At 32.6% G+C, this 237,212-nt stretch overlaps 4 protein-coding genes and 1 non-coding gene across 13 annotated transcripts; 4 read left to right on the plus strand and 1 right to left on the minus strand.

The window, feature by feature from the left end:
- The first annotated feature begins 10,092 nt into the window (after positions 1-10,092).
- LOC143249646 (NPC intracellular cholesterol transporter 1-like) lies at positions 10,093-73,049 on the plus strand. 3 transcript variants are annotated; one of them, XM_076499892.1, is made up of 28 exons: positions 10,093-10,113; positions 17,303-17,365; positions 27,952-28,108; positions 29,066-29,309; positions 30,330-30,575; positions 33,575-33,801; positions 34,222-34,353; positions 42,663-43,029; positions 43,561-43,690; positions 46,825-47,033; positions 47,920-48,099; positions 48,954-49,014; positions 49,376-49,504; positions 52,526-52,708; positions 52,895-53,009; positions 53,197-53,324; positions 53,679-53,819; positions 53,952-54,041; positions 54,546-54,736; positions 61,087-61,208; positions 63,275-63,389; positions 64,263-64,330; positions 64,920-65,067; positions 65,325-65,556; positions 65,836-65,949; positions 66,367-66,526; positions 68,424-68,509; positions 71,013-73,049. In XM_076499892.1, exons 2-28 carry the CDS (start codon positions 17,309-17,311, stop codon positions 71,022-71,024), a joined length of 4,044 nt encoding a protein of 1,347 aa, XP_076356007.1. In that variant the 5' UTR covers positions 10,093-10,113; positions 17,303-17,308; the 3' UTR covers positions 71,025-73,049. The 3 variants fall into 3 exon arrangements, with proteins under 3 accessions (XP_076356007.1, XP_076356005.1, XP_076356004.1); XM_076499890.1 differs by lacking the exon at positions 10,093-10,113 and adding an exon at positions 16,456-16,563; XM_076499889.1 differs by lacking the exon at positions 10,093-10,113 and adding an exon at positions 16,676-16,815.
- TRNAK-CUU (transfer RNA lysine (anticodon CUU)) lies at positions 14,251-14,323 on the plus strand. Its single transcript has one exon. It is a non-coding gene; the product is annotated as a tRNA-Lys (tRNA).
- Positions 73,050-84,961: 11,912 nt separating the features above from the next.
- LOC143249647 (PAS domain-containing serine/threonine-protein kinase-like) lies at positions 84,962-177,966 on the plus strand. Of its 3 annotated transcripts, none has more exons than XM_076499894.1 (18): positions 84,962-85,003; positions 104,850-104,940; positions 108,862-109,070; positions 117,932-118,096; positions 121,834-121,974; positions 134,094-134,237; positions 134,694-134,811; positions 142,159-142,313; positions 145,533-145,702; positions 146,231-147,003; positions 147,652-147,836; positions 151,724-151,906; positions 153,914-154,042; positions 159,509-159,643; positions 166,713-166,912; positions 167,451-167,584; positions 168,088-168,225; positions 173,271-177,966. In XM_076499894.1, exons 2-18 carry the CDS (start codon positions 104,901-104,903, stop codon positions 173,465-173,467), a joined length of 3,216 nt encoding a protein of 1,071 aa, XP_076356009.1. In that variant the 5' UTR covers positions 84,962-85,003; positions 104,850-104,900; the 3' UTR covers positions 173,468-177,966. The 3 variants fall into 3 exon arrangements, with proteins under 3 accessions (XP_076356009.1, XP_076356010.1, XP_076356008.1); XM_076499895.1 differs by lacking the exon at positions 84,962-85,003 and adding an exon at positions 85,011-85,240; XM_076499893.1 differs by lacking the exon at positions 84,962-85,003 and adding an exon at positions 85,011-85,236.
- A 5,203-nt stretch (positions 177,967-183,169) lies between these two features.
- On the minus strand, positions 183,170-190,152 carry LOC143249648 (uncharacterized). Its single transcript, XM_076499896.1, has 2 exons — positions 189,302-190,152; positions 183,170-188,964 (listed from the first exon to the last, which is right to left on the minus strand). The coding sequence occupies exon 2, from the start codon at positions 188,571-188,573 to the stop codon at positions 187,776-187,778; it is 798 nt and encodes a 265-aa protein (XP_076356011.1). The 5' UTR covers positions 188,574-188,964; positions 189,302-190,152; the 3' UTR covers positions 183,170-187,775.
- Positions 190,153-196,380: 6,228 nt separating this feature from the next.
- Positions 196,381-218,448, plus strand: LOC143249649 (putative peptidyl-tRNA hydrolase 2). Of its 5 annotated transcripts, none has more exons than XM_076499901.1 (7): positions 196,381-196,533; positions 207,403-207,560; positions 208,156-208,245; positions 210,396-210,598; positions 211,053-211,167; positions 211,871-211,930; positions 214,918-218,448. In XM_076499901.1, the coding sequence occupies exons 1-7, from the start codon at positions 196,482-196,484 to the stop codon at positions 214,951-214,953; spliced, it is 714 nt and encodes a 237-aa protein (XP_076356016.1). In that variant the 5' UTR covers positions 196,381-196,481; the 3' UTR covers positions 214,954-218,448. The 5 variants fall into 5 exon arrangements, with proteins under 5 accessions (XP_076356016.1, XP_076356017.1, XP_076356012.1 ...); XM_076499897.1 differs by having other exon boundaries at positions 196,436-196,593; XM_076499899.1 differs by having other exon boundaries at positions 196,438-196,593; positions 217,412-218,448.
- The last annotated feature ends 18,764 nt before the right edge of the window (positions 218,449-237,212 follow it).

Consider the following 237,212-nt stretch of genomic DNA (forward strand, 5'->3'; position numbering starts at 1 on the left):
AGTGACAAAAATATTGCAAACAATAATATAAAGATAACACAGCTATGCATAGTTCACCTCTACATAAAGTTAATTATTAATATTTAATGTTACGTTGTAAAATACACGTGTACAAAATCGTCATTACAAGGCCGATCAATTTGACCGAATTTGTAGCAAGAATCCGCCATAGTCTATAATGGTCAAGACATGTTTCGACTGAACTTTGTTTTCCTTGTGCGTCAATATTAAGTTCTTAGTTACACTACATTGACGCTTACCTTGACGTGACCTGAATATGATGACAAGCAAACTACACACCAACAGTCAGGAATATGTAATTTCCAGCTACAGTAATATTAAAATCAAGAATGCATTTTACAGTGTAACATTAAACTTTAATATTGGAAATCATGTACGGACCATCTGGGTATAGCCGTATTATCCATATGATTTTGTTTGCATTTTTTGACACTTCGATCCCCTCATGATTTTACATTTACATGTTTTTATTTTAATTAAGCGCAAAGCTACACAATAGGCTTTCTGTGCTCTGCCCATCACGGGCGACCAAACCCGGTTTCTCGCGGGGTAGGTCCGCGGACATACCACTGTGCCACTGAAGGAGCTGTTTTTATTACTTGTTTTCTGACGTTGTTTACCCTGACTGAAAGTTGATGTATTTTATGAACGTGTGAAATAAAATTCAATATTATGTGTATTTGTTTTTGTATTTTTACTCCTTCATTTCATACATAATACAGGCATTGGTTACCAAAAAGCACCGATTGTACAGTGTACAATGCATTGAGTATCCACATGTTACAATCATCTGATGTTCATCTATTATTGGCTGGTCATTCGTGTTTCGACATGTACGTGAACTTTTCAAAGGAATACTAGAGTACTGTACGAAAGCTAACTTAAAGGCGTAACGATAACGTCGTTTAAACTATAATTATGATTTGTTTACATTACTAGTAATTATTACATCTAAATATTGATCTCATGCACTGGCAAGAAACACATTAAGTGTATTTATTTAAATTGACGTTATTAATAAAGTATTTGTAGAGTTATCTCGACTGAAACAACAAGAAGAAAGATGAACAATTTGGTGGGTTGTTCACTTTCTGGTTTCTTATTTTAGCGACTGTTTCTTGACTTGTTTTGGAGCTTATTGGGTAGAGAACCAAATGAAATTTAGTAACAATCAGTTTTTAAATTAATGTAAACTCTCTGTTACTGTTGATTTTTTTTAGCCTGCATATTTGTATTATGTTTATTGAGTACCTTGACCATCCTTGTTGTTTGTTTTTCAATTTCGCTCAAAGCTACACGAGGGCTATCTCCTCTAGTCGTTCCAAATTTAGCAGTGTAAGACTAGAGAGAAGGTACATTGTCATCACCACCTACTGCCAACTCTTGGACTAATCTTTAATCAACGAATAGTGGGATTGATCATAACTCTATAATGCCCCCACGGCTGAAAGGGCGAGAATGCTTGGTGCTACTGGAATTCGAACCCACGACCCTCAGATGACGAGTCGAACGCCTTATCAGGCCTTGACCATCCTTAGAGTCTACCGAGTCTATGATAACATATCATATGTAACATATGATTACATACTTAAAAACTCAAAATGTAATATATTTTTGTTCTTCCTCAGTCTGGCTTCTAGCTGCTGTTGTTATTTGATTACTGTTGTTTAGTGAATGGTAAAATAAAGATTTGGTGGTTTCAGATATTTATTCTAGATGTTTGTATATTTTTGACTATTTCCTATATCCTGATTTAACAAATAACTGTCACAATAAAAACAAGTGTCAGTAATAATGAATTCGTGTTGTTTAAAACGGTCGCTGTAGATAATGCACCACTTTTAAAACTAATTTCTCAAGCTTCGATAAAATTCTATATAGAGAAATGAATATTGATAATTTATGATAATCAAATAAAAAATCAAGGAATTATTTTTTTTTAAATTATTCTAACAACAACGAAAAATATACCTAAAAAGTTGAAGGTTAATATAACGGGAAAGAATTGTTACAGCAAAACATAGAAAAAAAATGTGAAATCCTCCTTCTCGGGTTAGCCAGTTTATGATGTGATAGTTCCCTGCGCTTGAGTTTATTTGCTAGACAAATAAACATGAAAATCACGCATAGATTACTATTACAGGTAGAAAAAACAACAAATAAACATTAAAACCACTCATTGATTACTATTAATGGTAGAAAACACAACAAATAAACATTAAAACCACTCATAAATTACTATTAAAGGTAGAAAAAAACAAATAAACATTAAAACCACTCATAAATTACTATTACAGGTAGAAAAAACCAACAAATAAAATTAAAACCACGCATAGATTACTATTACAGGTAGAAAAAACAAATTAACATTAAAACTACTCATAAATTACTATTACAGGTAGAAAAAACAAATAAACATTAAAACTACTCATAAATTACTATTACAGGTAGAAAAAAACAACAAATAAAATTAAAACCACGCATAGATTACTATTACAGGTAGAAAAAACAAATTAACATTAAAACCACGCATAGATTACTATTAAAGGTAGAAAAAACAAATAAACATTAAAACCACTCATAAATTACTATTACAGGTAGAAAAAACAAATAAACATTAAAACCACTCATAAATTACTATTACAGGTAGAAAAAAACAACAAATAAAATTAAAACCACGCATAGATTACTATTACAGGTAGAAAAAACAAATTAACATTAAAACCACTCATAGATTACTATTAAAGGTAGAAAAAAACAACAAATAAACATTAAAACCATGCATAGATTACTATTAAAGGTAGAAAAAACAAATAAATATTAGAATCACTCATAGATTACTATTACAGGTAAAAAAAACAAATAAACATTAAAACCACTCATAGATTACTATTACAGGTAGAAAAAAAACAACAAATAAAATTAAAACCACGCATAGATTACTATTAAAGGTAGAAAAAACAAATAAATTTTAGAATCACGCATATATTACTATTAAAGTTAAAAAAACAACAACAAATAAACATTAAAACCACGCATAGATTACTATTAAAGGTAGAAAAACAACAACTAAACATTAAAACTGCGCATATATTACTATTAAAAGTAGAAAAAAACAACAAATAGATTACTATTCAAGGTAGAAAAAATGTTATTTTTGCGTAGAAACTACTGACACTTCCTTGAAAAAGAATAAAGCGAAAACCTAATATTTTCTGTTTTATGTATATAAATTTCTAAATCATGTTACATATGGCGTTCATTATTTTTACGCTAAAGATTAATGTATCTTTTAACAAAATAAATACATGTGGCTGTTTTAATTTTCATTAATATTGAAAGCTCTGACGAAGACAAGTTTTATCATTTAAAGTCCCAGAATTTTACCCATATTATCAATATTATTCTCGGATACACTGACTTCCCTCAGAGTAAATGGGTAAGACTAGTAGATATTGTTTATTCAATGGATTGTCTACTACTGAGTATGAGTTTCGTGATGACGAGAAACCTACTTGAAGTAAAACTATATCTCAAGATGGCTGATATGAGCATTAACACTTTTAGTAACTGAAGATGACCTGAGAAGGTCGAAACGTTGTTCTCTGCTTTATTAGTAAAAGTGTTAATACCCATATCAGCCGTCCTGAGATATATTTTTAAGTATGAGTTTGTTTATCTCTGAGTCTACCTTAGTCTGTCACAAAGAGTTAGTTGAAAAAAATTCAGAGTTAATTTAAAAATTAAACACAAACAAATATTTCTAGTGTGTTGTGAAAAACTCTAGAAGGGATGAAGCCATACCTTTTTTAAGCCTTTCTCTATAGTCAAGTTTCACAATTAATGTGCGAAACAGAATGTGTGAATAAATATGAAAATAAAATAAAAACGTAAGCACAACATAAATACTCAAAGTTAACAAACATAAATAAATCTTCATTAAATTAAACACTGTAAAAACTGTTCGACCAGATTCGACCTTTCAGCTGTGAAGGCATTATTATGTTACAGTCAATCCCACTATTCGTTGGTAAAAGAGTAGTCAAAGAGTTGGCGGTGGGTGGTGATGACTAGTTGCCTTCCCTTTAGTCTTACACTGCTAAATTAAGGGCGACTAGCGCATATAGCCCTCGTGTAGCTCTGCGCAAAATTAAACAAACAAAATACTGTTATTTGAAACAAAGTACTTTCACGAGCTCAAGTATGCGGTTAAACAATGAAACAAGAAGTGAATATGAATGAAAATAAAAACAAGTTGAATAAAATACTAAAGGCCCAGTGATAATCTTTGAACGTTAAGTCTAAACTCAAAACGAACAAATATCGATCAACTGGAGATCTGTCTAAAAACAAACTATACATAACAAAACACATATTAATCAATGTTATACTTCATACAATTAAACACAGGTGAGTGTTTCTTGTGTGCTTTGAAGAACGGAAGAGAGAGATGGTGGAGTACAGATATTTGCTGTCTCTCTAAATAGGTCAAGATCAATTGTGATTTGTTTCGAATTTCGCGCAAAGCTACACAAGGGCTATCTGCACTAGCCGTCCCTAATTTAGCAGTGTAAGACTAGAGGGAAGGCAACTATCATCACCACCCACTGCCAACTATTGGGCTACTCTTTTCCCAAAGAATAATGAAATTGATCGTCACATTATAACACCTCCACGGCTGAAAGAGCAAGCAAATCAACTGTAAACGAAGAAGTGTAAACGAAAAGAAAATGGTTAAAAATATGTTCACACTCAAAATTAAACTTTAAACAAGAACAAAACAATACGAAATTAAGAATGGATTTCGAACCAGTGATCTTTTATCTACATCTCTCCTTAACTCTCAAATACAAATGAGTCTGTGTGTTTATCTTATTGCAAAGCCACGGTAAGCTATCTGCTAAGTCCACCGAGTGGAATCGAATCCCTGATTTTAGCATTCTAAATCCGTAGACTTTTCACTGTACCAGCGGGGGACAAATGAACCAGCTGATTAAAGCATTGGATTACTACAAAACAAAGAATTGTTTTATTACTCTTTATAACAAAGAACTCTCAGCAGATAAGGCTGGTAGTTAAGAGACAAAAAGTGAGTATAAATTAAAAGAAAATAAACAAACTAAATAAGTGTGGCGGATTTACTATTATATATTTATTTTAATATTGATGTTTGTTTGAGTTATATATGTATATTTTTAGAAAACCGTGTCACTTATACTGTTAAATCTGCATCGTGAATTGTCTACCTATTCACTGAATTTGTAGAAGATTTTCCAGTGTAAGAATCGACATAGTATATATATCTGTATGAATACCAGTAATGTTGCCTCAGCTGAAATTTCTAGAAACTCTCCTCTCAAGTTAACCAACACAACGCGCCAAGAGACAATATATATTGTTGGTTTGCTACAGTTGATATACTATCAACCTCGGAAGCTATAACCATAATTAACGTTTATTAATCAAGAACTTCAGATATTGACCGGGACCATTTATAGATTTCGAACACTACAAACCATTTTACTTCAACGAATTAAAATCGTATGTTTACGAAGACATTATATAACATCAGCTGTGAAAAATCACATGTGATCAGCGAAAAGCTAGCTAGCTCCCCATTACGCCCCCAGTGGCTCAGCGGTATGTGTGCGAACTTACAACGCCAAAATCCGGGTTTATATACCCGTAATGGGCAGAGCACAGATAGCCATTGTGTAGCTTTGTACTTAATTCAAAAACAACAACAACAGCTCCCCATTAAGTGAATTGTACCTATATCAGCTCAGAATTATTTTGCTCCTTGTGAAATCTCAATAAGATATCAAGGAAGTTCTGGATCGGATAAAAGACTAACTATTGTTTATAAATTTCTAAATCTTTTGTATTTAAACAATTATTTATAATAACTGTTATTATATATTATATTACTGTTTTTATATTAAAATGTATTTTCTCAAGAAAGAAAACTGTGTGTATCAATCTTGTTAGCAAATATCATAATTTTAATACATCTCGACATTTAATTAACTTCTGAATTAAAATAACAATTTAACTCAGTTTCAAGCTATTTTAAATCGTAAATAGTAGCATAATAAATTGGAGACTTGTCCGAGATAAATTATAATACGTAACATAATAAATTGGAGTCTCGTCCGGGATAAATCACAATGCGTAACATAAAATATTATAGTTCAAAGTAAATCTTTGAATAATAAACGTCTACACTAAAGAATAACAAAACTAATCTGCAGAAGATCTATCTAAAATTTAACTACACCTCAACTTGTCTTAAATTGACAAAGGTATACCAAAGCTCTCACAGCATCACCCTGTTTACCAAGAGAAACACTGTCACTGTTTGTAATATATCTATGATTTAAATGGAAATTTCAAAAAACCTATATCTTGCATCTAAGAATCCAAGAAATAAATGGTACCATCATTTAATATAAATCATCTTGCTGCCCAGTTTTTAAAATGATAGTAACTAAAAAAGAAGCAACAATTTCTTTTCGTTTTCTTTTTTTTTTTGTTCTAATTTTTGAAATATTATTTTAATTAATATAATATAAATTATATTCATGCTTATTGCTTCAGCTACTATGCAGAGTTTAGTTCACACACAATTTGTGATTTTTGTTTTGCCTACAATGTCTAAATATTATTATATGTTATGTTTATAATTCTGTAATTTACTTAATTTTAGATAACAGCTAGAGGAAATATATTATTGAAATCAAAACGTCCTAGAAGTGTCTAGAATAAGTATAGATTACAAATATGTGCTCTGCTCCATGAGGTTTGAGATAATTTCCAGAGTAAAAGAGTGGACTAGTGAGCAACAAACCATACATCTTGCTTCCCGTCTAAAAGGACCAGCTTTGATAACATTAAATAACCTTCCAGCTGAGAACTGCAAAACAATCAACTATTGCGCAGATAAGAACTATTGTAAGATAAGTTACCTTACCCAATAAGGTTGGAGCATTACACACACACACAAGTGTGTAACAAACAAGTATCCAGAACAAAGTTCTTGAACAGGGTAAAGAGGAAATAAGATACCTTAGCTGAAATTGCAGAAGATTTGGAAATACTTGCCCAATAACCTTTCCTGGAAGCTCCACAAGAAATAATGGATTTATTGGCATCTGACCAATTTATAAATGTAACAACAGAAAAAGATATAAAGGTGTTTATGCTCGTACTAACTTCTTAATGGAAAATGGGAAATTGCTTCCAAAGATGAAGAAGAGGTATTAATGCAAACAGGTGGGCATTAAGTTCCAGCAAAAGAAAAATTGGGAGTTACCTTTACTATAGGAAGATTTTCTGTACATCATGATGTGCGTGTAATCAACACGTAGGAAGATTACATTTTTGGAAGTGACTTCAAGTGGAGGCATGGTTAGTTTCTGATGCTATGACTAGAAAACTCTTATGTACTAAATGATAATTACCACAGTGGAGGTTGATCGTCCAATGGAAATAATGACAGATGTCATTGCACCAAGAAGAAGTGTAAAAATCATGCAAACGGTTATTAGCAGCAGTTCTTCATCTAGTGGTTGGGCATAATGAAACTAAATATTCCAGTGAGGAGTTAATGGTTGGAAGAGCTCTCCTATATGTAAAGAATAAAGATATATACATCAATTTATCCACGATAACAAATTAGTTTTGAGAAAGTAAAAGATAGCTATGCTGTAAGTGTTAATAAAACCACATTTTATTAAGATAGTATGTTATAAATAAACAGCTTTCATCATAAAAGAGAAGAACTACAAAAAATAGGTATTTGGACGGAAGGTGATCTTCTTTGAAAACATGTCAGTAAGAACATAGACAACTGGATAATCCCAAAGAAGAGACTGTCAATGGAAACTCGTTCTGTTGAGGAGACTAGAGTTTCTGTTGAGGCTATTTCCAGGAGATCATCAAAGTTGAAGCTATCAATGGATTCACTTGACCACCTAACTAGGAAGAACTTTCCCAGTGATAAGATAGTCGATAACAACAAGAGATAACACATCATTCCCGCTGTATACTATGACCCTTGCAAAAGAAAAACACAAACAATTGATAAATGGAAAATTTGGTGTAGTGTCATATCAAAGGACTTCCCAATCCAGGGCGTACGTTATATATTTAAAATGTTGTAATTTGTTTAATTTGCATATCAGCTACAGGGCACATGAAGTTAAGATCAAGCAACTGCCCAAATTAGTTAGAATAAATGTAGATTACAAATAAGAAATTCCTTGAAGAATTGTTAATTTAATTAGATAACTAGTTATTTCAAAAATATATCAGTTCGTTTTTATGTTAGTGTGAACCAATCAGTTTGTTAGCTATCGTAGTTACTTTGAACAAGTTGACTTGTTTTATGTCTACTAATGTTAGTTAAAACGTAGGTTTACAGCAACTTACGGCAAGGTACAAGAGTCCAAGTTTGTAGGAATGTTAAAGGAAGAAATAAAGCGATTAATCATCATTATGTGGATTGTATATTGAATTATTTTAACCAGCTAGTTTAAAAGAATTTATAAAAAAACTGCGCTGTGACTGTAAATATATATACATACATAAACATATATATATACAAATTACTTGAACTTTGCTCTGCTCTTTGCATTTGTTTAGTATAATTTAATTTGCAAGTATCTGTTATAGAGAAACCTAAAACACCGTTAAACTAATTTAAATTAAAATTAGTGATTTACAAAGATTTAGACAATCTTCTTTAAATACTAAAACAAGTATATTTATTTATAATTTTCTGCATATTCTGTTTTTAAATATGATAAGTACTTCATTCGAGACAAATACTTACAAGTCATACCATAGAACAGTGGTTCTTAACCTTTTTCAGTGTTTGCACCCCTTTCAAATCAGTAATCATTTCTCGCACCCCCTGGAGAAATATAAAGCATACTCTTATGTAAAAATATAGATTTGCTTTAATTTTTCATGGGCATCCTCGCACCCCTTGGGAATCATCTTCGCACCCCTAGGGGTGCAGGCACCAGGTTAAGAACCCCTGCCATAGAACAAAGTTTGAAGACATGCAGTCATCATTGTAAAGGTAGTTAGGAACAACGCCAGACACAGCATGTAAACAACCTAAATCATTAAGTAGAAGATGTTGTGAGGTTGAAGTATGATTATTATCTCAATATTTTCTTCCTACTTCAGTAACTTTGCTTATGAACTGTGTACATATATACTTATATATATAAATATGATAACAACGTTTCACTCAGGGTAGGCCTAAAAAGGACGGTTTTTATGTCTACATTTTTCGGTCAGAGTGTATAATATATATATATATACTGAATTACGTTTTCCAAGATATGATTTAGTTAGAATATTGATGCTTATAAAAATGTAAGTTTTAAAGGTAAATAAATAAGTTATGCAAGTTCCGACAACAAACAATTTTTTCAAATGTACTAACTCTTTAATTAATAAGTTAGTCGAAGGTCATGCTCTATATTTCGCTCTTGGGACCTCATTTGCAGTCTGAAGTAATAAACATAAAGGACGAAATTTACGTAATAGTATTTTTTTACGTTTATCACTTCAATAATTTTATAATATCTTGAAAAAGCCTTGAAGATCTATGTTAAGGTCACAAAGAGGATAACTGAAACAATTAAACACAACAACACAATTTAAACTGTGGCATTCACAAAACGTGTTTTTCACAGTTAGCCCTGAATAAAAGGAAGAATATCAAGTTTTCTAAAACGTGTTAAGGGTTGAAAGGCTTAATGAAAAATTTTCTACATGTTTTTTTATCTTACCTGTTTTCCAAATTATATTAACTTATTTTATATACTTCATTTGATAAGTCTATTAGGTCATTTCAAACGTGCCTTTATGCAAAACATACATTTACAAAAAGGCCAATGATTAAGACTTAGCAATTTGTTTACGTTACGCTTATAGATGTGCTGTCTATTGGCTCAGTCCAGTAACGTATTCAGGCTGTTTCACATCAAGCAACATGTACTGATCTAATCATTTCTACACTCTACCGGGACTGAAAAGTTTGTTATTACTATCTTACGGTTTCAATTGGATTTTCAGGTAAATTTATGGCAAGTAAATGTACAGAAATAGTTACAAATCTTACTTAAAATATCTTACTCTATTTATTGAAACGTCAGGAATGGTTATTCTAGATCGATATTAGAGATAATTGTTTTTTTCAACACAATGACGCCAAAAAGCTTGAATGGTGCTTTTTTTAGTTCTTTATTTCACGCTTCATTAAATGACGTTTCATCATTAACTGGAGAGCTTTCTTTTGAAGATGTACAGTTATTTTGTTTTACCTAATTCGATTACGCTACGTAACAAAATTTTTACTTTTTCGTGTTCCTGGGCAGAAGGTGTTATTTCCCAATTGCTTATGCCTAAAGTAAATGGAAATTACCTGTTTTCTCTTCAAACTTTGCTTTTAAATTTACCCATTTTCCAGAACATTTCGGATAGATTTAGTGCCGAGTAGCTGATAGAGAATTTTCTCAATCTTACAATAATTTTCAAGACCTTTCTAGAATGTTGTAGAATTTACAAGAATTTTCTAGAATGTTGTAGAACTTACGAGAATTTTCCAGAACCTTTTAGAATTTTTTAGAATTTTCCATAGTAATATACATACAGGTATGAAATATGATGAGTATGGCTGGTAGATTATAAGAGACTTCATAATGGTGACATTCCTGATGGGTCTCCAAGGAGGCTTTACCAAGTTTCCCTGTTATCTTTGTCTTTGGGACAGCAGGGACACCGTAGCGCACTACAACAGGAAGCACTGGCCACAACGGGCCGAGTTCTCTGTGGGGAGGCACAACGTCAAGTCTAAGTCATTAGTAGACCTTTAGAAGGTATTGTTCCCACCATTGCACATAAAACTGAGTCTTATGAAACAATTTGTCACAGCTCTTGATAAGTAGTCTGCAGCCTTCAAGTACCTTTGAGACTTCTTCCCTAAGCTGTATGAGGCAAAGTTCAAAGTTGATCTCTTCGTTGGACCACGAATAAAGGAGATCCTGGAGTGCTCCTAATTCCCCAAGAAGATCAGTGGGAAGGAATGAAAAACTTAGGGCAGCTTTGTTGCAGTAGTTCAGGGCTTCTTGGGCAATCATAAGGCCGAAAATTATGTGGAACTGGTTGTGTCTCTGGTGAAGAACTACGGCAAAATGGGCTGCAGGATGTCCCTGAAAGTCCATATCCTTGACGCTCATCTTGATAAATTTAAGGAGAACATGGGAGCATACTTAGAGGAGCACGATATACTGGACTTTGAACGCCGCTACCAAGGAGCGTATAACGAAAACATGATGGTACGCTATATTTGGGAGCTGATACGTGAAAGTGATTTACATTACAGTCGCAAATCTCTGAAAACTAATCACTTCTAAACATTTTTGTGTAACTTTAGAATAAATACATGTAAATCTTGATTCATGTGTTGTGATATTCAGAGCTTATGAGGCCCGGCATGGCCAAGCGTGTTAAGGCGTGCGACTCGTAATCTGAGGGTCGTGGGTTCGCATCCACGTCGCGCCAAACATGCTCGCCCTTCCAGCCGTGGGGGCGTTATAATGTAACGGTTAATCCCACTATTCGTTGGTAAAAGAGTAGCCCAAGAGTTGGCGGTGGGTGGTGATGACTAGCTGCCTTCCCTCTAGTCTTACACTACTAAATTAGGGACGGCTAGCACAGACAGCCCTCGAATAGCTTTGTGCGAAATTCAAAAAACAAACAAACAAAAACAAACAGAGTTTATGTAAATGAAAATGTGCAAATTTGTCCGTTTTTACATAGAAAATAGGTTAATTTCTAAGTTTCATCATCCAAATCACAAAAGCAAAGTTTGAAGGGAAAAATGACCATTTTCTGTTATTTTAGAACATAAGCAATTGAGAAACAACACATATTCTCCAAGAACAAAATTTGTGTTACATAGTGTTATACTCATCCACTATAATATATATAAATTAATAACATGCCAGTTAACCTATTCTTTTATTTGGAGTGGCTAAGTAAAACAACTTGGTAAACCCTTCTACACCTTCAACAAGTGTGACTAAAGTATCATCCTTCCTCATTACTATGATCCAAAATTTTGTTTTAAAAACTCCCTTCTCATATGATGTTCGAAATTTGTTTAATAAGATAGTGACTTGTATCTGGTAGTTTTTATAGATCTCTGGTGCAAGATGACTAAAGCAATTAATTAATGTTATTAAATCTGCTATTTTTTAACTATTCAGCAAGATTAATGGGTTGTTGTTTACTGCTCTACACACTTTGGAAGTAATTTCAAACTCTGTCTGATATAGGCCTGGCATGGCCAAGCGCGTAAGGCGTGCGACTCGTAATCCGAGGGTCGCGGGTTCGTGCCCGCGTCGCGCTAAACATGCTCGCCCTCCCAGCCGTGGGGGTGTATAATTTGACGGTCAATCCCACTATTCGTTGGTAAAAGAGTAGCCCAAGAGTTGGCGGTGGGTGGTGACCCTCTCAATAGCTGCCACCAATTTACAAACATTTTTTAGTCAAGTAGTGTAATACAGCCCAAAACACAGAAATAAAAGAAACTTCCCTAAAAACCAATGGAGTATTGTCCTCCAAACATATAAAAACGCCTAGACATAAATCAGAATTACACTTATAAATAACTCTTCTACATAATGCCCCATCAGCAATATTTATTGAAATAAAATATGATTCGAAATTAATATGGAGAAGTCATGTTAGTCATATTAAAAATAAAGTATGACAATGAGCAAACTCTGCCAAGAGGTTGTCGGGTAAAGACAAAGGTACATCACCAGAAAATATCATTAAAATCTATGAACAGTATATACGCTCAGTAATTGAATTATTACAGCGTGGACCAATGTAGCACCGTTTAATGTCAATAAATTACAAATAATACAAAACTCAGTAATTACTACATTTTATAAAACATCCAGCACAGCAAATTATTAATTCATGCACAAATACAGAGTGGCCCGTAAGTCCTTACCCATCCATATGCCACTAAGTACATAAGTACTGTTATATTCAATTTCGCATGTATTATAAATTTGTTTCTTTTTTTTCAGAGAAATATGGCCGATGTAAGCCCATTTTGAAGAAAATGTCTCACAGAACATGGCGTCGCATAGTATTATGCAGCGAGAATGAGGGACAGCACACAGATACACTGGATACATAAGATATATGGATGGGTAGGGACTTACGAGCCACCCTGTATGCAGACATACAACCAATCCAGACAGACTCCTAGATTGTTCTTTAAGTATTTTGATAAAGAATGATTTACTGACTTTCATAGATCGATATATCACACATAGTGATGATAGTACCAAGATCCCTCACCACTTATTATGCATTATAAAATAAAAAAGTCTTCCTACGCTAAACAATAAGAATGTAAATAGATTAAATAATCAAAAGCTTGTGTTTAAAAAGGGTATTTGGTGTCGAATATGCGTTCCAAAACGTGATCCGGTTAAAAGGCAGCGATGTATTAATGAACTGTTTGCAAGTGTATAACGCCCAAATTAAGAAAAGTGATAAATTAGCACGAAACGTTATAGCATAATAATCAGTGATGTCGAGAAGGATGACCGAAGAAGGCCGAAACGTTGTTCGCTCTTCTACGTAAAATATTTTCTCAACCCAAACGAGCCGATTTTACATATATGTTATAGCATAATGTTCATAGACATGGCCCTGAAAAGAGGGAAGAAGAATGGGTAGATAGAGTTATATTAATATTCATATTAATATTAATATAGCAATAGAGCATTTGACGTAAACATCCAAAGTCGTAAAGAAGAGAAGTCTAAATCGTACGTAATCCTCTAAGGTTCACGCACCCCTTCACTGGCACAGCGGTATGTCAGCGGAGTTACCACGCAATAAACCGTGTTTCGATACTAGTAGTGGGCAGAGCACAGATATTATTGTGTAGCTTTGAGCTTAACTTCAAACAAACAAAATTCTCGAAGGTGGCGCACAACACAATCGAATACCAACCACGACAAGTTAGCGAAGTAAAAAGAAATTAAGAGTAAGTTAAAGCACTAAACGTATAATAGATCTCTTGATTACATTTATTGTTAACAATGTTATATGCAAAATAACATTAACAATTAAGTTTTATTTTATGCTATATATTAATATTTTATACACCAAAATATCCAAGCCCGGCTAGCTCAGTCGGTAGAGCATGAGACTCTTAATCTCAGGGTCGTGGGTTCGAGCCCCACGTTGGGCGTTCTTTTCTATTTTTCCTTATTCATTAAAACTTGTTTAATCTAATTGTCAATCATTATCTGTTTTGTCTAAATTCTGAAAATATTTTTATGACGCCAAAGTCGTCTATTTCAAAACAAAATGTTGAGCTGTTTAGTTTTATTTATTGAAATTTATGATCGTTTAACCAAATCAAATAATACTAAAAAGTTTAGTTTGCGTTTTGACAAAATTTCTTTTTTCGCAGTTCTAAATGAACTGCACAAACTTTTACATATATATATATTTGTTCAAAAAGGATGCATTTATCACTACGCTTTTTCGAAAGGTTTTAACACCACGCTGATTACTGTTTTATCGTTGTTGTTTTGAATTAAGCACAAAGCTACACAATGGGCTATCTGTGCTCTGCCCACCATGGGTATCGAAACCCGGATTTTAGCGTTGTAATTCCGCAGACATACCGCTGAGCCACTGAGGGGGGATTAATGTTAATATGAACAGTTATGTTGTTAATTGTATTCTAGGCCGAATTAAGGATTTTATTGGCCCTAGGCTTTTCAACTTCTTGCTTGTTTGTTTGTTTGTTTTGAATTTCGCGCAAAGCTACATGGGGGCTATCTGCGCTAGCTGTCCCTAATTTAACAGAGTAAGACTAGAGGGAAGGCCGCTAGTCATCACCACCCACCGCCAACTTTTGGGCTATTCTTTTTATCAACTAGTTGTGAGATTAACAATCATATTTTCACACTTTCACTGCTAAAAGGTGGTAAAGATACTTGACTCGTAATCCGAGGGTCGCGAGTTCGAATTCCCTTCACGCCAACCATACTCACTCTTTCAGCCGTGGGGAGCGTTATAATGTTCGGTCAATCCCACTATTCGTTGGTAAAAGAGTAGCTCAAGAGTTGACAGTGGGTGATGATGATTAGTTGCCTTTCATCTAGTTTTACACTGTGGGGACGGTTAGTGCAGATAGCCCTCGTGTAACTTTGCGTGAAATTCAAAAAACAAACAAATTTTTCGCGAAATTCCAAACAAATACATAAATAAAATTTATTCTTATGTAACAATGTAATGGAAGGAGGAAGAGGTCTGGTGTACCTGACCCTCCTGGGTATAAAAATATACCCAAACACCACAGATAGATAGATAGATATTCTTATGTAATATTGTTACATTAACTATCTGTTTTGCATTAATTTTTCAGTAATATTTATTTAATTATTAGTGTTGTCATATCACTTTTTTAAAAGTGAAACGTGGACATTTAACTTCCGAAACAGTAGATACCACTTTCGTAAAATACCATTCTTACAGCTTGTTAACATTCCAATGTCAATATCACTTTTTTTTTTTGACATTCTGTAACCCTTGGCTCTTTATATTGTGATCCATAAGTAAGTTAAATGTAAAACTTTGAATTAACTTTAATACCTAATAAGGCATGAAGATGTGTTTAGTATTAACTGTTATCATATGCAGTGGCGGCGCTAAGAGGCTTGGGTGGCTTGAGCCCCCCCCCCCTTCTAAAATGAGCCAAGCCCACCTCAGCCTCCCAATATTGTTACATACATGTATTCATAAAATATGGAAAACACTTCCTCTTTTACATATACGCATATTTTCATAAACAGATTTTTCTAATTTGTAATAATGAATTATTAATCAGAGTATGAGTTTCCAATGAAAACTGCATTGAAAATAGAGTTCAAAATAGCACATCTTTCTGAAATGTACCTTGGTATTTACATTATTATAATTTACCATCTGTACTTCATATTGATGGCATTTTGGGAAGCCCCTCCACAGTTTACCTCAGCCCCTCCCCCTCTCCCCAACGAAAATATCCTTGCGCCGCCACTGATCATATGTCCTTTTCGAGCCTTCCATTAACACAACAGCATGTCTACAAACTTAAAACGCTAATAACTGTTTCGATACCCGTGGTGGGCAGAGAATATACAGCCCTTGGTGTAGCTTTATACTTAATAACGACGAACAACAATGTTCGTTTCGACAAAATAAGTGAAATATTTAACTTGTCGGGTTTTTATAACATTTTAGACAAGTTTTTTTTTGTGTTTTTGAATTTCGCGCAAAGCTACTCGAGGGCTAACTGCGCTATTCGTCCTAATTTAACAGTGTAAGACTAGAGAGAAGGCAGCTTGTCATCACCACCACCGCCAACTCTTGGGTTACTCTTTTACCAACGAATAGTGGGATTTACTGTTACATTATTACGCCCACACGGCTGAAAGGGTGAGCATGTTTGGTGCGACCGGGATTTGACAACATTTTAGACAACTTATATAAAACAAACAAAAAAAGACAAAAAGTGCATGATAAGATCGTCTCCTGATCAGGTTTGTGCGCAATGGTTGTGTGCGCAGCCATCGTGAATAATATTGCAGTTGTTCACAATTTGTGGTCGTAGTTGATTAGAAGAGTTGATTCGTGTGAGTCGTAAGAATGTCGTATTTGGGATAAACTGTTAGGTTTTCTTTTATTTCGGTAAGCAAACGATGTTTTCATTATACATAAATACACCGGTATAATGAGAATTTTCCAAAATTTTGAACGATAATAACAGTATTTTGAAACTATTTTATTCCAATAGTTATTAAATAGTAAATACTACTAAGTTGCACACCGTTAGTAATACTAGAACCAGCAGGCTATTTTGAACCTTGACTTTTAAAACTGAAGCCAAGTCTGCAAAGAAAAAAGTAGACACCTTACATCCTTTATTTTATCATTGCACAGTCCAGACTTTAAATTTATTCCATCACTGCGAACCAATTTTTCTTGTTTATAAGGAAGCTAATATTGTTAATACTAGTAATAATAACCTAGTTATGCCAGCTGACGATAGCAGGTTTTCAAGTTTATGTTTGGAAAATTGTTATTAATGTTAAGTACTACTGTTCATTCTGTAACCGTTATTTTACAATTAATTTAATTTTACGGTTTCAAGATTGTTTTTTTTTTGTATTTTAAGTTCACGATGCGTGTCCCTGAGGTTTTGTTTACTTTCGTCATCACCTATTTCTCAGTCACTTTGGTAAGTACTATTTTTATGTTTAGATTTAATTCTGAATAAATGCTAATACTATTAGTAGTAGTAGAAGTGGTACTAGTATTATGGGATTGTTTATAAAACTTATGTTAAACCTAAACGTTAAACCACGTTGATCTCTATGTTGTATTTGTAATTTAGCTTTATGACATAGCCTAACCAATTTGACTATTTTTAGGTGAACATGACGTTTTAAAGAACTTTTCAATTTCACTTAAATTGAACCCATGGCTAACTACATTACCCTGGCTGTTGTAAATATACAGACAGTAGTTCATCTATAAAAGTAACATAATTAGTGAGTAAAAAACTTATTAAACTTGTACATATATATGGGTAAGCATGAGACAGTGAGAAGAGAATAGGTGATATGATTTTGAACAATAAGAACTGTAATTTAGAACTACTGAGTTCTGGATGTGAATATTAAAAATGTACAGAACAAAAGCTGTTGAAGTGTTTTGCTCAATACTACTTATACTAGACAATTTGATCATAAACTTGTGATGAAAGTGTAAGGTACTGAGGTAACACTTTAAAAAAAGAAAAGTCAACATGGCCTGTTTAGCACAGATTTCTATTTGTGTACTTGGAAATAATGGTCATCATTACAGAATTATAAGACCACTAATATAGGCCTATATCCCAAAAAGACTGTTTTATATATATGTATGTATGTATGTATGTATGTATGTATCTTGTATGATACTAATTTGAATTCCCACAAAACATTGCCCAGTATTCCTGATTTTTCACGTTTACTTTGGCCTTGTATGTAAATGTAGAAGTGTATTTCTGTATTCTGCATGATTTTATTAACATTATTTCTTATAATGAAGTCATTTGTTATTTACTTGTCAGTTAGTCTCTGTATGGATTGTAACATATATAAAAGTTTCTGAAACATTTTTGTTGTAACTTGTCATGTTAGTTATGAGCAAAACTTCATGCTTTTGTGTTCAAAGAGTATATTTATAGAGGTGGGTTGTTAGTTTTTATGTAAAATTATAATTAATGTAAATTCACGCTATGCAAGACTCGAACCACTTGAGCTGCAGAATTTGTGTTGTAACAAAGGCAGTGTCCACCTGACTCTCATAAGTTACACGTGATTTAACATGAATATTTAGTTTTCATATATACATATATATATATATATATATATATAGCAAAAATGAGAGGATTCTCTTCATAATGAACTCATTCCTAGTTTTCTATCATTATTTCCATGTCTTTTAAACTGACTAAATTTTAACAGGTTGAAATTTGTTACATTTCTGAATTTGAGGCTGAAATTAGTTATTTTTCCTGATTCAAAACTGAGGTTTCTTATTTGGGCATTGTAATGTGCATGTATACATTACCTCACATTGTGAAAGAAGTCACATTACTGATATCCTGGCTGTGTCACCTTGCGTAGGGTCCAATTTTAAAGCCAGATTTAAGTTTGGCACAAGTTGGTGGTTATAGGCTATGCTATGAAGTCCAACCCTCTTTATTAATACAAACAAAATATAAGCTTATATTTTAAAGGTTAAGCTACACAGATTTTCTGATTTTTTTTTCATCTGAAGTGTGATATGAACAATGTTTTACAGTCTGAGATTTTCTCTTTAATATAGATTTTAGTATGAAACAAGTCAGTGTTCAAAGAGTATCACATGAAAATCATCACTATTGTTATTCATTACTTATTTTAATTTGAATGTATATTAACTTGTGTTTCAGGGGCTACATAATATCTCTAATGTGCTTTAACCTTTGAAATGTGAACTGATGTGCAGTAAAACTGAATGCATTAATAAGGAAGGGTGGCTGGTTTTTATTGCATAGGCTTTTAATGCCTACTTGTGCCACTCTGCAATTTGCTTTAATTTGAAAAGCTTTTAAATGATGCTGTGCATGAGGTAGCATAGCCAGACTATCAGTGCAATTTATCCAATGAAATGTGAAGTAATGTGTATGGGCATATTATAATGGATGAATAAAGAACTTCACTTTTGAACTGGGAAAAATGACTTCAGTTTCAAATTTTAGTTTTCTGAGTTTTAGAGTGTACCTAAATAAGAGAGCATTTCACTATTTTGGTTTAAAATTAATGTTAGAACTGAAAAGCATTTATATTTTTAATGAAACTTTCTTTTAAATTATGGTTTGATATTTACTTTGTTATACTAAGAAATAAATATTAATGAATATTAACTTGCTGTAACTTTTTTTAATGAAAGAAAGCCTATTCTAAGTTATTTAAGTAACCAGAGTTGTTTTTAAGGAGGAGGGACTTGCTTTCAGTCCACTGAAAGAAAGACCTATATTAATGTTTCATAAGAAAACAAGTATAACAAAAAAAAATGTTAATTTTAAAAAAAACAGTTAATGTCTAACATGTATGTAACCTAGCTAGCTATAGTAATAAAGTTTTAATGCTTTAAAGAAAAATCTTCAAACAAGAAAGTCAAACCTGAATTGCTTAAGATTTAAAATACTTTTTCCCTACTTTGGCTCAACTAATTAGTGATCTGCTAAAGTAAAAATAAAAAAAAAAATCAAATAACTCAGTTTTTATTGTTTTTATTTCCTTGTTTCAAGACTTTTTTGTAGTGTTAAAACTTTCCTTATTACTATAGATAGCTAGGTTACTGAAATACTGAGCCCTGTTTGTCTTTATCAGTTTTAATTTTTAAATTGTTTTGTTTTTATTCGCTGTGCTTTTGTTTGCTGGTAATATCAAGTTTGGAGTGTTGTATATACCTAATTCAATGTTATTACTCTTTAGGATATCTTTACCAATGTTCACTCATGTCTGATCATGTGCTCATAAGTAGTGCATCATCCATTATTACATGTTAGTATTATTAGTGTCCTTTTTTGTTACAAGAAATTAATCATTGGGACCCCAGATGAGATAATTCTGTGATAGTTATAGTAGCAGGAATCATTTTTTTTTTCGTGCATGCTTGTCTGAAAATCACTTACTTAGATAGAAAGTTGAAATAGTAAAATTTTTATTCACTCCATAAATGCATATATACAATGATTTCGGTGGTTTTATACGTACAACAAACTTGGGTCTTCCTCAGTCAGTATTTTTAAATAAATATTGTTAACAAGCAGGCATTTGAAATGTGGTTTAAAATGGATTATTTTTGTCTGCCATTTTGTTTCACCATGATCCCTTGCTATAAAGTACTAGTGTACTTAATGATATGCAAGTTATAAATTACAATTCTTAGTTTTAGAAATTATATAATGTAGGATCACTTTTTCTCCTTGTTTTTTAAAAACTGATTTACCACAGTTTATTAATTATAATGTTTATCTTGTAGTTTACATGAATAGATATGCAAGAAATGCTTATATATGTGAAGAATAATATATGTGAGCCCTAGAACAAGTTTTAATAAATAATGAGGATATATGTTTTATAATAACTATTGTAAGAGAGTCTTTGTATTTTCAACAAGTAAAATGGCAGGATTTTCCTACTTTTTAAATAATCAGACCATTATTATAAAAAAAAATAAAAAAAAATGCATAGCATTTACTGGAAAGAAATCCAAAATAATTAAACCTGGAGTATAGCTATCTGTAAAATGGAAGTCGGTACTTATGTATTTAAATGGTAAGCTGGTTTTGTATGCCCAATAGAGTACTCATACATGAAAGATTGTGAATATCTTTCATGTATGTTATAACAATTACTAAGTAAATAATATTAAAGAAAATTTATTTTTGTAGTTTTAAAGTGACTCAGATAAAAGGTATTTGGCTAACAAAATGTAATTTTTTTTAGTGTGTGTGTGTGTGTGTGTGTGAATATGTATATATATTCACAGTAATGTGAAAGGTTTATGGCTAAAGGAAGGGTTTGAGCACACCCAAGCCCTCCTTGTTGTGCACATAGTTTATGTATTACTGGTAACATATGTAGTAGGTAATAAGTAAGCAATATATTAAGTTAAAGCTACACTACTGAAATTCAAACATTAATTCAATTTGAATGTATCTGATGTTGAACAAGCTTGGGTTATGGTTAAGACTATTTGCTATTGTCCCTAATTTTGAGCTTGATTAGGCGAGTTAATTGTCCACTTGTACCTGAGGTAGTGATCAGACTATCCTATCTAAAAAGTAGATGCATTTTTAATTGTGCTGTAAACTTCTTTTTGTACATTAATAGATTTTAAACAAAACATTTAAATAAACTTCCTGGTTAAATATTAATCTGGTGTCAATGTGTTGATTACAGCTGAGCAATTATCAAAATATCATAATTGATTAATTGTTGGGCTCATTAAATAATTATTTGATGTGAGTTTCATAGCTGGAATAATGAATAAATAGCAACAAATGATGTTTTGGTTATTTGATTATTTTTGGGAGTTATAAAACTAATTGATTAAGCTGAACAACCTAAAACCAATTGAAAATAATTTGAAATTATAAAATAAAATAGTGGCATTGTTGTCACTTGGAACAACTCTTTTGTAAGAATTTTAATATGAAACTCACTTTTTCTTTATTTTCACTTGCTGCTATTACATAGTATACAGCTTACAAGTTTCACTAAAATCAAATCTTTTATAAGATTTTCTTTCAGTGTTTTTATTTTTATGACTAGTTGTCTCTGCAGACTGTTAAAACATATTCTCAGACCAGTGCTAAGGAATCTCTGCTCTAGATTGTGCTGTAGAAAAATATGCTGTTGTAGACAAGTATGACAGTTTAAAACAACTCATCATTACATTTTCTCTTACACATTAAATGGTTTAGTGATTGTTACTATTACTATATGTAAATGTAGAATGTTTATATGTATCATTTATCTAAGTTCACATTTTGTTATACGACACTAAGGTATAAGGATTTGCCAAAAATGGTATAAGAAATGGATGATGATGTCACAGCACAGGAAACCCAGGTTTTGATGTTAGAAAACCAACTGTTTTTGTTTAATTTATCAGTTTATTGTTTTATGATTATGGTATAATTTTGATTTTAGATTTATGTTTCTTACTAAATTTTATTTTAGGCAGTTATAGGAGTCAAAAACTGATTTTTGTTTGGGATCAACATGTTCTTAACTTGTTCTGTAGGGGAAAAAAAAAATTCTTTTTATTTACAGCAAAGCTGTTTTTGGTTTAGATTTCCGTTACTGATAACCAACTTTGAGCATGTCCAATTTCAGCTTACAGTAGTATCAAAATATTAGTTGGCTCATGTAGTCATACTCCATCATCAAAATTACCTCTTATCTGAAATCAGCATTTATTTTTCTCAGCTTGGAATTCTGGCATTTCATTGTCAACAAGATACGAAGACTCATTGCATTTTGGCTGGTGATTCTGGTTAGTCATGGAACACTTTGGTATACTTTTTACAGAAAAGTATACCCAAACTTAAAGTAGTGATTGAAAAAAAATTTACATGACAAGAGAGAGAATAGGCTCTCTCTAGTAGAGTAATAACTTGTTTGTCTTGTATACAATTTTTATCATTTAATCATTTATTAATAAAATAAAAAAAATTAACTTCCTAAATATATGTAGGATAACGTGCTTGGTTTAAAATATGACACAAAATAATTTTTTTTCCTTGAATATTTGTTAGTTAAGTTTCAACATTAGTGACTGAAGGTAATGTTTTAAACTGTAGTATTTAAACTTGTGTTTATACAAAACTGTACAGTGCAGTAGTGTTTCAGTTGATGGGAAAGGGGTTTGGGTATATTTTAAGCATATTTACATGAATACAGGATGTGATGATTTCTGTACCAGATGTATGATTTTTAAAATCTGCTTATGAAGAAGGAATAATATTTAGTGATACAGTAGTCTACTGATTGTTATTATTGCTATGTGTAAACATGGAATGGGTTTTATTTATTAGATTAAATACTGCAGAAGTAGAAATGATACATCATTGTAATAATTCCTTTATTATGATTCAGTCATAGTACTATATTTAGTGAAGACTCGCTAATCTTGGTCATGTACTTCTCAGAAAAGATATGATTTGTAGTAATACACGGTTGTGTGATATTATTTGTTGAAAATCTGGTTTCTTTACAGTGTGCATAGTGAAAATAGGGTGATTTATTGAAGTAAATGGGAGAATTTACAGAATTAAGAATAATGAAATTACAGAGATACCATCAAAGTTTAGGAAGATACATAGGTAGAGGTTATTGTGAAGAAATAGGAGTATGAGGAATGAGAAAGAAAAGGAAAAAAAAAGAAGTAAAGAATAGTTCAGATATTTAGGAATAAATATTAAGAGGCAAAATTACAAAAATTAAGGAGAGAATGGTAAAAAGTAGTTGTGAAGAAACGAACACGTGTAGAAATAGTTGCAGCTAGATTCTGTCAAAATATTTCTCAAGTAGACAGTAAATGAAACATAAGATTTGTTCTGCCTGGACATGTTTTTGATAAACCAAGGAAATATGATTTATAGAGAAAAGGGATTATCCAAAAGAATGGGGAGAGTAGCTTTTCTAAAAAGAAAGAGTGACAGAAATCAAAACAAACAAGAGCACAGGAAAATATGATATAAATATTTAGCAGTATAGGCTTTCATCTGTTGGATACATATAGAAGTATGGATAGTGAAATTAAGGTGTAAAAAAGAAATCAAGTTAAAGAATCTTGAGCAAACTTAATTTTAGAGTTTGCTTTAGGATAACAGTGAAATAGATCATAAAGTTGATATATTGTTGGAATTATTTACTTTCTCCATAATATACAGGGTGTTCGGAAAGTCACTGTGCAGTTTTGTAATCATATGTCTATTCAGTATATTTCAAGCCAGCAACTGATAGCAGTGTTTAGAAACAAAATAAGAAGGATCCAAGCCTGTATTGATGCCAACGGGGGTCACTTTTAACATTGTTTATAATTGTCATTTATATTTACCTCCTCTATTCTATATTGAAACATGTCTGTTAATAAATATATAAGTGCACAGTGACTTTCCGAACACCCTGTAGAAGATAAGTGACTTCACAGGTAGAGTGTCTTATCATTATACATCGCATTCTCTCTTTATCTGTATATTTTTGAAATCTTGTATGAGTTTGTGCAAGTAGTAATAATAGTGTATTGTTTCATTTTCAACTGTACATTATGAAACCCTGAACATCGATCCAGCAATGTATATGGTTATGTGTATGAAAGTTTCAAGTGTTAAATATAGCATAACATGTAAGTATGCAGACGTAGTTTAGTAAAACATTACAGTTGTAGTAGAATCAAAGGAGATGAAATTATAATGTGTCCGAGTATAAAATAAAGTCCTTTGTGTCGTTTACCACAAGAATCTTGTTGTAATGAGTTTTTGTATTTTATCATTATCAGAATACCTTAAAATGAATAAGTTACATTGAAATGAAGTTGGAGTGAATTGTATACTATAGTAATTGATTGATATGAAAGATGATGTACAGATGGGATAATAAGAATTAAAAGTGTAGATTTTGGACTTTCAAAATCACACCACTTGTTCAGATTAAGTTGATATTTACTGGGACAGTGACCATCATAATTATTATGCAAATTTTTGTTATTGGATGAATTTTCACTGAGTTGTATAGATGGTCAAAATCCATGTCTAACGAACTGTATAGTTTATTTAAATGATTTACCTTCTTGCATATATATAATATACTATGATGGTGTGTGGCTTTTCTTTTAATGGTTTTATTGAATTGGGAAATTACTGTGCATTATATATGTATACATGGTTCTAAGTAACTTGAACTTGCAGATTCTGTATGCATGAGAAGTTTTTGGAATGGGTGAGATTAGGCCCCCTGGCTATTGTATATGCTCCACAAAATGCCTCATGCTCAAAGCAAGCACAAGTACTTTGCTTTAAATTTTGTATTATAATCAACTAATCAGCATACAGTTTGTACACAGCTGTTCACCATCAACTTTTAACATGGTTCATCAATGGCAATAAATTATACAAAAATAAAGCCACATGAAAGTATCACATGATTAACCAATTCACCTCAGCTGGGTCAAAGTGCTTTGGATAAAACCCTTCACAAAGGTATATTCAAAATTTAAATTTAAACTAGTATTTTATTAACATATGTGAATAAACTTAGCATCAAAACTTAAATAATACCACACTTTTTTATTATTTAATTTTTTTATTTTATAGGAAAATATTTTGAAAAATTCTCAAGTTCCCATAATATAAGAACTGTGACATATCTTTTCTGTGTCTTTCTTGCCTAATGTTTTACCACCCCCTTTAAGAAGTACAAAATTTGATGTACATTGCATATTATAATGTTGTCATTGCTCAGGCAAGGCATAATTCACATAGCCTTCAATCTTATTTAATTGCAAAACAATGAAATGAAAATTAGACTCCTCTTGCCATGTTCCCTGTCACATCCTGTCTTTCAGAACTTGCAAGAAGTTTTCTCTAACATTTAAAGCCATATTATTTATAGACAATAGAAAGCAAAAGTTGTTTCTATAAAATGACATTATTTTTGTTTTCTGTAGAGAAACTTATTTTACTTCCGGTTCAAACTACATTATCACAGACAACACTTTGATAAACTTTTAACAGCTTCTATTGCAATCTTGGAAAGCCAGGAAATTTGCTCTATATATGGGCAACTTGGAAATGAGATTAGCCTTTTTTTCCATCTCTCTTCTGTTTGTTTTTTGCCCACAACAGTTGCCCTGATCTTGTCATCTTTTGTACCAATGTAAGGTGATCTAGAGTTGCTCCACACTGATGGCTTTCTCTCAGGATCACTGCAATCCATTATTCTTGCTGTGTAACTCCTCCTCATCTGGGGACCTTTAGTCCACTGTAAAACAAATTATTTAGGCATGTTTTTTATTGTTGTTTGCTTTTTGTTTCACAATTCTTTGATTTGACTTAATAGGCTTTTTCAGAGACCCAAATCACCTGTAAGTTGTGATACAGTGCACTGGTTGTTGGCAAGCAAAAGCATGGTACAAGCATAAATAATGAAGTTGATGGAGCTAATTACTCTCTCTCCTGTGAAACATCTGATAATTATACAAAGTATTCAGTGTAGGTGCTTTCAACATACATTTCAAGTTTCCTGTCATCCAGGAAGCTGGAAAGGAAGTGGACCTAGTACCTGAGGAATAGATTCCTGATAGTTTAAATCTGAGTCTTGTTATGTCAAATATTATAATATGTTTCTTATATATCCAGAAGGTAAGCAACTGTACAGTGTTTTGTTATATCTTCCTCCAGGTGAAGATGTCCATTGGTACATAATTATTACATGTATTATTATTGTCAAACACATACTACATCATACAATGCAACTTGTGTAATTTCCTACTTGCATTTTGTACAGTAATCTTGTTTAAGCTGAAATTACAGTCCATGATCTTTATGTATGAGGTGTTTATTGTTGATTTGGTTTGTGACATAATTGTTAATTTTTTATCAAAATGTGACATTGTCTGCTGAGCTGTGATATATAAATACTTTACTGCCAAAGTAGTTTTAAAAAAAGGTTAATTAGTTTCCCTTTTATTATTACCATTTCTACACGTTAGTATGTTGGTACTTGATTGGATTTGTTACTCTGGGTGTGAAAGTCATTTTTCTAGTGTTCATGAATTGTTTTGTGTAACTCGTGTTTGTGTCAATAAGCATTTCACAGGATTAGTCTGTGATGTTATTGAGCTAGTTGAGGCTATTTTAGTTGAATTAGTTACCTGTACAGAGCAGTATTATCACAAGATACATTTTCAGTTAAATCTGTTGTCTTGATTTTCTGGAGATCTTTTGTATTTCTGGTAGCTTATTTGTGATTTCTATAAAGGCAAGAAGATGGCATTGTATTTTTTTGGAAGTATTTATGTGTAACTAATGAGACAAATTAATCTGTAGATATCAGCTTATACATTGAGTTTCTCTTTTCATGAAATATCAGTGCATTAGGCTGCTTATAAGAGCATGGTATATAGTCTTGTGATTAATTATAAGTTAACAAGCTGAGGTACTCATCTTTTTTTCCAAGTTATGAATATACAAAAAATGTGGAGATGGATGCTATACTAAGTAACACAAAAATCCAAACTTTCACAAAATTTATTTATAACATAACTTATTAAAAACAAGTTTTAAAAACTTGCTATGTACGTACTTAAAACCTGATATACATTGAGCAATGGTCAGGGTGACTTTCTAATAAGAGGTAGTGCTGGTAGAGGTATTTTTTGTTGCCTAATTTCAAAACCTAGCTCTTAATGCCTTTCTACAGTGTTTCAGGTTATTACTTAATTAACAGTCACTGGCTGCAAAATTATAAGGTCATGAATCAAAGCAGGAAGTATGTGTAACTGGAAAAATGCTTTTCATATCAGTGTTATGGTGGCTGTTGTGTAGTATAAGCTTCCTCCGAGTTTATGTACAACATAAACATAAGTGCTGGTGCACTTTGAAACATATAAAATGTGTGAGTGTGAAAATTTGCCATTGATTTTGCCAAAATTTTCTATATTGATATTATTTTGATTAGAAAAAACACATTTGTACCTTTTTTTTTATTTTGCTAGGTGTGTGCAGAAGAGGGACACTGCATTTGGTATGGAACATGTGGACAAAATGAATTTGGACAAGATCTTCCATGTGTTTATGATGGGCCGTCTAAGCCACTGACTGACAATGAGACAGTTGCTGCTTTAAAGAAAATTTGTCCTGAATTAGTTCCAGGTGACGAATTTTGAAACTATCTTCATAATATTAAAAAAAAAAAAAAGCTTTTTTTTTAAATTCCCATCATAAATTAGTACATTATCAAAACTGTTTTGTATTAAAAGCTGGACAAAAAGAAAAATTTAAAGTTTCTTTGGAGTCAAGTCGAATTTGAAAGCATCAGGTAGGGCTGTTTGCTTCTCTATTGAGAAATCGCCATTTTGTATGATCTGATAATATAAATTTTTGAGCATTTTTGTGGTTGACTTTTTATACCATTTCTTGTTATTTAAAAAATGTTTTGCAAAGTTAATATTTAAAATTTATTTGGAATATAAATGCATGCCAGAAATGATCCAGAGTATTGAAGAAACATTTTAATTAACACATGGAACTTGTATAACATGTATATCTTTGATTTATTTATATATAACTGATTTTGCCTTTATTGCAGAGGTTAACCTTTTTCTGCTTAGCTGCCAAATGACTATAAACTAATTTAATTGACTTCCTCACCAATTGAAACTGTCTTTAACTAGTTAGTTTTCCCTTGAAGAACAGTGTTCTTTGCTGTGTTAAAGTGTAGACATATGTTAACAAAGAGATGACCAAAACAGATTGGACTTCTGCTAGGCTAAAATTTATCTTTTTTTTTTTTTTTTAACATCTGTATTGTATAGATACAGTCAAACTTTTGTAAACAAGGATGATAAATTTGAAAAAAAGAAAAAGTGCATGTGTTTAGTGTAAAAATTTAAAAGAAGTTAATGTGGAAGTTTTTCACCAGTATCTGATTATTTTCAGTGCAATGTTGATGTGGTTACAATACATTGTTAACAAAGCAGGCCAAATTTGTAAAAATCCAAAACTGCATTCAGTAGACCTAATAAAGCTGGAATTTTGTACATAAAATTATTTATTTCATCTAGGTTTGGCACAGAAAGGGTTAATACTCTTAATACATTTTCTTGACAGATGGAGAAGATGAACCATTTGTTTGTTGTAACAAGAATCAGATCGAAAACCTCATTTTGAACATGAGAACCCCGGAGACCCTTGGATTTGGTAGATGCCTATCATGCATGCAGAATTTTCAAAAGACCTTTTGTCAGTCAACCTGCTCACCACAACAGAATATTTTTCTGAAAGTGATAAGTTCTTTGAAAAATGATGCAAATGAAGAACAAGTAACTGGTCTTCAATACTTCATGTCCAAGAGGTATTATGAAATGTGATAAAGTATATATTTAAAAAAAAGTGTAATAATTCATTGGTAATCTATGTATAAACCTCTATAAGAGATTCAAGTATCTAGTATGTGGAACATGTGTAGTAACTCGTAGGTGGAATAAGAAACAAGACATAGTGCAAAGTTCAAATAAATAGTATTGTTATTGAAGAAACTTTAATATGAAAACCTGAAAGGATTATTGCAAAATGTTAAGTTCAAAATGTCAAATAAATGAAGAACTCAGACTATATTTAAATGAGAGCAAATAAAGAAGAGTTAACCATACTTAATGAGTGTAAGATAAATGTAAACTGTACTAAATGTGGAATTGAACACCTGATTCAATCTGCTGCAGAAAATAATACTAAGGACTAAATTTAGCACATGACTTATGATGTTCCAAATTGGAAGTTGGAAAGATTCACAAAATTTAAAGATATATTCTATAGGAAAGTAAAAAAAAAAAAGAAAGAAAAAATGGTATATGTATGCCTCAAATATAACCTCATGTTTTAAATTTACCTTTACATAAGGTCACCTTTGTTTTTTTTGTACAATGTGCGGTTACTCTTTATAGTCTTGAGAATGGTGGAATATTGCTAAAACTTATTAAAAAAAAGTATAAAAATATATTTTAAAAGTTTAAGTGATTTTTAGTCATACAAGTTATATTTTTAATTATTTATGAATTCTGACAATATTTCTTTTATTTGTTGAGAAATATGCAAGGGCGCATAAACGTAAAGCACTTTTAAAAGTTCTTACCAAAGGTGTTAATTTGAACATTTGTTCAAGACTTGGTATTGTATTTTGAGTGATGCACATGTAGCCCTGGAGCAGCAGTAGTGTGAGATGATTTAACCTCTGAAACTGTTATATTCAAGCATAGTTTAACATTATTATTTTGTTAATAGCTGTTTCAAGGGAAAAGTAACCTCAGAAGATTAAATGAAAGCACAGTTTATACATAAATCAGTTATGAGTAATAAAATATCTTATGACTAATAGGTTTGCTGAAGGGCTTTTTACATCATGTAAAAATGTTCAAGGCCTCACCCCAGGATCCCCATTGTTAGAGTTGATGTGTGGCATTTGGGGATCAGAGTGCACTGCTCAGCGATGGTTAGACTTCATGGGGACAACTCCTTCAGCTGGAGGATTCTCTCCATTTCAGATTCTGTTTAACATAACAGAGGAGTCTACTATTAACCTGGATGGCCAAACATTCAAACCTATGAGTGAGCCTACATTAAAGTAAGAGCTACTGTGTTGTAGTTGGCTTATTTTAAGTTCAGCTCAAAAATAAGTAAAAAATGTTGTACTGTAGTCACATCTTAGTCTAAGAAGTTAATGAAAAATGATGAATATTAAACACATTTAATTTTGAAATTACTGACTTGTTTTATACCATTTCACTACAGATGAGGTTTACATATTGCATCATATTTCACTTTTTTTTTAAATTATTCAATGTAAAGAACTGACCAAAAACACTTGGGAAACACCCTAATTTTGTGTGTAAAGTAGGAGATCCCAGCAGCAATTAGTGAGATTAATTAATGTGTTGATAGTATCTGTGCACATGTGTGTGTACATGACTTGCAACGTAATAGGAACCAAGTAATCAGTAAAGTGCTAGATTAGCGAGCAGTGTGGTGTTTCAAAAAGTTAGGAAAATGTTTTTATAAATAGGATGGATGGCTGAATTTTGCCAACAAAATGGAAAGGTAGGCAGTGATCTGACCATATCTTTCTCTTTTTGCTTTATTTACATATAAAGTTCAAATTACATATAACATTTTATTCCCCCCACCCCCAAAAAATACACCTTAAGGCACCTCATTACCCCTTATGCACTATGCTCTTTATAAAGCCATTTATCCAGCCCAGTTCGGCCAGGTGGTTAAGGCACTTGGCTCGTAATCTGAGGGTCATGGGTTTGAATCTCCACACCAAACATGCTCGCCCTTTCAGCTGTGGGAGTGTTATAATGGGATGAGCAATCCCACAATTCATTGGTAAAAGAGTAGCCCAAGAGTTGGTAGTGAGTGGTGATGACTAGCTGCCTTTTCTCTAGTCTTACACTGCGAAATAGGCATGGCTAGTGCAGATATCCCTCGAGGTGCTTCATGTGAAATTCAAAACAAACAAAGCCACTTGGATCATGTAGAATTATTTGTAATTCTAGGGTTAACATGAGAGGAATTCAGTTTCACTTTATTCCAAGGGCTTATAACACTCAAAATTAGATTTTGATAACTGTGATTGTGCTTGACAACAAATAAACACTTCATTACATAATTTTTATGGTTGTTTCATACTTTACATTTCTACCATATATTTATGTGAATAGTTATTCCTTTTCTTTGCTATCTATTTACATTTTGTTTGTTTGTTTTTAACCGCTTTCTTCTATTTAAACCACATGAGTATTAATGTTCTTAATATCTGTACACAAGCTGAAATGCCCGTCATCTAACAAGGAATGTTTAAACTTAATTAAAGCAATGCAAGTTTAACAGCAATTATATATTTCAGTGTAATAACCTGAACATAAACTTTATTTTAACATTTTAAAATTATACTATAGCTTTTTCATAAACAGTGTCTTTACTTTTTGTTTTTATTTTTTAGTTTGCTTTTCATCTTCCAACTAATAAAGATTTTGAGGTGATCTCTCCATTGAACACCTTGCATCTCATTCACCATGAGAAAAGCATGGTTGTTTGAGAACCAATCCCATAACTTTCATACTTTGTCCTTGAATTCCCTTAGAATATTCTACATTGTCTAAAGTGTCAGTCTAATATTATTTGAGATTACCTTAATAGGCTGGGAGTAATTAACCAACAGGTTTTGCAAAATAGAAAAAGGTTAAATTCGTTTTTGACCTACTTAGGATATATAACTGATACAAAAGCCAATGTGTGTCGTATCATGCTTGATTTTTCAAAATTGGAGGAGTCATAAAAGCCAGGATGCATTTATCCAGATAGAATAGCTTGATTAATGTCTGACCATTATGATTTTTGTGACAGGGGTACAAGAGAAGGGGGGGGGGCTATGGGGCCATGAAACCTCATAAGTGTTGATTTATAAACCTAAAGTAGAGACATTGGTGTGGGATCACTTAGCTAGCCTAGAGTGAAGTACATAAATTTTATAATGAGAGTAAAAATATTGATTCAATTTTTAAAGTTAATGTGTGTGTTTCTTGTAGCAAAGCCACATCAAGCTATCTGCTGAGCCCACCGCTGTAAGTCCGTAGACTTTCCGCTGTACTAGTGGCTTTTAAAGTTAAATCATTTCTAACTTATTTTCTTTTTGTAGCACCAATGTTTTTAATTAAAAAAAACAAATCTCTTGAATCAATGAAGGCTAAATTAAGAAATCAACAAATATTTTTCCAGTTTTGTTGTCTATACATTTCATTTTACTTTTAGTATATTGACTAACAACAATATTAGGTTCTACATTTGTTGGTAAGCAAAATGACATAAAACCATTGTTGGAATGTAGTGTTACCAAAATACTTTGGCTTTTCTATAAACCAAGTTTCTCACCTAGCTGATTTTTACAAATAAGGTTTCTATGAATATGTCGCAAATTAATTTCATGAATGATTTTTGACTACCTCAACTGCACTTTTCTGCCTCTTAGTCAAGATGTATTTATTTCAGTTAGCTGTGAAAGCTGAAGTTGAATTATGGTATACTATGGGGTGGGGGTGGTAATACTTGTCCGGTCATTTTTGACAAGCTAAATAGTAGTTCCTCATAATTAAGTGTTTGGTTTAGGTTGTCTTTATACATCTGCTGTTTATAATGCTGTTCTTCCTTTTGATATTTTTATTTTATTTTACTTAACTGTCCCCCCCCCCACACACACAGTGTCCATTAGTATGTTAGTTTGCATTTAAGTGCATTTCTATAAATATATGTAAATATTCTCTTCCTTTGTTGTTTTTGTACAGTAATCATTAATGTTCTGTCTTTTAATGTGTTTGTGTATAATAGATTATACATTTTCGTGTAATTAAACAAAACAGATCAGTATGAAGACATATTTAATATGCAAGTACAAAAAGTATTTCCTGTTTTGGTAAAGCTTTATAATGATAGAAATGAACTAGCCTTTGAAACAAATATGATACACAAAATGTAGATGCTTTTATTTTCAAAGTAATCCAACTATTTTAACTTTTGAAGTTTTCTGGTCTTTGTGTCTGTACTTATATTCTGGGAATATTTCAGATGTTCTGAAGCTGCATATTTGGGTGGTTATGCTTGTTCATGCCGAGACTGTAAAGATTCTTGCTCAGTAGAAACGCTAACATTTACAGTCCCTGAAGAGAAGGAACCTTGGCAGATTGGTGGACAAGATGGAATGGTTGTTCTAATGAGCATAGTTTTTGCCATTCTAGTCCTGGTCATCACTGTTGGTTATGTTTACACATGTACTAAGGAGCAAGACCTTGTATGTTAGTATATAAAGTATACTTGTTAAGTATAGGAAAGGGTCAGGTTGTTGCTTGAATTGGTTTGCTAATTTTAAGTTTCAGTTAGTACAACAAAATACTTGTGTACAATATCTTTAATACTTAGCCTTTAATAAAATAAAAGGTCAACTTCAAAGTATGGTCTTTTTCAAATTTAGCTAATTTTGGTTTAGGAGACACATTACCTTTTACTTGTTAAATAATGGTTTGATTTTTGTTTTTCTGAATATTCTAGTGTGAAATGGATATTACAATAATAAATTTAATCATGGGTATTAATTGCCTGTGCTCATAAAAATGCTGCCTTCTTTACATTTTTTAAAAATAAACTTGGAGTAATTTCTCTTCAGTACCTCAGTAGTGACTATTAGGTTTCTTAGAAGAATATTTTTTTCTTTCTAGGTGGAATTCAGGAAATGACTACTGTACACACTCCCAGAAGACTTGCTAATTTAAATCCTCATGGTATTACAGCAACAGGTGTAGATCTTGGCTCTCTTGAAGAAGTAGAACCCCTTAGATCAAAACAAACAAGTATGGACCACTTTTTGTTTTTATAATACACTATCTTTTGTTTTTACAACAAATTGGTATTTGCTGTAAACTGCTTTTTTTTGTTAGGAGGTGCAGCTGATGTCATTCTAAACAGATATTCCAATCTCATATTTTGTTGCAGTTATATCTTAAAATACCAAATATATATTAGTTCTCTTCACATGAGGTTGGCCAGTTGGACCAACCACATGATTTCTTTGTAGTTCTTTAATTTTAAAGTCTTTATAGATTTAATCTTCACAAAATCTGGTAGTTTTTTAGTTAATGTTACAAGTCTTTCACATACAAATAATCATGATTTTAAGTGAAGTATTTTTAATAAACTAAAATAAAGATTTTTCCATTAATAAATTGAGTAATTATTTTGAATAGTCCATGTGCAAATTTTATCTTAGGAATGAAAATACTTTCCTTCATCTCAAAATTCCAACATTTCATTTGTATAATCTGTAAAATCTTCTAAATACATTTCAAATGTGTTTTTTTTTCAGTGAAACTTTGTTTTAACTGTCATTTCTTTTCTATCCTAACTTAAAACAAGGTTGGTCAATTTGAATGGCCTTGTGATTCACCCCCTCCCAAACAAACCTAAATTACCCTCCTTTTCTTTGCAGAATAACCTCAGATGTAGCATGAAACTACTTTAGTTTATCTTAAGCAGCTTTAAACACACAACAGTGCCATCTATTTGTATTGTATTGCCCTTTCCATTATGTCTAAAACTACTATTCATGCCTTTTGACTTGTAAATCACTTGGGGAATGTGCAGCTCGCCTTATGCTAGTAAAGTATATTACCTACAAGCTGCTCAGAGCTTGTCATGTGCATGCCTCTTGAAACATTTTTATTTTTTAGTCATTGTTCATTTTACCTAATATAATCTTAACTAACCAAAAGAGATGTTTATTTTCACATTTTAGTTTATTCTTTATTATTATAAAATAAACAAGAAATAAAGCACTTACCTGAGTAATTCTTTCTTTTGGTTTTTAATTAATGATGACTTATCCCTATTTTTTTTAAACTAATGGTAGTCATGAAATAAGTAATTTTTACTTAAGTAAATAATCCACCAAAGAATATAGACTAATAACATGCAAAAAGCAGTTAATTTCCTCTTACAATCACAATTTTTCTGGCTTTCTAATTATGTGACAAAAGCCATTAATGACAGATGCATCTAAGCTTGTCATTGTGATTCCTGTGGGAACCAAAGTTAAATTGGAAATGAAATTGTCTATTCTGTGTTTAGAAAACAATGTCATGCAATACATCATTTGATAGATGAAAACCTTGGTTATACGAAATATATTATTAAATGTAAGAGAACTATTAACAAATCTGGAAGAGAGGATGTGGTTAGAGGGTTCTGATCTTCTATTTGATAGCTCTCTAAGCAAACAAAATTGAAGGCTATAAAAATTATAGTTTAAGTAATGATGATTTTATGATGAGTTAATTTTGCAGTTTCTTGGGGGGGGGGTGGATAAAATAGAGATAAGATACCTCGAGAAAATGTTTTGTGTGAATCACACTTCAGGAAATTCAAGATTTTAAAAAATTGTGCCTTGTAAACTTAACTTGTATACTATTAAAATATGGGTTATTAGCTAAGATTTTATGCTGTACTAATTAGTATAATATAAAAAGTAGTTTAATAAAATTTTGAATTAAAGACACTAAAGCCTTGTATCTCGTGCAGTAAAGGTTACCTGGGGAAAAGTTGACTTGTCTGCTGCCAAAGAGAAGTAGACAAAGTTGGCTGCTTTATTTGTAAGCTGTCTTGTCACGTCTGCTGAGAGGTGTGAAATTCTTCATTGAACTGTTGTACGATTCAAAGCCACCTTCTCTAGCTTGCGAACTGCTTCCAGACACAACTTTTATGATGCAGTAATCATACATTGCTGGACAAAATCACCATCAGTGAACAGTCGGCCAAATTTCTCTATCATCAACGAAATATCATAACTGACCTCGCATGCTGCACCTAAATCTGCTGACTGCTTTGAGAAAACGTTCTGCTGGTGATTCAGCGACCATTGCAGAGATTCAGTTCAAGCTGTTCGTTCATCACCGACAACGTTGTGGAAATCTTTATGCTTCGACTCATAATGATGCTTTACATTGGATACCTTTGCCACTGCTACTGTTGAATGACACAGCAGACAAATCTCGTTCTTCTGTTGTTGAACAAAACAGTATTGCACAGTCCAATTATCGTGAAACTGCTGGTGTTTGTCGTTAAATTTTCTTGTACGATTAGCTGCCATTTTGTTACTTAAATAATATCAAAATAGGGCTCATAAGTAAATCTCGAAGAACAATTGGAACGCTTGAGATTTCGTAGTTACGGAAATATTACATCATTGCGCCAATGGTTAAATGCCTATGCATTAACAAGATTTGCTTATTAAATTTTCTTAATTGCTCGACACATATGGAACCATCCATTATCTAATCTAATGCATATTCTTCTATAGCGCTTAATCTTCGTGCAGGTGCAAACTCTAAGCGCATCTAACTCCGCTTGATTTTCCCTTTGATATCACGCCCCAATCCGTCCGTGGGCGGACTTTGTGCACCACTGGTGTAGATGTTGAATAGTAATTGGGAGAGTGGTAATCATTCATACACACCAGTGTTGATGCTGACCCATGATGACTGCCATCATCTATGCTTTGTGATTCATCTTTGGGTAGTATATGCTGCTATGATTCATCTTTTTACATGTTACATTGATACCAATTTTGAGCATTTTTAGCAAGATTGGGCAGTTGGTATTCACTGTAGGTATCTCCCAGACCTAAAGTTACTGTCAAGGTGTGCCAACAAACTTCAAAGCTTTCCCACATTTTTCATATTTATTCTTTATGTATAATTATAAAAGCAACCACTTGCCCTGGAAGTTAATATTTTGAGATTTAGCTTTGTCATGGTATTAGTTGTGCATCTGGTTGATATGGATTTCCACACTGTATCTGTGGAGTTTCAGATTTTTCATTACTGCGTAAACTTATTTTACAACTATCTGGTTTTTCATGATATGCAATAGTTGCACAAGGGTCATTCCGTGTCAAATCATTCAGATTTTGAAAAATTCACATATACTCATCTACCCATATAATGGAAAATTACCAAAGATTAGATCAATATCTAGTAGTTTCTGATTTACAGCCCTGTAAAATTTAATCTTTTTTATTTTATTTTTGGCGAATTCATTTTCGGGCAACTTTGGCTGCTTAAAGCTGCAAGAGTAATGGTGGTAGAAGGCTGAAATTTGCTACCTTGACTGAATTAATCTCAAAGAATTCAAGAATGGTCTCAAACCAAGTTTATCTTAGGATTGTCATCATGAGGCTGTAAAATCACCCGAAAACCCAAAATTGTAAAAAACATTGGTTTATTTAATAAGCCATAGGTCTAAGACTTAATATGATACAAAGCTGAATGTTTCTTCAAATTTCCTATAACATATCAGTTGATAAATCAGCAATTGTTGTAATTAAATGTCTGTTAGATCTCCTGTAAAAAAATTTAGTTGCATGCAACTTTTTATGATTTAACTACAAATAACCTTACTTCAAGCCACAGTTTGACCATGTCACCAGTTATTCAGCCTTTTCAGATTTTTGCCATATATTCTTACATCTCTGAATATGATCTACAAAAAAAATCAAGATGTTGTTCAACCTAATTTTTGAGTTATAATTTTTAAAGTATCCTCTAACCATACGTTTTTTATTTTAAAAAAATTCAGTTCAGGTGTGTTACTGTGTACAAATATATCCATACAATTTGAAAAATACCTGTCAGAATTTTATGCATCCCACTGAAATATTCTAATCAGCCTTTCACAATGGTAAACAATGAAGTTGTAAGAAACAAGAAAGAAGTAATTCATTTCTGAACAAGTTGATTGGCATAACTAGTTAGATCACATGGCAATGCAAATACATTGTGTATGCATTAGTTATGCAGATATGACTGAGTTTAAGATTCATAATATAATAAATACAAAGGTAAATCAGACACAAAAAGCACAGTGCTACAACAGGGGATAACCGAGAAAGATTAGTCACATCAAACTGCAATAATCATGACAATGAAATGTTTCAAAAACTGCTTTGGCAATAAATTAGCCTTAACAACATCAAATAAACATTGCTTTGTTCAGACAGCTTGAATAAATGTTCGAAATTTGAGTTTGGTTATGTTGAAATCACTTGACTTAGAACATAGTGGCGAGCACTACTGCCTTGCACAGTAGGGTGCACTTATCAGACAAAGAATATGTTGGAAAGGAATCCAGCTTTCATCTTTGTGTGACCTTGCAGGCCATGAGAACAGTGAGTTTCTTGATTTCTTCATAAATGACACCAACACATCAGAATGTTCATCTGATCTATCTTTTATGTTTCCCACATACCATTCATGATTGTATATGCATGCTACATATTTCCCTGGCTGATAATTGTCATTGCTATCATTAGACCCTATTTGAGCTGCTGTAGCATCACTTTCACTGTTACTACCAACAGTTACAACTGTGTACACATCATCATCTGATAGCCTTCTCATATACAATTTGTTGGTAGAGTGGGGAATAAAGCTGTGATGTGACCTGCCACACCTGCCACAGTTTTGTATTTTTCATAGTGCTCAAGTAGATCAAACTTTACACAATTTTGCAGGACTGATTCCTGATTGACAGGAAAGAACTGAATGCCCTGAATGTGGTCCTTTGCACAATGGTACATATCAGACACTTAAAATTTGATTATTTATAGGCAATTGAAGGTTTGCACAAGCCACCAGCCTCTTCACCATACCCCCAACTCCAGCGCATGGACTTTTCCCATGACTGGTGGCAAAAAAATGCCATTCAGCGGATGACTGATAATCTTCAAAACGGTAGCATAGATTTGCAAGAGTTTTAAAATTCTTGACTTGCAAAGCTGCTCCATTGCTGAAATAAGTGATCTTTTCTGTGACTCACAGTGACTACAGAGCCAATTGACCACCTGAGCATAGCTGGGACAATAATGTGTGGTAGTTACAACACAAGTAATTGCAAGTTTCTCAAAATATTTAAACAATCACAGATATATTATATTCCTGTTGAAGCTTATCAAAAGGCAAACACGTAGTGATATGGCTATAAGCATGTCTATTAAATAAAAACATCTAAACAAAAACTAGCAATACAATTTGATATAGAGGCTTCAGGCCATTGAAATTGCTCCTTTTGTGTTCTAATTACAAGAAAATATGATATTTTTACTATCTATGATAAGAGAATATATTGTTTCTTTACCATAAAGCACCAGCACTTTATTAGAAGGTGGTGATAATCTGAAATTTCATGGATTAATGAGGGCCACAGACGCAGGTCTAATGAGCCATGTTGTAAAATCGAGGCTCAGACTAAAGGGAGCGGAGGGGGTAATATAGGGTACATCTGGATTTGAGCAGCCCAAACCTGTCGTTAACAGTACACTAAACGTACACTTTGGTCAGCAGCTTCTGCAGCTAAGGAGAGTAAGGCGTTCAACAATAAAACCGGCTAGACATGCATAAGAACAAATGTCGTAGGAAAACTGCACAATATAACATAAGATTAATGCAGCTACAAGCTACAAATGGCCTGCCAGATCTAGATCACAGGAGTTTACACTTGGGAGTAATATTCTCCAATTTCGTGGTCTGTTCAATCTGTTGTGATGAAAATTTTACTTAAATCTTACACAATGTACAAAACATCGGTAGATTCTGTGATGGTGCTTGCAAGCCTTGCATGTATACTTAAGCCTACTGACTGATACTTATGAACTATCGCTTAGATCAAAAAGCTTAGAAGCACGCCTATATTAAAGATGTACATTTCGGCTACTGAAAAAGCCTACATCTAGGCCTAATTATGTAATTCGATTGGTAAGAACACGAGAATGACAAGAACAAACACACAATTTGTAGGCCTGTGATGCAATAAAACAATTCAACAGAGCAACTGTAGGGGGGATGATTGTATGCACCATACCCCCCACCTAAAATGAAGGGGGGGATGTATACCACACATCCCCCCAGGATCAACACCCCTGCTTACTACATTTTATGACGTGAATAATCAGCTTAGAGTGGTTTTCAACCATTTTGATCTGCAAAAATGCTACCACATTTTTTTTGAACCAATATTTTATGAAGGTAGGCTGTGTCTTTACTCTGCTGGAAGTTTCATGTTTTTTAAAATTTAAATACATCTTTGTTACTAAGCTTAACAAATTATAGTGGAATTCTATGAAATTAGTATAGTTATTTATTATTTGTTCGTTATTCAACTTTGTATATAAAACCTAAAGAAAATTGATTTGGTGTCTTCCATGTGCAAAATTTTAAAAGGCTTAGCAACTTATGTCCAACAGCAGCAGAGTTAAAAGGTTGTAGCAAGAAGAAATAATTGTTTGTTTTACTTCTTGATTTATTGTTCTATATTTTAAGAAAGGTTTCATAATTTATTTCTAAATAGTAATCTATATACATATATAATGTATAGTAATTGAAATGTGACTATATATTACAAAATACTAGTCCATTAAAACACAGGGCAGGCTAAAGGTCACTTTTATATTAGATAAGTAACATGAGTGCACATGCATTGGGTCATTGCAAGTTGTGTAATGTTAGCTAGGCATGACTGGAAGGTCAATATAATAAAAAAAATATATAGTGTTACGAGATTTAAGCAACTTAGACTAAATGTGTATTTTCATGTTATAACATTTAGTCATTCTAGCAAGAGAAAATTAATTCATATTTCCTGATTTTTTTTATGATGGTTGTGAAGTTGGTGAAATGACATCCCATATAATTAGAGTATGGAAGATAACAAAATATAAAGTCTTATTTAAAACAAACATTTGAAGTGTATTAAGGGAGATTACACAAATATGAAATTTTTGGAATGAATAGTTCTTTTCAATTATAACATGAAATCACTTTGCACCCACACTAGTAATGAAACAAACTTGATATTTCTTTAAAAATCTGATTTGTTTTTTATAAAATACTTGTATTTTTTACTGAGAGTCTACCAGATTTTGTGAAAATACATGTCGTATCAAAAGTTATAGTGCAAATACTTAATGTGTGCAAATGTGTAGAATGAATTTGTATGTATTATACCAAGCCCTTAGTGAAAGGATTAACTAAATAAATTGCTTTGTCTTCAGTTTACCAAGTTTCCATTTTTGCTGTAACATATTGCTCTTAAGTATTTGTACAGATATTCAGAAATGTCTCAATTAGGCTTGGGAAGTAGTCATTAACTGTGAGAGATGTTGTAGATTATCTTTATAGGTTGGAGTAGCATTCAAAATGTCTTTATCAGATTAAGTTATTGTTTAAGATGATTGATATAACTACCCATTATCTAAATTTATTATATCAAATTTAAAACAGGACTTATTTTTCATTATTACATTTATTCTGTTGTGTAATTTTTATTGACATAAATATCTCTAGTCATTATTTAAGATGGAAAAGATAAAATTGCCTTTACTGGCAAAACCACAGTCATTAATAAATGAAATATTTGTGAAAGGTACAATTGTTTGTTTTTCCTCTATTCTGTACCTATCTTGTTTAAAAGCCTAATTTTTAATCATTGACAAATGAAATTAAATCTTTTTAAAAATTAGATTTGAATGTTTTGTTTAAAGTGTGGCTATTCAAACTGAACATATTTTATTTAATTGGTATTTTGAATTTTTCTATTCTTGAAATTATAATAAATATTCTGAATAATAAATACTCTAGCAAATGTCTAACACCATGCTTAAGATTGTTTAAATGTGCATTGTAGTATACATTCTTCAATTATGTATATTGTACAAGTGTATTAACATGCAAGATGGTTTGTGTATTTTGTACAATAATAAAATGGTTTAAGTTTCTTTAATAAATACAGAAAAATAATTTTAAATTAAAATTCAGTTTTCATGGAGATCCTTTATGAAATATTGGGTATCAACATTTAATGTGTTTTTACACGCACACACAGATTGTAATACACCTTTTAAATTTTAAATTAAATTCTAAATTTGTAAGTTGTTTAAGAAAGTTTAGTGTAATCTCCATATTCTTGCAGTCTACTTTGTGTGAAAATCTAATTTTATTGTAGTACTGGAGGTACAAATTGCAATTTTATTTTTAAAGATGTAGTTGTCATTATTAAGACTGTTTTGACTTGGTCTTTGCAGTTGATCATGAATCTTAATGTTTTATATAAACAGATTCATCACAACCTCAATCAGTTGATAAGGGTATTTCAGCATCATCCACAATGAATAGTATCAGTGAGGGTGAGATACAGGATGATAAAAATGGCAGTGCACTCAAAACCCAGATCCTTGATAACATATCTTGTTTTGAGAAACTTGGGGCAAGCACGGAACGTATTTTGGAATCTTTGTTTTGTACATGGGGAACATTTGCTGCCAGTCATCCTATACCAGTTACAATTTTGGCTCTGTTGATGAGTTTACTACTTGGTTTGGGGTTAGTTTTCAAGTTTGAAGTAACTACTGATCCTGTTGACTTGTGGGTATCCCATACTAGTCAGGCACGACAAGACATGGAATACTTCAACCAGCACTTTGGGTGCGTAATTTTAGTGTTTGTTTCTTGGTGCTGTTTTTAGAAAATCAAAATAAAATAGTAAACAAAGTAAAACTGAATGTAAAGTACCTTCACCTCTTAACAAAACCTAAATTTATTTAGATTGGTTTGGCATTTAACCCTACATGGTATAGTTATCTATTCTAAACTGGTAAACAAAATCAAACATTTGATTGTTGTTGGTGTTTTTTTTATTGTAATTCAGTTTTAATACCTGTTGGACCAGTTGATTTGTTCTGTTTATACTTACAATTTTTAATGACTTTGGTGTAAAACTTCCTTCAATTTTTATTTTAAAACAATATACTTTTGTGTGTGTGTACATATATATTTATTTGTTAATAGTTGAAAATTTGAAAAACAGAATTTGACTGTGAACTTTATTATTTACAATACTTATTAATTTCATTCAATTGATATAAACTCATGTTTCTGTATCACTAATTATTTTTTTTTTTTTGAAATACACATGAATAAAAAAAAAATTGATTAAATTAAGTACCTATTTTACAGCCCTTTCTATCGAGTAGAACAGATCATCATAACCCCAAAAAACAACAAATCTTTTGTAGCAGAAGTGGACAAGGATGGTTTTGCTAACTATACCTGGGGTCCTGTGTTTAGGAAGGAGTTCCTTCTTGAGGTATGGTTGTTGAAGTCAAACTTTATTATAATAAAATTATTCTTCTTGGAGAAAAATGCTGCATTTAAAGATTTTTTTTTATTTGCTACTGATTAACAATTTGAATAGGAAATTGTTTTTAAGTCCAGTTGTGTATTGCAAATAGTTAGATATTTCAAGGATCTGTTTTGGCCAAGATTTAGAAGAATTAATCTAATAACTCATAAACTGTGACTGATTTAGCACTCTTAATTATTTCTAAAAATTTAGAGGAGGAGTCTGAACCAACTATTGGAACTTCTGTAAGCAAACCTATGATGAAACTGCAGATAAAAAGATTAAATATATACAATCAAAAAAAAAGAACAACAAATAAATGCAGGTTTAGTGTTTAAACATACTTTTGACATGTACTGAAAATTAGTACTTGTGCATTATAAACCTCTGAAATATGTAAAGTACAAATAGGAAAGTCTTCATAGCATTATCACTATATGTTGGAATGATGTGATGTACTCATTCTGTAAAATATGTATGGTAACTTCCATATATGACATAATATAGCACAAAAACATGTTTAAAACTTGAATCAGCTTGCTTTCTGTCTTGCATGTTATGTTAAAGTAAATGAAAGACAACTATGATTAACTCTTTAGCTACAGAAATTTTGCATTGAAAACAATAGAGCACTAATTAATTTGGTGTATTCCACAGGCTGTTTGCTTAAAAGAAATTAAGGTGCACCCTATTGTGTGTTCTGCAATTGCTTGTCAGTTTATAGTCACACCATATGATGCATTCTGTAGCTAAGGGGTTAATTGACTCCAAACTTTTTGGAATAGTTATATTGATAATATTTAGCTGTTCTTATTTTACTAAAACTTAGCTGTCTGCAGATACACTTGCAGTTTTCTTATGAGGAGAGAAAGAAGCACTGGACTTGCTTATAAAATGTATCTCCACCAAAACAAACTTACATGAATTATCAGGTTTTTGTATATGATTGAATTCTTCACAGTAGGTTCTGTGATTTGTTGGCAATAAATGCCAACAGTAAATGGTCAGCATATAATCCACTTGTTTTAAAATAATTCTGTATCCACACACACACACACACACACACACACACACACACACACACACACACACACACACACACACACACACACACACACACACACACACAGTTGTTACAACAATTGAATCTAGAGCTTTAAATAATTCACTTTTTCATCAAAGGTCTACATAAGCTTGTTTGGTTACATTAGAACCCAATTAAGAGGATGAATTATTTATTATCTTCTTTTATTATAGCACAGTCAGTAATAAATTCACTTTTTTGTTGTATCAAGAGCTTTAAATAATTCTCTTTTATGTCAAGTCTACAGAGGCTAGTTCAATTACTTTAGAATCCATTTGACAAAATAAATTATTTTTCCCTATCTTTGTTATATTTCAAGCTGTGAAACTTGCTAGATATCACCTGTACAGCTAAACTGACAAATCGTACCGTCTACGTTTTCTTTTATTATTTTTATTTCTTTCCACAACTTTATAACATGCAATAGAGAAATCCAGAAATATTTAGAAGCTCAAGTAAAATGATGTCAACAATATTACAAAAGCCTGTTACAGCAATTAAAGTACACGTACAATGCACGACTTTTACAGAATAATGTAATTAAACTCGTCACAACTATTGTTTTGATAGTAATTAACTCTTAACATTGTTTTGAAAATTAAATGATAATTAAATATTCAATTGCTAAATAAACCAAGCAGTAACAAAACAGTATTGTATATTCAAAATACATATAGGATACACTAAAACTTTATTCACGGTGGTGATTCATGTCAAGAGCTTTAACTGTAGGCATTAAAAATATTAAAATCATTATATCATTATCAAAAATAAAAGTGAATTTAATAGGTGTGGTATTTGCTATAATAAAAAGTTTGTCTCTCACAGAAACACAATAATCTGGTTAATCAAAATTAACTGTCCACATGTATATACATAAATATGTATATATACATACACCCTTGTACAAATTAATTGAAACAAATGGTCATTTTACAATATTTTCAGCATGGCGGCCAGTGTAGGCTCACTGGACCCTCTGATTTCCTTTAATAGTCATTTTTCACACAGACGGCGTCATTAGCTGTGTTTTGCAGTACGGTCGATCAATTTTGGGATATATGATGAAATTTTGAGGAATATTACATCATTCAAAATTGTTAGAAGGGCAAGGAGACCAGTCAAAAAACAACTTTTTACCAAGTCAATGAAGCAAAAACGGTATCAATGGGGTCTGAAATACAAGAACTGGATGCAAGAACAATGGAGGAAGGTGTTATTCAGTGACGACTCATTTCTTTGTACAGGGTCAAAGAAGTCTGCATGTTCGCAGATCTCCAGGTGAGAAACTTCGAGAATCTCACATCAATCAGTTCGTAAAACATCCCTTGAAGATGTTTTGGGGCTTTTTTAGCTACTATGGCATTGGAGGTTTACATATCGTAGAAGGCATGATGCGAGGACCACAGTACATCGAAGTTTTGCAGAGAAGAGTCATTCCAGAATTGAAAGAGAGATTTCCAGATGGATCTGACATTTTTCAGCAAAATCTGGCTCCGTGCCATACATTGAAACTTATAAAGAATTTTAAGACTACAATGCGAATAAAGGTGCTAGATTGGCCTGGAAACTCTCTGGACTTAAATCATATTGAAAATCTTTGGGCAATTTTTAAAGAAAGAATTTAAGGAAAAGACTGAACTATGAAAGATAAGCTAATTGAGGCCATAATTGAGGTGTGGTACCGTGATCCAAAAATTAGTACAGATTGCAGTCAACTCATGGACTCAATGCCAAAGTGGATTAATGATCTTCTGAAAAATAAAGTCAGTCATATCATGTATTAATTTGTGAGTAATTTTTGGATTCTCGAAATAAAACGCAACAAATTGGCAAAATCGTAATCTTCAGTCTTGTTTCAATTAATTTGCACGAGGGTGTATGTACATATTTATGTGTTTCAAATCTCGGCAAGAGCAAAGCCAGTTGCTATCATTTAAGAAAAAGGATATTGCAGTTTTTAAGAGAGTTTTATATCATGTTTAACTTTCTTTTTTTCCTCCTCCTTCTACAGGCTCTAGACCTACAAAGGAAAATAGAAAGTCTGGTGGTCAGAAAAGAGAACAACAGTATCTCCTTGTCAGATATCTGTCTTGCTCCTTTATCTCCAGAAAATAAAGCTTGTGTTGTACAAAGTGTCTTTGCCTACTTTCATTCTTTCTTCAGTGATGGAGAAACTTCCTTACCAGAAGAATATCTCTCACATATACTAGATTGTACAAGGTAATTCCAGTTTTTCCTTTAAAAAAGGAAAATTTTAAAATTTATTGTTATTTTTTTTGTATAAATAGAGCCTTTCTGTTGTTACGATAATGATAAAACCATGTTTGTTTTTGTTGCCTTTTGAAGGTAGTCTGTGTGGTATCATTAATGTATTACGTAAAGAGCTGCTTCATGTCAGAAATATAATGGCATGAAAAATGACATTTACTGTTTCATACCTAGTGTGTGTGTGATATATCTTTAGTCAGATATGTCTAGGTCATTTATTTTTCAGAAACTTCTAGTAATTAATATGATAGGGTTATATCCTTTTGAATATGTTTATTTTAAATGATTATTGATGTAGGCAATCTAAGAATTGTGAAATACTACACTGTAATTCTGGACTGACTTAAGTTTTAACTACAAGGTTCTGAACAAATGTTTTAATCCTGTTACCCATCTTGAAAGTTGTTAAAATGGACAACCTTCTTGGTTAACTGATAATTAGGTGAATGAAAGTGTTCATTTTCAAAACAGTTTTAATCAACCATTACTCGCTACCTCCATAGTTTAAATAACTTTCTTGTATGTTGTCTAATGGGCTAAAATGTTTGTTTAATTAAGTTTATCATGTGGTTTATTTTTCTGGACATTAAGACAAATCTTTATGATGAAACTTTGTAGAATGCATGGTAACTGCCTGTTATGGAGACACAAGTATAGAGGATGATATTTCAAAAGTCATCATGACTTTTGCCTTTGCCTTCTGAATAGCAGAAGACTTTCAACATCATCCTCTACACTTGTTTCCAAAACAGGCACTTGCCATCCATTCTACAAAGTTTTATCATGAATACTCTGCCAAAATAATCTGTCAAAGAATACAAATCTTTATACTTTACAGCAATGGGTATCAATTTCATTGTCTTGCACCATATGGTGGGCCTTTGATACCCCCTGCAGTTGCTTTTGGTGGATTTGAGAATAATACTTTCCACACAGCTTCAGCTCTGGTTATCACTTTTCCTGTGAACAATTATAATGATCCAGATATGAACAAGAATGCCTTAGAATGGGAAGAACTGTAAGTGGTTTCTATATTGTCCTGTTCTGAAGTATATTAGTTTTATCTTCATTTTATATTCATCTAATAGTAATAAGATGGAGATTATTTTGACTTTCTGTTTAATTATGTTGAACTAATTGTTCTGGTTGTATTAAATATATTTAACGTGAATCAAAATACTGTCATCATATGCTATTGTTATTTACAGATAAATATTTAGTATTATATTTGCATTCTTTCAGGTTCATACTGTCAGCTTTTTAGGTTCCAAGTGGTCATGTTGTAATGTTCCAGTCAACCAAAGTTAATTGTTAGGAATTTCTTAACATTCTTGAATCATTAATATGCTCATCTTTCACTGTATATTATTATTATTATTATTATTATTAGCTTTTCAGAAGTTATCTGAAATTGTGCTATTTTCATTAGAATATCAAAAATTTAATGACAAATTGTTATTTTCAAAAAAACAAAAACTTTCTTTTTCTTACAACTGTTTGGCCATATTAGATAATCTCTGAAGTTGAAGATAAGTATTTATTGGAATTAATTTGAAAACAAATAGGGAAAAAAAAACCTCATATCTAAAAGTTGCATATTGTAAGGAGACAAATAACCATTTCTTTTTAAAAGAAATGCTTACCCTCAGAGAAGAATTGGTTTCCACTTTAATACTAAAGTAGGAAATATACATTGTGTTTGAATGTTAATGAAAGTGTAAAACTTTTATCATGTTGGATCTATTCATGTTAAAAGTATATACTACCATAGCTTTATAAATTAATGTAATGAATCAGGATTAACTCTGATATTATAATTTTACCCATGAGTATACTTTTTTTAAGATGATAAATGTTATTTTGTTCCTTTAGGTTTATTGACTTTATGAAAAACTTCAGCAGTTCAAACATGTCTGTAGCATTTAAAGCAGAGGTTGGTTTTGTGCATTTTATTTTCAGTTATTAGAAATAGCTGTTTTAGTTTACTCAACTGTACTTGCCTTGCTAGTGTATTTTCTCCAACCTTCTCAAAGTGTTTACTGTTTTCTTCAGTACTCTATAATGTATCAAATGAAAACTAAACTAATATTTTTTATGTTTGATTTTGTAGTTTAAGAAGAATTTTGTTCAGTAAACAAAGTCAACACCCATTGTCTAAAATTAATGTTTTAAGCAATTTAATAATTCATCTTATGAAAATCTTAATATTTGAATGCAATCATAAATTATTAAAGTGCTGTCTGGTATCAAGTTTCAAGCCCCTATTGACAGTTCTTCTCTCTTGTTTTGTACAGCGATCCATTGAAGATGAACTAGAAAGGGGAAGCCATTCAGACATCATAACTATAGCTATTAGTTATGTTATAATGTTTGCATACATTGCCATTGCATTAGGAGAAGTAAATAGCTGCAAGACTGTGCTGGTCAGTCTTCATTCTTTGTTTACAAATTTTGATCTTGATAGATACTGCAGGAATAAGTTTATAGTGCCAAGCCAAATATTGTTACATTTGTATTCTGTGTTTTTGTAGAATTGATATAAAATTTTTTTTAATCTCTCTACACTGGCTTGATCAAATTGACCAACCATTTGGCATACTTTCAGTAAACATTGCAAGTCTTTCGCTTACAAAAAATCAGGAGTTTAAAGTATTTTAAATAACTAAATTTTTTCTGTGAATATACTGAGCCCTTTTTTTAACTAGTTCCAATTGTGAAGTGATTTTAATGTTATGCTGAAAAATACTTCGTCTTAAAAATTTCAAATTTAACTTGCTTAATCTGAAAGCTCATAAATACCTTAACATTTGTTTCAAGTAAACTACATTTTACCTGTTATTTTCTATATCCTAACTCCATACAAAGTTGGTCAATTTGTGCCAACTTTGTAAACCACCAAAATAAAATTGTAATAAATCTAAATTACTCTTTTCTGTCTATAATTACTTTAAATTGTAACATGAAATTACTTTTGTTTATCGTAAGTAGCTTTAAACCCGTAACATTATACATATATTTATACTTAAATTTTATTGTTTCATTGTCCTTTGAACTGTCTAACCAGTATTTGCACCTTTTTTATAAGTTGTAAAACCTTTAGGAACATGAGACTAACTTTACACTATTGAATAACATTACTCACAAACTACTCTGAGCTGCTTGCGTGTGTGTCTTGTGAAAAATTATTGTATTATTTATTTTACCTACTCTAACCTTATCTAAAGAGATTACTATTTGTACATTTTAGTTATTTTTATATTAATAAATAAAGAATACAAATGAAATGGAAAACAAAAACACTTACCTGGATTTTTTTCTTTTTTGTTGTCAACTGCCATTGACCCATAAACCTACTTTTATATACTAATGGTAGTAATGCACTACATAATTTTTTATTTATTTAATTAAATAAGGCACCATAGAATATTGAATAACATAACTACCATACTTTTTTCTGGATTTTAAACTATGCAGTAATAGCTATTATAATTTAATCCAAGCTAATTGGTATGTCTCCTGTGGAAATGAAGCTTGACACTTTTCAGTTTATAAAAGGTAACATGTTATTTGATACATGAAAATCTTGGCTTTCTATTAGTTATAAATCATATGGTATTAAAAGTAAGAGAAAACTAATAAATCAAAAAGAAAGGTTGTGACAGATGGATGTTGCAAGGGGGGGTATAATTTTCTATTTGATGGCTCTAAAATCAAATAACATTGAAGGCTATAAAATTATGCTTTGTTAGAGCAATGGTGATTTTATAGTGAGTAATTTAGGTACATTTAGCATGTATTAGAAGGATGATGAATAAACTAGTAAAATGTCATTTCTCACACTATGGGAAATTCAGAATTTTTGTAAATATTACTTTACAAAATTAAAAACTTAAAACTTGTATAATAATAATAAGATATGAATAATTAGCTATAGTTTTATACTATATTGATTGGTATAATATAAACAAAACGTAGTTAACTTAAATGCTAACTCTAAGCCACACTTGACATGAGCAGAAAAGGAGAGCAATGCAGAGGGGTTAAGCTGTTAATACTTTTGCTATGGACATTCTTTCTGCACATGTTATGAAGCTTTAGTGAATTAAATTCAAGATTTAATTAAACTATGCTGTTATCATGGTATATGAATAAATATGGCATTAAAAATGTAGTTAATCTAAATCTTAATAGTATACAAGTTCTGATAAAGTCTTATGTCCCTCTCTCACAAATCTGTGTTCATCTGCCCTTCAAAAAAAAAAAAAAATTGTGATCAGCACTCTAATCTATATATTCCATCAGTATAAATTTCTTTCAATAAAACCACAAATCAGATAAGTGTTAAAAGTTTTATACTTTGTGTGTGTGAGTGAAACTACTGTCATTTTCATTATAAAAGTGTTAATATAGTCAACTTGCACCTAAATCAAATGTTATTGTATTTGGTATTTATTTTTAGTTGTGTTAGTTTTATTTAGACACCTTTAAGTAGTGGGTTTTGAGTTTTTGCTTTTAATACTGGAGTGAGTATATTAATATATTGTACACATTTTGTATACTGATTTCTTTTATGGAAGTAATAAGTACAAAACAGTTCTATTTTCATTTAAAGGATTGTAAGAGCTTCTAATATTTTATATATTTATAAAAACATACCAATGGATTTAGCATTTTCCTTTTCCTTCAAAGTAATATTTCAAGGCAATATAGTCATAATTGTAGCTACAGTTTATATGTCTAACAAACTAACCATTTCTGATATTTATTGGAAAAACACTGCTTTTTTCCAACTTTTTCCTTTTTTGTATTGGAGGTGTTATATCTGTGTTTATTGGTTGAAGCCTCAGATATTACGTACCTTGTTTTAATGAAAAGGTTTGATATCATCAAAGAGTCGTCTCTGTGTGTCTCCTCATTTATGATCCTACCAAATGCTATATATACTTTTATGTAGCCTAATTAGGTTTAGAGAGTATGGAAATTGACAGCAAAATATTCTGACGACTCAAATGTGCCTCAAAATTAATTACATATTATTGTTAGATTTATAATAATCAAACAATGCATATAAATAAAATAATAAATAATTTATTATAAATAAAGTATTTATTGATTCTAAATTGATTTTGATGTAGAATATTGTTAGTATTTTTGTAGTCTGACCTGACATAGTTCACCAATAGTTTTGTTTATTTCTGTATTATTAATATGTATCTGTAATTGGTGACTACTCCGAAGACATTAAAGTATCAGAAGAAATACAATAATATCATTCAAGTTAATTGGATGTATATAAAATAAAATTTGATTAAAATTTAAAATACTAAAATTCTAAAATTAGTTTGTTTTTTTTAAAACATTGTTACAACAAAAGTTTGGAAATTTGACAACATAAACATTCTAAAAAAAGTTGTATTAACACTTTGGATTGTTTTGTTTGTTAGGTTGATTCCAAGATCTCCCTGGGTCTGGCTGGAGTTGTAATTGTGTTATTGTCAGTGTTGTCATCTCTTGGAATTTTCTGCTTTTTAGGAGTGCCAGCAACATTGATTATTATAGAGGTGATACCTTTCCTTGTGTTGGCTGTGGGTGTGGACAATATTTTTATTCTAGTGCAAGCTTATCAGGTAAATATGATAAACAATGATATTATTGGAAGAGTTTTTTTTTTTAATTCTGTGTGGTATTTATTCCATCACTTGAATTAGTTTCAGTTTTACCAGTGGAAGTATTTAAGACTATGAATACCTTTTCAAGTGAAACGTTTATAAGCAGTATATATTATTGTTGCTGTTACAAACTTTTGTTTTCAGAGAGATGAACGACTACCACATGAAACAATGCAAGAAGAAATTGGTCGTATTGTTGGTGAAGTAGCACCCAGTATGATGCTGTCTAGTCTGTCTATGTCCAGCTGCTTCTTTATTGGTAGGTTAATTTTCATTTTATTTCATTCACAAGATAGTATTCAGTAAGTGAAACATTTTTTAACTACAATAATTTGTGCATGAGCTTAGAATATCATAAAATAAAACTTAAGTAGGATGATAAGTGTTAGTGATTTTTTAACTAATTTTCTTATATTTCTTCATGTCATGGCACCTGTGTTTTATAGGAGCCCTGACTGAGATGCCAGCTGTTAAACTGTTTGCACTGTATGCTGGAGTGGCCCTTATCATCAATTTCCTTCTTCAGATGACTTGCTTCCTTGGGCTTTTTACTCTTGATGCCAAAAGACAAGAGGTATAGTTGAAGATTTACTTTTATGTGGGCATGAGAGAAACAAATTATGCAATTTAATATTGTTAAATGGTGCATTAAAGCAGTGTTTCATAATAGTTATACATATTTAAGAAATCATAGGAATTGTTACTCATGTTTTGAAAATAGTTGCAGTTAAAAAATAACAAACTACAAAATCTGTAAAATTTATAATTAGTCTAGTAAAGATTCTCAGTCTTAAGTCCTTTCTTTGTGTCAATTTAAGAGATTTGGATAGTTTTGAATAAGTTATTAAATGTTTTGAATGTTTCATATACATAAAAACATTTTAAGTAGATATATAAACATTTAAAGATTTTAAATGTTTTGAATCAGAACAATCGTTTGGATCTGTGTTGCTGCATCCAGGCTTCAAAGAAAATGAAGAAAACCAAAGCTTCACACAGTCTTTTGTTCAATTTTTTTAAAAATATCTATGCACCTTTCCTTATGAAGAACTTTGTACGATTTGTGGTGGTAAGTAATAATTTTGTTTGTTAGTAATATTTTGTAGCTTAAATAAATATAATTTAAGAAGGTGGATAATTTACATACACAGGGTGAACAAAACTTGCTTGTACTAAATATAAACTAATTTATTTTTACCAGCTTTCAGTTTTCTCAGCTTGGTTCTGTTCTTCAGTGGCTGTAATAGACAAGATTGATATTGGGTTTGACCAAGACCTTTCTATGCCAGAGGTATGGAATTTGGCATTTTTTTGTTTTTGTGGATCTTGGTCATTTAACATAAAATATTACCTCGTATTAGATGTAATTTGTAATATGTTAAATTTCTAATACTGAGTAATAAAGCATTAGTATTGTATTTATGGAAGGGAAAAGTAACTTTACATATTTTAATGTATTTAGTTTTTTTTTTGTCACAACTGTTTTACAGCTTCTGCCATGTATCATTGATGTCTGAAAGTTAATGTTTTCATAATATGCCACAGTTATATTATTACTTTTGGCTTAGATTATTATATGATAAGATCTCATGGATCCTGCATTCATACAGAGTGATATGATTTTAAAAAAATATTTTTTTTGTGGTTAGATTTATTAAACCACTACTGATATGTGAAAATTAAGTATTTGATTGATGACTTGTAGAAACAATACCGTCTAAAAGTTTACTTTTTTACTGAAATGATATTAAGTTTGGGTCAATATACTTGATATATAGCCTTGTTTTTCATACAGGATTCCTACATGTTAAACTACTTCAAGCACATTTATCAGTACTTATCAGTGGGCCCTCCTGTCTACTTTGTTATCACAGATGGTTACAATTACTCTGATATAATCCACCAAAACCGACTTTGCTCATTGCCTTCCTGTGGTAATGATAGCTTGTTCATGCAACTCAAGGGAGCAGCAGACATCAGTGAAAAGTAAGTTCTTATAGTAACTCTACATATTAGTTCATATTTTAATCCTCTCTCTACAGGTATATTAACATGTACATGTTACAAAACTTTGCAGTTGTGTTCAAAATTTATTTAAACTACTTTGTGATCAATGTATATAAATGAACTTAGCATCCAAATGTAGTTAATAAATCAAATTTTAATATTATTTAAGTTTTCAGTCCTTAATTTATAAGGAAATAATTTTGAAAATTTTGAGTCTTCCCTACTATGAGAATTATTTGTTTTCTCGGTCTTCCCTCTTCTCTAAGTTATTTATCTTCCCTGCCTAAACTATTTAGTTTAACATAATTTACGCATTATAATGTAGGTTTATATAAAGGCAAATTTTTAATTTTTATAAACTTGATTTTTATGTATAGGACTCACAAAAGAGAGTCGAACCTGTGCCCACCAATCACATTTTTCACAAGTTGCCAGTAATTCTATTTGATGTTTTATATCATTTATAACCAATAGAAAGACAAAGTTTAACCTACCAAGTGAATTATATTGTTGTTTTTAATACAAAGTACTATTTATTTTGTCCCTAATTTAAATTTTTATGATGATATTCAGATTGAAAAACTTGTGGAATTATTTTAAGGTTCTTCTATATGATTATAAAAACCAATTAAATTATAAAAGTTATAGGACATTGTTTGCTTTGTGAGTTGTTAACCTGTATTTTCTGGTGCATTAAAGTGAATAAAAATTTAATTATATAATATACTAGTACCATCAATATTAAAAAAACGAGGTGAAAGATAAGTATTATATTTTTTGTTTTTCATATATATATTTTTACCTATTGTTGTAAAAGTAACTAAAATGCAAAAACTAGAAATCTATTAGGTTAGATTATGTAGAGCAAAGAATAATAATTCTTCACAAAGTATATTTGTTAGTAGTTTGTGTAATATGTCATTCAGTAGGGTAACTTGAACTATACATTTAGTGAGTGATTTACTTGTATGTCAGACACAGTTCAAAGGACAATAAAATTAAGTACAAATGCATGTAAACTGTTATGACCCTTATGCTATTTAGGATAAACAAATGTAGTTTCCTGTTACAATATGCAGTTAATATAGAAAGACGAAAAAGTAACTTAGTTATTTAAAATTTGTTTTATAGTGATAACAAGTTCGGTCTACCCCTCGGTGTGGATTCCTGTACGTGGTGAGGGGACCTCCCAGGGGAAGGTTTTGTACTTTCAGGTTACCTCCTCTGGGATTTAAACATCTACCCACGTGTTTGCTGTGCATGGTGACTCGTGAAGGGGAGGAGAGGATTCTGGTGATTGAGGGGTCCAACCCCAACACACCACTTTGGCCTTAAATTCCTGTAGATGGGGGTAGCCTTTGGCTGGTCCACTTGGGCTAGAGTCAACTAAGTACCAGTGTTGGAAGTTCTCAACAGGTGTTGTGGACATTGTATCTGATGCTGGTGTTTGGGTATAGTGCTCACAAAACCCTGGTGTTGCTGCAGTCTCCTTGCTTGACATTGTAGTGCATCCCCTTGTAGGGCTCCACGGTGGGTGGGGTCAGTGGGCACCGAAATTTTCTTTTTTTTCCTATGGATCCTCCAAATAAAAATTCAAATAAAATAGTGAAAAAACAGTCAATAGGTAAACGTCCACATCTTGAAGACTGATCACAAATCTTCAACGTCTGTACCACCAGTTGTACCTCATTTTCTCATCCTACATTCTCTTCCAGAAAAACCTTAAGGGCAAATATCCCCATTTTGTTTTATTCAGAAGGGACTGGAGGGACTTGCTGGCTCTCCAAAGTCAGTAAAGCTTCAATCTGGAGACATGTTGGTTGAAACATCCACATCCCAACACAGTGAACTCCTCTTGAATTCAAAGGCAATTGGGGATGTACCTATTGAGGTTACCCTTCATGCTTCCTTGAATCCGTCACGAGGAGTTATTGTTGAGAGGGATTTTAAGAACGTCCCCATGTTTCCTTGGGTCATACCATCACTGTTTGTTCTCTCTACCTGTTGCCTGGAGAGACATATGATCAATCAGACCTTGATGCTCTCATTGAACTGTTGCCATCTCCCTTTCTAATCCTGGGGGACTTTAATGGACATCACCCCTCTGGGGAAGTGCTGTTATTGATAGGAGGGTTTGCTCTGTAGAGCGTATGCTCTCTGATCACAACCTTTATCTTTTCAATACTGGTTTTTCCACTTATTTTCATGCACCTAGTCAGTCCTTTACTGCTATTGATTTCTCGGTTTGCTCCCCTTCATTATTCTCCCATTTTCATGGAGGGTTGACAATAATCCACTAGGCAGTGATCATTTTCCTATACTTTTGAGAGAGACTGCCCATGGTCGATGCCATCCCTACCTGCATGCCCCAGTGGAAACTGGAACAAGCAGACTGGTCCACTTTCACTACTCTAGCAGAACTTGATCCTGCCATCGTCGATCAGCCATCAGTAGACGACTGTGTGGCAGCAGTAACTGACTGTATTATACAAGCAGCTGCTCAGTGTATTCCTAAAACCTCGACACATTTTCAACTATATTCTCATCCGTGATGGAATCCTGCCTGCCACATGGCACGGAAGGCTCAAAAACAGGCCTGGGATACTTTCTGTAGATATCCCACACTTTCAAACCACATCGCTTTCCAGCGGGTCCATGCACATGCTAGGTGGGTAAGACGTCAAAGCCAGAAGGAATCTTGGATTAAGTTCACAACTAGCATATCTTCTACCACCAGTTCCAAGGTCATATGGGACAGGTCATTGGGCACTACAATTCTGTCCCCCCTCTTGATCTCACTCTCTGATGGCCAAGAGGTAGCTGATGTCTGGAGCATTGCCAATACTGTAGGTGAAAGCTTTTGCCAGGTAGATACTTCTGCTTGTTCCTCCACCTTCTTGGCCATCAAGACTCGGACAGAGAGTACACCTCTTTCCATTTTAACTGACTACCTCTTTGACTGTAATTGTCCCTTAACACTGGTGGAACTGAAAATGGCCCTTCATCAGTCTGGCAGTACATCTTTTGGATCAGATGATGTACACTGACATGCTGTGCCATCTATCTCCTGCTTCTCTTGATATTCTTCAAATTGTTTTTAGCGAATCTGGCAGGAGAATGTTTGTTTTTCCTACTGCCTGGCACCAGGCTATTATCTTACCTTTCTCTAAGCCTGAGATAGATCCCAAGATTCCTTCAAACTACCATCCAGTTACTTTGAGCTGTCTCTGTAAGACTTTGGAGAGAATGGTTAATGCTCGTCTTGTTTGGTTCCTCAAATGAAACAACCTCCTCTCGCCCACCAAGTGTGGGTTTTGACAACAGCACTCCACCATGGACCACCTAATTCCACTTGAAACGTCAATCAGACAAGCCTTTCTCAAACAATAACACCTTGTATCAATATTCTTTGACATTGAGAAGGCTTATGACACAACATGGAGGTATGGCATTTTGTGAGACCTCCATTTCTATGGGTTACGTGGCCATTTACTCATGTTTATTAAAAAATTTTTAACGGACAGGAGATTCTAAGTTCATGTGGGTTCGACACTTTCTCTTTCTTTTCTACAGGAACTTGGGGCCCCTCAGGGCTGTGTTTTGAGTGCCACAATTTTCAGTATGAATATTAATGCCATCACTGAACAAGACCCTCTCAATGTTGCAAATGGGCTCTGTGTATATTGAGTGCCAACAACAAATTGCCCTCCATCGTGTACTGAAGTGGACCACGGCAAATGGCTTTAATTTCTCTCTCTAAAACCGGTTGCATGCACTTTTGCTGCTAATGGAGTACTCATCCTGATCTTGAACTCCGTATTGGTGAAGTTTCACTGCCTGTGGTCCCTGAGACCAAATTCTTGGGGCTTATCTTTGACCGTAAGCTGACCTTTATACCACACATCAAGCAGCTACGGGTCAAATGCACAAGAGCACAAAACATCCTCTGTGTTCTCTCTTCCACCACTTGGGGAGCTGATCAATGTTCTGTGCTAAAGATATCATGTTCTTATTTGATCGAAACTCTACTATGGATCACTGGTCTATGGCTCTGCCAGACCCTCGGCCTTAAAGATGCTGGATCCCATTCATCATCAAGGACTTCGGCTCTGCACTGGGGCTTTCTACACCTCCCCAGTTCAAAGCTTATATATAGTCTCATGAATCTTCTTTGCATCTCTGCTGTTTGCAACTATTTTTACTCTATGCTTCAAAACTTCATTCCTTACCAAAACATCCCACCTGGGGTTGTGTTTTCCTTCCTCGGTGGGCCATACTTTTTCAGAACAGATGATCTGCCATTGCTCCTTTTGGCCTTCGCATCCAGGCACAATTGGATGAATTCGGTCTGTCCTTGGATAACATTGCAGAATCCACTGGTCAGCTCATCCTGCCATGGCTTATTACAGTCCCCAAATGTGACCTTTCTTTAAGTCATCTGTGAAAAGCAGATACTCCCGATTGGAAGTACCGGCTTTTGTTTACTGAACATCTTTCGAACAATCTTTCTATTACAATTTATACAGATGGTTCCAAATCAGGTGACTCTGTGGGCTCTGCCATAGTTTGTTGTGGTTCGATGGTTGTGTGCAGAATCCCCTCTACAGCTTCTGTGTTCATTGCTAAACTGTATGCCATTTCTCTCGCCCTGGATCATATTGAAGCTAAGCAGTACTCCAACTGCACTATTTATACTGACTCGCTTAGTTCTCTACTGGCCCTGGAATCACTTCACGTTGGTTCACACCCTGTTCTTGCTGATATTCAAAACCGACTGGCCAATTTCTCATTTAACATCTACTTCTATCCACTTTTTTTTTCTGGATACCAGGCCACGTTGGTATTTGCAGGAATGAGCTTACAGACATGGCAGCTAAATCTATCTGCGCTTGTACTATCACCACTGTGCCTATTCCATACATGGACTATGGTCCTGTATTCAAGGCTTGGCTCAGTGCCAGCTGGCAGTCGACTTGGAGTGAGCAACGCGAAAACAAGGTTTTCCAAATAAAACCCTATATTGGACTTTGTCCATCTTGCTTCTGTAAGGATCAGAAGCAGGAAGTTACGACTCTCAACGACGGCACTATTTTAAACATGTTCTGTCTCAAGGTTTGTCCATAACATTAGAGAGTTATTGGTGACTGTAACACTGTCCACCTTGATAAAGTTTTTAGTTTTTTAATGGCCATTAATTTTTTGTAATGTCATTTAAGTGTTTTATATTTCTTCATTAAACCTTTTTTTATTGTGGTTCCCTTTTAAGAGTCACAATCTCTCTAGTTCGATTTGAAATTAGAAAATGGCCATGACATTAAATAACCCGAACCAGGACTGGAAAGGCCAACTTCAGGTGACTAACACTGCTGTTTGAACTACTCGTTAGTAGTCCTGGCAGGTTATGATAATTACCATTATGTTATGGAAAGTCTTTTACAACTCCTTTTATTCTGGTTTCTCTCTTAACATTGTAGACTAGATGTCAACATTGGTTTTATGCTATTTGTTTTTAAATGCTGTTTCATTTTACCTTCATTTCCTTTTATGAATTTTACACCATTTACTTTTACCTTTTTACCAAACATTTGGTGCAGACAGCCTAGCTGCTTTGTGCCATAAAACAGTAAATCAATGAACCAAGTTTGGTCTAGTCGACAAGTCTATACAGAATTAGAAAAGAAACAAATAACTAAACATAAGTTTAATTTTAAAAATCATGTGAAATTTATTTAGGAGGTTTTTAGATGCTATAAACATTTGAAATTAAATTTCTTAAACTAGTGTAAACTTTGATTCATATATTGATGGAAAAATAGTTAATTAAAAAATCAGATTTTTTTTTTGCATGTATGTGACTTGTAACAGTTAGTGAAAGCATGCCAAATTTTTGTAAAGTACCACATTAAAAGTTACAGTATGAAAATTGATTATTTTGAGGTTACAAGGTTATTGTGTTACTGCAGTCCATTGACCCCATATGGAAAGAGTGAAAGCTGTATTGTCATAATAACTGAAATGAACAAAGGTTCAATGTGTGTTGTTGTTTTTATGGTAACTGTGGCATATTAAGTGATCACAATTTATATTTATTTCATAAGTATGGAATAAAAGGGAAAGTTTGTTTATAGCTAATTTTATGGACTCAAAAGGTATATTTTGTAACAAGAAATTAGTAAAAAATGCTATATTACCAATGCATGAAACTGCTGCTAAGCAGTTTTGAAACTCCTAAAGCTAGTACGACTTATTATGGTATAGTATTTCTGGTTCAATTGTGAATTAAAATTTTCAGTATTTGTCAATATATTGACTTAGTCTCTTGTCTTCAGAACTTACATAGCAGCAGAACCATCAAGTTGGTTAGATGACTACTTAGACTATATGAAGAGTCTTCAGTGTTGCTTTGAACAACGTAATAAAAGTTTCTGTCCTTCTTATGCTGCTAACAATGGTAATTTCTCAAAGTTTTTTGTAAGATTAACTGTTTGATAGGTGCTTCTTGAAATTAATATTGGATATAAGTTTTTAATTTGGTTTTTTTTAAGATATTGGCAAGTTGAAGTAGATAATTAACTTGATTAATTGATGTAATTAATCACCTATGAGCATTGATTAGTGCTGTGTAAAATAATCAGTTAATTTAAAATGAAATTAAATTCATTAATGGTAGGAAAATGCTTAAACAAAATTAATTTTCAGTTGTAACCACTTTCCATTCTTATTTTTGTTTGATTTGAGATTGTTTAGCTTAAGTGTCAATGTAAAATTCAATTAATACTATTTTCTATTGTTTCAACTGTCTTATGTGAGGTTGATTTTTTAGTTGAATGTAATCAATTAATGAATCTTATGAATAATTGATTAGCACTTTGTGCTAATTGCCCAGCTCTATTAATAAGGTAATTTTTTTTCAGTTGCAATTTATAACACCTGCATTTGTTTGTTTCAACTGTTTAAAATGTAGATATTACTGAAAATGTTTATAAAGTTTTTGATTAAAGCTTCTTAAACGTTTTGACATTTTGTTGATTTATGTGCATATTTATGTGTACAGCACATACATACATTAATGAAATTTAATATTTGTTTTTAGAACTTAAAGATGTTTGTGAACTGCTAGCTGATATTTTTTTATAGGTCATTGAGTAGTGAAAGAGTATTAGAAGATGAGAAGTTAGTTCAATATTTAAAGGAGGTGATAAACATTGTCCAGGCAATAATAAATCAGTTAGTCTAATATCAGTAATTGGAAAGGGTTTGGAGAGTGTGATTAAAAATGCATTACAGAGTCACTTAAGGTGGTTTGATAGATTGTAAGAGTTAGTAAGGTTTCATAGAGAAAATGTTTAACAAATCTTTTGACATTCTTCTAGGATGCTGCAGCAAGAGTTGATGAATGAAATATGGTGGTTTACATCAGTCTTCAGAAAGCATTTTATAATGAACCTCACAGAAGACTTGCTAAAAAATTAAATCTGTGAACGTGTGGGAAATGTTATTAAGTTCAATAATAGAGTACAGGCTGGAAAGTAGAAAGTAATAATAAATAATGTATGGAGGGACTAATTGCATACAAAATGCTGCAGAGTTTCATGGAGGTTTAGATCATTTAATGCATTGGGCCAATACATGGCAGATGGTGTTTATGTATCCAGAATGTAAGCTGAAACATATTGGTTTTCACAATTCAAATAATTGTTACAATTTAAATATGAATACATTAAATAGTGTAATTGAAGAAAAATATATTGGTGTTGTGGTAAAAACAAATCACTTAACTAATCTAAACAGTGTATTGTAGCAAGCAACAGGGCTAATAGGATTTTGGGTAGCATCTATAGAAATGTTGAATCCAAGAAAAGGGATATTACTGTTTCACTGTATAGATCACTTGTAAGGCCCTATTTAGAGGAGTTTGTGCAATTTTGGACTCCCTTTCTCAAGAAGAACATTGAATTGTTGTAGAAGGCTCAGAAAAGAGCCACTACTACTGATTGTCTTATGAGGAGAAATTAAAACTTTGAGATTTGTTTTCTCTGGAGAAGAGGTGGAAGGGTTGAAGTTGTTATTAATAGTATTGATAATATAAATCCATAAACCTTTTTGATTTAAAAGTGAAAATGGTAGGATAACAGGACATAAATTCACATTTTGGCAGCATTCAGTATTAATTTGTTGGCTTTTGTAATGAACTGCCTTCAAGGGTGGTGAAATCAGAAAATGTAACTTCACATATAATTCTATATAGACCAGGATTTATTGATCTAACTCAACACCTGCAAGAAAGTTTAGCTTGTATAGCATTTGTGAAAATGATGAAATAAAAAAATTCCAGCAAAGGGCATGAAAACCACTGCAAATGTTTTGTTCTGAGTTGTGGCTAGTATACTCAAATAGGCTTAACTCTATCTTAGAGTACAGCCTAGTTGGGAATTCAGCAGGACATTTATGGTATTAGTTTTTATAATTACTGAAGTTACTAGAGTTTAAAATTTTCAATCTTACATCTTTTTACAGATGAATTAGAGTGTGAGAGCTGTGCCAAACCTCAAATACGCCCTAGTGGTCCAAAGTTTAACTATTATCTGAAGTATTTCTTGCAGGATTTGCCTAATGAATTTTGTCCAAAAGCGTAAGTGATAGTTTCCAATTGATTTGTATGAGCAGAAACACCCCTAGAGGCATTTGTTTATGCTAATAATTACTGATCATAGTATTCATGCCTCATTGGAATAAAATTTAGAAAAAAAACATTTTCTAAAACAAAATTTTTTTTCAGGATGTTCTGCACAGAAAGTGTTTGGATTGTGCTGTGTAGTCAAAGTCAGCTCATTGTTGAAAAGTTATTCATTGTTTTTATATATTAAATGTGGTATCATTTATTGAGAAAATAATATGGATTTTTGTTTGTTGCCATTCAGCAGATGGTACAGGAGTTTTGGTTGCATACGTAGATACTGATGTACATGCTACCTCTATCATAACAAGATATTGTTAATATAATGTCACTGATATTTATTAATAAAAGTTAAAAAGAATATGCTTAGCTAATAATCTTTCTTTGCAAGATAAGACTTAAAGATGAAATAACTTACTCAAAGCCCTCCAGTGATGCAGCATTGTCTATGGACTTACAATGCTAGGAACCAGGTTTTGATACCCATGGTGGGCAGAGCACAGATAGTTCATTGTGTAGCTTTGTTCTTATTTACAAACAAACAATATACTCAAATTATTTAATGACTACTTGAAATCGTTTCACCTAGTGGCTGCTAACGTATTGATGTATAATTAGAAAGTTTAGTTTGTAATATTTAAATAGTTATTCAGAACATGTGAAATGGTTACTAAGTGAATGTTAGTTTATTGCTAAATGTTTTGTCTGATAGATTGAAATATTTTAGTATTGTTAGTAATATTTAACTATGAAGAAAACATTTCCTATACGTATAAGATGATTGAAGAAGTGGTTATTTTTAAATGTTTGTTTTCAATTCTTCTTCAGAGGTAAAGCACAATATGGATCAGCTGTTCAGTTTGTTCCCATCAACAATAGCTCTGAGAAGGTTGGAGGTAAGATTTCAGCTGTACAAGCTATCCTGTAATCTACAAGTTTCCATGAATGAAAAAAGAGCCACAACATTTATTTAAATTCTAAATAACTTTTAATATTGCATAGCAGCCTAGTTCTTTTCCAAGTACAAAATTTTAGCTCCTAGTTCAATCTCTTGACCAACTTGAGATCTAATTTCAGGTTTCCTCTTGTTAATTTCTAAAGTTTCAGCCAAGCATGCATGAAAAATTTGTAGGTTATGGTTAAGAATTATGAAATATTTTTATTACATTACATGATGTATAAGTAAATGCTATTTCAGTATAAAAAAATTAATAACTTAAAATTTGATTTTCTTCTATTTTTCTTGCATGATTTGAGCTACATATTTTAGATTGGGAGAAGAATTAAATAGAGGAAAACATATGAAAAGCATTGTTAATGGACTGCATCTATCTAAAGTTTTTTTAAATGTGTTTTGAGCAGCTAGCAAAGATATTCATCAGGTGAAACTCTGTGTTACCAGCTCAATACTTTATAGACAAATGCAGTCCATTAAAGATGCCTTTTGAAGTTTTATTGATATTTAGCCCCCTTTTGTTTCTCAAGCCACCCATTATATGACCTACCACACCATCCTTAGGACTTCCAAGGACTTCTATAAAGCTCTGGAGTTATCTCGTTATATCTCGGAGAAACTGACAGAACAGATCAGAATTGACCCAATGAATTCAACTGTTCGTGTGTTTCCCTACAGGTAATTTGTTTAGTTTGACTTTTTTCTAATTAGAATCATAGACCAAAACACAAAGATAAATTTAGCTGCACAAGTTTAAAAATGAATCGGTAATGATGAAAAGAAAAAGTCTGTTAAAATCACTTTGTTTATTTATGAACAAAATCTGACAGTTATTTTTAAAACACAGAATGTAAAGGCTTGTAGTAATAGCTACTTGAAATGGTCCAAGTTATCAAGTATTATGTTAATTTATCTTGATGTTTTTTGTTCTCTAGTATTGTCCATGTGTTTTACGAACAATACCTTACCATGTGGCCTGATACATTGAAGAGCTTAGGCTTCTCACTGGCTGCCATATTTGTTGTTACTTTTCTGTTGCTTGGCTTGGACTTCTTCTCATCAGCCATCATTGTGATTACCATTCTGATGATCATTATTAACCTGATGGGGATGATGTACTGGTGGAATATTTCTCTTAATGCTGTCTCTTTAGTCAACTTAGTTGTTGTAAGTGAAATTCACTTCATCAAGGCTACTAATGTATTAAGTAAACCAAAATCTATTCTTTTTACAAATTTGAAACTGTAAAGACACATTTTCCTTATTATATTTTCAGTTATTTTTTTAATACATTATGTATATACAAGTAAAATACTAAATATCTTTTTTTTTTCATTTTGAAGTTTTTGTCAAGATATTAAAATCAAACTAGTCAAAATTTTGTAAGTTAAGAATGAGAATGTATTTAAGTATATAAAAGTAAATGTTTTGTCTTCACTTACACAGGCAGTTGGTATTTCTGTGGAATTCTGTTGTCATCTTACTCGGCTATTTGCTATTAGCCCTGCTGATACACGCACCAAACGAGCACAGGATGCCCTAGAACGCATTGGAAGCTCTGTAAATAGAAACTTTCTGTTTATTGTGAAAAAAGTTGTTGAACAGTCATGTAATGTTATCAGCAAATGCTGATAAGACTGAAAATTATAAAGATGTTTTGTGTTGTTAGAAGTACTCTAATAGTTTCTTGATGTGGATAAACACTTAAATCTTGATGTATTACAATTTTAAATATTATCACCTTTAGTAGCTTTATATAAATTTATTTAGTATTCTGAACACATTAACCTGACACTAAATTTAATATTGCTATTTATGACTAAAGTATGTTTTTGCAGTAATTAAATTTTTGGGTTATGTAGATAAGCTGAATTTTTCTAATGCTTCAGCTATTTTAAATATTATTTTATATTGGATAATCTAAGAACTTGTGTAATACATCAGTAAATTTACAAGTAATTTTTTTCGTGATTTCAGATCTTATCAGGCATTACTCTTACTGACTGTGGAATCCTGGTTCTAGCCTTTGCAAAGTCAAGAATCTTTCAAGTGTTCTATTTTAGAATGTATGCAGGCATTATTGCATTTGGCACCCTTCATAGTTTGATCTTCTTACCAGTGTTTCTAAGTGTTATTGGTAAGTTCAAGCAGACTTGTGTACAAAATAAATAACATTTCAGAATGTCATTTCATTCTTCCCAGATTAGTTTTTGTTTCTTCTATTTCCTTGTTTTTCTTCATTTATGTAAATAACCTTGTAACTAATGCAGTTACTTTTGCTGTAACCTTTATGAATTGGTAAAATTTTCAGCTTGTGTATTTATTATTTAGTATTAAAGTATTCTTAGTCTTACATATTTAAATTTAACATGAATAAATATAAATTTTCTTGTCATAGTAGTTACACATTGCAATTTATCTCAAATGAGCTTCTAATTTAATAAGCAATGTTATAATTTCAAAGAGCCTGAAACTGACTTAAATGATAATTTAGAAGTTAAATAAATGCTGATACTTATTAAATTTGATACTTGCCAACAAGATAGTTTTCTTTTTTAATACAATTATATAATTTAATACACAAATAATAACACAATTTGTAGTAACAGCTATTACAAGTGATGATCTGTGTACAAAAGTTTTACAAATTTACATACATTATTGAATTTTCTATCTGGAATGAAATTGTATATTATTGAGAGTTCATGATGAGCAAATTAATTTTGAGTTTATGTAGTTGCAATTCACTTAACATGGAACTAGTTAGCTAGCTCTGTATTCTTCCTTTTTCTCCATTGACATGTCAAGTTATTCCACTACTGAAGTTGTGATATTTTTGTAAACGTACTAATGTCTGATGTGAATCCACTGAAGTTAAATGGTTTGTAATGTTTGGAATCGTTTCTGGTCAAATATATGAAGTTCCCAATTAATAAGTGTTAATCACATCATAGTTTTCAAGTTTTATAGTATATCAACTGTAGCAAACAAGTAATATATACTGTCTCTTGGAGAATCATGCTGATTATATTTATAGGTGTGAGAGAACATTCTCAATTTCAGCTTAGTCAACAATATAGACAATACTGCAGTGTCTACATGCACACATGTATTGTTGATTCTCACACTCAAGAATTTTCTAGTTTTAAGGAACGGGCAGGAATTTAACAATACAGATTTAACAGCATAAGCTATGCACATATCTAAATATACATTTAACTTAAACATCAATATTAACGTAGTTACACAGTCAATAGATGATTCTAGTATAACAAAAAACAAGGTATAATAATTAGCCTGAAGAGGATGCTGCACTAAATTTGGAATGGAATCATTAGAATGTTTAAGATCTACTTACTGTTTTGTGTAGGAAGGATGCTGAATTACTGAAACTTAAGAGAATTTGTCCATTAGTTTATGACCAAATTATGCCAAACCACAAATACTGAAATATAATAATCTCAGTCACTGGAGGTCTCTTTTTAAGTTATGAGTGCAAAATAATTTTTGTACATTAACTTCCAAAGTGCAAAATTTAAAATATGCTAATTGTTTGAGACAGTGAAAATTGCTAGGAGACAAAATTATAGCTATGGCTGTTCCTTTGACCAGAATCGTTAGAAAACATTGTTTTGAAATGTTTATACTTAGAATGCATTTCTTTTATGTTCAGAATGTGCACAATTACATATTTTAATGGGATTCAAAACCTGGTTGTGTTTGTAGACTTGTAGTGCTGGTTCTATTATGCATTTAGTGATTAGATATTGAACATTTTGTCCATATTTTACTGTTTATATAAGAAGCTTAAATAATGGGTAATTATATAATTAGAAGCTTTCAAGGGTATTTTCAAAATGCAATGATCATAATACTTAAGTAGCAGTAAGCTTCATATTAAAGACAACAGCTTAGTTCATACTTAGTTGGCTTAGTAAGGGAAGTTGAGCTATTTATACAAAATAAACAAGTATTTCATTTTCATGGTATAAATAGTTCAAATTTAGTAACAACTTGATCTGGTATTGGTTTAGGTCCTCCAGTTAATAAACAAAAGATGTACGACCACATTCATCTAGAGGATTTTCCTCCTCAAGGTGGACTTACTCACACTGATAGTGTAAGTAGTAAATCATAAAGAAAGATTTAATTGGACAGTACATAACTGATTTTTTGTCACGAGATAAAAATGCTTTTAATATAGTTAGAAAAAAAACTAAAAATGGAAGCTTTCAGGACTACTGGAGTGATGTTTTGTAATTTATATTGAGTGAAATGCATTCAGATAATTCTGAATTTGTGACATTGAGGTTAACTGATACTAAAAATTGATTTACACAATGGGATTACACCAGTAGGCTGCAGATTGGTACAAAAAAATAAGTTTATTAAATACATTCAGAATAATTGTCTGTATTGGATAACAATAAGTTAAGAAATATAACAGTGGAAAATAAATTATGTAAAAAGTAAAAGGTGCATAACTTATTTTTGTTTTCTGAGCTGCATGATGCCTGTGGCTTTACAGAATATCATTAGGGGTAAAAAAGTGTAACTATGAAAGATTATTTAATTTTCAGATGAAAAATCATATTTATGTATTTGAAAACAGACATTTGAAACTTCTAAATATTTTGTCATTCCTTGTGTTATTTCAATAAGGAAAATTGCATTTATTTTTAAGTAAAATTGACTGACTTTAATGCATTGTTGGCAGAACTGTAATTGGTGCAGCAAGCACAGCAGAGTACTGAGGTTCACTAAGTAACTGTGGGTTTGTTTTTGTTGGATGCTACACCATTCTTTATCATTTTATTTGGCACCAGAAATGGCTACTACTGAAGCCAGTGCTTCTTAAGAGTTTTCATTTTATAAGAAGTATCAAAGGAAGGATATTCAAATTAATTTTTGCATGTATATAATATTAACATGAAGAAACAAACAAAATACAAACAGTAACAAATATATACTTAAACTATTCTTAAATTTTTAAGTTTTTTTTCTGTTCATGCCCTTATCTTCTAATTATTTCTTTAAATCAGCTGATGAAGGATGTCCTATTTACTTATTGAAATTCCTTCACAAGAAGAAATGCTTTTGTTCTTAAGTTTTGTTCTAACTAACTGACTGACTGTTCACCACATATGAATATTGGAAAATTAATGTTGATACAGTATGAAATATTAAGAAAAGCAAAATATAACTTTCTTGCAATGTATTCTTGATAATAAGCATTTTGATGTATTTTATTACAATCAATTGTTCGAGAGAGAGAGAGAGAGTGACTGATCTTTGGCTGTTATCTACATGTGTATACTGTGGTTGCATTTTTTGTCACAAATATCTTGATTAAATACTGTAAGTTTCATAATTAGAAACGTCTCTATCTGAGGAGTCAAGATTACATGTTGTCTTTTCCATTCAGAATAATTTTACCTGTTTTATTGCTTAAACTTTTAATGTAACCAGTATGGTAAATGATGACAATGTTATCATCACATGAGGGCTAGCTTCAATTTCAACTTTTTTTCTTGGCAAAATACTTCACACAAACAACACAGCCCATTTGTAATTTCCTGTAAAAAAAAAAAAACTTAACATTGTACTAAATACAGTTTATATATAAGTGTGTGTGTGTGTGTGTGCAGTTCATTTACAATCATGCTTATCACTGTAAACATGCATTCAGACCTTTATAAACACATTTTAGTTATTTTTTTTCTTTACTATGGGTTTTATTGTTTCTTTTTGTGACTTCCTTTGTTTCAACTTGTAAAACTGAGACAGTGAACTCTCAACTATTTCCTACTATGTACACTGCTATAAATACCATTACTATACTTCATTGTTTACTTTTCATTTACTTTTATTAAATAGTTACGTCTATGGGAGTTTCTTTGTCTGAATACATAAAATGTTTTCAAATAGACCAATATTCATCAATCTAACACACAATGCCTGTAAGAAAATGCAACTTAAATGAGATACATAAAAATAAGAAAATTAAACAAAACTATTGCAAATGTTTTGCAGGTAATAGCTAGTGTATATATTTAGATTGTGTACTCTTAAGATAAAAACATTGTACTAGTGTAGTATTATAAGAATTTCCTGACATTTATTATCACAACATAAGAATTGACAATTTTAACCTATTTTTAGTACTTTAAATTGAAACTTGCACAAGTAAAACTAAAAATGTGAAAAAGGATTCATTGGAATGATACTAAATGCAGTTAACATAATTTGTGTGCAAAATAAGTCGTTGGAAATGGTTTAATGTTTATGTAATGTTTGTTTTCAGCTGAAAACTGTTGTCCAATAATTCTTTAATTAGTTTTATCTCTTGTTTTGGCAATGAATTAAGGTCATGATGGTTTTAGATCTTTAAATTTGTTTAACTTCTTCCTTTTTTATTATGTGAACATCTCTTACCATAAATCTCTTGATGTTTTACTGTTTTGTTTACATGTGTTTTCTTACTAAAAGTATCAAAGTAACAATTTTGTGACATTGTTCCACATATTTAACTTGAATTTGTTTTTCAATTATTTTTCACACATTTTTGTTGAAGCATATACATTATTTCATAACTAATTAATGATGTGATAATTTCATTCTAGATAAATATGTAAAGAAAAGCAAAAGTCAAAGAATAGAATTCTACTATGATCACAGGAATTGGAAATAACAAGCACTTTGCATAACACCTATCAGGCCTGTTAATATTTAGAATGGTGAAAATAAGTGGTTGTTTTCTTATTACAAAATAACATTCTAAATAAGGATAATTTTTTCACTCCATATGTTGTATTTAATATTCATGGAACTATACATTTATTTTCTTAGGAGGAAATTATCTGTGATTACTCTTGTTTAGGGACATGTTTGGTTTATTTGTTTCTTTTACATAATATTTACACAGAATTATTCAATTATAGAAAATATTTCAGTACACATATATGCTGTTTATGTTGCAGGCTAACAGGAGTTTACTTATCTGTGATTACTCTTGTTTAGGGACGTGTTTGGTTTATTTGTTTCTTCTACATAATATTTACACAGAATTATTCAATTATAGAAAATATTTCAGTACACATATATGCTGTTTATGTTGCAGGCTAACAGGAGTTTACTGTTTAATTATTTTTTGTTAGAAAAGTCGATTTATGTATTAGTGCATATGTTTTTTATTTTGTTAATTTAATATGTTTTGCAGAAATAAAGTTGTATATAGTTGATCAGATTTTAAAATCATAGATATATTTTTACTTTTTGTATTTGTAAACTTTAATGTCTGTAGCATTATTTTTACATGTAATATATTGTAACCCAAAAGACTTTTCAACTAATAAAAGCATTAATGTTTTACAGGCTTCAAATGTTAAAGTAACATAAGAATTTTTCTATATTAGTTGTGTCTGAAATGTATGCAAAATATATATGTACACACATGGACATGAACTTGTGTCATTGTGTATATAACACATGCCAGTAAAAATAGAACTGATAAATTATTCTAGGTAATTTGTAAACATTCCCTGGTTTTCTCCTAATGGACTATATATACTTTTTTTCATATTTCTGTTTATCTAAACATTTTACCCACAATCTTGCAGTTTTAGAAGAAAAAAAATTCACATAGACAGTGTTTGTTGCTTATATGTAAATAGTTGGCTTATTCCTAATATTTTTCAAGAAAATTTAAGTTATTTTTTATTAAGCATTTTTGGAACATTTTGGGTGTGATATATATAAAAAAATGTTTGATTTTATGTGGTAGTATGTGGTGTTATTAATTTGAAATTTTAATGTTTGCATAATAAGTACTAATTGTTTCTTTAGGGATGTTTTTTTAAAGGCCTGTTGTTACATTTCAGTATTAAAAACAAGAATACTTGTTAAATTTTATATGTAAAGTTAGTAAAACATTAAATATATAGAATTTACTAGGTTAGAAATAAGTCATATTTTTCTTTCTCAGCTACAATAATGTTATTTTTAACAACTAATAGCCTGGCAAGTTGGAGTTAAATTAGAAGTGGAAAAGTTCTAGACTATAATTAAAAGCATGAGCAGTGTTTATTTTTTATTTTGTAGTAGATTATGTAAAAAACTGATACAACATTGTGTAATATACTTGTAACTTTTTTGTGTGCATATAGAGAACCTATTTTGAATTATGAGATTCCATTAAGAAACAGTTTCATAAAAAAAAAAAAAAAAAGTTACCTTATTAATTTTTAGTTTTTGCTACTACATAGTAATAATGTGTGATAAGATGAGGGGGTCATTGAAGTTTGGAAAAACCATTTCATGCAATGAATTTAAGTTGTAAATAATTATTGTAAATAACTTGTTTCATTTCTAAAGAATGTTACAGTACCATGATTTGAATGTAAACTAAATAATTTTCATTAGAAACCTATTGGACATTGATTATTTTAATTTTGATAATTTTCATGACTTCCAAGAATTATCCATCTGAGCTTGCTTTATTTCTTCCATTGTAGCTATAGTTGTGTAAATAGGTGTTATTTTGTGATAGTTTTCACACTGAGAATTAACTCTGTTAAATGTGTGCATGGAAAAATTTTCCATTTGATTCTGTATTTAAAATGCACAAGAACTATTAAAGCTTTGTTGTTTTTCAAAATAAATGTCTTTTTCTTTGTTTTGATATTTTTATTTTTAATGTGATCATTCATCGTAATTATGATCAGATTATAAGGTGTCATTCAATAATAATTTTAAGTAATATAGTAATATATTAGTCTTTTGATTATTAATCTTAATTGCTGTATTATCAGATGTTTGTTTCGTATCTATATGTCTAGAGTTCCAAATTTTACTCAACTACTTTCTTTATTATTCTTTACAGAAGTGATGGTTGTTTAAAATATTTAATATCTTTTATCATATATCATAAAATAATGTTATGTAGATGTAAGTTACAACAGATTAAAAGTATAATTGCTTTTCCAAAGTTCCTAAGTAGTTATTAGCGGTGTCCATCCAAATGCAGCATTGTTATGGCTTTTATGGTTTGTCATCACTTGGCTTTAACAGCTGTATAGTTTTCAGGATCTGAATATTCAACAAACATATATGATCTCACAGGCTGATGAGAATTTGCTGGCATTTCCATGCTGCTGGCTCAGGCTTTGTTTTACAAAGTTGTACTCTCATGTTACTGTTAACTGTTGCACAGTCATAGCTTTTGTATTTCTAAGGCTCATTAGCTGTCTCAGTGATACGTTAAGGGCTAACAATGGGGACTGTTGAGGGGCCTGGTAATGGGATATTACAAAGCTCATTAGAAATGCACTATTTAATAAGTTAAAATGGTTACTACTTTTTCATGGGTTCGTAAAATTTGTCACCTAAATTCTTTTATCGAAAATCAGCAAAGGTTAACAAATATAATGAAGGGGAAGCCCAGTGATATTACTGATCCTGGGAGCTGGGTTGGCTCTTGACATCTCTGACACAAAATCCACTTTAATAGTAAATTCTTTACCATAAATATAATGGCAGCAATAACTGAATATTACCATTGCAAGTAACTCTTCATTGCACAGTAAATCCTGGACTACTGCAATCTTTGCAAGAGCAATGAGTACTTTATAGTGTGTCACTTGTGCCAATGTGATGTTTGTTTTATGACTTAATCAACCATTTGATTAGACACACACACTAGAAAACTCCTTTAGTAATTTGCTGAATTACCATTTTTATAATAAGTTCATATTGAATTAACATTCCTCATTTATAGACTTTAGATGCTATAATAGTTTTAGATTCATCTTCAGGTGCAAAACAGTGGCTGCAACAATAACTACTTGGTTAATTTAGGACATTTCAGCCTGTGTTATCACATAAATTAAAATTTCAGTTGGAAGTTGAATAGCCAAATGTCTGAAGTTAAGGACTAGCTTCTGTACAAGTTCCAGATCTCGGTGGTCAAGGAAGTGAGTCTGCTTCTCATACAGAAAACAGTTTCATACATTGGTTGTCATCACAACAGGTGGGAATAGTGCATTAGATTTAATCAATAACCCACTATGGAAAACTGTTTGTGCCCCAAAGGGAGTTACTACGTTCATTTCATCTTTTTTATTTTTTCTTGGGTAATCCTTTATTTTAACGTCACTTTGTTGCATTTAACATTTTTCTTCACAAATGGGAGTAAGAAAGGAGTAATTGCCTTTGAACACCCCTGATTTTTATACCAAAGTTTTTGTCATGGGTTAACTAATCTCCATTATTTTCTTCAACTTCATTGTGATACTATTTGTTATCAAAGGGTTTAACTTTTATGCTGTTTGAGGACAAAGGAGTATCACGTTTTTCTCTCAGCCCTTTTTTTTAATTGTAAACTGTTTAAATATTTTCACATATATCAACATTTTAAATATTGTTTCACATATATCAACATTTTAAAACTAATATTAAAGGCAATTTTATTACACTCGCTGCCCAAGTTCTTGACTCAGCATTAAGTCTGAAGGCTAATAATGCTAAAAATTGGGTTTAGATACTCATGGTGAGCATATTGCAGATACCCCAGTAGTGTATAGCTTTGTACTTAAGAACAAAAATAAATAAAACAGAAGCTAAGCAGCTTTGATAGTCTTAGCTCATAAACCTAAGTTTCTTTCTTTTATGAACCAGTGAATTTATTTTGTGAACTGTTTGTTTGGTTTTGAATTTCGCACAAAGCTACTCGAGGGCTATCTGTGCTAGCCATCCCTAATTTAGCAGTGTAAGACTAGAGGGAAGGCGGCTAGTCATCACCACCCACCGCCAACCCTTAGGCTATTCTTTTTGCCAACGAATAGTGGTATTGTACGTAACATTGTAACGTTCCCACGGCTGAAAGGGCGATCATGTTTGGCGCGAACCCGCGACCCTCGGATTACGAGTCGCACGCCCTACGCGCTTGGCCATGCCAGACCTGTATTTTGTGAATAAATAGTGTTTGTGAAGAAAGATTTTATTTTTTCACATTTTACACTTTGCCCAAACTTTAGAATTATGTGCACAACCTAAACATAAGGTGCAGCCTCTTTATAATTATATTAAGGTAATCAACATAAAATAACAAACCAAGGTAATGTATACAGTTTATGTTCTAACTGAATTGGGATTTTCTTTAAATGTTTTTGTGCATCGAAGCCTTGAGTGTAGGTCTCTGAAAAGTTATTTATAAGTGACTTACTATAAAAAAAAAAAAATCATTTGTAAGTAAAGTCTTGGTTGTAATGTTTTGAAAATAAGTTTAATAACTTGTTCTTTAAAACGTTTCTATTTAGAATGATAGTTCTAGTACGCAATTGCAAAACCAGATGTTTAACAAGTATTTAATTATCTTGTATTGTTCAGTCGAGACAAATAAATTCGTGACTTGCTTAATAGCTAAAACCACTGTGGATAGTTCCAAATGATTGCTTTAAGAATAAGATAAAACATTTACAATTAAAATATTGCGTGCTCTTCTCTGAAAATCTAGCTGCATAACTTAGTCATGATATGCTTCAAAAAACAACCAGAAATATTGTTTAATGTTGATGCATTCTCTACATCACTCGACCACTTGTCAAATGAGAACCAACAGATAAGTAACAGACTAATGGAAAGATCAAAAAGTTATGTTCTTGAGAATATAAAATAAACACAGATAACAAAAGAGAGATTAATACATTTACGTGAGAAAAGAACAACTTATTTCAACTATTTCTTCACTTTGTTTTTAAATTGTTGTGCAAGGTTTCGTAAGGGCTATCAGCACTTAGCCATCACTAATTTGAACTGATGGACCAGGGACTAGTCAACAACATCCACCGCTTACTTTTTAGCTACTTTTCACAAATAGTTGGATTTGACTTCACTCAAGGCCCCCAAGTACAGAGCATAAGACGTAAACCACAACCATGAACCTTCTGATTCACATATTCAGAGATGCCAACCATTACGATTTTGGTATATACATTACGACTATACCCTCATACAGACAAATATTATGACTTGTTGCAACTCCCAAATTATTATATATTATATAGGCCTATACAATAAAGTGATAAATTGTTCCCCCAGGAACATGTGAAGTTTTAAGCCCAAAGACAAAACTTATTGAAAGCTTAACTAGTTAAAAAATAAACAAACATAAAACGCGTGCCTGAGCCGTCTTGAACTTATTCAAAAGACAACTGTATCTTTTTTGTTATTTTGCGGTTGAGCAGGTCTTCGAATTTCAACTTTTCGACTACTTTAAGAAAACGTTCCAGAGAGGGAGGAAACATTGTATTTTTTTTTTTTTTCTCAGATGATTCTCCAAGTAAAATTAAAAGCCAAGTGTAATGACAAACCTTACATAACAAACTCACATTAACAGAAAAAGTGAGAGAACTTTTATATTTTTATTGTTTCTGATTGGGACACAATATGGATAAAAGTGGGACGTCTTGTAATTCCAGCCTAGTTAGCTTTAAATAAAAAAAAATACACATACAACTACCTCATTCTATTCGTGCATTATGCTATTAGATTATATATAACAGATAAATTATTTTTAATTATGTTTGTTAGTTTCAGAATTGCACACAAAGCCACACAAGGCCCATTGATGCATAACCATCCTTACTTTTGGAATGATAACCTGCACAGAAAGGCAGCTGGTAACCGAACTCTGGTAAAGGTCACGTGCCTTCGTTAGTTGTTCTATATAAATAGACTAAATCGAAATTAAACTCTGAGAAGAGTAACCAGTTGCAACTTGTTTATAGCATAGATTGTTAGTTTTCGTAACGAGTGCAAGGTTAAATTGAAAATAACTTTTTAATCTACATTCCCTTGTTGTGTTTTTATAACTTGCTGCGAACTCACCGCCTCTCAGAAAAGGCCCGGCATGGCCAGGTGGTTAAGACACTTGATTCCTAATCTGTGGGTCGCAGGTTCGAATCCCCGTCACACCAAACATGTTCTCCCTTTCAGCCGTGGAACGCTATAATGTTACGGTCAATGTCACTATTCGTTGGTTAAAGAGTAGCCCAAGAGTTGACGGTGGGTGGTGATGACTAGCTAGCTGTCTTCCCTTTAGCCTTACACTGCTAAATTAGGAACGGCTAGCACAAATAGCCCTCGTGTAGCTTTGCACGAAATTCAAAACAAACCAAATCTGTCAGAAGGTATTATTGTGGATTTTTTTTTTAAAACGTAAGTCTGTGTAAATAGTATTGTTACATATTCTAATATAAAAAATGAACTAAATAAAAACTTTTCAGGCTTGTTTATTTGTTTTCGGAATTTCATAGCGACGTTTTACAAAGTTGTTTTGCATCTAGCTGTCCTTCATTTTGAAATGATAGAAAAAGGGAGGGCAACTAGTCAACATCACCCTCCACCAAACACTTAAGCTCTTTTGTTTAATCGAATACTGGAAATTGACCTTCACCCATATAGCACACTCATAACCTCAAATTGGTGTTTGGCCACGGATTCTCGAGTTCATTGCCCGGGCACGCAAACCATGCCCAACCTGTATTTATATCCACTCTAAACTTGATGGGTCATATTGATCAGCCATTAGGTTATGTAAGAAAAATAGATAATAAATGATGGTTGTCCCACAGATTTACAATATTTCTTTCTTATAATATTTTTTACTCTAAAATGTTTCTTTTTAAAAATCTCGTTACTTTTGGATTGTATATACCTTCTCTACCAAATGAACAGTACTTGGCTTTTATCAATGTTATTTTCTAGTAAATATAATAGTGTGAATTCAATCAACGTTTATGACATGTTTTAAATATATATCATTATTGCTATAATGGTAAGATATATTTTGTTTAATCGATACCGCTTTATTTTCAATAGAAAACTTTAAATTCCTCTGTACATTACGCTACCATATTAACACAGAAAGCAGTAATTCTTAATATTAATAAACACTGCTGCTAATGACAACAACCTACTTATGCAATTTAATCTATAACCTTATAAAGGAACCAAATTTATACTGTTGCTAAGTGATCAATACTGAACTTTTAAAAATGCTATCGAAATTATTAATTACTTTGGTATCGATCAGCGCATCACTACTGTTTTTTTAAACACAAGAAGTATACTTATAACATGTCTAAACACAAGATTGAACCCCGAAGTTTAGCGATCTGTTGAGTCACCAGGGGATATTGAAGCAATTTCAAAATTTGCGATTTGAGCAAAGGGAGATGGACTTCTTTCCTGTAAAACTGTTAAATATTTGCTGCCTGTAGGAGCAATTTTGTTAAGGTTTTTAAGTTTTATGGTTTCTGTTTTTTCCTAATTTTTACTAATTGTAGAGACTTTTTAATGGGTTAGAAAATAATATTTTTCATCCTTGAACTGTTAAAATAATTTTATTATGCAGTGTAATGTAATGAATAATGACGTACTTTTAAGAACCTGAAACTCGATAGAATCCATTGAAAGTTATTAGAAAAATTATCATAGGTTGCTCAGAGGCGTAACCTGATGGGGAACAAGGGAGTCAACCCCCTGAAAAAATCTAGGCATATTAATCACATTATTTTTCAGATTTTATATGTAATAAACTCATTTTGTATAATTTAATGTAAAACAAACCTCTATTCCACCCCAGCTGTACAGCAGTATGTCTGCGGACTTATAAGGCTAGAAATCGGGTTTCAATGCCCGTGGCGGACACAGCACAAATAGCCTTTTGTGTATCTTTGAGATTAACCATAAACAAACTTCCATAAACACGATCACATTTGATTTGTTTTAATGACCATTTTATTTAAAACTTAGATCAATTTCCGCTTTTTAATTTATTGGGCTCCATATAAAGTTTTCAATAGTGAAAACTATGTCACTTAACACGTTGGCTCCCACACGACCAATCGGTGAATCGTGCTCCATTTTTTTTTTTTTTTAAAGGGCCACTTATTGGATAGAACAAAACAGCTGTATATACACTCTTCCCAAAAAAAGTAATTGTAAAATGACTAGTGGGACCCTGGAAAATATCGGCAAAATAGGCTTGGAAGCCAAAATACTAATCTACTCAAAGTATGTGGCCCAAGGTAAGAGTACTACTTGATCTCTTAGTCTAATGTATACAGTCTCTAGTACATTCTAATGACGACTTGTTCGCTCAGCGAAAATATTTTCTAAGGCCTCGAATTTCTGGTGGTATATCTCATGATGTCAGTGTTAATTGATACAGCTATAAGTCGATAAACTTTCGTAAGAGTAATTCCATTCAAGTTTTCTTCACTCACATAATTACGAAAGTAAGTTTTCAACAATTATCAAAACAACAATAAATATGAAATATTTTTCTCACGTGTAATCCAAAGTTGTACCCCTCTTACACACAGACACACATACAGATGTTGAAAACAATGTTGAATGATATTATATACTGTGACGGAAAATGTTTAATAGTTATACAAGGTAGAGAGCATTGAAGATCAAACTAAAATGAGGGGCAAGGTGAGATGGAGGTTGGTGAGAGGGCTTTAGCTCCCCTCTCTGGATCCATTATTATTATTATAAAGTTTTGTGATTGCAGTTCGAGAATAATCTTTAGATCGTAAATTAATCGTATTTTAGACCCAGAAACGAAGATCATAACACATGGTAGTGTGTCGTGCTGCCAAAATAACCTGCTGCCACAAGACACAGCCGTGACAGCTCAGCGATTTTCCACCTTCTGTAATCTCGGACTGTGGTAATCTAAAGTAACACATACTTTCAGTAGATGTACTCTACTGGACTCTTACTTCGCAAACCTTCAAGACAATTCATGAAATATCTGAGATATTTCTAATTTTGATTGAATTTCTTCCAAATTATTTTCTTCGCACCAAAAGTGTGAAAAATTTATTTGATAGAAGAAACATACTTAACTTTTATGGATTTTTTTTTTTTTTTTAATTTGGTATACTGATAGAACTTTTCAACCTACAGGTAGGTTTCTTATTTGGTGTAAATATAAACCACATGTGCAAAGCTGTTTGACAAAAACCACTCAAATTTAACGAAAACACATGAGATATTGGTCTAACATTTTTATTACAGTTTCATCTAGGGGTAAAAGTGTACTGTCTTTTGTCATTCGGATTAAAGACGATTGATTTAGAGTGGTAAAACTATAAGATAAAAGAACTTGCAGATACAAACTTATTTGTTAAGCAAAAGAAACAAGATTAGCAGTTCCTCGCTCAAGTTTCCAGAAGAACAATACGGGTGGATGATTGTTATTGTTATTGATAATCCATTACCAACTTTTACACAAAAAATTACAAAATTTTATGAAATTCTAATTAAAGAGCATTTATTGTCATGTGATACTAGCATAAATAATGATGTTTAACATAGTTGTACCGACTTCTAGCATTATAAGTTCGCAGACATGCCGCTGTGCTACTGGTGTCTACATCTACTTAACTATAAAGTTTATTCGTTACTAAGGAAGAATATATAGCTTTGTACCCTTTCTGACATCTGACCAACTTCTTTGGTAGAAGCCAATGATAATAAATATAGAACAAAAATGAAAGTGGGACAGAGAAAAACATTGTTTTGAATCTAGTTGGTTTGCTTCTTTGAAAACATTGGGCACATCACAGCAAGCTTCTGGTTTGCATGAAGTATTAGAAGATGTGTACTCCAGCGTTGCAGTTGGACATTAAGTGGAAAGACCGTTGATAAAGCTATTATTGTACATTTTCTTGTGGATACCGTGGTTTATGCATTACTTATTAACGACACTTTCAATGTACCTCTACATAATGTTGATCATTAAGTTTTAACATACAATGAATCTGCGTTTGAAGCTTATCAAAAATGCCATGGCGAAACCAACTCTGACAAAATTTGAAAATAAAGCGAGAAGAAGTAATAATTGAACTAATAATGTGAAACAGGTGATAATTTTGACCAATAAATAATCAACATTTAGGAAACCTACAACAAAATTATGATCTATAAAACTAACGTGGGAGATCGTCTTATTTCTGGTATTTTTCAGAAAATTCATCATAGATTAGAAAACGCAAAATACAACCAGTAAAGCAGACGTAGAAAACTACGAATATAATATGTACATATGATGGATATCATCCGTCGTTTTATTAAAGCCTGGATAATGGGCAATTGGCAACTATAGCTGAGATTCTTTTGAATGAAATTGCACTATTTTCCCTGCTCTGGCATAATCTAAGTATAAAGTCAGCAAGAATATACCTTCAGATGACGTTCAAACATTTCTACAATGCTCCTAAACTTCACAAGAGTATTAATGAGGGCTGTCATGTTATTAGAAAGAGTAACTGCTTCTGTGGAAGATTTTCGTCAAATTTGATCATTTTGCAGGTATTGATATGGAGTGTCACAAGAGGCCAACCAGAGAAAGAGGAATTACTGATAGTCAAAAGTTTATTTGGTTATTATCAGTGCAGAAAAATAAGAAACAAGTGAGAAATACAAAAATCAAACAAATACCAAGACAATAACATTAAATATACATAGTAAGCTTTTACAGAGTTAGATCACATTTACAAACTCAGTAGGAAATGTAATTTTAAAGAAGACTTCAGGGATAGTGTCCAAAACTGCGTCTTTATAAAAAAAGACCAATTTCTCACAATGCAACATAAGAAGCTGCAAAAATTTACCACGACCTTGTGCATGTAGACTCATAGCTAGTATTCAAATATTGCATATACATCGGCTCAGCCGTTGACTTGAAGCACCACTGAAATATGAATTATGCAATTATCCTCCAGCTCTCTCTGAGTCATCACAAATATTCAGAGAAACTAACAAACCTGTCTTGACTTAAGCTATAGAAAACATCATACCAGAACATAAAAAACACCCATATAAAGATGTTGATTATATGTTAGTTGGAGAGTCTCTTTTGCATGGAATTACATGGATAAGAGAAGCATCATAGAACAGCATATATAACATTTATGCCAGATATGTATATGAAAAGTATTGGAATCTATCTGTTGGGTTTGATGAGCACCTTGACAGACAGTTTGTCCAATATGAGACACACAACAGGAGGTAAAATGGCAAATATGGTAACACAGTTAATTTTTAAAAGAAAGGATGATACAAAGCAAGAATGAAGAGTTTCTATAATAAAAAAATAACAAGCAACGCTTCAGAATATTCCTTAATGATAAATTACGAAAGAATAGTTGTGTTATTCATCATGTAAAAAGGTGCTGAGCTTTTCATACCATTAGCTGTAGTAGAAAACACCAAGGAGAAGGAAACTGTTGTTGTGAGAGATGTTGTCAATTAAAAGGCTTTTACTTATGCTTCTTAATAGTATATTTACTCTCTGTTGTTGTTGGACTTAGGATTCTTCTACAGCAAGTGTCTGTGACCTGTTGGTGATAAATTCAACAATAAATGAACAGCATGCACTCCGTTTCTTTATAAAATAATATATATATTCAGAACAAGTTAAACGTACGTACAAAAAATTATTTACACTATAGAGACCACAGGACTATCGTAAATTCTATATGGTTCTCTACTTACCATCAAAAGTCCTCTTAGGCTTATTCAGTAACTTTAGGATTTCAGTTGACAAGCCAAACTGGGATTAGCATGGTCAGGTGGTTAGGGCGCTCGACTTGTAACCTGAGGATCGCGCGTTCGAATCACCGTCGCACCAAACTTGCTTGTCCTTCCAGCCGTGGAGGCGTTATAATGTAATGGCCAATACCATTATTTGTTGGTAAAATAGTAGCCCAAGAGCTGGCGGTGGGTGATAATGACTAACTGCCTTCTCTATAATCTTACACTTCTAAATTAAGGACGGATAGCGCAGACAGCCCTCGTATGGCTTTGCGCAACATTCGAAACAAGCCAAACTACCATACCCTATTTCTATCGTATTAGTATTCTGTGTATCATTCACTAACAGTTGTAGCGCGAGTTACCACAGTCGTATACCGCTCTTCCAGTAATCGTTTGGAATTCTCTCTTCAAAATATCCTCTGTTTCTTTCGTCAAAGTGCACTCAAGCTGATTCAATTAGTTTAGAACCACGCTTTAACTGAATAAATTATTCTTATTATTCTCCTTTCTTACTGTTAGTCTCACTCGAGCATATTAAACGTTAGGCCTAAGTTAATCATTAGGCCTATCATTTCTACGACAGTTAACTTCATGACGAACTTCTCCTTGCCGTGACATTATTCTCTTTTGCTATTATCTGTCTGTTGTTTCCTGCTCGTATCATATTATTTAAATATTTATTACTAAGTCGCCTGCTCGTTGTATTCTCTATACCAATGAGTTACAAACTCATCCTCCAATAATCATTTGTTTTTAACTCTCATATAATGAACAAATTAAACAACCATATAATATTCGTTCAAAAATAAATTAAATAACATCTCACTAAACAGTTAAGGTGGTTTAAGGCGTTCGTCTAGTAATCTGAGGGTCGCGGGCTCGAATCCCTGTCGCACCAAACATGCTCGCCCTTTCAGCCGTGAGGGCGTTATAAGGTTACGGTCAATCCTAACACTGTTCGTTGGTAAAAGAGTAGCCCAAGAATTGGAGGTGGGTGGTGATGACTAGCTGCCTTTCCTCTAGTCTTACACTGCTAAATTAGGGACGGCTAGCGCAGTTAGCCCTCGTGTAGCTTTTCGCGAAATTCGAAAAAGAAAAACAAACAAACACTAAATAGTCTTTTATATCATGACATAGAGTATATGTGTTCAGTGTAAAGATTAGTGCACGAAATTAAATATATTCATTCCAATTCAACTGGTGTTTTAACGTTTGCTCTTTTCTTCATATGTACCAAACATAAGTGTGAAGTAAGCTTCAAATTTTGTGATATATATGATCAAGTTTCTGTTTGTTTGTTTTGAATTTCGCGCAAAGCTACTCGAGGGCTATCTGTGCTACCCGTCCCTAATTTAGCAGTGTAAGACTAGAGGGAAGGCAGCTAGTCATCACCACCCACCGCCAACTCTTGGGCTGCTTTTTTACCAAGGAATAGTGGGATTGACTGCAACATTATAACGCCCCCACGGCTGGGAGGGCGAGCATTTTTGGTGCAACCGGGATTCGAACTCGCGACCCTCGGATTAGGAGTCGAACGCCTTAACACGCTTGGCCATGCCGGGCCTGATCAAGTTTCTCTCATAGTTGTCCAGTTATTAGCTCAAATATGGAAAATGAACGTATACCAATTAGTTAATTAATTAAAGTCATTTTTTTGTTAATATCTCATCGTTAGATTTTTAGGGACTATGCAAATTTTGATATATGGGTCTTATTCAGCATTATATAATGAAAATCAATTCTGTTGGAATTTATTTTGGGTCAAGCTTCCACTTTGAATGAATTTACTGGGATACAGAGGAACTGTCGAAAAAAAGTCGTATATGAAAAGTGAGAATCTATACGCAAGATACAGCAGTTGTTCTGACATAGTCATGTATTTCGTACAGACGGGGTTTTACTGTCTTCCGCGCGCAAAGACTGCAGCAGCGCGCGCATAGCAATTTCTAAACACCTGTATTCTGTATTGATTAACGGCAACACGAGGCCGTCGTGGCTTAAGGTATGTATCGGATGTTATTAGTAGCCGTATGATAAGCATAAATCTTGGACGTTCAAAATGTATATTGTGGTCCATATTGTATACTATCATGTTGGCCTACAAATGTGTATTGAAAGTTTATTGTGGTAGGTGGTTCCCATAACCGAAGAGCTATTTCTCGTACCACGACTGCGACACATGGGGGTGTTATTATTAAAAAGGGAAACCTGTACGAACAAAATGCAATGACGTCGGTTCGTAGGTGTTTTCATCTTTTCTGTAATTCTTATCTCATTATATCACCAATAGTTAGCATAGTTGGCTTGGCTCTTGTTAAAATAGAAGATCATAATAAGTGATTGGTTGTCAATTTATACTAACTTATTGTGGATGCATGTTTTAACTTAAAATGTTATGAGAAGTTTTGATTGTTATTATTAACGAGCAGTTTTACCAATGTATACCGTGGCTGTAACAGTTTGGATTTTGTAGGCTAAGTATATCTTTTAGTAACATTTGGTTTACACAATACATGACATTCAGTTCACGAGTGTTTAGTAATAACAGTTTGTTTCTGTAGATGGCAGACGTGTGTAGGAAAGCTGTTATTGCGAATTGTTAATATGCACTTTTAACAAATGGCTCAGTATTTAAAAGTGATAATTAGAGGCTCTAATTTCGATTAGCTGTATAACCTTTTCACAGATAATACTGTTAACACCTTTCTGTTACAGTTTGCTGTGTACGCCATTTTTTGTTGTCTTATCGCATAAAATAAATTATACCAAAGTTACCCACTTTGAAATACAAAACCTCTAAGAACTTGAAAAATAGAAACGTCGTAATTTCTGGAACTACTTTAACACTCCAGTTTACAGTTACAGTTCGAAGAATGTGTGATTCTTTTTATTATTAGGTCACTAAATTATTGTGTGTGTGTGGAAAGTTAATATGACAGTGATTGAAATCGTTTTAGCAAAAATACTTTTATATTTGTTTACTAGTTAAAATGATATTAAGAAATATCCTAATTAGAAAATCCTAGTTCATTCTTGTAGACATATATTTTACTCCTACGTCCTACCAAAACAAACAGGCAATGTTAACAGTGTGATAAAAAACAGCAAATGTTTCTGTGAAGTGATACTGAACATTTTATTGAATCCCACATGTACATGGATAATAATTTAGTTGTAGTGATTAAATTCGCCATTTGCAACTATTTTAGTTACTCTACGTTTAATTATTCATTACTTTTCTTGTGAATAATGTAACACTACATAGATGGCACAATAAATCCTATATATTGGTAGCTGTTTCCTGTGTAGGTAGAGAATAAAACGTTTTACATAAGAAAAGATGGAGATTGCGAAGTAGTGCCCTCAGGTGTGAAAAACACGAAACAATAACATCAGAACTACGAGATAATGTGTTATGTTAGTCGTAGGTATCATCAGCCGCTTATTATAATACAGGTTTGAAAAAGAAACGGATTGAATTGTTTTTTGTCAACCACTGCAATAATGATAATAAAATTTCTCTTCTATTCTTAACGAAGTGTTGATTCTATTTCAAAAACTTTGTTTCGATACATTTATTTATCAACCACCTAAGGCAATGTCATAGGAAGCAATTTTTGAGTGTTAAGGCCATTGTCACATTGCCATTTCTAGGATGGTCTAGGGGTATATTCTCCCCCCCCCTCCAGAAAATGTTTGGAAATTTTATGCAGTGAGATTGAATTTTAGTAATTTTAGCTAAAAATCCTACATACACACAGCGTGAAGTATTGAACTAAAAGAAACATGTTTTAATACGTGAGTTGAACTTATACTGCCATTACAAAGTGGTCAGGCCATGGCCTTTACTGGCCTTACGCTTCTCACAGCCATGTTAAGAGCAATTACGCAAATGTATAAAAAGGCAAGGATAATATTTAAAGCAGATAGGAGCCTTTGGTACTTTATTAATATGCCATTTTGGACCGTACAATGTTCCAAGTAACATAAAGAGGGTAAAATATATTGTAACAGTTTTACCGTGGATTATTATTATAAATTACGCCAATGCACCGTAACCCTTGTAGAGTTTCGTAACCATGATATTCTGCGAAAGTAATTGAAAAGTTAAATCCTTCGTTTCGTGATAAATTTCGGGTACGTACTCGCAGAATTCACGAGAATTTTGTGGCTATCTTTTGTTTTCTGTTTGTTTCAAATACAAAGTGACAGTTTTGTAAAGTAATCAGTGATGTCGAGAAACCCACTTGTAGAGAAATCTATATATGTAAAAAACGGCTCATTTGGGTTGAGAAAATATTTTACGTAGAGGAGCGAAGGTCGAAAAGTTTTCTCAACCCAAACGAGCCGTTTTTTACATATATAGTTTTTCAAAGTGTTTTTTTTTTTCTAAGACTGTAATTCTCTCATTTTTATATGTACATATATACTGTATGATATGTGGATAAAATTCTCCAATGTTTAACTACCAAACTAAGTTTGGAGCCACAACAAATCATAACAAAGGGTTTATACATGCGATGTCTCATGTAATTTGGTCATCTAGACTAATGTTTTCCAAATGGTGGTTTAAGACTTTGTCTCTCTTCTGTTGAACTGTAAAGCACTATGTCCTTTAAAACAAGCCCATAAGTGTCATTAGTTTTAATTAAATGGTTTTGTTTTCCATTTTCGTATTATGTTTTAAGAATCATATTTCAGTTTTTCTGGGTTAACTGCAAACTGATGATAATACCAGAAATTTAGATTTTATTGTAAACGTGTTACAAAATATGTGTTGTTACAGAAACTTTTTATTTTCAATGAATTCAACGTCTTCAAAAGCTATTTCATTTTATAGAATTTATTATTGCTGAAAAGGGGTTCTCTGCGAAAACTATTATAGTTCATAGGGGTTGTAAAGAGAAAAAAGGTTGGAAATCGCTGACCTATACAGATAACTTGCCAAAAATCGAAGTATTGATTTATGGAAAACATAACACTTCAATAACAAAATTTCATCCCAAACATGGGAAATGCTTTGCTACAGAATGATTTTTTTTATAGATATAACACATTCAATAGTTTCAAATGGAACATAACTTTAGAATAAAGGAGGTTGAGTACATTCTGTTAATGTTACGACGGAATGGCATGTATCAGAAGTATATTTTGGTTTGGTTTGAATTTCACGTAAAGTTACACGAGGGTTATCTGCGCTCGCCGTCCCTAATTTAGTAGTGTAAGATTTGAAAGAAGGCATCTAGTCATCACCACCCACCGCCAACTCTTGGGCTACTCTTTTACCAATGAATAGTGGGATTGACCATCATATTATAACGCCTCACGGCTGAAAGGGCGAGCATGTTTGGTGTGACAAGAATTCGAACCCGCAACCCTCGGATTACGAGTCGAGTGCCTTAACCACCTAGCCATGCCGAGCCTGTCTTCGTTTATACACTGTACAACATTCTAATTTATAGGTTTAATGTACTAATGATACTTAAGTGGAAATATCATGCTACTTGTACCAAGACTAACGTATTAACATTTTACTCGTATAATTTTACAGATAATCGATCGAGTAGCTGAAAATATGCAGTAACTAACACTGACCAAATTCTTCACTGGCCCACTGCTAGCATACTAATTGAATGACCCACTAGCATTTATATCCTTTTTCTCATTTCACACCAAACATGCTCGCTCTTTCAACTTTGGAGGTGTTATAATATGACGGAGGTTCAAGACCGCGACCATCGGATTACGAGTTGAGTGCCTTAACCACTTGGCCACTTCGGGCCAAATATATTTTGAGAGAATGGGAACTGTCTTTTTTGTGAATTATATGGATTATGAAAAGTAATCAGGGAAGAGTATTGTGCTTTAGACATGATAGCTACAGCCAGTGGAGCGTTTTACAATAGAAACTACGTTGCAGAGCTATCTTCAATATGCACAAATTTTATTGTCTCAGCAGTTATTTAACATGACAATTACAAGTGTGGCTATTGAATTACCATCCATCAAACTGATCATATAGTACTTAAATTATAAAACAAACTTTATGAATAGATGTCTTTCATAATACGTTTTGATATATCTCATCTCAGTGTCGAGGTTGCAAAACGATTTCTTGACTTTGTGCAAGACTGTTAGTTGAAGACGAAAAACTTCGGTTACTTTGACAGTATTTCAACGACTAGAATCTCGTGATTTGTCAGTAGAAAACTGTACTGATTTGACAATAGATCAACCATGTGCGAGGAATATTCAGGAGTGACAAAAAGTATTTTTAGTATGAGCTCAAGAACATTTTTCATGTTCTGTGTCTAAACTGGAAACAGGGTGCTATTGCTTGGTATTTTACACCACATGTAAGTTTTGCTAACTGTATTTATAAACATGTGACTAGTATTTATAAACTATTGTCTCTACCAAGATGAAGTGACAGAATCATCTCTTCCATGCCTTAAATGACGCATCAGGATGTTCACGAGCCCCAAACAGAATGCTAAAAGACAAGGTAATAGAAGTTAGGTTATAAATTGTATTTTGCATTAATGGCGAAAATTAATTGCATTTTATAATAACAATTTGCATATGCTAATGTAGTGGCATTTTGTTGAATAAGAAGGCCGTTGCGCTATAGGCGACATATTTAACACCTGTATATTTGGTTCGTGTTGAATTCCTGACAATTTGACAGTGCATTGTCACCTGAATATATATATATATGCTAGACGTTTAAGTCACTATCCAATCCGAGGAGTGAAATTGTCAAGTGATGTAGAGACAAAGGCTATACTTCTTCAAAGAAGCCAGTCCTCAAACTCTCCACATAAGCAGAAAAATTAATAAAATATAGCGTTTAGGAATGCAACACGCTCCGGAAGTGGAGGGTCTACTGAAGACTTGTAAAATTGTTTGGTCAAAAACTTTTCTCAACATAATTGCCGGAAGCTTGGTACAACCAGTTCGATGATATTGCGTGATCATGGTCATCGTCTGAATACAATCAATGACTGAAAGTATAGGTTGTAAGACAGCACGAGACTTGGAACATCGTTCTCGTGAAGGGAGGTTAACCCTTAATAGTAATCAAGATGATGTAATAAACTGTATCAGATCTCTTTAGACGGTTCTGTTTCTAAACTTTACCCAGAAACATTCTGAAGAATTTAATGAAAAGAGATTTATAGATGCGATTGTTATTAGATGTGGATTAGCAGAGGAGCTGGTGTGGTTTTTATATACAATGATTTCCAACAGAGAAGCCATAAGTAATCTACAATAACCAACCTACTCAGAGAATGTTCTGCAAAGAAGAAAATGAACACTGACAGCAAAGGAAAAGACACATGTACACATATAAAATTGAGAACAGTGATAATATTTGTTTTGCTGCACTGGCCACCTATTCTCTAGCTGTTTCAGTTCAAGAGAAAACTTCCATACGACATGGAGAAAGAAGTAACAATAATAATGGTACCTCATATTCTGAAGTGTAACATTAAATTTTAATATTGGAAGTCATGTGCTGATTATCTGTGTATAGCTGTACCATCCATGCGTGCTTGTTTGTATTCTTTATGGCGCAGGCATTTCTATATCATTTTAGACTTACAAAAATGTTTTCAATATTTGTTTTGTGACATTGTTTCCCTTAACTGAAGTGTGTTCTATGAATGTGTTTAATAAAATTTAATGTTATGTGTAATATTATTGTTGTTGTTTTTTATTACTTCACTTCGTACCTAATATAGAGGTTGTTTCCTTAAAAACACCGATTATGTAGTGTACAAAACATTGAGTATTATGCATGTTGCAATCATATAGTGTCCATCTAATATTGGCTGGTAATTCATGTTTTATCTTGTTTTTAGCTTTTCAAAAAGAACAGATATTTTTGTAAAAAAAAAAACTAACTTCAGGGGGTTTAATAACACCGTTTACACTAAAATTATGATTTAAAAAATTACTGCTAGTTATTGAGACTGAACGATGACATCGTGAACTTCCCATAACCACATAGACTGGATTTCGCTTGAATCTGACGTTAATCCTAAAGTAGTAGAAGAGTTATCTTGACTGAGACAACAAGAAAAAACCAACAGTTTGGTAGGCTGGTTATTTTCTGGTTTGATATTTCAACAATGATTTCTTGCTTTGTTTTTGGGCTTGTTGGGTACAGAAGCAAATGAAAGTGAGTGGCAATCATCTGTCATTGTTGATTTTTTAGCGTTGCATATTCTTGCTATGCTTATTGAGTGTCTTGGCCATCCTAACATATAGATTCTACCGACTCGAGGTCTGTACCCTTATTGATGTTACACTACAGGAGAACATTCCACACAAACAGGGTCAAGCCAGTGTATGATTTCATAAGGTAAACCTTAGTATTTATTTTTATTGACTTAAGTTTACAATTTTGCACGTCGTGTTTGTGAGAACATCAAATTACTAAACGCGGAACACCAACAACAAAAACGAAGTTCATTACTAAATAAACGTTTTCCCCTGGTTATATAGAAGGATAAAATTTACTAGTTTTACAACTGCAACATTGGGACTATGAAGCGATTTCAGAATAAAGGAGGTTAGAGTTTTAAGCAAGATCATACACTTTAGTTAAAAATGCCAAGATGAAACTAAAAAATAATTGAAGGAGCATTTACTAGTGAAAGTATTATTTTATTTGTTTTTAGAAATTTTTTTCCTAAACCTTGTCCATAACAAATGTTTGAGTAGCTACTGCAGTACAGTTGAACCTGGAAGTTCATTTACATTACCAAACGATTACAAGAAATGACTTCACTAACCAAATATTCCAACGATTTCGTTTGTTATTCATATACATCAATTTCAGATATCATTGAACTGGAACAAGTGAAGAGTTGAATGACCTACAAGACATAATAACTTTCAACACTATATCCTTTCTAGCCGTTTTAAGTTTAAAAATTCCTTTACACTCCGTGACATTTATCCAGATGTACGTCTTACATTACTCATAGTTTTCACTTTGTCTGTTTTCTTGATATGGTTGGAAGGAGCTTTTAAACTTACAGAAAATATTAAAGGAATTAGAAAAGAAAAATGATTTCATTCAAAAGATATGTTTATTTCAGAATCAGTACACACAGTAAATCTGTGAAGTAAAGATAAGCTTGTTTGTTACTTCAAACACTTGATGACTGTGTTCTGCTGTAAAAAAAGTGGATTTATAGAACAAAGAACAGAGGACCTACAATCTGTTATCATATTGCAATTCTTATTAATTTGCTTCTTTAGATATCCTGTGGGAAAGAAAAGGCAGTTCTTTTAATTAATCACTTATGAATTTAGAATATCTACAACTAGATCTGATAATATAATTAGTTGCATGTCTTTAAAAGCTCATAATTTATTTTTATTTATCAACAATCCTATGAGTCATTTCATTTGCTAATCCCAAAATAATACAATTGAAAGTCTTTCAGACACAATAACGCATCTATCAGTTTAATGCGATAATCAAAAGTGTATCCAAAATCGTATCTGAATATTTGATGAATCAGCCCATTACAGTCACTCATAATTCTAGTTTCTCCTAAACATAAAATCAGCAGAAGCTTATATGATACTAAAATGTTATACATTAAAAGTTAGAAGATCATCTGGCGTGTAATTTATCTACGACTGAATTGTAAAAGAAAATTAACCCAAAATAAAACAATTCAAACAATCTCTTCTTTTTATTCCCAAAAATACATTCAAACTGAATGTATTTATAGCTCCTTTACAGGAAGTCTGAGAGCTCTTAAAAAGATCTGTTGAAAGTGTAAAATAGTTTTCAGGCTGAAAATTCGTATTACTATATATGCACAAATCTATAGTACTGTTCTCCGAGAGGCACGTTCACTACCTAGGTCACTGTTGTTCACAATCGAAAAATGAGGATGATTGTGCACTCAAGATGTCACCTGAACCATCAGTGGAAAAAAGGAATTCAGTATCTAAGTTAATATAGTTTTCAACTTTACACAAATCCTTCCTAAGAAAACGAAAAGACACTTGATACCGTAGTGAACGATCCAGAACATTAGATAAACAAGAAACTTCCTTAAAGAACCTTTTTTTAGTAGTTACATATAATTAAAACTGCATACACGTGTAAGCAAGCAAATTGTGAAAACATTTACATGAACTTTACATTAATCTAGATTGCTTGCATGCTACAATTTCCTACACCCATTCTTTAGGTATTGAATTGGTTCCCACCCTTCTTGTTTTTCCCCCTCTGATTTGCATCCTTTTTGTGCTCAGTTTCAAAGTGTCCTGTTGCCATAACAACCACTTAAGAAAGGAAACATTAGCTTTACTTCAACAAATTTACTACATGTATATATAATGTATGTGTATGTGTGTGTTTTGTTATTGCAATGCCACATTGGGCTATCTGTTGAGTCCACCAAGGGGAATCGAACCCCTGATTTTAGCATTGTAAGTCCGCAGACATACCGCTGTAGACTTATATAATGCAAACCCAAATAAATATAATTGTTAGAAATTATCTTAAATGTTGATCTATTAAGGGTTACCAAGCTAAATTAACGTATTTAAATTAGTAGAGTATTACTCGAAAAATTAAGATATCAACTAATGAAGTGACAGTGTTTACCCATTTTCATCGGATTTTATTTTCCTAAATGAATAAGCTGCAATCAAAACTTTTCTTATACATATGTCTATTTTATGAATTGTAATACCTCCACCGTCCTACACTGACTTTGGTGTGTATATGTATAAGAAGTGAAATATGTGATCAAACGTCTGTTTATAAGTATTGCTATCAGAATGGAGAAAACATATTCTGAAGAGATAACATTTCATTACATAGTAATGCAGTAGACTTATCGACCAGAAGAGTGGTGGAGCTTATTTATAATAAAAGTTTGGTTACATTCTAGATAACTCATAGACATTTTGTTAGAACCTTAAATCACCCAACCAATAACAAATTTGAGAATATGCGCCAAAAACCAAATGTAATTATAATTAATAATATTACCGTCTCTAAACCTGACAGCTCTCTTCTGATGTTTTTCGCAAAATTATTTAATAACATTCCTTTACCGAATGAACTAAAAGGCGGGTATGCGATTTATATTTGCAACTGAAAATTCTATTTGGCATTAAATATTAAATTTCTGTGCGACTAAAGCTGGCAGCAAAAAATCAATAAAAACTGAATCGATCAAGTTTATTCAAGTAATTTCTCTCACTGCGGGAGAGGGTATTAGGGAACCTGGAAGTGAATGAAGCTGGGGCTCAGACCTCTTTGGTCTCCCACCTGGCTACGCCATTGATAAACAAATACGAGTGTTTTGAGCGCCACACTTTACAGTCAGCCTGAGTGACAAAAATCGATTGTGACAGCTCCTTATTACTGTTGTATTTATTATTCGATCTAACAGCGTCGTTTTATATTGCTACGTGTGTGTTCTTAAGCAAGCATAAGAAGTGAGCATTGTGTTCGCTTGTATTTATTGCTTAAATGAACTACTGGAAAACTCACAATTTGCAAGTATAGCCATTATTTCATTATTATGAAGAAACAAGTTTTCGGTAGTTTGTTTTAGCCATAATAAAGTGACACCTTTGAAAGTCACTAAATTTTCGATACTGAAATGCAAGATGGTCGATAAAGTTTTGAACACCTGCAATTTATGGGATGGGTTATAATGGCTGTTAAGCTACCATATATGTCTAGACAGAATTGATCCTATGCGGCTGTAGAATAGTGTAGAAGTTTATTAAATATAGTGTTCAGACGCTGATTTCCAGAACATCGCGTCTATATAAAATTGAATATTATATTTATAGGTTTTGGTATAAATACGCAGAATATATGAAAATGATTTTTCCAGTTTGTGAAATCAAAAGTCAACACATATTGTGCGAAGCCAATTAGCATGCGAAATGAGATAATGCCACAGGTCTGTGGGCATGGCCCCGGAAAATATGTAAACGATAGGTATTATGACTTCAAATATTGAATCAATTTTTGCATAAAATATAGCTTAAACAATTGCATTGTGTTTGTATAAAATTAACAACCATTCAGTAAAAAGCCAATAAATCATCATTGGATGGAATAGAGAGTTAAACTTAAATTAGAATAATTTCTTACGTCACAAGATTTATAAATGAACAGAAATTGAATGTTTTCGTCTGCGTTGACATTTAAAAGTATGTTTGCTTGGTATTTATAAATGAATTGGGGGAAGTCATCAAATATTATGTAACGTAGTTTCAAAACAAAATTATTTGACCCTTCTCATAGATAGCGCACAATTTACGTGAGCCATTTTCACCCTTTCCCAATTATGACCCCGTCACATCAAACATGCTCGCCCTTTCAGCTGTGGGTACGTTATAATGTATGGTCAATCTCGCTATTCATTGGTAAAAGAGGAGCGCAAGAGTTGGCAATGGGTGGTGATTACTAGCTGCCTTCCCTCTAGTCTCACACTGCTAAATTAGGAACTGCTAACGCAGATAGCTCTCATGTAGCTTTACGCGACATTCAAAGCAAATCAAACGAAACCGAATTATGTAGTTTTCTTTTTCTTTCTTTAATGCATTTCCAGTTATGTAACGCTACCCCAACATCAACTGTCACACAAATCCGCGTGCAAAAGGTGTAGTTTTTATTGCTAAGTTGAAAATATCTTTCATTATTTATTTATCCAGACTAAATGCTTATTTTACCTAATTCTCAATGTGAAAAACACAGCGTTGATATTCGATTTCGAGACACGATCATATGAGTGTTCTCTCCTGGATGTATTTCGCAGATATTTATGATAGTTTTAAACATATAAGTATTGTGATTGGCAAACGTATATTGTGACAATACTGGTTATTGGTGACCTGAAGGAAAATGGTCGTTTTATTTTTCTCTGTTTTTTTCGTATCGCAGTTCGATTCCACAAAATTTTATATTCGTGACAGAGAGCATTGATTGTAATAACATGCTTATGTTAATTAGTGGTAGAAATAAAATCAACAGAATATAAACAGGTATCAACATCTTTAATTTTGATAGTGATTTTCTTAATATTTGAGTTGCAAATTATGTTAATTTAATAAGGAAAAGAATATAATATATAATAGTTTGTTTGTTGTGAATTTTGCGCAAAGATACACACGAGCTATCTACGCTAGCCGTACTCTAATTTAGCAGTGTAAGACTAGAGGGAAAGCAACTAGTCATCACCACCCACCACCAACTCTTGGGCTACTCTTTTACCAAGGAATAGTGGAATTGACCGTCACATTATAACACCCCTACGGCTAAAAGGGTGTGACGGGGATTCGAACTCGCGACCATCGGATTAGAAGTTGAGTGCCTTAACAACCTGGCCATATCGGGCCATATATAATAGTTCTTTGAATAATTACCACTAAATTATCAAGAAACTCAATACCACTCGGAGGGCTCCTTAACTTCATTTTCCGTCATATAGACATGCTATTTCTACTTATGTAAGGAAGAAAATAAATGGAAGAGCTTCTCAATTGTGAGATCCTATAGGTACCAGAGGTATCAGCAAAGTATTCGTAACGGTACATCATGTAATGTAATACAATGTAATGCATACAAAAGTAATGTTAGTGCGTGTTTGCAGTGTGAATGCATTGTTTGTTTGTAATTCAACACAAAGCTACACAATGGGCTATCTGTGCTCTGCCTACCATGGGTATCAAAACCCAATTTCTTGTTGCATGAGTTCGCAGATAGACCACTGTGCCACTGGAGGGGGACATATGTGCATTGTACGAACGTGAATATCGTTTTATCAATATTCAGTTTTTTGCTCAGATTAAATTCTTCCATTTTTTGCAGAGTAACTAAATGCAGTAATGTCGGATTAAATCTATTTAACAAGTTACAGTTTCACAATGTAAATCTGCGGACCTACAAAGCTAGAAACCTGGTTTCGATATTCTGTGGTGGACAGGGCACAGACAGCTCACTGTGTATCTTTGTGCTTAACTCTAAACTAAACAAACACAATGAAAAACGAAAACGAAAGAGACAGAGAACAATATTTCGTCCATCCTGCATGTTAAAAAACCGTGACGAACATTTTCTACAATCTCAACTATATGCAAAACGTGACATTAAATACAACTGTTATTAACGTACTCCTTGTTTTCTCAGGTACGGGCTTTTCTAGGTAAACGTACAAATTTTATTATGCAACATTTATAGATCCCTTCCCCCTGTAACATTAGGTAACGGCTCCCTGTTTAATACTGGAGAGCAGAATACGTGGGTCCGGCATGGCTAAGCGTGTTAAGGCGTTCGACTCGTAATCCGAGGGTCGCGGGTTCGAATCCCGGTCGCACCAAACATGCTCGCCCTCCCAGCCGTAAGGGCGTTATAATGTTACGATCAATCCCACTATTCGTTGGTAAAAGAGTAGCCCAAGAGTTAGCGGTGGGTGGTGATGACTAGCTGCCTTCCCTCTAGTCTTACACTGCTAAATTAGGGACAGCTAGCGCGGATAGCCCTCAAGTAGTTTTGCGCGAAATTCAGAAAACAAACAAACAAACAAGCAGAATACGTTAAGGTTATCGAACCCCATCCCTCCATTTTTTTCTTTCTTAAGTACAATACAATAACTGTGATTATGACACAATAAAATATTAGATTTATTTTTCTAAGTTTTTGGAATGATGGTAAACAATATAATTAATTCAGAGATAACGTAGATTTAGGTAAGACTTATTAGAACTTACTTCTTACTTGGCAGATACTAAGTTAACTTAGATATATAGTTATTTTGCTATAACACACCTGTATCATGTTTTCGATAAATGTGATCGTTTGAAAATTAAAAACAGAAAATCTAATATACATGTACTGAGGTATTAATTGTTTAGAACTTCTGTTGTTATGTCTCGTTTTTTTTTTTTTATATTTGCATGTATCGCTCTAAGTTACAGTGACTGAAGTATCATTTGTCTTTACATATTTTGATGTTTAATCTCAATATACTTTTTTAAAAGAAAAACTAATATATGTTTCGGTCATCGTCAGGTTCACAAAGAAAGAAAGAGGTAACTGACCGATAGCTGACCACATGTTTGAAGGGGGTTGTGTAATATACGGCATCCCTAAACCTCTTAAACCAAATTGTCCATTACGACCAATAATCCCTGAACCTCATAAACCAGATTGTTCATTACGACCAATAATGTTCACATATGAATCGTTTAATTACAATCTTGGTAAATACATAGCATGGGCATTCTCCAGATATGTAACATCAGCCAGCTCATTCATCAAAGACTATTTTAATATCAAGTCTAATCTTAATCAACTTAATTATAAAGCCTTAATGGCCAGTTTCGATGTTATATCCCTCTTTACAGAAGTCCCAACTGCCGAAGACTGCAAGATAGCCTTAGAACTCTATACCCGAGACCCTAACCCATCAATAGACATTCCCAGCAACCAATAAGCAACCCTCATAGAATTCACCACGATGAAGGCAAACTTCGTGTTCAACAACCTCAACTATACACAAACAAATGGCCTAAGCATGGGCAACCCAGTATCACCAGTTCTAGTCAATATTTTTATGACACAAGTTGAAACGTAATTAACACAGCATTACATCCGCCACTATACTAGTACAGATATGTAGACGACACGATTGCGGGATTCACATCTACAGAACACACATTTAATTTTTTCAATCACATTAACTCTATACATCCAAACATCAACACATGTGAACAGGAAGAGAGTAATCAAATATTATTTTTAACAAGTTACAAGAACCGATACACAATTTAAAGCAGAAATCCACCGAAAAATCACCCATACTGGACTATACATTCCTTGGGACTCAGCACATGAAACAAAACGAAAACTCAACATAATAAGAAACCAAATAAACACAGCCATAAAACTATCCTCACCAGATAAAATTAACGATGAATTAGACAAAATAAAACAATACTTCATCAATATCAATAAGTTTCCACCACAAACCGTAGAAAACATTATTCGCACACACCTAGACAAAAAGCAAAATTAACCAACAAAAGTAAATATATCCCACTAATTAAACAAAATCACGAAACCATATACTACTGCATACCATATATTCCCAACATCAGCAGAAAAACAATCAATATTTGGCAGAAACTTGTAACAAAATACGACATTCCAGTTAATACCAAATTTATTCAAAAACCAGGTACAAAACTGAGGTCTATACTATGTAAAAACTACACTGACAAACACCACACCAACATTATTTATAAAATACAATGTGATAACTGCCACGCCTTCTATATTGGAGAAACAAGTCGAAAAATGGAAACCAGATTCAAAGTACATAAAAAGTCACCTTCACACGTTTTCGAACACTGCAAGTCAAATAAACACAACATAACCATAGAAAACACCCAAATACTAAATAAAGAAACAAACAAAAACAAACAAAAACAAACGCAAAATTAAAGAAGCCTTACTTATACAACAACTCAAGCCCAAAATAAACCAATACAAAGGAACACCTTTATACCTATATTAATAAATATAATCAAACATCTAAGCACGACCTCTACATTCCTACACTCAATTACACAACCCCCTTCAAATATGTGGTCAGCTATCGGTCAGTTCTTTCTTTCTTTGTGAACTTGACGATGACCGAAGAAGGTCGAAACGTTGTTCGCTCATATACATAAAAATTTTCTCAACCCAAACGAGCCGTTTTTACATATATATATATATTTTCTACAAGTGGGTTTTCTCGTCATCACGAAAGAAAAACTAAATTTCAGATTTGTAACTAAACGTAATATTGAAGTAAAAGTGTAAATTCTGTTTGATATTAAGTACAAAGCTATGCAAAGGGCTGTCTGTGCTCTGCCTACAACGGATATTGAAACCTGGATCTTAGTGTCGTAAGTCCGCAAACATGCCGCTGTGTCACTGGGGGCCGTAAGTTCTATTTAGATAGTATAGAATTTGTTTGCAGCCTGTTATAAGAAACGATTTCTTACGAACTTTCATATTCGCGTACAGATGCATATTTGATGAAATATTACCTCGCCTACCATTTACTTCCAGTGATATCCCTCAGAAATCTGCAACAAACGCATTAAAACCTCGCTATTCATTCATCACACTTAAAAACAACAACAAAAAAGAATAGAATAAAGTTGTTGAAAATAATTTTGAACGGCCAGGTGGTTAAGGCGTTCGACTCGTAATCTGCGGGTTCGAATCCCCGTCACATCAAACATGCTCGCCATTTCAGCCGTGGGAGCGTTATAATTTGACGTTCAATAACACTATTCGTTGATAAAAGAGTAGCCCAAGAGTTGGCGGTGGGTGGTGCTGACTAGCTACCCTTCATCTAGTCTTACACTGCTAAATTAGGGACGACTATCGCAGGTAGTTCTCGTGCAGCTTTGCGCGAAATTCAAAAACAAACAAACAAGAACTTTGACGTATGACGAACTTGTTGGATATTTGAGATTAAACTCAACTGATTATTGACTTATCTCTTTACCAATTCATTTGGGTTAAAACTAATATATACTGATAAATTTGATAAATTTCGCCGGTGGTAGTGAGTCTAAATATAAGACAAATTTGTGACTTCGATCTTAATATTATAGGCTATTTACATATTATACACCATTTTATAGTACATGTATAATTCCCTTTTTAGTTGCAGTTAAAAGAGAAGGTAATATATTTTATATTAGTGAGTAACATGTTGAAGTTTTAAAATATTGTTGGTGTGTACAGCTGTAACAATACTTAACGTTGTTCTTCTTAAATTCCAAGTGAATTACATTTACTGAAAGTGTCGTAATTAAATAATTTGAAAACGCTTTTAGCTCGATTTTTGATGCCAGACGATAACTATAAACTCATGAAAATGCCCGTACCACTTCAAAATGAGGTACTACCTCTGACATTTAAGTCTAAACATGATATCGTAGTTAAATTACTGCTGTCTTTGATGTCAATTTTTCGTGGGCGTATGCTCACTCGTTATTGGCACTTTAACATTCTCATAGCGCCTACACACATTTGTCGTCGTTGATAACTGATTTAGAAAGGCGTATACATTTTTATAAATAAACATTTTCAATGAACATAAAGCATTGTGAAATAATATGACAGTTCTAGACCTAAAACTATGTGCAATTATGCATGGATATCAGTGTAATATCAAAACTGAATTAGTTTGAAAACAATTAGGTAGTATTATTTGTTTTGAATTTCGTGCAAACCTACATCAGGGCCATCTGCGCTAGTCGTCCCTACTTTAGTATTGTAACAGCTAGTCATCACCACCCACCGCCAGCTCTTTTGCTACTTTATTACCAACGAATAGCGGGATTGACCGTCACATTATAACACCGCAACGGCTGAAAGGGCAAGCATGCTGGGTATGACAGAGATTTGAACCCGCGACACTGGGATTACGTGTCGAGTGCCTTAAACACCTGACCATGCCGGGCCATTAGGTAGTATCTATTCGTATTAGAGTAAACAAAACATGCTTAAATCATTGTTTATATGTGATAAAACTTTTCAAACAACTAACTTAAATTAATCTTAATGCACAAACAGTGCGAACATTTGTCTTCAAAATACGCATTTATTCACCAAACTAACGTTTGAACGGTGCAAGGTGGTGCAACGGACTTTATTCTACTTTTTTGTGTTAAAAATTATATTAAATTGCAAGTGTTATTTTTTTCACGTAGGACTCGATATGCTCATTTCAGATTCAAACTAGAAGCTTCTTAAAAGTGTCATTTCAAATCTGTCCTTTGCCTGCCACAAGTCAGTGCCGAAGATGACTATCGTATACGCAAAACATAACTCTGTTTGAATTTGAAAGCTGGCTAAGTATTATGAAATAATACGCTTACTATTCGTGTGAAAAATCGTGGTGGAATGCAGGTGATTTATTACTGGTTTCAAGTAAAGGGTGTATAAAAAATATAAAAAAATTCTCAGCTATTGTTCAAATGATAGACGAATGAAGAAAAATTTCGAGATCGTATTTTTAAGATTTTTAAGAAGACATAAATACAACTTTTCACAATAATTCTTACGGTTAGTTATTTGAATGTCACGCTCTAATATACCACTATACTAATAATATTCACTTGGATCAGTTTATGAAGGTTGAAGGGAATATATCAAGGTAATTTTAAGGTTCAAGAGGTCTTAATAAATTAAACACAAATAACTAAGATGATTACAACCCCTCCCTCGATGGCTCATTGGTAAGTTTGCGGTTTTAAAACTCCAGAAATGATGTATCAATACCATTGTGAGCACAGCACTGGAAACAATCGTGTAACGTTGTATTTAACACGAAACAAACAAATAAAATGATTACAAAGTCAGTGTATAATTTTCATTTTTTTTTTTTAAATAGCTCTTAAATGACAAGTTCAAAACTAGATATGAGGATTCTCCTGTGGATCAACGCTAACGTTACGAATTTACAACGCTAAAATCATAAGTTCGATTCCCGTGGTGGGCAGGTTGTAAATAGTGTATTGTATAGCTTTTACAATAACCAATAAACAAAATAAACAAAACTTGTTGAATTTACTCTAACGAAAATTAAAATATATTTCAGCTAAACAACTTTCTTTAGGATTTTCTCATAAAGGTAATTTCGTCGCAATATTGAGCACGTATTTTCTTCAGTGATTTTACATATTTTCTTTGAATTTATAGGAGTAAAAAAATGTTTTGAACAACTAAATAAGTAAGTGATATAATTTTGAAGATATCCCGAGTTTGAAGAAAACAAGCAATATGCTTTATAAGTTTTCAGTTATTGTTCTGAATTAAGCACAAAGCTAGACAATGGGGTATCTGTGCTCTGCCCATCACAGGGATCGAAACCAGGTTTTGAGCGTCGTAAGTCCGCAGAAATACCGCTGAGCTACCGGGGGTTTCAGTTAGAGACTATGATAGATTTTTTTTTTTGAATTTCTTGCGAAGCTACACGAGGACTATCTGCACCAGCCGTCTCTAATTTAGCAGTGTAAGAGTAAAGGGAAGGTAGCTATCACCACCCACCGCCAACTCTTTGGCTACTCTTTTATCAACGAACAGTGAGACTGACTATCACATTATAACGCCCTCACGGCAGGTAGGGCAAGCATGTTTGTGTGACGGGGATTCGAACGCGTGACTCTCAGATTATGAGTCGAGTACCCTAACCACCTGGCTGTACCGGGACTCTTTCAGCATAGACTGTCAGCACAGAGAGGTTTTCTTTTCTAACTAATCTTTAGTCAATTTAGGCATGCTGGTTGTGTGTTTGTAAAAAAATTTTGCGAGAATTGTGAGTGTTTTATCAATGGTTTTTAAAAAATATAATTCACCTACTTTGAAAAGTTTTAAGTATATTTGAATAAAATATATAAAATAATATAAATTATTTATTTAAAAGTAACGAATAATAAAGTAAGGATTTTCCCCTTTATTTAATAGAGAAAATGTGATGTATTGTGAGGCCCGGCATGGCCAGGTGGGTTAAGGCGTTCGACTCGTAATCTGAGGGTCACGGGTTTGAATCACGGTCATACTAAACATGCTCGCCTTCTCATCCATAGGGGCGTTATAATGTGACGTTCAATCCCACTATTCGTTGGTAAAAGAGTAGCCCAAGAGTTCGCGGTGGGTGGTGATAACTATCTAGTCTTACACTACTAATATTAGGGAAGGCTAGCGCAGATAGCCCTCGTGTAGGTTTGCGCGATATTCAAAAAAAAAAAACAAGATGTATTGTATAATATTTATATATAGGATTGTAGTTGTGAAAATTTTTATTTGAAGTTTGAAATGCAATAGATTTAACCACTGAGAATAGTGTTTATATGAAGTAGATCAAGCGCTGATAAATCGATTCTCCAGTCAGTGCAAGAACTTTAGATACACGCGTCAAAGTTGAGTCACAGCGCCTGGAAACGTCATTGTCCTCTGTTTTTCGTTTCGTAGAATTACGTGTTTTTTTTTGGTTTTTTTTTTTTGTAGCGCCATTATATTTGGCGTCAGTACTTTTACGGAATTTCTTGAAAATTTTGTAACTGATAACTTAGAGTTTATTAATGTCATTGTTCAGTGCTATTACTTTTTAAAGAAATATTATCTACTAAGTTGTTTTAGGTTTTGCAAAGAAATTTTCTCGTACTCGCTCTTGTGTTTCTTCTTAAATATGTAACAGCTTTGACATCTTATATTTACGTTGGGAACGGACTTGTTTTGTGGTTTTTTTTTAAATAAACATTTTTAATATCTAGTATTTAACCATAGGCGCTTTTTTTCTAAATAAATAAAGTGGGAAATTAATTTAATAATATTATGAACCATATAGTAATGTATACAGTCTGTAGGAATACGTGCACCAGCTCTCGAGTTTCGATTTTTGTAGTGAAACCGGGATGAAACATTCACGTTGCGTTATATTATCCATTAATACATATTATTTGTTATTTAAATACTGTGATAATAATACATAATGTGAAAACTGTACAAAGCGTGGAGAGAAAGAAAAACGTGATTAAAATTTAAATTATTTTGAAAATATGCATTAAAGTGTCAAAGAAGTTCCAATTTTAAATTTTAATTAGTAATTAGTCTGAAATCATTTTAACTAACAGAATTTCTAAACATGTTTCATCTGCACTGTTTTACCAATTAACTTTCTTCTTCTTGTGCCCGCCACTATGTATTATTGATAGTTTCATGTGCCTTATTAACTGATGGAATAACTAGCGCTCTTTTAATTCTCTTTTCTGAATAGACCAGAAGTGAAGAGTACGCGACACATCTTTAGGGTAATGAATTTTTGGATATGGGTGATCACAAGAAATGTACCCTAGACAAGTTTAGAGGTAAGAAGTTAGATTTTTTTCAGAATATTTATTTGAAGGGAATTAAACTAGCTGTTGTTGAAATGAAGGGAACTAGAAATTTCAAGATAATCTGAGTCAGGTAAATTTGGAGTTAAGAATTTTATTTTTTATTTTTCGGTCATTGTTGTATATACTTATTTTTTATGCTGAATTAAAATATCACTTTCAATGAAAATGTAATTAACTTGAATCATATAGATATTAGCCTTTTAGAGATAAGTAGAAAGACAAAGAGGTTAGAAATAAACTACTAGGACCATAAAAAAAATTTTTCTTATGGCTTAAAAGAAGATCAAAGATAGGATCTGTGTTCCTCTTTTTCATTTTTAATAGGTTAGTAAACAGTGAACAGGTGTCCAAGAATTGGAACATTACCAATATTACTTCTGTTTTTAAAGGGAAGTGTTATTAAAGACTTGAAATTAAACACTAGTTAATCTTTCTTTTGTAAAGTACGTTAAAAAATTAACCAACAAAATCTCATTTATATGGATTGGAAAAAGACTAGTTACTTGGATTTGTATGGTGGTGGTTGGTTTGGAGAAAGTAAAATGTTATATTATTAATGAAATTCAGTCAAACTGGATTTACTAGTGTTGTGTTCCTGATCATTGTTTGGACCTTTACTTTTACTTATAATGACACTGAAATTGAATTCTATTAGCATAAGAATTGCATGGATATAGAAATTACAAAGTGTAGAATAAAGTTTAATAATGGTGAAAGGCTTGCTAAATTAAAATAACTTTATTGGTGAACACAAAAGCAATATTTTGTTTTCATCAATTAAGTTATTTTAATTGGTTCAGCTTTTCATCAGTATTATTTTTTATACTATAATTAGTAAGTTGGTGAAGTTTTCTGATGACATTAAACTCTTGGGTATTTCTAACTGTATTAAGGATGCTAAGGTATCACAGAAGTACTTGACAAATTATTTTAATTATAGTATGCTCAAGGTAATGCATTTAGGTTATGATTTGGATTACTTGTGTTGTGTAGGTGATGTAATAGGTTCTGACTGAGACTATAATAGTCCTGTTGGCATTTTAGCAGTTTGTTTTACTTCCAAGTAGCCAAACCATTATAGGCAACATTTTCATAAAATGTCATGAAGATTCAGTTTGTTGCAGCTTTGTACAGGTCACCAATTCATGAGTAAAAGTTAACAAAAAAGGAAAAATACATTGTTTTAAAATCAACCTTCACAGCTACATAATGAATGTACTTAATATCACTGAAAACTTTTCTAATCAGTTTATTGCTTTCTTAAAGAAACTTTCTATTAATTAGTTTCATTGTTTGCTTTTGAATGCTTCTTTCCATATCTTGTTCCAGTCTGCTCAAGAATGTCTTGCAGAAACTGTCATTTAATGCCCCCTTTTGAGCTTGAAAGGAGAAACTACTGTTCAACCCCTTCCCCACAAATGATGTCTCTACCTGAATGTTCTCTGTAAGGTCAGCACACAGCATTTGGCTGGACTGTCAAGGCAGACTAGATTCATAGTGTGGCTGTTAAAGAGGAATGATAGGAGTGATATTCCTGGAGTCAGAACACTGTTGATGTTAATCCAGTCTGATTGCTAGCTTCTATATTTATTTTAGTACTTTTTGCAGTGATGGCCCATTTTACAATGATACTTATTTTGAGTATTTTTAAGTAGTTAGATTGTATTGTAGGCATCTTTTAGATGTAAAGCTTCTGCCAAGGGGTTCTGAATAGCTTCCAAGCTTTCCTATATATCAGTTGCAAATTCAGAAGCATTGTTACAGGTTTTTCTTCTACTTATCTTTTCTAGCTACAGTCTTCTCTGTTATTTTTCCAATTATGTTTTGTAGGATGATGATTTGATGGTCCTTAAGAATGATTATTTCATGGTCTCGTAAGGATTTGATAAAGGCATCAGGCCGTATTTCAGAGATACTTCTTGTTGCCCAACTACATTAACACTCCAAAACATATTTGAAGGTTGGCTTCTATAAGCTTTATAAAATAGAGATTGTTATGCCATCCAAACCTGGAGCTCCATCTTTACTTATGGGTCTTTGTATTATTTTTAAGTTAAAGATTGTTTCCATACAAGCATGTAGTTGTAGCTCTTATAGGGATTGGTATAGCTTGAGTCTTTACTGTAAGTAATCATGGCCACATTAGGTGATGTATGCTGTGCACAAAGGTCTTAATTATACTTTATATTCCTCATCTGGTGTATAACTAATCTCCCATGAAATTAATAGGTTTTAATGATTTTGGATTCTTGTCATGTATCTTGATAATAAACTTACAGTAAAATTTTAATTGTAAACAATGTTGCTGTAAGGTTGTCATATTAAAATCACACCACTACCAGCACATCATAATCCACCCAACACACAAGGATGATAGTTTTCTAGTGCCAATTTGAACAGTCTGATTACATAGAAATCCAAATGTATAGATGCCATGTCTGGTGACTTGACAGATGTGTATGGATACTGAGTGCATGGATATCTGTTCTCATTCTTTAGTGCTTGAGGTATACAGTGGTTGGGTGATTATGTCATGGAAGCAGCTTATGTAGATGTGAACTTTGTTGCTTTACAAAATGCAGATCCTTCTTTACCATACTGTGTGTTGTTGTCTCTACTTTCTTTACACCTAATAATTCATATACATTTCATTAATTTTTAAATAAAAAGTAATGATTAGTTTCTGAGTCTTTATTTATTGCAGAGTTCTATGGTCACCTGTACTCAGTTCCTGAATCTACTTGTCACTGAGTGGCTAAGAGGAAGGTGTTAATCACCTAATTACTGTGTTATCTTTATTTGAACCACATAACTGAGTCTTCAAAATTGAGCTAAGAAGTATTTATTTCCACTTGAAGATGGTAGAAATGTCTTCAAAGTGTTATTCTTGGGTAATTTATAGTGGTAACTAGAGGTATCTCTACACTTGAATCTGACTGAGATGTGTATGAAATTGTCATTCTGATTAATACATAACTATATCTAAAAACAACTTTTCACTGGTATACAATAGAAGTGTTTATTTCACAGTCATCAGAATAGTTATATGCTGTTTTCAACTAAGCTGTTGGGTATGTGAATGCTTTATTTATTATACTGATTTCTTTTGGCCATATTTATCTGTTTCATGGTACGGTTAACTGGGAATGTTTTAATTGGAATAACTCCTTAGCACAGTTGAAGAACAAAATCATGGCATAGTGATGGATATATTGCACAAGCCATGGAGATGGTCTCTGTCGCTAGTAGTAAAACTAATAGAATTTGAGAGTATATGTGTAGACAGTGGTTACAAATCACAAGAGATAATTACCTCTGTACAGATTTCTAGTTTGACAGACCTACAGTTGGAATAATGTGTATAGTTTTGGTATTGTTTATTATCTAAGGGTGTATATTGGAAATGGTTTTGAAAGGGCCACAAAGATTATGTGAGGGTTGGAAGAGCTGTCTTATAAAAGTGGTTTAAGATCTATTACTTTATCTGGAGAAAAAAAAAGGATAAAAGAAGATCTTACTGAAGTTTACAAGATGATTTGGGGGATAGATAGAATAAAGTCTTCCATTTTATTTGTGTTGTATACTAAAGATACTAGAATGAAACAGCTTAATTTTACTAACGGGGTGATTGGTTTATAGAGTGATAGTGAGTTATTATCAGCAATAGTGGAGGAACAGCACTTAGGGGTTTAGTGGGGACACTGGTTATGTCTGAAAAGTAAAGTGTTTCTGTGATGTATTTTTGTTCTTTTAAGGGTTGCATGAAAGGATGGCCTTAAAAAACTAGTAGTTCCTTTTTTGCATGTTAATTTATATAATTATTTTTGTGTATTAAAATTTCTTATAGAAGTAGTAAAAAAAATTATTATATGTATAATTATCTTTACCTAGGTGATGCACTTAACACTTTTAGTTTTGCTGCTAGTCATTCTAAAGGAAGCTTTGCCAGCATTTCTGATGCATCATATCATGCTCGATCTTTGAGTGAAAGTTGGGTCTTCTACAGTTTTATTGGAGGTGTACAGATAAGCTCAAATTTCTCAACGAAAATACAAAATCCCAACAAGGCAATTGTTACAATAAACGCAAGAACAACAGAGGTACTGTTACAGATATGTAAAACTTTGTGATTTAAAATATGCTAGTGTAACCTTATGGTGTATTATAATTTAAGTAAAGGTAAAATGATGAAAGGCTTATTAGTCCATTAATGTTGTTAATAACTGAAAAAAATTCTAGTTTTTCATAGCAATTTACATATTATAATATATCGGGATGTTAATCAGTTAACCGTAATACTGACTTGATTCATGGTAAAGTTTTAAGTTATTACTCTGCAAACTGAGCTACTAAGGCCTGAAGCTTAACCCTTAAACAGCAGTCATCATCAATTGATGATATCATCTACAACATTCCTGCTGTTTAAGAGTTAAACAATGTCCAGTTCATTACACATAATCTTCCCATTTAGAATGTCTTCTTTATAACTAATGCTTAATCTTTAAAGCCACTGTTCATCCAACTGTCTTGATTCATTGTAAAGCAATTAAAGTCTTGTATCATTTTTTATAATATAAATCATCAAGAATGTCTTTAATCTCAACATATGTCTTGTACACCAGTAACCATATCTCAAAAAGTTTTAAGTATTTTATTATGGCAAATAATGTAACATTTCATGCCTTATTATACTACACTTAATAAATTACAGCATATCTGAAATTTAGCATAAGGTTTAGCCTGTGTTCATAGTTTGGATCACCTCTTGTATTAATAATCTGAAATAAGTAAAAAGTTGCTTTTTGTGACCCAGGTTTAAACAACCAGAATTAGTCTCTTGCAGATAAACAACCTCAACTGTTACATCTAGGTCATCTCTTGCATTAAAAGTAACCTATCCTGACCAAGTATTGAATACTGAATCCTGTTAAACTATCAAAGAAAATTTTCAAGGACCTCAGATTGACTGCATACTGCATGCACTGTCATGTGAAAAATTAGGTCACTCTATGAAAGCCTGTTTATATATGTAACAATTTTGAATAAATGGATATGTAATCTCAATTGTAACAATACTGAGAGGTTAAAGTAATATAACTAAACAATTAAACCTGAAGAAAAGACTTTTCAAGATCTTCTGTAAAATTTAATTCGACAAAAATGCATATTCTGAGGAAATAGGACACCCCCACATTTATACCCACATAAAATGGCTCAACTCACACTCAGGTGTATCACACCAGGTGCACATGATTAACATGATTAGAAGATCGTTACTCAGCATTGTGAATGAGGCTTGCCCTATTTAAACCTCAGAAATTTAGTTTGGTGTGCTTCTGACTGTTGAAGTGAGAGTGAGCACCATGGTGAGAGCAAAAGAGCTGTCTGAGGCCTTCAGAAAGAAAATTATAGCAGCTTATGAGTCTGGTATGGGATTTAAAAAGATCTCAAAAGAGTTTGAAACCAGCCATTTAACTGTTTCCCATCTTGCTCCCTCCAATTCTTTGCCAGTTCCTACTATTAGTGGTTTGACTTTTCATTATATCTTAGTATCACGTTCATTGTTGTCAGCTGTTACAGCAAGTATCAGATGGTTTCTGGTCTAGTGGGGACACGTTTGGCTAGTTTTGTTCACCTGTGATGAGAGTTCACTCCTCATCTGTGGGTGAGCCAGGTTTTGTAAGAAAGACTTTTTTATCCTTTTCCTTTACTCTCCTACACTGTCTCTTGTTACTTGTATCCTTTCCATTACCTCAGGATTCTGCTACCAGTCAGCATATATCCAAGGCTGTGCAGATGTCTATCTCTGTGAGCTATCAAGATCAGTCATTCCTCCTCAGGCTTCTTGTTGTCCACAAGAAAACAAAGGACTGGTGTTCTGCAATCGATCTGACTTGTCTCACCAGTTTCTGGATATTATTTCACACATCAACATGGAATTCTATCTGACACTTCAATGGGCCTTTTCTCAATGCCTGTGGATGACCAATTTAGGCATCTTATACACTTATCTTCATAATCCCATTTCTTGTAGGTCTTGTTGCTATCATTGGTTGGTCCACTGTGAGGTTGGGCATCAGTTTTTTTGCTTTGTCTTGTCTTTTGGGCTTGCTTCAACACTATATTTTTTGTCAGGTGGTCAAAGGCTTTGTCTAACTTATGGATACTTAAGGGTTGCACTTCCACCACTACACGGACAACTGGCTTCTGCTTGCAAATTCTGGATTGAAATCTTCTCAACACACTCATTTGCTATTGACAGAAGCAGCTTAAATTGGTTGGATTCTCAAGTTGAAGTCTTTCCTAATGACTGCCCAGTGGCTTGTCCATTTAAGTTTGCTTCTCAACATATACTTCAGTTGGGCCCAACCTTCTTCACTTCATCTCCATTCAATGGAGCTTTCAGTTTTCCATGCTCTTTCTGCAAGTGAGGTTCTACCACCTGTTGGGTTTGAGCTTCTGGGGAAATTCTTCTACACTTGAGTCGAGCAACTATACATTTTCTTCAGTAGATTTTGCAAAACCAGTGGAATTTGTCTTGTGATCCATTGGACTCCACAGTTATCATTTTTTTTCTCTTACAGGTAGTCTTCATTGATGGATAAAGGAGGACAATATGATGATTGGGTACCACTTCCTCTGTCTTATCTGGATTTACATCTGTTCACTGATGCTTCTGTACAAGGTTGGGGGGCATGGGTCAATCAGTGTGTGACTTCAGTGGTCTCAGAACAACATTTTGTATCATATCAATATTTTGGAGCTTTTGGCAGTACAACGTGCTTCAGATCAATTTTTTCCTATTGTATGGAACCAACACATCATGATCCACTTCGACAATTTCATGATTGTCACCTTTATCAATCATCAAGATGGCTTCCACTCTTGTTACCTTTGTGATCAAACATTAGAATTATTTTATTGGGCTCACATGCCATGGACACATCTAATTGGGTGTCATGTTCTAGGTGCTTTGAACTTTGTGGCTGATCATCTTTCCTGATCCAGTCAGGTTTGTACCATAAAGAGGTTTCTTGACCTTCAGGTTTTCCAGTGGTTCTGCAGTTAGTGGGATGCATATCATCTGGATGCTTTTGCCACTTTTCTCAACACCATGTTACATCTTTTTCAGTCTCTGGTTTCTCATCTTCAGATCCTAGCAGTGGAATCTTTCTGTGAAGATTGGAATAACTGGCATCTTTATGCCTGTCCTTCCATCCAACTTTTTCCCAGAGTGATTCTGGTCTGGTTTTTCTGCTTCATACTTATTGACTAGTGTAACTTTGGTTTCCTCATCTTTTTCAGCTATTCTTCTTCCTCTCAATCTGTACTTCTATCATCAACCTTAGTCACCAGTTCTTCATCCTATTCTGCTCACTTCTGACTTCATACTTGACATTTACCTGGCCCTTGCAGGAAGATCCAAATTATCAGTATGTGCTACTTCTATGTTAACATGGACCATTCATCCTTCCTCTCCAGTGGGCTATCAATACAAGTGGAAATCTTTTTGCCATTAATCTATGAGCCAGGAGTTTTCCATTCTATGGTTACTGTTCCTCTTCTCACATATTTCCTTACCTGGCTGTTTGATCATGGAGCTTTGGTCTCTTCCATAGCTGGTTTTAAACCAGCCCTATCCATCATCTATTTATCTATGTACCATATAGTGTTTTCCTCTCCTTCTGTCTTTCTTTTATTGCATTCTTCCTAGATTAATTAATTTTCTTATCAGGCAGTTCTTTTGAATTGGAATGTCAGTATTGGTCTTCACTACCTTAATCTCCCTCTTTTTGAACCTTTATCTATATGTTCCCTATATCACTTATTCCTTAAGAGTTATTCTCTACTCCTTTTAGCCTATGGGAATTATTGTCGTATGTTCTCCTTTATCTGAATAAATCTTTCTTACCCAACACTTTGGTGGCTCATAAGGAACATTCTTCCTTTTCATTGATTTCTCTCACTTCCATTTCCCACCTCCATTCCTGGTCTGATTCAGTTAGGCTTCAATGCCATTTTCATCCTTTTCATTGTTGTATTGCTTGCATAGCCTCTCTTTGTGATTTATTTTCTTGCCTTTTCATCCTTTGGCAATTTATCTCTTTATGTTACCTTTCTCTTCATATCCTACCATTGAAATGCCCTTTTCAGGTCTATGATCCTGTTTTGTGGCAACTATCATCTGCCCAATTATACTACCTTTCTCTCACAATTCATAATTTACAGTCATCAGTATGTTATATTGGAGTATGTTATCTCCTGTCTAATGACTTGTACTCCATCTCTATGTGGTGGGTTCTGGGAGTTGTTATTTTGAGGCCCTGAATTAGATTATCCTGTGGATTGTTGTTTCATGGGGTGATTTGCTGCTAATACTTGCACTCCTATTTGGGGTTTATGTTGCACAGCTAATTACTGGTTACTTGTGTTGCTCCACTTCCATGTGGTTGTGCCTCTGGTGTAGAATGATGTTGTATGGAGTAGCTTGGCAAGTAGTTCTGTCTTGACAGCAAGGTTGCATATCTTTTACAGAGGCAGTCCATTTCAATAAGGTAGGACTCAGAGGTTGATGTTGTGCTCAGCTTTTGTGAAGTTCTACCTGGAGGATGATATTGCTTTCGAGTAGATTTGTCATGTTGCAATTCTCTCCTCCAGTTAGTATTCCTCATCCTACTATCACCTGGATGTCAGTTCCAAGTAAGTGATTTATGGATTGGGGCTGGATCAATGAACAAATTTTCACAAGTGCTTTTCGTGCTTTCTTATTTTTCCTCATTCTAGTAATTTAGCCTAATAATTTTCACCTCTAAGGGTGGGTCTTGCAGGTTGATGTTCTACTAACATGTGCTGCAGCTTTAGTGTGGTTCTATCCAGAAGACGAAACTGCTCTGGGCAATGGTTATCTCTTTGGCATTCCACCTTCAGGAGTATTACTACCTGAGGTGAATGCTCCACATTGCAGAACCAATCTGATGTAGTTTGTACTTGCTGTGAACTGCCGCATTGTGTCATCCTTCTTTACTGTCATTTGGAGTTAGGGTTTCTGAATAACTGTTTATGGTTGTGAATTTATGAACATGTTCTTTTTTTGTAGATTAGTTGGGCACATTATTATTTCCACTTTGCTTCTTGAGGTAAAGGTAGTGTGGACCTTTCTCCTACCATGAACTGGAAGAGTTATGCCCAATGTAGCTTCATTTTGGACTTGAGTTGACTGGCTTCCTATGGAGTGATGCATCACCATGGAGCACATCCTTTTTCATTTGTTTCTTCTTTTTTTATGTGCTTGTCCTATTTTCCACTCATGTATAGAAGACCTCTTTCCACACTGGCTGAAGAACATTTCTGATACAGAAATAGTGCAGGCTTCCACATGTGTTGTTCTCCAAATGGAGGGCTACACTTCTAGGGTGTTTTCAAAGGATACTTCTCCCTAACATCATCCCTTTTACCTGTACAGTATGGAATTCTAGCTATGTGTATGTATGAGAGGAGGTAGGATATTGTATCAAAAGATATTTTTCCACATTGAAAAGTCATATCTTATAGGTACTTACTTTCACAATTTCCATCATTTCTCCACATTTAAAACTGGTTTTTCCTTTCTGCTTAATCATGAAGCAACAATTTAGTAGAATTGAATAGAGGGAATCACATGCATCAGGAGGGGTTTGTTGCTCTGCAATTAGTAGTAGTCTGACATATGACAGTTTATATGCAAAGATGCTGTGAATTGCGTTAACTGTGAGGTAACGGGGATTCAAGGTTTGTGGCATATGGATAACTTTTTTCCATATAGGGGTAGCACTGATTGAGATTTGCTATACATGTAAGTGGAGGTAAAGGCCAATCAGAAATAAATTTTTAGAGTTGGAAAATAATAACTTCCAAGACTTAAATCTGTTACCCTTAACATTTCATATGCTATTTCTAAACTTTCCAGCTCATCACTTAGATGATGTATAAGAACATTTCCCAAACCTCTAGCAGTTTTAAACAGCTGAATTAAATCTTCTATCTAATTTTTCAATGCTTGAGAGAAAATAATTTCAAAATTCTGAACTTTTGGTCCTTGTTGAAATGACTTAAACCTTCCCAGATTCCCACATCTTAAATACATTACTTTATTCTTATCAAGATTAAAAACCATTTTCCACATTTGGACCATTCCTTAAGACTACTAAAGTCCTTTTGTATAAGAGAAACATTTTCTGCAAAATCATATATTTCCAAATTTTTATATCAATGCTAATTCAATGATGTTATTGTCCAAGATGCTATTCAAATCATTAACATAAAAAAAGTGATAAACAAAAAATTCCCAAAGGGATATTCGAGGGACCCATTTTATCCATCTATCATTATTATTTATTCTCTACTACTAAATTGATTTTCCTCACACCACTTTTCCAATCCCATAGGTATTCAACTTATTAATTAATCACTTGTGAAGCACTATAGCAAAGAATTGCTCAAAGTAAAGATATATAGTGTAGACTGGTAACTCTCATCCAAAACAGATGGAAACTCTAGCTATCAAAAAACTTCAAGAAATTGGCAAGACAATAAAATACTTTAAATTTCATAGCTATATTCAGAACCATTGATCAAATGCTGTCTTTCTAAAAGTTTTTCATAAATTACTTATAACAACATAAGTTAAACTAATAAGATTAAAGTTTCCTAGAAGTACTAGAGTAGGTCTGGAAAACTCTGGATCCTTTCTGTGCATTGAAATGGCAATTTTCCAATAACTAGGAATTTCTCCAGCATCAATTTTATGAAAGACATTCATGATGACAAGGAATCCACTTGAAGTAAGTATGTATTCTAAAAATGGCTGGTATGGGTGTTAAACTGTAATTAAAATAAAGTACAGAACAATGTTTTGATCTTCTTAATTCATTTTCAGATTAACAAAGAGAGTTTGCAACTGAACATTGCTGGGCACGTCTTAGGGATGAGAGTAAACAGGTGCGAGATTGTAGGAGGTGTTGCAGTGAGATGTTAGGTTATTAATTACTATAGATATAAACGTGTTTCATTATACTGGTTTAGTTTGGATTTCAATTGTTGTATAAGTAGGACTTATTTTATTTTGTGTTTGTTTGTATTTGTTTTCCTGCTTAGTATATTGGAATTTTCTATGGCTGTGTTGTGCTTATTTGATTTGCAGTGCTCAAAAATGTGCAAGGATATCTTTTTGTATCCTTTGAATCTGGTTTCCATTTCTCAACCTCAAGATCACAAGAACAGATACACAATTAAAAACAGCAATTCACAGAAAAATCACCCATACTGGAAAATACATTCATTGGGACTCAGCACATGAAACAAAACAAAAACCTCAACATATTAAGAAAACAAATAAACACAGCCACAAAATTATGCTCATCCAATAAAATTATTCATGAAATTGACAAAATAAAACAACACTTCATCAACATCAACAAATTTTCTTCAAAAAATGTCGAAAAAATTACCCACACATATCACACACCTAGACCAACAACAAACAAACAATAATATATTCAAAGAAACAACAAACTATAAAGACTTTACACTGCTGTGTATCTCATATTCCTAATACTAGTTAAACAGATAAGCAACATTTGAGAAAACTTGCAACAAAACAAAACATTCCTGTGAACATTAAATTCATTTAAAAACCAGGTACAAAACTGAAGTCCATAATATGTAATAACTACACTGACAGACAAAACACAAACATTATTTATAAAATACAATGCAACAACTACCATGACTTGTATGATATATTTAAGAAACAAGTAGAAAAATAGAAACCAGATTCAAAGAACACAAAAAACACTTTCACACATTTTTTGAACACTGCAGATTAAGTAAATGCAATATAACCATAGAAGACACTGACATACTTAGTAAGGAAACAAACACAAACAAAATTAATGAATCCCTACTTATACAACAACTCAAACCAAAGTTTAACCTATATAAAAGAGCACCTTTTATGTATATTAATTAATATATCCTAAAATCTAACTGCAACGCCCCCTACAATCTTGTATCTATTATACTCTCTCCCTATGATGTACCTGGCAATGGTCACTTGCACACTCTCTTTGTTAACCTGAAGATGACTTTAAAAGGTCAAAGCATTGTTCTGTGCTTTATTTTAATTAAAGTTTTAATACCCATACCAACCAACTTTAGAATGCATTATGAAAGATAATGGTTAAAACTTACTAATTTTATAAATGCTTTTAAGATATATTTTACCAGGACTAAGAGTTATATACTCAACAAATTTTTAAAGTTTCTTTGCACAACTTTTTGAATGTATTAAATTTAGGAGAAAAAAAGCATTCCCACTTGTTAAGAAATTTCTTACTTTGTGAAAAAAACTTTTGTCAGGGAAAATACAAATTAAAATATTATATTACAGTTTAATCATGTTCTTTTTCTCTTGTAATAAAGTTCCATTTAAAATATCTTAAAATGACAAGTATCACATTTGATATTTTTTATAGTTATCATAAGAATATGAAATGTTTGATTGATTGTGAGAACTTTCAAAATTTATTATGTAGATATTAAATACACTTGTTATATTTTATATGGGTGGTGAGAAAATAAATAACATTTATACACTGTCTGAAACATCATGAAGCAAAATCATAACAATTATTAAATAAGACTTTTGTTATAGCAGTTTTGAAAGTAATTAATTTGGCTTACTTTTATTGCCTATGTCTATCTTTAGTATCAACTATAACTGGACTGTTAGGTTTGTTTTTATCTCATTTTTTTATTTTCAGAATTGACCAGGGAATTTTAATAGACAAATTATTTGTAAAGAAAGAAACATATTTTTTTCTTTTATGTTTTACTATTACATTTTAAAGGAGAAATTTATGATATTTTGACTTATTTTCATAAATACTGTGTTCCTAATTTTCTTTGCTTTTTTTTCTTTCAGATTCTTGTTGCAAACAAAATGGCTTGTCACTTGTTTGGTGTTAATGGTTCAGAGTTGCATGGCAAGAAATTATGTGAATTTTTCTCAAAAAGAAAAGGCCAGTATATTTTGACTGAAACTGAATTAGAATCCAATGGAGAGTTGGTTGTAATATCTGGAAAAGTAGTAAGTAGTTAAGGATATATTTTTCTTGTACTGTCTATTGCTTACTCATTTTGATCTTCTGAAGATTATTTTTAGTTCTGAAATGATACCATGCTTCTGCATACAATTAAGCTAACTTCCCCATCCAGTAAACTTTTCTTCACTGTGGTTCATTCCACTTCTGTCTTTTTCCTTCTCACTTGGCTTACTGTTGTTGGGAATTGAATCAAATTCCTTCTCTGTTTCTACAAGATCTTTGCCTAGATCCCTTTTGTTGCCATTAAGTTTCTTTTGGGTATTTCTGATTATATTGAATCATGAGCAGAGGCTGCCTACCATCTATCCTTGCTTTCATCCTTAATTTTTGCAATTTGCTAAACCCAACCCTCCACCTCTGTATCTTGACCTAGTCCATCTGTTCTATGTATTTCATTCTTACTCTGTGGCTACTGCATGAAAGGTTTTATCACTTTAGGGGAATTTACTAGGACTGCTTGTTCCCTTGGGTCTTACATATATGTACTTTGTCCAGTTGTTCCTGCAAAACCAGTGTAACCACTCACAGTAACCTTTGACCTCAATGGTTCAACTGTTTCCTCCTATACTCAAGGATCTGTATTGGAGACTGGACTGATCTAATACAAATATTGATGTTTCATTACTTTTATGAAAACTGAATCTGCATCTTTTCATTGATGCCCCTCTTTGGTTAGGGAGCATCTTTGAATGACAATTTCACATCAGTCACATGAACCCTAGAGGAGTCCTCTATTCATATCAGTGAACTTGAATTTCTGGCAGACCAGCTGGTATGCTCCCATTTCATACTCCCACTAGTGGATGATATCTTTAGGGTTCATTCTGGCAATTCCACGTATGTTTTCTATACTAACTGCCAAGAGGGTACCTACTCCTGTAACCTTTGTTGTCCAACATTGGACCTTCTTTCTTTGGTCAATTCTTGATGAGTTAATCTTAGTGCATGCCAAAAGCTGGGTTCTGTGAACTTGGATGCAGACTACCTGTCTCAGCCGGATCATTTTCTGCCTACAGAAAAGTCTCTTTACCCTCAGGATTTTTTTTGAGTGTGCTTTATCTTGGAGACCAGTCTGCTCATCCTCTGCCATTATATCCTCTTTTTTGCTTCTACCTCACAGATCACAGTTTCATCAAGGTGTCTTGTCCCTTTTACTTCACTTGCTCATAGTAGTGTACTCTTAAATTGTGTAACCTTGTTTACTTTCTCATTTCTGTTGCCCTTTTATTTTGTCTATCTACCAGCATAAGTGGTATGTTCTTTTGCAGTTAGTCCATCTCTAATCACCTTCCTCTTAACTGTTTTACTTTCTGCTATCTCTCCTCTTTCTTTACCTGTCTGTTTCACTGTGGATTAACTGTCTCCACTGTTGCTGGTTATCATGCAGCTTTGCTAACAATATTCATCCTTTTTCAATACTGCAGTGTTTTCTTTCATAGTTATTTCCACCTTGCCCCATTCCTTCTTCCTTCATAGACTCTCATCCTGTTTTCATGCCTGATTGAGTTCTCAATGCCTTTCTGTTCACTCTAACCCATGAACTTTTCAAGTTGTTGACAACTTGCACCTTATTCCACATTGTCTCTTGACCTACTTCCTCTTACATCTTGCTTATGGTCACTTCTATTTGGAAAGTTATGTTGTCAATTCTTCTCATACTCTCTGCCATCACTCTTATATTCTTTCTCAACTTGACCAGTCCTTCCTCCCAAAGACTTTGACTGCTCAGGCAGTTGACTGCTCTTTTATTCCTATTTCCCTTCCTTTAATTTCTCACCTCTACAACTGATCAGACCTAAACAGGCTATTGTACCTTGTTCATGCCATTTGTTGCTACTTATGTTTTACTTCACACTTTCTAGGCTCCTGTTATTGACTTTCAATTTGCTGTGATTCCTCTCTAGAGACATTTCTTTTTGTACTCTTATAGGTTGGGTCTGACTAATTCTGCTTTTAGTCTACTCCTCACTGGGGGTTCATGCTTGCATACTTTACTATAGTTATCCCATCAGATAAATCACCTCTCTCATTTCCATGTTTCTCATATTTGATGGTCACTGGACAAGATCTTTCAGGCAAGCATGTGGATTATTTCTTACATCTTTGTTACCCACCATCTTAACAATTGGTTGTCTTATCTTCTGAATGCTGCTGCCTGCCTCCATTTGTCATTTTACTGTACTCACTCTCTCTAAACTGGTGAGCACCATTCCCTTGTCTTTTTCAGAGTGTTCTCTTATAGAGTCTGGCCAGCTAGCTGGTGGTGCTTCAGAGTGTATGCTCATTTCCAAACAATTTACATTGAGCCAGGATAATGGAAAATGTGTACTACATGTGTTTGCTTCATATATGCCTGCTGTGAGATTGGCATTCCACAATACCATTTGAAGTATCCTTGTGGTATATTTAAAAATTTGACTTCTGTTCAATCCAGACCATATCTGTTTTATGGACTATCATAAAAAAAAAAAAAGCCAGAACCAGGGGTTATGTTTTGCTCATTTCTCTGGCTCTAGCTTGCTGGCTTTTCAAATAGAACTACTTGGTCACCTATTGCACTGTTTTCAATGAGAGATACTTCTGGCTGAAGGATCAGTTGGGATCTGGGCATTTTCTAAGTTGGGGACCATGGAGAATCCTCACTGATTGGCACCAAACCACTGGGATTAGAATAAAGGGTGCCAGTACAGTGGGAAGTAAGATGATTATGATATTATAGATGTAGTTCAGGTCAACTCTCATATAGCTATACTGTATGGCATTTGTGCACTTTTCTTTTAGCCTGAGTCTGTTCAATAAAGTTAAGGTCAGCACATGAAAAGACCATGCACTCCTTCTGCAGCTGATGGCTGTTCAGTTAGGTTGAGATGTGCACACACCACATTAACTCTCTATGGCATGACTGTTGTGTCTTTCTCCTGCAAGTGGCAATAGTTCAATTAAGTCTGATGGTAGAGTTGGGGTTTGAGCACAAGATGTGGTTAGAATGAGCTCCAACCTTGCTAAGCATATTAGCTCTCTGCTTTCTTGTGTGTGAATACTTAGATGGTAGTGTTCTTATTCTGCCCATCATTTGCCTCTTTCTCCCTCATTCTCAGGCAAAGACTATTTTGAAAGAGATAAGATGCAATCTTCTATAGGTGTGATCCTGTCAGTACTTGTCACACTCCATAGGCTTCCTTTGGATGCTTTCTGAATGGATCTTATCTAGGTAAGTCTCTTTACTGATTCCTTTTCCATATTCAGCTTGTGTTTCTAGCTTAACTGTGCAAAGAGATATAGTATTATCCAGGAAATTAACATATTCATTACCTGAAAATGTATTTCCAATGGATGCTCACCTCATCTGGTGTATATTTGGTACACCTTGTATTCCTTGCCATGTCAAATTATGAATATTCATAGAGGGAGTTAGTGTACAAGAAGTTGTGTTGTCTTCTTATTGTTGGAGGGCTTTTGCTGCATAATGATGTTATTATGCAGTAGTGCAATTTATGAAAGGTCTCATGAGATTAGGTGGAAGTTCATTAAGGGTAGTGTCATGAAAATCTCTAAAGCAGATACATGGGGAAAACAGCTTAACTGTGTGAAAGATGTTGCACTATTTTCCTCACCTCAAAATGTTAACTTTCATGATTTCCATGAGGAGATAAAAACTTCTACTTTTGTTGTACACATGTAAACCTGAGCATCTGTAGTTACAATGTTATTTCTGATTTAGCTTGATTTGATTGATGCTGTGGGAGATACCACACCTGTTTCTGTATGGGCACGTCAGTTACCAGAAGATGAAGAGCCTCGTTGTGTTGTCGTTATGGAACCTGTCGAAAGAACAACAGCTTCTGTCACATTTACACACCAGGTAGGTTGAATGTACAGTTATATCAAGCATTATATTTTACTAATTTTGTTGTGATATTCAACACTGGAAACTGGGTTTCAATATTCATAGTGGGCAGAGCACAGATATCTCATTATATAGCTATGTGTTTGTACTGAATTTTACAATTTTGCATGATGTGTAGCATTTGTTAACTATGTGGACTTTAGTGTGATATTATAATTATTTATGTTTATTTAAAAACCATCATATGTATAATATTATGAATATGAATAAGTATCTAAAAGTAAAGAAAACTAAATAAATTGTTAAAAAACAATTCAAACAGGCAGAAGCACTTTCCTCTGAAACATGAATATTTTTTCTTGTTCTCACGTTAGTCTGTTTTTGGCATATGCGACTTTCCTGTGGCAGTATTGTTGGCTTATATTGAGCTAAATATTCAGATGTTTAATTCTGATTTGTGTACTGGTTTTCCTGGTAGATGCTCAGTTGCAAAATGTCTACCCATTTCTCATTATGATGATTTGCAAATAATATCATAATAATAAAAGCTTTTTGCTTGGGTCTATTCATATTTACTGTGTAAAGAGCAGATTTCATCAGCAAGTCTTTTCTCTGATGAAAGTTTTGCTAGTGTGGTTTCTCATTCTCGTAGGTATGTTCTGCTCCAAATTGTAAACTAATTACTGTTATATCTGATGGTGCTAATGTCATCTTGAAAGTTTAGTTCATGAATCTTTGTTTTCCACCTTCTGATTTTTGGATAACTGCTAATGCCTGTGGAAAATAACAAAATGTTTCTAGCCTTTTAGCATCTACCTAATGTATTTTTTAAGTTTTTGATTCTCAGTTGAATTGTTTTTGTGTATGGAATCATTTTGAGACTACTTCTGAGTAATGATTACCTACCAATTACTCTCATTCTCTTGATTATTTTAGTTAGATTCAAAATTTTATCGTGCAATTTTCCTTAGCTGAAGCTCCAACTGGTGCATTTTTTTTAATGTGGCTTTTATATTCCTTTGACATTTTTGCTCATCATGCTTTGCTAATAGGTACTTACCTCTCCTCTTACCTTTTTAAGTGCACTAGTCTCCAATTTTGGAGAAGCATGCCATTTAGCAGATTAAGGTTTTAACATTTCAACTCACTTCTGGCAGTTATATCTTTCAAGACAACAATCAAGCTTACTTTGCTCATCTAACTTTTTGGTCAATGCAAGTTGCTTTTACTAACTTTTTTAACCAGACAGAATGGCTAAAAGTAGTAGTGAGCAAGGTGTGTCTTCATAATCCATTCCATCATTATTTTTTCTGTTCTGGACAAATCCCTCAGATGGACTGGTTGAGAATTGTCCTGGGTCATTGTTTCATCTCAAGAACCATTGGTTTTGAGATGTTTGAATTAGACTGATCTTTTAGTCTGGTTCATCATGACTGAAGTTACAAAATCTGGATTATAGTTGGACAGCTAAACTTGTATGTATCTCCTTTTGATGCAAACAATAATTCATGTGGAAGGGTAGAGAGTAGTGAAATGTTGGTAAGCTGATGTATGCTCTGTATGTTGTCAAGAGCATTTATCAAAACATTAGTTATGTGTTCATTGAAATGAAAGACCTTGCATATTTTAGAAGTACCTCTTTTAAAATGAATTTGAATTCTAAAAATATTAAAAACAAACACAATATATTTTGACTGGCACAAATGAGTCATTATCAGGATACTATGGTGTTACAATATCCACTATTTTGCCATTACTTGCAAAATAAAAAAGTTTTACATTTACACATGGCAAAGCAACAGAAAGAATTATGTTGGAGAATGCAACTGTTTTTCCTACTATATTTTAACCTTATATTTATGATATGCTTAAATACTTATTAGTGATAATGCAACTAAAATATTCTTAGATCATATGAATGGTATTAGTCTAACAATTGAGTTAACATGTGAATAACAGTAGCATAAGTTGTTTTCCATTTCTGATGTTTTAGTAACATACAAAGTTAAATAAGAGAAGTGTTCACTTGCTTCCTCGTTTTTGTTTAAAATCATCATCACCCATAAAGAATAGGTGGTTTTGAAACTGTGATATGGAGAGCTTTAAGTATTTGTTCTGACCAGGAGGAAGTGTGTAAAGAATTTAAATTATTTAAAATATTTTGTTTTAAATGGAACATTTACATAAACATTAATAAATAATTGCTATACTTTCTGTAAGAGTGACTTAAAAAATTTGAGAACAAAGATAGAAATACAAGAAGTGTCACAGGAAAAGAAAAACTGTCACATTACTGTGTTTTTTTATGAATAACAGCAGAACCATGGATATTGTAACATTGTGTTATTCTGATGATGACTGACTTCTGCCAACTGAAATATGTTTATATATAGGTAGATAAATATCAATGCTTATAATATTATAGGTGTGTGGATTTAGAAAAATTTAGCAAAACGTTCTTTGCATATGCTAAATTTGGGCTGGGGAAAAGATGAATTTTGAATATTCCACTTGTATTACTACATTTGTGGATTAGGCATATGTTGCATGTTTTAGGTTCTTCAGTTTAAAGCTGATAGTCTTCATTTGATACTCAGCACATGTGATAACATGAAATATTATCATCCATTGAGTGTCAAATCTAAATCACCAGCTTTAACACTTAAAGCTGGTGATTTAGATTTGAAATTCAATGGATGAAAAGCATCTTGAGAATTTTGTACAGTAAACCAGTCCAGGATTTCATCAAATTATGTTTCAAAGTAAATACTCTTCTTTTGGATTTAAATTTTTAGTACAGTATTGTAGTAATAGTGATATTCAAAGTATGATTAAAGTTTCACACAACAGTTAGATTACCTCATGTTGACAAAATTATAAGAAATGCTCCTAATTATGTGCTTTAAAAGATTATATAGAATAAATGGTGTGAAATATCTATAGTTGAAAAATTGCTTTACTGTCTTTACTTGGAATCTAGTAGATTTTTCTTATTACAGCATTGTGATAGAAAAGATATAATTAGTTGGCATCAAGTTCAAAAACAAAAATATGTTTAACATAGGATCTTTCTTCTTCAACCAAAGGCAAAGTAGTGTTTTTTTGGGTGACAGGGTAAGGAAGAAAAATTACAGTAGTTTTTTCTTGGAGATGCTACATACATTATTCAAAATTGTAGAAACTTCTGTATCCAAATATACAGTTTCTGTGATTGGTACTTATATCAGTCAAAGAGACATAAGGTTTCAGAGCAGCAACAACATCTTAACAACAGCACTCAGACACTATCTCTTTCTTTTTTTTTCTTTGGTTCTCAAATCAAACAATGGGGCCTATGAAGTGGGAGTCGTTAATCTACTGTTTCTGTCAATACCAAACCTATTTTGCAAATGCTGCCACAGCATATTTAGACTTGACTTATGGATGAGCCTCAACAAAAGCCATCAAAACATCTTTTGTGATTGCATTCACAGTGGCTGCACAAGTTAGAAACTTGCACAATGAATAAGAGTGATGACAACATGCTAAAGAGCATCAGAACTCCAGTCTTGGTTAGTTGGGCTCTGGTCAAAAAACAGGGCCATCAAAGGTGAAGGAAAAGAAGGCTGGCTCACTTGACTCATCAGTTACATAACAAGAAGTACCATAATTAACTATGGGGATTCTGCTGATGATATAACCACTTTTAACTTGATCATTTGCTGTTCAGTATAGAAACTATAAAGTGTAATGATAAAAATCTTCAAACACTAAATCTAATGTAAATTTCATCTGAATGATATCCTGGATCTTTTACATGCAATTCCTGCTACTGAGGTACCTCTGGTTGAAAGAAAGATATCAAAGGAAAGTTTGGGGGTACTTCTTTTAAAGTCAAAGATTGTAAGTATGAGGACAAAATATTTGTGAAAATTTGTCAAATTAAATCACATTTATAAAAATAGATTCATTTAATCAAGATATGTTAAAGATGAATTTGTGAAATGCACTGAAAACTAATTCAGGCAGTAAGATGAATCTTTACTTTGATGAATATAAAGTTTTCAATGAACTGAAAAACAATAGGAATTTAATAATTATGAATTCTGATATGGTACTTCCCTCTCCTCATAAGTGTAGCTTTTTCCCATTTTGTTCTGCCTTCTGTATTCACTTTTTTTTTTAATAATGCACACAACAAGCTTTCTGCATATCAGTCACCAAGTGGGTACTTGGTCTAGATCCCTGTGTTTTCTCCGTTGGATCTTCTCTTTTGGGCCTATGATCATCACATTTGTTTGATGATGATATTTCACGTACTGGGTGCTTTCAGTCTTTGATAGATTATCTTTCTCTACAAGACCAGGTTTACCCAGTGGAATCATACTTTCATTCCCTTGTTTTTTTATGGTTTTGAGATTGGTGGGGTACCCTTCATATTGATGCATTTTCCTCTTCCCTCAGTTGCCATTTTGGTTTGGGCTGCTGTTCCACATCCTTAAGCTTTGATTATAGATGCCTTCCAGGATTAGTTGAACAAGTTCCTTTATGTTTATTCTCCTATGCAATTACTTTATTGGATAATATCCTTCATTTATACTTTCCGTACAAATGGGTGTTTTTTTGCACCGTGGCCATGGCTAAAGGGGTTCTGTCTTTTTGTTCATTGGTTGCTGGTGTCTCTGCATTTCTTTCATCGCTTTTTGCATTGGGACTTTTAGTCTCATTTACATATGAATATCAAGTAGCCCTTTCCCATACTTTCCATTTTACCAAAACTGCAGGGTCTTTCTTCCCCTATCTTTACCATTTTCATCTATTCTTTCCAGATACATCAGCTGGCTAGGTATCTGATACTTTTGGATTGGGACATTATTGTTGTACTTATTCCCTTACTTTACCTCCATTTGAGCCCGTTGCCTCATGTTTTTAGTTTCATCTACCTCTTAAGACATATTTCCTTCTTCTTTTCACCTGCAGGCATTGTTCTTTGGATGTTTTTGCTATCAACATCATTCATACAATGTTACAATGTACCACCCAACATATCTTCTCCTTTATCCTGATCATTCCTTTCTTTCCCAGGCTTCAGTGATTTATGAGGGTAACTCCTCCTTTTTTGCTAATTTCCCTTCATTCTGTTTCTCATCTCTCTCCTCACCCTATTTGGATAAATTTCTATGCCCAGTGTGTACCCTTCATTCTTCCATTGCCTACACAGCTTCCTTCAGGGTTTCCATTCTCATCTATTTATCTTCTGGCAACCTGCTTCCTCTCTTAGGATCTTTTTCCCTTTAACCTTACTAGTAGAACTCATTGTTAAATCTAGTTTGCTCATTCTTCTTTGTTCCCTTCCTAACGTACATTATTCTGTGTTATTTCCCATCAAATCTGCCATCTCACCTTTTCCCTTGCTTTTTATCTTGTTGGCCTTTGGAGGACATTCTCCAGCTGGGCATGTTGACCATCTCTCAGATGTTCAACTCCCATTATCTCCATCATGTTGTGGTTTCTATGTCCTCATGATATTTCCTGTCACTGTACTTCATACTTTGGTGCAGCTATAACATTAGTGAGTCTTTATTAATGCTTTCTTTTCTTTCAGGGGCCCTTGCTTCAAATTTCATTTATTGGATCCCACTCTGTGGCAAGTGGTGCCTGACTAGGTATTCTATTAAAATAAATTCTCACTGTATGCCATATTGATTTGTGCACTCTTTCCATGGCTCTACATGATCACCTTTGAGATGGGGTGTTTCACAAGATTACTGGAGGGTCAATAACATCATGATATATGCTTCATAAATAGTATTGTCCCAAAATATACCACCCATGGAGGTAGTGGTAAAGCAGAAGGGGATAGCTGCCCATCTGTGTGCCTTGATTGAATAAATCAGTATGGTCTGCTTTTCAGCATAAAATTTGGTGATTACCCATTGCACTGTCTTAGATGTAGCTTTCCATCTAGATTGACCAATGCTCTTTCCACCCCATCCACCTTCCTTCCAGTGGATTATGGGAGTTTTTACCACTTACCATTTCCAAGTTCCTGGGATGGTTGACCATAAAGACGTCTTAATGGATGGATTTATACACAGATGGCTATAATAATTCAGAGTAGAGAAGTGATGTTCTTCTGGTGTAGAAAGTATACCATCCTCTAGATTTGATAACATATATGACTGAGTGAGACATCTCAATGCAGTTCAATTCTTCAGTTAGGTGCCCTCTTCCTACCCTCTTACAGATGTTGGTACCATGCAGGTTGGTTTTGGATACTGAGTGAACCAAATAAGTCCTTGCAAAGATTTGGGGTTGTCCATCTTCTGCTCTTAGTTCTTTCCTCTGTGTTGTTGGTCATGGACGGTATATGTGAGTTGTTTCCCTCCCTGTCTTGGGTATTCCCTCATTTTATCTTGTGATGGTGATACTAATGACCTTTTAATGTTTCAAACCAAGCTCATGGTTGTGGGATTTGATTACATGTAATGAACTTTCTTTGGATACCAGATGTTATGTTACTGGATCCCTGGCTGAAAGTGATTCATGTGTTGTACCCTGGAGTTGGTCATCCACAATTTTAGAGTTTCAGGTGAATATGCTATGATCCTCATTCTACCCTTTTGTGGATGTTAGTATCCAGTAAGGTTTAGATGCAGTGGACTTACCAACTACAGTCTGCCATTCCACACTGTGGAATGCATTCTCCTTTACCCAGTTTCCTTCTTTGGGCTTTATTTACTTGATTGGGATCACTTTCCTGATTTATCCTTTCTTTTTTGGATGTGCTCCCTCCTTTTCTACCATGTTTGTTTATAACTGCTTATAGTGACATAAGTGGTGTGGTGCCCTTCCTGGAATCATCTAATCTAATCTGTTTCTCTCATATACAGAGATATCCTTCAAATGCTTTCAGGGGGTACATCTGTTCTACCTTGTACAGGCTGTTCCTCCTTTTCAATGTGGAATTCTATCTAATTTTGTGAGTGGATGTATTACTGTATCAGAAGCTATAATTTTCATGAACTATAAATGTATTTCCAGTCGGTGCTTTTCTCTTCTTACATTTCCCACCCTCTTTCCCACTATCTTTTGGTGTTTGTCTTCTGCCGGACTCCATAGTGATGGTTTGGTAGTGGATTAAAGAGGGATGCATCACATGATCACAGTTCTCTCCTATTGATGGAGAGATGATGCATGTTGTTTTGTTTGAAAGACATGTTTGAGTCTCTGATTCCAGTAGGGTGATGCAGAAGGTTTATGCCATATGTTATAACAAAAGTTTGCATATAGAAAGCAACAGTGTGAAAAGCTGAGAGGTTGGAAGTACCTATTAGAAATACATTTCCATTTATGAAAATTATAACATCAGGTAAAGGTAATAACATTGTAGTGATGAATGTTGATCAGTATGAGAATAGGAGTAAATGGCAGTCAGTAAAAGGTAGCAAATAAACCAACTAATAGTGTTAGCACAAATTGAATAAACCTTAAATGTGAGATGTATACCTGGTGATATTAAAAGGAAATTGTTTCCTTCCTACTTTTATTCTACTAGATTGTATGTTTTGTTTAAATTGTATAACATAGGACTGTTTCTCACAGTTTTATTATCCAAAAATTAGTGATAAACTATCTAAGTTTAAAAACATTTTAGTGTTGCATACAAATCAATTAATTTCTTTTAATGGCAAATATGTTTTAAGTAAAAAGAAGATGAGATATTTATTAAATAAATACAATGTATATATCATGTTTGGACAGACAAACATTAACCATCAGAATGAAAGAATATGGGATATGGGCATACTGTATGTTGCCCATTCCCTTGTTTGGTAAAAGAAATATCAAAATTTCTATACATAGTCTTAAAGAAGGCTGGTCAAGAGAGTTGTTAAGTTCCTTAAGTTTGCCCTAGTTACCTACCAAACTCTCCATTCAACTAGTGTCACATACAGTTTTTCATGGGAAAGAATCCTGTAAAGTAAAACATGCTGTGTGAAAGCAGACAATCATCTTTTCCACTGATAGTTCAGGTGGTACAATGAGGATACAACCTTTCTTAATTTGCAGTGGAAATAATCATCAGAATAACATTGTTATTTCATGTATATGATGTTATGTTTTTGTGCCAATCGAATAATGTAGGTTGTTTTTTTCAGTTGTGTATATTTTTCTTTTAAATGTTTATTCATTTAAACATTAAATGTTTAAATTGAAATGTTTATTCATTTTTTTATATCACAGGTGTGTGGATTTTTTTAAATCATATTTTTATGAAGTTCTTTTCCATTTTTAGTTAGCTATGTATCAAAACTACATATGTGTTTTTTATAAATTTAAAAATTTTAAAATAGCTGTTTGTAGTTATTTGAAATATTTTCAATTACAGCTTTTTTTAGTATTGCTTTATATTTTTATTATAAAACAAACTTAAGTAATTAATAATAAGTGGACTGCATGCTTCTTTCAACTTCATTCAAGTTCATTCAACATTGAAGTTTATTGGCCAGCAGACTTTTTTTTATGCACAGTTACTGTTAATAACTTACCTTTGCAAGAGTTTTAAATTGTCCTATGCTTGTAGGTTTCTTGCAATCATTGACAGTATAGTTCCTAATGCCAGAGAATAAGGTACTTTTTAAATTACTTTTTATGAACTTGTAATCAATTAGTGATGCATCCAGTAAAAACTAAAGAAAAGTTATAAAAAAAATGTTTGGCTTTTAAATATAGGCATTCGATTTTTAAACCTGAAAAATTTTTGAAGTTACATTCAGGTTTAAAGATGCAACTCATTTAAACGTGTTAATAACCATAATTACATCATTTATGCTATTTATTTCAGATTAAACCACTAGCAAAATAATATGGTAATAAAGAAATCATTGCTCAGCAGTGTTCTCATTTAACTGTTTTAGCCACAAATAACATGGTTTATGATGCCTATTGGAAAGATTGTTTTGTTTAGAAGAATTTTTGATATTTTCTATAATGTTTGTACTATACATTTTTCTAATATCAAGATTATAAAATATACATAGCAAGAACTTTATTAGTATGTAGATTTATTCATATAAGATTTAACTTAAACACTTATAAAAAAAAAAACACAACACACTACCACTACACTAGTGTATGCTGAATGCCGAGTCATGTTATAGGTGTTTCATATGACTATTTAAAGGAGAGATCCTACTGATTTCTGATTCTGCAGGGTCTAGATGCTTCATTATTGCATATGAAATTATTTGATTTGGACAAATTGTGTATCATGAACCTGCAACTCTGTGACACACAGGCAGGAAGCAAGCTATGTGCTGTGGAATACTATTGAGCTGATGTATCATTGAAATAAAAGTATTACACTATTATAAATTTTCTAACAGAATGTTTACTTATAATTACCCACTGCAAAAGAATGGTATAAAAAAAATGTGCAGTGATTACTGATCTCAGTAGAACACTTTTAACCTACAATAAAAGTTGTGTTATTGTATTTTTGAAATCTAACTCTACTTTGCTAAGGTATCTATTTTCAAATACTGGATTTCTAAGTAGATATATGAACATAAATTAAAAGACAGTGTGTTGAATGTGGAAGGATTTTCTTAACAGGAGATAATGGATAGAATATCTTTATGTGAACTATACTTTTAACCAATGTTTCAAAATCCTTTGTGAGGGGCCTGGCATGGCCAGGTGGGTTAAGGTACTCGACTCGTAATTTGAGAGTCATGGGTTCAAATCAGTCACACCAAATATGCTCGTCCTTTCAGCTGTGGGGGTGTTATAATGTGATGGTCAGTCCCACTATTCGTTGGTAAAAGATTAGTCCAAGAGTTGGCAGTGGGTGGTGATGACTATGTTCCTTCCTTCTAGTCTTACACTGCTAAATTAGGGATGGCTATTGCAGATAGCCCTTGAGTAGCTTTGTGCAAAAGTCAAAACAAACCAAACAAACCTTTGTGAGGTTATTCCTTGAGCCCTATATATGTATTATATCATTGTTAGTCTACAATGCAGTAGTTAAGAACAAAAATGTATTTGGTCTATTTGTCCAGCAGGGTATCTTTAGTATCATAAACCATTTTTTTTACTGGATGTTTAAAAATTACTAGATACATTAATGAAGGTAAAATATTTACACTTAATGAAGAAACTGTAATCAAACACCAGAAAAATTTGACAAATTTAATACAGTTACATAAGTTTGATTTTGTGGATAAAGCAGATGTAAATTGTGTAGTTTATTTTTTATTAACTTTTATCAAGTGTTTAACCATTATTTATAAGGCAGCATAGATTTAGTCAACTGATTTTACTAATATAGACACCCTTATCCAATAGTTTTCAGTTAAAGGTAATTGCAAAAAAACTTTTGGATATGTTAGTTTTAATTTGACTGTAAGAAGGATGAATACCTTATTTTTGAGCAGCCTGTTAACTCATCTGTCACACTATAGTACTGTAATACGAGCAGATTTACATAATGTTAACCACATTTAGAAATAATGATGTAGAATAACAAAAACAAAACCAATATTTTAATTTACTAAAATATAAGTTGAAATTATTACAATCAAGATAGCTCATTAGACAATTTATTGTTTGAACAAAGTATTGTAAATCTGTCTTGAAATTACCATTGATTCATCTTATAAATTTGTTTGAACTCATGATCATGGACTAGCACAGGTGCTGTGAGCTTAACGTTCTTACCAACTTTCTATCCAATGTGTGAAAATATAATGTTTTTTTTGTAACATTATTCCTGTACATATAATCTAAATTATATTGTTTACCTGTATCTAGATAAGAACCATACACACACAGAAGATCCATTTACATGTTGAATGCTAGTTTAACGTATCTCTCCTTATTGTAGTTATCTACCTAAGTCTAACTGCAAATAGTTACTCATTTTCTTTTTCATTTAGTCACTAATTATAAGTTATTTTTACACAACATTTTTGCTGTTGGTATTCTGCTTTCTTTAAGAGAATCCTGATCAGGACTGTTTGTAATAGTAGGAATTGAGATTTAAACTTTGATTTTCTAGTAAGAAAATAAATGTGTTATCTTGCCCAGTGCTTCACCCCATTGAAAGTTGAATCGATTAACTATTTGGATATTTTCAAGAGAGATGCGTAAGTTTGGCTCGCATCTATCCTGTGTTGGTTGAAAGTGTCATCTGTTAGCTGATTGTAGAAGACACTTTTGATTTTATTGTGTGAATTTTAAATTAGGGAGATCCAAAGTATACAACACTGCAAAAGAGAAAGCCTTGAATATTCTTTGTGATAATGGAGATGGCTTATACAGAGATTTTTAAGGACAGTAAAAACAAGCTTCAAAATTTTATCTACAAATTTGGAGCAATACACTTATGCACAAAATAGGATTCTGTGGTTGTGAAAGAAAACACAACTGTCCAAAAAATATTGTGATGAAGCCATTCATGTTTTTTGATACCACAAATGAGATTATAAAGAAAAAGGTTAAGTTGAAAGGGTTGATAATGTAAAAAATTCCAAATTCCAGCCTTGCCTTAAAATTATGACTGTTTTCATGAGAAGGGTGGCAGAAAATATTAGATTCATAGTTGCCTCATATGTTTTAAGTTTTCTGATACAGTTGCAATGAGTTTTATGCCCTTGGTTTACTTAAATGAAGCCTTGGAAGTTTTATATTCATTGGTAATGGAAGGTCTGTGGAAAGTTTATCAAGATATATGTTTTAAGGTTTACTTTGCATCGTTCAAAGAAACTAGTTAGTGTGGAAATTGCAGTGGTGGGAAATAGTGAGTAACTATGATCATCAAACTGGAGAGATTAGCTTAAAAGTTAAAAAAACATTTATATTTGTGTTTTGTCTGTTTCCTTTTTTTTACTACTTTAGTACATTAATAAATTTAAGGAACAATTAATTCAATGAAAATTTGTAAATATTAAACATTCAATATGCATTTGGCTCCTGTATAATAACTAAAGTAAATAGAATGAAAAATAATTTAGATGGTGTAAAAACAGGCAAGTGATATAACTTTTGTTTTTGGCTAAAGACGTATTTATTTGCCTATTTACTTAAGAACTAGAAAAACTATTAATACCTGTTCATGAATATACAATCTTTTAACATTCTTGACTTTTTAGGGTGTGATTACAAACTGTGACTACAATTTTGCAACCCTGTGTGGTTATTTAAACCCTGCTGATGCAAAACACCATAATATTAGAGATATTATACCCTCTATAGTGCTGCCACCTATTGATAGTTGTGGGAAAAAAATACCAAAGGTATGAATTTTATTTGTATTGAAAGTTAATTAAGATATAGCTTGTATTGATTATATTCTACTCATAATTTTTTGTTTCTTTCCTTTATATTAATCTTCATATCAAATAGCCAATTTGTTTGTGCTTTTGTGATAAATAATATTCAGCATTTTATAGTAAAAATGTTAAATATCCAGAAGAAACTTAAAAGTTAAATAGGTTTTACTTAAAGCAGGGATAGCTATAATTAGTGTTGCTAAAACAAGTAAAAACAAATGTATTCTTCAGTAATTCACTTGTATTTATTTACAGAAAGCTCTTCTATTTGTTCTTTAGATTTTTATTTAGCATGTTTAACTATTGCTGTAAGTTTAACATTTCATCAACATTATAATGAAGTATCACGTTACTACATTGCTTGAAACTAAATGCTCAGGTAAACTAAGTATAGTTTCTGAAAATTTGTTGTATTCATAGGACATACGAAAACAACAAGCAACAGGTCGTACTCGAGATGGCGCTACATTCCCATTAAGTATCCTTATTGAGCCACTGTTGAATATAGACACCATACAATCAGAAGAATTAACTTCAGGTATTATAACATAGTTGTAAAAATATAATTAACTCATGAAATAACCATGGATATAACAACTTGTGTGGTTTTTAAGGAAAACACAAATTTTCATGAAATAATTAGGCAAGGATATCACAGTTAATAGCAGTAAACTTGGACATTTGAGTTTCTGCCAAATAGAGTGAGAATCAAAAATCAAATATGGTTTCTTATTGCAAAACTACATGGTCATGTAAAACTTGCATTGTGTTACTACCTAACAGAATGGTGCAGTGTTTGCTTTACTGAGTACAAAATCTTTTGTTAAAAAGAAGCTTTACATTAAATGGTTATTTATCATTGTTTTTTGGTTTAATTCATATTCTGAATTTTTGTAGAGCTCATATATGATTTGTAGCTGAGGATTTTGAAAATGCCACTAAAATTGACAAGCAGCTTTAAACTTTTATTAAATAGTGTGGAGCTTGTTTACCTGTTTGGGCTGATTAAGATTTTGATAGCTTTTTTCCAACACTGAATTTTGCTGTTTCTTCCCATGCCCAACCTGAAAAATCAACTAACCCCAATTATGGCATTTTTAGAAACAATTTCTGAAGTATGTGCTGTTTTATTTATTTCCACAATTTCCCATAATCACTGTTCTTCTTTATTGCATGACAGTTCTTCTCTCCATATTTATTTTTCTCACCTTCTCTGGATATTAGGTTTCATGCTAAGCAATTTGCTTTACAATTAGTTGAGGGTGCCAGGATACTTCACCCTTCATGAGCTGTGGATCAATTTATTTTGACTTATCATCAAGCTCATTGTCTGTTTCTCGACTCTCAACAGTTGAGGTCTATTTTACCTATGTGTGGGGCTCTTCCTGATTATCCTGTGTGTTAACTCCTGCCCAGTTTTCACACAATTGTGTTGTCCTTACTTCTCTTCTGTGGTATTTACCTCCCATCTATCTTCTTTCTGAGGCAAAACACTGAGATCAAGGAACAGCTTCTCTCTTATTACCTTCATGTTGACATGTTTGTCATCTTTGGTTCTTGTTTTACACATGGTTTTTCAGTTGCTGAGATCTTCTGGGTTGCATTGTGGCCTTGTCCAAAATTAGTTTGCCACCTATTTATCAAAGGGATTTATGTATGGCCTCTCTTCTTTGGTGGTATGTTTTTGAACATATACCTGAGACTTTGGAATCGCATGTAGAGTCTGTGCATCAACACTCTACCCTTTCCTCTCTGGCAAATTGTTTGTCTTGGTGTGAACCATGACAGTCTCTCATTCCTGTTTCCCATTCTAGTCCTTTCTAGCCTTTATTTGTTCCTTCCTCGAGGGGTTTTTCATCTTGTCATTTTATTTAGTTTAGTTAGGCATGATACCAATAGTACTGGTGACTGCTCTGTTGGTTCTGGTCTATAGGGAGTTTGATTATGTGAATTTGTTCCCCTTTGGTGATCTTTTATCAGAGACCATAAGTCATTCAGTTTTTTTCAGAGGGACTTGTTCTCCAGTTTCATTTCCCCCCTCTCTTGTGTCTGGGGTACACATTTTCTTCCCTGTGTTTCAGGATCCTATCATCTGCCAGTGTCTGTCAGAAGCAGTACAAGATCTTTTGTTTCAACAGGCCATCAAATCTGTTCATCATCTTTTTCCAAGCTGTTTGTTGTCCCCAAGAAAACTGGAAGCTGGTGGCCTGTAACAGATTTGTCCTGCCTCAATCAATTTCTGAGTCTACCCTGTTTTATCCTGGAATTGTTTCTCACCCTTAGGTGAGCTTCTTCTCCAGGCTTGTGGATGACTAAGATTTATGTCATAAATGTTTACATGCATATCCCTATATTTTTTCAGTCATGGCCACATATTTCGTTTTCATCACTGGATGGTTTTTCAGTTTTGCACACTGCCATTTAGGCTTGCTTTGGCCCTGTATGTTTTTTCTTGGATGGTTAGAGTATTTACTCATCACCTACTTGCTTTTTGATTGGGCTTTCATCATTTCATGGATGAATGGTTACTGTTAGCTCATTCTTGACAAGAGTCCACGTATCACATTTATCAGCTGCTCCTGGAGGTAACTTGAGTGGGCTGATTCATCAAATTGGTTAAGTCATTCCTTCAACATATCCAATACCTTTTCCACTTGGGTGTTTATTTCATCACTCATCTCATGTCAAGCCCAACCTTCTCCTCTTCATTTTATGGAGCTTTCAGTTCTCCATACTCATACTGCTTCATCTGTTACAGTTCTATAGCTATTGGGGATGAGATATTCCATGGCATTCCTTATCTTCTTAAGTTGCTTGCTCTTCATGACTAGTAGAATCTTGCATGGGATGCTTTGCAGGCTCTTAGTAACCTTCCTTCTACCCTAGTCAACAATCTGCAATGGTGACTGGACAAGACATGCATGTTGGTAGGTATCCTGCTTCCTAATCTTTGTCCAGCTTTATGCATTTTCACAGATACATTCCTGATGGAATGGGGGCAGGGGTTGTTCAACAGGAAGCTTTGGGGTATTGGTCTGAAGCTGAGAGGTCTTATCATATCAACATCCTGGAGTTTCTTGCTGTATATTGGGTTTTGGTTCCTTTTTTCCATCTGGCCAGAAATCTTGTGGTATTGATCTATACTAAAAATCCTATACTGGTTGCTTATCTCCGTTGCAAGTGTGGAAGCCATTCCCAATTGTTCTGTATTCATATGTTGGATCTTTTTTTGGGCCCACACACAAGATATTCACATCATTGCATACTATGTTCTGGGTGCTTTCAATCTTGTTGAAGATCAGCTGTCTCATTTAGACAAAAGCTATCCAATGTAGTAGACTTTTGATCCTCTTGTTTTCTAGTGAGGTACTCCTCACATATATACTTTTGTAATGTTTTTCAACCACAAATTACCTCTGTTTTAGTCTCCAGTACCTTATCCTTTTGCTTTGGCTGTTGATTCTTTCAATCAGGATTTGACCAACAAATGCTTCTATATTTATTATTCCAATTGAAATTGGTTTCTTCACTGGGTGATTTTAATCATCAATACCACTCCACATGAAGTCCTTTTGACATCTTAATAACTGGCTCAGTTGTGGTTTCTGCAGCTTCTCCATTTTCACCTCACTCCTCTGTTACCTCTCAGTTTCCTTCTTTTTTATTAACCTCGTTTGGCAGTGCTTCACCCGACCCCTTTCCTGTCCTCCATTTCAATGCCTGGTTTATCTGATCTTTGGAAAGGAGATCTCACTTGTCCGAACAAGTAATTTAATTTCTGGCTTATTCCATTCATCCTTCCTCAAAGGATATTTATCAACATAAATGGATGGTTTTTCAACATTGGACCCTTGATCAAGATTATTTTCACTTATTTTACTCTCTGTTTCTTATATTGTGGATTTTCTTATTGGGTTTTCAGTTGAGGTTTTCTGTCTCTGTGATTTTGTTTTTATTGATACTGTAGTAGGGTATTTACTTCTCCTAAATCTTCCCTGTTGATGTGTATGTTTTGGATTTATCATCCATTATGTTTGGCTGCTCTTCTGTACTGGGATGTTAAGGTGTTCCTTCACTGTCCCACTTTGCCTCCATTCAAAATAATTTTCACATGCTCTTTGTTTCACCTTTTCTTTAAGACTTATTTCCTTTTCCTCTTAGCCTATGGACATCAGAGGTCTGATATATTTGTCATCGTTGTTTCAAGTACTCTCTATCATTTGAGACATTCTACTTTATCCAAATCATTGTTTCTTCTGCAAAACTTCAGCAGCTAGGGAAGGTAGCTCATCCTTTTTGCCAATTTTCCTTCCTTCCATTTCCCACCTTTATTCTAGGCCTGATCTGTAGACTTCTGTGTCCTGTGTACTCTTTGCTGATATATTGCTAGAACAACTTTCTTCTATGGTGCTTGTTCCTGCTTCTATTCATTGGCACCCATCCTCTATTAATGATCTTTCTCTTTCCACCTTCACCAACTGGGTTTGGATTTTGATACTATTGGTTTATTTCTCTTTATTATCTTTCTTCCATACCTTGTTCAAAGTGTCTTCCCATCAAATGCTTACCTTTTCTCTGAGGTCTCATTTTCATCATCCATGGGAGGAAATTCTTCAGTTGGGAATATGAATTGCTCTTAATATGTTTGTCACTATTAGCATAACATCATGGTTTCTTACTCTTTGGGATAGTCTTCTGCCTGTAGCCATTCTTAAGGTTTTAGTGGGACTTTGACTGGGTAAGTTATATTTCATTATTCTTTTCTGGTGTCTTTTTCCATTTTTATTAGTATTACACATTGTTTGGATTCTGACCAGGTATTTTTTAACTGTTCAAATTTGCAGCGACAAGCCATTTTGACTTGCATCTTATAATTCTATGGCCATGCAACTCGCATTGTAGAGATGGGGTGTGCACAAGGTCACTTATAGATTTATCCTTATGACAGAATTGCTTTATAAGTTTGCTCTTACTGGACCGTACCCACCTATGGACTATGCAGGTAAAACAAAATGGGATAGCTGCCCATCCCTGCCATATCTTGTACTGAATAAATTGGTATGATCTGCTTTTAAAAAATAGGGTTTCTTGGTTACTCATTGTACTCTCTTAGATATTGATGTTCCTCTGTACTCTCCACAATGTTTTAACACCCTTTTCGTCTAGTGGAGTTTAATTGTCCTTACCACTTTCCAGTTTCAATCTGCTGGGGTGGTGGACTGTGGTGACATCCTCCTGAATGGATTAATGAAATTCAAACAAAATGTAGAAATGATTATAAAACCATTCAATTGAGAGTAAAGTGGTGTTTTGCTGGTGTAGATGATAAGATATCCTATAGTAGAAACATAGAAACAAATGAGAGTGAGACATTAAAATTGCAGTTCACTCCTTTAGTTAGAATTCCTCATTCTACTACTATGTGTATGTCAGTTCCTAGTGGCTAGGTTTTCGATTTAGAGTTGAATCAATTAACATAAGTCTTCACACATGTATTACAGATGCTTATATTTTTCCCTCATTTATACTTCATCACTGTTGTGAGTCAAGATGGAAGTAATCGTGGATTTTTATGGTTCTTGCCTTTCTTCTATCCTTCAATGTTTCTTGTATCATGGATGTTTATGCACTTGGGGTGATTATGGTCAATTTCAAGTTTGAAAGGGTTTCCATTGTGTAGACATTTTGATACTGTTTATGAGTTGGGGGCACTAGATTCCCTCTGGTTTCAAGAACTTGAAATGAAAATGGTATCATACTTTTTCCTACCTCCATCAGATAGCTGGGTTTTGGATTGTAGTTGACTTGTCACCAGTAATACTCTCATCCTACCCCCTAGATGGATGTTGTTTTCCAGCAGGATGGTTTTGGATGTATTTGACTTGCCATGTTCAGTCTGTCCTGCCATAGTCACTTGACAACTTGGAGCACATCTTTTCCTTTTTACCTACTTTTATAATTTCATGGATAGAAGTTTATAAACTTTGCATGTTTTGGATCACTTTCTGGCCATAGTTCTCTCCCACTTGGATGTGCTCATCTGTTTTCCACCCATATATGCAGCATCTTTCTTGTTTAGATATGGTGTGGCTTCTCTCATCATATCTTAAAATCTGACTATCTTATTTTAGGGAGTGATCTTTAAATGTATTCAAAGGATGCTTCTTTCTTTCCCTTCATCTATTCAGTGAGTGAAGGTAGTATACCATATCACAGTTTATCATTTTCCTATACTGAAAGTGTATTTCCAATAGATACTTATCTTTTCTCACACTTTACTCTCTTCCTCCCTACTGTAAACTGGTGCTTCCATTTTATACCAAAACTCAATGATAGTTAAGTAGAATTGAATAGAGGGATTCATGTGCATAATGAGAGCATGTTGCACTTTTATTGATGGGGGATTGTTGCGTGATGATTTGCATGAGAGATGGATTGGAATTAGTCAATAAATGGAGTGCAGAAAAAGGTTTGTGACATTCATAAATAATTTTGCATATAGAGGGCAGCACTAAAGAAGCATTATTTATGTAAGAAAGATAAGTACCTATCAGAAATACATTGTCAGTGTAGGAAAATTATATCTTTCGTGGTATTCATGTAATAAAAATTTCATACAAGTCAGTATATTCTGAATGACAATCAAAAACATCTTATAACATATATCTAGAAGTTCCCACTTGTAACTTTTGGACAAAGTAAGCAATGTGTATGTAAAGTTTTATGCTTTAACAACACAGTTTGAATGAAATTGTGTTTTGATAGGCATATAAAACAGTTTTTATATCTTAAACCTTTCCAGACACATTTATTACATTTCACTAATATTCCATCCATTACACTTTTTTCTATTTTTCAAGAATATTACACGTATTAAATAGAGTTTAGTTTGAAAAATGAATTGGAAACATATTTCAGTAGAAATTTAAAGAACAATGAAACCTGAATATCTATTTAAATTTGCATACCTCACAATCAAGTACAATGTCTTGATTACAATTTTTGTTTTTCATGGTGCATGTTATTCTGTTTTTATGGGAAAACTTAAAAGTTGCTAATGTTTTTTCAAATACTTTTTTGGTGTCTTTCATTCAATAACATTTTTTTTTTTTGTTAAAATCTGTTGTTTAACTGTCTAATCTGTGTACAGTAACTTGTGTGATTTTAAAACAAATAATATAGATTATAACTAAATAACTTTAAATAATAGTAATTTTTATGATGTAATGTAAATTATCTATTCTTAGAGTTAACTTGACTACACTAATTATGTGATTTTAAGCACTGCAGATTCTGTCTTCTGTGACTTTCAAATAAACACTATAGGTTTTGAAGAGTTAGCTTTAACTGGATAATTTTTGTGATTTGAATGTAAATACTACAGATTCTAAATAATTAACTCCATTTAAATAACAGGTTATTTTAAAGTAATCACTTTGTATTCCAGCTTTGCACAAAAGCTTCTGTGAATTAAAAAAAAGCATGTGAATTGTGACTTTTAAAGAACTATTCTCAACTGCAGTAACTTCTGTGATTTTAAAGTAAATCCATTAATTTTTGGAAAATTATTTTGGTATATGATAATGTAATTAAGGTTGAAATATAAGACTGCAAATTTAAATATATTAATTTCTATATTGGTAACTTTTGATATTTTGGTTTATTAAATTAATATCTTAAACACAAGTCATTTACTTGAATAGTTTATAAGTATAACATACTAAACTTTATGCTGTTTTTGAAAAAAATAATTGCATTTTAAACTACTAAGAATTTTCTTGTATGTCAGATATTCAGAATTTGATGTTCGTAATACTGCTTAATTTGGTAATTTGTATATAAAATATCTGAGGGCATTTGACACATCTAGGTTTTCTCCTTACAGAGAATCATTCTGAAATTCAGTTTCTGGCTACTGTTTGGGTATTTGCCAACATTAGTGGTATGATCACTGTTTTTCCTGATGGCACCATTCACAGCTGTAATGCAAATTTTTCACTGATGTTGTTTGGCTACAGTCAGAGTCAGCTTATGGGAAAGGTAAATGCAGTATAATATATAGCTTTTCTAAGAGTATGTAATGAAAAATATTGTGGTAAAGACAGTTCAATGCACAGTGTAGGAATGTGTTGAGTACTACATGAATAATCTGAAAAAAGTAAAAACTGGAAATTTGGTAGAGATAAATGTGATGCAAAATAGTTAAGTCATTATGTAATGCTAAAGAAATGTAGGCAGTTTAATGTATAGAGTAGGATAAATAGATAGGGTTTAGTATGTTGTTGTTTAAGAGAAGTAGTGTTAATGTAATATGTACTGTGGGAGAGATTTTATACATGAATATTCAACTTGAAAATAACATATTCTAAACTTTGGGAAAAGTAATGGTAGTGAACTTTGTGGTATGGGAAAAATGAAGCTACAGTGATATAGACTTTAAGGTCTGAAGGTGTTACAATTTACAATCAGGAAGAGATGTTAAAATGATGTTATATGTATCAATCGAAAGTTAAATAAAATGTTTATTATGGAAAAACATGGTTCCCTGTAACTCAACAGTAAGTCTGAAAGCTCAAACCACTAAAACTTGAGTTCTAGTACTCATGGTGGGCATAGCACAGATAGCCAGTTGTGTTGCTTTTTGCTTTGAAAGCAAGTGGATAAAACCATTAAAAGATGATTTAACATTTAGCCTTGGGCAGACAATCTGAAATATTCAAAAAATGATACATTTGGGTCTAGATCAGGGCTGTAAGTTAAGGTAGATACTGTATGTTATTTGTCTTAGGCTGTTGTTGCTGGATAGTGTATATTTTGGTAAGTGGTATAATCTTTCTCAAGGTATTTACATCAGGTAATCAGTGAATTATTATCCAGAATGCCACAACATAACAGGACATTCGTGTCATCTTGATCTATTACAAATAGAATGATTTTAAACCAGATAAAATATAGCCACACTTTTTTAAATTTGATGAGGAACCCACTTTTCAGAAAATAAAACTTTGTAAATGGTTTGAATGGTTATTGGGGTATTGAAGAAAATTTTATTATAAATGTGACAATGCTTTAACAATATTATTTCCTCATGTGGTACAAGTACAGGGTGTTCAGAAAGTCACTGTGCAGTTTTGTCTGTTAATAAATATATAAGTGCACAGTGAATTTCTGAACACTGTGTAGTTTATATAAATACAAGAATATATATTGAACATACACACACACACACACACACACACACACACACACACAAACAAACAAAGAGGTTACATTACCTGAGATTACTTAACAGATTAGCAAAGGTATCTTTGTGTTCCAAGGTTTGTTTAAAATAGGACTGTTTTGTTCAGTTAAGGTAGCTTCCTCTATTTGATATTTGTTGATGTTTGTTTCTTTGTTTACATTTGATACGTGGTTCAAAATCAAAATTCACCAAAAAATTACACTGTCTATATCCCCTAGAATTCCACTCATTGATCCAGTCAAAAACATCATTATACTAAACAACCTTATAAACACAGCTCCAGCATTTTGCTTAACTGACTACATGTATGAAGAAGTCAACTCAATAATGTATTCTTTCATTCATACCAAATTTCCACACAACTACTAGAAGAAAATTCTTAAAACTCAACTCACAAAATTAACATTAATAAACCAAACAACAACAACACAGTATTACACTGCACTTTACCAATCATCCCTGAAATCAGTTCAGTAATAATTAATGGAGAAAACTTGCCTTTAAACATAAAATTCCTGTTGACTTCAAATTAACTTAACTTGGCTCTTAACTAAAATTATTACCAAGTAAAACTTGTATACAATTATACAATACTAACATCTTTTACATAATAATGTGCAATTACTGTTCAGAATTCTATATAGGAGAAACCAGATTTACTGAGACATATTAAAATAACCCTCCCATGTTTACCACAATTGGAACTTAAAAATCAGTCTATATAAAACACTGTAATTTTAAACAGGTAACCAAACATCAACAAATACAAAATAAAGGAAGCTGTCTTAATTGAACAAAACAGTTCAACCCTAAATCAACACCTCAGGGTAACAAGATACTTTTACTTAGCTGTTAAGCAAGTTCCAGTCATGTGGTCTCTCTCCCTCTTTTTTTTTTTAACCATACTCTTTATATACATTCCTGTATTTATGTATATGTAAACTACTTGTACTTCATGAGGACATAATCTTGTCAAAACATTATACATTTATAATAGTTTTCTTCATTACCAATTCAAGTCAATCACAAACTTTTGTACCGATATTATGATCTACTCCAACTCCTATATGTGGTTAAGATATGGTCATATCTAAAGAATTATCCATGTTATCCTCAGAATTCAGATCTCTCCAGCTAAAACAGTTTTGTAGTAGGATTCATAGTTCCACATGATCCTCCCAAATTTCAGTGCTCAAGACACTGTGAGAGACATCTACTTGTATTTGTGACTGTGATAAGCAGTTTATGGGCTATGTTCTTAGCAGCATAGGGCTACCTTACCCCTGTGAATCATAGTTAAAACCTGAATGATGGAGTTAATACTGAACATGTGTTGTTTTTTTCACAATATGTGAATTAAGGAATGGTGAATTTCAGGTGGATGACTTAATATTCCACATTAACAGGTTCAGTACTCACAGTGGGTTAGGTTATGGGTAGGCAGCATATTTTAAACTACTAGGTCACCAATATAACTCCGAATACCCATTCTAGTTTGAAGTTATTTGAGCTGTCATGTGATCTTGATTTCAGTTGGCTATCTGTGGAAACTGATGACCTTCATTTAACCCTATCTAGAAATACACAGTGGAATTCTCATGCAAATGTATGTGTGGATGATCCCATTTATAGCTGGAGGTGTGGTGTTCGAGTACTTCTAGGTATACAGTGTACAATGTGGAAAAGATAAAAGATTTTAAGGTGTAGTTTTGTTGAGTCTGTAAAGTATGGTAGTACATTATGTAGGTATGTTAAAGATGATATTTGTTTAAAAATTGACATAATAGTGAAGAATGGAAGTTGTATTACACACTTTCTGTTTATTTTCATTACAATATACTAAATATCAGCTTCTTCAAAGTGTTTTAGCTATTCATAATAGAGTTACATAGAAAAATATACTTTTATAGATGATCCAAAGAAAGTTTTGTTCTTAATGTTTCATAGTAAGTGTGACTGTAACAACAGAATTTCTAAAACTTGCCTACAGATAAAAGATTTTTTTTTTTTTTTAGAATATATCAAATTTAATTCCAAGTTTTTATGATGATCTTGAGTTTCTGGACACAGACTCGATGCCTCTTCCTCCATTAGATGATGACGATGAAGATGATGATGATTCACATGTGGTTTGTCCATCAGATGGTCGTACAACAGCAGAGTCAATTGTTACTGATCCTCCAAGGTTACTTTCTTAGACAAATTTTTGTGTTTGTGATATGTCAATTAAGACTATGTTAGAAGAACCAAAGAAATAATGTCAACCATTTTTTCTCAATAACAAGTCCCTGCTTACCACATGACGTTTCACTGTTTTTCAAAATGCTAGTGTTTACTTTCATTGTATGAATTTCAAATGTATGGTCATAAAATCAGTTTTTAAATTTTAAAAGCTGCTATGTTTGTATTATTTTCCAGGCTTCTTTTGGAAATTAAACAGCACAAAAATGATGCAAAAGTATATTTAAATTTAGGATGAAACAGGAAAAACATTGTATCTGTTGTATTTACAAATGCAAATAGTTAGATTATTACAAATCTTATTTTCAAAAATATGTAATACTTAAGTGTGTATGCGAAGAAAAGTATTATAAGTAAAGAATTCTAATATTGATCATCTTTAATTATAAACATATTTATATTGTCAGTGATTAGCTGTGTATGTGATCATGGTTCTGTGATTAACCTATGATCCAGAATATTTCTATTTCAGACCAACAAATCCTGTTGGAAAACAGATAGATCTAATGCTTGAAGATATTGTTGGTTCTGTTCAAGGACTAGCATTAAGTAGACCAAAGCCCACATCCACCCCTGTTTTATCTCCAGAATCTTCAGTGACTGAGTCAGTAACTTCATCAAGATCTACTGATGTTCATTCTTTTAATGGAAAACCTTCAATATTTCTAGAGGATAGTAATCATTGTTTGTCAGCCCCTGTGAGTATGAATTATGTAGATGATAAGAAACAACCCTGCAAATCCACTAAGTCTTTACCAATAACAAACTTAGACTGTAATGAAGATATACCAGATAAACAAATTGTAGGATTAGTGGTCACAAGGGATAATTCTCAAAGCACTGGAAGCAGTGAAAACACAAAATCTGCAAATATATGTACAGAAAACAGACAAGATGCATTTGGGTTCAATAGTGTAGATATTGACAAAGGTTCCTCCACAAAACCTGAAAGTTCTGTTAATGGTTGGGTTACAGAATTTGATGACTGTCAGATTAAACAGTCAGAGAGCTTTCATTCTACATCCACAACAACAGCAAGTACTATTCACAGCTCCACAGAAAGTGCACCCACAGACTTTGTACACACTAATACTGATGCAGTGTCCACCAAAGGAAATGCTGCATTGCCATTTGAACAACTTGCTAAAGAAGTTTTATCTTATCAGTTTAGTAATGAAACTGTTCTTAGCATTCCAGAAGGTAACTATTTTGGCATTGGAAGGCATCGAGATGGATCAGACTTAGGTAAATTAATGTTTGTATATCTTCTTTTTATATCACAGGCATTAAATAAAATACCTAAAAACACATTTCACATTGATTTTTAGATGATATGCTTAACCTGTCATAATCCAAAGAATGCTACAATTCATTATAGGATTGTGCAGGTTTGAAATTTAATTTTCTGGTTGTATTACAAATTCTAAAATGAAAGGTCATTTCTTAAAAGTTTAGTTGTGAAACCTTTTTTTTAACACATAAATGTAAGATTTTGGAGGATCATCCTATTACGGTTCTTTTCTTGTGTAACATGTTGTTTGATGATTGAAAATGTTGATACCAGTTCTTTACAGAATTCTTAACTGATGGTTCTTTTCCATAAGCTCCTTTATCGTTTTTACACTAGAATAGAGAACTTTATGACAAAAAAAAGATGCATAAATTTGCTTTTAATCCACCACAAACTGCAAGTTCATAAGTGTTATGATTTTGTTGTGGTTTAAGTTTATTGTATGTCATATAATTTCCAGACACATTATATATTAGCTTTTAAATATTCATGGTTTATAATCATAAATATATTTTTACTTTATTATATGCAATAAATGTATCTAGTAAATGCATTTTAAGATATATTTAAATGTTTTAAGCCACTAAATACAACTATTTCAGCAATTGTTTACCAGATTAAGAAGGTAGACTTAGATGATGGTCAAATCTTGTACTGTTTGTGGGTGTCCCGTGATCCTGAAGAGGTTGGAGAGGGAGGAAGACAGTTCCATTCATTTAATCTGGCATCTAGTTTTAACAGTACACTTGGTTTAGGTCTTGATGCCTCAACTCAATCTCTTCAACAGGTACATAATTTAATATTAATATTTGAGAAAACTAGGTTAAAATAATTAGAGATGAAGGTTCCTATTTTTTGTTATTTTCTGAAGTTTTAACAGTGCTGTTTTATAACCTGCATATGCAACAATTACAACCTTCTCTGGTTTGTTTAATGACTTGAATATATCATTTTACTTCATTCATTTAAATTTTGAGAATTTTGAGTGTACATATTAGAAAAAAATGAATACACTAAACTCTGAGTGCTTTGAAAATTCATTTAGAAACTTACTCAAGTTTAGAATGATTATATTTGGGTGAAAAAGCACACACAAATAATGTATGCATGAACTATTATATACCTGTTCATAGTTGGTATGCTAGCAAATTGGCTAATCCTAAACCAGAACACTATCTCTTTAATAAAACTGCTTTCATTTGTTTTAAAATTAAATAATAATGTCACATAACCTTGCTAATGAAAGTTAGTTTTAATTGTAAGAGTTTTATGTTTCTTAAAGCTAATTTTTGTTACTGAATTTTATACTTTCTCTTGCTTTATTTTTTTAGTTGATACATAATGCTGAAAGAATAGTTTTCTATTTTATTAATAAGTGTTAAGTTACTACCTTACACTTAAAACCTTATTCTTCATCTTTTTAAATTTCCATTTAGTAATTTTGGTCATTGCCAAACTGAAAACATTTATATAAGTAATGATTAAACTAATCTAAGAAGAGTAGCATACATTCAGTAATTGTGTATTTTGAATTTTATATAAAATTAAATCAACTTTGTATCTCAGTAATAGCTAATATGGGAATTAACACTTTTTACTAATAAAGTAGAGAAGAACATTTCAAACTTCCTAGAACATCTTCAGGTTCAGGTTAACCTGCAAATGACCTTCTGTCCTTATTGATAAAAGTGTTAGTACCCATACCAGCCATTCTGAGATACTTTTTTATTTCAAGTGGGTCTCTCGCCATCAAGAATTAAATCAACTTTGTTTTTATTAAAATTATACAGGCTTTGTTGGGTATGAAGAAAATAATAAAACCACAGTTTTTACACTTTATCTCTGTATTTTTGTTTAACCTTTGTGGAATAAATACAGGTACTGTACTACTGTTTCATTTATATCTGAAATTGTGAATTAGTAGTTTAGTTTTGTAACATTTTCATGTTGCATACACACAACTTATCAGAAGAAAAATACCAAACCTTTATTAGTTTTAGCAAAACCATTTAAGAGTAATGGAATATTTATTTTGAAATAGAATAATTATTGGAAAATGTAAGTTTCATAATAATTTAGTAAAAAAAAAACACTGAAAACTGAACCATTATGAGAAGAACAAAATGCAGTAGCCTAAAGTTTTTATTAAATAAATAAGCATCATAATGAAGTGAAACACATTTGTTGTCTGTTACTTCATTGTTTTCTTAGCCTAATTACGAGCTTCAAAATGTATAGAAGATACTTTCGATTTTTGAGCCACTGTTAATTAGTCTTTATTTTTGTGCAAAGAAAACTGATCTTCTTCTGCTGGTGTAGGTTTTTCCTTTTTTTACATGTTGTAAATAAAATACTTAATCAGGTGTTTTCTGAATTAAAATAATTTGTTCCTAGTCATTTGGCAGTTTCAGGTAAACTGATATCTTGAAAGAATAAGTTGGTAGATCTGCTATATAACAGGAGCTCATCAAGATAAAAATTATGATATTATTCTGAATTCTCATAAAACTAAATGAGTCTGTGTTGAAAAATAAATGGACTAGGCACAAAGTGTGATTCACAATAGAAACCTTATTTATTAATATTGCAAACACATAGTGTATGTTTGTACATACATACTAAGTTACACTAAATGCTTGGCTATTGTCTTTACTATAGTTTTTAATTGATTGGGCTAGCTGTACTTTCTTAAGACTTATTTTGAAACTGATTCACCCATGATAATCTTCCAAGCTCTTTAAATCTAATGTTACTTGGTTGAGTTGTTAACATCATTCTTATCCACATGACTAGTCATTCCCCATCAAACACAAAAGAGGTTGTAACCTAGAAATATCACATGACTTGCCATAGAAAGGTATAGCTGTCAACCTTGCTCAAGTGTTACAACTATATCATCCTTGTATAGACTAGGAGTTATCTCCAAGGGAATGACAATGAACATAGGTTATTAGAAAAAAATCAACTTAACTTTCTTGACAATGTGTTATCAAAATCTGCAAATACCCAGAAATAATGGAAAAGTTTGAAAATTTCAACATGAAAATAAGAATGTAGGAAACCTGTAGCATTGCTACATGCCACAAAGAATTGTTTATATTTTGACCAGAAATATATATGATATTGATTTGAAATCTCATGAGGAAACTGTGACTTAAAAAATTTAGTAGAATTTAAACCACTCTTAGAAAAATTATGTTGATTTCAAATCTGTTTTTAATTGCAAAATCATATTAGCTTTTTTCATACAATTTTTAATTACAAACATCACATCATTAAATTCAGGGAGGAAGGTGAGCAAGAGTTAACATTATTATAAACTATTAACACAGTTTTGAAGTATGGTTTATTAAAATAAGAATAGGTTTGATTAATCAGATTCTGCTATTAGTTATTGGTTTCAGTGCATTACATGAGATATTATTCGATGATAAAAATGCTTTAAAGATTGAATGAATTTGTCACTAGTTTTATTGATAAAATAGTCCTTGTTTGTGTGTCAGAAATTTTCATATTTCTACTGACCAGTTTACTTTGCTTTAAACTTTTTAGTTTGGGTTTAACATGTACAGGAAAATTTAGATATTTGTTATCCCTTTTAACAGAAGTAAAATAAGAAATTTTTTGTATCAAAACTGCTGTTCATAGAAATGTTCATATACTTTTTTGTTGAGTGCATTACTTTAATGGAACCTTTTCTAGAAAATAGTACACACCACTGAAACTAGAGGATTAATTTTTAATAGTTCACAAAATTTATCCAAGTACAGTGTTCAAGATTAATTTCATAATTAAAGTCATGAGCTATTAAGCCATAAATGAAGAGCATTTTAAGAATTTATAGTCTTGTAATCATCAATTTTATGGTAGTTTTAAATTATCTTAACCTTGTCTTGTGCTATTATCCTGAAGTTCCTGGAATGTACTATTTCACTTTTAATTTTGACTTGTTCTAGTTGTGTAACCTAACAACTAGCTCATTGGTATAGTTTCAAGTAAAGTATATAAAATAAAAACACTTGAAAAAAACTCCATTTAGTTGCAACAGGTAAGGCTCTAAATTTTAGTTCTTACTTGCTCATGCATGGTATGGAGTTTGCTGTGTATGTGGTCTCCATATATAAAGGTTTATTACAACATCTAAAGATAAAAAAACTATAAACATTAAGTTTAACTAGAGGCAGCCAGAAAGACATATTTTATGTCAAAAAGAGCTAGAATACAATGAAGAGTGTGTGTAATGAAATAGATTAAATTAGCATTATTTACGTCTAGCTACCTGGTTTATGAATTTTGTATTAACTCCGTGAAAGTAAAAAAATCATAAGTAAAATAGGAATTTCAATATTTCTCTTTTGATCTGTTTAAACTCTTTAGTAAATGTTTTGATAAGATGTTTGTTTCAATTGACAAATTTATATCAACTATATATGAATGAACAATAAACCAGTTCAAAATATAATATTTTGATTTGTGAAAATGGAAATGTATTCAAGATCGTTTTTTTTTCTTTATTATTCAACACAATTTATTTTGTTATATTGTCTTAAGTAAGAATATTTTGATATACTTTTGTTTACGATCATCCTTAAATACTGTGTGTGGTTGTCTGAATGTATATGATAAAATATTGTGCAATGTTTTCTATTAGTACAAAGTATAGTGTTTTCTTAGCAATCCTTGCTTGAAAAGAGTGTCAGTCAAAGCCTCAGTGTTAGCCAATCAGCAGCAGCAGAACCTCCAGACACTGAGTACATTAAAGGAAGTTATGCTGATCATTATACCACTCTTCAACAAATTGGGAAAGGTGCTTTTGGTTGTGTAAAGATGGCTTTTCGGAATACAGATGGTGTTATAGTAAGTATTGATTTCAATAATTTTGAAAAGTAAACAGTTTTGAATTTTATTCAGTTAAATAAAAATCAGTTGTTAGTAATTAACTAATCTGTTTGAAAAATTTAACTTAATGATAAAGCAAAACATGAATGTGATAAGTTTTTATAGATATGCCCATGCGTCCACATGTTTGTACTTTAAGGTATTCTTTGATTTTACCAATATAGGAGGCCTTGCATTCTCTGCACTTGTGTAAGTAGATGTGATGTAGACATAAATAGTGGACAGTCAGCAAATAATTTTTGTAGCAGAAAACATTTTTAGACTGATATTGAGTTTCATGATAACTTTTAGGTCAGTTTGTGGATATTAGGAGTTGCATAATTTATTTCAACTGTTTCATTATTAGGGAGCTATGTCACCCAAGATATGGTAAGAAGGCATATGAAGGAGGGATTGGTACATTGAGTATTTTCAGTGGTTTGATAAACAAATTAGTTAAGAACGAGAAAGATATTTCCTCTAAGAAATGCCTGTGGTAGCCATTTTAAAAAAGAATGCAGTGTATGGACGTTTTCTTCATTTTCTCTTCTTATAATTTGTATATTCAAATATTTACTCTTTATGTATATCATATTATATTTCTGATGTATTTACAAATATTATTTTTTTGGTTCTTACCTCTAGAATACTGATAATGGAATTTAAATGGTTCTGAAACATTTAATGAATGCTTCCTATCATCTTTGTGTTTTACTTTATCATTAACTCTTTTGCAACAGGTCAGGGTTTAAGAGTCATGTCATTGCATTTGTTTGATATTCTCTGTGTATGAAATTTTAAAAAGCATATCAACCTATGTCCAGCAACAGTTGAGAACAAAGTTTGTAGCAAGAAGAGATAATTGTTTGCTTTACTTCTCAATTTATCGTTCAATATTAATTATCTCAATTAATTTTAATAATTAATTTCTAAATCTTAATAATCTATGTACATATATATTGTATAATAATTGAAATGTGACTGTATATTACAAAATACTAGTCCACTAAAACACAGCCAAGACAGGGAAGACTAAAGGTCAGTTTTATATTATACTGGATATATAGCATGAGTGCTATATACTTATTAGTATATTACAAAATACTAGTCCACTAAAACACAGCCAAGACAGGGTAGACTAAAGGTCAGTTTTATATTATACTGGATATATAGCATGAGTGCATGTGCACTGTGTCAGTGCAAGTTGTGTAATGTTAGGTAAGCATAGTTGGAAAGTCAATGTAATAAAAAATAATAAAGTTTTATAAGACTTAAGCTACTTATAACACAAAGATCCAAATGTTTAGTTTAATATGTAGTCATTCTAGCATGCAATATAAAGTCTTGCCGAAAACAAATGCTTGAAATATATTTAGGAGGTTTTAAAGAATTTGCAAATTATATTCAAGATTTTTGTGATGAAGAATAGATTTTAATCATAACGTGAAATCACTTTGCATTCAGACTAGTAATGAAACAGACTCTATTTTCACAAACAAATCTTTTGTAAATATATTTCATTTAAAAATCTGATTTTTTATTAAACAAATACGTGTAATCTTGAATAAATGTCTACCAAATTTTGCAAATATACACATGCTGTATCAAAAGTTATAGTGCAAATATTTAATGTGTGCAAATGTGTAGATGAACTTGTGTATATTATACCAAGCCTGTTGTGAAAGGGTTAAATTGGTTGTTTTAGTAGCATATTGAGAATGAATTTTTATAATTTATCTAGGTCTTTTTATTAGTATTTAATCTAATTCTGCATGTGTCTGATGACATTGATCTACTAAAGGAGTATAAAAACTGACTTTTAATAACTGTATTTGTGTGTAACTTTTTCACAAACCTTTCCAGAGCTTGTATTTTGTTTAAACATAAAGTTATATGTGTTAATTGGCAATGTATATCATATATGTTTATTCTTGGTGGTACAATCTTTTTATAGTGATTTTGAAACTGTTTTTGCATTTAATATAGGTGGTAACTAAATTTATTCGCAAGGCTAAAGTCTATGAAGAATGTTGGGTATTTGACAGTATTATGGGGAAGCGAGTTCCTTTGGAAGTGAGTCTTTTAACAACATTGAAGCATCCAAACATTGTTCAGGTAATAAATAGTTAGTGGTTGGTTGTTCATAGCTTTTATATTTTTACTTTATTGAGAGGTCATCTAAATAGATACATAAGATACAGATACCTGAATATTTCTTTGGAGATTCATTAAAAATAACTTATTTGAAATAAATCAGAACCTTTTGTTGCTTTTTTAGTAATAAGCTGTAATACTGTAATTTTCTAACTAATAGATTTATTGAGTAAAAACAAATCACACTCATTGACCTTGTAATATTTTCATTCAGTGATTAAATTTTGTATTGATAAACCTGACATGAAAACAAATGTCACTTATTTTTATGTATTTATAAATTCATGCTGATCATGTACTCAGGTCTCCTTTTCTCTTAGATCACTTCCAGTTTTGGTCACAAACAAATGATATTCTAGGAAGATGGATATAAGACCAGCCATATTCTAAACATGTTTAAATACATAATAGAAAGTAATTGTTGAATGGTGGATATAGCATGTGTCAAGTACATAGTAGAAAACAACTAAACAATAGAGTGATCTTGTTTATAAGATGACCTTTTGAGCAAGAAAGATGGAGATTAGGCCAACTGAATCTCCTTTCAGGCATTCCTAGGAAGGAAAGAGGAAATTATTGTAAAGAAAAGAGAAGATAAGAAAGGAAAATAGATTAACAATTAATCTTAATTTCTTATCTTTAATTATACCAAAGCTACACAAAGGGTTGTCACATTTATAGAGGAAATACAATTCTCAACTTTTCCCCAGTCTTGTTCACTTTATTAAAAATTAAAAAAATAAATTGGCTTAGTGCATAGATAGAACTTTAAGTAGTTCTCTAGTGGTAGCAGATATCAATCACCAATGGAGCAACTGGCCAAGATCTCTGTGTTTTCTAACATTGGATCTGCTGTATTGGACCCAGAGATACCATATTCATCTCATTGTATGTCACATTCCAGGTGCTTTCTATCTAGTAGCAGATCATCTTTCCTACCCTGATAAAATTTATCCAACAGAGTGATCTATGAATTGCTTTGTATTCCACTGGGCTTGCTCTCTGTGAGATTTTCCCTGCATAGATGTGTTTGACACAGTCCTCAATCACAAATTACTCCTTTTTTGGTCCATGGTACCTCATCCTCAAACTCTGTCACTGGCTTTTGATCCCTTCATCCAGAATTCGTTCTACAAATTCCTTTATGTTTATTCTCTTATTTGATTATTTCAACAGGTGGTCTCTCTCATCTATACCACTCCGTGTCAATTTTTTTTCTGATCATTCCTTATTGGCTAGCTAGACCATACAACTTTTACATCCAGTTCCCCCTCCCTTTTTTGCCAACCTTGGTCACTGGTTCTACATCAAGCCATTTACATCATTTATCTTTATGTCTGGCTTTTATCAGATCCTTGATAATGAGACTGACCTACTCTGGCTTTTCAAATGGGAGTTTTTGGTCTTCTAACTCTCAAGTTATTGGACTGCTTAATCTTGTACATTTTGATTTTCATCATGCCAACTACCTATATTTAGATTCCCAACATTTGGAATCTGTTGTTCGTTTTTGGGGTGTGGACCCTAATGCTTTGATTTATTTATCTTAATCTCAATTTTCCTATTTTCGTCTTATGATGTATATTATTTTTTGCGACTTATTCCTCCCTTATTGAGCCCCAGCATGGCTGGTGGCTTATGGTGAATGACTTGTAACCTGAGGGTTGGAAGTTCAAATCCCTGTCACACCAAACATGCTTGCCCTTTCAGCCGTGGGGGCATTATAATGTGACAGTCGTTACCACTATTCGTTGGTAAAAGAATAGCCCAAGAATTGGTGGTGATGACTAGCTTCCTTCTCTCTAGTCTTACACTACCAAATTAGGGACAGTTAGTGCAGGTAACCCTCATCTAGCTTTGTACAAAATTCAAAAACACACATCCTCCCTTATTCCTTTTTTAATGGAGGCTGTTCATCAATGTCCTCAGAGATTTTCTGACAATTCTCATAGTGTCTTATTCACTACCATTGCAAACCTCTCGTCTTCAGCCCTGGCTTTACAGACATGGCTGATATACTGTTGCAATCTGTTAGGTTGGGATTCTCTTCTATCCAGGGTTCATTTACCTGCTTCTTCTTTATGTGATTTGTGCATGTTCTCATTTTTCCTTGAAGAGGTGTTTAAGAGCTTCCTCACACCTACCCAGTTTCTGATTCATCTTGGTGTATTTTTCAGTTCAATTCTCAGTTGGACACAATCTTCTCCACTTCAGATGAAAGATATGGAATGTTTTACTTGCTAGATCTCCTCCTCACCCTCTCCTACTGCACAAGAGGGTCTATCAAGTGCCATCTTTAAAGGGCTTTAATTGACCATTGGAGCTTTGTTTGGAATCCTTTGAATGCTCCACTTATCCTGTCCTCTCCATTACTGACAGACTTTGCCTGGTAACTGGATTGGACCAGTACTTCTGTGGAGGTTCGTCTTCCTTTGCCTTGTCTTGATTGTCACCTTTTTATGGATGCATCTCTTTTCTGGTTTGGGAGTGTATTTCAACTGGCAGGAAGTTTTGGGACAGTGGACTCCTACTGAATCTACTCTCCATATCAATATCTTGGAGCTTCTTGTTGTTCATCAAACTGCCCTTCAGTTTCCACTGTTTCTTGGGAGACAGGTAATAATGATCCACTCAGACAATTTGATAGTGGTGCCCTATTTCACCAGGCAAGAAGGCATGTGGTTGAGGGATCTTCAAGTCACTTTTTGCTGGCATGTCATATTCTTGGTGCCCTGAATCTGGTCACAGATTGGTTATGCTGATCCAACAAGATCATATTACTTTTCAGAAGTTGTATACTTATTAGGATGACCCCAATTTGGACCCATTTACCTCTCCTTTCAACACACAACTTCCCTGTTTTTGGTTGCCTGTTTCTCATCTACAGGTGAATATGGTAAATGCTCTCACCCTTATTGGTTCAGTTGTTACCTATATGCTAATCCATTCCCATATTTGGCTTCTTCCTTCATCAGCCTCTCTGTGGCGTGTGCCATCCTTCCAAGCTTGCACTCCATCTTCATGTATGGCTTTTTTCTGGTTCCTTGCCAGGTGGTCTGGACTTTTCAGGCATGTTGCCTCATTGATTTCCCATTTAGTTCAACCATCATTGTTGGTGGTTTATCAACATAAGTACTTACCATTCTTGATTTATGCAGTGGGTTTACCTATCTTCATGCCCTACCATTCCTTACTTGTTAACTTTTTTTCACTTGTCTTAATGAGGGTCCTATCAGCTTTCTCTGTTGCAGGTTACAGGACAACTTTGTCTTTCACCTTTTAGTTTACTGAATTTGCATCTTGTTCTATTCTTCTTTCCCTATCTATGTTAGTTCATTCATTTTCGTTTACTCATCCTCCTCACCTTGCTTCTCTACAAGATGAGAATCTCAGTGTTCTCTTTTGAAGCTTTATCATCCTGCTCACTATATCATTTTTGATTGAAGTCCTGTCCTCCACTAGGAATGCAGTAAGTATTTAGATATATATGATCGATTTTCCCTTGATGGACACAGCAGATAGTCTGAAGTGACTTTGCTATAAGAAAATGCACACATATTGAAGCCCTTGTTTCTATTGTTGTTAACGTGTGGTTGTCATAATTCCAGTGTTTTTATGATTGATATTCACTGTGAATTATTCTGTGCTTTCTATGTTCTTTTTCCCGCTTATTCTTTTTGACTCAAGACTTTGTCTGCTTGAAAGAGTAATTTCCCTTTCATGCCCATTTCCCTTCCCTCCATCTCCAAACTTTATGACTATTTAGTTCCTAAATGCCTCCTTTGCCTGGTTAGGACTCTTAAATGGTATGTAACATGCACTACTTCCTTCTGTGATTGCCATGCCCATTTGTTTATCCCACCATTTCATTTGACCTTTCTCCCATTATTGTTTGCCAAGTTTATTTGTCTGGCATATTTTTCTCTTTTTTTTTCTGTTACCTTTTTCATATTATTACCCTCAGATTTGTCACTTGGCCATGTCTCTGGCTACCAGTTTCATCTTTCTTTGGAGGAAATCATTAGCATGGGTTTGTGGACTACATATCTTTACATCTCACTATCTACATCCCATAACCATTTCATATTTTGTAGGTTACAACTTACAGCCAGTTGCCATTCTGATTACCTCTGTTTTTTTGTAATGAGTAATTACTCAGTTTCTTTTTTTTTTCCCTTACAGGGTCTCTTGCTCATAGGTTATGGATCCCAATCTGCTGTAAATGGTGCTTGACCAGGTATACATAGTCACAAATCTGCACTCTCCATTCTATAACTACCTGGCCATACCATGCCAGGTGGTTAGGGTACTTGACTTGTAATATGAGGGTCACAGGTTGGAATCCCTGTTACACCAAACATGCTCTCCCTTTCAGCCATGAAGGCATTATAATGTTACAATCAATTTCACTATTTGTTGGTAATAGAGTAGCCCAAGAGCTGGCAGTGGGTCATGATGACTAGTTGCCTTCTCACTAGTTTTACATTGCTATATTAGGGAAAGCTAGCACAGATAGTCCTCATATAGCTTTGCACAAAATTCATAAAATCCAACAGAAAACAATCTGTAATCATGGTTCATGACTTTAACCACCTATCATGAACTTTATGCACGATTTAAATATCACCAGGTGTTGGTTGAGATTGGACTCCTGTTTATGGTCTGTCACACCCTAGTTACTCAACACCTGGAGTTCCTGTTGAAACCTTTTTTTGGGGCTCTTCCATGTTTCTACTATGTATAATTTTGATATATTCTGAAAGGCAAAGAGTATACCTAACTCAGAAGTGGTGTGGTCTCCACTGGGTTTTTTTTAATTATTTAGCACACCTCATGGTCTTTCTGCGAGTTCTTTCTAAAGGAGAATCATATTCCCACCAACCCTCCACCAGTATGATTCTAGTTTTTTTTTAAAGAAATTAAAATATCATATTGGAAGTTAACATTTTCAGTTATTTCCAGTAGGTATCTACTCTCATGTTTCCCACCTGCCCTCCCCACTTTCAGTGTATTGGTTAACCTGGTCATGACCCATCTTGAAGCGATTAATAGGTGTATTATTAGTGAGGGTACGAGCTATGATAGGGATGGTATTACACTCCTGATGGTGGAAGGTTACTGCATGATTACTTGCATGTAGATATACAAAAAACAAGTGGGAGTTACAAGGCTAGTTATAAGCAAGCATTTGTGCCAATAGAGAGCTGTATTGATCAAGACAGCTTTATGTGAGGGAGTAAGTATCAATTGAAATATATTTTCAATTTAGGAAAATGTTAACTTTAAACAGTTTCAAATGGAAATCAGCACTTAATGTTTTAAACAAGTTTTAAGAGGTTTATATTATTTAAGCTGTTAAACTACTTACAATTGTTATGCAATATTTTACACAGTAAATCTTATCTGAAAATCAACTGTTTCAAGTAGGTGATTGATGTGTTTGAAAATGAAAAATACTTCCAAATGGTGATGGAAAAACATGGGTCAGGAATGGATCTTTTTGAATTCATAGACAGGAGCCCAAATTTAGATGAAGCTTTAGCTAGCTACATCTTTCGGCAGGTAAGAAATTACAAATATAGTTCATAGAAATTATGACATGCACTAAAGGTGCTTGAAGTTAGGGTTCTAAATTCTTTAAACTCTTATCTGTTTGTTAGTTGTAGGTTTAAACTTTATAAATTACACAAGTATATATGATTATGTAAGTTACTCAAATTTACGATATGAGGTACTCCAAGTGAAACAACCTACCTCATCAACATTTTACTGGTAATATTGTTATATCATATTTTCTCTTGGTAAGTGTTTATTCTAAACATTTTATGATTATGTTATGACTAAGAGTGGTACAATATTTTTTTAAGTAAATTGTAGACTGATAAAATGCTTGATGAATGTAGGTCTACATGTTTACTATGCTCAAATCAATGGTTTGGTTCCCCAAAGTCAGTGGTTCCCAACCAGGGGTGCTCGCACCCCTTGGGGTTGCGAGATAGTGTTCCAGGGGGTGTGAGATAACATTTCAGTTTTTTTTTGTTTATATTAAGGGTACTGTCCTCTATATTCAAAAATTACGTTCAATTTTTATTTATTATTTTTCTTGTTACAGATGTAGCTTTTTACCTTGTTACGATAAACTATCATTTCTACCGTCACCAGCACAGATCGAATCTTAATGCACAACTGTAAACAAACAACACACGAAATGTAAACATGACTAAAATACTCAGCACAACTAATTAGGTTAGTGTCTATTATTTATTTATGTTATGTATTCATGTGATTGTGACTCGAGAAACTTCCAGAAGTATCCAGAATTAATCAATGACATCATGTGACATATATTTGAGAATGTTCTAGAAAGTTTCGCAGAGTATATAAACCCATGCGTGATGCTATGGTAGTCAGTGCATTGTTGATTCTGAGTTCGTACCAAAAAACTTCATTATGTCAAAGAAAAGGAAATGTTGCAGGCCATGATGTTGAATTGTTGAAAGGTAGAAGGGCTCGCTATGATTCTCGAGCAACCCTTCCAAAATTAGGTTTTATATCTGCTGACAAACCACTGTTGATGGCTTCATACCACGTGCTGTATAAAGTAGCCAAATCAAAGAAGCCCCATACAATTGCAGAAGAGGTGATAAAACCGTGTGCATTAGAAATGGCAACAATTGTTCTGGGAAAAGAAGCCTCAAACAAGCTTAAATTAGTGTCGTTATCAAATAATGTTATTCAAAAGTGAATTGGTGATGTGTCCTTCACACACTGGAAGACATCTTTCCCTTTTGTGGTTGTTTTTAGATCTTCCAGTGTGTGAAGGACTTCTTTGCAAAATATGATTTAGATATCCAAATTATTGGTTCTCTGTGTACTGATGGTGCCCCTGCTGTGCTGGGAAATAAATCAGGATTTTTTGCACTGATGAAACAAGAGATTCCGCACTTGCAAGTTACTCACTGTTTTCTTCATCGACATGCTTTGGCATCAAAAACATTGCCTCCAAAGTTGAAAAAGGTCCTTGACACTTCTGTGAAGACCATCAACTGGATTCGGGGTTGCACTCTGAACCACCACCTCTTCAAGTCGCTTTGTAAAGATTTTGAAGTGAGCATTCAGTTTTGTTTTTCCACACAGAAGTCCACTGGCTGTCATGTGGGAGGTCTTTAATATGCTTCTTTGAACTGCGAAAAGAAGTCAAAACTTTTTTGAAGGATCATGACTATGATCTGCCTGGAGAAATAGAATCACAAGAATTCAACCAAATGCTAGCTTATTTGAGTGATATTTTCACTCGTATGAATGACCTGAGTGTATCTCTTCAAGGGAAAAACATAAACATATTGAAATGCTGCTAAAAGTTAAATGCTTTCAAAGAAAAGTTGCATCTTTGGTGTCAACGAGTTAAAAGAAGGAATCTTTCAAATTTTCCATCACTCAAAGAAATGGTAGGTGAGGATGAGTCCCTAATTCCATGTGTGTGTGAAGAGATTGTGGATCATTTGGAAATACTATCAAAGTTATTTGATGGATATTTTGGAGAACTGTAAACTTCTGAAGAATGGATTATGAATCCATACCCCTTCAATTTGGATAATATGTTGGATGATGAAGAACTGAGAGAAGATCTTATTGAACTGTGCACAAATTGAGTTCTTGAAATGCAGTTTGAAAGCAAAACTTTGCAACAATATTGGTGTTCAGCAATGGACATGTTTCCAAGACTTTGTGAAAAAACACTAAATGTGTTCATCCCATTCGTGACGACATACTTATACGAGTTCGGATTTAGTGTTCTTTTGTCAATCAAGACAAAATCAAGAAATCGCTTGGGTGCACAGGCAGACTTGCAGATTGTTATCAGCAACAAAGTGCCACGCTTTGAAACACTCGTAAGAAATAAACAGGTACAAAAGAGTCATTAAATTTAAATTGGCTTATGAACATTTGAACATTTCAAATTCAAAGGAATTTCATTTATTTTTTTTTTTGTAGGGCATGTAGGGTTTATGCAACTTTTAGTTTGTTGTAATATTTTTTCTTTTCCAAATGTTTCGTTTTTGTTTATATATCATTAAAAACTAATTATAAAAATTTGTTTTGGCCACCTTCACCTTTATTCTTAAATAAATAATTACTGTGAGGGGTGTGAGAACATATTAAAATGTTTTAGGGGTGCAGGGCATAAAAAAGGTTGGGAACCACTGCCATAAGTCAACACAGCAGACAGCCTAGTGACTTTGCTATAAGAAAAATACATACACTCTTGATGAAAGTCTTAATGAGAAAATTACTGAAGCTTTTATGGAGTTTTTTGTTTAATCTCTTTAGTTTTTACATTGTTATTTTTTTTACTTGATATCTGAATTTTCATCATGTCATTTAAATGTGTGTAATGGAAAAACAATGAGTCCCAACCTATGTTGCAATAGTATTTATTGTAAACACATTATGCAGTCAGTATTCAGTTGACTTAAGGGACTTATGTGAAAGAACACAACATAGTAATATGATATTTCCATATTAATACACTTACTTTATACAAATAATGAAATATTCAGATTTATGATTTCACAATTTTTAACTCTATGTAATTTCTTTAATTTTAATACTCAATCCTATTTTGAATAATCTTTTCAAGCCAGCAGATTAATTCTTTGAAGAACCAAATCTTGCTTCCTCTTGAATTTACTTTAGAATGTTATTTCACAGACTAATCAACTTAGTAAATATCAGATTAAGTAACTGATGGTCAACTTCTTAGGCTTTAAAATCATCTTATTAACCTAGCAGAGAATCAGATTTTATACAATGCTCTTACAAGGTCCTAACAACTTTAAACAAGAAATATTGTTTAAACTGGGTCAGTAAATTTTGCTGAAATGCTTGAGGAGCTTTATGGTCATCTTATGTACAGTAGAATGTACTTTAAAAGTTTATTAAATCCCTTGGTTACATGAAGCAATTCATTATATGACAAAATATTTACTTCTAAAAAATTTGACTTATGTATTCTACGATACAAGATTCAAGTTCAGCGTGCCACGTTAGGCTAGAGAAATGTTTTTATAATGACATTAATTACTGTTTTTAGAATTGTAGGAAGGTAATATTTTGATAAGCAGACATCTTAATAATTGATTACATTAAACTAATCGACTATTCTTGCATGATGGTCACGAAAACAAAGAAACTTTAAATGCTAAAAATTGGATTAGGATATATGTAATGAAAAGAGCACTAATAGTCCACTGTGGAACTTTGTTCTTAAAAACGAACAATCATTATAGTAATGGAAATTTTAAGTCCTCTTCAATCACCAATAAAGTAACATAAAATTATTTATGTATTTCAATAATGTTAGAGCTCATGACTAAATCGTTATTTCATGTTAAGTTTAGGACTAAGTATTAATAATTACATATATATGTTACAGATTTCTTTTCCACTTTTACCAAAGGTAAAATTGAAATGATAATCAGTAATGTAGACATAGATCTTAAGGGAAAGGTAGTGAAAGGAACACACTGCAAAGGGTTCAAAAGGAGAACTGGACAAGGCACAAAGGACAACATTAAAATATTGGTGTGGCAGAAAAAAATGATATGATGAGTGGTCCAGATGGAAGGAATGGAAAAGGAGGGAAATAACCAGGGAAAAGAAGGCTTTTCAGAGTTGAAAATGCAAGATGTTTAAAAGGGTGGCCCTATAATAAGCAACATTTCAAACGGACAAACCCGGGTCAAACAACCAGAGAAACAAAAGAATGGGATGGCTGGGAGTCCTATCAATTGTACCAAGGTCAGAAGTAAATAGAAATAAGTCACTGGTAAATAGATAAGGAGGAAGAGCAAATGATATGGGGAAGGAAAGACACTGTACTAGAAGTGAGCCCCTAAGCTGAGGCAAGGGTCTGAAAAAAAGTGATGCATGAAAATGGAGTTTGTTGATGTTTGGATGAAATATATTTGATCACATTTTTCAGAGGAGTGATCAGAACAGATGCAAGGACCAAGGGCTGTTTCCTCCTGAGTGAAATTTATATACACATGTACCTACTCAGTGAGAAGAAGGCTATCATTATTATATTCAGTGTTATATTGAACAATGATTATATGACAACAAATTCTTCAGATTCCAAGACACTTCTCCAGGATATTTTTGCTCAGGCAGACCACACTTAATGATCACAATTTCTCATGCAAAATGCTCCACTGAATATTTTGTGCAGTTGGACTGCACCATCCTTGGCACATACTTATTTTGGACTTAAACACAAGACCTTCTATGTTTGTGCACACTGTATTGTTTCTAGTCATAGTTATACTGTACTTCTCCACTTATTTGGTGCTGTGTATCTTTCTCCTGATTCCATTTTTGCCTACCAATTTGTATTACTTTCTTTGAGTTACTGTGATAATTGCTGGGCAAAGAATGTACCTATTCCAGAAGTAGTGCTACAGCAAACAGGTGTGCTTTCTTTTCATATTCTTACACCTTTCCTTTCAGTCTGGTCACTTTCTTCTTGATTGAATGTTGATGCATCTTTACTAGGCTCTCCACTTTTGCAAGGTGGGATTCTAGCTTTGGGTGAGTGAACATAAGACCATTTTGTGAACTAACATTTGCTTACACTGCAAATGTATTTCTGATAGGTACTTACCTCTTCTCACACCTTTCTGCTCCACGTATATGCCATTGTTACTAGTTTCTACCTGCCATTTCTCAAAAGTGAGTGCTGTTCTAGAATATTAGAGGGTTCTAACTGAGCTAATATAGATAATGCAGTATGATTGGTGGAGGGTAGTCACATAATCAGCATATTTTCTGAAATGGTGCAAACCTGATGGAGAAAAAAGTCTGATGCACTATTAGCAAAAATTGTTTTAATAATGTTTAGAGGGTAAACCAGGATCAAGATAGATTTGGATAAGATGTGGTAAATATGAATTGGAAATATATTTTAAGCGTAAGAAAATGTTAACTTTTGGTTAATTGAACATTTTTGACAGTAACTGATTAAATTAAACAAAATGAAATTAAATAATAATAATTATAATCAAAATCATATTATGATATTTTGATTACTTGAATAATTGGAATAATAAAAACATTAATTATGATTAGTTAATTATTTTATTGACATTAATCAATTTAATCATAATTTTGATTATTGAATAGTTAGAATAATCAAAAATAGTAATAATTAAAGACACTAATTTTGATTCATTTATTATTTTCAAGGCATTATACAATTTAATTATAATTTCAACTAGCAGATAATTGAAAATGCAAAAGTAGTTATAATTGAAAATACTAGTTGATTATTTTCATGACATTAATCAAATTGTTTGTAATTTTAATTAATTTATTATTTTATTTGACACTGATCAATGTAACCAATGCTCATAAGTGATTAAATTAATTTAACTTTACAGCTCACACTTCTGATATTTGAAATCGATAATATCCTACCTAGTAACATCCAGAATTCAGTTGTTAGTCTACTTGGCTCATGTTTATTCTCCAACTAGACTTCCACACTTTGTTTACTAAAATTGCCTTTCCTTCTACTTCATATAAAGGTTAGCATTTGATGGCATCATTTCACATATTCTTGTGGCTAATTGATTTATTCCATAGTTGTAAAGGACCATTTGCTTTCTTCAGATGAGTTCTTCTCTTGATACAGCTTTTCTTTCTGATTTTTCCAAATTTGTGTTAGTCTGCCTCTTGATGTTATTCATCCATATCATTTTCTTCTTCCTTGTCTGTTCATCTCACCCATTGTCCCTTCATCTGTTGTCAGTAAAAAAAAAATGTGCATTTTCTCATCGTATCTTGCCAGTTTTCTTTTTGTCTCTTTATTTAACAAACTTTTATCTTAGAGTTTTCACTATTCCTCTCATCCATTCATTGCTTCTCTTGTCTCTCAAGTCTACTAGAGTAAGTATTCACTTACTGCATCACATCTCAAAATCTCTGTTACACTTTTGTGGTTGAATTTCTTCTGATTAGGTAGATATAAAATGATCAGCAGCTATGTTTTGTGTTCATTGTCAGTCCGTTACATTAAATTGGTGTTTTTTTATCTGTTTAAACTAAGGATGTCAGTTTAGATTAATTAAATGTGAAGTCTTTGTATTAGTTATGTGATAGCAGTTATTCCATCATTGACAAGTTTTATGTCATATATGCACACACACACACACACACACACACACATGAACTTGGGACTGTAATACCTTATTAAATTTATGATAATAAGTATTCCAATTGTATTGAAATATTAAAATGATTCACCTGTGTCTTTTGTTTTTATATGAATATGGGCTCAGCATTGTTTAGTGGTTAGCATATCAGACTGTCAATATGGAGGTCCAGTTTTCATATCTTTGCCACAAAATCACTGTTCATGTTTCTGGACTGTAGGTGCATTGTAAGAGTAATGCTCAAATCCAACTTATTGATTAGTTGGTATTGTTGAATATTCTATCTTTCTATATTATTAGTTTAAAATTAAGAATGGCTAGCACAGATGAAACAAACATAGAAACATGCAAATATTCTCAATGAATATCTAATATTTCATTGTTTTTCAAATTGTGTTTTTATTTACACTTATCAACAGGTTGTGTCAGCGCTGTCCTATATGCACAGTCTCAACATCCTTCATAGAGATATAAAGGATGAGAACATTATTCTTAACCAATATTTCCATGCCAAGCTCATTGATTTTGGATCTGCATCTTTCATGGCAGCTGATCGATACTTCTCAACTTTTTGTGGAACAATGGAGTACTGTAGTCCAGAAGTTCTCAAAGGAAACAAGTACTTATTAGAAAGCTTAAGATTTTAAAAATTATACCTAACTCTGGGGAAAAAATAAAACAACCCCGATGCCCAAAACAGTTCTTCCTAAAAGCTACTTGTTATTAATTTAAAGCAAAAGTGATAGGTTAACAATTAATGTGGTACTAATTTACATTATTATGTCATGCATGTATTTAGTTATTTATAGACTAGGAAACATATTTGTTAAATATTAAAACATACTTGTTATGTAGAAGGGGATTGAAAGAAATGATGTTAAATGAATAAAAAAATTAAGTCAAAATTTAAAGGAGAGAATACACGAACGTAAGCAAGAAACATGAAATGTAATATAAGTTTTTCAGAAGTGGTCACTTTTTTTTACAAAATAAAATTAACAATTAAAAAAAGTCCTTAAAAACAAAGATAAAATACCAATCTCGCATTTTTCAAAGTGAATTATTTCATAGGTTATGAGATAATAATAGCAATGCTACTTGTAAAATGTTTAAAACTAATGGTTTCAATTTTTAATGAACGTGTTCTATCTTTGTAGATACCGTGGTCCAGAGTTAGAGATGTGGGCACTAGGGGTAACTCTCTATACATTAGTTTTTGGAGAAAATCCATTTTTTGATGTAGATGAAACAATTGCTGCAGTTCTCAGGCCCCCTTTCAAAGTGTCGAACGGTAAGTATACATTTTTCTTTTATCTGTATTTTGCTTGTAAATTTTCTTGTAAAAGAAAATTTCATTACATTGAAATATACTGTTTATTCCACTTTTCTTTTAATTGGTGAAAGAAATGTTTAGTGCTTTTGGCATAAAAAGTGTTTTAAGTAATGCAGCATCATAATTGTTTAGTCACTTCACAAAATGTTAACCTTAGCAGCTACTGTTGTGTATTGTTTAAAAGTTAAGAAAAGTTTGCATATTATACTTCAAGTACAAATTAGTTTAACTTTTAAGTAAATACACCTGTTCTTATTTGTCTAATCATGGTATTAATCATAGCAGTTATAAAGATATAGAGTAACAGAAAATATGAACTAATCATTTGTCTTCTCAATTGTGTTCTAAAGTAACAGAAAATATGAACTAATCATAAGCATGTTTCAATGTGAATAAACGTTTTTATGTATATGTCCATGTTTTCTTACTTATAATTCTTTTTCTATGATGTTGCTCTTCAGACCTGACAGATTTGATATCATGGTTACTTCATCCAGACCCCCAACATCGATGCACCCTCTCTGAAGTAGAAAAACATCCATGGACAACTCAAGAAGTTTGTCCAGAGAATTATAATTTTGAAGATATTGTTCGCACTGGTAAGTTTTATTAATATTATCATGATAACACTATTTAAGTTATATAAAATGAGACACCATCATTCATTGTAAAACAAAAATTGCTTAAGTGGCATATAAGTCGAGTTTTCTTGGAAAGAAAAAAGAGGGAGAGAAAACTCAACTTGTACATCACTTAAGCACACTTAAAAGTGTGGTACATAAGAAAAACTACGGTTAAATTTATTCTGTATAGAGATGTTAAAGAAAATGATTAATAAGGTTGTTTTATTGCATCAGATTAGTCAGTTCTTGAAATCATTAAGAGGAGTGACTGTTTCTCATTGATGCTAGATGACTGAGAAAACTTGTCAATATATTTTCCTTGCTTTTTAAGCAAAGTGTATTCACTTAGTGTCCATCAAATTTTAGTTTTTTACAAAATTTTCAAATGCTGTAACATATGTGCAGGCTTGTATTTCTTTTCCTAAAGTCTAGTTCTTAGATTTCTTCTCATTTTCATCATAAAAACAAATGTTATGGCCAATATGAGATATTAGTGTGTACATTCTTTTAGTTGTAGTTGTTGATAACACTTTTTATGGTCAAGATAAAGGGTGCATTTATCGAACTATGCAAACATTTAGTGATCAACTAAATTAATTTAATTCTCTCACAGAATTTGAGAAACAAGTTGAACAGAATGATTGATTACTATATGTTTAAGCATCTTTGCTCTCTTAAGGGATTGATTTGTTGATATATAGTGAACACTGGCTAGTTTTGGCAATGACAGTCTGAATGATTTATCATGTAGACATATTTTTACAATGGAAAATTTAGTCAGTAATCTGTATATTTATGTTCTGAACTTGAACAGTTATTTTCTATAAGAAACATGCTCTTCTGATGGATATATGATTTGGTAATCTGTACATGACTTCATGAGAGTCAAATAGGGAATGTTCAACAATCAAAATAGGAAAGGCAGGGATATATACTGACCGTAAAACACCTGTACTCACAATGGGTACTGGGTTTTCTGAAAATAACCTTCCCTAACAGTGGGTATTTGACTATTTCTTTTAAAGTAGAGTATCAGTGTTAAATTTACTTATTTTTAGAAGCAATAGATTATCAAAGGTTTGTTTGCATAACTTTTTTTAAATTTATGTTGTATAATTCAGGCATTGGTGATTCTTGTATTATGGTGTCGTGTTACTAAAACCTTCAGTTTTTCTTATTGTTTTAATTGAGTATTATTAGTCATAATATCCTGTAGTGTGTGGAACATTCTAGGCCTTGGTTGGGCTGTAAATACACATCACAAATGTAGATTGAGTTAGTTAGTTAGATCAGTATGATTGTAAGTTTAACCATAAAGAGTATATAATGACGATTTTTAAAGTGAACTTATCACTCTCTGTTGTAATAACAAAGTAGAGAAGAAATCATTTGTGTTTTCAATTGTGTTCTAATGTAATTGAAACAGACTGTGTGGACTTTGACAAGAAAAATGCAATTATTTAAAGCTCTGGATACAACTATAATAACCAACAGTTATAGTAGCAATTTTAAACTAAAATTATTGCAGACTATTGTAATAACAGAGTAAGGAAGAATAATTCATCTTGTCAAATTATGTTCTAAAGTAACTGAACCAACCTCTGTTCTGTATCAACTGCATTTTTCATCAGATAATTATTTTTTGTTTTGTAATTTTCTTGAAATTTTATAGAATTTTACTAAATAGTTTAAAAGCCACCAAAATAGGTTGTTTATGAAATCATGACAGAATCCTTTTGTTTTGTAACATGATATACATTCATTTTTTGGTAGCACATAACTCTACTGCTATTAGTTATGCGATTTATTCAACTTAATATATGCACATTTAAAACCTCCTATAGAGGTGAAAGCTAAGTTGCTCTTGTTTTGTTTTTTCAAATTTATTGTGATTAAATAACAATATTACACTGAAGTAACAAAACAGTGAATACTGGAGAAGTCCAAGGATTGATCACAAATTTCTGTAAAAGTACAATGTCTTGCAAAAGATGTGTGGTGTACTCACAGGACATAGTCAGTAACCTATACAAGATATAACACTTAGAAAGGTTAAGAATTCCCCTGGCAGAGATTTAATGTGAAGCTAAAACAAATACATCTGTGCAGGGATAGAGGGAAAAGATGATTAGCATATCCCTTAATTCTATGACATGATGCAAAAAGATACAAACAGCTATAATGCTGTAAGCCCTATAACACAATACTGTGAAAGGATTAACAAATTGAGTGTACTCTTTGCTGTTATTTTGCTTCCATGCCTTTGTCATAACTTTAAAAGATTGTAAAACAAACACTTAAAACTGTATCTTTAGACTGAACCAAATTCTTCATTTAGTCCATGTTGTTTTTTTCAGCATCTTTTCAATAAAATATACAATTATCAAAGTTTCAGTGCTGTAATGTATGAAATGAGATACATTTATTGTACTTGTGTGTATACTCAGAAAACAAAAGAAATATTTCATGATTTCACAGAGACCAATGTGTTTTGGATTCATTAGAAAGCTTAACACGTGTTGTTAACATTCTGAGCTACAAAAATAATTTAACTTAAAAAAACAATTGGATTAAACAGTCTTCTCAGTCTAAATAATAGTCTAGATCAGTAAACTGACTGTATAGAACAGTCTGTAGTTCCTTTACATGCACACTAAAAATAAATAAATCCAAAAATGTAGTTTATCTTACCATTTATTACACTTAAGTGCAAAGTTAGTATAATAAAATGTAGGATGGTTGTTTTATTTCTTTTCAAATTGAATAATTTCCTGTTTAACTGTTACTTCCTAATACTAATTATCCCAGTAAACATTATAACACAAAATAATTGTCTACTTCCCATGGAAAGTAAGAAACATAATTCTTTCTTCATTCATTTAGCATATGTATATGAATGTTTTATTCAGTTCATAATTTTATACTATTTTTGCCCCTCCTTGATAAAATTCTGAGGACACCCATGGTAATAATCTTGATGTTGTGAACTGAAATTTTAACCAAAACCAAAAGTTAAAATAATCAGAAATATTCTATGTTTGATGTTTGAAACCTTAAACATTTGCCACTGCTGTTATAGCATTATAACAGTCTGTAATTTGATATATCAGGACTTTGACAGAGACAATTTTATCTTCTCATCTAATTGTGACCTGGCATATCCAAGTGGTTAAGGCACTTGTGATCTGAAGGTTACAGGTTTGAATCCTCATCACACTAAAAGTACTTGCTCTTTTAGCCATGGGAGCATTATAAAGTGACCATCAATCCCACTATTTGTTGGTAAATGAGTAGCCCAAGAGTTGGTAGTAGGTGATGTTAACTAGTTGCCTTCTCTCTAGTCTTACACTGCTAAATTAGGGACGGCTAGCACAGATAGCCCTCGTGTAGCTTTGCTAGAAATTCAGAAAAATAAACAAATCTCATTTAATTGATGATACTGGCTTCACTGTGAGTTGTAATACGTGTTCTCTAAATATTAACAATTTATTTGTGACTGCAACAGTAATGTAATTTCATAGCATAAAACAAAAAAAATATATACTGTTTAACTGTTCTGTATTCACCTGATTACCTATCTCTTAATTTTTCCCTCATTATTGTAACCTAGATCTCTACAGTTTGTTATTGAAATACCATACAATTTTGGTTGTTGGGGTTATGTTGGAGTTAACCCAGATCATAGGAAGTTTTTATTTTCCTAAAATACAAGAAACCATTCTACAACTTCAGCATCGGACCTAGATGTATGTACTTTCATAGTATGAGAGCTAACTGCTTTCTTTGGCTGTATTGGGTGCATAGTTTAAAAATCTTCAACTACAAGTATTTAGTATCCTTCATATACACACGTTCAGATTTTTTTTTGCTTAACTTTCCTCTTCCTCAAGGTCTAGGAGACCAAACTACATTGTTTTTTGAAAATAACAGTAATCTCTTCTCACTATCTAATTGAAGAAACTAGAATGAAACAAACATGAGTTTGCTCTTGCAGACTAATAATTAATTACTTTCTAAACAAGTGTCAAAAGCAACATTAATCTTTGTTTTATGCTTTGTGTAATGGCATAAAAAATTCCATATGTAAATTTTTGACAGACTGCATTCTTCAGATTACCAAGAAAGAGTTAACCTGTGTTCATTAGTTGACCAGAATAAACTTGTGATAGATTATAACTATGTCTCTGTTGTGCTTCACACCTCTTTAGTTAATCAACAGTCTGAATAATAGAAACTTACCATAACAGTTTCTTTTTCCCAGTTAGCACCAGTCAGCAAAACACACACCCATTTTGATGCAGTTGAAATGTAATACTGGTGGTGCTTCCTTATAAACTACATCACAATTGGTTATTTATGTCTGTGATTGGCTTGGAAAGAAGTACTTTTACAAATGTCTACCAGACAAACTGTTTTGAATGTCTCCAGAGATAAGCACATTGAGTTAATTTTGTCAAAAGACAAAATTTCTTTTTTTTTTTCAAGTGAAAAAAGAAAATATTCCATTCTTATAAACAGTAAATAATTTCACATAAAATATCTTTATAATTAATACTGAAGATTAAGGATGTAGAATTTATAGAAACTGTTGTATGTTAATTGGAGATAAATAATTTTTATTAATTATGCTTTGTAACTATGTGCACAAGTGTGATGAATATTTTTGAAATCAATATTTTGAGCAAGATTGTTTTTTTTTTCAGGACACAAGAAATATAGCTAGTAGATTAATCTAGGATTTTGATGAACCTCTACAGAGTAAACAAATCGAATTTATTGTTTGTAAAAATTTACAAAAGTTTTATTATTTGGATAAAATATTATTTAACCCATAAAACAGTTGAAAACGATTCTAGTAAAGTTTAGCAAGAAAGTGAACTACTAAGAGTTATTCTGGACCAGTTTTGTGCCCAGAGCAGAAAGCATTAACTTGTAACATTTTGTTAGAAATTTAGAATTGGGACTTGTTCATGTTGCATGTACTTATTCAGAAACAAAAATTCTTTTTTGTTTTACATAAGTCCCAGAAGAAATAGATCCGCCAGTGTATTATCACATGGAGTCATCATCTCATGCATCTGTAGTCCCAGCTCCTGAGCTGGCAAGTTCCAAGACAGTTGAGTTTGGTCTTGAGGCTTGTGGAAAGTTCACCAGAACTAACTCCTCATTGCTCATTGAGGCTTCATCATACACAGATGATCAAGAAATATACTTTTAGAAAATTAATGTTTGATTAGCACATCTTGTTCTATAGTAAAATTGGTATGAAATTTAGTAAACCTTGAAACACTTCTGCTTAATATGGAGTAAAAAATGAGCTTGTTTTACATTCAGAGAGCATGATTTAACTTAATAAAGTTTTAACCTTCAGTCAAACCAAAGATACGGGCCTTTACGAAATACACTATTTGTGAAATTATCATTTCATTTACATAAACTGCTTTCAACTGATATTGTTAATATTTTGAGGTTTCTCTCTGTAAATAAGACATTTATTTCCTTCTTCTGAAACACAAAGGCATCTGAATATGGGTCTTTATTTTATTTATACTGTATGTGTGAGTAAAACACTTAGTCTTTTGATGTATATGCATAACATTTCTTACTACTAAAATATCACTTAGCTTAAAGAAAGTTGGCTGCTACTTATTAGATTAACAAAGTGAGATTTAAGTGTAAATTTGCAGTTTACTATTATACATTTAGAATGGTTAAAAAAAACATTCCCTTAAAGTCTTAAAGCAAGGGTTGTTAGCAATTTTACTATCTACACAAATAGATATTACATTCCATCAACATTAGGACTTATAGAGATCAAGGTATTCCATTGCTTTTTAGAAAAATGCTCACAAATGAAAAAAAAAAGGTGAGAATTCCTTGTGTATTTTTACAGTGTTGTTTGACACATAATGTACATACAAGAAAGAGTATTATTTATAAAGTAGGAATGCTTTCAAGTATCATTATTATAATAATAATTAACAAAACATTACACAAACTATTGTAGACGAGATCTTATTACTGCATTTCATGCAGGTGTTTTCAGTTGTTCATGTATATTAGAAAACCTTATTTGCAATAATATAAGATATGACCTGGTTTTAAATAAGGTGTTTGTATTTCAGTTTTGCTGTGTTTAATAAAATTTTTGTCGTTTCATGTCAGTCTTAACAATTACATGTAAATAACATTGTTCTATAGACTGTCCAAACATTTTGTTTTAATGACAACCAAGGAAAAGGGGTAGAAAAAGAAAATATTTTTGAAATGTTTGTTTGATTAGGTTTGTGTGTAACATTATTTTTAAAGGTAATATGTGCAGTTTTCCTTCTTGTGTTTGGTATACACTTACCATGAAGAAATTTGCTCTTGCTTTTTATTTTAAACCAAAAATAAGTTTAAATTATTTGTAAAATAAACAAAATTTGGACAGATGTATAAGTAGAACCTTGGTAAAGTTCTGAAATAGATTTACTAATGAGTTTTTACTAGGTATTATAGTTAATGTACAGAATGACGTATTTGCATCATTACTTATTGAGCTGCATAGTTTGGGTGAGACCTGAAATAGTAGCTAGTAGAGAGATTGATCAAGTATTAAACCATGGTTGTGAGAAGCAAGTGTTTTCAATGTTGTTAGTAAGAATGTTAGGTAATATGTATGTACATATACTAATAATACATGTTATCTAGTACTTACAAATTTAAATTGATTCCAAGTTCTGGGTATAAGCAAGTGTTAGTGTGTTAACTGTGCCTTCAGTCCATTACATATCATAGCTTCATTTAATAATGTTATTATTAGGTACTTGTAAGTAAATTGGTATAGTGCACCTTTTCCTTTTCAATAATTTAATATGCTATACTAGAACCTCTTGCTAAAATAATTTATTAAAGTCTGGTTTAAAAAGTAACTAAAATTACAAAATGCATTACAATAACTGCTTCAAGTTTTTCAAACTTATATTGTGCTTTATAATTATTAACATTGTTTAAAGATTCTAGTTTTAAGAACCAAAAATATCTTTTTCCTTAAAAGTTGATAAAATTTATTTATTAGTTTGTATGATAACATAAATTATTGTTATTTGATAAAATGTTTATATAAGTAATTTCCAGTATTATGTTCTTTTTTTAATAGACAGTATATGATTATCTTTGATGTCAAGGTGGTACAAAAGATTGGTAGATGGCTTTTAGTAATTTTTACTATATTTTACCATAGTTGTAGGTGTTTGAAATGAAGACCATATTAAATACTTACATCCATCAATGAAGTAGGATAAACAGGAAAAGGTCAACTCAAAAGGGAGATTTCCTAGAATAATTACTTTTTTTGTAATCTTTGTTTTAAAAATTAACTGGATATTTTAATCACATTTAAAAGAGTAGATATTTTTATAAGTTTCCTTTAGATCTGCTATTTAGAAATACATTTATACAAATGTATGGTAAGATACTCTATCTTAATTCATATTCTCCTATAAAGAGAAAGCTGTTCCAGTGTTTATCTGTCATTTATGAAATGGTATCTGAAATGACCTCCAATTCCACGTATTATTACTTAGTAACTTTCAGTTGGACATGCTGTAGCTCAAAATTGCAGGTTAAGTTGAATTACAGAAAGTAAAAATAATAATGAAAATGATTTTAGTTACATTTAATACACCCTTTTTATGTTAAAAATTACACACTGAAATGATATTATGAAAATATATTGAACAATATTATTTCATAAAATGTTAAGAAATGAAAACCTCTTGTGAGTCTAGTACATTCTGAGGAAACAAGCAGTATTGCTCACAAAAATCTGAAATACCAGATTGTGCAAATATATTTGTTAACATTAGACTAGTATCACTATTTTCTAAAATTTTATGGAGAAAAATTTTGTTTTGCTTACATTTAATCAGTGAGTTTTTTCAGATTTTAAACTGGAACTGGTATAAGACTAATAAATATAGTTCTTGTATACATAAAATTTAGCAATTAAAGCCATGAGAAAAGCCTACTGAAATGGTTGAACACTTCAATGTTTTATTGATGTTTGCTGTTATTACTTGAGGCTTACACTATGTAATGGACAGTGATTCCAAAAGAAGCAAGAAATTACAAGGATCATCCAAAAACACTTTCCATTTTTTTATTGATGCTAAGTAGTGTTAACAAAAATATGAAAAGTATGAATGGTAAATGTACACCAAATTTTTAAATATTATTTTGAAATAATTACTAACTTAAAGTAAAGTATTTAAAATAGAAAAATTATTTTACAGTGTATAGATTTCATTGATTCTGAAATCTGTGTATTGGACATCCCAAAATACTACACTGTTGATCACCACACATCTGAGTGAAATTAAAGTGCATTATTTTTTTCAGTTCAGTTTCATTCTAATATTTTATGTGACAAAATTCCATAGTTTTAATATTAAATTGCTATTTTTATTGTTTTATGTATGATTTTTTTCAAAAAATTTAAATGGAAATTTGTTTACATTGTAGGAACAGAACATTTCATAAAAAAAACAACAAAAAACTATATATTTGATTTAATTTACCAGAAATTTATATGTTTATTTCTAAATAATAAAATGTAAATTAATTTTTTGTATAGATAGATGCAGAATAATTGTATTATTTATTAAAGTCTCAGATGTACAGTCCACTTTATTTTGCATGGTAGTGTAAGTCTTATGTTTCATGCTTTAAAGTTATATTTTAATCAGCTGGAAAAAATGTATATGGTAATATTTAGGCCAGAAAAAGAAACACATGTGAATGCTTTAATGTGAGACCACTTGCTCTTTATTTTTATATTTACATGATAGGTTGCTATAAAATTAATACACTTTGTTATGTACCCTTAATATAATTTCTGAGAAAAAGGGAAAGAAAAGGCAACATTTAACAATTTTGCAAATCACAAAGAATTAAATTACAGCATCATATAATTCAAGGTTATTCTGTTTTAAAAGATTTATTTAGAAAAGAGAATCTTGAATTATTTTAACCTTATGCTTATTCTAAAAATATGGTTGAAAACATTTGAATTAGCGAGGTGCTGCATGTCTTGAACATATATATAAATGCATTTGATTTGTAAGATGATGATTTACAGAATTCAAAAGTATTTTTAATATTTAACTTCACAAAACCATGCAATAAACATTTGCATTACATCTCTTTCTTGATACACGAGTTTTTGTGAAGTTGAAAATAAAAACTAATAGATATTTGATTTCTACAAGAAAGAAATATAAATGTAATAGGTTAAATATATAAATATTTACAGGTATGTGTTCTGTTAAATTTAAGTCAGAACACAGCTGCACTTATATTAAATGTAGCCGTATTTTCCTCATGTTTTGTACCGTTGGGATAAGTTATAAGGTTATATACAAATGGTTTTTGCTTATATTATTATATGTGCTTCCCTTTTAAGTATAATGCCAATATTACAATTTTTGGAATTGTAATTGCATAAAAAAAGCCCTTCAAAGCACCAGGCATTTTATAGCTAGAATAAAAATTTTAGTTATTATTGAAACAAAAACTAATCTATTTAATTAACTTTACTTTTCTGCTTCCATTTTTTTTTCTTTTGAACGAAAACACTTTTTATACCTTATAATGTTTCAGTAATCAGATATTACAGGCATCGTTTTTGTGTAATATAAAATCACTTCAGTGTTGAATGCAAGTGTCTTAAAAATAAAAGGGTTTTACTAGTCAAAGAATGATGTTTACGTTTATTAGTTTGTTTTTCTTCAAATTGGATCCTTTTCTAGCACAAAAAGCAGCTAATTGCACAAGACAAATTTTGCACCTTATAATTAAATGTTCTGTATGTTAACATTTTTTTTACAGCAGCTGCTATCACCACTACTTGAAAAGTACATAACTCATAGATATCTAGATTCGTGACAGTTGCAAAAACACTGGTTTTACACACACTGAATTTAAATATCAGTTAAATGTTTGTTTTTATATCTAGAAACATTTAACTATACTCATAGAAGATTATATTAATAATCAGTTACAAAATATATACGAGGTATTAATTTAGCCCTTTTCTGTTTACTGAACATCAACTGGTCAGCCACAAATATTTTTTGCACAGAAGACGAGAGTTCCACATCTGGCTATAAGTTCCTCTTTTTACTATATTTTTTTCCAGTAATTTTTATTTCAAGAATTAATTTATCTTGTAAACATGGCAACCAGAACACTTTTTCCATTCATAGATGTATCTATTCAGAACAATACAAACGTAAGTTGTACTCTATTGTCATTTATTAATAATAATAATAAACAGAAGAATTGTCCTGTTTCTTAGTAAGCTGTCAACTAGCTGCTTAAGTGCTTTTTCATGCATTTTTTCTTCAAGTACTTTCACTTTAAAGACCAGAAAAATTCCAAAAAATGACCACCAATTCTTCTTTACACGGCCCGTCATGGCTAGGTGAGTTAAGGTGTTTGACGGGTAATCTAAAGGTCGCGGGTTCGAATCCCCGTCGCGCCAAACTTGCTCGCCCTTTCAGCCGTGGGGGCGTTATAATGTTACAGTCAATCCCACTATTCGTTGGTAAAAGAGTAGCCCAAGAGTTGGTGGTGAGTGGTGATGACTAGCTGTCTTCCTTCCAGTCTTACACTGCTAAATTAGGGACAGCTGGTGCAGATAGCCCTTGTGTAGCATGGTGCAAAATTCAAAAATAAAACAAACAAAAACAATCTTTACACATTAGGTAAGCATGTTCCTGCCAACATTACATCCCAGGTCCAAGTTACAGATAAGCCAAACTCTCACAGCTGATCAACATGACCACTTTTCCCATGTGAAAAAACAAAAGATGCCACATCACTCTAGGTGAATGATACAGGTAGCAAAATGAACTTAAAGGCCTTCTTAGCCAACCTGTTATGTGGAAACTGTACAAATACATTTTCAGAAATAGTGTTTATTAATATAAGGATCTAAAAACAAACTAGTTGATACTCAGACTGAGTTCATGAGAAACAAAGAGAAAATGAACACAAATTTACAAATGCAATTTTTATTCAAATAAACGCAGGAGAAAAAATACTTCAAAACAAAAAATCTTGCAGACATTAACTTGTTAACTTAAGACTTACGCCAAGCGAAAAACACTACCACTGTGACTGGTCATTTCCTGTGAAACCTGACGTCGTTACCCCAAAAGATCACTTAAGAGGAGAGATAAAGAAGAAACTGATCTGGCCAAGATATTCCCAGTACTTCTTACTACTTTCAACAATCTTGTGATTTTATTAGAAGCTTAAAACCCACCACCAAATTGAAAGAAGACTTAATCCTGGTAGTTTTTCTCTCTCTCTCTTTTTTTTTTTTTCAATAACTCTCACCTGCAAGTTTCTTCTTCTTATAATCTCTATGAAATTAAGAACCACAGATAAATTGCTTTTCCGTATTAAAACGTACTAACCTGTTCAGTATTTTTGTAAGCAATGTAGATCTTTCTATTACTACTAAGAAAGTTGTTATGCTCTGAAAAAAATTATCAACTCAAACTCATGCGATCTACAATACCATATCTTTGAAAACCAGAAAGATTGCCCTGTTTGATAGTAAGCTGTCAGTTAGCTGATCAAGTGCTTCTTGGTGGTTGTTTCTTCGAATACTTCTATTTCAAAGCCAAAGAAATCATTCCTGAAAACGATTACCAAATGTTCAAGAACCATATTCATCTTTCCATACGAGGTTAGCATACCCTCGCTAAGATTACACCTCAAGTCCAGATTGCAAATAAACCAAACTCTCACAACCAATCAATAAACTCGAACTACAGCTTAATAAAGAAAATGTGTTTTAAATCTCACAAAAACGTTCTTGCATCAGCTGAAAGCAAGTAGAGTTACCCAGTGAACTTGTGAACTTTTGCTAACTACCATGCACTTAGTTAATCCCTCTAGTGTTTTCAGCTCCACATTATTGAGATATTTCGTTCATGTGTTTTAACTAATGAGATGTTTCTTCAATTTAAAATTTCATTCTGGAAGTGTTCTGATAGAATTTTCAGTCCTAGGCCAGTAAAAGTGTTGTTTTTGTTTTCTTGGTGTATTCCTCTTTTTCTCTACAGTAAATTTTGGCATTGGATCTATTAGTGTCAGATCCACTGTTTTCTCAGGACAGCTGATACGGGTATTAAAACTTTAGCCCGGTGGTTAAGGCACTCGACTCGTAATCCGATGGTCGTGGGCTCGAATCCTCGTCACATCAAACATGCTCACCCTTTTAGCCGTGGGGGCGTTATAATGTACGGTCAATCCCACTATTCGTTGGTAAAAGAGTAGCCCAAGAGTTGGCGGTGGGTGGTCATGACTGGCTGCCTTTCCTCTAATCTTACACTGCTAAATTAGGGACGACTAGCGCAGATAGCCCTTGTGTAACTTTGCGCGAAATGTAGAACAAACCATTGAACTTATTACCTAAAATACTACTTGACTAAGTAACATTTAGTAATTAGACATTCATACATAAAAACATCTACAACGTATAAAGTGGACAATTTCTGATTGATATTAAATATTATGATCCCACTACAAAAACAAAAATAGATCGAATGCTTTACAGAAGTTAATAAATCTGACGTCACTCGTGACGATATGTGACTCGACTTTTTTATATTTTTAATGACAAGAAGGTTGTTTTACTTACATCTCGCCTTAAGGAACAAACCTTTGTAATCTTCTTGGAACTGTAATTGTTTGTGTTACAAAGAAACCAAGGTATGTTTGGAAATATTAGACTTTACTTTCTGGCTTTAAAAATGCATTTGCTTTCATTGACTAAGTAAACTACTGCAGGATTATAAAATTCGCGAATGATTGTTGTTCAGGATGTTTGGAAACAGTTTAATCAGTTACACATTTTTCTTAATAGAAAATCAAACGTAGCCAATAAGTCAAAATCATAAAACGTACTGGAATTATCAACGATGGAAGATTTGAGCAGTTAAACCATCCGCATAAAGAAAATATTAAACTGTCATTCTGAAAATATTTTGGGTTGAATATCTGCACGACAAAGAGTATGACCAGAAAACGAATAACGAAACTCACCCCAAACATCGTCTCCCATCGCATTACTTTTTAACCGTACCTGTTGTCCTAGTGTTCAAAAGTTTTTTTTGTTTTTTTTCTTCACAAAACCTTGAGTAAGTTTGATTTGTTTTGAATTTCTCTAGATACAAGTCTATTCGTGGCGGAATTGTGCAGAAGAATAATTTAATAGGTACTAAATGTGACGTTAGTAGCGTTACGGCTTAACTCTGCAGTAACACACCAATGCATTAGTACATGAAAGTTATTCTTATGTAGCGTGGTTAACTCTCTGCATGTGTCACCTGGTGGGACGGCGATAAAGCTATGGATTAACAACGTTCAAGTGCGAACTTGAGCGTTGTTAATCCGCGATTCGATTGTCCTCGGTGGGAAAGAAAGATAGCCAATGCGGCTTTGCTATAAAAAACAAAACAAAAACAAACACACACCATCTACATGCATGTAAAATTACTAAAAAATAAAACAGCATGATATTCTATAAATTATTTCTAAAAACCTTTGTTTTTCACATTCCTCCTTTCTTTGAAGTTAAGCACAAAGCGATGCAATAAGCTCTCTGTGCTTTGCCCACCATGGATGTCGACAACCCGATCTCTAGCGGAGTAGGTTTGCAGACATGCCATTGTGACACTGGTGGTAAGGGGCGTTTTTCATATAAGAATGCCAAATGAATGAATTAAGTAAATAAAATATTTTACCTTTAGTGTCAAAAATTTGACAGAGTTTTTTGAAGCTTCTCTTGGTTTGGTTTGTTTTGAATTTCGTGCAAAACTACACGAGGGCTATCTGCGCTGAAGCTTCTCTTGGTTGTTCTTGTTTGTTTGTTGTCGTCACAGATAAGACAATGCTTATGCTCCAAAGAGTTTGTTTGATGTTAAATACAAAGCTACACAATGGGGCTATCTGTGCTCTGCCCACCAAGGGTATCGAAACCTGATGGCTAGTGTTGTAAGTCTGCAGACATACCGCTGTGTCATTAGGGGGCGTTCCATAAAGAGGAATATTATAAGGTTAACGTGTAAAAAAAGTATAAACTACAGCTGAAAATTCAGAACATAATATTTTTTTCTGTAACAAAGATTTTATTTATTCAGGTACTTTCTAGTAATAACTGAAAAGTCTCAAGTAGAATATGTGGTGAAGACGCTTAGAAGTTTTATTTGCTTATTTGTTTCTTTGAGAACAAAGCCACATTAGGATATTTGCCGTTCCACAGCAGGGAATCAAATCATGTATTTTAAGGTGTAAGTCTTTTAACTTACCGCTGTCCCACTGGAAGATCACTTAGAAACATACAAATTGAAAGAATTTCAATTAAACGAAAACAACAACAACATTAGAATATTTAAACGGAATGATATACATATACATCATACATTACGTGAAGCTTTTTATCATTTAAAAATATAAAAAAAGTATTATACTTATGAAAACAGAAATGACAGTATACATAAACATGAAAACATCAAGGTACACTTTGATGTATTATACTGGCCAGTGAATATTTCAGTTTGAATGTATTAAAAGTTTAGGCCTGGTATGGCCTAGCGCGTTAAGACGTGCGCTTTGTAATCTGAGGGTCGCGGGTTCGCGCCCGAGTCGCGCCAAACATGCTCGCCCTTTCAACCGTGGGGGCTTTATATGACGGTCAATCCCACTATTCGTTGGTAAAAGAGTAGCCCAAGAGTTGGCGGTGGGTGGTGATGACTAGCTGGCTTCCCTCTATCCTTCACTGCTAAATTAGGGACGGCTAGCATAGATAGCCCTCGAGTTTCTTTGTGCGAAATCCCAAAACAAACAATTAAAAGTTTAAAAACTATTAATCGATTTTATATTTTAAGAACTTATGAAAACCTAAACGTGGTTCCACAAACTCGTCATTTTTTCCCAAATAAAGTGCTTTAGTTTTGTTAATTAAATGCAAATTTATCCAGTGAGCTATCTATGTTATGCCCACCACGGATAACGAAGCCCTATTATCAGCGTTATAAATTTACAGGTTTATCGCTGTGCCACTAGGAACACAAACAGTCGCAAACCAAAGAAAAAAGTGTTAGAAAAACAACAATAAATTTACTTAATAGGATAAGCAGGGTCGTACGATGTTCAGTGGTTAGCGTGGCAGAATACAGGAGTGAAATTCCATGGTTTGCGTCACATTACAGCCAAAAAATTGCGCTTGATGCTTTGGAGTCGTGGGGTGGGTTACACAAGTGGGGATCAAACCCCACTCTCATGTCTAACAAGAATAGCCCAAGAGTTGCCTTCCTTTTGGCCCATCATTTTAAAATTAGGGTTGCTGTGATGCTTTGTGCAAAATCCAGCTATCAGCGGTGTGAGTAACATTAATCACAATGTCTGAGTTTACGGTCTGTTTGCATAGTAACATTTCCGATGTTAAACTGAACCAATTGCCCACATTGTCACCACAACTGGTTATATGTTTTTGTGCGTTTTCTTATAACAAAGCCACATCGGGTTATCCGCTGTGTTTACCGAAAGGGATCGAATCCTTGATTTTAGCGTTGTAAATCTGAAGACTTATCGCTGCCCCACCGGAGAACAAGAATTGGTTATGCAATTTGTATTTATGATTCTTTTGAATAATATGACGTTAGGTGTTATTATATGCCTCCTATGAACCAGGATCAATCCGTTAAGGTCTATAATTTAAAAATAATAATTTAATGTGTATATAAGTGTGTATGTGTGAATGACATAAAAACCTATATTTATAACCAACGTGACACATACATGTATTTATTTATATTTTTATGTTTTGATAGAAATATATTAAACATAGAACTTTGTAAAAAAAGATAAAAGATTTTTTTTTAATTTCGCACAAAGCTACTCGAGGGCTATCTGTGCTAGCCGTCCCTAATTTAGCAGTGTAAGACTAAAGGGAAGGCAGCTAGTTATCACCACTCACCGCCAACTCTTCGGCTACTTTTTTACCAACGAATAGTGAGATTGACCGTCACATTATAAAGCCCCCACGGCTGAAAGGGCGAGCATGTTTGGCGCGACGGGGATACGAACCCGCGACCCTCAGATTACAAGTCGCACGCCTTAACACGCTTGGCCATGCCGAGCCAGTATCACTTGTAAAAATATAAGATACCTATTTTGGTTCCAATAATATTGCGGTTTGATGAGTGACTCAGTTTGGTTTTCTTAATTTCGGGCACAGCTACATAAGGGCCATCTGCCCTAGCCGTCCCTAATTTAGTAGTGTAAGACTAGAGGGAAGGCAGCTACTCATTACCACCCACCGTCAACTCTTGGGCTACTCTTTCACCAATGAATATGGGATTGACCGTCACATTATAAAAACGTATACTGTTATGTTATCGCCTATTATATCTTACAAATGGACTGGGACGCCTGTGTCACCTAAATCCACTTAATATGCTAGTAGCATTTCTGGTCATGGAGTCTCTGTTTATGATAGCGTTTGCATAAGGCCGGTTTTGTTTAATGGTCAACGTGTAAAAATATTGATTAGACAATTGATTGATTTATGTGTCCCGCTTTCTCAGTAAACAGAAGACAGTGTTATTGCTAGAAGTAAAGAGCTTTTTCAGATTGGTTTGGTTGTTTGGTATGGCGCAAAGCAACAGTTTGTCGAGTACTCCTTAAGAACTTGTTTCAGAATCATCGGATCGTGAACGTCGTTTTGATTTGAAGCGTTTAACCTTAAACCTTCAGTGTGATTCTATAATTCAACCCCTCTCACTGCGCATGTGCCATCTACATCATTTATGATTATTTCAGCAAAAATTCAAGGAGGAAGTATTCTCAAGGCATCAACCGACCTACCATTGAAAAAGATCACTGTCCACATTAATAAAAATCTTAAAATTAATTGTGATCTGTAATGATTTAGTTAAAATTGATAAAAGCTACAGTTCACAAGTTTTATCTATTTCACAGAAGTAGTTGCTACTTTAGTAAATAATTATACATATGTATATATGATCTCAACCACTACAACTATATTTGTTGTATTCTAGCCGGCCTAAGAATCCATGCTATTGGTCAAACGGTTTCGTAACACTTTTATCATATGAAAGTAAAATTATTCATATTGATCAGTTAATAACTACAGCCAAAGGTGAATAGCCACATTCCTTGACTGATGCTCTACTGTTAAAATTACACAAACACGTATGAAAGAAACATTTTGAAAATCGATCATGAACTTGAAACATTGATAATAGTAATAAAGAAAAAGGCAACAAATATTAAATTTGCGTCTGTATATCACATAATGTGAAAACTAATGGTCTTGTGACACTATTATTGTGTATCTCACCCAACTCCTCCATCAAAACGAGTCAAAAAGCAAACGATACATGGAACTCCGACAGACTTGAAAATATTTATTACCAAAAGAGAGAGAGTCAAACAACTGATTTCAACTAAACAGATATAAGAAAGTTAAGACTGCATATTCATTCGGATGCATGAACTTACTCTAAAAAGAATCTCCTTAACTTAAATCCCTACAAAATCCCAGTTGTCTGCTTCAGGAAAGTATAATGAAAAGATAAATATAATTAAAACAGCATAGGAGACGAAAATATGAAAATTAAATAACAGGTTGAATAATCGTCACTTTCTGATATATATTTATAAAAACTTGATAATTGTTCAACCTATAATTTAAGTTTGCTTCAGTGAAGTAGACTGATACCAACAAGACACCCCCCATCTCTCTTTGTATGAAAGTCTGCTGCAGATAGGAGATCTGTATTAGAATTCCCTTAAATCCTAACACATCTGAAGTTACCCGCTTCATATAACATATACAGACAAGTGACCATTTGGTCATTCAAGACTGTCTTTCCATACCCAATCTTGATAAAGTAAAAATGTAAACCAATATCTGTTATTGAGAAATCAACGACCTCCCTCATTATCTACTGTACAATGTTAGCCTCGACTGTGGTCGATGATAACTCGTTTCATAAAGAAAAACAAATGTTTTAATTAGGCCCTTGCTTGTTTCTTCCAAATTTAAACTTTTGTCGTCTTGGACAATTATTTTCAGAATATAACACAAATAAATTGGAACTCTTATTCTGTTAATCCTCCAAATAATCTTGTAAAAATCAATACGTTCACATTTACCCTTTGTTTTTTTTTAAATTTAAGAAGAAACAAATTATGACATGTTAACCTATTTTTAAGATAATTCTTCTATCCCTGGAATAAGCTTAGTAATAATCTTGCTAGCACTTTTTAGTCAATCAATATCTTTTCTTAGACAAGGAGACTACAACTGCGCATAGTATTCCAAAAGAGATCTAACTGGAAATTTGTAAATAGAAATAATCACCTCCTTTAACATGTAATCAATACAACTATAAATATAACCTAAAACTCTTTATTATTAGTTTCAGAATTGTGCTTCAAAGGCTTTAGAGACTTATCCACTACTATTTCAAGATCCCGTTCTTCAGTCTCATTATTGAGTACTAAACATGTGTTCGAAATTATGATGACCCCAAATTATTACCTTGAACTTACTATAATTAAAGGTCATTTCCCAAACTGTTCAACTTACAGTTGATTTACATCACTCTATAATACCTCAATATTCTCGTTAACAGTTAGAAATATTCTGGAGTATAATGTCATGAGCAAACTTTATTAATTTATAAATTATGCCTCTGTCGATATCATGAACGGTAGTAAGAAAAAACTAAGGCAGGAATATTGCTAGAGTGTGTGTTTATATATAGCAAAGCCACATCGGGATATCTGCTGAGTCCACTGACGGGAAAAACATTGCCAATATCTTCTTTTGTAGAAACAGAAGAGAGAATTTTGAAGCTCAGTCTTCTCACTATTTTCAACCATAGTTTTGCATTCAACATTTGTTGAGGAACCAAACCAGAGGCGTTCGACTCATAATCTGAGGGTCACGAGTTCGAATCCCCGTCGCATCAAACATGCTTGCCCTTTCAGCCGTTGGGGCGTTATAATGCAGGGGTAGAAATATTCTAACTTTTCAGCAGGACATATGTCCTTCTGGATAGTGAAACTTGCCGGACATTTGAAATTTTAGCAGGACACCTCAAAATTGTCACCGGACATTACTGAAAACAAGAAATCAAGTACAGACAATTATTATATAAAACAGAATCATTTTATTTATGGCACTGAAACATTATTTCAAAGCACGTGGCAACTAGCCTTGTATTCATGAAAAATGACACATCAATCAAACTCGTAGATTTAGTCATCCAGCACTAAGACACCAGCTGATGTAGACTCAGTATCACTATTGTCTCTATGTGAGTTCCATGTGGACTCACAAATCGTCTGGTTTTTTTACTGTCCTTCCACTAGAATTCTATAGACTTGTATAGTAATTCTGTGCTTGCATGATCACAGGTCTTATTCTTAGCTAATTATATTGTCATCAAGACATTAAGAGAATCATTTATTAGTTTGGACCGCCAGTCATCCTTAATAACTGCCATCTGGGAAAATCCACGTTCTGGTTCAGCAGATGACACGGAAATCACCTGCATGAGGCATACCAAGGCCAACACTGTTGATCCAGGGAAAGATTTGCCGTCCTCAACAGTAATTTGACTTAACATGTGGGCCCACAATCCACTTGCACGACTAGCCAGGGACTCATCTGATTTGGCAAGTCTTGTGGCTTTGAGCAGTGTCTCGTGTAAGTCAGCTTGGCAAATATCAGCTGTAATGTTGAAACCCTTAGCTTCTATCAGAGCACCAAAGTGGTTCAATAGTATCTGGAGTCCATTATGGCCATAAGATGACAATGCTTCCTTGCTTTTAGGGCAATTGCTTTGTTCAAAAATTTGAAAGGCATCAATAAAATCATTATCAAATTCGTCAAATCTCTCATTCAGATATGTGACAATTTTACCAATGAAGATGGCAGTTTCTTCAGCCACGGATTGAGCAACTGTCTCTTTTGTGGCACTTTTTGGGCCTCTGGCCCTTGTCTGACCGCTAATAGCAATCACTTTTCCTCTAAGTAACCACTTGCCAGTTTGTTCACATGTTGTTAGCTCTTTAACAATTTTATGGGATCTCTCAACATGATTTAGATTGCCCAGCTTCTCTTTGTAAACAGCGAGTTTGTCAGAAACAATGTCCACAGTAGTAGAATTGTCTTGCATTTTGAGACTAAGAGATGTCAAAACAGGCAGAAGTGTCAAGAGTATGTCCATGTACAGGATGAATTTAAGGCTTGTCAAAGTACTGTATAATTCTGCAGCTTTCTGTTCACGTTCCCCTTTGTCATGCACCGTGTTCCTGCCCTTTTGTTGGCTTTACCAGCTTCTTTGAGGCCAGCCCAGTTCTGTGGCGAATTGTCATAAAACTTCCATAGGTTTTCTAAAAAGGTCTGGATACTATCAAGGTAAGGGATGTCCTTGATGGTCTTCTTAATTGCAAGCTCCAATCTGTGACTAACACAGTGGATCCCTATCAAATAAGGTTTTTGAGCCTTCAATCTGTTGACAAGTCATTTATTTGTGCCAAAATTGACAGCTGCCCCATCAGCTGTCAGGCATACAACTGATTCAAGCCAGTTGGGAAACTTGCCATATATGGACAATGCTGCAAGTACAAAAATTAGTACCCAATATTAGTTACTTTTTGTAAAAAAAAAATATGTAAATTTGTACTTTGGAAAATTCAATTGCTCCATTATCTATTACGCTAGTTGTGCTAGGTTAAGCTCCAATTCTGTCAGTGGTAAATACATGGTTCTTCCTGGTTTAAATCAATTGAAAAATGCTTGAGTTTTCACTGATGTATATTAATAATGGAATAACTATGTAAACCTGAATTAAAACACAAATGTACATGAAATATTGCCCATTTTAATTTTTCTTAATTAGGAATTCAGGATAAATCCAGAAAATTCTCATCCCAGGTAATTAAAAACCTTTACCTGAAAAAGTGCCTGTAGCAAATGTTCAGAATCAGCCTTCTCAACTGACTGCAGACACAGGAAGTGGCTTACTAGGTAACAGTCACTGTCCAAGGATCTTACATAGACTATCTCCTGCTCAATGTCGGCAGTGTCTGTTGAGCCATCAGTCATAATGCCAAAGAATAATGAGGTGTGCAGACGAGATCCGACATTAATTCTAATTGTTTCTGCAATATACTTCGTAAAAATAACTGCTTGTTTATCATTGGCATAATATTCTGTTACGTTCGTACCAAAGTTGTGCTCCTGCAGCAACAGAAGCTCTTGAAAATCGCTGAATGGTTTGGCATTCAAAGCCATATAAGGGCAGTCCTGAACAGCACAAGCAAACGATCTTTCTCAGTCTGGTTAACTTTGCTCAATTCTTTCATCATGGGAGTTAAATCAGGTGTTTCTTTTGCTGTATTAGTTTGACAACTTAGACTGTGGGCGCGACTGTTTCTATGCTCCTTAACAGCACTTGCTCTCAGGTTGGAAGATCTTGTTATGAAGGTGTTCTTCTGCCTTCCACTACTTTGGTCATATTCTTGACAAATTGAGCAAAACATCAGTCCGGTAGCGTTATTATACTCCAGCCATGGTCGGCCTCTATTCCATTCATCCTGGAAACGAAAAGTAGGCTTAGCACCAGTACCAGCAGTAACAGTTTTCGCTTTAACACTTGGGCTTGGGTCAACAAGCTTGGGTTTTTTCACTCGGGGTTCTATAGTATTGTCTTCTGATTCATTAGTCTTGCTCGTGAAGCCAAACTGAAATAGATCGTGAGACTTTCCCGTTTTATTTTTACTATCAACGCCACGGTCAGATCGTCGTGAATGTTTGGCAGTCACGTGACTATCCTGGACGGCACGAATAACGCGACTTAAAGAACGCATTTTGTGAGCGTTTAGGACGGTTTTTTAAAATTTGCTTTTTTTTGTCTTAAATTAAATCTTAAATTTTGCAAGCTATTTTCCACTCATTATAGAATATACTTTTAAGTAAAATCTTTGGACTGTGCATACAAAACTTTTGCCTCACTTATTTTTGAGGGGATGATGTATTTGTGTCCGATATGTTAGGAATATGACCACCGGTCACGATGTCCGGTGATAGATGGGAAAGTGCCGGTAAAACTTGATATTTTAACGAACATGTCCGGCTTTAAATAGAAAATTTTGAACCCTGTAATATGACGGTCAATCCCACTATTCTTTGGTAAAAGAGTAGCCCAAGAGTTGGCGGTGGGTGGTGATGACTAGCTGCCTTCCCTCTAGTCTTACACTGCTAAATTAGGTACAGCTAGAGCAGATAGTCCTTGAGTAGCTTTGCGCGAAATTAAAAAAAAAACAAAAACCAAACCAAACCCCCTTTTAACATTTTGCTTGTCTCTAACGTTCTTTAAAAAAAAAAAAAAGTGCCATATTTAACATCACCAATCAATTGTCAATTATCTTTCATAACCACATCCTTAGCTTTCCTATATTTGTGTAACTCTTCTAACCTATATGTTAATTTAAACTAAAATTTATGAGATTTCTATATGATTTTTAAGAAATATACAAGTCTACTAGTTTGATATTGACATTAAATGAGATATTGAAACATGTTATCAGAAATAAAGAAGAGAAATATCTTTAAATATGCATATATATATATATATTTATCTTGCTAATACATCAGATTCTTCTCTGTGGAAACTGATGCAAGTACAACAGATAACAAAGTTATTTAATTTTCTGGCGGATTCGAGAATGAAGACGAAGTTTCGCGAGGTAATAAGTATTATACAATCGGTATAAACTATATGTAGGGATAACCAACGTACTCAATAGGTATAATATGATTATGCTCGCTAAAAAAAATAAACAACGACAAATGATTGCTGCTCACTTTCATTTGTTTATCTACTCAAGAATCCCCAAAACAAAGCAAGAAACCATCGCTTAAGTACAAAACCAGAAAGTGACCAATCCATCAAATTGTTTATTTTTTCTTTTGTTTCATTGGAGATAACTCTATAACTACTTTACTAATAACGTTAGTTTAAATCTAAACGCATTTTATGTGTTTCTTGGCAATGTCTCATGTCATTTTTTAGACGTGATAACCAGTAGTAATTTAAACAAATCACAATTCTAGAGTAAACGATATTACCAGTATCCATTGAAATCATTTTTTTTTTTTTTCCATAAATATGGTGTTCCTTTTGAAAAACTTAAGTACAAAGTGAAACAGGATGTTCAAGCCAATAATAGCTGCACATTAGAGAGCTGTAACAAGTAGAATACTCAATGCTTTGTACACTGTACAATCAGTGCTTTTACGGAGTCAACCCCTATTTTATGTTTGAAGTGAAGGAGTAAAAAACAAACAAAACAGTAATAAACATAATATTAAATTTTATTTCACACATTCATAGAATACGTTAACTTTCAGTTAAGGGGAAACGTCACAAGAAAAGTAATAAAAAGAATGCAAACGAGTACATAGGGAAGGTATAACTAGACATAGATCATTCCTACATGACTTTAAATACTATCCTGATATCTCTTCTTCATTGATTAATCGTCATGAGCAGTTACTGTCGTTTTTGGGTAAGTTGAATAGATGCAGCTGTTATGGACTTATTTCATTTCACCTTCAGGTCAAATTCTGGCCATTTAACTAGATCTCTAAAATCAAAATCATATTTGGTTTCCTTTTCTGCGTGAATTTACTTTTTGGAATTGTCTTTATTACAAGAAGCTTAGTTTCTTCATTTTATTGCAGGAAGTTTAAGCACTAGTATTTGTTTGTTTGTTGAAATTTGCTCGAAACTGTTTGAAGACTATCTGTGATAACGTCTTTAATTTTGAAGTGATAAATTAAAAGGAAATCAGTTAGTGAATACAATTCAACGTCAATCCATGGGTTCCTTTTTTATGTAATAATGGAATTTAGTCGTCATTCTTATAATATACTTCTGACTCCATAATGTAGAGCAGGGCTATTTTTTCTGTGAGTAAAAAGTTTGTTTGTTTGTTTGGGAATTTCGCACAAAGCTACTCGAGGGCTATCTGTGCTAGCCGTCCCTAATTTAGCAGTGTAAGACTAGAGGGAAGGCAGCTAGTCATCACCACCCACCGCCAACTCTTGGGCTACTCTTTTACCAACGAATAGTGGGATTGACCGTCACATTATACACCCCCACGGCTGGGAGGGCGAGCATGTTTAGCGCGACGCGGGCGCGAACCCGCGACCCTCGGATTACGAGTCGCACGCCTTACGCGCTAGGCCATGCCGGGCCTGTGAGTAAAAGAAACGATCTATAGGGCATGCTAACCAATTGGCTACGCTTGACCCATAACACTTGTAAGCTTTTTCACGAACTTTAGCAGCAATAGTCAAAACTCATTTTCTGATTGGCAAAATTTCACTTTCTTGTTATCGATTGTGCTTCAAAATCCTGAAAATAGTATCTTTTTGCTTTAATAAATGTAGATGTTTCATCTCTTTACATTTTTAAATATTATACAGAGACAGTATCTTTCATCACTCATGAATTTCAATTTAATAATTTTTTGAATTACAACAATTTTAATTGGTGGTTTTTATTTGTCTCTCTCTTTTGCAAACTTAACAAATTTTACGATAATATTTTTATTCTCTGCAATTCCTCAACGGAAGACTTGTAGTTGCCATAAAAAACGCTAGTTACTCATTTTCAGAATACATTTTTCTTCTGTAAATTTCCCGAATAAGAAAACGAGAAAATGTTGATGTATATAAAATTAAAGTGAATGCATTGATTTACTTCTTGACTGCTAAGTTGTTGTAGATATGCTGAGTCAGAAGAAACAAAACAAAAAAAAGCTATATTATAAAAAACAATGACTTTCCATTTTGTCGCCTTATACAGTTGTTTACGTCGGCTATCCAATAACTCCACCTCTGATACAAAGCACCTTTAGTGAAAAATTATATTCTGGAATCACACAAAGTGACTTCATTATCAGACACTAGTGTTTGGACCCTAAACTACCTTTATCATATACCACTAGTATAAAATAGCCCGTGCTCCACTGTAAGGTTAAAAGACACTTACTGATTCACAGAGACCTATTGTACCGATCAATCTTCTCAGTTGTTCCTAATTACTTTTATAGTTAACTTGCACCCTTGTGCAAATTAATTGAAACAAATGGTCATTTTACACTATTTTCAGCATGGCGGTCGGTGTAGGCTCGCTGGACCCGCTGATTTCCTTTAATAGTCGTTTCTCCACACAGACGGCGTCATTAGCTGTGTTTTGCAGTACGGTCGATCTATTTTTGGGATATATGACGAAATTTTGAGGAATATTACGTCATTCAAAATTGCGTTAGAAGAACAATGAATAAAAAACGGCATCAATGGGATCTGAAATACAAGAACTGACGCAAGAACAATAGAGGAAGGTGTTATTCAGAGACGAGACTCATTTCTTCGTACAAGGTCAAAGAAGTCTGCATGTTCGCAGATCTTCAGGTGAGAAACTTCGAAAATCTCACATCAATCAGTTCGTAAAACATCCCTTGAAGAAGATTTTTGGGGCTTTTTTCAGCTACTATGGCGTCGGAGGTTTACATATCGTAGAAGGTATGATGCGAGGACCACAGTACATCGAAGTTTTGCAGAGAAGAGTCGTTCCAGAATTGAAAAAGAGATTTCTAGATGGATCTGGTATTTTTCAGCAAGATCTGGTTCCGTGCTACACATCTAAAGTTGTGAATAATTTTATGACTGCAACGCAAATAAAGGTGCTGGACTGGCCTGGAAACTCTCCGGACTTAAATCCTATTAAAAATCATTGGGCGATTTATAAAGAAAGACTTCGTGGAAAAGACTGTACTACGAAAGATAAGCTAATTGAGGCCATAATTGAGGTTTGGTACTGCGATCCAAAAATTAGTAAAGATTGCAGTCAACTCGTGGACTCGATGCCAAAGCGGATTAGTGATCTTATGAAAAATAAAGGCGGTCATATCATGTATTAATTTGTGAGTAATTTTTGAATTTTCAGAAATAAAACGCAACAAATTGGCAAAATCGTAATTTTCCGTCTTGTTTCAAATAATTTGCACAAGGGTGTAAGTGTGAACACAATTTCAAATATAGAGCCTTTGCGTTGAACTTCCTGGAGAACAGAAAGGGTGGTCATTATACCTCCAAAACGTGAAACATTCATAACATGAGCTGTTAATAAGAATTCTTCATCTAAACAATCTGCTGTAGTTTGACCAGATCCTTCAGTATGTCTAGTGAGCTTTCCTAGATGTATAAAATAAAGATATTATACACAGCGGTGGCCATATTTAGTTGTGGTCCTTGACTATAATAAATTTTGAGCCCTCTTCTCGACAGAAATGTGTTATGGTTGTATAGTAAAATATTGGTATCTGTCTTGTCATATACCTGCTGAATAAACTAAAAATAAAAATACTGAAACGTATTTAAAGAAAATAAAGAATAAAGTCACGTAGCTTACTAATCCCACAAAAATTGGTTATAGATCCAAGACAAAGCATGTGTATAGGATAAATGGCAAAACAATATTCGCCACTTTCTGACATCATAGTCTTTTTGAAACTTGGCTGTTCTGAGTTTGCCATTGTTTGTTAGCAGGTCTTTAAAATTTAATTAGATTAGGGCTACCATTGGTTATATTTTCACATATAAAGACTTAAAACAACTGTAGTAAAACGAAAAGTCACTACGATGTAGTAGTAAGACATATGATAAGTTTTAATTCGATGATAGCTAGAGAGCACATGGCGTTAAAGTAATTCTACAATGTTCTAGACAAGTGGTTCCCAACCAGGAGTGCTCGCACCCCTTGGTGGTGCGAGATAACACTTGTTTTGGCCACCTTCACCTTTATTCTTAAATAAATAATTACTATGAGGGGTGTGAGAACATATTAAAATTTTTTAGGGGTGCGGGGCATAAAAAAGGTTGGGAACCACTGTTGTAGACGAAGTCACGGAAAACTAATAAGTTAGATGAACATCTAGAAATTTGAAATAGGATATAACTACTAGTGGGTCATTCAGTTAGTATGCTAGCAGTGGATCAGTGAATAATTTGGTCAGTGTTAGTTGCTGCATATTTTCAGCTTTTCGATCGATTATCTGTAAAATTACACAAGTAAATATTTACATGTCAGTCTTAATACCATTAGCATAGTATTTCCACTTGAGTATCATTAGTACATTAGACCTATAAGTTAGAATAGTGTACAGTGTAGAAAGTAAGACAAGCTGGACGTGGCCAGATGGTTAAGGCACTCGAGTGCTAATTGAAGGGTCGCGAGTTCCAATCTCAGCCTCACCAAACACGCTCGCTCTTATCGCCGTTGATAAAAGAGTAGTCCAAGAATTGGCGGTGATAACTAGCTACCCTTCCTCTAGTCTTACACTGCTAAACTAGGAACGGCTAGCGAAGATAGTCCTCGTGTAGCTATGCGTGAAAACAATAACAAATAAACAGAGAAAGGTTGTAGAAAATTTAAGGTTTGTTTGTAGTTAAGCACAAAGCTACCCAAAGGGCTATCTACGCTCTACCCACCCAGGTTTTAGCGTTGTAAGTACGCAGACATACCACTGTGTCACACTGGGGCAAAACTTTGAGGAAGAAAAAAACAATGGTATCAGGACGTGGATTGGACTGAATATTTTTCTCTAAATATTTTAAAGACCCCCGCCCAACAAAAGAACAACGTTACAACAGTATATATGTATGTGTGCATGCATGCATGCATGTCGTTTACATATGAGACAAAATTTAGCATGGTAACCCAAACAGTTGAATTCAGCAAGCACAAATTACGCCGTTAATTTTGAACAAAAATGTCTCAAAAATTTTACAGGAAAATGGGCGCCTATTTTATTATAACAACTGCAGAATCTAGAGTATTCAATCATCACAAGAGCAATAATAACGTAATATTGCATTAACATTTGCACATTATCTATTATTTACATACAGCCCTTTTTATTTTCTATGAAATTATATTACTCATACTTAAACAATTTAAAGTGACAAAAACAAAAAATACAACAACAATGAGGTTCATTTGACGGTTTGACCGGTTCTTGTTAAGTTGCGTTAGGATGAAGATGGCTGCTTCCAGTTTCAGATGAGTGTGTGTATTGTGGCCGATTATAGAGAAACTGACGAATATAATTTTTGTAAGATTTTTAATACTTCTCATCATATAAACTATTGCATGGTATTGTGTATATATTTTTGTAAGTATTTAAAACAGAATTTATACAATTCATGTTGGGTAAATTAGGCTTAAGAATTCAAACTTTCACAATTTCAGCCAGGACTAGTTCTGACTACTACTGCTATTAGTGGTAGAAAGTAATAGTACTAACAGCCAATAGTACTTAACAAGTAACTTTTAAATTCTAGTATTATTACAATTTGAAGTGGCTTTTAACCTTTTCCCAACTGAGAACCAGTTAGTTTAGAACCCAAACTTTCATGCACCATTTGGAACAGTATTATTTATAACATTTAAAAGTATTTTTAGTTTTCTAGTGCATTGTAAAACATTTTTCTTCAGTCAGTAGCTATTAAAGAAATTTTAATTGTCTTGCTGGGTGGTGGAAAGTGAAATTCCTTTTTAGCCTAGTGTTGGTCCATTGTTAATTGGCTGTTAACCACTGCAATAACACTCTTACTACAAGTAGTAGGTTTAGTATGCTTACTCTTAAAAACATAACATTGCCTGTTCATATTATTGATATGGTTTTGATTATGTTTTGGCAGATTTATTATTCTACCAGTAGAAAATCTTTATTATTATGGGGTACTCTAAGTGTAGGAAAATTGGTTGTAGCCTACAGTTCCACAAAAACAAAAGGATCATTTGGATCCTACACTTACAGAGCATTTCCATATTTTTACTTCCTTAATTTTATTTACCGAGTTTGAATTACATTAAAGAGAGGGGACATACTTTGGTACACAGTCATTTTCATTCAGAGCAAACCTAATCCATAATTATAAAATTCTTTAGCTAGAGGGGAAAAGAAGGATGTTCATTCATATTCATCTGAAGGAATTTGATGTTTGTAAGCAAGATTCTAAGTTTTGATCTAAAGTAAACCATTTAAAGTAATATTTTCTCTAAAGTAGAATCTGTGTTGCACATCACATGCCTAACTTTAGGCCACTCTTGATTTAGTCAACAGGCAGTTTATAATTTTGGAAAAATCTTATGGCTTGCTGAAAGAAAAGACAACTGTCTGTTTTGATCATCACCAAAAAACTTGCAGCTGTCTTTGTAAGAAGTACATTTGTTTTGATGAACTGAATGAGTGACTTTGTTTCATATATGTAATTTAGTTGTTCCCTTAACTGATATTCTATATCACAAGCTAAATTCACTCAATAAATGTTAAACTTTTGAAAACTTTAGGTGTTAACTTAGGGTGTGAAAAATGTGCCTGAGTGTCACACCATTAATTTTTTATTGAAACTAGTTGTTGCCTTACAAAGGTGATAATACAGGGTGGCCCATAAGACCTTACCCATCCATATATCTTATGTATCCAAGATGTCACCAGTATTCTTGTGCTCATGCACCCATGTACTTGTCACAATATGCTCTTCAAGTGTAAATGGTTTTACATCGGCCATATTTCTAAAAAAAACAAACAAACAAATTTATAATACATGTGTAATTGAATATAACAATAACATATGGATGGGTAGGGACTTACGGGCCACTGTGTACATTGTATGGGAGAAAACTTGAGTTGGTAATCTTAGTGGAATGAATGTTATTGAGACTTGGGATGTTTAGGTTATTTATACCAAAGCAGCCAAGAAGGTATATATTACAGTCAAAAATATTTACCTCAATAAATGGACATAGAAATTAAACATCTTATTAAGTTAAAAATATTTAGTTTATAAATAAGCATGAAAGTTATTTTTATAATCAGAAAAACAGAGGGTTATAGGGAGAAAAAAAAGAGAGGTTAAAAAGTTATTAAAGTGAATCATGTAAGAGGAAATTTGAAAGCTTCTTGACTTCGAAGAATTAGTGCTTATATTAACTGGCAAAAGGAAGCCAAGGATAACATTGGTTCCATAAAAAATTTGGAATAGTATAGTGCCATAGAAATGAACATGGTTAAGATGCTAAACAATGTTTTTCATTTTTTATGAAGTTAAGGAATAAATTCATAATCTGATGAGTTTCTTTGATGGTGGGGAGAATTTTCCTTGATTTCTATTCATGTTGAAGAAACAGCTATTTTAAAAACACCTGAGAAACCTAATGAGAATAATATTTATTTTAAAATCATGAAAAAGTTTCTCAGAAACATTTAGGAAATTCCTTATAACTCCAATATTAGGAATGCAGTCCCAGATTTTTAGAAAGAAAGGGTTTGGGGCAGATCCTGAAAAGTAAGGGCATCTCAGTCTAACTTCTGTTGTAAGCCAGGGATTGATTAATAAGTTGTATGCTTAGGGAATTGGTGGAAAAAAGTCAGAAGTACATTTAAAATTAATTTAGTGGCAAAAAGCAAAGAGTGATTATGATTTATTTTTTTTGTTTGTTTCTTGACTAAGGAAATATGCATAGTGGATTCTTTGAAGGTCTGTTTTAGGGCTTTTCATTATTTGTGTAAATAAATGAGATGGATTTTGGGGCAGTAATTTTGATCATTAAATACAGAAGATGATGATGTCTCAACACTCTCAAGTTCTGTAGTTTTAAACATCTCAGTTAGATCACTTGGGCATCTAGTCATCACTGCCTTTCTACCTCTCCTTGGTTTCACTCATTTGGTATCCAATCCCAGATTTTACAGGTCATCAATGTCCTTTGTATGATATATTGCATGTGGTGATGTTGATGACACTATAATGTTAATGCTCCACAACCACAGGGAGGCTTTACTTGTTAAGGCTTTTATCTATCTCCAGTTGCCATTATTCACAGTGAACCTGATGGTGATTTATAAAGTTTTTCCTTTTTTTCAGGAATTACAAAACTTATTCAAACTGTATATATTTTCTGTATTATGGAGATAGTGGAATCTACTGATTGGCTGATGTAGCTTTACAGTGTATACTTATCCCAAATTCACATCAAGCTGGGCAGTACAGAAACTATAAGGCCCCTCCCTCCATTCAGTGCCTGTTTGATGGATGAGGTTTTCCACAAAGCATCTTCAGCAATTCTGTACCTATCATTTTGGTCGTTCCACACTTGTTTAAAAAGCAACAAAAACACCAGATACGTGCCAAACTTCACTTTTGGCTCGCACCTTCTGTCTTTAGTTTTTGTAATACATTGCACTTTTTTATGTTATGGGATCCAGTTACACTTGGTTAATTCTGATTACAATAATCTACACATTTTTATTGTATTTTTATTTTTCCTATGTGAATCCCTGTGGAGTACAGGAGAAACCTTTCTCATGTTCAAGCCAGTTGGGATGTTATTATAGAAAATTCTTCATTAGGTGGTTTAATCCAACTTTAAGAGAGCAAGTGGATGCCCTTTTCATTTGAAAAGTAGGGCTAGGGTGTTACATGGCAGTGTAAAAGAGAACATTGTGCTAAATTATGAACTCGGTTATTCCCAGTGGCTAGGTCTAGCCAGATGGATCTTGGGTTTGTCACAAGACACAAGCCTGGGATACTTCTTCTTGCACCTAATGTTTGTGTCATCTCACATTTCTCTGACCTGGATAGCCTGACTCGTAACCTTAACTACAGTACACATTCAAAATGGATGTACACACTCAAAATAGATGAGTGATTAGTCTGTTACTCTGCTTACTTAGCGACATGTTAGTACCCAGCAAAAGGTTGTAAGGACTGTATTTTGCTCTACCTCCTCTGCTTGAGATGGATGCAATCCTTCACAGAATTATAGAACTAGGGAATACAAATATAAATTTAGGCATGGCAAAAGCCATCTTCAGCTAAGACAAGTTTTGTTTTTCAAATAGGGTGGCTGACCTGTAGAATGGATTACCATCAGATGATTGTAGAGGCAGTAAATTTGAGTGAGTTTGAAAGAAAGCTTGATACAGTATGAATGAAAAGGGCTGGCTTTAAATTTTTTAAATTTATTTAATAGTTGTAGTTTGGCTTAAGGGATGGGACAGCTGAGATGGACTAATGAGTTCCTTGTTCCTAAACATTGTTAGATTACTAGATTATCCTCACTTTGTGGATGTCATATTCTATAGACTTTCCCCTGTTGATGCTGTTTTAGAAAGGAGCTGATCTTTGTAGTGTATCTCTGGTGGCCTCTTCACCATCTTCATTGTATGAATGTATCTCTCTGTGGTGTAGAAAGGTGAGTAGTGTTTCTGAAGCTCATATTTTTTTTCCTCTGAGCCACTTTCCACCTATTCATGTCACATCTGATGCATGTAGTTTAACATGTTATGAATGAGCACATATTCCTGTGCTACTGCTCTTGGAGATTACTGCATGTGGAGGATGTATCACCACCATATTGGATATAATCTGATGATGATTGCATCATAGGCTGGTACAATATGTATTAATACACCAAGGGTTAAAAATTTGTTCAAGGCTGGTGGCATATGCAGAAGTTTACACAACTGTGTATGCAAGATAATAGCTTTTTGTAATGCAAAGAGGTTAGTATTTATCTGAAATATATTTTCTGGTAAAGGCTGATATTAAGTTGAAGGTTTAAGCTTTCATCAGTTATCATGTTCAAGTCTTCTTTTTCACAATGCTTCTTTGTCCGACATTACATCCTTTAAAATTTACTTTTACTCCAAGAGCACCACTTTCCTTTTTCATTGCCAGAATGTGAAAAACACATTCTGATGCTCTTGACAAAATTATTCAGGTTATTCTGATTAAGAAAAAGGTTCTCAATAGCTCTAGTCCTTGCTGATGTCTTGGTTCTGTTGGCATAGATAAAAATATCACTGTCCAGAAAGTTGCCAACACTGTAGATATAAACTATGAAAAGAAAGGTGCTGAAACAGGTTTTCGAGACCTCCCTTTCCTCGTTGTCTCCCAGTTGGTAAGTGCTTATTTCTTTATACCCTTTGGTTTCTGTCACTAAATCATATTTTGTTTATCAATTTTGTAATTTTTCCACTTATTCCACACGTAAAAAATATTGATGCACTAATTAACTTCTTGTGGTGTAACTCAGTCTTTCTGAAAGTTGAGTTGCAAATTAACTCACATTTTCATTTAGATTAACTTGGTATAGTAAAAAACTTTTTAAAATACTCTCAGTGTGCTTTGTTATGTGCCAGATTTCTAAATAATTATAACAGGTTTCAGTACCTTGTCATCCACAGAAGTCCAACTAAGAATAATTTTATGGATTATTTTTTGTAACCTTTTGCTTTATTTTAAAAAATTAGGAATTACCTTGTCAGTCTTTCAGTGTTTTACAATTTCACTATCTGAATGAACTTTTGACACTTTTTTGGTTTTTGAATTGTTTAATTAAAAGTTCAAAGAGGATAGTAATCTGCCAAAACTAAGTCTTAAAACAAATTTCTAAAAGTAAACTTCAGAGTTTGTGATTATCTCTTACTTATACCACATGAGCAATCCAGATAAGATCAAATGTGTAAAGGAATCTCAAAAACATTGAACAAGTAAATATGGCAAATATATATCAACTATTTCAGTTAATTAAAATCTGCATACCTATTTTAATAGATCAGTAAATTTAAAATTTCTAATTATTTAACAAGACATTGTTTCTCAACTAATTATAAACCATGTCTTAGCTTATAGTTAATAAGACTTGCATTTTTTTTTGCAGAAAACAAAATGCCAACATTACTGATTTTAAAGTCAAACACTAATGGAAAAGTTGAAACAGTTTTCATTGTTTTTAATTTTTTAAAATAATTCTGATACATTCTCATTCGCTGTAAAATATTCTGAGGATCTAAGTTTAATTAGCCAAAGCTAAATGCAACTATGTACTTAAATATGCATAAATGATAGTTGTGGATAAGTCATTTCTCACCATAAATAAGGAAACCCAATATATAAGTATTTTTGTAGACAGAAATGTATCTAAATTTTATAATGTTCAGTTAAGAATATAATGGTTGTTTAATTTTAGCAGGTTTCCAGTAAGTGCAAAATTGATTACCTAATCTTTTTCTAAAAGTAAATTTAAATAACAATCTTGTTTGATATCTGTTATTAAAGAAGTTGTTATTGTTATAAGTAAGTTGCAAAAGTATTTTAAAGGTTAGTTTTTAATAAACAATGCCTTCATTGTTTTAAAAAAGATATTTTCCAGATGAAAACTTGACCTTTAGAAGGTATTTAGGGTTATGTTTATTTATTAAAAAAATTGTTTTAAAAGTAATAGTTAAAAATGGACACTGAAAGAATGCAAGTCATTTGATAAACCAGTGAAAGACAAGACTAGCCAATAACATTAAAATGTCAAATTTTTAGGGAAAAAATATGGAATCAAGGGACATCAAGCTGTTTATTTGAATAAAAACATTAAGTTTTGATAAATAAAAAGACGCTTCAACCATTTTCTGTAGGCTTGGTATAATATACGTGAGTTCGTCTACACATTTGCACGTTAAGTATTTTTACTCTAACTTTTGATACAGCATGCGTATCTTTAAAAAAAATGGATAAACGTTTAGTAAAGAATACAAGTATTTTGTACACAGAAAAAATTAGATTTTTTGAGATATTTTTACTGAAGATTTGTTTGTGAAAAAAACAACAACTATTCTTCATCCCAAAAATGTGGAATAATATTTGGTAACCTCTATAACCTCCTAAATACATTTCAAACATTTTTTTTAGTAATACTTTATAATTTGTGTTATTTTCTGTATTCTGTGTGGGGTCTGTCACTTGACCAGCCTTGCAACAATCATAAAAAGGTAGAAAATAAATTTACATTATGCTTTTTTCATGCTAGAATGACTACATATTATAACACAAAAATGCCTGTGGTTAGTCATAGTAGCATAAGTCTTGTAATACTATATATTTACATATATATATATATATATATATTTTTTATTATATTGACCTTTCCAGTCATACTTAGCTAACATTACATATCCTGCATTGACAAGGTACATGTGCAATTGTGTTATGTATCTGGTAATGTAAAACTGACCTATAGTCTTCCCTGTCTTGGCTATGTTTAATGGACTGGTATTTGGTAGCATATAGTCACATTTCAATTATTATACTATATATGTGTACATAGATTATTACTAGTTAGAAATAAATTATCAAACTTATTTTTCTTAAAATATAGAACAACAAATCAAGCAATAAAGCAAACAATTATCTTTTCTTGCTGCAATCTTTGAACTCAATTGCTGGTGGATATGGGTTGCTAAGCCTTTAAAAACTTTGCATGTAGAGGATATCTAATTTTTTTTTTAAGATTTTGTATATGTACTGTTGAATAACTAAAAAAAATCATAAGTATACTGATACCATGAAATTCCATTATAATTTATTAAGCTTAGTAACTTAAGATGTATTAAGATTTTTAAAAATTTGTAACATTTAGCCAGCTAAAGAGACAACCTACTTTCTTGAAAACTTACATCAAAAAAACTTGGTAGCCTTTTCACAGATTAAAGTGGCTGAGAAAACCACTGTAATGGACATTCTAAACTGTTAATTAGTTATTCACATGCCATATATGTATGGCACCATTTTTAAAAATGGAAAGAGGTGAATGGGATCACTGTGTATTTTCAGTTCATAAGCCATATCTTCATAAAATGGCTCATTTGGGTTGAGAAAATTTTTTTCGTTCCTCTACATAAAAACGTTTCTCAACCCAAATGAGCCGTTTTTACATATATAAGCTATATCTCAGCAAAATAAAAAAGATGCGAGGTTCTTACTTTGTATTTTAGCTTAATATTATTAATTTGAGTTCCTAATTTGTAAGAAGCTATAGACTTTGTACTTTGACATCATAAACATTTAATTTTAAACAGTGCTGCATTCAACATACCATACGACTCACTAAAATCCATATTTGGATGTGATCTTTTAATATTTACTTTTAAATTAAATTACTCATATATAATATTAAAGTTTGAATTATGTTCTACAAATTTATTTCAATCTTGTTGACATAACTTCATAAAACATTAGTTCAATAAACTTTTGAATGCAATCAACAAAGTCAGCTGTACTCTTCCTAATAAATTAATGTGTAAGGTTATATCATTTATGTGTACATTATCAAGAATTCTGCTCTCCCCCTCTTTGACAACACATCACAGTAGAGAAACATGAACAGTTTGTTGTCTTAATCATACCTATCATATATTCTTTATTCCCAAAACAACAATGGTAAATATGCCATAAAATGTAGTAAAGCTTTTTCTATATTTATACAGTGTAGCTAACAATGATATAAAACCCTTAAAGACTAAAGTTCTTCATTTTCACAAGCTGTATTTGTTACTTTAATTTTTAAACTTCTGCTTCCTGCCGTTTGTTTCTGGGACTTTATCCTCAAAACAATGAAATTGAGCCAGAAGAACAAAAATTATAGTTTCACAGTTAAGCATTTAAGTGGCCAAATGTTTCAAGGTTTTATTAATATTATATTTAAATCTTTTTTTCTAACAACACTGGTTTCATTTTACACAAAAGCTTTCAAAATGTCTACATCCCACTTGCATTTCTTAACATTTTTAAATTCTCTTCTGGGCAGTATGATAGTTTTTCTTCTGAATTATAAAATATTCCTGGAAGGGAATTAGATTAATGTCATTATTTTATTCAAATTAATAGATGTTCGGTAATACTTGTGGCATAACGCCAATTTTTATTTTAAGTATTTTAGACATTTGTCAGCAATACTACATAATGTAATTTTCTGAATATAATACACTCTCAGATATAATAAGTATTCTTCATGAACAAAAAGTCCAATTTGCCTTATCATCAGAAATGTTTGCAATATTATGGTCAAAGTAATCCTGTAATGACAATGTTAGAGTGTCTATATAATCTATAGTAGCATTTTTGCCTCAGCTCTTGCTATTTTTGCAGATGCAGCTGACAAGTAAACATTCTAAAAAACCCATTTACAACTGGGTTTTATTAGCCATGGTCTTCTATTGTAGCTTTGATACAGTCTTTGTCTGGTTTTAGCTTAATGCTAACTTCCTCTTTGTAATTTTGGTTGTTTGGCATGTGACACACTGCTTACTTAAGGTTGGAACTGGAGTATATTGATCACTGTTAGAATTTTATATATATGTAAGTGGATTGAGGATTTTTCTACAGTACGTGGCTCTGACTTATTGGTGATAGATTTGACAATAAATGGACAGCACAAACTCCACTTGTTTTAAAGTAATATATTTCAAACAGGTTAAACTATGTACAAAAATCCCTTATGCTATGGATATCACAGTTGTATCTCAAACTCTAAATAATTCTCTTTTCTTGTCATTAACTATTAACTCTCAAAATAATAACATCTACACTTAACAGTCTTGTATATTCTACAATCACATGGTACAGAAGCACTACTCACAATGTTTATGTTACTCTAATTTTGTTTTAACTTTTAACTTAGGAGGGGTACTAGAAGTGTTTCTGTCCAGTAAAGGTTGGGTAGATACTTAGCTTAGGCTAATTGTTTTTCCCATCAGTATATTTCAGCAATCTGTCCCTTGAGTTTGCTTTTAGATTTTGTTTCATAGAGCAGTTCATTTTCTTGTCTGGTTTGTGTGATGGACATTTCAAACTTTTGCTGTTTTTTTGCCATGGATTGCACATATTGGAACATATTCAGTTTGTGAGCATCCTGTTTTTCTACCTGTTTCAGGTTCATTTTTTTTCATGCAGGGTGAAGAGCGTACGTGTTTCAGAAGTAGTACAGTACAGTTCCCCACACGTGTGTTTCTCTTTCATCTCCGAGTACACCAGTTATTTCTTGGTGGTTGTTTTCTGCTTGATTTCACTGTTAGGTGCTTACATTGTTGGCACTCCACCATTTCAATGTTGGATTCTGACTGTGTAAAAAGTTAACATTTTCTTACACTGAAAGTGTATTTCATATAGTTAAGTACTTGTTCTTCCCCACTGCTTTTGTTATTCATTTCAGATCCTGCCAATTCTTGAAATGAGGATTATGTGTGAACATAAGAGGGAGCTAGCTGTACCAATATAAGTGGTGCAATATGACTGATATATACCTGTTCAAAAGTAGCACAAAAATTTGTCATATATTATGGACTGGTATGCTGAGAGTTAAAATGTTTGAGCAATATCTAGAGGCAGAAGAAACATTGAAACAGCTTTGTCAGAGGGAATGTATTTAATGTATTAATGTGTACCTAGACTTCTACATAAACTTTTGTGAAAAAAAAAAAGTTATTTTCAGAGAATTAATCGTATTTTCTAATGCATTTCAGTTTTTCACAGTTACATATTTTAATAATCAACTTCCCCAGTGCCAGGTTTGTTTTTATATACACAATTAGAATAGACAAATTTAAATATTTCATTACCTGTTTGTCTGAAATTGGAAACTGTAGAATGTTTGAAATAGAATATCCTTTCTTCATGGTTACACACAATTCCAAACCTTTATGTGATTAATATCTTTGCTTTTAAGGCTAAAACAAAATTTTATATAGTTGTGTCCTTTATATATTTTGTATATCTGGTAATATATTTCAGTATTGCATTTACAAAACAATGGTAACTAATAAACTTATATTCTTGACTATATTTACGTTCCTTATTATTATTATTTTATGGACAGCATTAGCAATTCTTCAGTCATTAAGCATTTTTAAAATTTTTAGCAACCTTTTAAAGCTAGTTGTTAGAAATTTCATCGTTTTTTACTCAAACCCATAAAAGTATTTCAAAATGTTTGTCAGATCCAAGAACTATATTTTCTGAAAAAAATTCCTTATTGTTGCAAAAACAACTTTTCATTCATCAGTAATAGAACTTAAAAACAATTTTCTTATGTAAAACCCTGCATTTTTATCCTTTTGTTCTTACCCATTAATCTTGTAATGTAGATTTTTCTTGTAAGACAATGGCAGAACGTCGAGAAGCTGGAGATGGAGAAGAAAATCCCTCTAAAAGTGGAGTGGGAGGAACCCGGAACTGGCAACCTAATGAAGATTACTTGAAGATGTTAATGGGCATGGGAGTCAGTAAAAATGCAGCAGAAAAGGTAGTGATATGTTTTCATACAAGTAACTGACCCAAGCATGCTCACTATATTGATATCTGGCAAACAGAAACATGGACAATGTATAATGTTGAAAAATCTAGTATATGTATTTTTAGTTACTTTAACTTAAATTGATACATTCTTCCTTTTTGTTTGAAACATTTTTTGTGGATTGTACATTATACCAATTGGTAAATTTGTGTATGAATGTACTCTTTCTATTATTAAAAATTAAATAACTATTGAATTATTAATAATTTTTGTCTTAACAGTTATTTTCATAAGTTGTGCTTAATTGTAAAAAATAATAAAATGCTCTTTTATGGTGGAAAAATAAGTAATTATAAAACATTTTACAAGCTGATGTACATGTAAATATTTTTTTTACAATTAAAAGGCCCCTTATGGAACATTATTTCTACATGCACAACTGTACTTTTTTTGGCAAAAAATTGACATTGTGTTATTTCTGGATTTATTTTTGCCACTGATTTTTATAATTCACCATGTTGTTCTGTGCATTTATAAAGTAGTAATGTTTAATGTTGATTGTGTATAATAATATTTTTAACTACCATTATTTGTGCCTTTGTAGGCTCTCTTTTACACTGGAAACAGATCTGCAGACTTAGCTGCTGGTTGGATTTTTGAAAACCAAGATGCTGACCTTGAAACCCCTCTTGATGTAAAACATTTAATACTTTTGAAAAATGAGCTAATCAGATTGAATTAACAGTATAGATTTTTTATATCATCTCTAGTATCTTGTTGAGTTAATTATATTACAACACATGATAATGCTTGCCTTACTGTGTAAACATTTCATGTGAGAAGTGTCCACAAATTTTGTAAATTCATTAAATCTAATTCAGAGCACAAGTTAAATCATGGTAGTATATTTTCATACACTGTAGGATCTTTGTCATTTAGGTATTACATGTTCATTCCTTTCTAAGTTATACCGTATTTTAATAATTAAAATTTTGTTATGTTATGTAATAAACACAGATCTAAAGTAATAAGAATTAGTATCAGTATAAGCTATAATAATTAATGTGACTGTATGCAATAGGCATCAGTGTCAGAATGTCAGTAAGCATCAGTATAAGTAATATGCATCAGTGGGTAAGTCAGTATATCTGTAAACATCAGTATCAATATAAGAAACATACATTAACTTTTGCATTAGGAGCCCCTTTAAACAATTTTGTGTGCAAGTCACTGTGTTAACTCAAAATTTAATTAAACACCTTGCTATTAATGTACGTGAATGAAATTAATATTATGTATGTTATGATTCAAAGTTTTATTTTATCCAAGTTTTAAGTCCTCTATTTGAAAAGAAACCTTTAAAAATACTTCAAATGTATTGTTACAATATATGAAAATTCTCTACTTTGGTTCTTTCTGTGTTTAGTAATATAATGGTAGTTGAGTAAAGATACATTCAGGTAATAAGTTGCTTACATAACCTTTTGACTCATTAATTTCAAAGTTCTCCTAATGAATACAGTTGAAACAAGTAATAAACTTTTTTCAAACTACACCTACATCTTTAAAAAAACTGTTTGAGCTTTTATATTCTACATCTAGACACATACATACATACATGTGTATATTCATTAAAAATGTATCATTTTACACTGTAATCTTAAAATGGTTATTCTGAAATTAATGAGCAGTTGTTGTGGATTACATGTTACTGACTTTAATATTGTTCACTGCTTGATTAACTGTAGCACTTACAATTGTTTGTTACCTAAGTATGTTACAGTTAGAGACAGATTTAAATTTTATTTAGGTCTTACTATTATATTTTGGTTAATTATATATTAGTTATGTTTCAAAGTGCATAATTAAAAGGTTTAAACATTTTTTAAATATACATTGTACTTTGGGTTCATTCTTAAGTTTTACAGTATTACTTGCCAAACACAAATTCTAACAAAGATTTGTGCTAGTCTTCTAATAAACTTTTGATATGACTTATGGTAAAGGACAAGAAAGGAAAATAAAACAGAATAAAAGTAACCATGTGTGAAAAGGATAAGATACAAAATTACAAATTTAACAAAAATGAATAGCTTTAAAAATATTCCACAAAAAATTAAAAGATGTGCATTATTTTCCTATTTCCTAATTTTAATTATTTTATTACCTTGAACATTGATAATAATAGCTAGAGTTACTGATATAGTAAAGAAAATGAAAAATAAAATGTTTACCATATAACTTGATATTCTTTAGGAGTTCCTAGAGATTATGCAAACATGAAATATATAAAATGAAGAAAAGCATTTTTATACTTATAATTAAAATTACCTTTCACTTGAATAGTTTTAATGCAAGTAACTACAATGGAAAAAATAACATTTCTTTAGTAACCAACACCTAATTATAAAACAGTCATTTTTGTTCAAGATACTTATAATTTTCAACAAAATCTTTTGAATAAATTCATTAAGAAATGTCAGAGTTACCCCACGTATTGTTATACTAGTGAAATTATCATCTTGATTTCCACAAATTGAACGAGACTTTCATGAAAGGGTTAATGTCAATGTATGTTTTGAAAAGTAGTTAATAAAATTAAATCAAACCTATGATAAAATTTCATTCAAATATTTGCTCTCTGGATTTTATTTAAATTTGTGATCAAAACAAAGGTCAAAATATTAGTGAAACAATCTTAACACGGCAAGTAGTTCTAAGGAGAGAGAGCAGAATTTGCTGCAGTGTGATAGGTTTTTCAGAAGGTTGAATATATACATGTACAACAGAATGGAAAAGAGGAAGTATGCTGAGAAGAAGAGCAATAACTATTGTTCTTTTTAGGCAGAAGCAGATGATCTTAGTGATGATGATGATGATGATGTTGCAGATGTGTTCAAAATGGTGTTAGTCGTTAACATAAGTTTAGAAATGGGAACAGGAAAGACGGCTGCACAAGCAGCTCATGCAGCAATTGGGTTACATAGACTGTTACTTCAAGATGAAAACAAGTATGGAGATATGTTACTTCAGTGGGAAGAGTTTGGGTATGTATTAATGGTGGTGGTTTATGCTTTGTGGATAGAGGTAATGGAGATTGAAGTTACTTTTAGTATTTAAGATATATGACCAGGAAGATTGTGTTATGGTTTTTGAAGCCTAGATATTTAAGATGTACTGGACTCACAGTATAATATGTTAATTTGAAGCAAAAATAAGAAAGGGGTAAATGCACTAGTAAATCTGTTTTTAGAGTTAATAAACCTAAGTAGAGAAAGATGTCGCTTTAAATAGAGTGATATTCTTTCAGACAAGTTAGTACTAACTGTAAAAATTACTGTGCTGTTTATGGTCTTGTGTGGTTAAGTATTGTTTATACTTATAAACAACAACAGAAAAGATGGTTTAAATAAAGTTAAAATTGTGGCTACTAGTTTTTCAAGTTTTGATTTTCTAATAGTAATTGTTACAGAAGTTTCCTTTCTTTGTTTAAATATGAAGTGAAACAAAGATTGTGTTGGGAGCAGAAACAACTGAAGATTTAATTGAATTAGAAAGGAGAGCTCTTTCTCTTGGCTTACCAACATACCTGGTACAAGATGCAGGAAAAACACAAGTAATTTTTTTTTTCATTCTTGTCAGTTGACATAACTGTGAGTGATATGTTTTACTAGTTATTATTCTGTCAGACATGCCCATTAGGTATAATTGAGATGTGTTAATTGTTTGTTATTTTGTAATTAGAGGGAAGAGAAGTACTGCATAATTAAAGTATTAATTGCATTTAAAATAACATGAAAATTAGTCAAATAAAAAACATAATTAAGACAATAATACCTTTTTCAAAAAAGAAAAGTTTGGCTTGTTTGCTACTCTTTGTTTCTGTTTAATGTCAGGTTAACACCAGATCAGTGAATCGTTGATATATATAGACTTTAAACCCAAACAATCATTCTATTGGATTAAAAATAATAATAAAGCTTTTTCACTCATGGTGGTGAAGTAAGAAAGAAGTTCCTTCCAGGATTACCTCAGTTTCACAATACTGCCTTAACTTATGCAACTTAATGAGGTTTGAGAACAGAGATTGTTTCAGTTTCTGGTGATAAGCAATTTGGTGATAATATTTTAAGTGTTCTGGAAGCTAGAATATAGGCACTTAAAGGTCTAAAAGTGTACAAATCTTGTTTGAAACAGTTGTAGAAAATGTTATTCTGTTGTAGAGAATATTTATTATATTTTTCTGCAGTATTAAAATTTATTGTACATTATATGCACTGGTCTAATATTAGCAGCAAAGTATTGTTTTTCTTCCCTAGATTCCTGAGGGTTCAACAACAGTTCTGAGCATTATGGGAAGAGTTGACCTTGTAGACCAGGTAACTGGGTCATTAAGGCTACTGTAAATCATATGCTAAGAATATTATCCTTGTACAAGAAAGGGATATGATTGTGATTGGTTCAATTGATATATATGGTGCCTGCCATATTTTGTACAATATTTATATTTCTGTTCTATTACTATATTTTGTGTTCTTAAACAGTTGTGTTACATGGTATAATACTATTGTCGGGTTATATAATTTCTATTGATTGCCGCATTAAAATTGCAGTTTGTTCTATTGGTTACAGTGCTGTTCTTAAGTTATTTGGTCATCCATTACTTTTATGAGTGTAAATATCAAATTAATTTTTAATTCTGTTTTAGCCTAAAAATACTCTATTTTGCCATAAGTATGTTATAATGTATATTATGAAATGCACATGTACAATTTATGTGGCATTGTTGGCTTTTGTCCCAAGGCTAGAGAATAATTAATTAAATTGAAAAAAACATTTTTTGAAGATGAATTTACTTTTTAAAAAATTAGACAAATAATTTGCTTGAATGAGGTATTGTTAGAATGGTTTGTTTTTTGTAGTATGTATGTCTTCTTATATCATAAAACATGGTGTTATTTTCCATAAATCTTTACAACTATTATTTTCTTTTGAGAAATATTTGGCAGAATAAATTGCAATGACTGTATTTGTTTGAAGTTTTGGGGTAGATGATATTTTGCTTTCTGTGCTGAAGTTTCAACAGGAAACTTTCATAATCATGTTGAATGATTTAATATTCTCTTCATAGCAAAGAACTATAGCTTACTCATAATAAACAGCTATTCTGTTTTCTGACCCTTTGTAAGTACCATAGATTTTTACTACCATAACCTAGCCCAGTATTTTAAATATTCTCATGAATAACCTGAAATGTTTTATCAAATATTCTGAGGTATTTGCCAAAAATGTTAGAAAGATTGAATTAAAAATTAAAAGTTGTTGGTAGCCTTATTGGCACATGAATATTCTTTAACATTACTGTTGACATTGTTGTAGCCCTACTGAGCACTGTAACTAGTGGACCAGTAAGGCTGCTCTACTTTGGTTATGGCTTTAGCCCTACCCATTACTTGTAGCTATCACAAGTCTCTTTTCTTTTTTTTCTGAAGGTAAACTCCATCGTAAATGTTGACTGCATTGTGCATCCAGAACTGGATTAGTATTCAGTGTGTCCTGGGGCCCAGGTAATAGTTGGGAATAATGATAAGAATAGAAAATCATACAAACTATAATTTCTTTTACTTGGGTGGCCTGTGGGACTTCTAGCCCTGAGCCTAGGTGGCCTATGTGTTAATCTGATACTGCAAGTAACAGTTCTCACTGTCTGCAATGTATGTACATCTTTAGGGCATTTAAAATTGAAGCATTATTGAATAAAACTACTTCAGAGTAATCTTTTAAAAACTTGTTTAACAACTGGAAGTATTTTTTTTAATGGTTACACCAAAACAGTTTGACACATTGTAAAACATATACTTCTCTTTAGTTTTGTTTCTAATTTGTAATAACTGTTGTGATTCCATGTTCGTAAGGAAACTTTTGGGTGCACTCTTTAAATTGTTTTTTGTTGATACTTAATGCTAATCACTTATTTATTTTTTACAGTGTATGTACAAGAATGTTGTTTATTGGTGTAAACATTGAAATTGATGTAGGTATGTGTTTGTTTTAGGTTAATGTATGTTTTCTGTTGCTTTGAAATATCAACAGGAATAATGTGGGCAAATACTTTTTTAACTGTTTTGAAACTTTCACCATTTAAATACAAGTTTCGGGGTTAATATGGAATCTGACACAAAATAAAACTATTCTATTTCACTGTAAATGGGTATTTAGTACTTTTATTTACTTAAGCATAGCTACTTTATACTGAATAATTATTACTGTTCTTAAGTGTCTATGGTCTATGAGCATTTTTAAAGAAGTACAGAAGGCATAGATATTCTTTCAGAAAAAGAATGCTGTTAGCTTTGTGGGACCAGAGTATTAGCAATGTACCAAAACAAATGTACAGTAAATGTCAGAAAACAAGAAACAAAGTAATGTGTAATATGAATATTGTTACAAGAATTCATTAGAAATTGATTTTCAGAAGAAAAATTATTATATAGTTATTAGTGTAACTATAGTAAAGTATGTAACCACCTATTTTACCTGTCACATTTGTGAAAAGTAAGTCAGAATAAGGGAATGTAACTCTTTGTAAAAAATAAATCACAATAAGAAAATAATAGTATTATTGGTGAAAATGAAATCTAGAAGAGAAATCATCTTGTTAAAAACTTCCTTTTTTTTTTTTTTTGGAAGAAATACTACTACTGCTACTAGCAATAAACTAGAGTATACAAATTAAACTTTCAAATTAAATGTTTTAGTATACTATAGACTTGTTAACAATAAATGTTATTTTTAAAAACTATTGGTAATTTTAATAATGTTTAAAAAGACTATTCAGCCTTAAAGAGCATTCTGTAATGCATTTTTTTTTTGTAAGGTGTATAACGTCTAAGCTACCAATAAACTCTTCCATATTCATTTTTGTGTGCATTTTTTATGTAATGGGATAAATATAATCTCTTATTTTGAGGAACAACTAATATAACCACTCAAAAGATTGGAAAATTATGTCAACAGTGCAAGACTATACCTTAGGTTCTTCCTATAACAAGTCTCCCCTTCTTGAAAATAGCAGTATTGTTATTTCAGGCACATTCTTGTTAGAGCCACTGTATTCTACCAAAAGGCCTCTTTGGTATTAGATATAGCAGATATAGTACGGTTCACATTATGGTATTGTTTACTTTTATAAGGTCTCATGTTAGTAATATCATATGAGTTCCAGTATTGAAGTATAACTAACTTGCCATCCTAATACTTCCAGTTGATTGTTTAGTCATTTTAAGTACTTATCTGAGACAGACATGTTTACCATTTTTTACTCTGTTAAAACCACTGTAGTATTCAGTGCTCTTGTTTATTTCAGCAACAAGAGTTATGCCATGAAAATCAGAGGGCATAAAAAAGTATCAAAGACAATGACTCTCCGAATGCTTTGGTTTTTTTATTTATCATTTTATTTTAAAGAAAGCAAATCTTTTTATTCATGATATTTCTCAAATTATATCCTTGTATATACAAAGAATAGCATATACCAAATATAATTATAGTAATTGGATTTGTCAATAATGGATATGAAAAACCACAAGGTTTTTCTTATTGTTCAGAGTTTGTGTGTGAGTAAAGGAAATGATTGTAGGGCGAGGAATTATGAGTGAGTCACGGAAGATAATATTTTTTTAAGTTGTAAAAATGACTTGATTCAAATTAAATATTGTTAATTTTGATAATGTCCTGCTATGGATGCAACTTTCCATTTGTAATATGGTCTAAGTGAAAGCTGTGTGATTGTTGTAACATACAAATATAAGGTTTCCTTACAGTTCTGTATAATTAACTATGCTTTCATTATTATGATATTGGTGTAATCAGTATTGCTAAAAGATACTGTTTTAAAAAAGCAAATTAGTGGCACTCTTTTGTGAGCCCCCTGATGTGTCAGCTGTAAGTTTTAAAACAAAGTGTTAAAATTCAATGTTTACTATCACTTGGTGGATAGAGCATAAATGGTTAATTGTGTAGCTTTGTGCTTAGAAACAACCAACCACTTAACTCTTTCACAACTGTTAAACAGAGTAAAATCATTTTGAAAATTTTCATGTTCTTTATTTAGGAACACAATAGTCTTTGTAGAATCTGAACGTTTGTAATCTAAATTACATCATTAAAATATCGGTCACCTTTAGTTAGCCCATAGCATCATCAGGCATGCTTCAAGACCTGTCACCTGAACTAGCTATGTTATATACACTGAAGAAATTTTAACCATAACTTTTGTAACATTTCTTCTCCAAAAAAAGATTTTCATGTTGAAATGCTAAAAACTCCAGTTAAAAAAGAATTTGTAACATTGTTGAACTTAATTTGATAAGGTGTATGTTAACTAATTGTAGTCAAAACTAAGTAAATATTTGTCTTTTTATTTAAACAATATTACCATGTGGTAATATTGTCATTGTATTAAAATGCTGACATGTTTGTTTGTAATTTTATAACAATATAAAAGTTATGGCCAGTTGGGATTTCACATATATCTATCATTTACATGCATTTAGAGAAATCGCAAATGAATATATATAAAACAAATTCCACCTGTTGAAAGTTAAATCATTTTAAATTTGTCAAGTATTTAACTATGAAAATGACTCATTTAATGAGAATGCAGCAGAAAAGCACAATTAATAATTTGACGGTGTTTTTAGTTTTACCAAATATTATTAAGCTTATTTTTGTTCTTAGTACTAAAACAACTGTAATTTTCAAGACTCCCTAAAACAAAATGCAGATAATCTATCTTCTGAACTACATTTCATTATTAATAGACAGGTGCTTAGTAATGTATAAAGTCTAAGTGTATCAAAATTATTGTCATTTTCAAAGCTCGGGGCCTCTGTGTGGTACCTGAGACCGTTAATACAATTTGTCAGATTTCAACAGAAAGCCTTTCAAGCAGTCTATACATGGCTTTCTGTGTCAAGTTTAGCTAGTACTTCTAAAATCTAAAGTTGCTTTATGTGATGTAAAGTTTATCTAAAAACTTCATAAATGCGCATATATTCTGAAAAAAAACAGTAATTATATTTTTTATTCAAGGACCTTGAATAGTTAGTGAATACTAAGGTTTGAAAGATAGTTTTGTGTTGTAATTGCTATGGAGTTGTGCTTTTTGTTGTAAACATAAATTCTTGTAATATTTCATATTATATAAAGTTTTATTTAATGAAACAGCTTTTCATAAAATCATTGAAGGGAGAAAAAGATTAACAGTGATTGAAGGTAAACTTTATTAGAATACATTTAACAAATTTATGTTATGGTTAATCCTTTTCTATTTCAGTGATGTTTTAAGTCATTACTGGAATATCTTATTTCCAGTAGTAATTGAGCTATGATGTGTTAGTTTTTCGAAACCCAGTATCACATATGATATTATATAAAAGATGTTTTAAACTTTGTTTTTCAATAGAAATTCTGGGTATATGTGAAACAACTTTAACGTGCATGTTGTGAGTCTGTTTGGATAGTTTTATTTTGAGTAGATAATGATAATGTATGTTAATTTTATTATCTATAATGTTTTTCTCGGTATTTTCCCAAATGTGTTTAAGCCAGGAAAATGTGTACGTGTGAGTACGTGTGTATGATTTATCAGTGGAAAATTAAATGCTGTTTCTCATAGATAATAAAATTAAGGGTTTTAGCAGAATAAAATCAATCCATATTTATATTTTGTTTGAGCTATTTGCAATACTATCTTTCTATAAAGTGTAGTTTATTTGTTTCTTAGAGAATTTTGCATGATATTCTTCATTACTAATTAATTATGAGGCTTTTTTTATTTGCCTTGGTCTTTCAAACAGAACCTATAAGCTGTGAACTCTGTTGAACTAGTCTACTGCAGCATGAGTGACAAAAAAAAAGGTTATGTCTTTCCATATTTTTTTCACTGAAATTTACATTTTCATGACAACAGGCAATTTTTAAGCAGTGACCTTTAGTTAAATAATTATGAAATTGATCATTTTTTTTCCTTAAGAATTTTTAGTATGTCTAACAAAATTCTTCACTTTTACCTGACAGTCATTTAAACATTTTCTGGGATTTTAATGTTTATGTTTTCTACAAGTCTTTACTGTAATTCTGAAGGAAGACATTTTGCTCACCAAAAAATATGACAATAAGCAACAGTGGCTTCAATCTTAGTGATCTTATATTACATAGCTGACTTTAGTAATGTACAAAGTAAATACATTAGAGTAAACAAAAGACATCCATAATGTGAAAACCCACTTGTAGAGAAAAATATTTATGTAAAAATGTCTTGTTTGGGTTGAGAAAATATTTTACGCACAGGAGCGAACAACGTTTCGACCTTCTTTGGTCATCGTTTCTCATAGATAATAAATTAAGGGTTTTAGCAGAATAAAATCAATCCATATTTATATTTTGTTTGAGCTATTTGCAATACTCTCTTTCCATAAAGTGTAGTTTATCTGTTTCTTAGAGATTTTTGCATAATATTCTACAATGACGATGACCGAAGAAGGTCGAAACGTTCGCTCCTCTGAGTAAAATATTTTCTCAACCCAAATGAGCTGCTTTTACATATATAAAAGACATCCATTAAGTTAAAGGTATAAGAGACTTGTTTCTTACCTTGAGGTTAGTATGATCTAGCAGCACTAAATGTGAGAGGTTAAGAATCGGTAGTATTTTAGAGTATCTGCTCTTGGTATTAGTGTTTATGATAACAAAACAAGATATGAAAATAGTTTTTATTACTGTTTTTAATTAACTGTTTCTTGCTGCTGTTTCTTTATCGCATAAATTTGTGAGCTGGAAAATATTGTAAATACAGAACTAGAATGTGCTTAATAAATTTTTAAAAACATGGTCATTTTATCTGTTTCTTGACTCAGAGTTATAAAAGAATGTATGTGTGTGTGTGTATACATACATACATGTATGTATAGAGACAGTGCTTACAGTTCGTAATGTGTGTCTTGACAAATTGTATTCTCATAGATCAAAGACATTTTAAAATATAATTGATTTAAATTGGGTTTTCTTTGTAGCCACCACATCTGAAGTAAATTAATTTCTGATTTACATGTATTAAAGCTGTGAATTTTTTTTTATGACTCGTATGTATGTATGTGTGTGTGCATACACAAATACAGGAGTGAAAATTTGAAATGTATAGTTTCAGTATGAAAAATTAAAGATGCTTAAAGTTCACTAGATAATATTCACAGTATAATATGATTTTCCAGAAATATTGCCAGATCTTAGTTCTTTAACATATAAAGCACAAAGTAATTGACTTTAGGTGTAGGAGGTATATTTAAGTAAGACACTAAATAAATGTATTGTTTCTTGAAGACAGTGTGTTAGGAGAACAAAATTTTACCAGAGGCACACTGAAGATTGTAAGCTGTATTTAAGAAATTTGGATGGGATGCAGTGTGTTGTAAAACCACAGTCTGCATACCTAATTTATTTTTCTTTCTCTTCTTTCTTTCCAAACAATATGAGATTGTTGATTTTAATTAAATATAGATCAGTGTGCAGCATGGAGCAATTGTTGCTTGACTTTTTTTTTTAATAATGACTAGTTAGACTGCAAGTATTAATGGATATTAAAGGAATGCAGGACATGGTAGGAAAAAGGTTGTTTGAAGGTAAACAATAGGAAAATGGGAGGAGTAATGCTAGACAGCAGAGGGAGGAGAGATAAAAGACAGCAGCAGCAGCTTTGATGTAAAACAGTCAAGGTATCTAGTTTCTAAAACAACTGGGCCCGGCATGAACAGGTGGGTTAAGGTGTTCGACTCGTAATCTGAGTTTGCAGGTTTGAATCCTGGTTCCACCAAACATGCTCGCCCTTTTTAGCCATAGGGACATTATAATGTGACAGTCAATCCTACTATTTGTTGGTAAAAGAGTAGCTTCAGAGTTGGCAGTTGGTGGTGATGACTAGTTGCCTTCCCTCTAGTCTTACACTGCTAAATTAGGGATGGCTAGTGCAGATAAGTCTCAAATAGCTTTGTGCGAAATTCAAAACAAACAAATTTAATATTAGCAAAGAGGTTGTGAAGCAGAAGTTAAGGAAAGAGTAAGAAATGTGTGGAATAAATGGAGAGAAAACTTTGGGATTGGCAGCTTAAGAGCAAAATTTACAAAACAGAAGATAGATTAGTTCTGCTTTATGGAGTAGAAATTGGGCTATAAAAAGAAAGAAGGGGGTATTTTATATAGAATGGAGATGAGGATGTTACAATGGATACAGGGAATGTCTGGAGAGAAACAATAATGAGTGATGACATGGTATTTAAGATAAGTAAAAGCAAGAAATGCCAGATTAGGGAGGGGGTGGACATTTGGTAAAGATTTGCATTAAAAAAAGCATTGGATATTTAAGTGGAGGATTGAAGAGATAAGGGAAGATAGAGAATATGGTGGAGAGATGTGGTGAAGATGGTTGGTGCAACTAGAAATGATGCAGGGGCTGTAATCTGTGCAGAAGGAAGACTTGAGCAGTTGACTTAGTACTAAAATTGGGTATAAGATCGTAAGAAGTGTACTTACAATTCTTAATTACTTTTGGTGAAATTATTTTCTCTTAGATTAAGTAAAAGAAATTAAAGCATTTTAAAGATATAATTATTTTAAATATTAGGTTTTCATCTTATAGGTTATATAAATATTTGGAAATAGATAATTTTGAAATTTAAATTTATGAAGCTGAAGTAAATGAAAGAAAATATGTTGAATGATTGGTTTTTGTTAATTTTTCTTCCAAATTTGATTATTATTTTTGAAAAACTGATAAGGAATCGCACTTCACAAAATACGTCATATTTGACAAGTGCGTTTGGTAATTATAATTATGAAAAAAATACATAAACAGAAGAAACGAGAGAGAGCAAGTAGAATATTGTATTTAGTAACCTTTTTTTTTTTACTGTAGAAACTAAACAAATGGGATATTATTGTTCTTTTATGTAGTAGTAGTCTGTTTTGTTTGTCAGGTGGTTAGGGCGGTTGACTCGCAGTCTGAGGGTCGCAACTTCGAATCCCAGTCCGACCCAACATGCTCTCCTCTTTCAGCCGTGGGGGCATTATAATGTATTGCTCAATCTCACTATTTTTTGGTAACGAAGTTGGCTGTGCGTGGTGATGACTAATTGTCTTCTCTCTAGTCTTTCACTGCTGAATTGGGGATGGCTAGCGCAGATAGTCCTCTTGTAGTTATGTGCAAAATTTAAAAGAAACATGTATTCCAAACTGGAAACTAAAGAGAAGAAATAAAAATAGGACGTTCCACAATAACGTATTGAAACTTCAGTTCAAGTTTAAGGAAAATTGGCTTTTTAAAATATTTTCCGAGAAAATAAGTACAACTTTTTACTTACCAGTATAATTCCCCAATAGGAAGTCATTTGTTTGTTGGTAAGCACAAAGCTACCCAATGGATTATTTTTGCTCTGCCCAGTGCAGTTATTGAAACTTAATCTTTAGCTTTATAAGCTCCTTAGCCAACTGTGGGGGACATTTTGGAAAAAAATTTAATTGATGTTTAGTGGCCATTGTATTGCCGGTAATGGCCATGTAATCTTTAACATAAAATGGTGCTGTGTTAAACAATATAAACTGAAACTACAAAGTATGAATCTTTTTTTCAATTATTGATTAAATATTAGGTTTCTTGTTACTCGAGTTACGTTAATGGCGAAAAGAAATTTACATTGGGTATGTCGCATGTTGGTATGTGTAAGACATTGGTAAGGATGTAACGCTTAAAGGTAAAACATAGAAATTGTATCAAGAAGTAGAGAAAAAAATCTTAACGTCAAGCTATTTCTACAAGCTACTTAAAAAAAATGTATTTTAATTTTTTAATGTTCAAAATCGTGCACGTCGTGAGTGTATATGTTAAAGTATGAATCATAAATTAAAGGCAAAGCTGAAAGCACTAAGATGCTTTCATTATTGTTTTTTGTTATTTACGATTGAAAAAAATCTTTCTTTATCGTTTCTCAAAACTGAGTTATAGTCTACAACTTACAACATTCAAAAAACACTTTTTCATAAGTAATATGTCTTACTCGAACCTCTGATTTTAGTGCTGTAAATCAGAAGGCTTTACGCTATCCCATCGGGGTACGTCTGAATGTGATGACATACAACAGTTTTGTATAATTACATTGCGTAAAATAGTCTTTATTAAGTATGTCATTTTTAGAAACCTAGGGATACGTGCCTTATTACATTTAATGAACTTCAGAAGTGCAACTTTGTTGTTACTTGTCAGCCTCATTGCTCTTGACAAACCTCGTGAACACTCTAGTATGCCCATCATCTTAAGAGGGGAAGAAGTGGGTCTCGCAGAGAACCTTGTTCTTCTTTAAAATAAAAATGCTGCCTTACCCATAACATATAATAGGTGAGTTTGAGTAGTCAGTGAGCGATGAAAAGGTTGTAGTAGACACCATGAACAAATTCCTCATATTCAAGTATCTTTTTTTTAAAGATATCCAAACACTGATGGCTACTTTTGAAGATCTTAGGAATACATCCCTTGAGGGAAGCAAATACCTCCTCAAACTGGCTAAAAAAACATAATGGATGGCACTGTAGTGAAATATATTAAATTAGCTAAATAAAGAGCATCCATTATAAGGCTTCTGTAACTGATGGACAACTAACAGAAAACAATCAGAGTTGACTGTGGTTTAACTGATAAATATTCAGGTTCTACTTCTGCTTACATTGCATGTGGTACTCTAGGCAGCTGTCTGTGTTGCCTTACCTTGATATTGAGCCTAGTCACAGCAATATGCAAATTAAGTCAGCTTACATATCTTACTGTTAAAAAAAACCCGACAACACAACAGCTACATTCTTATGCCAAGCTTATAAACACTGGTTAAGAAATAAGCATCATATAAGTGGTTCCTTAATTTTAAGATTCTCCGCCTTTTCATCTGCAGAGGGTTTTACCTTTAGATGTATAATGTTTTATGACTTTCCGTTCCAAAATGAAAAACATATTTATAAACTCATCTTTTCTTAACTGATGCTTCTATCATGTATTGATTTTATATCCCTTGGCAGCTGCACCAGCTGTTGAGCATGAAGAAATAATTATTTAACGTCAAGGTACAGAAATTCAGAAAAACTGTTGTTACAGTCTGTGGGTTGCAAGCTAGAATCCCGTTGTAGAAGATGCTCGCTCTTTCAGCCATGGAAGCATTGTAATATTATGGTCAATCCCACTATTGACGAAGAGCAACACAATAGTTGGTGTTAGCTCTGCCTTTCCTCTAGTCTATCACGTCAATAGTATGGACAACTAGATGCAGGTATTTCATGGGTAACTTAGTGTAATCTTAGATCATTGCACACAACAAGTTTTCACTATGCCGACAAACATACTTTGCAGTTAGTATCGTAAGAGATCAAATTATATAAATTATCTATTCACTTAATTTTTTTCATTCCACACTAGTTCTAAAAATTTGTTACTGTAATTTTCTCATTTTCATTTTATGTTTGAGTTACAGTTGATTAATTTAAGTGGTTTTGTGTGCATTAAAATATGTACTCAGTATGTAGTGAGCAGTAATAAAAATGAAATGAAGGTAACGTCTTAAAAGTCATTATTTTGTTTAAAGATGTTCAAACACTGTAGAGACATTTTAAATGAGCTTGCTAGCATTAGTACAACTGGATACAGGATGTAGAAGCAAATAAAATCCATCTAATAATGAAACCAAATGAATGACAAATCGAACAAGGATAGATGACTTTTCAGAAACAGGTAAGTTGATGCATAGGCAAGGCCATTAAAAATATCATGTTATAGATCTTCAGAGATATTGTACAAAAGTAAAAATATGAGGAGTAAGATTGTTCAATCATGTGCAAAGTAAAATTTAAACATGTTACGACGTTAAGACGCCGATTCCTTCAACAGAGCAAAAAACATTTTAGAGGAAGACAAAAAAAACTGGGACAAAGCTGGGTCCATGAAGACACAATATTTTGTTCAATTCTTAAACAAGATGAATAACTTGCAGGCCTTGAAGCTGAAAGAGAGAGAGAGGGGGGGTGCTTGTCTATTTTAACAGATATGTGGAGAAATAAATCCAAAAATGAATTTCTGTAGATTATCATAGACCACACATGTCCAATTATACTTGAAAAGAGATACTAAATAATCAATCTGAAAACAAGAATAACCATTTTATATCAACAAGTGAATTCAAGAATGATATTAACAAACTCAGCCACAATTTTAATTATGGATATAATAAGGTTCAAGTAATTTTACGAATTCAAAACAAAAAACACAGACTTTCCTCCTAGTGGATGAATTATAAGGACCATTTGTTAAAACATTCTAATTGTCCTGCCAGTCAAGCAGAAGAAACATATCTTATGTTTGGTTCAAGAGAAAGGGGTTGTATATGAATGTAACAGTGGGGTCTAGGTAAATGTAAACAGAAGGTAACATAGATTTCTGCTATTACATTAATAATATAGGGTGAATCATGGAAAATGGACGTAAAAGTCTGCAAAACAATGCTGACAAAAGACAGAATAGACTCACTGGTATGCCAATGTCCGAAGCAGAGTTTAAAATTACAGGATTTCAGTGGTTAACCATAATTGTGAAGACATCAGCAGTAAAAAACCAACAAAACGAAACATAATTATAACTGTGAAAGAGGTAAAATAAATGCGATTCAAATCAGTTTACTGGTTTTGCATGTCCAGGTGGTTAAGGTGCTCGACTCGTAATCTGAGGGTCAAGCGTTCGAATCCCCGTTATACCAAACATGCTCGTCCTTTCAGCCATGAAAGCATTATAATATAACTGTCAATCAAACTATTCGTTGGTAAAAAGGTAGCCCAAGAGTTGGCGGTGGGTGGTGATGACTTTCCTCGAGCTTTACACTGCTAAATTAGGAACGGCTAGCGCAGATAGCACTGGTGTAGATTTGCTTGAAATTAAAAAAAAACAAATTATATCAGTTTGAGTAAAACTGTTTTCTTTTATTTGTCTGAATAACATGTAAAGCATAAGATCCAAATGAGTCTTGTAAAATGGGGTGTTGAAGCATTTCAATGCAGCTTTGTCTTCTATACAACAAAGCATTCTTCTCTCTAGATGTTTTTCATTCAGTTGTTAAGTTTAAATTTCTTAGCTCCTTTAGGAACAAGACGATATGAAAAAATTAGGATGAGCCCGAGTATAATTTGGACTTATTAAATATTCTGTAACATGGTCAAATAGTGTATTGGAAGTAATTAAGGCACCATTAGGAGATGTCTAAATTTAAGAGCAATATCACTTAGAAAATTTGACCCTGGTAAGTGACTAATACCTTTCAATATTACACTGAGTCATTATTCCCCCCACTTTCTGGAAGGTCGTTTAACTAAGAGAGAGAGAAATAGTTTCCACATATAAATATCGACACTAAATTGTGAAGATATTCCAGATACAACACCGTTCCATTTTCGTATTGCAGTTGTGTGAATAGTGATGAGAGTAATATATTCTGATGGTTTGACCTCAACCACAAGTTTTGTAAGGAAGTTTGTGAACCTTAGCAATTCGAGACTTAGGATCAACTAATTCAAACCACAGGCTAAAAATAGTTAATAATATTAACTAAAGGTAAATTCGAAGGTTAGTAGTAGTGTAACTTTAAAAAGTAGCTGTTAATCATAGAAGTAGATTAATATATATATATGTATATGCCAATTATCCTTTGGTAACGCTCTGTTCGTCTATTTCGCTTGGCAACAAAGCTGTGATCCGATATTCATACAATACTTCGAATGTTTACGAGAACTGGCTTGAATTCCACTTTTAACATCGGTTTACGTTTTTTTATGTATATATTTAGTTTGACATTAACGTTACAAAGTTCTTGACGAGTTTTGAAATACTTAAGTTAGAGATTAGTCACCATAATTCGTATTTTTCTATTAGGTTTTCGATACGTTATTTTCAGTTTTATTATTAATTTTTTAGTTAAAACGTGTGTTTTTTATTCTTCCAAACTAATTGCTATAAGTTTTAACCAATGGTGGTACTTGAAATTAATTTTTAAGTTTAAATGTTGTGATAACACTTCATAAATCGTAGTTACACTGGTTTGGGTGTTTCATCTTATTTCAGTATTTAAAGTGCAATATTTAGGTTATATCAACTTTGGTGATGCAATTAGAAGAGTACTATTTGGTACATGTGAAATATCGATAAATATCTATTATAGGCATAATATGGAGAATAAACAGATAATATGGAGAATAAACAGATAAGGAGAAAACTTAAGTTTTTATACAAGTACATAAAAATCATGGATTTCGGCGTGATTAAAATGTAACATGTAAAGTGTAATTTTGTGTGTGTAGCTCTCGTGTTAGAGTCATTTTTAATTCAAGATTGCAACATTTTTATAAATTTTTCGAGGTATGTGCTTAAATTTTTTTATTTTCTCAATGTATTGTTTTTATTTTATGATGAAGGGATAAGTTTGGTGGACTCAAGCTCGATGAAGGAAAGTGAGGGCCTCTGGGTTTTTAAAGAAACTCCAATTCGTCATTTTTGGACGGGTCAAACAAGGCTAATTGGAAATAATGAGACTTATGATTTTTTAATATAACACTAAAAACTTAATATAACACACTTAATATAACTATTAAATAGTGGTGAATTAAGCATTCCCACTAACCACACTTTCAGAAGAAGCAGGCCATGAAGTATGAAACTAGGACCGATCGCGATCCTGGAATTCTAAGGATTAAATTAAAAAAAAAAAGCTCAGGGACATGATACTGAATGCTTGCTTCATACTGTAATACCGTACAAACCAATACTACAATCCAATACGACTTTGTACTTGCTTCATACTGTAATACTGTACAAACCAATACTACAATCCAATACGACTTTGTACTTGCTTCATACTGTAATACCGTACAAACCAATACTACAATCCAATACGACTTTGTACTTGCTTCATGCTGTAATACCGTACAAACCAATACTACAATCCAATACGACTTTGTACTTGCTTCATACTGTAATACCGTACAAACCAATACTACAATCCAATACGACTTTGTACTTGCTTCATACTGTAATACCGTACAAACCAATACTACAATCCAATACGACTTTGTACTTGCTTCATACTGTAATACCGTACAAACCAATACTACAATCCAATACGACTTTGTACTTGCTTCATACTGTAATACCGTACAAACCAATACTACAATCCAATACGACTTTGTACTTGCTTCATACTGTAATACCGTACAAACCAATACTACAATCCAATACGACTTTGTACTTGCTTCATGCTGTAATACCGTACAAACCAATACTACAATCCAATACGACTTTGTACTTGCTTCATACTGTAATACCGTACAAACCAATACTACAATCCAATACGACTTTGTACTTAACACGAAATAAAACAAGTAATGGTAAGCAACAGTTTTGATGAGTGAGAATCATCAAAGTCGTCGTAATAATGCTTGTTTTTTGTTTTTTAATTTCGTGCCAAGCTACACGAGGGCTATCTGCGCTAGCCATCTCTAATTTAACAGTGTAAGACTAGAGGGAAGGTAGCTAGTTATCACCACACACCGCCAACTCGTGGGCTATTCTTTTACCAACAAATAGTGAGATTGACCGTAAATTATAACGCCCCCACGGCTGAAAGGGCGAGCATGTTTGATGTGACGGGGATTCGAATCCGCGACCTTCAGATTACGGGTCGAGTGCCTTAACCACCTGTCCATGCCGGGCCCTCGTAACAATGTCAATTGAGAACATCGTTGTTATTCAGGGGTTACTTACTTCTGTTTTCCAAAAACAGTAAATTTTTATATGCCCCCCTCAAGTGATGCAGTGGTATGTCTACTGACTTACAACACTAGAAACAAGGTTTTGATGTTCGTGTTAAGCAGAGCACAGATAGCCAGACCTTCGTGCAGCTTTGTGTTTAACTACAAAAATTACTGTGGAAATGATAGTTTTGAAGTTCTAGTGTGATACTGATCAAAACAAATAAAAGGGAAATATTGGGGAAGATTAAAACAGGAGAGTCTTGGGGCAGAGCTGAAGATTATGAGTTATACCAAAATGAGTGAGGTATGGAGTCCACTTCACAGTATATAAGCAGAAGCAGGTCTTTCTGACCCACTCATGGACAGGGAATTCTGTTTGTAACCGCGGATGAGCGACTCATAGAATGGCTAATTTTGTTTCAAGCATAAATGTTTAGCTCTTAGCCTCGTCACCTCTGGACCGATTTGAGGTCAAATGACAGTTTTCAACTCATGAGGTCAAACTCTTTCGATTGATGTATTTGATCACGCCCAAGGTTTCATGGGTTAACTTATTTTAATCCTGCCTAGAATAATTCCAATTTGATGGTAGGCTGGTAGAGGTCTTAATGAGTAATAATACTGCATCGCACTTACGCGCGCCCCACACTAGGTATTACTGACGCACATAAAATATAACTAATAGAAAGTATTAATAATATAACTAAAGTGTTAATTTTCTTGTCTAAAATAATTTCAACTGTCGCGGATACTGAGAGTTCCCTCTTGTTTTGATTGATAACAGCTTTTGTTGTGTATGTGACATTTCTCCATTTAACAGCTTACGTAGACGAGAAGAGAGATTTTGCTTTCCTGCTTTTCAAGCTCCACTGGTTAGCTTAAAGTTGAACCGAAACAAAATATAAGCCATAACGGTTAGTCCGGGCATAGAAAGCAAAATGAAAGCTGGCTACAGGGAAGAATATTATTTAATGAAATGGAAAGATCCTCTTGAAATCTTTTCTTGCCAATGAGTTATGAAATGGATATGTCGGCTATTTATAGAACACTCATAGAACATCGAATTGCAGAGACTGGAGTTTGCATGTAATCGGATTGTAAAATAATAAAAAAATTACAGTTACAAATACCACATAGAACTTCATATAATCCTTAACCAGACGCAGTCTATAACGTAGAAGTATAATATTTACTGTAGTGTGATGTACATTTACACGTATATTAGATCCTAATATTTACTGTAGTGTGATGTACACACGTATATTAGATCCTAATGACATTTGGTTATGAAATAGAAATATGATTTTGTTCAGAAAAGTAGCAGAACTATTGCCAGTACAGCTAAATGTTTTGTGTTCTTTTCACTTTTTTTATTAATTCAATAATTGAAAACAACTACATAAAACCGAAACCACACTTCTCATGTTTAACCAAAATAATTTTGAACCAGTTAGATTTCGTAACTATTGGGATAGATAGAACTGTGTAACTAGTCTTGAAATGCATCGAGTTTTGTTTTGAAAAAGAATTATTTGAATAGGTTAGCGGTGTGGCTACAGGAACCGAAATTGGCTTAAATTTGCAAACCTTTTTGTTGGATATATTGAAGAACATGTTTACACAGTATGATGTTCTCTTACCGCACTTCTACAAGAGTTGTACCAATGACGTTGTTGGTATCTTCACAAACAGAACATTTGTTCTTCATTGAGCTACACGTCTAATTTTTCCGGTTCGCAGTTACCATTTCTGGATATTTTTCTTTCTGTACCTGCCGATAAAATCACTACTAGTGTTCGTTATAAACTCAGAAACGCTCACGACTATATATATATTAATTCTAACTATCTAATACACATTAAAAAGAACATCCAAAAATCCAAGTTCATTAAGCTACATACATTATATTGTGAACCTGATGATTTTTCAATGCTCGCAGAAGTGGAATATTTTTTTTTTTCTATGATCATGGCTTCACTCAATAGATTCTAAAAGGGCCTCGCAGTTGTAAACCAAGACGACGACTTCCCTTAATCTCTTATGGAAACAAATTCTGTATTAGGTCGTCTCTTATTTTCACAAACAATAAATAGGTTAAAGACTTTACGATGAACAATTTTCACACGTTAAAGGAATCTGACATCACTAAATCCCAGTGATTTCTTAACGTTGCGATACCAGTTTTGGAAACTACTTAGTTCACAGCAGCCTCAAAACCTACAAATATTACCGTAGGTAGCTTTCCTTGTTATAGAAGACGCTGCAACAAGAGCTGATTTACTTTGAATTAAACACAAAACTACACAATGGACTATCTGTTTTCTTCTCACCATGAGTATCGAAACCCGGCTTCTCGCTGTGTGAGTCCGCAGATATACCGCTGTGACACTGAGGGACTACGGTTAAAGAGCTTACATTGATCCAAGAACGTTCGTGCATGAACATAAATCGAGTTTTTACGATAAGGATCAATATAACTGCACATCAAAATGCGGCATACAGCCCACTGTATCAACCTGTTGTGGACAGTTATACGCAGGAGAAATCAGTAGATTACTGGCAGAACGGACCCGAGAGAATCTCAGAGACATGATAAATTGTGACAAAGATAAATCAGTGGACTGACATTTTAATTTGACCTTTGAACATTTTCATATGTTTGCGAACCCTACGAATAAACATAACAGCGAACTACAAGAAAAATCAAATTTTGACCGGGGACTATCCACTCTGATTGGATAATTTAACATTTCAGTTTTTGGTAACGTTTCTATCCTTTAGTTTTAACTTCTCTTAATAATGTATAGTGTAAGTTGTGTATTTATTTAATCTTTTATTATTATTTCTTCTATATTTTCATTATAACTTGTGTCGACTAAATGGTTCGTCTACTCTATTACCAAATTCTCAGTTGTAGATTTTTATTTTTAAAAAAGTGTATAATACTTATGTATATTCTATGTGTATGTGTGTGTATGTATATATAACTTTCTAATTCTTTATTATATTGTTTTCAGCATTTGTAAACATCGTTATACACATTTATTTGTTGTAATTTCACGCGACCTTCGATTAAAAAAATTCATCTGCTGATCAGTTAGGATAAGCTGAAGAAGGGCATTGTAGCTACAACAGTATATATTATAATACGTATGTCTGTAGTTAACACATTGTTGTCGTCAACGACGACGTATGTCTGTAGTTAACACTTTGTTGTCGTCGGTGACATATCTCTGTAGTTAACACTTTGTTGTCGGTGACGTATATTGGTAGTTAACACTTTGTTGTGGTCGATGACGCATATCTTCAGTTAACACTGTTATCGTCGGTGACGTATGTCTGAAGTTAACTCTTTGTTGGTGTTGGTGACGTATGTCTGTAGTTAACATTGAGTTGTCTTCGGTGATTTAACCTACGATATTTTATTCCTTTATTCTCACTTTATTCCTAACTATTGGTGTGTGTGTGTGTGTGTTTTTATTTTAGCAAAGCCACAAAGGCTATCTGCTCAGCCCACCGAGGGGAATCGAACCCCTGATTTTAGCGTTGTAAATCCGGAGACATACCGCTGTACTAGCGGGGGGCTATTGGTGTGAATGAGTCTGTTGTTGAAAGTTGCTGTCACATACTCATAACTGTCTTCATATCTCTTAAACAACACATAATAAAACTTATTTGTGCGATCCATAAGAGTTTTAAGTCATTAGAGAAAATTGCAAATTTACTAGGATTTTAAACTGTTTAATAGTTCACTGTTCTTTAATTTTTTACAACCACGGTTAAATGCTTGACAAAGTAAGTTAAGAAGGTTATCTCTGTTGAACTGGGGTAACTTCTTTACTCCCAAGGTCTGCGCTTAAACGTTTAAGTAACTGATTGTGAATTAAATAGCAAGAAATGAAGTTTGTTACCAATATTTGTATGTTTGTTCATTTGCTACTGATTTGGTTGAAGATTGCAGAAACGGTTGTTTGTTTGGTTTTTGAATTTCGCGCAAAGCTACAAGAGGGCTCTATGCGCTAACCGTCCCTAATTTAATGTGTAAGACTAGAGGGAAGGCAGCTAGTCATCACCCCCACCGCCAACTCTTGGGCTACTTTTTTATCAACGAATAGTGGGATTGATCGTACACCATAACGCCCCCACGGTTGAAAGGGCAAGCATGTTTGCTGTGACGGGGATTTGAACCCTTGACTCTCAGAATATGAGTCGAGTGCCTTAACCACTTGGCTATGCCGGGCCTGGAAAAATGGTTTCTGATCACAGATCATACAGTAGCAGACTATGTATCGAAACGAAAATATGTATAAACTAGTTCACTAATAATTTGTTTCTTAATTTAATGTTTTGATCCATTTGTTAACTAAGGGAAAATAATTTGTTTTAACGTTCGAGGACGAGGTTTTCTTCAAATTCTTTATCGCAAAACGTTTAACTTTCATTTTTTCCTCTAAACACTAAAACTCAAAGAAGTCCGAATGAAAAACAAAAACAGAGTTTGTTTGTTAAAACTTGTTCACAGCACCGATTAATTTTATTTTCAGTTACAAGTTGTTCTTGTCGTCGTTTTTGCAGTTGTTCCTTATTGATTTAATAAGCTTACTTGTTTAACTTATGTGTTCTGTGTGGGCATTTTGTGATATTTCTTAAACTCAAACTGATTAAGAAAATTATTAAAAATTTCACGAAAATTATGTGATTTTAGTTTTTGGATTCAAATTTTTAATCATTCGCCATCTTTCATGTATCACTGTAGGTAGTCATCTTATTATTGGCATTTAAAATTCTAATAAAGTATTCCTTGAATATCATGAAAATAATATTTAAACTCATTTTTCCAATCCCCAGGCTTCCGTATTTTTCAATTTATTTCTTCGTTTTTTTTTGCTATATTTGAATCTCTAACATCTATGCAATGCAATGATTACCTTCAGTTAAATCCGCCCTTAAGCCAGACCGTTGTATGATAATAATTTAAATAACGTAATCCGAAAAAACAAAACCTCGTAAAGTCGAAGGCACAGAAGTGTGTGCTATTACTTTGAAATTTGAATTTCGGACATAACTGTTGTGAAAAGTTAGTACTACAGTAAAATATCAAATAGTTAATATTACTCAATAAACTTTCATTTTAAACTAGAAAAAAAAATGAGTAAACACGTGAATGGTGAAATTTATTAATAAATTCAAAATGACATAAAGATCAAATTGGTTTCTTATATATATATGTTTTGTGAACTGGGAGTTACAACTTGCTTTTATAAACGAATATATATATTTTTTTATTATGCCTCTCGATTCCATGAAGGAACATAGGGCCGCAATAGCTTGCGGATTCATTAACAGGCTGTTTTTTTAAGTGAGTAGATTGTTAGCCTACTGCACAACCCCCAACCAGGAGGATAAACCTGAGCCGTCCCTAATTTTGCAGTGTAAGACTAGAGGGAAGGCAGCTAGTCATCACCACCCACCGCCAACTCTTGGGCTACCCTTTTACCAACGAATAGTGCGATTGACCGTCACATTATAACGCTCCACGGCTGAAAGGGCGAGCATGTTTCGTGCGACGGGGATTCGAAGCAGCGACCCTCAGATTACGAGTTGAACGCCTTAACCCACCAGGCCATGCCGGGCCCTAGATGGTAGCAAATATTGTAAAGTTGATATATATTAACATTTAATTAACTTCTAAACCAAATTTAAATTTCCGGTTATTTGAAATAGTAATATGTAACGTACGTAACATAATAGATCGGAAAGTCGTTCGAAATAAATTATAATACCTAACATAATATTGTGTTCGGTCTTATTTCTTTAGTGTTTCTAATTGTAAAATATAATGATAATAAATTCTAAACACCCTCAAAATCAAATAGTAATTTTTTATTTATATATTTTTCAAAATAACATGAAATTTTAATTTTGTGTTTGTTTTAAAAAGTAAAATATTTTGTTAATGAAACTACAAAAAACATTTGTTAACGTAAAACCCAATCTTCAATTAAAATGCGAAGTTTAGTTGTATTTGACATGATTCCAATATATTATTTTAAACTAAAATACTCATTAAAATTTATAAATATAATCTTGCAAACGTGCAAATATTGAACAAAAATGAAATTGGTTATAAATATATATTTTCATAATTTAATAAGTTTAGTTTTACTACACGTTGTTGTAATAAATTTATGATAAACAGTGGCCTCAATACATGACTGTATATGAAATTATGCACCATAAAACTGTTAAATTATTTAATTTATTCTTTTTTATTCAAATGTAGCGATAGATACAACATATACTTTTACTATCATTTCTACGACATAGGGAAACTGACTTGCGAAGTCTACATGCCAAAACAAAAAAACGCCACGATGCTTTTGTATATACGCGATTAAATAATTTTGGTAAAAGAAAAATACGAGAGAGATTCCACCAGTATGGAGTGCGCTTATTAGATTGGCTTCAATAGAAAGAAATATATGAAGTATATATATATTATTAACTACATTAATTATATTTTCTATTAATTTAAGGTGAGTGCTTATAAGACATAGATTTCACTATCAAAAATACTTTGAACACAAGGAGTTCTGAAGTCTGAGATCGTGAACTTATCCACCTATTCACCATTACCTCCATCAATGAAGATGAAGAGGTTATGTTTTTATTTCTGTGTATATGCGTTTGTCAGCAAGATTTCTCAAAAACGGCTTAAAGGATTTGGGCAAAAATTGGTATACATTCAGACTATAATCCAACTTAGATGTATTTAGTTTTAAGAGAGTCAAGGCTAGAGGAAAATTATGAAACTCTCCAAAACCTTTTCTGTTAACATGAAGACTGGTAATAATTTTGCTCTATAACTCAGTCACAAATAATCAGATTTTGATGAAACCTTACGTAGAATATTATTATTCATTGTCTTGCATCAAAGTGGTACATTTACATTGAAAAATACGGATATAAGAACAAAGTTTGGTATTTTCTGAGGCCCGAATATGATCAACTTTTCGTGTATGCGCTCTTCTGGATGCCACTCTCTCTAGTTAACTCTTAATTCTGTTTATGATTCATATTCAGTAAATACAAATGTCTGGTAAAAACAATCTGGATTCCATGAAGAGTTCTGTAATGAAAATATAAACATTTTGACATTGCATATTTATTTAATATCATCTTACGTTTATGACATTTTTCGAGTATTTACTTCGGTGAAAGTTTACAAAAGCAATGTTTTTCCTCACTAAAATGAAAAATAAATATTAAGTGTTCATTATAATAGAAAAACATCGGGAATTTAATTTATTTAGGCCGATGGCGGGTAACAACCAACAAACATGCTGTAACGGTGTTGCGTAAATGGGAAACCAGATGTCACTTGTCATCAAAGTCATCATTAAACAAATGATCCATTCCCGTCACTAGCTTCTTCATATCAGTTCAGTAAAATCTGTCTAAAGAATGTTAAAACCTGATGAGAGATCAAAGGGTGCCTGAGGTAGGTCGTCAAGTGACGTCATAAGTCCAGAAATTAGCACCAGGGGATATATAGTTCCCAAGTTTACCACTAAGAGTAGATGATGCGAATCACGAAAGGGAATGATCATGAATGCAAAATTGTGTTATGTTAACAAAATTATTGTTTCATACTCTATACATGATACACAAAACTATTGTTCCATTCTCTAAACATGTTACATAAAAACTACTGTTCCATTCTCTGAACATGTTACAGAAAACTGTTGTTCTATTGTCTGTGCATATTACACAAAAATGTTTTTTCCACTCTCTGTATATGTTACACAAAACAATTGTTCCATTCCCTATACATATTACACAAAACTATTGTTCCGTTCTCTCTACATGTTACATAAAAGGTATTGTTCCAATTTTTATACGTTATAGAATACTATTGTTCCATTCTCTGTGTATGTTACACAAAACTATTGTTCTATTCTTTATACATGTTACACAAAACTATTGTTTCATTTACAATACAAGCTACACTAAAACTATCGTTCCATTCTTTATACGTGTTACAGAAAACTATTGTTCTGTTCTCCAAAGTTCTTCTTTTAGTACCTTAATTTCTACATTGTTGTTAGAGTCAACTCTGGATCTCTATTTCAGTATCAATAATAAACAAAGTCTTAGAATACATAAGTTAATTTTTATATATTAGAGAATGCTTGTTTGTATAGCATGTTTCATGGGTTTACGTATATTCTACTTAGCTGTTTTTTTTTTTTCTATCAACACGAAATATTCAAAACTTTAGATATGTCTTAATTAATATTATTGCACTCAATAAGTTTTACTTTACGGTTTATGGATATTTTTATGTATACCCGGGAGAAGCAAAAGGCAATTTATCTAAACTTATCGAGTGCACTTGTTACACAGGAACCATTTTGTAGCCTGTTATTATCATACAGTCTCTTAGTACAAAACACATACTGACCTATTAACAGTAGCATATCTAGAGTATGCGAAAAGCATTTGGCTTCTCTATGAAAATGTGTTGTATAAATCGTATTGTGTCCATTACTTACGCACGAATTGAACAATACAAATATGGGGACGTTTAGGAAATACGTTAAGAAGACTATTACTGGTATGATTTGGATTTAAACATCTTTTACAGAAATGGCATTACATAAAAAATAAAAGTATCAGTAAGGATTTAGATGGTTTCACATTATCTAAAAACAAAAATATATGTCTTTTTCAAGGAACAGTTAAAAGCATTACTTTACATATTTTACTAATTTGATGATACATCTTGATAAACGATCTAAAAATTCACTCAGCTTTTCATAGTAAAGAGGCGTTTGTTCAAAATTGTGCATTTAAAAAACAAAATATTGCTCTATCGCAGTCTCCTTTTTCTGTCAGTTATAAACACGATTTTTTCTAGTACCACAAATACTTCTTTCTACATTCAAATAAAGGTATGTTACCTTTAAGTCTGTATCAGTTATTTTAGCTTTATAAGTGGGTCTTGTGTAAAACGAGAGAATGATAATATTGGTGGTAGGGTAAGATGGTATTAGTGGAGGTAAGTATTGTTGGAAATACATTTTCAGTTTAGAAAAATGTTAACAACTCGGCCACACTTACCATCCACTGACATTATAGCTAGAATCTCATACTGAGAAGGTGTAGGCATGATTTGAATAGAAAACATCCGAATAGAACAGATTGGATTAATGCAATGTTTCTTCATTTTTATTTAAGATAGTATAAAATTTTATTTGAAAAACTCTTGATTTGAAGAATAGTAGATCTTAATTAGATAATTTTGTGACATTAAAATGTTTTAAGTGTTATTAAAATAATAAAAAAACGGAGATATTCACCATTAGGTTGCTTCTTAGCTGTTTAAATCATACTGTTATAAATATAACATATATAATATATATATTATACAAACATAACGTTGAAGTTGACCCCCACTAGAAATTGCCGCAATTATCAGAGAAAGAAGTGAAATAATTTTTCGATCACATTTACAAACAAATGATTTATGAATCTTGGAAACACGAGATAAATTGATAATAATAAATTTTATTTGTACATCTCAAAAATCAAAGAATCGAAACAAATATTAATATTGAAATAAAATTTAAATTTTATACTAATATTTAATTCTACAACAGACTGTGCTTTTTTAACAATGGGTAATCAACATTTTAAAAATAAAGAACAAGCTAAAAGTCTCTGAAAAAAGTGGTACTTCTTTGTCCCTTGACCATTTGAATTTCACGAACACCTTCC

This window comes from Tachypleus tridentatus, chromosome 4 (genome assembly GCF_004210375.1).
Source record: "Tachypleus tridentatus isolate NWPU-2018 chromosome 4, ASM421037v1, whole genome shotgun sequence".
NCBI classification, from domain to species: Eukaryota; Metazoa; Arthropoda; class Merostomata; order Xiphosura; family Limulidae; genus Tachypleus; species Tachypleus tridentatus.

What these genes read in the sequence shown, in the direction of transcription:
- LOC143249648 (XM_076499896.1), bottom strand. Translation starts at nt 188,573, where the DNA reads ATGGACATACTCTTGACACTTCTGCCTGTTTTGACATCTCTTAGTCTC.
- LOC143249647 (XM_076499894.1), top strand. Translation starts at nt 104,901, where the DNA reads ATGGGTGATCACAAGAAATGTACCCTAGACAAGTTTAGAG. An exon ending in TTGTAATATCTGGAAAAGTA is followed by an intron (nt 118,097 to 121,833) that starts GTAAGTAGTTAA and finishes TTTCTGATTTAG; the next exon opens with CTTGATTTGATTGATGCTGT. An exon ending in AGAGTCAGCTTATGGGAAAG is followed by an intron (nt 142,314 to 145,532) that starts GTAAATGCAGTA and finishes TTTTTTTTTTAG; the next exon opens with AATATATCAAATTTAATTCC.
- LOC143249646 (XM_076499892.1), top strand. Translation starts at nt 17,309, where the DNA reads ATGCGTGTCCCTGAGGTTTTGTTTACTTTCGTCATCACCTATTTCTCA. An exon ending in GGAAGGAGTTCCTTCTTGAG is followed by an intron (nt 43,691 to 46,824) that starts GTATGGTTGTTG and finishes CTCCTTCTACAG; the next exon opens with GCTCTAGACCTACAAAGGAA. An exon ending in TTGATGCCAAAAGACAAGAG is followed by an intron (nt 53,325 to 53,678) that starts GTATAGTTGAAG and finishes GTTTTGAATCAG; the next exon opens with AACAATCGTTTGGATCTGTG.
- LOC143249649 (XM_076499897.1), top strand. Translation starts at nt 196,482, where the DNA reads ATGAGTGTGTGTATTGTGGCCGATTATAGAGAAACTGACGAATATAAT. An exon ending in GGTATTGTGTATATATTTTT is followed by an intron (nt 196,594 to 207,402) that starts GTAAGTATTTAA and finishes CTTGTAATGTAG; the next exon opens with ATTTTTCTTGTAAGACAATG. An exon ending in CTTCAGTGGGAAGAGTTTGG is followed by an intron (nt 210,599 to 211,052) that starts GTATGTATTAAT and finishes TTAAATATGAAG; the next exon opens with TGAAACAAAGATTGTGTTGG.